The 288,358-nt window shown below is 35.2% G+C and overlaps 2 protein-coding genes and 1 long non-coding RNA gene across 5 annotated transcripts; 1 reads left to right on the top strand and 2 right to left on the bottom strand.

Annotated features, from left to right (window-relative positions):
* Nucleotides 1–6,139: 6,139 nt before the first annotated feature.
* Nucleotides 6,140–197,324, bottom strand: LOC123561182 (fasciclin-1-like). The gene is made up of 23 exons (XM_045353421.2): nt 196,993–197,324; nt 191,493–191,616; nt 31,080–31,251; nt 27,418–27,527; nt 26,083–26,237; nt 25,683–25,842; nt 22,673–22,787; nt 21,735–21,879; nt 21,073–21,235; nt 20,217–20,331; nt 19,381–19,528; nt 18,406–18,568; nt 17,942–18,056; nt 17,441–17,588; nt 14,881–15,040; nt 13,569–13,686; nt 12,907–13,051; nt 12,505–12,664; nt 11,170–11,314; nt 10,654–10,816; nt 9,593–9,764; nt 9,196–9,310; nt 6,140–8,745 (listed from the first exon to the last, which is right to left on the bottom strand). Exons 2-23 carry the CDS (start codon nt 191,601–191,603, stop codon nt 8,489–8,491), a joined length of 3,255 nt encoding a protein of 1,084 aa, XP_045209356.2. The 5' UTR covers nt 191,604–191,616; nt 196,993–197,324; the 3' UTR covers nt 6,140–8,488.
* An 8,851-nt stretch (nt 197,325–206,175) lies between these two features.
* LOC123561181 (uncharacterized) lies at nt 206,176–235,938 on the top strand. Of its 3 annotated transcripts, none has more exons than XM_053516574.1 (17): nt 206,176–206,214; nt 214,975–215,019; nt 215,309–215,394; nt 216,967–217,038; nt 217,428–217,674; nt 218,802–218,965; nt 221,661–221,844; nt 223,116–223,295; nt 224,151–224,227; nt 225,607–225,678; nt 226,317–226,431; nt 226,893–226,987; nt 227,769–227,834; nt 229,031–229,409; nt 230,365–230,550; nt 235,236–235,351; nt 235,728–235,938. In XM_053516574.1, exons 1-17 carry the CDS (start codon nt 206,193–206,195, stop codon nt 235,884–235,886), a joined length of 2,265 nt encoding a protein of 754 aa, XP_053372549.1. In that variant the 5' UTR covers nt 206,176–206,192; the 3' UTR covers nt 235,887–235,938. The 3 variants fall into 3 exon arrangements, with proteins under 3 accessions (XP_053372549.1, XP_045209345.2, XP_053372550.1); XM_045353410.2 differs by lacking the exon at nt 206,176–206,214 and adding an exon at nt 212,223–212,341; XM_053516575.1 differs by lacking the exon at nt 206,176–206,214 and adding an exon at nt 212,580–212,661.
* Nucleotides 235,939–267,964: 32,026 nt separating this feature from the next.
* On the bottom strand, nt 267,965–271,917 carry LOC123561180 (uncharacterized). The gene is made up of 2 exons (XR_006688327.2): nt 271,483–271,917; nt 267,965–270,825 (listed from the first exon to the last, which is right to left on the bottom strand). It is a non-coding gene; the product is annotated as an uncharacterized LOC123561180 (long non-coding RNA).
* Nucleotides 271,918–288,358: the final 16,441 nt, after the last annotated feature.

Genomic DNA, 288,358 nt, shown 5'->3' on the forward strand with positions numbered 1-288,358 from the left:
TGTGCAGAGAAAAATACCCTCGATGTACCCCTAGCTCTGATATATCCTGGTAACACACTCTCACACATACTATAACTATTACATGTCACCAGTACTGGTTTTTCCAGGAAGCGGACTCGAGAGTGGTTCAAATAAGCTTGGAACTTTCATCACAATCGAGCTGAAACAAATTAGTATAAACTAAATACATAAAATAAAAAGAACAATTCTTTGTTGTAATGTAATATCAAAATATATTTCACTCGTGAACACCATAATTTACATGCGCTACCCGTGAAAATATTTAATATAGTGTTCACTCGGTAAAATATAGCTTCTATTTCGATCTTACACTGAAACAAACAGATAACCTCTATGTCGTTGTGCCATACAGAAAATGAATACAGAAATAAAACGAAAATTAAATGCTGCCTCTGAGTTTCGAACCCATTCTGCAAAAGATCTGGTGAACACAAAGAGAATGCTTTGCCTGTTAGCTAATTTGTAAATGGAACAAAACTTGAAATAGATCTAGATGTATATAGTTTTTGACAAAATACACAAATGTTGATATCCCTATACTTCATTTAAATTTATTTAGAGTAATGTTTGTATTGGGGCATCCAGTACTCTAGCGAACAAATTCTTAAGAGTTCGTTTATTCCTGCTTGTGTGTGTGTGTGTGTGGGGGGGGGTGGGGGTGTGTGTGTGTGTGTGTGTGTCCTTGTGCGACTGTGTGTCTTGGCGGTGCCCTAAAGTGTTTTTATATCTTACTTATTTGTTTGTTTATCTATGTATGTTATATTAGTTGTGTGTGTGTGTGTGCACGTTTGTCTTTCGTACGCGAGTGGTTTACGTTGAAGGGTAACTATGATTAAGGAACGTAGCATTCCCTTTTGAATATTCATCCTTGTTCCATTTCCCCTTCGACCCCCCCCCCCCCCGAACACACACCCACTTCTACCCCCCCCCCCCCCCCGCACACACACACACTCTACCCCACCCCTTCCTTCCCCATTTTCTATATTTTGCATAAAAGTAAAATGTACTTGTTGGAGTTTTAAAGCAACCAGTCTGTAATATTTTTTCGTTACAGCTTTTTGTTGTTGGCCTACTTTGCAAATGCGTGGCTTTGAGGCTGTGTTTTTGGTGCTCTGTGCTTCCGAGAATTCTACCTTTACCTTATATCTTTTGTGTCGACTGTATCACCCACTTTCGTATCTAGTTTGCAAACAGTGTTGCTTTCAGACCATTTCCCTTTCACATTACGAAGACAATTCTAATCAACATGCAGACACTTCAGTAATAGAAAACAGACAACTGAATAAGTAATTCCTGTACAAAAGGCGAAAGCGAACAGCGACATAAACCTAATTATCAAAGTGGAATTGCAGTTTCATTTCAACCTAAAGCGAACCAAAAAAAAGTCTAGATGAGGAAAATAAAAACCTAATATTCTCATTTTGGATCTACATCTTTGTATTCTGATGTGTTGTGAAGGCAAGCCATTTTTACAAAATTCTACAAAAACATAAAAAGTAATCATTTTACAGATATGTCTACTGTATCAGACTATACCTCAAGGAAATTGTGATCATGCAAACGTGTGTTTGTTAGTCTTTCATTTTGTCTTAAGATGTCACAATCCGAGCTAATTGCACTGTTGGTATCTGACCACTATTGTTTGGTTCTGGGTCGTGAGTTCGATCCACGGGCGAGGCGCATTTCTCCGTGACGATTTTATAAAACCTACCACTGAGTCTAAAATCATTCGTCTTCCACCTCTGAAGTGTAGCTACTTGCGGAGCTAGTACAGAATCCAGGAACACTGGCTAGATTAACTGCCCGCCATTAAGTAACTGAAATACTGTTCAAAAATGACAAACAAACAAACGCGGCTAATTGTACATCTGTAGCACTATGAATGCAAAGGTCAAATAGTGTTAAAACACTTAATTAAAAACAAACAACATTAATTAGTAAAACAGGTATGTTGTCCTTTCTGAACTTGCCTACAGATCTATAATAAACTGCCATTAATCGATGGCAGTGACACAAATGACCGAGTACAGAGCATTATACGAGAAAAAAAGTTCAGATTCTGTCCAGGGCCAAGTAAAATAACACAAATTCATATACTTCTGGTCTGGAAGATACTGCACGACATGCAGTACTTCTTGTTTTATTATAAGTAGGTAATCAATGTTCAAGGAAAGGAAACTAAATGCACTTTTGGCACGTACAGTGATTTTTTCTGAAGAAGTTGAATTAAAAATATGTAAGAATTCACTGAATTGAATAATAATACTTTCTTAATCAGCAGAATGCAAAAAAATTATTTAGTGTTGCTCCGACATGAATTTAGGTCATATGTTTGATGGTGAAATCATGTACCACTTGGACATTAATTTTGCCAGACCGTGTGTCAGGGATATAGGTCTTACCCTCTACATTTCCTTTAACAGTGAAAATCATGCAGCAAGAACAGCCTGATAATATGCATATAACCTGTTGGTAACTTCACATGAAGTCTCTCTTCGAAACCATACAGGTGGTTTTAGGTGTTAAACTCCGGAGGTAGAGTTATGTCTAAAATCAAATGTCCATAGCACTTACTATGTCTAGTGCAAATAAATTTCTGCAAAAACTATAATTAAGGGGTCACTCCGACTAGGCTGCGCTAACTTAAGCGTATCTCTTACTTGCAGTGATGTTTCATTGAACTCGAACCAATGATCCTTAGCATCAGCCCAGATAAGAATTCGGGATGGTCGTCCCAACGGAAGAACGGGGGTTAGAAAAATATAACTAGCATTTTATATATCGGCCAAGTGAAGACCTATACACATTTCGTTTTTTTTAATTTTCATTCTATAGTTTTGTGATACGACTGGTGTTCTTATCGTTTCTGGACACTTGGGATGATGGAGTCAGTTCAATATTCCATTATAACATAGGCTCCGTTGGTCGGTTCTAGTTCTAGGGGTCGTTTTATGATCATAATTAAAACGATTGCTGTTAGTGTGCTTGGTTTTCGTCCAAATAATAGTCTTATGGACTTTTATTAGATAAAAAATTATACAAAATGACAATGAGTAATATATTCGGCGAAAGAAGACAAGAAAAGGGAGAAAGAAATAGGCAGAATAGACAGAAAATCCTTAGGTACATGTATGTTATGAAATAAAATATTCATTACGAGCTTTCGAGTGTGGGGTTTATTACCGCTATGCGGACACTGCATCTACATTTATACCATTAAAATTTTACTTGGATCTGGTCTTCAGTTTGAGACAAGTGTGAACAAGTGAATGAAGTATTGCCATGCAATACAGTCACCTACTGGAAGACACCTAATTTTCTCTACTGCAGTATAGCATAATGAACTGATATCTGTCAATGATGTATAAACAATATTGTACTATATATACAGTATGTTAAAAAACAAAAGATTTGGATTAAATTTTTTATATATAAAACCCTAGTTGTTTTCATATAGCATTTTTGGCGGATTATCAAAAAGGTAATGTTATTTATAGTAAAACAAGAGGGCCACGAAGGCCCTGTATCGCTCACCTGACCTATTGATCTAAAGATCATTACGATTAACATTCTGACCAAGTTTCATTAAGATATGGTCATAAATGTGGCCTCTAAAGTGTTAACTAGCTGTTCCTTTGATTTGACCCCGTGACCTGGTTTTTGACCCGACATGACCCAGATTCGAACTTGACCTAAAGATAATCAAGTTTAACATTCTGACTAAGTTTCAAGAAGATACAGTCATAAATGTGGCCTCTAGAGTGTTAACAAGGGTTTCCTTTGATGTGACCTAGTTTTTGACCCCACCTGACCCAGATTTAAACTTGACCTAAAGATCATCAAGATTAACATTCTGACCATGTTTCATTAAGATAGGGTCATAAATGTGGCCTCTAAAGTGTTAACTAGCTTTTCCTTTGATTTGACCCAGTGACCTAGTTTTTGATCCGACATGACCCAGATTCGAACTTATCCTAAAGATCATCAAGTTTAACACTCTGACTAAGTTTCATGAAGATACAGTCATAAATATGGCCTCTAGAGTGTTAACAACCTTTTCCTTTAATTTGACCTAGTGACCTAGTTTTTGAACACACCTGACCCAAATTTAAACTTGACCTAAAGATCATCAAGATTAACATTCTCACCAAGTTTCATTAAGATATGGTCATAAATGTGGCTTCTACAGTGTAAACTAGCATTTCCTTTGATTTGACATGGTGACCTAGTTTTTGATCCTACATGACCCAGATTCGAACTTATCCTAAAGATCATCAATATTAACATTCTGACCAAGCTTCATGAAGATACAGTCATAAATGCGGCCTCTACAGTGTTAACAAGCTTTTCCTTTGATTTGACCAGGTGACCTAGTTTTTAACCCAAGATGACCCAATATCGAAGTCGTCCAAGACTTTATTTAGTATAACACTCTGATCAAGTTTCATTAAGATTGGGCCAAAATTGTGACCTCTAGAGTGTTAACAAGCTTTTCCTTTGATTTGACCTGGTGACCTAGTTTTTAATCCCAGATGACCCAATATCGAACTCGTCCAAGATTTTATTGAGGGTAACGTTCTGACCAAGTTTCATTAAGATTGGGCCAAAAATGTGACCTCTAGAGTGTTAACAAGCTTTTCCTTTGCTTTAGCCTGGTGACCTAGTGTTTGACCCCAGATGACCCAATATCGAACTCGTCCAAGATTTTATTGAGGGTAACATTCTGACCAGGTTTCATTAAGATTGGGCCAAATATGTGACCTCTAGAGTGTTAACAGTCAAATTGTTGACGACGGACGGACGGACGGACGACGGACACAAGGCGATCACTAAAGCTCACCTTTGAGCACTTCGTGCTCAGGTGAGCTAAAAAAATCCATGGGGAAAAAGTCCACACAAAACTCTTTACCCGGTAGAGATAGGTGAAAATACACCTAAAAATTGGATGTAACATGAATGTTTTACCACAGAAAACTGACCTTCGACCTAGGGAACAGGTTCTTGTGCATGACACTCCCTCTCATAGTGGTGAACATTTGTGCCAAGTAATATTCAAATCCTGTTTTGCATGACAAAGTTATACACTGGACAGGAAAAATGTCCCATTAACCTTTGATCTCCGAGTGTGACCTTGACCTTTGAGCTAGGGTTCTGGGTGTTGCGCATGACACGTCGTTTCATCATGGGGAACATTTATGCCAAGTAATATTAAAATCCCTTGATGGATGTCAGAGTTCTGGACCGGACTGGAAAAAAAAAACCTATTGATCTTTGACCTCCAATTGTGACCTTGACCTCTGAGCTAGGGATCGGGGTTTTGCGCACGATACGTCATCGCATCATGGGGAACATTTGTGCCAAGAAATATTAAAATACCTTCATGGATGGCAGAGTTATGGACCGGACATGAAACAGACCCTGTTCATGCCATGTAAAAATTTGACTGCCAAGTGTGACCTTGACCTTTGAGCTAGGGGTCTGAAAGTTGTGCACGACACATCGTCTTATTATGAGATACATTTGTGCCAAGTAATATTAAAATCCCTTCGTAGATGACAGAGTTATGGATCGGATAGGAAAAAAGCTCTGTTGACCTTTGACCTCAAATTGTGACCTTGACCTTTCAGCTAGGGGTCCGGGGTTTGCGCATGACATGTCGTCTCATCATTGGGAACATTTGTGCCAAGTAATATTAAAATCCCTTCATGTATGACAGAGTTATGGACCGGACACGAAACAGACCCTGTTCATGCCATGTTAACATTTGACTGCCAAGTGTGACCTTGACCTTTGAGGTAGGGGTCTGAAAGTTGTGCACGACACATCGTCTTATTATGAGGTATATTTGCTCCAAGTAATATTAAAATCCCTTCATGGATGGCAGAGTTATGGACCGGGCAGGAAAAAAGCCCTGTTGACCTTTGACCTCAAATTGTGACCTTGACCTTTAAGCTAGGGGTCCGGGGTTTGCGCATAACACGTCGTCACATCATGGGGAACATTTATGCCAAGTAATATTAAAATCCCTTCTTGGAATGACGTACGGACGGAAAAGCGCATTTCTATAGTCCCCGAAACTGGTTTTCAACCAGTAGGGGACTAATAAATACATACTATATTCTCTAATTTTTAATTTTATTTGTCTACATTTGTCATAATAAACATAAGAAATAAATGAACACACCGTAGTTATATCAGCAATTCTGAAAATAACACATCTTACACTAAGTAACGAAATCATTTAATTTCATATTTACCAGTCATACTATCTACAGTGACCCCTATAAACCTTTTACATTAATATACACTTATTGAATGGCTTGTGAGTCAGCCCGAGGTCCGAAGGAGGGCCAAGAGTTTTTAACAATGGAACAACAAAGCATTCAGCAGGTGTTACATGGCATCACAAATTGAATTTCGCAATTTTATTTTTTTAATGTTTGACTCCTAAGCCCAGTAAAGATGTGTTGAATATAGTCAGCAAAGCTCCTTTGCAACAAACTAGGTATTCAGTAATAGATTCTTACCTGGGCTAACTTTACCTCCTGGTACAACCTTTCAAATACCTACAATCATACAAGGTACCCGTACCAATTTGCATCATCTAGTATGACGCGGTCGGGGAGCAAACACCGGACCTTCCGCACTCAATACGGGACACTACAATTGAGCTATAGAGGCGGTAACTGCGATATATTTAAAAAGTCGTGAAATGATATAAAGTAAACAACCGATATGAATAACAATGCATGCAATATTGCGTAACAATCATATTACCCGTTCATTTAATTTTTGATCAATTTGATCAATTCCAATAAATTCATTCATTTTAACAATCACATCATTTGTATTCGACGTTATGTACAACTATTATACAAAACACATCGGGCGGAAAGCCTAGTAACTATATTCTAACTAGCTGCATAAAAGAATAAAATTTTGACAAAAAGGTAATAGCACACTTTTTTCGTGTTATAACATCTGCAGAATCCTGAGAGATTTGTTGGTACTCGAGCCCCGCAGGACGAGGGAAATAACGTGTCCAGTGGTATTCTGCAGATGTTTTAACACTAAACAAATATACGTTAACGTTATTCTAGCGAAAACGTGTAAACGTTCTAAAATGAATATATACGTATTATCCATCAACGTCATTAAATTTCTATGGAATGCGCGCGAATGGCAGAGAATGACAGCGTTGTTTGATCACGTTGACGCCATTTCTTATAGAATTATCCCTTTTAGCACCATATTACACACGTACGTTTATGTTTTGTCGTGGACCGCGTAACAAACGTGTTTTTACAGTAAGTAAGCGTCTAAATCTCTCTGCTATCACGCGTTTGCTCTTTCGTTAAAACGTCCCAGAAAGTGACAAAAACAGAAGTTATATGCTAGAATACTTATATCAAAAGACATTTTGTAAGCAAATACGAGCCACAGATCATCCATTTAACATTAGTCCAAATTATTATAAGTGTTTTTGAAATTCTATGTCAACGAAGAATGCGGACATCTACAAATGCAAAATCTAATTCCTATGTACATAATCTCTCTAACATACATTTTGCATTTTGTGTAGATTAGAACCTCTTGTGCTGTTAACCTGCACTTCCCTCGGCTACTTTCACTTTATCAATATAAAGAATTAACTTTATTCGTACAGTTATGATAAAGTTTTCAGTACCGTATCATGTCGCACATGTAATGTTTTACACATTTTGCACATTCATATCCACATATTTGCGTTCAACGTTATATTTATCGATAAAACACTATTGTTAAATCTCAATGGCATTGTTTTATCATTTCTGGACCCAGGCTATTTATGTACATGCTTATCTTACACAGCTGGACCCAGTCTATGTGTGACTGCGCACATGTTTATTTTTCACAGCTGGACCCAGTCTATGTGTGACTGCGCACATGTTTATTTTTCACAGCTGGACCCAGTCTATGTGTGACAGCGCACATGTTTATTTTTCACAGCTTGACAAGTCTACGTGTGATTGCGCACATGTTAAATTTTCACAGCAGGACCCAGTCTACTTGTGATTGCGTACATGCTGGACCCAGTCTGTTTGTGGTAGCGTATATTCATAACCAATAGAACCACAACTGCACACATTAAGCTTCCGAGTTCCTACATGCATCACAGTAATGTTTCATGCACCAGTCAGACAATCACGACACAATCATTTAGAACAGTGGATTTCTAATCGTTCGTCATATCTCTTGAATCGCCCTTGTTTTATATACGCACTGTGTCTGCAGTTTAATGACTAATGCGTTCACCTTCAATATCGTTTATGGTACAGTAGCTGCCACTGAATTTCATTCAATCGTGTTTTCCTTTTGCCATTTGTTTTCTACATTATCTATCAATTTACACACCTTTTTGTCAAACCTTCTGGATTGTCTCCTCCATTCTTGTTCTTAATAAACTTTACAAATTTATGAATCACTATCATCTCACAACCTTAACCGTATCAAAATATGTTCTAACAAAAGCTAGAATACAACTGATAAAAACAGCGGAAAGAGAAGCACCAGTTCTAGTTGAGGAAGACACTTGTTGTTTCTGTGTCGTTGTCGGCGGCAGTGTTGTCATTTGGTACGGGGTAGACAACAACAGTCTGTCGACAACATGTATTACACCATTTGTTGCAAGAATATTCGGACGTACTATCTTTGCTTCAACATTTTCCCATCTGAGGTAGAATGCTGTAAAAGATAAAAATCAGTCATAAATCGTAAGTGAACTCGTTTTTTATTTCAATGCAGGTTTACTTCAGTTGAAAAGCTAAGCCACATGTTAACAGTTTTTAAGTTATGTAACGGCGGGCAGTAAACCTAACCAGTGTTTCTGGATTCTGTACCAGTAAAAACCTGTTCTCCGCAAGTAACTGTCAACTTCCCCACATTAATCAGAGGTGGAGGACGAATGATTTCAGACACAATGTCTATTAATCAAGTCGTCACGGAGAACATAAGCCTCGCCCGGGGATCGAACTCATGACCCCGCGATCCGTAGATCTGCACTCTCCCTATTGAGCTAAGCGGACGGGCAGAGATTGATACAAGCAAAATAATCGAATGGTAATGAGTTTTCACGGTAGTGAAATTACTAGTCTATGTATAGCACTTTATCCCTGCGTAAGCAAGGAAACATACCATCTGTCTTGGAAATGACTGATATATTCCTATCATATGCATGTCTTGTGTAACGGCCGTCGATTATATCACGGTACTCGATCTGTTGTCCTATCACAATATGCCTTTCGACGATCTGAAAGGGGTCAACAAACATGAAAATATTTGTACAAAATACTTATAATGTATCGATAGAACTGAAGCTTACATCGTTCAAACATTTAATAGATACATGTATCTTATGAACAGACAGCCACTCGTACTTATTTTACACTAACTGTTTTGAAAGTCTAAATGTTTTGTGTTTATAATATGTCAACATCAAACTGTACGTTATTTACAAACGCCTAAAATATAAACAATAAGCTTATAGAATATATCATTTACTGTATATGTAAGTAAAAAATGCATAATATACCTCCATTCGTTCGTCAAACGTGAGATTCTGGTTGATATAAGTAATGTCGTTAAATGTTAAATAATTAAATGAATCATCGTCAGGAGCAAAAACTGTAAATACTGTATTTCGTGACGTCAAGTCTATTCCTGCATTGTGTGGAATCAGTTTGAGGAGCTGGTCAGTCCCAATACTGAAAAGAACGGTTAAGAACACGATATTGATAATCTGACAAAATATTCAAATATTTCATTTGCAAATATCACAGAAAAGTAAAAACTGCTAAAAGGCATAATATCTTCTTCCAAAACTTGTTTATTCGACGTTAAATGCATTCTACTTTTATGTTGATTAAACTTGCTATCAAAATATCAAAATAAACAACTGATGCAAAAAAAAAAAATAACAACAACAACAAAAAATTGCCCCTAACAGCAAATAAGTGTGGGTATATTACTAATGGTAAAAAGCGCATTTTCTATATACAGACACACTGTTTCCTGTTGAGTGTATATGCCTGTCTGTGTAAATGGCACTTTTCAATGTCTAGTTGTTTGATTTACTGTCGGAAACAAGAAGCCATAAATCAATCTGCTGTCTCCTTTACCGCCTTCTCTGACAGATGTATACTTTTCTTCAAAACTTCTTAATTTGCACATACATCAAATTCTCAACTGAGAGAACTTTATTCATGCGATGTTTAATGCACATAATCAAACCAAGACTCAATGCTAAAATGAGTATATTTTACACAAAATGGTTTACTGACAAGTAGCAAAATTGATATTATTTTGTGGTATTCAAATACTTCGACAGATATATTCCTCATAAAAATCCTTAGCTTTGAAAAGAAACTTTATTTACGCGTTACTTATGCATAATATTTGAACTTGGACAGAAATGTTGAATAGATAAACAAAGTATTATATGGTCCAGTCCAAGAAATACATTTTGTAGACTACGCGAAATAATATATAAATATATATATATACAGGATGAAATAGATGATGGAAATTAATATATATTAATCTACATGATTTTCATCATCTATTTCATCCAAGAATTCTATTTACTTCACCTACCCTATTTTCGGTTGTCGTTTTATTTCGACAAGTGTATCATGGAGCGGATAATTGAGAAAGCCGTCGATAGTGTAGATGATTCCATTACAACATGCGTAACCATTGAAAACGAGGTCAAATCTCTGTACAAGATTTGTGTAGCCTGTATCGACAGACACCAACTCTGTAACGAAAACAAACTAGTCACTATATTGTATGTCATTAGAAATCATTTTATCTGATTAGTTGAAATTTAAACAAAAGTTAAAAGCAAATGGTGCACTGACTCCTTTTTTCTTATATAAGTTTCGTTTAATGAGTTGAATCCTAATTCATCCCAGAAACGAGTCAACAGTTCATTCAAACTTATCTGTCTGAGTTTTTGAAGAAATACAGAATGGGCATTAACAAACGCAAAGCATATAGATTTACATAAAAATGTTTAATACTATAAAAGTTTAAATGATTGCATCATATTAGTGCCATAAGTGCGCATCATACATTATTTAGTTGCATGTGCTCAGATGTCAAGTATACCTGATCTGTTGGAAGTATCTTGTTCTATCAATGTAAATGTATGATTATATCTGTTCTCTGTAAGATACATCCGGCTTGACCGGAAAGCTGCCTCAAGAAATTCTTGATTCAGTGTCAAAGCTGGTATCATGTGACTTTCGTATAACTGAAATTCAGACAACCTGTACACTCAAAATGGATACTGTCTACGTGATAAATAACAGTTATATTTATCAAGAAAGAATTGTGTTTTTATTAAAAATAAAATCTTAAAACATGACTAAGCATATAAAACGAGTAGTGTATATAATGCATGAGCATTCGATCCTGTTGACCTATGCGACCTTAACAGACAAGAGTAGACTTTGGAAGCAGTGAGCACAGCAATCACAGCCAGAGTTACACAGCAATCACAGTCAGAGTTACACAGCAATCACAGCCAGAGTTACACAGCAATCACAGCCAGAGTTACATATTGCAAAGTAAGTCCACCACAAACAGAAACTGTAGTAGAAAGATACAGCAGCCGGGGTGCTTCAAATATCCACCAATAAGTACATCTTTTAAATTATAATGAAATATATTAAAACTGGGGATGGGGTTAGGTAGAATATAATAGGGATAACGATGTTCTATACAAAACAAGGAACCTGTTTTCCCCATTCATGTGCACTATCAAAACCAGACTACAAAGTGTATTTTAAAGCAAACAAAGATGATGTGTAAGGATACAGTTTGGAATATCACTGAAACTTTATCTAATCTTAAAACTGTCCAAATATATAAAGGTTACACAAATCTTACTTTGTCATATGTGAAATTGTAAAATTATAATTAGGAGTTTCAATCTGTAAATTTACTTGTTTTGAACAACTCAATTTTAAAATCATTTGTTGTACGACTTAAGCAGATGTGTTTTAACATGTAAGGAGATTATTTACTCATGTGCACACCATTACAACCTCTCATTGTTTACAAAATCGAAGTTTTCAATGTTTAGATTTGTGTAGCAAATGACTTGATTAAAATCTATCGTACAGTTTTTAGCAGAGGCTTGTTAGTGGCATGTAGAAGAATTTACTTCAAATAATGTATACACATAAAAGTATTGAAATTGCAAAAAAAAACTGTCCAAATTTAAAATGTATACGTTATCATAGGTTACATCTTTAATAATATCAACATAAACTTACTGTCATATCAAACACAAGGTCAAATAGCAACATGTCAACTCTACGAGTAATTACGTATACCTAAATTTGAAATGTTTCATGTATTTCAAAGAAATACGTTATCGACAAACGAGGTAAGGAAATGTTGCTATATTTTAATATGTTTTAAAATATTATAATATACCTTTTTCACCATGCCTGATTCAGTTGTTATACGTATCTGGTGATAATCCTTCAGATTCTGTAAGAATGAAGTGCTTGGTACAAACAATGTTTGGTTGATATTCAACGTTGATGACCACGTGTTGAATTCTTCAACTTGTTGGACTAGGCCGTAAAATTGTCTGAAAATGTAAAAGATTTCTTGTACCAGCGCATCGTTTACTGTCGGCATCCATAAATGTACAAGTCAGTATATTACTTCAAGAATAAGTACTTTCTTTGTTGCATATAAATTCGTGTCCGATTATTATTATTTTATATGTACGAAGTGTGATTTTTCACATCGTTTTTTCCGGCATTCGTCAATATGCTATATCAGCATTGTTTTACCAGTCACTTGGACAATGAATACGTTATCTCTTACTTTAGTTCGGGAGTTTTCTCCATGACTTCTTCAACAGTCCAGAAGGGAAAATTGAGCAGTGTATCTACGATGTGTATAATTCCATTCATACATCGAATGTTACTCTCAACAACTGTCCCTTTTAAGTTATTGCTAACTGCATGAACTGTAAATATATTAATATTGATTACATCATTTATTATCTGATTTATAGCTACCATTTAGGAATTCAAATTATTGCAACTAACCTAAACGTCAAGGATTGTTGTGAAATGTACATTGCTATGTCGTTGATACGGCAACACAGATACATTCTTGACAGTCACGATAAATTACTCTTATGGCTGAGTTGTTACGTAAACCGCCATGGTTAACACAATATTAAAGTTTCAAAAACTCCTTCCGTATAGTAAACTAGAATTAAATATTATTTTGCACAGAATGCAAATACAAAAAAGAACTTTTTTTGTTTTGTTTTGTGTTCGTTTTTTTTGCATCTGTCATTGTTTTATTGCTGACTCCTCAATGAAAATGGGCTCAGATAGGCAACAAAAACGGATCAATTAGTGTATATTTTAATCCTGTCTAGTTGATGTTATAAGCTACAGTGTAAGTATTACTACTCTCAGAAAGCTAACGATTGTAACTTGGATATCTATTTTCTATTTCTGTTTACTTGTTACCTTGATCTTGCGATTTGAGAACAAACAAAGGCAGGCCGCTGTGTGATGTAAGTCGGGTGTAGTTTCCATACTTTTCCATATACATAGATGTACCAGGTACTATATGACATCGAATGATCTGTGACAAGAACATACCAGATAACTATATACACGTTACTAAATATAAAACTCATCTGAGACTTACCAAAGCTATTCAAAAAACTCAATACTGGCGTCTACACGTCACAAGTAAATAAAAAGGTAAGGTAATTATGAAGATTTGACTAACCGGAAGTGACGGCGTAATGTCATTTATCCGAGGAATATAACATAATGCCTGGTAGTCGTTATATTGGTAGCAGATATAAAGCGCAGAATCTATCATAATCCAAGTATTATCAACTTTTCTGTCTTTATTCAGATTAATTATGACCACAGAAAGGTTTCTGTGAAAAAAGTCATAATTATGCCGTCAAATGAGCAGCATTATCAGGACCACAATTGATATATGGTGAATTGTGAAAAATCAAGTACACACAAATGTACAGTATATGTCTCCTCCAAAAGATAGAAATGAAGTATATCTACAAGTAAGAGAAGTTATTAAAAATCCACACTTTGGATCTGTTTTGTATACACAAAAATGTAATCAAAAATGAAAGCTGCCCGTTAAAAATATCTTAAATCAGTCCGGCAAAAAATCAAGAAATGGCTCTATTTCTTATTGGCTACATTTTCATCGAATACAATGCTGCTTTAAAAAAATGGTTTGATAAAATTCTGTACTGGATAAAATTGTTTGGTCCAAAGAACCTTAAAGCATTTTAGAGACGTTTGTTTCATTACTCTGCATTACGTTTATACATTTGGAATTGTTCCGATCGTTAATAAATGTACGCCATATGAAGGTGAAAAATATACTTTACGCCTAATGCTTCTAAAGATACTCTCCTTTATTGTCAAATGAAATTAAACATCAAGGGCATTTACAAAATTTGAAAACGTCCATATAAAGGTCGTTGAGCAAAAGGCAAAGGAAGCGGGGGTGGCACCCTCGACTTCGGTAACATTTAAGAAGTATCGCGAACAATATCAGCAATTATTCAGCTCTTCCTCACCAAAGATAAAATAAATGATATTGCGTAATACTGAACTGTGATAAAGGAAACAAACTCTTCATTTATAATGTATGAGATATGCATTAAGTTCTGTTGTCTGTAATTCTCTAATTATTATTCCCGCGTAGACATAATGTCTGCCGACCACACATAGAATCTACTGATAACCGATTGATGTTAATTCCAAGTCCCGAAACAGTGCTATTTGTACGTACAGAGTGTAGGAGGCCCTGTGTTTCGCTAAGTACTCTCGCTCTGTGTGTCGGCATGGACGTAAAAGCATCATCACTTGGGACAAACATTGTATAATGCGTTGAAACGTCCTTCAACTCATCGCTTAATGATTGAAACATTTCCATTAATCCAGACATGACACTAAAATAGAATATACAACACACACTTTATTTCATTTTAGCAACAAACATTATACTGGGTAATGCGTAAAACACACGAGGAATATGATACATCATTATAAATGCCTTTTAATTGTGAAAATAAATCATTGGATGGACACAATTCATGTTAGCACTGATACTGCAGTTAGAGTACTAATAGAAATAAACAAGGTGGTCATGATGACCCTATATCGCTCACCTGTTAAACTTGGCCTTGGAATCATCAAGATAAACATTCTCACCAAGTTTCATGAAGATACTATCACAAGTGCGGCTTATATACAGTGTTAAAAAGCTTTTCCTTTGATTTGAGCGGGCGACCTAGTTTTTGACCTCAAATGACCCAGTTTTGAACTTGTCCTAGGAATCATCAAGGTAAATATTCTGACCAAGTTTCATGAAGATATGTGACATATAGGGTGTTAACAAACTTTCCCTTTGATTTGACCTACTGATCCCACAAGGCTCAGTTCCGAACAAGCCATAGAGATCATCAAGATAAACATTCTATGCAAGTTTGTGTCAAATCAAAGCATAAATGAGAAATCTATAGGGCTGAAAGGGCCAAATAAGAATATTATACACTAGAACCCATGATGGAATTTAACGGATTTTCGAATGGAGCTGGGATCTTATTGTGACTTAAGTTGTGTGTTAGTGTGTTTAAAATCGAATATAAAATGTCACTTTTATCGTGTTCACAAGGTAAAATTAAACACATTTTGGCTCTTTCAGGGGTTAATCAAGGGTCATAACTCCAGAAACTACGACCGGATGTGACGGATCCATCATGGAATCCAAGATCTATTGTTGTTAAAGACATTTTGTAAGTTTGTATCAAATCAAACCATAAATGAAGTCTCTATATGGCTGCAAAAGCCAAAATAGCAAATTTTGGCCCTTTAAGGGACCATTACTCTGGAACCCATGATGGGATTTGGCAAGTTTTCGAAAGGAATCGAGATATTACGCCAATCCAAGTTGTGTGCAAGTTTAATGAAAATTGATTGCACAATGTGGTCTCTGTCGTATTCACAAGAAATTGTTGACGACGGGCGACGGACGAAGGGCGATCACAAAAGCTCATCCTGACACTAAGTTAAGCTTTTTATCACTAGCAACACTTAATCAAGGAAACAAATGAAAAATAAAAATATCTATCTAATTAGTTGATACTAATTTAGTTGTAGTCAACCCTGAAAAAATGCTCTGCTTCTTATATTTATCTCTCTTAACACCCCAATTCTGATGGTATCAATCACCATGAGGGCACAAGAGAAGAGAAACCATTTCCCTTTTAATGCTGAGCGCCAATAACAGGTGCTGCTGATATTTTCACGTGACCCGGGAGCCATGGCATAACAAGACTTTCCGCAATGGAAGTAGGCGCTTTACTTCTGGGCTATCAAGGTAATAAATATCAAAACTGGAAATGACGCGATCCTAGAATGCGTACGTGATTTCATCTCCTCAGAAAGAAGGTCATCGTGATTCTATATCGCTTACCAGAGTTTTACAGCTAAAACAAGTATGACAAAAACATTTCTACTACATTACTTGAAACTGGCCATTAGATTCAGCGGCGGAGTTTCTCCAAGTTTTCCATATAACCCTATAAGGAAAACTAGATCCCGCTCTGGCAGTCATGCTTATATATAAACTAAGATGATTTACTTACAATTTTAATAGAGGGTTACCTAAGGAACATTTCTGTGAATGTATATTCAAATTGGACAAGTGATTATAGATGACTGTTAAAGAATCATTTATTTTGTTCAGCTCAGACTCCCATGTTTTTTTCTGACCAATCAAAGTTATATGAACATGTGTGTATGATGGACACTCAGTGAATATGTCTGGGACTGCTTTTTAAATTCGGGCCAACGGTTAAGGCGATGTTGTTTATTTTTAGTTTAGGTCGCAAAGTTTTTGATGAATCGGACTACTTGTATACAGCTTGATAGGTCACATTGAAAACAATTGTGTAAACTTATTTTAAAATAGTGTAGGCAGTTTCTAACATTAGTATTTCCGCTATATGCATACAGGGAAATGTGACCACCCCGATATTGTAAAAAGAAAATGTTGACGGAAGATGGACAACAGACGTACGGACGGATACACACACAAACGACGGACAGTAAGTGATAACAACAGTTTACCTTGAGCACGTTGCCTATTGTAAACTTAAAGATACATGGACAAAGTGAAATATTTAGACAACGAGAACTAATCGAACAACTAAAGGGACATAGTGGGACAACACTTTTGACTAATTTTAAGAACTGATGGCCACTTAATATTCTTCCTGCTACGTCAAATAAAACGATACAGAAAATTAGACAAAAGAAACTATTTTTCTCCCTGGAAAATGACTTACGTAAGAGAAGGATGTACACTCATCTCATCAACGATATTTCGTGTAGGAAGATGTATAATGTTATCCACGATGTGTAAAATGCCATTAGAACACCATATGTCTTCAATGACGACATTAGCGCGTATCTTACTTCCAATAACGTAAAGTCCTAGCAAATATACAAATAGAGCCTTTCATTTAGCTATTGTATATTATAGTGAACAGCTGAGCCTCTACTTAGTTCAAACAGACATGCATATCTTCACTGTTGATAGAGAAGAATAGTGTAAAGACAGCAGTACACTTAAATATCAATATAAATTCTCTGATCTTGAGAAGCAACAGTTAGTTAAATGTATTCTTAGAATCCTGACTAAAATTGGTTGATTTATAAATCAACAGCACAGCTACAAACAATAAACAAAACTCATTGAATATAAAAATTTCAAATTTTAATGAACAGGATAGCTATTGACAAAAAGACGGTAAGAAATCTAAATAAGCCTAAATTACTATCGGTACCTTGTCTCGTGTTATATAAGGTAATGGTGCGTCCAGATAATGTCGGTACATCTTGTTCATCTGATATCTGTGTGGAACTTAGAATAAAACCATGGGCTATTGAACCACGAATTGCCTAAAATAAATCAATACTTATCATTTTGTATTATTGTTCTGCAAATTCAAAAGACTTTTGGAAAAAGTATAATTATTTGTTTTCAATTCCACTTTCATAAATCGTATACACACAGCTTCATAAGAAATATTAACTGAAATTAGTAGACAAATATATTAGCATTTAATAGTACTCAGCAACTATACACTGTTTTCTTCACTATATACAACACATTTACATTTATGAGAAGACTGAAATACCAATATGCATACGTCATATTACCATCTGATTTTCACTAGAAATCAAGGAAAAGGGGGCTTTTCCAGTTAAACAATTCTGCAAAACATCTGTGTTTTTATGTAAACCCTACCTGTAGGAGAAGGTCTACATTTGTCTTTAGATATAAGAGTGTATCTTCCTTTAGATTGTCTATTGCAGCATCACTGATCAGAAACGCTGTCATCGGTCCATTGGATGTTGAATGTAACGTGCTCATCAATGACGCGTTTAAACTAACAATACCTTCCATTCGGCTGTAAAGACATGCAGAGGACACGCATTTAACGATCTCTAATGTTTAATTTCTAGGTTAAGTTCGACATTTTTGACATTTAATTTGCCCTTTAGTAAACACTCGTTTATCCTTTAACCCTTACCCTGCTAAATTTCTATAATGAACTTGTCCATCTTTCAATTTGGACAGTACTATTAACATATAAAAAAGATACTAACTGAATAGCAAACAGTGCGGATCATGATCAGACTGTGCGGATGTGCAGGCTGATCATGATCTACACTGGTCGAAAAGACAGACTCAGTCGTGCCCAGCATGATAAGGGTTAATAAATGTAGAAACATAACAAAAAGCTTTAGCCATGCAATACAAACGTGACTGAACTGAGCTGCACTTCCTCTCATACTCCCACATTATCTACGTAAATAACACTTATTCATGAAATACGAAGCTCTCTGTTTTACGTTCTTTTTAAAGTTTTATGTTTATCTTGCCGTACGTCCCTTTAAACATCTCTTACAAGTTTGTTGACAGGAAATAACTGAATAACAGCTAATTTCAATCTTATATCAACTGCTGTTTAATATCAGCTATAATTTGTTTTTCAGAATTTTATTTTTGTTAAACCTTATAACAGTTTCGATGTCATCTTAAACAAATGCAATTATTCTGAAATTAAACAGGTGTAACAAGTTGATCGTTTTAAAGAGCCATCAAATTAAATGAAGTATATAAAGAAATGTATACTGCTTAGAATCTTTGAAGTTTTTAAAATCCATAGTTTTCACACATGAATATATACAAGGTATATGAAATGCATTATATTTTTACCTAAGCTGTGAGTTTCCTTGTATGGCTTCCCATATAGTAAAATCTCGTTGGAACAAAACACTGTTCACTAAATGTATAACACCATTGGTACATCCAAGATTTGGTATCGTCAATTTAGCACGCACTCCTCCACCTTCGACATACACATCTGAAAACAAAGTTTTTCATGATGTGTCCACATACGTACGTACGTACATACGAGTAAATGCAATGCATTATGGCTTCTTTTGTTAAAGCAGTCTGCGTTCTTATATCTTTACTGCATTCTTATACTTGGATACCAGCCCCCTTAACTCAATAAGGAGAGCTAAGATCTATAGGTCGCAGGGTTGTGATCCACGGGCGAGGCGTATGTTCTCTATGACAGTTTGATAAAAAGGACGTTGTGTCAGAAATAAGTTTTCCTCAATTTTTGATTCATATGGAGTTGACAGTTACTTGCGGAGAAACATACTAGTGCTGGTACAGGATATGTTTAATGTCCGCCGTTAAAAAAACTTAAATACTGCTGGAGACGGCGCTGAGCCCAAAACAAATAAATACTTGTATAACTTGTATATAAGTCGTCGTTTTGATATGTAAGAAGCTTTTTTAAAACATTATTAATACATGGTATATGTATATACTTTTGGACTGATGACATGCATTTTTCTCATCCGTATTTACTAGAAATATTACATTAAATTTCGATTTCACAACACAAAAACAATCGCATTTACTTCTCTCTAACAAACAACATTTTTATCCAAACATTTTTAGCTATATACGTTATTCCTAGTGGTAGATCTAGTACATTTTTTGAACTTATGTTTGGTATATTTTTTTCTGTTACTTACTATCGTTAACTTTTCTCATCGTTAGAATTTCACCATCAGAAGTTGTAAATGTTTCTCCGTCCTGGAACGAGTCGAGATCTCGCTCTGCGTACACAATAAGATGGTCTCGGAAAAACTGTGAACAAGCAAAATGAACATAGTCGATTTCTCCTGGTTTTGAGTATAGATCGAAATGTTTTAAATATGCAATAGTTTGTGCGATATGACCGTTCTATATTTAACAAATGTAATCTGGTTTAATATGCCAATAGTTTAAAAATAAAACTGTGAAAATTAATTCATGATTTCATTTCATAAAACACTTACTGACCGTGTTGCCAGTCAGAAGTCAAAACCACCGGTAGTAGGTCATTCAGACTTCTTACCAAGGGCTAATAATTTTGACTCTAGACCTGCAACCGCCTATTCAATAAGTGTATAGAATATTATGAGACACGAGAGGTAATGATAAATGCAACACCCTTCAATACCCGCCTGACCGGCCTAAACAAAAATCCTATTATACTAGTAGTCCGATATAGAGTGGACTCCATGATTCCAAAGTACCAAATATAATAACCACATATTACAAGAAGTATAGATGCTGACTTGCTGACACGGCTGTCTACACATTAAAGGACTCCATGATCTTTAAGGACCAGAACTTTTAACAACACCGAATCCAAATGCTTGTAACTGACTACCGATAATCTGCCAATCTCATTGATGCAAATTTAATTACTGTCGCTCTGCAGCGCACAATATCGAGCAAACATTTCCAGAAAGGTTTTGAAAAATTAGTCACGCTACTTTACATACATTTATTCATACTTTTATTTTGTTGATCTAGGAACAGTGTTATATATTACAGACTTACCTTTGACAATTTGGTTGCATTGGTATCGAGCTGTGATTGTCTGTCTGATGGAAGCTTAGCTAACGCTTCATCACTAGGTAAGAAAAATGTCATTTTTCTGCTTGTATCTGTAAACATGTCTCGAATTTCACTTTCTACATTGAATAAACCAGCTTTCACAAAACTGAAAAAGATAACAAAGAAGTAATGTGACACCACAGTACAGAAAACAACAACTACAAACACCTATACGATATCAAGGATCTTTAACTAATATCATTTAAGTTTATATAATATGATTATGATATAAGCAATAATAATTTATCATTTTAGTTTGCTTTCACGTGACACCGACACAATTATAGGTGATATGACGACTCTCCAGCTTTTGTTGGTGGATGAAGTCTCCGGGCATTATTTCATCACGGAATGACCATGGTAGAACCAGCGACCTTCCATAAGCCAGCATGATGGCTTTCTAATATTAATGGATTCTACACGTTAAGTTTGGAACAGAGAACGATGAGGGTATACTGCACGATTACTTAAGGCACTGGATAACTCTTCTATATGTTTCTCAGACCACTGCAATACACTGTACACGTATCATTTGCTGTTTTTTTCTATTTTTTTTTAAACTATTAGTAAACATATTAATCTTGCGGTATATCGCAATCAATTACTTTGAATTTTTAAGGACGTCAATTTTCTGTCTCATGTTCCTGTAGATGTAAAACAGCAGGTCATCTACAACATGTATCACTCCGTTCCTCACTGGAATGTTGGGCTGTATTATACGTGCTCGAACTTTATTACTCGATACGAAAACTGAAAATTAATGTTTACATGATTATCTTAGATAGCAAGAAAATTACAGTGACTACAATAATCAGTGTATACGAAATATAACTTTAATAGAATAAACGTTGAAAAATATGTTTTCATACGTATTAAATTGAAGTTTATTAATGAAATATACACGTCATCCGTGATAAACTTCTTACATTAAGAAGATCGAATTATGTCATGCGTACAATCAAAGTGGTTTTTGTCACGATCCTAATTGCATTTAAACTTTCAGTCTCGTTACATGGCGGGTAAAATAAATTATTTTTGACTGATATCATATGAATTGGCTTTATAATTCTTCACGTAAAACATATGACAAACCGTATTACCACACACGTCTGTCATCATTTTGAGTTATCTTTTCATCTGTTTCAGTTACGTGTTTAATCAATCGAGATAAATTCAATTCACTTTTAATGTCGCGTTTTATAATTAGATCGGGCGGCAATCTTAATAAAATCCATTCAAATGATGGGTTTGTATAAATGCACAAGTTTATGATATCACATACGCTATGTCAATCAAACGCTTTATTACCAATAAATCTAGTCAATTTCCTATATCACTTCAAACAATCCTTATTCTAAATATTGACTAGCCATTATATTCAGTTTTAAAAGTTGGACCACATTTTCAATATCATTTCATCGACCTTTTTTAAATGTGACTTAGCCATAATATCCTGTTCATATTTAAAACAAAGATTCACAAATTTTCAGACAAAAAACGGTAGCTACTTTAAGTAATGAGATATAATGAAATCGTTTCCTACTTTCAGTTCCAATCCTGTCAAACTTGAGGATTCCTGCCATAGCTGCGCTGTCAGGTATCTCGCCCAGTCTGGGTATATACAATGTCCCCTCCTCTATCACATGGGCCCAAAAAACCTGCAGCAAATAAGCAATGTCTTGAATAACTGTTAAAATACTTGTGACATTATTTAACGACCAAAAACAGTCGTTTCTCCAGAAAGTCATTTAACAATTGAGCCAAGGTTAATATCTTCACAAGACTGAATTAGGAATTTTAATCATTTTGATATAAATTTCATTACAGGTTCGTCACATAACACAGTACTGACACTGCATATCTCATAACTTTTTTCTACCCTAGTGTCTCTATATTTCATTAAAATGATATTAAGATTTTAACATTATTCCTCAAACGCGAGAATTCCAATGGAAATCCATTTGTGAGCTGGCGAAATTTTATCATTTATTTATTCCACTAAAGCAATGATGTAATATAAGATATCTAATGCCGACTACGCTTGGCATAATATAATGCACCAAAGGGAAAAAGAAAGAACCTCTGCTTGTGCAGGAACTATGATGACTGTTTCCTAAGCCGTAGACTCTGATATTCAGTTGTTATAGATTGGTGTTGTACAGGTTAACTTTTTACAAAGCTAGAATGCGGCTTGTCTGGTTCTTTCTGTAACGTACCATTACTTTAGAATAGGGGTACTGAAAATGGGAAGTGTTGCGACCAGTCCTCTAAAAACTTCCGTTATATATGCACCCCCTATAAGAATCGCTAATAGAACCAAACAACACATATCAATCTATAGCAACGGTTAACACAGTGCCAGTCTGTCAGCTTCCATTGGTCCAACTGGTTCTTTTTGGCTGGTTCTTCATTAAACTCCCATGTTGAGAGAATCCTCTGATATATCTAAATGGAAAAACTCCGGAAAACCAACACACGCCCGAAAGGACCCCAGCTATATAAGATCCGTTAGTTGTCGTTAAAGAGTAATGAAAAGATACTTTTTGTTTTATGGATTGGAGCTTATAATGGCATGGTTTATGGATAAATCTTAACAGTAAATTGATATGACCCTTTCCGTACCACTGATTTTATATGTTACGGTTCCCATTCAAAATGACAGAATTATTGTGCAGGAAAATATGTGCTTTAAAACACTCGTATTTATTAGCCTCTGTTTAATAAGCAAATCGCCTTTAATGTTTCAGTGTCACATTGTGTTTCGTCGAAAGCTTCATAATGATAATGCAAGAAAAAGCTGGGGGCCACGCACTTCCTGTTTTTGGATTTTTCTGAGTTTTAGCTAGTTTTTGAAGTAAAATCCTTTTGAAATACCGTATCGCCGAAGCGAGCTGACAAAACAGAACGTCTTTAGAAAAATGGTATTTAAACGAAAATGGTATATAACAAGTTAAATGAAAAGTGAAGTTATTCCACAAGCGTTTAACCACATCGTATCATTTCGATATATTAAAACATGGTTCTTCTATACATTATTTCTTAAATTAAATTCGTGTATAAACGTAATGAGAACCTAATACCCCCATCACACCAAGCCCGTTTTCAGCACGTTCTAAAAAATGTAGCCGAACGGACTCAAACTGTGTGGCAACGGAAAAGACGTAGAAGCGACGTTCTACGGTCTGTCTAAGAACTTTATGGACTGTCTCGGACGGTCTTGAACGGGAATGGTGCTACAGAACTTTGAGCCTACTCAAAAATTTCTGCCGATCACTCCGTCCTACAATTAGACGGACTGACAACGTACTTAAAACAACATGGACGTACTAAGAACTGAACCACCGTACTTCGATCGTACTAGAGACGTGGTATGACGTAATGCGATCGGGCGTCAATTTAAGCACGTGTGCACACCGACCAGATCCGTTTGTAGCTCGTTAAACTCGTTCATAGAAAGACTTAACTCGACAGCATTACATCCTTAGTGCGTCGTTATTCCGTCTGAATACAATCAAAATAAAATACCAAGTTTGCAACACGTTTCTAAACAGTTCTAAGAGTTTACAGTACGTTCTCAGCACGCTCCGCACGTTTTTAGTACGTTTAATACGTTTATTCACAGTTCCTACAACGTCGATCCCGTCTGCAGTATAATTACACCAGTCATGCCGAACAGGTTCAAGATTTGGGCACAAGGCTTAGCCCAGTTCATGCCTTTGCTTTTTTCTTCTTTGGTTTCTGACTGTGTCCTCCATCCTCGGACTTGGAGACAAAGTCGTCAGAAGGTACAGGGAATAAATTACGACGCTCATCATCTCGACTTTCACGTTCATAGGCTGACTAAGGAGGCTCTGTATCGGCTTGTGTGAGACATTGGTCTTTTACTGCTTAAACACTTTAAACCCCGTCTCTGTTTGACTTCATTTTTCTCTGGAGTCATGTTGATACTTGCCTATTGCTGTGGATTATTTTTGTGTCTTGAGTGGTTGAAAAGACAAACGAGAATGAGAACTTGGCGAAACGTGATGGCTTTGAATAGCCATCGGGCCAGAACGTGATTGCAATTTGCGTTCTGAACGTACCAGGGCGAGATAAAGACGTAATCAGAACGAGTTAAACTGTCTGTGAACGAGTTGGTCGGGTTAACAACTAGTTAGAACGTATTTCGACGTACTCGGAACGAAGTATGACTACTTACGAACTTCTTTAATCTGACTACAGACGGACTTGGACTGCCTACAAACGGTGTCCACATGAAATAAACGGGCATTTTTCCGAACTGAACTTACTATAAACGGACTTCAGACGGGATAAAAACGCAATGGACGTATCGAGAACTGTTTAAGAACTAACTACAATCGCATTATGGATATTTCCGGCCAAAGTACCAACGTTCTAGCCAGATCGCAGTCCGTTTTACAATATTTTAGGACGGGTTGGGACGTTTTGAGAACTAGGTTGGTGTGATGGGGTCTAAAGAGAAATATAACGGATAGTTCAGATTCCAATAGGCTGAAATATTTAAGACTAACAGGTGATAAAATATAACCTACCGATTTAAGAAGGTTTGTATCATTGAAGAGCACGTCTTGGCCGTACGCCGGCATTACGGTGATATACGAGTCATTTGGTGCAAACACTGTAAATTTACTGGCTGTGGAATTTGTAGCCATCTTTAAAGCAGGGTCAATAACAGATGCGTTCTTGATTGACCTGCGATAAAACAAAAAGAAAAATCAAAAATCAAAAAAGGAAATCAAAAACTCAAACATAAATGTCTGTTCGAAACATTGAACAATAAAAACAATTGTCACATGTATATTTAAGCCGAATACGTGGCTAATCAAGCATATTTACAGTTACTCAAGAATTTTAAGATATGTAATTTAAACCTATACATAAATAATACAAACTGATATTTGTCTAATATAAAAGCATTAAACGGTGTCTTACTGGAAAGCAAAATTTGGAAGCTCTGGTTGTTCTAGGTACTCCGCCACTGTTTTGTTTGACTGAACTGGGATCAGGAACCTATCTATTATATGGACCATTCCGTTACTAGCAAGAATATCTGACCCCACTATCCAAGCTCCATTTACTGTAAATACCTACATTAAAATAAAACACGTGATAGATAGAACTGTAATATATCGAATTAAATAAAATTTTTACATACAATTTTCAACATTCTTACACGTCCCCACCCTCCTCAACCACTGCCCCTAAGAGAAACATCAAGAAACAGGCAAAGCCACGTTGCAGAAGTCTCCTGAAACTGCAATCCCTAGCAGTGCACTGTAGTTTGATTCAATTCGTGAGAGATTATAGCATTAGCAACATACAAGCACTAAATCAGAGGGCCACTTCGTTTCACATTAGCAGCGTATTCCGTTTCTCCGATGCTAACCGTCTAGATGTAAGTTTTGTATCCCGACAATGCCCGGGACAATCCGGCGTACGCCGATATGCCCCTTTCTTGCCCGATAGGCTAGCGGCAAATCATATATTTTCGCAATATAAATTCGGATAAAAAAGTTTAAATTTGCGATTAATACCAGTAAACGTAGATACATACCAAAGAAAACTTCGCTAACGTGTTTGGAACAGGCCACAACAGAAAATCATTTGTTACTCGTGGCCGGCGTAGGCCGGAGAATTCGTTTATTTAAAAAGACGGCGAGAATGTTTTTTGTTGCCGCTCACGTGACTGGTGTATACCGGTTTAGATCAAACGAATTGGCCCGTACACTATCAGAACTTTTAAGAACATGTTAATCATCTATGTACAAATACATGCTGGATTATCATGTTCAAAGCTGATCAGTGACTGTTTTACACATCAAAGCTTAACAAATGTAACATAAATATGCTTGTATAAAAGTTTTATCGTAATGTTTCCAATGTACAACTTCGTTTATTTTCCTTGGACCTGTTTGCTAGCTACATACCCGTACACATGAATCAAACATACAACTGAAAAGTTGATACAACTAGATTTCCGCTTAAACTGATGCTAGGGGCTTGATACGAGTTACACTTTTCATTACCCCTCATGAACAGACTCATTTAAACTGAGTCTGCTATCATTTTCGTGGTTTCCTTCTATACTTCTGAAGTATTTTCTCAAAGACGTTATCATTCATTGTTTGGTCTATGACAACAGAAGTTATTCCAAGCTTACACTTTAAAGACTCTCAATCAAACCGAGCTTGCAACATTTACATTTCTGTCTTATTCCGTGAACTAAAGGCAATATCCTTCTTTTTAGTGTTTAGTATAGTGGCATACCTTTGTATCACCATAGTTATAGTTGTTGAAATAAACATGTCTTTGATTTGGATGTAATGTTCTTGTTGAATCGTGTTTCTCCATATCTGAGACAGTAGTAGTACCTTCACCTGCAAACAGAACAAACTACTATTATCAACGCACTTGGCTATCTGAAACAATACACAGGGTCATATCTGAACTCTCTTGCTGACCGATTGCGCGATTTGCAAACCTTGGGCACAGAATTCCTACGACAAAGTACATAACGGCTAGCTAACGCTGATATGATGCGTTTAGTGATCAACAATAAAAACCAAAAAATGCCTATCAGATACGCTCATTATACACGTTCAAACATAAATAAAATATACTGGAAAATGTATAAACAAAGCCAAACAAGGACGAAACGAACAAATAAAGGAGCACAGTCGAGCTTCGCATTGGAAAGGTCAGTGGCAGAACACAACTGGATAGCTTAAACCAGTTTTGGTACATACCTGTCATCCACCAGAACCCCCATCATGATATTACTTCCGTGGCAACAGATAGCATGGTATGTAAAACACAAGTAAGCTCTTGTAGATTTATACAACAACAAGCACGCATCTCCTGAGTGCAGAGGTCATAGCAGCAAAAGAATTACCATTAAATGCCACACGTAACAAGCAAAAGACTAATATTTAAAAAAACATCATTTGAACGCAACGGCCGTGGATGGGCACGGATCTTCTACATTTTCGAGATGATAGTTTTTTTGCCACTTCATTCCGTTCACCGATAATACCCATCATTTTAACATTTATATACTATTACTACGAGGATACGGTTGTTTGAGTGTTATAAACTGTTACTTTATATTTGATTATATTTGATATTCTTTGCTTGACGAGACATTGAATGATAACAGCGTGCTTAGGCATAAAAAAGGAAAAAAAATGAGAAAATAATTGAGCCATCTACAGTGACATCTCAGTACCATTAACGAGTAACGATACCATAGTTTCCGTTTGGAACAGCAGAAAATGTAGGTAATTATACGAGAAAAAATATGTAAGGAGGTGTCCTGTTAGATCGCTTTTATGAAATTATACTTAGAATATGTTACTTGGTGGAATATTAGAAGTGATTTACAGCTTAAACCAGAAATTAAGACACTTTTGGTGTTGTCTGCGCATAATGGTTTGTATTTACTCAATTTTAAACACATTAATATTTTATTGGCTTTTAACAAAATAAATTAGATGATATTCAATCCTTAATCTAGTGCCGTAAATATAGCTAAATCACAGCTATCTTAAGTTAACCAGTTATCTTTATGTCAACGTCATACCAGAAACCCTATTCAAATATAAAATGTAAAAACCATAAGAGCTCGGAGTCGAGATCGTACTTTTTCCGAGATCATACTTCTCCAGTGCGGTTTTGTCTTTATTCTGTGACCGAAGCATCAAGCTCAAATAATATGGTCTTATTTTGCACAAATCGTAACTTCTATAAATTACCATGCAGGTACCGGTAAAGGCAAACACGCCCTGGAAATGTACGACTATGACTCCGAGCTCTTGTGGTAAAAACATGTAACATTCTACAGAAAAGTAAGACAGTTTGCAATTCTAACTCAAACCTGGTGTAAATGGTCAGTTTCTTGAATGACTTAAAATTAAGATCAATAATTAATTGCTGCTATAGCGTTCATGTAAGAACCATATAAGGGTTTGAACTCTTGCAAATAAAAGCCAATCAACTCACGCAGTTGAACCCTGATTTCAACAGGCACATTAACTAAAAAGTATTATTATCATCAACATCATCATCATCGTCATCATTATTATTATTATTATCATCATCATTATGCCACATTTACATTGCATTGTTTCCATGTTTCATAAAACGTTTTTATGTGTTTTACAGCAGATATTGAAAACAATACAACACACAAAATCTGCTATATGAATGCAATAGCAAACACCATAAATGAACAAACGCATCAAAATACAAACCATAAAATACAAGATTTGATGTACAAAGACATGGGTCTTTAACAGATGGTTAAATATACCGAGTGTTTTTTGATTCGGAGAGGGAGCCATGGTATATGAGCAGTCAACATAGAGCTCCAGTTATCGTACATTACAGTTTGATGTTTGATCGGCATGTAAACCTCTAGCATGTCCTCTATACAAGCTGGTTCGCGCTCCTTATATGGTTCTTACATGAACGGTATAGCAGCAATTAATTATTGATCTTAAGTAATGAAGCTGCTAACAATTTGCATAATCGTCGAGGAATTATGAATAACTGCTGGCTTAATTACAGTTACAATTGATGGTAATGTCTCTGGTACCATTAAAGTAAATGATGTAGAGATGAGAATATAGCGAAATACCTTATTAAGATACAAACTTGATGAATGTTTAGGGAAATGTTTAATCGTATGTATTTAAAATTATATATCTTTTATTATGTTTACAAAGAACGGAAAGCATCAATTGTAGAGACCTACATCGTACTTTTCTAAGGTTGTTTAACGTGAATCAAATATGAAGTCATTTATTTTATTTCGAGTTTAATACAAACGAATCATTTACACATTCTACAAATATAATCAAATTCGCGTACAAGATATTACATAAAAAGTTAAATGAATCATCTTCCGCTTTCCCTGTTAATTCGTTTTCTGTCTGCTGAGATTCGATGAAAACACTGTGAATTCATTTTCTGTCTGTCAAATTTCAAACAAACAAAAACTATACGATATAAAATTGTCTTAACGGGCTACAATATAATACATATATAATAGTTTTCAAGCTACAAAATAACACATTTAGCCAATATATAGCAGAGACCGTTTTTGTAATCATATATAAAGATTTAAGAAGCAAGCCAACACAAGTTCATAATGATATTTAAATGTCATTTAATACGATTATGTTTTCCCCACAACTTCTAAACCTGAGCACTGCTTTAGTATGATGTGTTCTGCCATTAACCTGATCAGGATCTTTAACACAGTAACATTATTTTTAAGAAATTAAATTAAACCAGAACTTCCATTGGATATACCATAACGGCAAAAAGATGCAAAATGTCAATTCTGTTATCACTCAAAAATATCACATTCGTTATTGATTTCTATGGGGCTAATGTGCCTTCAAAGGAAATAAATGCTTTTGATATTGAAACTCATTAAGACAAGTCGAATATGATAGTTCTATAACTGAGTAAAGCATTTATGAATAATAACGGTCACAAAATGTTCCCCATGATGTTTATTCTCTTGCATTAGTCTAGGAAAACAAGGATAAAATTCCAACACGAATAGCTACGTCCTGAGAACGGCCTCCTCCGGAACGAACCCCTAAAACAGTGAATGAATGGGTATCATTCACATAAAATGAAAAGAAAAAGTAAACTAATACGACAACATGGACAAATCAAACACATAGGAGGAACATAATCGCTCACCGTCTTGGATGGTGCCCCTGGTAAGTTACAACGGGTTAGTGGCGCGTACCAAACTTCGTTCTAAGGTTGTAATCTTGCAGTTCGACCCTTCAAATTTTACTAACAAGCAAAATATGTCCGAAGCTAGGTATTGGCTGATATGTACAGAAAACCGTGAAATTGTTTAAATAAGATAATAATTACAATTACCTAAATAATACATAAAATATGTTTACCTATGTGATAAAGCAGTACGCTCTTTATTGTTGCTGGATCCGTCAAGTTATATCCATACTTCTTAGCGTCATCAAGAAATCTGCTATACACAGAAGAAACGGGCACGAAGACTGTAATCCCAGGCCGGTCAAAGTAATGTGTCAAATTGTTCGCTCTGATCAATGTAGCAAACTGAAAAGAAACAATTTACAACTTGGTACTTCAGGCGAAATTTGTGACATGTACTGAAATACTACCGTTAGGCAAATGTGAACGTTTATGTTACTACCGTAACGGTGGTTGTCATTTATTTACTTGTTGCCGAGAATGTTTTGGTACAAAGTATATCTAACATTCAACAAAACAATCAACACACAGTATCCAAATCACCTTTTACGATGACATCTATTGGGAATTGTGAGCAACAAAGTAATATGTCTGGCAGATACAGTAACTGTCTAGACACAACAAGTTGCTGCAGTGGTGTAGTTGTAACAATGAGGGCTATGACTGGCATGTTGCTGCAGTGGTGTACTTGTTACAAGGAGGACTATGACATGTTGCTGCAGTGGTATCCTTGTTACAAGGAAGACTTTGACTGACGTGTTGCTGTAGAGGGGATGACTATGACTGACGTGTTGCTGCAGTGGTGTACTTGTTACAAGGAGGACTATGACTGACGTGTCGCTGCAGTGGTGTAATTGTTACAGTGAGGACTATGACTGACGTGTTGCTGCAGTGGTGTACTTGTTACAATGAGGACTATGACTGACGTGTTGCTGCAGTGGTGTACTTGTTACAAGGAGGACGATGACTGACGTGTTGCTGCAGTGGTGTACTTGTTACAAGGAGGACTATGACTGACGTGTTGCTGCAGTGGTGTACTTGTTACAAGGAGGATTATGACTGACGTGTTGCTGCAGTGGTGTACTTGTTACAAGGAGGACTATGACTGACGTGTTGCTGCAGTGGTGTACTTGTTACAAGGAGGACTTTGACTGACGTGTTGCTGCAGTGGTATACTTGTTACAATGAGGACTATGACTGACGTGTTGCTGCAATGGTATACTTGTTACAAGGAGGACTTTGACTGACGTGTTGCTGCAATGGTATACTTGTTACAAGGAGGACTTTGACTGACGTGTTGCTGCAGTGGTGTACTTGTTACAATGAGGCCTATAACTGAAGTGTTGCTGCAGTGGTGTACTTGTTACAAGGAGGACTATGACAGACGTGTTGCTGCAGTGGTGTACTTGTTACAAAGAGGACTAAGACTGACGTGCTTATGACTGATGTGTTGCTGCAGTGGTGTACTTGTTACAATGAGGATTATGACTGGCGTGTTGCTGCAGTGGTGTACTTGTTACAAGGAGGACTATGACTGACGTGTTGCTGCAGCGGTGTACCTGTTACAAAGAGGACTATGACAGACGTGTTGCTGCAGTGGTGTACTTGTTACAAGGAGGACTTTGACTGACGTGTTGCTGCAGTGGTATACTTGTTACAATGAGGACTATGACTGACGTGTTGCTGCAGTGGTGTACTTGTTACAATGAGGACTATGACTAACGTGTTGCTGCAGTGGTGTACTTGTTACAATGAGGACTTTGACTGACGTGTTGCTGCAGTGGTATACTTGTTACAATGAGGACTATGACTGACGTGTTGCTGCAGTGGTATACTTGTTACAAAGAGGACTATGACTGACGTGCTTACGACTGACGTGTTGCTGCAGTGGTGTACTTGTTACAAGGAGGACTATGACTGACGTGTTGCTGCAGTGGTATACTTGTTACAATGAGGACTATGACTGACGTGTTGCTGCAGTGGTGTACTTGTTACAATGAGGACTATGACTGACGTGTTGCTGCAGTGGTGTACTTGTTACAATGAGGACTATGACTGACTTGTTGCTGCAGTGGTGTACTTGTTACAATGAGGACTTTGACTGACGTGTTGCTGTAGAGGGGATGACTATGACTGACGTGTTGCTGCAGTGGTGTACTTGTTACAAGGAGGACTATGACTGACGTGTCGCTGCAGTGGTGTAATTGTTACAGTGAGGACTATGACTGACGTGTCGCTGCAGTGGTGTACTTGTTACAATGAGGACTATGACTGACGTGTCGCTGCAGTGGTGTACTTGTTACAATGAGGACTATGACTGACGTGTTGCTGCAGTGGTGTACTTGTTACAAGGAGGACTATGACTGACGTGTTGCTGCAGTGGTGTACTTGTTACAAGGAGGACTATGACTGACGTGTTGCTGCAGTGGTGTACTTGTTACAAGGAGGACTATGACTGACGTGTTGCTGCAGTGGTGTACTTGTTACAAGGAGGACTTTGACTGACGTGTTGCTGCAGTGGTATACTTGTTACAATGAGGACTATGACTGACGTGTTGCTGCAGTGGTGTACTTGTTACAAGGAGGACTATGACTGACATGTTGCTGCAATGGTATACTTGTTACAAGGAGGACTTTGACTGACGTGTTGCTGCAATGGTATACTTGTTACAAGGAGGACTTTGACTGACGTGTTGCTGCAGTGGTGTACTTGTTACAATGAGGGCTATAACTGAAGTGTTGCTGCAGTGGTGTACTTGTTACAAGGAGGACTATGACAGACGTGTTGCTGCAGTGGTGTACCTGTTACAATGAGGACTTTGACTGACGTGTTGCTGCAGTGGTGTACCCGTTACAAGGAGGACTATGACTGACGTGTTGCTGCAGTGGTGTACTTGTTACAAGGAGTACTGTGACTGACCTGTTGCTGCAGTGGTGTACCTGTTACAATGAGGACTTTGCCTGACGTGTTCCTGCAGTGGTGTACTTGTTACAAGGAGGACTATGACTGATGTGTTGCTGCAGTGGTGTACTTGTTACAAGGAGTACTGTGACTGACCTGTTGCTGCAGTGGTGTACCTGTTACAATTAGGACTTTGCCTGACGTGTTCCTGCAGTGGTGTACTTCTTACAAGGAGGACTATGACTGACGTCTTTCTGCAGTGGTGTATTTTTTACAATGAGGACTATGACTGACGTGTTGCTGCAGTGGTATACTTGTTACAATGAAGACTATGCCTGACGTGTTACTGCAGTGGTGTACTTGTTACAATGAGGACTATGACTGATGTGTTGCTGCAGTGGTGTACTTGTTACAAAGAGGACTAAAACTGACGTGCTTATGACTGATGTGTTGCTGCAGTGGTGTACTTGTAACAATGAGGATTATGACTGGCGTGTTGCTGCAGTGGTGTACTTGTTACAAGGAGGACTATGACTGACGTGTTGCTGCAGTGGTGTACTTGTTACAAGGAGGACTTTGACTGACGTGTTGCTGCAGTGGTATACTTGTTACAATGAGGACTATGACTGACGTGTTGCTGCAGTGGTGTACTTGTTACAATGAGGACTATGACTAACGTGTTGCTGCAGTGGTGTACTTGTTACAATGAGGACTTGACTGACGTGTTGCTGAAGTGGTTACTTGTTACAATGAGGACTATGACTGACGTGTTGCTGCAGTGGTATACTTGTTACAAGAGGATTGACTGACGTGCTTACGACTGACGTGTTGCTGCAGTGGTGTACTTGTTACAAGGAGACTATGACTGACTGTTGCTGCAGTGGTATACTTGTTACAATGAGGACTTGCTGACGTGTTGCTGCAGTGGTGTACTTGTTACAATGAGGACTATGACTGACGTCTTGCTGCAGTGGTGTACTTGTTACAATGAGGACTATGACTGACTTGTTGCTGCAGTGGTGTACTTGTTACAATGAGGACTTTGACTGACGTGTTGCTGCAGTGGTATACTTGTTACAAGAGGACTATGACTAACGTGTTGCTGCAGTGGTATATCTTGTTACAAGAGGACTATGACTGACGTGCTTACGACTGACTGTTGCTGCAGTGGTTACTTGTTACAAGAGGACTATGACTGACGTGTTGCTGCAGTGGTGTACTTGTTACAATGAGGACTATGACTGACGTGTTGCTGCAGTGGTATACTTGTTACAATGAGGACTATGACTGACGTGTTGCTGCAGTGGTGTACTTGTTACAATGAGGACTATGACTGACGTGCTTATGACTGACGTGTTGCTGCAGTGGTGTACTTGTTACAATAAGGACTATGACTGACGTGTTGCTGCAGTGGGGATGACTATGACTAACGTGTTGCTGCAGTGGTATACTTGTTACAACGAGGACTATGACTGACGTGTTGCTGCAGTGGTGTACTTGTTACAAAGAGGACTGTGACTGACGTGCTTATGAGTGACGTGTTGCTGCAGTGGTGTACTTGTTACAATGAGGACTATGACTGACATGCTTATGACTGACGTGTTGCTGCAGTGGTGTACTTGTTACAATGAGGACTATGACTGACGTGTTGCTGCAGCGGTGTACTTGTTACAATGAGGACTATGACTGACATGTTGCTGCAGCGGTGTATTTGTTACAATGAGGACTATGACTGACATGTTGCTGCAGCGGTGTATTTGTTACAATGAGGACTATGACTGACGTGTTGCTGCAGCGGTGTACTTGTTAAAATGAGGACTATGACTGACGTGTTGATGCAGTGGTGTACTTGTTACAATGAGGACTATGACTGACGTGTTGCTGCAGCGGTGTACTTGTTACAATGAGGACTATGACTGACATGTTGCTGCAGTGGTGTACTTGTTACAATGAGGACTTTGACTGACGTGTTGCTGCAGCGGTGTACTTGTTACAATGAGGACTATGACTGACGTGTTGCTGCAGTGGTATACTTGTTACAAAGAGGACTATGACTGACGTGCTTATGACTGACGTGTTGCTGCAGTGGTGTACTTGTTACAATGAGGACTATAACTGACATGCTTTTGACTGACGTGTTGCTGCAGTGGTGTACTTGTTACAATGAGGACTATGACTGATGTGTTGCTGCAGTGGTGTACTTGTTACAATGAGGTCTATGACTGACGTGTTTCTGCAGTGGTGTATTTGTTACAAGGAGGACTACGACTGACGTGTTGCTGCAGTGGTGTACTTGTTACAAGGAGGACTATGACTGACGTGTTGCTGCAGTGGTGTATTTGTTACAATGAGGACTTTGACTGACGTTTTGCTGCAGTGTTACAATGAGGACTATGACTGATGTTTTGCTGCAGTGGTGTACTTGTTACAATGAGGACTATGACTGACGTGTTGCTGCAGTGGTGTACCTGTAACAATGAGGACTATGACTGACGTGTTGCTGCAGTGGTGTACTTGTTACAATGAGGACTTTGACTGGCGTGTTGCTGCAGTGGTGTACTTGTTACAATGAGGACTATGACTGACGTGTTGCTGCAGTGGTGTACTTGTTACAATGAGGACTATGACTGACGTGTTGCTGCAGTGGTGTACTTGTTACAAGGAGGACTATGACTGACGTGTGCTGCAGTGGTGTACTTGTTACAATGAGGACTATGACTGGCGTGTTGCTGCAGTGGTGTACTTGTTACAATGAGGACTATGACTGACGTGTTGCTGCAGTGGTATACTTGTTAAAAGGACACTATGACTAATGTGACGTTTATCCTGTTAGGAACTATACCAGGGTAACCTACCCATTTGGATACCGTACGCACGGAGAAAATGTCTTGATTCAGGTAACATTTTTCCCGTATTTTCCTTAGAACTAGATGGATTGTCATAAAATATAGTGCGACGAAGACAATAAAATGAATGCTTTCCTCCGCATAAAGCGTCTGCTATCAGATCTCGGTACTTTTCTCAGACACTTGGCCAAACTATTTTAGTGGACTAACTTAGTAGGTAACGTAAGCACATATAGTGGACATCAAGGTGGCCATAAATTCCTGCTTTGTGCTCCTACAAAACTGTTTAATACCGCTAAATGTCTACGACAATTTGGGACGCGAAACGCTACTGGAGTACTGCACTGATTTCGGTTGTTGTCTAGCCGTTTCGTGTGATTGTAACATAATTTACGACTTAGGAACATATACGAAATACCCTACACATCTCATTTATAAAGGTGTTTAAATTTCGGAATAGCTACCTCCTTTTAGATAAACCGAAATTGCTTCTGCGTGTTTACACGATATAATGTATTGTAAATATATTATCGTATATAGCCGTTAAAACAACTAATTTTCTGTTCACATAGAAATCCTGCTTAAGCAAGATTAGAGCTTGTACACAGCAGTTTAAAACTGTATTGTCTACCTTATTTTAATTGCGTAACTAAAACACATTTTACTCACATTTGCTAACAGTAAAGTTACATAAAGTCGTTTTTCTTTTTTTCAATTACATGTAATATTATAAACCACAGTGCAATGGATATATTATTTTTATCTTATACAAACCTTTCTAAGTCTATTCCAGTAATTGATATGTTGTACTGCTGATCTGTGTGTCTTTTTTGGCGTGTGATGATAGTACAGCATAAATGTATAAGCTATAAATCACGATAAATATCCTGTTTGTACTCTCTCACCATGTTACCACGCTGCACTTTCTCTTGCCAATCAAGTTACCTCTATTTAACTTCATATTTCATCGTTCGATATCCACTGATAGTTTAATTAATCCGTTTTACTCTGCCCATTGCACTATATCCCCGTTGAATTAAGGCAGACACATATATCTCTTATTTTCTCCACATATCGTTCTTTAGGATACGTCAGGTAAAGTGTCTTATATATTTTGACTCACTTCAATAATTTGAAAATGATAACATTAGCTATAAAAAAAAATGATACCTGTCGAGATGTTATCAATTAAATATGTTGACAAATTACGCTTAATATTGCTGCTATCTGTTTTGGAATCTTTTCAAATAACACATTAATACCGGGAAGCCGCCTAAAATCTTAAAGCAACCTAAATTGAAAGCAATTATATTGACGCTTTGGCTTCAGTTAAACTGAACCAGATAATTATTCAAACCAGCTATATATTTCTTAACCCTAATAATAACCCATATTCCTAGAGTAAAACAATACATAGAAACACAGGACAAACGCATTCTGACGTAAATGCACAATTCGATGTCCAGCTCTGACAAATAGAATCCTGAACAACATGAATATCACCATGAAGGTCAACAGTCGGGAACATCCGATGTGAAATAATCAAGCTGGAGAAGATATTACTCCAAAAGAGCCATTAGTTAATCTGATGCTATCGTCAGAGTAATTGAACATTACAAACATGAAGCGGACAAAAGGAAAATCTAACAAAATTCCACATCACAGTGTTATTTATATTGCACTATATAATCATCCTTATACTGAAGGATCAAATATCCACACGATGGTATTAAAAACAATTCTGAGCATTATATTATCAAACACAAAATTCAAACTTCCTCGTGATTTAACCGCGTTCGCTAAAACTTATAAATTTAGAAACAAAGCATAAAATAAATAGACAAATCCACATAGACCTTGTTGGAACAATACTTGCTAAACAACTGACTAAGTACTATTGCCAGTATGGTGCTATTGAGCAGCATACCTCTAACAGAAGTTTTCTAATTCATTCCATCATCAGTCAATACCACATGTATGATGTAACATCAGCGCCTGTCCTCCAATACCTTACTCGCAAATAGACGATAAAATTGCCATTACAAGTTATCTATCGTTCTTGTACGGAATACCTCTCAAATTATAACTATTGGTAAATTTAAGGTTACAAATAGTGTATGAATAACGCATGTTTTGTGGTATAACATTTTCAAAATCTCGGAGAGTTTCGTTGGCACCCAAACTCAGTAGGGACGGTGAACCAGCGTGTCCAGATGGATTCTGCATTTTTTATAACATGAAACCAACATGCGTTAACGCCATTCTATCATAAACTAGAAATGTGTCCATGGGACACAGATGCCCCCACTACATGACAAAGTACACAAATTTTTTCTAAGGTCAGGGGCCATAACTCCTACAATACTGAATGAATCCGGTCGCGAAACCCAACGTGCACAACCGCAAATGCTGACCAACATTCCTTTAAACTTTGGTGACGACTCTAGGTCAAATACTTTTGGAGCTTCGCGCGACACAACATTAAAATGACCAATTTTTAACTAAGTCAGGGGCCATAACTCCTACATGACTGAATGAATCCGGACGCGAAACCCTAGGTGCACAGCTGCACATGCTGACCAACATTCCTGTAAACTTTGGTGACTCTAGGTCAAATACTTTTGGAGCTACGCGCGACACAATATTAAAATGATCAATTTTTAACTAAGTCAGGGGCCATAACTCCTACACGACTGAGTGAATCCGGACGCGAAAGCGCAGGTGCACAACTGCACGTGCTGACCAACATTTTTGTAAACTTCGGTGAATCTAGGTCAAATACTTTTGGAGCTACGCGCGACACAACATTAAAATGACCAATTTTTTACTAAGTCAGGGGCCATAACTACTACACAACTGAATGAATCCGGACGCGAAACCTCAGGTGCACAACTACACATGCTGACCAACATTCCTGTAAACTTTGGTGACTCTAAGTCAAATACTTTTGGAGCTAGGCGCGACACAACATTAAAATGACCAATTTTTACGATGTCAGGGGCCATAACTCCTACATGACTGAATGAATCCGGACGCGAAACCCCAGGTGCACAACTACACATGCTGACCAATATTCCTGTAAAGTTTTGTGACTCTACGTCAAACACTTTTGGAGCTACGCGTGACACAACATTCTCGGAAGGCCGGACGGACGGAAGGACGGACGAACAAGGGCAAATCTATATGCCCCCCCCCACCCCCCTCAACACACAAAAGTGGGGGCATAAAAATGCAGAACACTAAAAAGTGAATACGGTAATACACTAAGCCTGACAGGAGGTGCCCAGGTATATATGAAAATTAAATCTTTTTTTTAAGTCAAACAATACATAGAATCTAATCAGATCTGCTATAATCTTTAGCATCACAATGATCGCTTGAAACACTTTTCAAGAAAACAACAGACGAAACACAATAATAGAAACATAAAGTATACCCAGTCTGATGTTAAAAATCCCTTTGCCATTTACAAGAAAATCAGAATTCTGTCCAAAATATTAACAATATTTCTAATGGCCCATAACGTATATCCCTTTATATTTCATTGCAATGTAGTAATGTTATAAAACCTACATACATAGTGTAGCTTAGTTTATGACTTTTTTGTCTACCAGAAAATGTCTAGATACAGACTGAATATTTTCCATACAAAGAAATTTTATTTCATGATTATAGATTTCTTATCATTTTTCTTGACCTATCCTCTTTTATCAAATGTCTAGTTTCCCCCGTCTTACAGAAACGGTTTAGTTTATTGTAACTCCATAAACATTTAGTTATAACTGCTATTAAAGTAATTTTTTTGCTGCAGCAATAAACGCCCTCGGACGCGTGAAAAATGTGCATTCTAATAATCACAGTGCGACGGCTATATCAGCATCCCGTGACATAAACCATTCGTTGATAGGACCATTATCTCCAAGTGGAAATACTTTGTCTGTCTGTATAAATATAACAAGCTATAGCTCATAATTTACGGAGTTGCACATTTCCAGTTATAATATATTGTCAGGAAACATACATATTGCAAAATAACTGTTTTTAAGTTTTTAAAGCTATCTTCTGTTTATTCACAAGCATACACAAAAATTAGCAAAACACTTAATTTGAAAAAAGTCAATTATCTCCTAAAATCCAGAGTAAACTATGAATCCGCATATCCGATTATACAAGCCCCGTTTTAGAACTAAAGACACGAACAAGTCTTTCTCTGACCCATCCGCAATTTCCGACAAAAGTAATGAAAGCAACTATGGGAAACACGAGTATTACATATCCCTTAATCATGATTATTCTTACGGATATTAATTTCTCATTTAATGATAACAAATGAAATTATGAAGAAACATATTAACAGAAATTTGAAGCAAAGCGTGTGCAGTTTCTACCTATCTCGATAGTTTATACAGTTGGTACTACAAATTTTACAAAAATAACCCATAAAATTAATCCATAAAATTCCTACATTTTCATTGGATAGAAGGTATATTTCTATGGAGGGTCAGTAGGTTTTCATGCCCGGATTGTAAGAATATTTGTACGTTAAGTAGATTATGGAGAAAATTTTGCAACGGAAATAATTAAATGTTGTACAGGCACTACAAGTAAGGTAAGCTGCCAGAAGACATTACGCATTACTAAAGAATAACTATATCTGTCGACACAAGTCAAACATTATCTCTCAAATATAATAACATTGTTGCCATAACCCACAAAGGTTTTTAACTACAAGATGCAACAAACAAATACACATATCAAAACAAATCTGTCGTGACTTTTGCTTAATGCCACTGTTAAAAGTATGATAATAGAGGAATTATCAACATAATTCGTTAAGTCATCCTTGTAATTGGTAGGCAATTAAATCATCATTGTCTTCAAAGACGAGTTAGATCTTTTGTTCAGTTTTAGGAATAACAAGAGGGCCAAGATGGCCCTAGGTCGCTCACCTAAACATACCATAACAGTGTTAACATGTTTGATATAGTGATTTCATGGAAACAAATATTCTGACCAATTTTCATTAAGATTGGACCAAAAATGTAGTCTCTTGAAGTGTAAACAAGTATTTTCTTCAATTTAACAAAATGACCTAGTTTTTAAGCCACGGTAACCTACATTCGAACTTGGCCTAGATTTGATCAAGGCAATCATTCTGACTATATTTCATGAACCTCAATTGAAAAATACAGCCTCTATCGCATACAAAACCTTTTTTTTATTTGTCCTATCGACCTAGTGTTTGATCCCAGATGACCCGTATTCAAAATTGACCTTAATTTCATCAAGGCTATCATTCTGACGAAATTTCATGAAGATCAATTGAAAAATACAGTCTCTATCGCATACACAAGGGTTTTTTTTTATTTGACCTAGTGACCTAGTTTTTAACCACAGATGACCCATATTCTAACTTGACCTAGATTTCCTTAAGGCAATCATTCTAACTAAATTGTATGTATATCCAGTGTAAAATGCAGCCCCTATTGCGTACACATGGTTTTTCTTTAATTTGACCGGGTGACCTAGTTTTTGACCCTAGATGACCCATATTCAAATTCAACCTAGATTTTATCCAGACAAACATTCTGATCAAATTTCAAGAAGATCCGGTGTAAAATGCAGCCCCTATTGCATACACAAGGTTTTTCTTTGATTTGACCTTGTGTCCTAGTTTTTGACCCAAGATGACCCATATTAGTAACTGGCCTAGATTTTATCAAGGCAATCATTCTGACCAAATTTCATGAAGATCAATTGAAAAATACAGCATCTATTGCATACACAAGGTTTTTCTTTGATTTGACCTAGTGACCTAGTTTTTGATTCGAAATGACCCATTTTCGAACTTGGCATACACAAGGTTTTTCTTTGATTTGACCTAGTGACCTAGTTTTTGACCCCAGATGACCCATTTTCGAACTCGGCCTAGATTTCATCAAAGTTATCATTCTGACAAACATTCATGAAGATCAACTGAAAAGTACAGCCTCTATCGCATACACAAGGTTTTTCTTTGATTTGACCTAGTGACCTAGTTTTTGACCCCAGATGACCCATTTTCAAACTCGGCCTAGATTTCATCAAGGTAATCATTCTGACCAAACTTCATGAAGATCAGTTGAAAAATACAGCCTCTATCGCATACACAAGCTAAATGTTGACGGACGACAGACGACAGACAGACGACGGACGCCGGACATGGAGCGATCAGAAAAAGAGCTAAAAAGGCGGATAAGATATACAAATGTCTTGAAAACTAATTTATTCGTCATCCATTGCTACATGACATAGTTTTAACACGATAAAATAGTGTTCAATATCACTGTCTTATTCCAAAAATTACGATGCAGAACTGTTTGAAGGTATTTACCAACTTTGGCCTGTTTTATGTGTGTTTATTACAACACGTCGCCATAACGGTTGATGCAATGACAGGTATTTAGTGATCGAAGCGTAGCCATAATTATGGCTCTATCATTTAGTTCAATGCTAAGGTAAATCTAAACATTTTATGTATGGCAGTCAATTGCTTTGACAAAGGTAAAGTTCTTTTGCAGGTTTCTTTCAGATCTAATTACAAACCGTCTGGTCGAAAGGTTAGACAATACACTGCATAACAAATCATGGAATTTGTCTAAGACAGACTGACACAGCTTGAGGGAGCTAAACCTTTGAGAAAGAAATACTAACAAGTATATGATCTTTTCCTACATATCGGAACTATGGCAAAACAAGTCTTACGCCCTCGTGCCAGATTACTCTAGAAAGCCGCTCTGTTTTCCTTATACATGTAGTATACTACTCAAATAAAAGTTTATTTTACGGAAATGATACAAGGTTATACTACAGATGATAAAACTGAACCGGAACATTTTTGCTTTGCGTACCTTAAACGCCATGAAGTCATTTCCGTCTACGCACGTCATTTTCTCAAAATTTGTTTAATTATGCTGACATCAGAAAGAGTGCTAATACAGTTACCATTAAAGCGTTTACAACCAGTGACAGTTTATCAGCGTAATGCTGTCATTAGCTTGTTATCTGGAAGTCCAAATTACGCAATGAAAAGATGTATACTGATTATTATATGCCCCGCCTACACCATTTCCCCACGCTTACATATTATGGTTTAATGATTTATTGCTTTGAATTCCTTTAATACATTTTACATGGATTCATGCAAGACTAGTGCAACCAATCTTTAGGAAAAGGTTTCAGCATAAACAGAGCGAAAGCACAACGTCATAGCTTTAGAGTTACTTTACATAGCAGTCATCGTCTCACGCAATGAACAAGTTAAAACTGACCCGAAAAATTAGCAAGCCTTACATGTTTTGTTACGTTATATATATCCAATAATATATAACATCATGTGCAACATCTAAAATGTAAAAAGAAGATACATGAGAGAAGCAACTAGATGTCAGTATAAATATAACATTCAATTTATAGCTCGTATGCATATAACTTTGTTCCGAGTCCCATCATCTATCAGCAACGATAGCACGTTAAAGTCCCAAAGAAGGCGACAAAAAGTATAAATAGAAAATTTCAACTTGCTCCATGTTCATTTCGTCTGACTTTTCTCTTTACAAATATCTAACATTGTCACCTTAAAACTCATTTACACGAATAATCCAGTTATTGTATTGTTCTCGTTTTTAGGCAATTTTCCATTGGTATCTACGGCTTAATCTACTTTGTAACATGCTAAAGTTTTTAGGGCGACAAGAACAAGAAACAGGAGCAAATACAGGCTGTTATGTGCGTCGATATAGAAAGGCACGGGTGCTATTTTGCATTATATATTTACCGTCTTGGATTTTATATTGCAGATAAACGTTATACACGTATTCGTGCTTCCGTTAATAGTCATAAACGAAACGAAGTCAATCAAATGTAAAGAGTAGAAACATGAAAATATTGCAAGCTCAGTTTTATGGAGTCTCTTCATGAACGGTAGTAGAAACCAAAAACCCCCAAAAAATGTAATAAAGATACATCCGCAAATATGTTCATAGGACGGTGTTCATGGAACCTCCAATGATACACTAGATGGCGCAATTCCATAAAAAGGCGCGACTGAAGATAACAATGGGAAGATACAAGCAACTGTACAATTAAAATGCAGGTTTTTAATTGCTGAACGATACATCAACTGTTCAAGTGTTAACAAAAATGTGTCTACAAGAAAAGACAGCATCATGAAGGCATAAATAACTAGAGATGCTTTTGAGAAAAGCGCATGTCTCCCAAAACTGCAACATTGAAAAATGTCTAGTTTCTCTCGATGGCTGTGATGAAAGGACCCAATCGGTAATTCAAGGGCCATAATTCAAAAGTGCCTAAGCGGATTTGGCTAGTTATCAAACTTGGCCGAGGTCTTATGGTCAAACACATTTTGTTCAAGTTTGGTGAAGATCAGATGAGAAATGTTCGACTTAGAGCGCGGACAAGCTTTGTGAAAGACAGACACACACACACACACAGACACACTTACAGACTGGAGTAAATCAATATGTCTCCCACACCACTGTGTGGTGGGAGACATAATTTAAGTACTCATTATGATTTATGTAATCCTTTTCGTATTATAAACAAACAAGAGTTCCGTGCAGGAGATATATAAATAAATTGGACAGTGCTTTACGTACACCTTTAAAAACAATCTTTTCAATTTTATTGCTTTTTATAGACATATGTATAAGGCATAAATACAAAACTTATATTTTATTACTCATCTGCTGCCTTCTAGAGAAGCGTCTAGAAACAGACTGCACATTAACGTATGATGAAGTTTTTATTTCTTACTTTTAGATTCTGATCGTTTTACCCTGTATACTAGATATACTCGCTTTTATTAAATTTCTAATCTTTTCCTTCTCCACGAAATAGTTAAGTCCAAATTGATCGTTTTCAGTAAACTCCATAAATATTTCTATATAATTACAAGCTAAGTAATTTTCTCCTTTGCTGCAATATTGGACTTCAGATGGGTGATAAATGAACATTCTACTTTCTTTAATAAGCACAGTAAGAAGCCTATATTGGTTCTTCGCGACATAAACCATTCGTTGATATGGCAATACTCAGCCAGTATTTATACAACGTCTGCTAAATTATATCTCAAAATCTAAGAATGCCACCCCTCTCGGAACAAAGCCTGCATCAATGCACATTAAAGCGTCAGTTGCAAAAACACCATTGGTAAATTTAGAGAGTGTACCCAATAGCTTTTCATTAATACGAACAGTTTTCAAATTTCACTGAACTTTTAAAATGAAATTAATCCGCGCTAGAGGAAATCCAATAAAAATAGTCGTAACAATACGATACGTAAATTACATATTAACTGCTATTGTGTTAAACACACGGAAATGTCATTGTTATCAATAAATTGAAAGCCATTGTTTCCTAGAAACCTTTCTTAACTTCCCCTAAGAAGCTCTATTTCGGATGCTGTCAAATACCAAGAGTATCAAAGAGCAAACCAAAGTGAACATTGTTACGCAAATGCTTTCCTTTACTAAAACAAATGCAAAGAGGATCGGATTTTTATAAATCAATTTAAATCTTGATCACCTTATTTGACATTACTTTCCCATTAACACCCAATGTTAAAAGATAATTTGGTTATCTTCTAATAACCAGATGATAAGAGCAGGACGATTCTTGAAAAAAAGTGGACACGGAAATAAAGTATCTATAATTCGTTACAATGCTTTTTGTCAATGTCAGTGATATACTGCAATTACAGCTTTTTCCAACCAATGACTAAGTGCAGTAACAATCTTTTCGTTGCTGCCAGAATGACATTGGCTTTGTTGACAGTTCACTTTTAAAGTCTAATTGCGTTTGATCCTTCACTGAATAAATGAGCTGGCCAAATCACAAGATACAAAGAAGGACATTAACCTTAAACATAGTCACATCAGTCACCAATACAGAGGAAATGAATATCATATGGACATAGACTGTCTAGACATTTACATAGATAAAACATGAAAGGAATAATGGTAAATATATATAATACACAAGCAGACACAAAGGGTCATAAAGAAGGCACAGAGCAGGTTATGTTTTTACACAAGAATATACAAGAGTATACAATCTGTCTACAACAAGGGCAAGTACTTTCGTTTCACTTTTGATTTCTACAATCTAAAATATGGAAAGTACCCCGGAGAATATCAAATGTTACGACATTAATTCCTGTTCGCTCAAACCAATAACGTTTCTACCTAACTAAAAAATGTGTATTTGATATATTTAGATATATTTCTTTTTCAAAACAATTCTTGCGGTTAAAAAAGTCTCTTACAATCCACACGCTGTCGCAGTCAAAGATGTTCATAAAATAGTTTTTATTCTCCCAATTTCTCATAAACACGACTGTCTATCTAGTTTTTTATTTCATCAATTTATTATTCAATTATCTGGCAGCTAATTGATATAATATTATATATATACTGTACACAGGCAAAACTTCAAAACAAAAGTCGCCTTTGCATTGGTCTCTACTCTCTAGTCAGGGTTCACGCGCAGGCGTCACCCCGTCTAAATTGAAAAGTCAATTTTCAGCACTTTTTTAACGATTTGAAAATGCCTAGGCTTTAAAATGACATGTCCGCTTTTTGCACTTGGTAAAAAACATCTCACAGGAGTCCGTAACGGAGCGAGGGTATATGGAGATGTTTGGAACTATGTAAAATCGTTCAAAAGGTCCTTTTTGATATTGTCTTAAATTGTAAGTATATGCCATGGATGTCAGATATTTCCGAATTTGAGAGCAGCAGACCTAGAAATTTTAGAAATATCTTCAAAATGAATTTCGTGTGATAAATGTTGATTCTACGGAATCATGAAAGGGCCATCAGACGCTAATACGTTTTAATACGCTTCAACTACGGAAAGGATAGAGTCGTTTGTTTTCTACAACAATAGACAAAGACAATAGAAAGTTATATGTACAAATATACTAAACGTATGTCGATACGCAGACCACGGTGTTAAAAAATACAAACTGATTTCTAGAAATATCCATATAAACCAAATGCTTCTACATCTAAATACTACTTGTCAAATCTAGCCATCAGTTTCGAATTTTCACGGTTTGTCTGAGACCTAGCTGTCTATCTTTTCCCAATATTTCAAAACATTTCAGTGTATTATGGTTTCTTTGACTTGACGTTCCTGACACTTTAACAGAAACAGATCCTTTTACGAGCATGAGATAAAATATCAAATAATAGCTCTCGCTGATGACCTGGCGAATACTTTTATTTTGTAAAATACATTATCAACATAACATAATGATTTTGTTTCCAAAGCAACCCATGGATGATCTTATAACAAACCTGCAGGTTTTGGCAAATTAATGTTTCAGACATAACAATATTAGAAGTGTCGGATACAGTTTGTTTAATTCCAGTAAAGATGCAAATGCTTGCAGAAAGTCCTGCAAAAAACAGCTCAATGAAAGGCTGCGACAGATTTCAATTTAAATTGTTTCACCCCTTAAAGCAGTTCTTTAATCAATAACGGTTTGGGATTATTCAACTGTCTATATGTACTGGTGGTCAGAAATTTTGATTTATCCTGGTAACAGAAACATGAAGGTTTCCTACAACAGCGGAATATATGAAAAATCTTACATTGATAAGGACATATCGTGGACAGTCTTGGCCTATTGATAAACCAAGTTACTATTTCTGTAACTGTGAAAACAAAACATTATCATAACGAGACCAAATATATTAGGAGATCGTGTTGAAGCATAGAAGGCAACAGCTTAGAATGCAGCCATGCTAAAATAGTAGACTCAGGTAAATTCTGTCTGGTTACGAGAGGTAATAACATGTTCAAGACCCTCACACCACAAGCTTTAGGACGCGTCAACCTAAAGTGACAGATATGCCCATAAGGCCGAGTGTTGATAGTAATTGCTTTAATAAAAACAGAGACATTAAACGGGCTCTATTACCCCAAAAGACTAGAAGTAACAACAACAACAACACAGAATCTAAGTATTGTCTAGGGTGGACAAAATTGTAGAAAACGTGCCGAGATTAGCAAGTGCTATTCCATAGCTATCTTTTGCTTTCAAAAATATAAAAAAAAAACACATTTGACATTTTTTTCACAATCAGTGCTTCAAAAACACAGACAATTTGAGTTACAGATAGATTTTACTTAAAATGCCAGATGCATACAAAACATTTCTACTATTGCTTTTACATGATGTTTAAGTTAGATGTCGTAAAAATGAAGCAAAGTATTGTTCAAACCTTTCAGACAATGACCGGACTATCCTACAATATTATCACAATAGACAAAATAACGCTGGGGAATAAGAGTAATCTCGATAATGAAATCATAAAATGTCCGTGTCATGCGAATAAACAAGAGGGTCAGTATGGCTTTAGATCTCTTACAAGCATTTCACAACTGAACCAGGTGTAACGAGATACATTTCTGCCAAATTACTTTGGCAACTGGCCTGTAGACCCAATTAAAAGACATTCAAACGTTTCAATATTCCATATAGGGAAAACTAGATCCAACCTCGGAAGCCATTTTTTAAATAAATCAAACTGTCTTTTAACTAATGTAGTAGTTCCGTGAGATTATTTCAAAATGGACCGGTGGGTTAGGAGGAAATAACGTTCGCCTTTTTTGTATATTCTAAACTCTGATTGCCGTGTTTGTTTCTCGGCACATCCTAATACTTGGAAGAATTTTAGTAAAGGATCATTCAAGAATCATTTTAAAATCGGGCGTTTCTCTGTTGCAGCCATGCGGAACAGCTTGAATAATTTTAGAGGAATATCCAAGGAATATCCAGGTTAAATTTTATAAACTTCTACTATAGAGCAACTTTAAGCATCAATGCGTGTATTTAGTTTTAGCTCATAACAATACTGCAATAAACACCAAGGATAACTGATACGTCACACCTCGCTAATTGTCGTTGAATTAGAACCTTTTAATTTCTATAGCATTTTACAATGTTTTGAAAGAAGTGTTTAAAAACGAAAGCAACTAGGAATCTTTCTGCTTGAGGGTCATACCACTGAAGGTTTACATCAAGTGTTAGTAAGAATGTTAATGAAGCAATAGCATGACGGCAAATGAAACCGATGCCATTACAGTAACGATCATTTCAAAATTAAATAACGCTGACAAAAAAATAAATGAGTCAATAGGTTATCTATCACAAGTAGCATTGTATATAGTCTATCAGACGTTTTAAAACATTACGTATTCAACTGTGCATACTGTAGTGTATCAAGCAAAATATAACTTCTATGTAGGTGTTCACAGCAAAGTCTGGCATATATCACTTTCTCATTTAGTGTATCTCTAGACAGGTTGCTTGCGATGTTTCGTACAAAAAAGAACACAAATGCTGGAGAATCAGAACGGCCATGATATGATACACTGAGCCTTAATGCAGCTTGTTTCATACGATAAGTTATTATTTGAGAACATACTTTTCATACGTTAATGAACAATCACCATATGCAAATCGGCATATTAGAAATACGAAATAATGAAATCGCTGACACTTTATCATTACTATAACGGTATAATACAAACTAATGTTAACATTTTACTCGTATCCATCATTACAATACGTCAATGAGGGTAAATGTTTTACTATACAATGCAATTTATGGATTTGATAAGATTTTCTTTGAGGCATATTGTTAAAACATAGTGCGTACGAACCAATCTAGTGAATGTACAGTAAAGAACGTGGTACATCTAAATTATTGATATGCTTATTACAGTATTAGACAATAAACCGAGAAATGCATTTTGCTAGAACTAACATTTGTAAACAAAACTTTTTTAAAAAAAATATTAGAATAGAGAATGAAATAAAACATGTTTCAATAGATACACTGCCATTAGCATCAGTCTCTCTTTGTTTAACAAAACACCGGCTGCAATAAGATGAAAATAGAATTATGCAAATAACTAAAAATCGTTTTATGCCTCAAACTGACTTCCTGTTCACATACAATCACATTTCGTTGCAACTCCGATTAAGCAGTAAAATATGATAGTTATGCGGGTATTTCGTATTTCTGGAGTGGTTAACACAAAGGTTATTGCTATTGCGTAACACTGCCTAATAACACACTCATATATACCACCACGGTAAAATACACATTAATTAGAACGTTGACAGGTTAAAAAGTATCTACATGTTTATTTTTACCTTTGAAGGAAAATATATATTTATTTCACATTCTAATAAGCCTTTCTCTGTTTAAACACACTTACGCTACAATGACGTCACGTTAACGTGCGGTGACGTCAATGTTTGTTTGTTTTTTTTGCGACCAAGAAAGTGCGCTTCTATATTTTGTCTACTGTTTCAGATTAAGGGCATATTAGAATCGAAATAATTTATAGCAAAATCGTGTTTAACACTATTTATACAAAAAAATTAGAAATTATTACGCCCGACGTTAGTCCTAAATATAAGACCTGACATAACTCATATCACTTTATAAGTTCATTTTAATTGATATTTTACATTTTTTATTTTCCATGTTATGTCAGGTCTTAACGTTGAACTGAAATAACGTATAGCACAAAAAATCGCTTCAGATTTGAATTTTGATCTGAAGGTTTTTAAACGACTTTCTGGCAAAAATGACTGAAACTTTCACATTGAGTATGAAGAATAATCATAAATGTGCTTTATGGCAGCAATTAAAAGTTATATTTTACCTTATTTGTTATTAATTAACCGATTAATTAATCCAGTATCCAATCCGTTGAAAGTTTTGAATAGTGGCACGGTAATAACCGAGGGTGTTCCGGATGTAAACATGATTTGCATATTAGAATCATTTCTTGAACGAAAGTTACCTTTTCTCTTTCTCATACAGAGAAACTATAAATGTCAATAATATTTCTATTTCCAGAAGAGACATTTAAAATTTGTAAGGATAAAAATAGAAAATATACATTTATGATGAAAAAAAATCAAAATTACAATGGAAGTATTTGGCGGGAAATATTTTTTCGTCTACCGCCGATCAAATTTAATTGGTACTTTCAATTTCGAAACAAGATGGTGGCATGTCAAATATAAACATTCGATGTCAAAAAGATGAAGCGTCATTTCGCGGATAATAATGGATTGTAAATCATTTTAACCTTGCAGAATTGAAGCAAAGGTATTTTTGTTCCTATTAGGTACAAAGTTTACCGACTTTATAATGTTTTAGAAATTGATTTTATGCTACACTTCTTTCATACTTAGCGTTTAGACGTTGAAAAAGGCTTTGATAGTAAAAATGTAAAATGTCAGAATATTGACCATTGAATGTCAAATGACAACTTTTTCACGTCTAATTATTTGGACTAGCCCGACGTATAACCGCCCATCCTGCATAAATACTGTTAAAACACTCTTTTGTTATAAATTATTTCTCAATTATTAATTATTAATATATGTTACTGCTTTGTAAATCTCATTATTACTGTTACAAGTACCTAGTGTATTGTATCCTTTAGGAGGAAACGCATTTCTGTAGGTAACATTCCCATCGGTCCAAACACGTCCATACCCATGAGATTTTGCATAGTTAACAACAATAAGACAGAACATATCCATTCCAATTAATAAAGAAGTAAGAGTAGACTGTGAAACTTCTAGCAGGGTAAATTATACATACTCATTGCTGCCGTCCAGTATAAAATAAATATACGTGATGTAATCAAGGCATGTCTCCGGCGGCAAAGAAATACAAATGGGCAGTAAGTAAATATTGATCCGATAGGTTGCAGTCTGACACTAACTTAACGGAAGTTCCAAAGTGCCAAGCAAAATAAATAAAACTGAATGGCATGCAGGTTGACATTTAGACTTTTATTTTGGCAATGATTCGGAAGACATTCACATTTAGGCGACAAGTAATAGCTCATAGTACAGTGTCTTAGGAAGTGTCTTTTTATAGACTGAAATGACTTAACAGATGCATTTCTCTTTAAATAACAGCCAATTTTATTTTGCCATGAACAGTATTAGCAAAAACGCATAGTACGTTTAGACAGAAATTTGTTCGTTTTGGGTTTAACGCCGTTTTTGTTAAAAAACGTAAACCCAAAACAAACAAATTATTTAAGTATTACAGTTATGTAACTGCGGACAGTTAGCCTAACCAGTGCTCCTGGATTCTGTGCCAGTACATATCTGTTCTCCGCAAGGAACTGTCAACTTCCCCAAATGAATCAGAGGTGGAACACGAATGATTTCAGACATAATATCTTTTATCAAATCATCACGGAGAAAAGACTCGCCCGAGGATGGAACTCGCGACCCCGCGATCCGTAGATCGGCGCTCTCTCTATTGAGCTAAGTGGGCGGCGTTCGAACTTAAGTAAAGGTTAAATGATCGTTGCTACCGTATTGTCATTGTTCTATCCATATTAGTTTTGGAGATATTGTCTTTTAAACATGAGCTTTCTCATGGAAAATACCGATTTCCCATTGGAAATGGCCATTTCCCATGGGATAAGCACCTTCACATTGGAACGGTTCATTCCAATGGGAAACATTTTGGCCCAATTTTCCAATAAGAATTTCACATGGGAAAACTATTTTCAGCTAAAAAAAAGAATAAATCATCGTATTTTGCGTTTCATTAAGACCGTTTCCTTGATTATTTAGTAAAAAAAACCCCGAAGAATTAGCAAATTTCAATATTCCCGCGGTAAAAGCAAATCCTACAGGAATCCCATGGGATGTCCGTGGGATTGGTTTCAAATGGGACTCGCATGGAAAATACAAAGCTTTCTCATGTGAATTATTTCCAAAGGGAATCCCGTGGAAATTGATTCCCATGGGAATAAGGAAGGAAAATCACTGTTAACATTTCCTAATAATTTGAACACCGTCTTGTCACGTCAGTTGTGAAATTTGATTAATACGATCCAAGTATTCAAACTGATAAGGACCCTTGTGTTAGACTTTACAATCAAGAGTTGTAAAAACGCGCCAGCTATACATTTTCAAAAATAGATTTTCGTAATAAATACATTAACGAAATATGCAAACCAAAAATATTTGAATTAGCTTTATTAGGAAATGCAGAGATTCAATCGTCGGAAAAAAATATCGAATATCCGTATAAGCCATTAAAGCTTGAACTGATAAAATGCTTACAAGTGATGACGTTGACGTATTTTAACGCCACCTGTTGGTATCAAACATGGTACCCTAGATCTCAGCAAGTAAAGTATATTATTTCGGAGACTTTCCCATACCGACACAGAATTGTCGTTATTACTGCATTTCAGTAAAAGAAACGCCTGCTTTTGACGAGTCGATAATCATTTAATAGGTAGACGCTGAATTTAATAAAATGCCGGGAAATTGTGAGAAAGAAATGATTGTTCACGATGGTGAGCTCCATATGCACATATGACAACGGATACGCCTCAAGAGTCACAAAAGTAATCACCATATAGGACCAAATTTAGTAAGTAATAGAAAATCAATACCAAAGTATTTGCATCCAAGTTGCAAGAATGAAATAATTGCCATAATTATATAGACGAGGTGTTTTTAAAAGTTAATGATTATAAACAAGAACAAAATCATTCCCAGGCAATAAAATTATTATTAGTATTTGAATTCAACGACTGGTCCTCTTGATAGCTTTCTTAATATGCAACAGACACTTAACAAGACATATATGTGAGGCAAACCTTGCAATAATAACCTGCTGTATATAATACATTTAAATAGGTCATTTCTTTTGGCTCGATTTTAAATCTATATATATAAACACTTTTTTAGATGTTTAATGCAAATACAATTTCAATATGGTCACTTAAATGATACAATGATGCCACTTTAGCACAACGGTAAAAGGTGCTAAAACGTCTTTTGAACCAATCAGTCATTGAAATAAAATGTATTAAAATATCGATTTAGTTAGAATACAATTGAAAGTAAACAGCTATATATAAGCTATTTTTATATTTTATCATTAAACGTTGAATGTATACACTTTGGTACAACTTTCTCGTTGCAAATACAATTCTTTAAACTCTAGAAAGAAAGAATATGAACATATTTCGAACTATTGACAGGTCCATATTTCAACACTAAGGTCAAAACTTCTAGGAAAAGTTCTTTCCGATGTCATGTAAGAAAGTTTTGTCTACTGAACGACAAGCTATTCAATAATCAAATATTGCATATCATTCTTAAGAACTAATATGAATCAAGATGCGAATAAACGGGTATAGTATACAGTGCGCGTATCCATGTCTAGTAGCAATTTCAAGGATTCACAAAGCTCTACTTTTCGACTGGACAACCTGTCGAAAATGATAAATAACCCTGACAAAATAATCATCATGTTCAACACACAATACAAAGGAAAAGCAAAATCATTCGGCAACTATTGATTGTACTCCGTGGATAAACCTTGACCAGTCTGACAAACAAATTCGTAATAGATCATCTAAGAAATTTGATTCTGTCTGGATATACATTCGTATCTATGTAATAAATTGAAATGTACCAAAGTATCACTAGCTTCCGAAAGTAAATCATAGTTTCTAAATTGAAAACAGCGGAACCATCAGACTACGTTCCCCTAAACATAACCTAGACAATTTTAATCAACTACCACATGCAGACAATTTAATAATAGAAAACGTACAACTGATGCGTAATTTCTTCACACAAGACTAAAACGAGTTGAAAATTATATCCAATTATTAAGATGAGAATAAATTGAATTTCGGTGGAAAGTGAATCAAACTAAAGTCTAGGTGGGTAACTATAAAGAGATCAATAGTAATTTGGATGTAAGCATCAATACTGTCCAGTGCTGATACCGACTAACTGTCATATAAAATGTGAACAACTGTATCGCTGTTTGAACCAAAATATTCAAAATAGTATCATTCCTCTGGAAAAAGATCAATTTACTATCAAGTCATTAGTAAACTATTACAGATAGATATTCTTTATTTCCTCCAATAAGAAGAGCATGCTATTTACAAATAATACAAATATATACATGTACAACGTTACAATTACATTAGAAATACAAATTTACAATATTCACGGGAAAATATATATCACTATGTATATTCTATAAGAGAGTCAAAATAACCAAGCTTACATGTATGTTAACATAAATTATGTCTAATACAAATATGTCATATGGTCACTGTGGTATACATAATTGCATACAATCTTATAAAAGGATATTATAAAGTGGATGCGACACATAATGAGTGAACTTGGATACAATTTTAAAAAGCGTCACCCTCGTTTCATCTTCTATATTTTGACACGGAAATCCTGACAGCATTTCCAGAAGTTGTTCTTTGTAATTCAGTTCACAGAAAGTTATAAACTTTTCACCTCCTAGGATAGCATGTATTTTTCTCCATAATTTATGTCTATACATGTCGTTTAAAGGACAAAATAACACAACATGATGTATCACTGATCTCGTAGAGCATCGACATTTTGGACATATTAGAATACGTTCTCTTGTAAAATTTGACTTATAAAAAACACAACAGTCCGACAATAGGGTAAATAATCACGATATAACTGACTGAACCGCCAAGAATTACACGGTACTATTTCGGTATGAATGCTTAAGAAATCAGATAAAGTAGCATCGTTTATCAACCTGCTAATGTACGCAAAATGTGCATGGTAACTTAAAGTTGATTTAACAGTTCTTTTCCAGACATTATTCGATGGAAAACTTTCCCTGTAGTAATAGTCATAAAAGTAAGTAATCATGTTATACTTTCCAAAGATTCTGAGACATCCGGTACAAAACCTAGCATTTTACTTGGGCTATCCATAAAACAATTAAGACGGAAATCAAACATACTCTTCACTCGATTGTCTCTGTCTAAATTACATAACTGGCCAAAAAAGAGCAGTTTCCGTTTATCAATCTCATGTTCAATTGAATATAAACCAATGAGGCTTAAGGCAACATCTGTTCTGGTGTGTCGTGGTAATGATTGCATAGATTTTATACATTGTGAATAATTTCTAGAGAGTGCAATTGTGTTTGTGTCATAGCAGACCAAAGTTCACATCCGAAAAGAGTTCTTGGCAATGCAATAGTCTCATAAAGATGTTTGGCCGATATTGGGTGTATCCCACCACTGTGTACTCCACAATCTGCGAAACTAAAGTACGTTTTGCGCAGTTTCGTACATGCATCCTTGATATTTTCATTTAAGCACATATATTTATTACACTTAACACCTAAGTGTACGTAACTGTCTGATTCTAGCACGCTGTCAGAACCTAATTTCCATTTTCTTAAGGTTTTCTGGTAATGCTTAGGTACTTCGTTATAGACTACAACACTACTTTTCTTAGCATTGTATAAGTAGTGTTCCTTTGTCGAATTTTCATAACACATAGTCATTAGACCGTCTAATCCAGTTTTGCTAAGTGACGTCAGGACCATGTCGTCAGCGGAAGTGGGACAACCATAGCTGATGTTGTTAATACGAAAACAATGCCTCGAATTTTCAACTGTATCTATTAAACTATCAATAAAAATTAAGTATAAAAACGGACTAATGCACTGGCCCTGTCTGGTTCCCTGTTGGATCTGGAACCAGTCTGAAGTATATCCTTGTGTTCTAACACAGCTTTGTACATTTCTAAACATTTCGACAATTATTGTAAATATGTGTTTGTTTATTCCCGTTTTGAAGAGCTTTAACATTAATATTGGATGTGAAACTCTGTCGAAGGCCTGTTTTGCGTCCAGAAAACATGTAAACAGTTTTGCGTTATTTTCCTTCGCATAATAGATACTTTCGCGTAATAACAGCGATGTCATGGTACAACTAAATTGTTTTTGAAAACCACCTTGCATGGCATTCACTTTCACGGTATTTTCCTGGTTGATAATATGTAATATGCATTTTTCATATAACTTGAGTATTGTCGAACACAGAGATATAGCGCGATAACTGTCGGGGTCTCTTTTGTTTTTATTTGACCCTTTGTATAGTGTAGTAATAACACCTTTTTTAAGGTTGTCTGGCACGTACATAAAGTCAGACATGCTTTGGTATAGCTTTGTGATTACGGATACTATAACGTTCCCGCCGTTTTCGATATGCTCATAATTAATTTGATCATGTCCGCTAGCTTTTCCATTTTTACATGTTTTCAACTGTTTTCGGACCAACTCTTCATCTATATTAATCTTTTCAAAATTCACTGTTTTCAATGATTCGGTAATATTGAACAGTTCTGTTTTGCATTTCGAAATGTATTCATGATCAAAATTTTCACTTTGAGTGGGTTTGTATAAGAGCTCAAAATACCGTCTCCATCCTTCATTAATGTCTTTGGGTTCGCTGTACATTTTGCCATCGAAGGCCATTTCAAAAACAGGATCATTCTTTTTCATTTTGCGTCTTTTGTTGATCAATTTCCAGAATTCGTTGCTATCTATTTCAGCGGCCGTGTCTATCTCATGTTCTAGTTTTTCTATATATCCTGTAACATACATTCGATGCATATGTCGAAATTTCCTTTTAGCTGATTTGTAATTCATATAACTTGTACAGTTTGTGTCTCTTGGCCTATTTTCGTTAATCCATGTTTGCCTTTTATTTAACATACAATTGTGCTGCTCTGTAAGCTCACTATTCCAGTAAGGTTTTATGTAAGGCTTAAACGATTGTTTAGGTATGCACTTTTCTGAAACAGATTGCAATATACTAACAATAGACTGGTATAGTTTTTCAATGTCCTGTTTAGATTTAATTTCAGTATATAGCAATTGCTGTAATTGAATATTTTCATCTAAGCTACAACGGTATCTTTCTAAAATATCGGGTTTGACATGTTTCCAATTAATAATACGTGTATTCGTCTTAATATGGAAATTAGATATATTCGACTTAACAAAGATATTTAATGTACATACAATCGGACGGTGCGTTGATACATTTAAGCAATCGTCGTCTAATATAGCACAGGAATCAACAAAATACACATGTTCAGACTGTAACAGTATATGATCAATTAAAGTCTCTCTATTACTGTTATATGGTACGTTACTAAACATCGCCCCAGAGCACAATTCTGATCCTTCAATAGCGATGAGCTGATTTCTGATCATAAGATCAACTAGCAAATGCCCCCGTTGATCAAAATGGAAAGAATGTTGGTTCCTGGAAGGAAGTTCAGTATTGTAATCTCCCATGATTAAGACTGTACCTTTATCACTGAATCTACATATAACGTTTTCTACATCATCCAAACTGTTCCTAAATGTCTCTACAGAATGGTTTTTACATGGAAGATAAATTTGAAAAATATACAAATATTGACTTGGGGAGATATTGACCTCAATACCTATAATGTATCTGGATTGTATATTCAATGGTGCAATTTTATCATTTAGCATCTTGTTCCACATTATGGCGATGCCGCCTTTACCAACCTTTCTATTACCCATAATACTCAAATCTGGGTCTGCTATAGCTAAACTGCTATAGTTACTATTTATACAATTTAAAAAGTTAAGGTCATAAGAATAAAGCATATGTTCAGCAATGCCACATATATGGATACAATTACGCTCAAGAAAGTCGCTAAGATAACTGGAACTCGACATAATACCAGCTGAGTTCCATGTTCCAACTCTTAATCTATCATTCACAATATTATACATTTGCAAATTATCAGTTCACATTTAATCGTCAAGGTCAATGTTTAACTTTTCATACCTATTGTCACTATTGAAACCGCCTTGAAACCAATCTTCTGTTCTATGAAATCTTGGGGGGTTCCGGTTTCGCATTTTGTCATCTACATCTTTGTTGTTGAAACGCCCACGGTACATGCCATAGGAAAGCCATGGTCTACATGTTATTCCATACGGCCAAAAATTTTCCTCGGTCATACAGTCAGCATTTTCATCATCTTCTACATTAACGCGTATGACTACTGACCCAAATCGTGCTTTTCTGAAAATTGTCACTTTTGTAACTTTAGGCCCCCGTCTTCTTATATAATTTGCTATCTTTGTTTCTGTAATTTTTGGACCAAAGCCACCAATATAAAAACGCTTGGGTCTTTTTCTTACATACTGTTCAAAATCTTCCTCATTGTCTGACTCATCATTATAATCATCTTGATTAATATTGTCGTCGTACTGATTACCCCGATTATAATGAAATCGGAATTCACGAAGTTTGTTTTCTTTTGAAACTGCTAGTTCTTTATTAATCACTTGAAAGTTGATATTGCGCTTCCGTTGGTCTTTTGGGTATCACGACGCCTGTGTGCATTTTGCTTTTTACTAAAGGGTTTTCGGTCAGATATTATAGTTTGGATGGGTTGCTGATTTTGCACAGCTTGTTCGCTACAATTATTGTTACTTTGCGATGAAGGGAGAGAATCACATGTATTTATTTGATTCTGAAAGGATTGCTTTCGGTGGTGTGTCGGACTTGGTATATTTGTCTGTTCCGCTCTTTGATCTGGTATTATTATCTGAGAGGAAGAGGTTTCCGGAGGTAGCGGAGAGACCTGATCTTCAGTTGTCACTAACGCAGACTTAGTGCATTGACTTGAATTTTCCACTTGACCAATGCCAGTTTTACCGTAACAGACACTGACCGATCTTTGCAAATTTTCTACCGCCGTCCTCATTGATAACATGTAATTCTGGAAGGCGTGAAGATGACCGTTCTGTTTCAATTGCTCGGATTTACAGCGTATGCGTTCATCAGAAATTGAGGACTCTATTTTGGAAATGCTAATATTTAGTTCATGCTTTATATCATCGATATAAGAATGTATACCTTTAATTTCTGATGTGCGTTCATTCTCTTCAGCAGCATTTTTCTGTTTCATTTGCAAAATATCTGCTTGGAGTGATGAAATCGTTTCCTTTAGAAGATCGATTTCTTTCTTACATGGACACGTGACAGCTTGAGTAGCATCTGATGTTTCTTTTGGTGTGGAATGGCAGGTACGTAAGCTCTTAGATGCGCTGAGTATATCCACCAGAATTTGATAGTCATCTCCTTCGGCTACAGATAAAAGCATATGTATATCACGGCCTAGTTTTGAAGCTACTGATTTGCCATATCGCGTTTTTACACGCCGTTTAAGTTCAATATCACGATTGTATGGATAATCATCAGATTGTCTGATTATTTCAAATAACATCTGACGTGTACGCTCCAAATTTGTCTCTGAGTTTTGATAATCCAGTAAAAGTTGATCTATGAACATATCCGATGGTAGTTCCTCTAGTAGGTTTTGCAGACGATGCACTTCGGCTAAGTCAGAGGTTTCATTGACTCTAGAAAGAAAGAATATGAACATATTTCGAACTATTGACAGGTCCATATTTCAACACTAAGGTCAAAACTTCTAGGACAAGGCAGTCTGAAGGACAGCTAAATCCCCCGCCACTGCTATGGATAGTGAAAGGGTAAACCTTTGATTTTAGCTGTGACCTTGACCTTGAACTGACATGGCTGACTCATGAATTCTGCACAACGTCTTGATGAGGTGATCATTTGACCCAAGTTTCATGAAAATCCTTCAAGGGGTTTAGGAGATACAGAGCTGAAACCTTTGACCTTCAGTTGTGACCTTGACCTTGAGTTGACATGGCTGACTCATCAGTTCTTGATGAGGTGATCCTTTGACCCAAGTTTGATGAAAATCCTTCAAGGGGTTTAGGAGATACAGAGTGGACACAAAATGGAAGGCTCAAACCTTCGACCCTTAGTTGTGACCTTGACCTTGAGCTGGCATGGTTGACTCATAATTTCTGCACATTGTTTTGATGAGGTAATCATTTTACCCAAGTTTTATAAAATTCCTTTAAGGGGTTTAGCGGACACGAAATGGAAGGCTCAAACCTTTGACCTTCAGTTGTGACCTTGACCTTGAGCCGACATGGCTGACTCATAAGTTCTGCACATCGCCTTGATGAGGTGATCATTTGACCGAAGTCTGATGAAAATCCTTCAAGGAGTTTAGGAGATATAGAGCGGACACAAAATGGAAGGCTCAAACCTTTGACCCTACGTTGTGACCTTGACCTTGAGCTGGCATGACTGACTCATAGGTTCTGCACATCGTCTTGATGAGGTGATCATTTCACCCAAGTTTGATAAAATTCCTTCAAGGGGTTTATGAGATATAGAGCGGACACAAAATGGAAGGCTCAAACCTTTGACCTTGAGCTGTGACCTTGACCTTGAGCCGACAAGGCTGACCCATGGGTTCTGCACATCGTCTTGATGAGGTGATCATTTGACCCAAGTTTTATAAAATTCCTTCAAGGGGTTTATGAGATATAGAGCGGACACAAAATGGCAGGCTCAAACCTTTGACCTTGAGTTGTGACCTTGACCTTGAACCGACAAGGCTGACTCATGGGTTCTGCACATCGTCTTGATGAGGTGATCATTTGACCCAAGTTTCATGAAAATCCTTCAAGAGGTTTAGGAGATATGGACCGGACACGATTTTGTTACGGACGGAAGGACAGACGGAAGGACGGACGGAAAGACGGACGGAAGGACGGACGGAAGGACGGAAAGACGGACGCAGACCATTCCTATAATCCCTCCGCCACGGCGGGGGATTAAAAAGTTCTTTCCGATGTCATGTAAGAAAGTTTTGTCTACTGAACGACAAGCTATTCAATAATCAAATATTGCATATCATTCTTAAGAACTAATATGAATCAAGATGCGAATAAACGGGTGTAGTATACAGTGCGCGTATCCATGTCTAGTAGCAATTTCAAGGATTCACAAAGCTCTACTTTTCGACTGGACAACCTGTCGAAAATGATAAATAACCCTGACAAAATAATCATCATGTTCAACACACAATACAAAGGAAAAGCAAAATCATTCGGCAACTATTGATTGTACTCCGTGGATAAACCTTGACCAGTCTGACAAACAAATTCGTAATAGATCATCTAAGAAATTTGATTCTGTCTGGATATACATTCGTATCTATGTAATAAATTGAAATGTACCAAAGTATCACTAGCTTCCGAAAGTAAATCATAGTTTCTAAATTGAAAACAGCGGAACCATCAGACTACGTTCCCCTAAACATAACCTAGACAATTTTAATCAACTACCACATGCAGACAATTTAATAATAGAAAACGTACAACTGATGCGTAATTTCTGCACACAAGACTAAAACGAGTTGAAAATTATATCCAATTATTAAGATGAGAATAAATTGAATTTCGGTGGAAAGTGAATCAAACTAAAGTCTAGGTGGGTAACTATAAAGAGATCAATAGTAATTTGGATGTAAGCATCAATACTGTCCAGTGCTGATACCGACTAACTGTCATATAAAATGTGAACAACTGTATCGCTGTTTGAACCAAAATATTCAAAATAGTATCATTCCTCTGGAAAAAGATCAATTTACTATCAAGTCATTAGTAAACTATTACAGCGGATAATGCATGAATTCAAACTCATGAAATGCATTTATTAATACGAATCTCACATGAGTTGACAAAATGAATAATTGATTATATTTAGAAAGAGCTTTAAATGCTTCTTTCTCAGGCCGTGCCTGTTCGTAGTAAACCTTTGTCCTTTTTACAAACGAAACAAATCGGAGAAACTATGTTGTAGACACCCTAGCACATTACCACCTAGGCTCTAACACCTTCAGTTCTTACAAAACTTTTAAAGAATATGTATAACATGTACATGTATAACATCTGGCTCAAGTCTGACTGTGTTATAGGCCTTTGATTTATCAACAATGTTATAGCACTTTCATTTCTATTTGTCGGTGATATATGACCATTTTGTGTCGATTCGCCGTAAAACCCAACTCGCTCACTCATTTCTATTTAATCATTACAAAGACTGGGTATATCTGCAACGTCAAGACTTAAATTCAAAACATGCACGTCGTTTTTTCCCAGTCTAAATAGCATTTTAACAGAATGTGTTTACCTTTAACTTCCTAATCTAGCTTAATGAACTAGATGGGGGTAGTGGTCTAGAGCTGTATTAAGGGCCTGGTAAACGAAAATCACGTGTCCTTGATTAGCCAATATTGTCCATGCTTCTATGCTTAATACCTTATTTCTTTGACTTGTCACGTGTATGTGATGTGTGTCACATTAGACCTCAAATAAAGTGAATATTTTTTTATTAAGAGGTTTGATATACCAGTAACTGCTCTGTGCCTTAATGAACTGTGGCACCTTTATTATAACACAGACCGAAACAAATGTTTCACTTGAATTCATATTTGTGTCTCTTGTGTGACCTTGACTTTGAACAAGAGCAACAGTCTTTATCACTTATGCACGGTCATCATGACCCTCTTGTTTATTTTCATGTTGTTTAAAGAATGCGTAGGGCATCAGCTTAACTCACAAGAAATATTGAGTTAAACCTCCAACAGTTCAAGTCCTATACGAACTATGCAAAGGTAATTATTCCCAAACAATATAGTTTAAAATGTGGGAAATGAAAGAAATCTAATCCAATTAGCATCACACCAAGTAGAAGAATAGTAGTTATACAGATCGATTAATGTCATCAAGCAAACCCACATGTACATAAAACTGTCACGTGATGTAATCATGGCTAAAATATTAATATGATGGTCAAGAGAAAGAGTTGGACAGCAGCATAATACTAGTATTGATGTAATAGACTAACGAGTAAATAGTAAATATGTAAACTTCACCATATCACCAAAATACAAATGAATTTCATTTTCACACTACAGTTGTTTTTTCTTCTTCAGAACATGTTGATATTAGGCGACAAATAACGTCTCATAGCACGATCTCTTGAACACTGATGAATTTAAACTGACTTTGTAAATGTTCCCTATCACAGCTTTAGTATATTTCATTTTCTTAGTGTAAATATAAGGTGACATTGCGAAAGCTAAACGCTTTTATCAAATAGATGTTTAATTTAAAGCAAATTTGTCTGACGTCAGCTCTAGAAAGAAACAAATTACTGGTGCAAAGTGACGTCCAAGACAAAATAGTCCTAAGTAATTATAGCCTGCTCAATTTCCGAAACTAGATTCCAAAGACCACAAACTAAATATTAAATGATGTGCACGTGACCCTTTTGATTAAAAACAAAAAAATGAGACCATGATAAGTAATGATAAAAATAATAAGAGTAATAACTGCTTGCGCTCCATGCTTCCAAACGCATTTCATACAGGTCTTATCAGATACAGAATATTGTGAAAACACCCCCCCCCCCCCCCACCCCAAAAATAAATGTATACAGATGCAATATAACTGTATCTCCAGTAGGATAACTGTAATTGAAATACAGAATTCTTTAGAACAAAATTTAATTAATCTGAAAAAACTAGGTCATAATCTTAACACTTAGTTATTTAATCGAATTTCTCTTTTCTTTAACTAACAGCCTGAGATTTTGCTTTAAACGGGATCTTTTTTCTTGCGTTGACAAATTTTATTTTATATATTTCACTTCTATAATAACTTCTCTTCAGTTTTATCATATAATTATGAGCTGATGTAAAAATGCGTTGTCTGCACAAAACAAAGATTTAAATAATATAGCCTTGCTTTCTGTCACAATGAAGGAGAGTGCACAAAGTGTGTAAATGGACAAAGTCTATAATCAGAGGTCAAATACACTGAATGATATTAAAAAATAATAAGTTTTTCGATCTCAAAATCTTTCCCGATACTCGCAAATAGTTAATTCAACATTTAGACCAACCAATGGCCCCATACCGTAAACTAAAGTACTAAATAAAATATATTTAGTGCCATCCTCCAAGTACATAGTAGCACAACTTTCTCGAAGTACATAATGGTACAACTTTCTCCGAGCACAAAATAGTACAACTTTCTAGAAGTACATAATAGTACAACTTTCTCGAAGCACAAAATGTCACAACTTTAACGAAGGACGTAACAAGTACAACTTTCTCGAAATACGTAATAGTACTACTTTTCCAAGTACATAATTGTACAACATTCTCAAAGTACATCATAGTATATTTTTACTGAAGTATATAACAGAATAAGTTTCTTATGCGGGTGCCTCGCTTAGGGCAAAGAATTCTTCATGTGTGAAAACCACTCAGATGGTTCTACCTAGGTACCTGCCAGTGATCAAATGATTCCCGGAGGGTAACCTTGGGTCTTCCCCCGCAATCAAAAGCTGGGAAGTCGCTATATGACCTATAAATGTATCGATGTAACGTTAAACCCAGCTAAAAGAATAAATAAATGGTAGGTTTCGTTTGATTTGACTTTAACTGTTATAAACACCAAAATCGCTAAATAAATATTGATTTAATTACTGTTTAATGTAAATAAAAGTTTAACAGGGTCGCTAATATGTTACCGTTATGTTAAAGTGGCATTATGCGCATCCTACTGCACATAGTGTGTTTTTGGTGAATGTTTTATAAAAGCAATTTTCGGTTGCTGTGCATTTAGACGTGTTAAATTAACGATAATGCCGCATAAGTATTTGAAGTTTATGCGTTAGAAATAAAGAAATCTGACTAATAAAATAATAGTTCTTTTCTTCAATCTCCTAAGCAGTGATCTCCCTTACCAATCGGCAGAGATTTCTGAAGTTGAAGGGAAGCAACTCCTGCGTGCAGTTTGACTTTTCTTAAAAAGACTGCCCCACTCAAAATAAGAAAATTCATATTTGGAAAGTTATTATTTCGTACTGGTAACAAGAAGAGTTTGGTATATTGGGTTAAAAGCTATAATTTCCTCCACCCTTTTTACACACACATCTATTTCAGCTGGATTTTTACTTGAAAAATGCCCATAATTCCACTTTAATATATACACATTATAATGATTCATTTGAACAAGGCGAACACTGTAAAATATGTTTTGTTTGAAATTCATTTTAGAAGTTAGACAACCACATGCAGATGTAAGTATATCATTTCACTTTTTATCTTATTAAAATGCATGAGGCATATGTTGTATAAAAACAAACACACGAGCTACAAATGAAAATATTTTCAGAAGAGCTGTGCAACTTGTTGATGCTTGTTGTTCAGTCAGCTTGAAAATTGAAATATTATTATATACTAAATTGTGAAACAAGTTCTACAACTTATATTAATCTCTCTCAACATCTCATTACTGATGGAATCAATCGCCACGAGAGTATGACAGAATAGACCAGTTTCTCTTTTAATGCTTAGCGCCAAGCAAGGGAGCTACTGGTCTTTGCTATGACGCGTCCGAGGTTCGAACCCACGATCTCCCTCACTCGAAGCGGAAATAAACACTTTAATACTTTACGAAAATGCAATTAATTTATTTATTAATTTACAAAACTTCTGAAAACAATTTTAAACATCGCAGGAGTTATATCTTGAGATAAAGTGTTGCACTTTGCAAGGAATTTACGATATCTTAGCGTCTGAATACGTTGAAGGAGATAAACATGTCTACCCTGTATTTGAATTCACCAGTCTGACATCTAGTAACATTCTAAGGCGAGAGTGAGGTGAAAGAGACAAGCGATAGATATCTTTACATTAACATGATGGTAGCAAATAAAAGCTTGTAATTCCTCTCGCAGGTGAACTGTAACCCGTTATTTTTTATAAACAACTGCTGGTGTTTATACCTTATTTTCAGTAGTAATTACAATACTTGCCTTTTGATCAAAAGTTATATATATATTACTTCATTTACAACTGAAGTTTGTGAACAGAAAATACGCATATGTTATCGCAATGCTGAAAATATCCTCTTCAATAACTCGCATCGATTCCCGAAAAACTGACGTTTGTACGTAAATAGCTCAGTATACGTACTCCAGTCTGGTAGCAGTATTGAATCACACAAGTACTCATTTTGATCTGGACAACCTGTCTTAAATGATAAATGACCCCGGCAAATATAAACCTTCAAACTAACAATACAAATGAATAAGTAAAGAATCTAGAAGAGAACAATAAGACTGGTCAAAGGTAATCAACTGTACATGTAACTAGGCAACCACTGTTACGGACTTATAAGTATCTGAAGCAGTATAGGAGGGACAGTTGGTCATACATTTTGAGAGTGACAGGCTGATAGTGGTGCAGATAAATGAAAAGAGATTAATCATACAAACCGCCGTCCAATTTTGACGTGAAAATTTGACTGTATATTTCCACCACAAACAGCAATACAAATGACAACTACAACGACGATTATATATTAACAAGAGATCACAGAGTGATCTTGGCGCCCACCAATGTACCATTTTTGAGTGTTCCAAATTTCAAGACTTACTGACTAGCTCAAGGTCAAATTTCATTTCCAAACACAACACTGTGCATGTGGTCCAAATTCGAAAGCTGACGCTTGAGAAATGTGAAAGTAGGTCACTAGGTCAATGTCAAGGTCAAAGTTTGTTTCGGTACACAATCCTATGCATGTGGTCTAAATTTGAAGCCTGTAGCTACAGAAATGTGAAAGTAGGTCATAACGTCAATCTTAAGGTCAAAGTTCATTTCGGTACACAAAACTATGCAAGTGGTCCAAATTTGAAGGCTGTAGCTTGAGAAATGTAAATGTAGGTCACTAGGTCAAAATCAAGGTCAAATTTTATTTCGGAATACAAAACTATGCATGTGGTCCAAATTTGAAGCCTTACCTTAAAGATGTGAAAGTAGGTCACTAGGTCAATGTAAAGGACAAAGTTCATTTCAGTACACAAAACTATGCATGTGGTCCAAATTTGAAGGCTGTAGCTTGAGAAATGTAAAAGTAGGTCACTAGGTCAAAATCAAGGTCAAATTTCATTTTGGAATACAAAACTATGCATGTGGTCCAAATTTGAAGCCTGTACCTTCAAAAATGTGAAAGTAGGTCACTAGGTCAATGTGAGGTCAAAGTTTTTTTCAGTACACAAAACTATGCATGTGGTCCAAATTTGAAGGCTGTAGATTGAGAAATGTGAAAGTAGGTCACTAGGTCAAAATCAATGTCAAATTTCATTTTGAAACACGGAACTATGCATATGGTCCAAATTTGACGCCTGTACTTTCAAAAATGTGAAAGTAGGTCACTAGGTCAAAATCAAGGTCAAAGTTTTTTCCAGTGCACAAAACTACGCATGTGGTCCAAATTTGAAGGCTGTAGCTACAGAAATGTGAAAGTAGGTCACTAGGTCAAAATCAAGGTCAACTCATGTCAAGGTTCATCTTGCCACTCAAAAATATACATGTGGTCCAAATTTGAAGGCTGTAGCTACAGAAATGTGAAAGTAGGTCACTAGGTCAAAATCAAGGTCAAATCATGTCAAGGTTCATCTTGCCACTCAAAAATATACATGTGGTCCAAATTTGAATGTTGTAGTTATTGACAAGAACATTTTAAAAGCTTTTCCCTATATAAGTCTATATGAACCACGTGACCACCGGGGCGGGGCCATTTTTGACCCTAGGGGGATAATTTGAACAAACTTGGTAGAGAACCACTAGATGATGCTACATTACAAGTATCAAAGCCCTAGGCTTTGTGGTTTGGACAAGAAGATTTTCAAAGTTTTTCCTTATATAAGTCTGTGTAAACCATATGACCCCCAGGGCGGGGCCATATTTGACCCTTGGGGTATAATTTGAACAATCTTAGTTGAAGACCACTAGATGATGTCACATACAAAATATCAAAGCCCTAGGCCCTGTGGTTTTGGACAAGAGGTTTTTCAAAGTTTTTCCCTATATAAGTCTATATAAACCATGTGACCCCCAGGGCGGGGCCATATTTGACCCTAGGAAATAATTTGAATCATCTTGGTAGAGGACCACTAGATGATGCTTCAAACCAAATATCAAAGCCCTAGGCTCTGTGGTTTTGGACAAGAAGGTTTTCAAAGCTTTTCCCTATATAAATCTATGTAAAATATAGAAATAAACAAAGGGCCATAACTCACTCATAAATTGTTGAACCAGTCTGATTTTCAGGGGGACACAACTAGGGTACCAATACATTATTCTGACAAAGTTTGGTCAAAATCCCCCCAGTAGTTTCTGAGGAGATGCGATAACGAGAAATTGTTAACGGACGGACGGACGGACGGACGGAATGACGGACGGACGGACCACGGACGCAGAGTGATTTTAATAGCCCACCATCTGATGATGGTGGGCTAATAAAGACCGTTTCTGTTTATAATGATAAGCGGTATGATGAGAATAATTAGAGAGCATTCTATCATTATGTTTCGAAAAGATACAGTCTGATGGAATGTACGGCTCCATTTTACAGAAATATTGCCACTTTCGACAATTATTGTAGTCAAATATTGATTAGGTACAAAACAGGATAACTCGCTTCTTAAATTTTCGTATTTCAACTGTAATGTTTTCTGCTACCCTGCACTCGGGTATTACAATTTCACTTGAATTCATTAGATTAATTTGTAAGGTACATTTAACGCCACACAGACAGTAATGGGCCATATGGCGACATTCTAACTATTCGTGAAGGAAGACCCCAGGTAACCCCCGAGCAGTATCTCAGGCAATGGTTGGCACGCGAGTAGAACCAACTCAGACAGATGTGCCGGTAAGATGCAATAGCACCTAGGTAGGGCGGTCCCCTTTATCAGGTACAATCTTGTGATATTTGATATAGATTCATCGCAAAGACGTTTTCATTGTTATATCAGCTTAATAAAGTTCATAAAACGAAATGCAGGGACACGGTTTGTATTTGGTCGGCCTAATATTCATCCTAAAGGGTTCGTAGCTACTACTGTGGTACATGTCTATTCCAACACAGCGAGGGAATCTTACAACTTGTGGTTAAAATAATATATGAGATAGAAGACAACCGTTATAAAGAAAATCTAATCTTGTTTGCTTTAACGGAGAAATCGATTTTTAGGAGAAATAATTGAATAAATATTTTGATAAATATTGTTAAAGTTTCACGGATTATAGATTCGTCCTTAAAAGCTTACCTGCTTTACCAGGGATATCATTTATACAGACAAGTATTTCATTGATATTTTACTGATGTATAACTGTGATATATTTCAATTTGGTCAAGGCTATAACAGTAATTTGCATGCTAACGTTCAATTCAAAACTTTATTTCGATCGTTGTTCTGCGATATGATTTAAAGATATGCAATAATTATGTATATCAATAATTATCTCAACTGAGCCGAGGGTTTGAAAGCCCGTTTTTGCTAAATTTGAAGTACAGATCGTACTATCGTGGTAGATAAAAAATGTATTAACTGAGGACGTGCAAGTCAAAACAGTCAGTAAAAATGTTTAGTCCTACTATATAATCATAAACAAATGTTGCACAATTACTTTTCTTAATACGTCAATAATTACGCTGGAAATTGGACAACTATTTAACTATTTTCGTGTAATAATGTAAATGTCTTTAAAGACATGCCGCTTTTACAACAAAAACTTTGTAACACAATAGAAAATTAGATAGATGTATTACCTGCTGAGTAGACTATTAGGACTCAAACATAAAAGGACAATAGATAACATTGACAATAAAAGACACTTTTTTGTACCTTAATCCGGACTATAAAAAATCTCCAAATGCAAATTAGCCGCGATAAGGTCATTTCATCTTTCCACAGTAACTTCTAAAGTAAAAAGAAATACATATTCAGAAGAATATAAAGTTTACGTTTGAGAATTAACACAGATATGCGGATACAGGCACGCCAGAAGAAATTATTATTTTACTTTTTGATAACATTTTGAATGCATTCTGTCTCCACATGCCTTTTATTAATGCAATTTAAAATGAAATTTAATATGATATTCACAAATGAAATACTACGATAAAATAACACAAATTGTAGCAAACGAAAAATCAAATGAATGTTAAGAAATGAATAAAATATGATATATTAAAGTATATTATGAAGACAGGCAACAGTTACTTTGACATCTGTTGCCAAACCTATTTTCCACTCTACTGAAATCTACGTTACCATGAGTTTCCGAAGACTAAAGTAACGAAAGTAATCCCTTTGAGAAAATTCACACATTAAGCCCAGTCAGTATCCTCTAAAAGTCCTTTTACCACATACACGAAGACTGATTTCCACAATCATATATACAGTAGGCTATCATCTTAATGATTATTATTATGACCAATTTATGTACACTATTCTTGGTTTATGTATAGGTGTTATTCACTATAAACGTATAACCATTATTCACAATAATTTCCAGTATCCAGGAGAATAGTATACACTGAAATCACTATACTGAATTACTCCAATACGGCAAAATGTCGCTGAATTCCTTTCATGCACTATTCTTATCAAGTTCAATTCAGCTACGCTGCGTTTGATAAAATAATAATGGAAGATCAACATGAATGAAACTGTTTAAGAAGTAAACACGTCTGACCGCTGCGTAAACACTAGTGTAAATGTCAGCAGGGTTATCTTGTTAACTGCTCTATATTTAGTACAGAGTACCCTGCTGTTTGTTAAATTTACTACACTGAAGGCCGTCTGACGTAACGCTAAATGAAATAATAACCAGTTACTCAATGTGAAGGACAGTCATTTGATACTTGCGGATCACAAGTAAGTTCCATCTCATATTAGATATAAACTAATTTAACAGCAAATAAAATGGGTAAGATCGAGATAAGACGTACATGCAAAGAAATTGTTTCGATGTATTTGTTTATGTTTTGTTTGCATTATGTCAGAAATCTATAAAATAAACCAAATATGAAACTCTTTACAAACAAAGAGGGAAATATCGCTCAGTCTCGTAATAACCAAATCAGCGTTCGGTATGCTTTCTTTGCAAGCGTCCGGATCCGAGTGGTACGTGATTTATTATAATTATTAAAACGTGACTTTAAATATGATGTTTTCAGGTACTCTGGTCACTTTTAAGAGTGTTTGTACTATTTAATCTCTTCCTTACAGATAAGTTTGTCAAAAATGACAACTACATAATTAACAATGACAATTTAATAATTTAATGTATCTCGTACCTTTAGATACACAGTGCTATCTAGTTGTTTTCAAATTTAAACATCGAACTGAGGATCAGTTTTCACAATTTACCTCAACTTCCCCCAAAATAAAGCTCCTGTTATAAAGTTTTTGCACACGGTTGTTCTCACAGGCGTAACTTGCATTTCCTCTCAACTTTTTCAGTTTAATCATAAATCGGGAGGGTTACATTGTATAACAAGAGATCACAGAGTGATCTTGGCGCCCACCAGTGTGCCATTTTTGTGTGTTCCAAGTTTCAAGACTTACTGACTTGCTCAAGGTCAAATTTCATTTCCGTACACAACACTGTGCATGTGGTCTAAATTCGAAAGCTGTAGCTTGAGAAATGTGGAAGTAGGTCACTAGATCAATTTCAAGGACAAAGTTCTTTGTACACAAAACTATGCATGTGCATCAAGTTTGAAGACTGTAGTTTGAGAAATCTGAAAGTAGGTCACTAGGTCAATCTTAATGTCAAAGTTTATTTCGGTTCACAAAACTATGCTAGTGGTCCAAATTTGAAGGCTGTAGCTTGAGAAATGTGAAATTAGGTCAATAGGTCAATCTTTAGGTCAAAGTTCATTTCGGAACACAAAACTATGCAAGTGGTCCAAATTTGAAGGCTGTAGCTTGAGAAATGTGAAAGTAGGTCACTAGGTCAAAATCAAGGTCAAATTTTATTTCGGAATACAAAACTATGCATGTGGTCCAAATTTGAAGCCTGTACCTTCAAAAATGTGAAAGTAGGTCACTAGGTCAATGTAAAGGTCAAAGTTTATTTCGGTACACAAAACTATGCAAGTGGTCCAAATTTGAAGGCTGTAGCTTGAGAAATGTGAAAGTAGGTCACTAGGTCAAAATCAAGGTCAAATTTCGGAATACAGAACTATGCATGTGGTCCAAATTTGAAGCCTGTACCTTCAAAAATGTGAAAGTAGGTCACTAGGTCAATGTTAGGGTCAAAGTTTGTTTCCGTACATAAAACCATGCATGTGGTCCAAATTTGAAGGCTGTAGCTTAAGAAATGTGGAAGTAGGTCACTGGGTCAAAATCAAGGTCAAATTTCATTTCGGAACACTAAACTATGCATGGGAAAGTAGGTCACTAGGTCAATGTCAAGGTCAAAAAAAATTTCAGTGCACAAAACTATGCATGTGGTCCAAATTTGAAGGTTGTAGCTACAGAAATGTGAAAGTAGGTCACTAGGTCAAAATCAAGGTCAACTCATGTCAAGGTTCATCTTACCACTCAAAACTATACATGTGGTCCAAATTTGAATGTTGTAGGTTATTGACAAGAAGTTTTTAAAAGCTTTTCCCTATATAACTCTATATGAACCATGTGACCCCCAGGGCGGGTCCATATTTGACCCTAGGGGGATAATTTTAAAAAACTTGGTATAGAACCACTAGATGATGCTACATTACAAATATCAAAGCCCTAGGCTTTGTGGTTGTGACAAGGGGATTTTCAAAGTTTTTCCCTATATAAGTCTATGTAAACCATGTGACCCCCGGGGCGGGGCCATATTTGACCCTAGGGGGATAATTTGAACAATCTTAGTAGAAAACAACTAGATGATGTCACATACAAAATATCAAAGCCCTAGGCCATGTGGTTTTGGACAAGAGGTTTTTCAAAGTTTTTCCTTATATAAGTCTTTATAAACCATGTGAACCCCGGGGCGGGGCCATATTAGACCCCAGGGAAATAATTTGAATCATCTTGGTAGAGGACCACTAGATGATGCTTCGTACCAAATATCAAAGCCCTAGGCTCTGTGGTTTTGGACAAGAAGATTTTCAAAGTTTTTCCCTATATAAATCTATAGAAACAAGTGAATGAAGTATTGCCATGCAATACAAAGTCCCCTACTGGAAGGCACCTAATTTTCTCTATTGCAGTATAACATAATGAACTGATATCTGTCAATGATGTATAAACAATATTGTACAATATATAGAATATAATATAACAAAGCACTTGGATTAAAATTTGCATATATAAAAACGTACAGTTGTTTTCATTTGGATTTTTTTTTTTGGTCGATTATACAAAAAATTATCATAAAAGTTATTTATAGTAACAACAAAGTGAAATAAACCCTAAAAAAAAAAAAAAAATCTATAAAATTTAAGTCCACAAGAAACTCTTTACCAGGTAGAGATAGATCAAAATACACCTAAAATTTGGATGTACCATGCATGTTGTACCACAGAAAAGTGGTCTCAATTTTTCCCTACGGCCAGTAATAAAAAAGTTACAATATAATCTATTTATAGTAACAACAAAGGGACATAATTCTAAAAAAAAGTGTGCCTCATAGTGGTGAACATTTCTACCAAGTTACATCAAAATCCCTCCATGCATGAAGAAGAAATGCTCCGGACAAACTCATTCTTGAATTTGACCTTTAACCTCTAAGTATGACCTTGACCTTAGACCTAGGGACCTGGTTCTGGTGTGTGACAATTCGTCTCATGGTGGTGAACATTTGTGCCAAGTTACATTACAATCCCTCAATGCATAAAGAAGAAATGCTCCAGACAAAGTAATTCTTGAATTTGACCTTTGACCTCTAAGTATGACCTTGACCTTAGACCTAGAGCCGGGGCTTTGCGCACAACATGTTGTCTCATCCAGGGAAATGTTTGTGCCAACTGATATTTAAATCCTGTTTTGCATGACAAAGTTATAGACCGGACAGGAAAAAAATCTTATTGACCTTTGATCTCAAAGTGTGACCTTGACCTTTAAGCTACGGTTCTGGGTGTTGCGCATGACACATCGTCTCATCATGGGGAACATTTATGCCAAGTAATATTGTAATCCTTTGATGGATGACAAAGTTCTGGACCGGACAGGAAAAAAAACCCTATTGACCTTTGGCCTCCAATTGTTACCTTGACCTTTGAGCTAGGGGTCCGGGTTTTGCGCATGACACATCGCCTCATCATGGGGAACATTTTTGCCAAGTAATATTAAAATCCCTTCATGGATGAAAGAGTTATGGACCGGACACGAAACAGACCCTGTTCATGCCATGTTAACATTTGACTGCTAAGTGTGACCTTGACCTTTGAGCTAGGGGTCTGAAAGTTGTGCATGACACATCATCTTATTATGAGGTACAATTGTGCCATGTGATATTAAAATCCCTTCACGGATGGGAGAGTTATGGACCGGACAGGAAAAAAGCCCTGTTGACCTTTGACCTCCAATTGTGACCTTGACCTTTAAGCTAGGGGTCCGGGTTTTGCGCATGACACGTCGTCTCATCATGGGGAACATTTGTGCCAAGTAATATTAAAATCCCTTCATGGATAAAGAGTTATGGACCGGACACGAAATTGCGGACGGACGGAATGACAGAATGACGGAATGACAGAATGACTGAATGACGGAAAAGCGCATTCCTATAGTCCCCGAAACTGGTTTTCAACCAGTAGGGGACTAATAAACAAAGGGCCATAACTTACTAAAAAATTGTTGAACCAGTCTGATTTTCAGAGGGACACAACTAGGGTATCAATACATCATTCTGACAAAGTTTGGTCAAAATCCACCTGGTAGTTTCTGAGGAGATGCGATAACGAGAAATTGTTAACGGAAGGACGGACGGACTGACGGAATGACGACGGACCACGGACGCAGAGTGATTTGAATAGCCCACCATCTAATGATGGTGGGCTAATAAAAGCAGATATTAACATAGTTTCTTTAGCATACATGTTTTCCGGTGAGTTATCGGATGTAAGGGTAAAATATATCTGGTATTTTCCGAGTGAAAAATATCAATATAGAAAAAGTGGAAACTCCACAGGTCGCTCAACACAACAAAAACGAAAATGTTGCAAGCTCGGTTTGATTGAGCCTGTTCATGGATGGTAGTGGGGATGCATGTGACCGTCCACGCCCTCTAGCCCCGGGTTGAGCAGAACTCTACATTTACACATGCTAAAAGTACAAAAAAAAAACAATTTAGAGACATCCGCAGATGTGTTCTATACGGCGGTGCACATGGAACCTTCAATGCTACACTGGTGTGTAATTCCATGAAAAGCGGCGTATGGTCTCCAGTTAAAATAATGCGTTTGTCTTAAACGAAAAAACAATGGACAGAACTAAACAAACTGGAATTTAGAAAGGAGATCTGAGGTTATGGAGCCTGCATATCACAAGAACATATTTTCCACTGATAAAAAACATAGAATGGGTAGATTTAGTCAACGCATCAAAGAGAAACAAAAGCAGACGGATGAAACTGATTTTTACTGTACTCTTCCAAATGGCTTCTAACAACGCTACTGATGCTTGTTATATAGCTTGCGTAAACCAGAACTTCTATTTTAACATGTTCCAAGTAAGAAGGGATAGGTAACACATGTTTATGCGTATGTGATGTGTGTCACATTAGATCTCACATAAACTGAATCTAATCTTTTGTATTGGGATGTTTGATATAGCAGTAACTGCTCTGTGCCTCAATGAACACAGACATAATCCAATGTATCACTTGAATTCATATTTGGCTATATATGTTGTGACTCTTGGGTGACCTTGAATTTGAACAAGAGAAACAGTGTTTATGTCACTTATACAAGATCATCACGACCCTCTTGTTTATTTTCATGCTTAACTCACAAGAAATCTTTAGTTAAACCTTCAACAGTTCAAGTCCCATACGAATTGTGCAAAGGTAATAGCTTAAAATGCGGGGAATAGGAAGAAATCTGATCCAATTAACAGCACACCAAGTAGAAGAAGAATAGTTATACAGATCGATTAATGTCATCAAGCAAACCCACATGTACATAAAACTGTCATGTGATGTAATCACGGCTAAAATAGTTTTATGATGGTCAAGAGTAAGAGTTGGACAACAGCAGAATATTGATGCAACAAGTAAATAGTATAAATAGTAAATATTATTATGTAAACTTCACCATATCACGAAAATACAATTGAATTTCATTTTCAAGCTAAATTTTATTTTTTCTTCAGAACAAATTGATATTAGGCGACAAATAACGTCTCATAGCACGATGTCCTGAACACTGATAAATTTAAACTGACTTTGTAAATGTTCCCTATAAGGTGACATTGCGAAAGCTAAACGCTTTTATCAAATAGAAGTTAAATTTACTGCAATTTGTCTGACGTCAGCTCTAGGAAGAAACAAATTACTGGTAGCAAAGTGACGTTCAAGACGAAATAGTCCTAGATAATTATACCCTGCTCAATTTCCGAAACTAGATTCCAAAGACCAAAAGTAAATATAACATGATGTGCGCGTGACCCTGTTGATTAGAAACAAAAATGAGAATAAGTAATAAGTTAACAAAAATAATAAGAACAAGAGCTGTCTCCATAGGATGACACATGCCCCCGATGGCACTTTGAATGAATAGTTATGGCCGATGTTAGAGTTTAGGACCTTTGACCTACGGATCTGGGTCTTGCGCGCGACACATCATCTTACTGTGCCACACATTCATGCGTAGTTATTTTAAGATCCATGCATGAATGACAAAGATATGGACCGGACACGCCCATCAATGCACTATCATGAAATATGACCTTTAACGTCTAAGTGTGACCTTGACCTTTGAGCTACAGACCTGGGTCTTGCACGCGACACGTCCTCTTACTGTGCCATACATTCATGTGTAGTTACTAGAAAATCCATCCATGCATGACAAAGATATGGACCGGACACGCCCAACTATCATGAAAAATGACCTTTAACGTCTAAGTGTGACCTTGACCTTTAAGCTACGGACCTGGGTCTTGCGCGCGACACGTCGTCATACTGTGGTACACATTCATGCCAAGTTATTTGAAAATCCATCCATCGATGACAAAGATATGGACCGGACACGCCCAACTATCATGAAAAATGACCTTTAAAGTCTAAGTGTGACCTTGACCTTTGAGCTACGGACCTGGGTCTTGCGCGCGACACGTCGTCTTACTGTGGTACACATTCATGCCAAGTTATTTGAAAATCCATCCATGGATGACAAAGATATGGACCGGACACGCCCAACTATCATGAAAAATGACCTTTAAAGTCTAAATGTGACCTTGGCCTTTGAGCTACGGACCTGGGTCTTGCGCGCGACACGTCGTCTTACTGTGGTACACATTCATGTCAAGTTATTTGAAAATCCATCCATCGATGACAAAGATATGGACCGGACACGAAAATGCGGACAGACCGACAGACTGACAGACCGACAGACAGACGGTTCAAAAACTATATGCCTCCCTTCGGGGGCATAATAATAACTGCTTGCGCTCCATGCTTCCAAACGCATTTCATACACATCTTGTCAGGTACAGAATATTGTGATGACCCAAAAGTACAGTGAACTATATAACTGTATCTCAAGTAGGATATCTGTACATTGTAATTGAAATACAAAATTTAATTAATTAGAAAAACTAGGTCATAATCTAAACACTTAGTTATTTAATCGAATTTCTTTTTTCCTTAACAAACAGCCTGAGATTTTGTTTTAAACGGGATCTTTGTCCTTGCGTTTACGTATTTTTTTCTTCAGTTTTGTCATATAAATATGATCTGATGTAAAATGCATTATCTGCACAAAACAAAGGTGTAGTTAATATAGCCTTGTTTTCTGTTGCTATGAAGGAGAAAGCACAACGTGAGTAAACGAACAAAGTCGTTCATAGTCAGAGCTCAAAACGCACAGAAAAAAGTCTTCCCTGATACTCGCAAATAGTTAATTTAACCAACCAATAGCCACATACCGTAAACTAAAGTAATAAATAAATATAGTTCGTGTCATTCTCCAAGCACATAGTAGTACAACTTTCTCGAAGTACATAATGGTACAACTTTTTCGAAGTACAAAAATGGTACAACTTTTTCGAAGAACGTAATGATACAACTTTACAACATAATGGTGCAATTTTCTAGAACTAAAATTAATGATGGTACAACTTTCTAGTAGTACAAAATGGTACAACTTTCTCGAAATACATAATAATACCACTTTCTCGAAGTACACAATGATACAACTGTCACGAAGTACAAAATAGTACAACTTTCTCGAAGTACATAATGGTACAACTTTCTAGAAGTACAAAATAGTACAACTTTCTCGAAGAACGTAATGGTACAACTTTACAAATTTCTCCAAGTATATGATAGAACTTATTTCTCCCATCACCAATCTACATGTAAAACAGTACTTTCTATAACATATGCGTGGGAGCAGATGACACGTAAACTCGGAAGTAATAATAAATTAGGTCTGATGTCGTCTTTACTAAGACATGAATAATTAAACAGACATTGAGGCCTTCACGTGAATTTCGTAATTTTGTTTATGCAACAGATAGTTTGAAAATATTTGTTTAAAACATATTGTACTTCTAACTCTTCCGTGAGGAAACAGTAAACTATTTACATGCTAGTATAATAATAAATTTGAGGCCTCCGAAGCCGAGTGGTTAAGGCCGCTACCCTCAATTCACTTGCCCCTCACCGATGTGGGTGCCTCGCTTAGGGCGTAGAATTCTTCATGTTGTTACGGTCACTTACGTATAGCCTCACGTTTAAAACCAATCTCTGACAACTACGTCAGGGAGTCGACTCTTTGGCTATGTGGTTAGAGCATTGGCCTTCCACCCTGCGACCCGGGTTCAAATCCAGCCTCATGTCGTAAGATGGTGGCTCGTCCGCGAATAATCATAGATGATGACTTATTTGAAGCGGGAAAGTGTTATGGTCGCTTTATTGGCGCATTGGCCTTCTACCTGTGCGACCCGGGTTCGAATTCCGCCTCAGACTCTCAGGATTTTTCTTCATTAAAATTCTATCCTCTTTCATTTCTGTTACGGCAAAAAATCGTAATTCGTCCGGGATATGGACTTTATCTAACATATGCCAAACGGCATTCACTTCATCATAAATGATGAATTCTTTGAAGAGGAGAAGTGCTACGTATAGCCTCACGTTTAAAACCAATCTCTGACAAATGCGTCAGGGGGTCGACTCTTTGGCTCAGTGGTTAGAGCATCGGCCTCCCACACGGGCGAACCGGGTTCGAATACTGCCTCAGGAATTTTTCGTCATAAAATTCTATCCTCTTTAATTTATAGTACGCTCTTAAGTCGTAAGAATGTGAGAAAGCTATCAAGTAGTTGGAACTAGGTTCTTTTTCGGCGCCCGCCCGTGACTAAATAATTCCTGGATGGGCCAATTGAGTTTTCCACCGCAATCAAGAACTATATGATCTATAACTGTATCGGTGTAACGTTAAACCCAACAAAAAGAAAAAATAAATGGTCGGTTTCGTTTGATTTGACTTTAACTGTTATAAACACCAAAATCGCTAAATAAATATTGATTTAATTACTCTTTAATGTAAATAAAAGTTTCACAGGGTCACTAATATGTCACCGTTACGTTAATACATACACATTATAATGATTCATCAGAACAAGGCGAACACTGTAAAACATATTTTGTTTGAAATTCATTTTAGAAGTTAGACAACTATATACAGATGTAAGTATCGTTTTACTTTTTATCTCATTTAAATGCATGATATGAAGCATATGTTGCATAAAAAACACAAACACACAAGCTACAAATGAAAATATATTCAGAAGAACTGTGCAAATTTCTCCGAGCAAAAAGTTGATGCTTGTTGTTCAGTCAACTTGAAAATTGAAACATTATTATATAGTAAATAAACTAATTTATTTTAGGTCGATTGTGAAACAAGTTCTACAATTTATATTAATCATTGATGGAATCCATCGCCACAAGGGTATGAGAGAAAAGGCCAGTTTCCCTTTTAATGCTGAGCATTAAACAAGGGAGCTACTGGTACCATTTTTACGTCTTTGGTATGAGACGGCCGGGGATCGAACCTACGACCTCCCGCACGCACTCGAAGAGGATGCTCTACCACTATGCTATCGGGGTGGTTATAAAGAAATAGAAATCAATTCAGCCGCAAAACAGGTGGGTAATCAGAAATAAACACTTTAATACTTTACACCTAATCTAAATCATTATATTAAAAAAAACTGCATCTTTACACTGAAAATGCAATTAATTCATTTATTATTTACAAACTTCTGAAAACAATTTTAAGCATCGCAGGAGTTATATCTTGAGTTAAAAGTGTTGCACATTGCAAGGAATTTTTACGATGTGTTGCGTCTGAATAAGTTGAAGGAGATAATTATGCCTACCCTACATTTGAATTCACCGGTCTGACATCTAGTAACATTCTAAGGCGAGAGTGAGGTGAAAGAGACAAGCGATAGATATATTTACATTAACATGATGGTAGCAAATAAAAGCCTGTAATTGAATTATTCCTCTCGTAGGTGAATATATATATATATATATATATATATATATATATATATATATATAAAATCATGTGCAACTGAATTAACAGAAAATACGCATATGCGAATGCTTAAAATATTCTACACTTTATCCTCTTGAATACCTCGCGCCAATTCACTAAATACTGACTTTTGTACGTAAATAGCTCAATGTTCGTATGTCTGGTAGCAGCATCGAATCACACAAGTATTCACTTTGATCTGGACAACCTGTCTTAAATGATAAATGGCCCCGACAAATATAAACCTTATGTTCAAACTAACAATACAAATTAATAAGTAAAGAAATAAGACTGGTCAATGTTAATCAATTGTACATGTAACCAGGCAACCACTGTTAGGCTGAAGCAGTATAGGAGGGACATTTGGTCATACATTTTGAGACTGACAGGTTGATTGTGATGCAGATAAATGAAAAGAATTTATCATACAAACTTGCGACCAATTTTGACACGAACATTTGACCGTGTATTGCCACCACAAACAACACCAACACCAGACGATACAATATAATCATAAAGATTATTTCTGTCTTATAATGATAATCGATAACTGATAAGAGTAATTATAGAGCATTCTATGATTACGTTTCTGCATATAATTAATATTTGCAACTTTTAAAAAACTAATTTTAACAGAAATGTTTACACTTTCAAGATCTGCGGTGTTAAAATATTGGTCACATAAGAGTACAGTTAAAAGTACAGTAACTCACTTCATTTGCTTTAAAGACAGAAATCGATTTTTAGAAGAATTAATTGAATCAATATTTTGATAAATATTGTTAAAGTTTCACGGATTATAGATTCGTCCTTAAAAGCTTATCTGCTTTACCAGGGATATCATTTATATAGACAAGTATTTCATTGATATTTTACTGATGTATAACGCTGATATATTTCAATTTGGTCAAGGCTATAATAGTAATTTGCATGTTAACGTTCAATTCAAAACTTTATTTTAATAGTTGTTCTGCGATATGATTTAAAGATATAATAATTATATATATAAATAATTATTTCAACTGAATCGAAAATCTGAAATGCCGTTTTTGTTCAATTTGAAGTACAGATCGTAATATCGTGATAGATAAAAAATGTTTTAACTGAGGACGTGCAAGTCAAAATATTCAGTAAAAGCGTTAAGTCCTACTATATATAAATAAACATATGTTGCCAAATTACCTTTCATAACACGTTAATAATTACGCTGGAAATTTGACAGCTATTTAACTATTTTCGTGTAGCAATGTAAATCTCTGTAAAGACGTACCGTTTTTTTTTTTTCTGTAACACAATAGAAGTCTAGATAGATGTAATACCTGCTGAGTAGACTATTAGGGCTCAAACATAAAAGGACAATAGATAACATTGACAATAAAAGACACTTTTGTATCTTAATCCAGACTATGAAAATCTCAAAAATGCAAATTAGCCGCGATAAATTCATTTCATCTTTCCATATTTACACCCAGTTTAGTAACTTCTAAAGTAAAAAATACACATTTAGAAGAATATAAAGTTTACGTTCGAGAATTAACAAAGATATGCGGATACAGGCACGCCAGAAAAAAAAACTTGATTACATTTTTAATGCATTCTGTCTCCGCATGCATTATATCTAAACAAGTTAAAATGAAATTTAATATGATTTCACGAATGAAATCCTAACACTGAATAACATAAATTGTAGCAAACGAAAAAATCAAACGAATGTTAAGATACGGATAAAATATCATACATTTCGCAATAAATTTCTAGTTTTGATATATGAACGTATTTTATGAAGACAGGCAACAGTTACATACTTTGACAACTGTTGCCAAACCTATTTTCCATTCTGCTGAAATCTACGTTACCGTGAACTTCCGAAAAATATAGTAATGAAGTAGTCCCTTTGAGAAAATTCACACACTCAGCCCAGTCAGTATTCTCTAAAAGTCCATTTACCACACAAACGTATAATTATCCCAGAAGGCTGATTACCACAATTAAATATACAGTATCCTCTTAATGAGTATTATTATGACCACTTTATGTATAATATTCTTGGATAACGTATAGTTGTTATTCACAATAATTTCCAGTATCCAGCAGAATAGTATACACTGAAGCCACTATACCGAAATACTCCAATACGGCAAAATGTCGCTGAATTCCTTTCATGCACTATTCTTATCAAGTTCAATTCAGCTACGCTGCGTTTGATAAAATAATAATGGAAGATCAACATGAATGAAACTGTTTAAGAAGTAAACACGTCTGACCGCTGCGTAAACACTAGTGTAAATGTCAGCAGGGTTATCTTGATAACAGCTCTATATTTAGTACAGAGTACCCTGCTGTTTGTTAAATTTACTACACTGAAGGCCGTCTGACGTAACGCTAAATGAAATAATAACCAGTTACTCAATGTGAAGGACAGTCATTTGATACTTGCGGATCGCCTATATTTTACATCCATAAAGTGAGATGAATCTAAAAGGAAGAAAGTTTCATATTAACTAATTTAACAGCAAATAAACTGGCTTAGATCGAGATAAGACGTACATGCAAAGAAATTGTTTAGATTTATGTGATTATATTTTGTTTGCTTTTAAAACACAATGTATCTCTTGCTTTAGGTACACGGGGCTATCTAGTTGTATCAAACAGTGGATCTGTTTTCACAATTTATATTAACTAACCACCCCAAAAAGTTCCTGTTATGAAGTTTTCGCTTCGTATGTTTTCGTCTCAACTTTTTTTACAATTTAATCATAAATTGTAAGGGTTACTTTGTATAATAAAAGCAGCTATTAACATAGTTTCTTGCATACCAGACGGGGATTTCCGGTATTTTCATCGGTGCTGAAAAACTTTATCTTACCCCAGGGTGTAAGTAGACTCTCATGCTGTAAATGACGTATTGCGAACTACATATAGTAGCAGATTTATGTAGTAAATTACAGTTTATTTCATAACACGGAATAAAAATGCAGTACCTTGATAGTTCCTCTTTAATACTGATAGGATATTTCTCGATTCAAAAAAGTAAGTTTTTTTTTTTTTTTTTTTTGAAATACGTGTAATGTTTTTTGTTTTTGTTTTTTTCCTTTCGGGCTCCCTATTAGGATAACCCCATTTATTTTTATAAGGTATGAACATTTACAAGACAATAACATAGAAGAAGACATTAAATTACCAATTCATACAAACATTTGAATAATAAATTCAGTAATTAAAGATAATAGTTACTTCGCCAGTGAAATAGAACTTGTTCGAAACGAAATGACAAGTAAAATTTGACGAAGTTTCTTTTGACTAAATGTTTTCAGGCTTACAAATATCTTATCATACATGATTCAGAATTAAGTTTCATTTCAACAATTAACTAGCTGATATTTCAGAGAAAAAAATCACAGTTCAATGACTCTAAAGTAATAACATAAATATGTCATTAATACAAGTTTCAAGAAATACAAAACGAAAAGAAAGAAAATACATTAAAAATCAAGATTTGTGGCATGCAATCCAAGATCTTCGTTGTACTTGAAAATCGTTAGTTTTCAATGATGATGCACTCTGACATATATACAAAAAAGTTTTTATAATGGTATTTGTATACCACACATATGGTATATGAATGTTGACTTATTTCTTATAATCTTGTGAATTAGAAGAAAAGTTGAAATATTAGAAACATTAAAATTCAATATTATTTTCACTTTGAACATGTTAGTGCTGATTATCAATCAAAAATTCAGATTATCTTACATTAATTTCCTCTTTTAATCTCTTTTTTATTATTCCTTTTCAACAGAACATTTTGTATTTACTAAAAAGGTAAGTTTAGTTAAAATACATAGCGATAAAACAAAACCGGAACTAAACATTGTTATATGACTTTGAACCGTCATGACGTCTACGTTGATTTCCCGCGCTTTGTTTAAATATGCTGCTGTTGGAAAACATTTCAAAAAAGAAAGTCTTTCGTTTGATTCTATTTTCACTATTATTTCTTGTAATTGGTATGCAAGAAAATGATTCTATCACTGGCTGTAAGTGCAGATGGGAACATCCGGCTCTCTGGTAACTGTTTACGCGGTAACTCGGCTGAGCCTCGTTACTGCCATAAACAGTTACCTTCCAGGCCGAATCTTCCCATTTGCACCTACAACAAGCGTTTCCTATATTCTTAAGCATACATGTTTTCCAGTGAATTATCGAAATGTTAAGGTAAAATATATCAGGTATTTTCACAGTGAATAAAGTGGCTACAGGGGAAAGAATAAGATACGTATCACAGGTTTTTGCTTATTTTATTCAGTAACTATATGCCATAAACAGAGACTGATAGTGGTGTTTTTTAATCGCCGAGGGAAGCATTAATTCTTCTTTTTAGATAAATAGTTTTTATATCTTTGTAAAGAGAAAAGAATGACGAACACTTCAATAGGATAATAAATATTGTGTGTTCATTCTAATAAAAACAACATTTGTTCAAACTTTTTTTTCATTCTTTGTTTCTATTGGAAATTACCAACCAGATAAAAATCGATATCGATCAGCCAGGTGATTTCAAGGGGGATAATTTTACCGATAAGACGGCAAATTTTACCGAATTGTTGATCATGAAAATAACAAACATATTTTTCACTGGTAAAAAACATAGAATGGGTAGATTTAGTCAACATATTAAAGAGAAACAAAAGCAGACGGATGAAACTAATTTTTGCTGTACTCCTCCAAGTAACTAACAAAGCTACTGATGCTTATTATATATCTTGCATAAACCAAGACTTCTATTTTAACATGTTCCAAGTTAGAATGAACACGTAGCACATTCTGTTTGATAACTCTCGTATTCAACTGAACATTGCATTGCAAACATCACATACTATAATGAGACACGCTATGTGCAAAGATGTACTCGGAAATAATAAACAATGATAGCATCCAGATATGACACATATTTTTAAAGTTTTTTGAAATGTCTGCAAAATTAGAAAAAAAAATATGCACTCATGTAAAAGTTCATTTACACTTGCATTTAATATGTAGGTAAGATTCTTTCGATTCTTTCCTTTGTGAAAATACAGTTACCTAGGTATTTATTTTTATTGGAATTTAACGGTTATTAAACAGTATAGTAATCAAAAAACTTCTGCAATTAAGCGTATCTAATATCAGCTGCACAAAGTATTTGAAGAGAATGGGGCAAGTATGTTGTCATGAATTTTGCAAGAATACTGCTGTTTAATTTATGTTAGTACGGCATGCGAAAATATGACGGAATGTTAAAAGGGCACTGCCGGAGGTTTTATGTTAAGCTATGTCGAGAGGTAATCGTCTATATCAGTGTTAAGATAGAATCAGCATTCAGATATTTCAAATAATGTGTGAAAACTGACATTTCCTAGAATATATCAGATCCGCCTGAAATCTGTTTCCCGTTAAGATATATTGTAGAACATGTTTTTGGTATAGCTGTAACACATACTGGATCAGTACGCGATTGTGCCTCTCGACACTGAAATGCGGAACTACTTTTGCTACCTTATCTTTCGACTCATATTGAATAGTGAAAGCAGTAACTGTTTGCACAGATTTAGTATATTGATTACGAGTACTAATATATTAAAATAGTTTTCACATACCCATAACCATATAATAAAGAGATGGAAACCATTCCCTCTGATATTTTTATAAGAGTATAAAGAATTAATACAATTGGTTACAGTGAGAAAGACAACATTGCTACAAATTTGATTTAAACTCCAACGAGTTAAAGCAATTGCATGTTGACAATAAGAGTTGATTCGGGAGATGCGCATATTTGGGTGAGAAATAATGTCTTGTAGCACGCGGCCTGATTATGAAGGAACTAAAGTAGATCTAAATTTAGTATTACACATTAACAGACATTGAGTAATCCTCTCTTGTTCCTTACCAATGACGAAAAAAATACTTGCCGTGATATAAGCCTATTTTTGGCATCTATTTATTGCCTGATAAATCGAAACATAAATCGCATTGTGTTTCCCACTGCGTCAATAAACTTATTAAAAAGAAAATAATTATTTTGATATCCCCGAGCAATAAAAAAACCAGCATATAATTCGATAACATAAAATATTTCTATCCACGCAAAGTTCTAAAATTTTGATTGTTTTCCTATAGACAGGTTTATAGGGCGATTTTTTTCCAAAAAAACAACAACAACAAGTTCCTGTTCAATTGTAGAGAAAGAAACCACATTTTTCAAAGATTCTGTTTGTGCATTTTAGTGTTGCAACGTATTCATGACAACATACCATCATCCACACCATCTTGAGGGGTAAATGTATAATCAGCATTGTTTTACTTTCAATGTCCGCCTGTCCGTCCGTCTCAAAGGCATATTTTCAAGAGTGACTGGTACCAAACTTTGCTTATGGAACTTCGTTATTTTTTCAACGGTGCCTAGCGAAACGCTACCAACTGCTCTAACAGCAACAACTCCCATATTATACTCTAACCCTTTTTGTGGATCAATTTCTATGGAAACTAACCTAACAGCATACGATTAACGGCGAATATGTTTTGGAGTTCCTAATCCAGCAATATGTGAAAACGCGATTCAGATGTAAAAATGCAATTTTTTGATAAATTACAACTTTAGATCGAAGTGTGACTTTCACGATTTCCTGTCACATCAAAGGTTACACCGGAAAGGATCATTTTTATTAAAATATGGATTTAAATAAAAAGAATCGAATCTCTATGAAACTTAATAAACCATCAATTGAAAATTAGCATAACATCGGTAATAATTACATATCTATACAACAGTTAACATTCCATTGTCTTGTCTCGAAAGGGGTCTTTCCATATTTGTATTGTAAGTAAAATAACTTTTTTTCTTCTTTTCCACTCGCATTATAACATAATTGCCAGAAATGCATCTTTCATTTCGCAGAAGTTACTATTGTATATTATGTCTTAATAATTTGTTTGTTTTGAACAGGAATGTTTACTTGTGTATAAAATTACCACGCATCCTTGTAAACGTGACCATTTTGTGGAGACAATATTTGTATAATTGTATGTTTAATTAGCCTAGTGTTTTGTTACAAATTATTACAATGTTCGTTGTAAATAAACGGTCAAAGAAAGTTCTGAATTTGAGATCCAAACAAACAAGACAAAAACAAATTACTGCAATGACAAGAATCGTATCGTTCTCAAAATTTCCCCCAATACATCTAAATAATTGATAAATGGAACAAACAATGTCGTCAAATGTTTCTCTAAAAAGACTGGTGTTTGTTTTTGAGTCAAATATCTGTCAATAACCCTTTTCTTGAAATATATTTCCCCCGAAGAACATACTAAACTTGGTAATGAAACATTGTACACTCCCTATAAAGCGAAAATTGTAACATTCATTTTTGCTGGAACCGCCAAATGAAATGCGCCAAAGCCTCGAGTTTCACACAGTAACAACATGTCGCTGTTTCGGGGACCCTACATGTAGCAGAACGTTCCGTAGATAACATTGCAGTTGTTCTCTATGGTGAACAGAAAATTGACCAAGAGGCTTATTAAAGTATTTGCTTTTTATCAAAATAACTGGTAAACAAACGAAAAGGAATCATACTGTAAATTAATCATGAATCGCTAGAGCAGTTCATGGACTTGCCGTTCATATTCTCTCGTTCATCGCCCATGAATTGCGAAAAACATAGATTCATTTCTTAATTATTCTTCCATGTAGGACATGAAACAATGGGAATTATCAGATATAATTCTTTATCCATTAAGCAAACCTTGGTACAGTTATAAGTCAAAACTGACATTAACACAGGAAGGTATGTTTTGCACCAGCAGTACAGCTTCATTCTCTATAAACATTACCATTTAATAAAACATCAGTCACTCTGCGTCTTGGCCATAGAAATATCTGGTCGATTTTAATTTCTACAACACGTGCATGGAGAGACAGTACTTTAAGTTTTCAGTTTTATCAACTTGATGCCAGATTTCTTCCCAGCTCGAATCGCCGTTTACTGAAAGTCTTTGCCGAGGAACGAACTCTTAGTTAATGTTCAAATTTCTGTACAAGAACAATACTTAAAATATTTCTAAAGTACAAATCTTCTACGGTCGAGATTTGCTAAAACAAACATTGGAAATTTCAGATTAAATTGCTGTTATTATACTCAATGCAACATGCATTTATCAATATTTTTCTTTAAACACGCTGAACTGTAAAAAAACCCTTTCATGAACAAAACCGTAAAACTTGAATACTTATTACTAGTGCCTCTTTAGACACTTTAACAACGGTTAAACACTACAAAGATCCTTTAGAACACATCTGTCAATGACACAATTCGTAATAATTTACAGCTGTTAAAACAAGATATCAGTTTAAAGCAGCATTCCTCCAGATTTGGCTAAAAATAATCTTTCTTTCAAATTGAAGTTTTGGTCATATTATGAACATTAGAATACGAATTTTTGTTTCTAATATATTTTAAAAAATCCAAATCAAGAAAAAAAGATGAACGCGTCGGGAATTGAACCCCGGACCGCCGCGGCAATAAAGACATTTTCCCGTCGTCGCAACCAATAGCGCTATAGCTGAAGTAGTTAATAATGACTTCAAAATATAGATATTTATAATCGAGACATTTTACCTAGAGTAAAAGCGTGACAAACACTTTTCGATTTTCATCGTAAAAAGTAGTAAAACCAGCAAATTCTCATTGTTTCCGTAACATAAAGTTTGTCGGTAATTAAGTTTTAAAGCCTTCTTAAGAAATATAGCATTTATTTCAAGATATCTAAAAAAATGTTTTTTGTTGTCGAATGATATGGAGGCACGCCGCTTTAAGGTAATGGACCCGTAATGAAAATCGGATATTTCCAGTATGCGATATATAAAATAAAGAACAGCATGATTTAAAGGTGTTCAGCCTACACAGGAAGCAAAGTCTATTATGAGCTGCGATGTCAATGCCATCACGGGTCCAGCGTAAGATACAGGTGGTTGACTGAAACAAATCTATATCCTTTCGATTAATCTGATTCTTGGTATCCATAAAATACCGTTCTTGATATGTGCACACTTTTGAAAAGTAGTTTAACACTGTCTGATTTATATATTGTCTAGATTTCGAAACGGATAAGAATAGTCCAATTTCCCGTGCTAAAAGCGCTGCACAGGAGGTATACAAGTTCAGCCTATATTCGAGTACAGTAGGTGTGAACAAGTCTGACAGCCTATAATGTTCTGACGCAGATATCGTAAAATTAACTAGCTGATTACAAATAAAAGGTAGTTATTTCTCCCACAGCTGAGGTGTAACGGTAGTTCTTGCTTTTTCTCTCTCTGAACACGACGATTTATTATTGCTTGTATTCAAAAACAAAGAGTTCAATTAAGGTTTGGGTTAGAACTAAAGTACAGATACCGGATACTTTTGTTTGATAGCTTTTAACTTGTATACAGTTCACTACATACGTTCAGCTCAGGGAAGTTACGAATTTTAGTCATAAATGTTCTCAAAGTATATTATTATTTCAGATCAAAAAGTCAAAGTTACAGGCTATCTTACTTTCCATCGCTGCATGATGAAAGAGAAAGACCAGACTGCTGCCTATACTTACAAATAAAATTAATAGTAATATATACCTTTTTGAAGAAACAATTCAGATATATAGTGGTCAAATGATATGCGAGTTCTGTTGATAGACTGACATTGGCATCGTGGTGTTAGAGAAAACGCAAGTATCCGACCCACTAGATTCCTGTTTTTTTCTGCAATCGTATCTAAATTTTGTATCATGTATTTTTGTCTATAATGAACCTCTAATTACTATTATGAGATATATCTTTAAATAAGGTTTCACTATTGACCGACGAGCCATCCAACAAAGCATTTTATACATGACATCAGAAAACTTCATTTTTCAGAGTTAATTCTTTAAATATTTGACTTACTAGCCTGGTTAACTTCTGTTGAATATAGACTGGCCATGTAATATAAACTATGGACCGGCAAGTTATTTAAGGATTCATGTAATTATGCATATAAAATGCGTTTATTATCTCTTTTAACTTATTATCTATCTCACCTTTATTAGAGGGCCATTAGGTCGTACATTTCCACAGTAACAAGCTGAATATTAGGCAAAAGACGGACAGAGAAGAACCGTACAACAGACAACTTATTTTGAAACGAAACTGTTATATAATTTCAAAAACAACACCTGATACTGTTATGGTGGTATGATTTGAAATAGATATAATGTGATTCTGTTTAGTCGTTCTAGTTTCTGCTCCCAGCAGGCAAAATTGTCAGGAAATTTTCTGCAAATGTATACAATTAACCTTTCTAACAGTCTAAGGCACAAACAACTACCACAACTCGGTTAACTGCGAGAAAATCTTGCCATCTTTGAACAAATCATGAACAATATTTACCACAGTCTCATACTTTGAAGTGCATTCGATGTCAATATATTCTCTGTCTTTCTAAATTTTACAAAATCTGTAAAAAGAAACAACACCATTTGGCGGTCCCTCGCTCTTAATGCAGTGGCTACTGTTTAGCTTACAGTTGTACTTATGCATGCACTATTGTTTAGATACAACATTTACAGCTTTTGGTCTGGGTTATGTTCTGATAGCATACATTCACAGAATGTCAGCACGAACTTTGTCCAATTACTTAACACGTTTAAAATAATTACGGAGCAAAGTAATGAATCATTCTTTACTCAGGAATGTAAATTTTCCCTCTAAATACGTGCGGCTATACAAAATATTTTACAATGACAATTTTGTAGCAAATTACACTTTTAACAATAGAAACTTGGAAAGATGAAACGCTCCTGGGTGGATTATAAGGCTTTAGACACAATAGAGAACAATGTAACATTGACTACAAAAGATACATTTGTATCCTTAAACCAGACTGTGAGAGCCTCCTAGCGCAAAATTAGTCGCGGCAAAATCGTTTCATCTTTCTCTTTTTACACCCAGTTTGGCAACATCTAAAGTAAAATTTTCACATTTAGAAGAATACAAAAGTTTGCCAAACCCCAACGTAAAATAACTTTGACAAATTTTACATATAAGGCACGTCGATTAAATCATTGTTTTTGACTACAGTCTGCCTCCACATTATGTTGAATTGTACCTTAATACGATGTTAATGAGCAAAATATTTCACTTCCTCAAACGATATACCAACAGTAAAGAAATAAATGAAATCCGATCAACTCGCATTTAAAATGGAGAAACGATGAGAGATACATAATTTTACATATGTTGCCAAACCTTGCTGTGTACGTTATCCGACAGAATTATGATTTTCGAAGCAATCCGTTGAGAAAAATTTATCAAATGCAGCAAGTATAATGATCACAGATGGTTAATCACCACAATTATATACATGGTATCCTCTTAATATTAATAAATATAATCATAACCACTTGATGTGTAATATGCCTGGATAACTGGATAACGTACAGACGTTATTCTTAATAATATTTCAGTCTCAAAAATGCGGTATGAAACAATACACAGTAACACTTTGAAATCACTACTGAAATACATGTTATCGATATGTACAGCGAAATGTCGCTACATTCCATTGAACCGTACAACAATGTCGCGATAAAAACTGTTTGTTAAAATAATAATGGCCATGAACATGAATGAAATTGTTGAAGAAGTAAATATGGTGTTCTGACAGCTGCATGGTAGCTGTACTAAATGTCAGTGGGGTCAAGATGATTACTCTGTATGACTGTATACCCCTGTGTTTGCAAATGAACTGAACCAAGTAATACCACTCCGAGTTATTAATTAAGTGGTCATCATCCAGCCATTTATCAAATGTACAAAAAATGTCGCTTTTATGCGTGTTTTACTGTAACATAATTGTTACAATATATTCATTTATTTATAATGTCATATAAAAGTTAAGAAATTAACCCGTGACATGTCGAAATGCTCTCAAGTATAAATCCTAAATTATAAAACAAGTTTAAAGAAATTGATTCTTTTTCAAAATTAATCATGTTTGCTTTTCTGATAAAACTTTATTGAACAAATATTTTTACATTTTATTGTTAAATGTCCACCGATATTAAATTCGTCTTTAAGGATTAACGTTTTAAAGAAGATATAATTCATATAAACAAGCATTTAATTGATAATATACTGATCTATAATACTGATATGTCTAGATATGGTCACTGGTGTTATAATACCTAGCATGTTATCGTTCAATTTAATGCTCTGCTTCACGTTGATTGTTATACTTTGATAGGGAATAAAAATAGGCAATTATGCTAAATCCCACAATGAATATTTTAAACTGGAGCTAATTTAATTAGTTTGAACGTACATATTCTTTCGGGTTAATGAAAACTTGAAAGTATGTGCCTATACCTGCACAAGCGAGCAAGTACATGCACAAATGCTCTTCATCTTTGCTATGTGTAAATACATACATGCAATTTTCCAACTAGGCGTCTGTAAATATTAATAATTACGCCCAAAATAGGACAAGTAAATTATTTATATATTTTCATTCAAGGAATATAAATAGTTTTTATATTTAAAAATGCGTGTCGTTTCGTTTGACAAATCGTTGTGTATCAAATACTGTTAACAACAGAAACTTAGAAAGATGAAACTCCTATTGAGTGGATTATTAGTACTAAAACACAATAGAGCAAAATATAACATTGACAACAAAAGATATTTTTGTATCCTTTAACCCTCCAAGTGCAAATTTGCCACGTTAATATATTTTCATCGTTCCATTTTACACCCAGTTTAGCAAACTCCAAAGAAAAACAAATTTAGAATAATATTAAAGTTTGCAAGAAGTTGGAGAATTTGAAATACAACAGATGTGTTTAACATGGATACAGATACACCAGAAGAAATTATTTATTTTATGTTTTGATTTCATTCTGTCTCCATATGGCTTTTATTTAGACATGTTGAAATGAAATTTAATAGTGTGTACAGGAATAAGAAATTTACGATTGAAATTCTATGCTACAATAAAAATGTAAAAATCAAAATACCAGCTGAATGTAATGAAATAAATAAAACTCGACCAACTCGTAATTAAGTTTAATGTTCCATTATGAACGTATTTTACGACGAAATCTAGAAATAAGCAGACGACAGGTTACATACTGATGTACTTGTTGGCAAACCTCTACACATGTATCTACTTTACCGTGAGTTTCTGAAAGAACACGACCAAGGAAGTAATCCCTTTGAAAAAAAAAGATACACTTAGCAGCACTGTTATTTTCCTCTAGATGCCAACTGAAGAATTATCACAGAGAATTATATACACACAATATAGTACACTCTAAATGGATAACATATTGTCATCACTTTAACTATAACGTTAGATAGCGTATATGTACTGTTTAAAAGAAAACGTATAAACACTATAATAAATAATTTCCAGTATCAAGGATGTGAATACAAACGCTACCGAAATACTCCGGTACAGCAAAATGGCGCTAAACTCCTTTGATGTGCAGTATTAAACCAAGTTCTATATTCCACAATACCCTGTTATGTATAGGAAGATCAACATGAATGAAACGTTATGTCCGCTGTGTAAACCTTGTAGTAAATGTCAGCGGGGTTACCTTGATAACTAGTCTATGTTACAGTATTTCTATGTGTTTGAGAAGGTCATCTGACGTACAGGTAATTAAAATATTAATGAGATAATCAGCTAATTTTTACGACTAGTAATTAGTTTACTGTCTGTCATAAATATTTCAATAGAATGATTATAATCGTAGTTTCAACAATACTTGTGATAGTCTATATTGGATCACCTACATCTTATAGCCAGTTGAAACAAAACGTGCACGCAAGGAAGCGGTTAAACCTCGCGATAATTAGATGACATCTCGCTAAATAAATACTTCACTTTCTTCGTTCGTTATTTAATAAACGTTTAGGCATTACTTGTTTGGTCTGCAAGTTAGGATATATCAATCTACCAACTGAAATATTTCATGACACCACTTTAAGTTAAGCCTGCCTATCGATCTAATGTGTCGTGTTTAGGAACAGAACTGATTCCTTTGGCGTGGACATACGTTTACTTTGGTATCATAAAATAATGTTAAGTAGGTGGTCCTGTATTAACATTGTCATGTTAACAAGCAGTTTATTGTCCCAACTGACAGGATTGCCTCATAATAAATCATCAAGATGGTGAATATTTATATAGGGGGTAGTAGTGACCTTACATATCAAATAGTACGTAACCTAAAATGAAATGTTAGAATTTTTATTTCTTAGATTGAAAAAGTTTATAACAATTGAAAAGAAGTATTAACTCTGGTTAAAATTTATAATTGTTGAATTATGTTACTCCTAATTTTGTTTCGCTTTTACTGTCAAGGCAAAACTAAATATGTGCACTGATCATAATATATTTTGGTAAAATTTAGATAGATTTAGGATATAGCTCTTATGACATTACATACTACATAAAAATGTAAACGTGCATTATTCATCATATAATTGGGCTAAGTCTTGTTGTATCTGCTGGACGTTCTCATGAACAGGATCAAATCAAACAGTGTCTACTTAAGCTTGATTGTTTTCTATGCATCCAAAGGGTGTTCCCACAGATATTATAAACTTTTTTTAAACTGATAAAACTGAAATGCAAAATAAATTATACAGGGCCCTGTATAATAAGTTACGAGATCACAGTTTACAATTTCATCACGAAATAATAATTTGTTTCTGAATTAAACGTTTTTAGCCTTTGTGGTACACAACAATAACGTGTTGTATCTTTCGCCTTTAGGAAAACTATACACATAATAACTGACTAGCTGATTTCACAATTTATATCAACTACGCCCTAAAACCTGTTTCCTGTTAAACAAGTTTTGTAGAAACTGTAACGTGTATTTGTTCAGTAAGTGATTGTTTATGATTCTGAACTCAAAACTGTGGAACTAATTTTGCAAATTTTATCCTAAACCTTTAGGCTAATATTACATATTGTAAGCATTTTTGCATAGTTTTTTTTATCAAGGTAAAACTGCTAATAAAATTGTTTCATAATAAGAAGATTCAAATCATCTGGTATTTTTGTAAAGGTGTATAAAGTAACGATTCGACTGTTTCCAGTCAGATAGACAGAATTGTTGTAAGCTTATCTTAACCACAACAGCTTCAAGCAAACAAACAACTTGAATTGCATAGACCTATATTTTGGCTTTGGTTCCAAAATGGAATTATTCTCGTAGCACCTCGTCTTTAATACGATGCTCTAAAATTAGTTTTAAAATTTTAATTATTGCCTTCTTAGCAACATACTTACACTGAAACACAATTTAAAGCAAATTTATTGGATGTCTTTCTAGTGACGATATGAATACTGTCTATGTTTATATCTTTCTAATGTGAGTTGTCATAGATATAATTGGCGTTTTGTTTTCGAGACTGCTTTGCAATCACTTTATCACAGTGTGCATAATTCTTTAAGGTAACAATATTCATTGATCATTACTGATAACTTTTGACGACTTAAGTAATAATAAACTGTGAAAGGTCATTCAAGAAGCTTACCTAAATGTCACAAAACATTTCCATCAAGGCGAAAAATGCAACTGTATTCGTATGCTAGTGTCACAGCAGGTTGTAGTCCTTTGGAAATTACTGTTACATTTTTACTTGTTTGGATTAAACAATATTTTATTAATCACAATTCATTTACTACATCTACATATATCAAAAAAGGAATACAGCTGAAAGCTTATTTGAAACTCTCTCCTTAAATATTTACGTTTATCATGTTAAATAACGGTAACTTATAAAGTAATTGATAATAAAATTGCTTGCAGTTTATTCATCTACAATTGTTTTATTCTTATTATAGGTTTTTAGTTAATAACAATGTTACGCGCATGGACGCAAACACAAATTAGGAAATAATATAACATTAAAGTAATAGGTTGTCAATATATTAGTTGTACTAAAATGTGTATGTCTATGTGGCAAAGAAAGGAGGTAGGAGGCGAAAAATAGGAAATTAGAGTAGAAATGAGTTGAGTGGTCGTTTTAGAGACTATAGAACTTTGTCTATATACCGTGTGTAAATATATATGGGTTAGGATGGCAGTGCATAGCAATTTTGTATCGAATCTCTTTGTTTTTTGTATGTGCATGAGTGTGTGTTTGTAATCGAGGTGTCACCATAAAGCAGTGTGTGTAAGGTAACAGTCGTTAGAGGTCTGATATTGTTGAAGAGTTCAGTGCGTTCTATGATATATTTTGGACAAAGAAAGAAATAATGATAGGTGCTTTCAACTTCACCGCATGAGCACAGAGGACTGTTGTCAATGTTTTTGGAAAAGAGGTGTTTGTTAAGAGAGCTACAGTGAGTCCGAAGCCTACCGTGCAGTATTTGATATTTGCGATCTTCAATACAGTAATGACAAGGAGGTTAGTGTATGTCAGCAAACAGTCTTCTTTTGAAGGTTGACAAAGTTGGAGAGTTTCGAATGTCAGTTGGTAACTGGTTCCAGTCAGTTTTAGTTGATGGAAGGATGGAGTTACCGAAAAATTGAGTATTACATTGAAAGTTTCTGGTGTTGCTGGCATTTCTAAGATTGTATGCAGAGGCCTGTCCGACAGTGTGAGGAACTAGTGTAGAGAGATACTCCAGAGACAGAAGATTATACATTTTATAGAATAGAATGTCTTTTCTGTTTTTGTCTTTACTTGTTTGTATGCTAAAGATACAAAAAGCTACTAAAAGTCGGATTCCTACTTTCGGCATCAGAAGCAACAAAAAGAGAACTGAGTAATGTAATTGTATCCCTGAATAGATAATTGTGATTACAATTCAGACGTTTGTAGAACTGGGAGCGAATTAATCTTTACAAGTAGGCCATAAACTTAACAAACCTTTAATTGAAATTAAACATTAAACTGGTAAAAACTGAATATTAACTTTCCTTAACGTAAACACCCAGAACTAGAGGGTCAGTTTCTTGTCTTGAAAATGGGTCTTTGAAATATAATAAATTGTTTTTGCGTGTTCGGATAAACATTATTAGCTTATTTTTGCTCTATTCTAATGATTTTTTAATGTGAAATTTTCCGGAAATATATCTTACATTTACAAAAATTGCTAATTTGTGTATGTGTTTATAATTTGTTTGTTGTGAACAAGAAGTTATTGTTACATAAAAGTATTACGTTCTTGTAAGCGTTGATTTAAAAGATTTTCTCATGATAGGTTTATTTTTCGAGCCGAATGTCCTTGAAAATCCTTGTTTTGAAATATCTCACTCGGAGAGCGAGTTAACCTTTATAAGTTATTATAATATCCTCTATTTCATTTAGGTCATTAAGCATTGCGAACTGTCTGCTTTGTTTTTAATCCATAAAACCTAAACTTAATTAGTTGTAAATCAAAATTGACATTAACGAAGACACATGCAGTCACATCAGGTATGTTCAGCGACAGACAACAATTACACAGTATTTGCATTCAATTTCATTCTCAATAAAGATTCAATACAGCATCCACTTTGCACATTCATTGTGTTGACTTGTACGTAGATTATATTTGAAGTTGTCAATATAATTAAACTGAGGTCCGATAAACATATTTAACTGAATGTTTTTGCAGAGGACTGAACGCACGGTTTCTCTGCGTTAAACTGCACTTTAAGCCGCCAGTACTATCCTATGCTAATATATCTGTAAGGTACCAAATTTCTTTTGTCAGGATTTACTCAAACGGTCATTTTACATGAAATCTATGCGTCAATTTGGGCAATACCATTTATTATTCGAAGGGGTTTTCAGTGAAAATTTACTGACTGAATAGCAAACAGTGCAGACCATGATCAGACTGCACGTTTGGTTTGCACTGGTCGCAAAGGTCGCAAAGGCAGAATCACTTGCCGCCAGCAGGCCAGAGATTAAAGACTTATACTGAAATATATGCATCTGTCAACGCGAAATCTTAATCTTGTTAACTTTCGAATTTATTTACTCTATTAATAACTGTCTGAGTTATAACCTGAGTAGACTCCTAACTGAATTTAAATACATGTAGACAACGCTTTGCAATTTGATAAATGGAGAATACATAATACAGGAGTTATAAATGAACAATCTAGATTTTAATTTAGAAAGATGTGACTAGCCATCAGCCACGATATTGAAGCCATACCAAACAGAAATGATATAAATATCTAACATGATATTTTTAACTCTAGAGTTCAGTATCTTCAGTTATTTGAAAACTGTAATGTACAAACAATAACAATCTGACGTCCCCAAAGAGAAATACCGGGATGATTATTATACAGACTGACAATTATGTGAGGAATGCTAAATAAATGAAGAAATGCTTATAATATCATAAACTACTTTATAATCTACACCCATATATTGCACAAGCAAGACCTCGGATAACCCATTTTATGTAAATTGAACAGTTTCATAATTTACACCCATATATTGCTCAAGCAAGATCTCGAACAACCACTTGTATGTAAATTGAACAGTTTTATAACTTGCACCCATATATTGCTCAAGCAAGATTTCTGACAACCCCTTGTATGTAAATTGAACAGTATTATAAGTTGCACCCATATATTGCTCAAGCAAGATCTCGGATAACCCCTTGTATGTAAATAGAACAGTTTTATAACTTACACCCATATATTGCTCAAGCAAGATCTCGGATAACCCCTTGTATGTAAATAGAACAGTTTTATAACTTACACCCATATATTGCTCAAGCAAAATCTCGGAGAACCCCTTGTATGTAATTTGAACAGTTTTATAACTTACACCCATATATTGCTCAAGCAAGATCTCGGCTAACCCCTTGTATGTAAATAGAACAGTTTTATAATTTACACCCATATATTGCTCAAGCAAGATCTCGGGTAACCCCTTGTATGTAAATTGAACAGTTTTATAACTTACACCCATATATTGCTCAAGCAAGATCTCGGATAACCCCTTGTATGTAAATTGAACAGTTTTATAACTTACACCCATATATTGCTCAAGCAAGATATCGGATAACCCCTTGTATGTAAATAGAACAGTTTACGTATTCAAATCTAGCAGCAATTTCAAAGAATCGCACAAGTATCTATTTCAGGCTGGATAACCTGTCTAGAATGATTAATGACAGCGACAAAATTATTCCAATGTTTAACATAACAATGCAAATGAATGAGGAAGGATATTAGAAGCGTACGACTGGACTGATCCAAGTAAATCAATTGTACATGTAACTACGCAACCTTTACTTAGGATTTATTTGTATTCATATGACAATAGAAACTATAGAAGGGACTTTCGAGCATACAGTGTCTGAGCCATACACAATGTTGTATTGTGGTAGAAATTAGAAATATGTAACGGTTCTTAATTAATTTCATGCAATGAAGACTGCTTGACAAGTATGAAAGAAGACAAGTATGAAAGAAGACAAAATGGGTAAAACCGATGGATGTTCCCTGAAGTTTGACTTTTGTATATCAAAATCCCAAAAGCGGAATTCATCTACAGGACACTACCTCAGTTAAAAACCATCCCTATTCCAACCAGTGGTTTATTAGAAATATTCCAGACAAAAATTGCGAGACAGACGGACACACTGACTTATGGACGGATGAAACGACGACTATAAGCTACCTCTTCGAAATAGATAGCGTATGCTGATGGTTTGATCGTCCAGTTAAAAAAAGTAATATTACACTCACACGCGATCAAGTGAATCGAAATTAAGTTAAAGTACAACCACACATGGACTACGTTAAATACTCAAGGGGGCCTCCGTGACCGAGTGGTTAAGGTCGCTGACTTCAAATAACTTGAGAACTTGGCCCTCACCTTTGTGGGCTCGATCCTCGCTTTTGGTGTATAATTATTGATGTAAGAAGCCATCCAGTTGGCTTACGGAAGGTCGGCGGTTTTACCAAGGTGTCCGCCTGTGATGAAATAATCCCCGGAGGAGCACCTGGGGTTTCCCTTTACCACCAAAAGCTGGAAAGTCGCCATATAATCTTTAGAGGGCATGAGCGGTAGCATGCATTTCCACTACCGAGTATGAACAAACCGAGCCTGCAACATTTTCTATTCTTCTTCTTCCTGTATTGATGCAGGGCCAAAAAACGGAAAATGTCGCATCGTGGTGACTATATACACAAGCGAGGGAGGGTCCCAAGTGCCAAATTAAAAGTAGGATAAAAACAGTTAGTGCTGAAGTTACATGGCAGCCGCGATCCCGTCCGTGAAGGCTTCAAAGGTAGGTACTGCGACGGGCTCTGTGGGAGCTGGTTTTATAGGACAATGGTGGTAGGGAAGAAAGACTCCTTCAGTACTGATGTCCTGCAGTATGGTGTCCTGTATCTCATTGAGTGGCCTCTCGTTGACAGTCCCTGTCGTTGAAGCATGCAACTCGGTATGGCGATGAGGTTGTGAACTATCTTGTAAAATATCACTGACTTGGACTCTTTCCTTCGCTTCTGGAGACTCACCCAGCCAAGAGTGTCGAGCATTGCGCTGACGCTGCTTTTACGCGAGTAATCATTATTAAATGTGTTAGTAAAATTAAATTCAAACAACAAAAAAATATACGCGAACTATGTCCTAATAAACGCCTGAATGCATTAACTACTATTACACACCAAGTTTCATTATTTTTGTGCCAGGAATGTATTACATTTCGTTTTTACAAAATATTTGACAACGATCATGTTTTAACAAACTACTGTTTTAAGAATAAAAAACGGTTTACAAGGACTTAAGCACAGTTGATGAAAAGATAACATTGACAAAAAGAATAATTTTAAAACACCCGTGAGAACCTATCACTCTTAAATTAGCGCTATAAAATCTTTTCAACTTTCTATAATTATACCCAGTTTTTGCAACTTCTAAAGGAGAATTTGCACATAACGAATACTATAAAGTTCGTTAAAAGTTGAAGTATCTGAATAGACTGCTAAAGAACGTTGTTTTATGGGGGAAAAACAATAGAGTTCCATACTTTTGACATCTTCTGCCAAACCTAATTTCCAATCTACCAGTATACGTTACCGTGTGTTTCTGATAGAACAGAATCACTAATGAAATCCCACAGAGAAAGTTCAACATCTTCTTGATACCCAGTTACCACATACGTGTATGATTGCCGCAGACAGCTATATCCATTTACCATATACGTGTATGATTGCCCCAGACAGCTATACCCATTTACCATATACGTGTATGATTGCCCCAGACAGCTATACCCATTTACCATATACGTGTATGATTGCCCCAGACAGCTATACCCATTTACCACACACGTGTATGATTGCCCCAGACAGCTATACCCATTTACCACACACGTGTATGATTGCCGCAGACAGCTATACCCATTTACCACACACGTGTATGATTGCCGCAGACAGCTATACAGTATCCTCTTAATGATTATTACTATGATAACTTTAAGTTGTAGCTCAAAAACTTCATTCACAATATACATATAAACATTATTAACAATAATTTCCAGTATCCAGAATCCAACAGAGAATTTTACATAAAAATATCATTAGTGCGCAGAAATCATTACTGAAATATTCCGCGTTGAGTTCCTATAATGCAGCTCCAACAATGCCACGATAAAATTTATTTTTATTTTTATAAAACACGAATTGAAGACCGACTAGAACATTGAAATAAACTTGATCATGCCCCTCGTTACAGCATCGAAGGCCATCTAACGAATAGATCAAATTAATTTATCATTGAGTTAAACCCACTTATTGAATGTCTATTGCGTGGTCTCTGATTTGAAATATGTCGTATGGAGATATGTTTCGTGTTTTAGAAACTTGTGACACTCCATGTTTTATTTGGTCAACTATTGAAAAGACCAGCATTCGAATGACTGAAAATGGCCCTATTTTCCCTGAGAAAGCTCAACATTAGATACTTCTGTAATTTTTCTCGCCCTGGCATCAATGAATTTTCAAAGGAACAATCAATCTCCCATATCAGACAAACAGGCCAAGCCAGTCGTTTACATGCTTAAAATTTCAAGGCTCTAGATTTAAATATAAAGTTGAATGAAGCTTATTACACACCATCTAAATCCTGACCCATAATACCTGTAAATGGTATAGCTTTATAGCATAAGGTAAGACTTAAGAAATGGTGGTGAGAAGACTTAAATGTTTCGCAAATTGGAACTGAATCTAACTGTAACAGTTTTGGCTGACTGCGGTACTTCTATTACCGTTTAGTCTTGGAGAATCGTATCATATATCTTCAATTTGACATAGATACCCTTTCACGGGAATCCGTACAAACAATAATCATCAATAAATACATAAATTATAAAGAATATTTCCACAGTTTTGAACATTTTGAAACAAAACTTTTGAGAAAGCATAAACAAACAACTTTGTTAGACCGAATGTTTATGTGACTACCATGTAGTAGATGGAATTAAGCGGTCCAGTTTTGAAAGAGTCATGTTAACCACTTCATATTGAATAGACAGCATTTTAACTTACATCATTTAGCTGCATATAATTCTAAATTGGTATCATTTGCTTCCTGTAATACAGCTGTAATATGCAATACAGTAGATGATTGTTTACTCGGAAATGTTGAATTAATTTTACAGTTTTATCTTAAACCTTAAGAGTTGTTTAGTAAATATTTAGACGGTTTTGTCACAAAGATAAGAGTACATTACGACAATCTTGACTCAATATTTGCCAATGCAATTATTTCACAATAAAGATAATAATCGTTACCCATGCAGTGTGTGTTTAAAAGAATTTTAGACATGTTATCTTGCACTGTGTCTACAATATTAATCCCTGTGTAAAAGTGTGTATATTAGTTCAAGACTTGAATACGATTTGCCACTGTGTCTACGACATTATTTTCATTGTATACTCAAAACTTTGTTTCTTATTGTACAAGACTATATGTTGGATTACAGACTATACCGAACACTCCAGATCAGCCTCAACTGCTGAACTGGCCTGAGTCCTTATTCATCAACGTTTTTACTTTGAAACTTAAGACATTTAATTTATTTAAGCTCTGTCATATTTGAATAGACTGTTATAAAACTTTGAATTTATGAATTGACAAATTTAATATTTGACGTTTTTAGGTCCAAGGGACATTGGTCATTCAATACATTCTGTTAAATAGTTTTCTCTCTTAATTATACATCTAACTGCAAAAACGTCATGTGCGCGAGCATTCTTTGAAATGTTTATAATACTCAAGAATCTGCTTTCCAGTTCTAACACTAAACATGTGAATGCTTTTAAAGCTTTCTGAAGTGTCGGCATTCTTGTAAATTATCAACACATGTAAAAGTTCTTCTTATAATAATCATCTCTTCTAACAAGAATGTTTAGGTATACAGATTGTAATTACTTTGACACCCTAAGTAACAAGATGAAATTAGACTTTACATACCTTTTTCAAAAATTCTATAAAAAAGAAACACACTTCTTTTCTTTTCGCTAATTGAAAGCTTTTAATTGTGCGTTTTATTAGAACCTACTTAAATTCGATGGAATTACAAATCAATTGTACATTTACCTTTAGCCTATTTTGCCTTTGTGACATCCGTGCAGGCAGATCATGGTCTGCACTGTTTGCTATTCAGTCAGTAAATTTTCAGTGAACATCCCTTGGAATAATAAATGGTATTGCCCAAACTAAATGATGCGAATCATCTTACGTCTAGTCGGTATTCCTATTATGATAGTACCTAGAATGAGTCCAGTGATCCAAAAGGACCAGAGATGATAACTACACCGAGTGCATATCTAAAACGGGGGATAGGAAAATAGGAGAAATATAAGAACAACAGGTTCACTCGCTATCACAGCAATATGTGCAAGTAGGAGACGATCATAAATCCTTCATACATATTTTATGACGTTATTGTAAACTTCTGAAATGGTCTTTCATATATTTGATTGTTAAAGTTGTCAAAATGAAACAGTAGCAATAAATTGTTACCCTATGCCATATCTAAAAGTGTTATTTGCACTTTGATAAATTTGGTGGTATTCGGTGGCCTGTGATATGAAATGAACTAAATGTAAGTAAAAACATATAGACGCCATGGGAAGGGGAATGTGCATTTAAGGGAACTGAGGTTGTTCCGTTTTAATTTTCTTCCTGTTTTAAATACATGTATTTAGAAACATTGAAACAAACTGATCTGTTTTGTAAATTCCTTACTAAAGCGGATCATTGCACAATATTTACATTCGCCCTATTCTTTTCCATTGAAAGTTTTGACGTTCATTAAAAGGAAAGGCGCGAAATTAACATCATCGCTGTTTAGTATAACCGACCGCTGTTCTGACGACGTCCGCGTTTAGTCAGAGAGAACGTTCCTTAGATGACGTCGCAGTTGTTCCGTCTGGTGAACAGAATGGCCGGGAAGCTAATTTTAATGTTAAATGCTACAAATTATATACAATTCATAATATTATATAGTTTACAAATGAAAGGAAATAAAATGAAAATATAAGAATGAAATTATTTTGTTCGGTGTTCATGCGAAAGGAACGACAGAACAGGATCGGCAAATCCATGAATCGCGATCCTATTCTGTCGTTCATTTCGCATGAACACCGAAAAAAAAATTTCATTTCTTAATTATCGACATTTATATTTATGTGCTTCAGTATTATGTCGAGAAAAAAATGTATCACACATTTTGTCAGTTTAAGGAATTGTATCAAATATGTAGAAAAGTGTATCACGCATATAAACAATATTCAACTTTCCAGCAATTTATTGGCAATTTCGCGTTATTACTATTTTATATATGTCCCTTTAATTTGCTTCTTTTATAAGAGATATTTACTGTTGTATTGTATTACCAATCACGCTTTATAACCGGAAACTCCTGGAGTGTCCAGTTTCTACAGACAATATTTGCGAAGATGTTCTAATACAATTATTTTACAAGGTTTCTCAAATTGCATATTAATTGAATGGTTGGTGAGAATGGTTTGAGGTCCAAGACAACTGGAAACAATTAGATTATCGCTTTAAAATCTTCCTATGAGAACTGATAAACATGACTCATCGAAATGTATTTTCCGAACCAATTTTCTAATAGCCTTGTTTTGAACGAAGTAAAATTATATCACAAACTGAAACCGAGATTCTATAATCCTATTTTGGACATAAAGAAGAAGTAAAACAGGTACTATTCATTACCCAGGAAACAATCAGTAATGTATTGAGATACAGCTTAGTATGCTTCCATTTTCACTTAGAATCATCATAACATCGATTCTGCATATATCTGCGAAATGCATTGCACGAGAACAAAACGAACATATAAGGTAAATAGACGGACACGGCCTTGGAAATGTCTGTTGCACAAAGACCTAAGGAGAGCCTAAACATGTTCTTCACCTATCGTCATTCTTAACCCCCACCATGTTCTTAAGTTACACGACAGTGTAAATAAAAGTTATTGCCGTCAGGCGAATTCCTAACACACCTAAAAGCAACAGAGCCCTGCAAACACACAAATCAACGGGGAAAGCGTAGCATCCAATTGTAAAAAGATTGAAAACTTAATATGTGGTGTGTCTCGGAACAGTTGGGCCATTAACCTCTTTTAATGAAACGTTTGAGAACTACAATTTCAAAGTTTGTAAATAACATCCCAATAACAAACGTCATACACAATAAAAAAGGAAAATGTATGGTCCAACAGTAATAGGGTTGAACATTAAACAGGCGATGTGTCTCAAAACTGTCAGATTATAATTTGAAAAAAAAAAAAACAAACATTTTATAAACTACCGTCTACATACTTAATGAAATGTGCATATGATATCATATTTTCACATGCAAATATAAAATACTCATAGAAAACCTTATATAGCGCTGAACAACCTGCATAATATAAAAAAAAAAAACACTCCGGAGAAATAATCTTGATGTATAATACATCTACAAAATTGAATCAGTTAGGCAGTTAGGAGAGTATGACAGGACTGGTCAAAGTCAGTCACTAGGCAACCATCCATTCGTTATAGGGCGCCATTAGGTCATACGATTTCAAAGTAGCAGAATGGATGACATTTGGAAGCGAAAATTTGATTGTACAATAGTAATTATGATGACTTTACTCATAATATCAATCATATCGTACTGTAAACGCAGACATTTTCGCGAGTGTTCAATTTTCGCTATATTCCCGAGGCCCTACTCGCGAAAACTAATCATTGCGTAATATTCACCATTAGTATAATTCAAATTAAAAAAGGATACCATTTTTACAATTTTGAAAATAATAAACCTCGCGAACATACTCAAAATTCCAAATTCACGAAATTCACGAAATTTTTACTCAGCGAAAATATGTGCTTTTATAGTAAAGCTAGTGAGAATTTCAAATAATTGTACAGTATCATACTATCAATATATCAGTCATGTTGTCATTCAAACAAATGCCATTAATTTTGATTTTACTCGTTTGTAAACACATTTCCAAAACTTTATCTAATACAGTGAGTTTTAATTTAAATTTGTTGCCACACTCTTACACTCTTGAGAATAACGTCACTCAAGTATGAATCACGCAGGCAAGCAATATTGAAAATTCTAACACGATCCGATTCATTTTCCTATTAAACAAAGAAGGCAGAAAACAGTGAATTATTATACAACAAAATCACTGTTCTGACGTCACAAATATAACGTCATGGCGTCAAACGACATAGCGGCGCGCTGGAAAAGAAACCGATTGAAAACGGGCAAATATTTTATGAATGTCGTCAAAGATGTACTTAAAAATCCTTGGTAACGTGTTAGAATCGAAATAATATATCTCATTTAGTGATTCGCTCTTGAATAAATCATTGTTTGTCGTTCAGATGCGTATTATTATATATAATTCCTTCGCATCTGAACTCCAAACAATGATTTATTCAACGACAAATCACTGGATGCGATATATTATTTCTTAAATATACAGGGTAACTAATTTGGTTTAAACAATATTTTATTCATATATATTTACAACATGAAAAGTTACATAGTTACAGCATGAAGGATTGAGTAGAAAGCCAAGCTTATTTGAAACTCTCTCCTTACGTATTTTGGTATTTTATTTCGGTAACATGTTAACTTCACAATAAACAGTATTGTATGTAGACCGGTTAGACATAAAATGAAGGAAAATAAATATACGTGTATTCATTTAGTATTTAAAGCAAATGTAAAGACAAAAACATATCTATGAGATCGTACAGGAAAGAAAGGACAGAAAAGCAAGAAGCAAGAAAAGATAGGTTGTAGTGGTCACTTTAGAGCACTTGGTTATGTTTGACGGACTTGTATCATACTCATAAAGGGTCTGAATTAAGAAATTAGATAATTTGGAGTCGTATTATGTTTTGAATCTGTTTGTTTGCTGTATATATTTTTGTACGTGTAGAAAGATAGAATTATTTTGTGTGTTTGTGATTGATGAATTACCATATAGCAAAGTATGTAGTGTTATGTTGGAAATTAGTTGGACGCTGTTGAATAATTCCGCGCGCTCTCTCGTGTAAATAGGACAGTTGAAGAAATAGTGGTATGTATTTTCAGCCTCGCCACATGTACATAGTGGGCTTTTAACGATGTTCTTGGAAAAGAGGTCTTCATTTAGAGAACTACAATGTGTTCTGAGTCTACAATGGAGAATTTGGTATTTGCGGTCTCCAACATAGTAATGGTCGGGGGCTTTATGTCCTCCAGAAAAGAGTCTCCGTTTAAAGATGGCTAGTGTGGGAGAGTTTCGCAGATCTAGTGGTAATTGATTCCATTCGGTTATGGTTGATGGTAGGAAAGAGTTAGCATATAGTTGTGTATGACACTGAAAGTTTCTGATATTGTTTGCATTTCTTAGATTGTATACAGATGTTTGGCCAACGGCATCTGGAACCAAGGAGGAGAGATAATGGGGAGTCAGAAGATTAGTCATTTTATAGAATAGGATCAGTTTATGTTTGTTTCTTCTGATTTTAAGGGGCTCAAATCCAGTATCATTGTACAGGTTCTCAAAAGAAACTAATTTGGTTGCTCCAGTAATGATTCTGCAGGCTTCCAGTTGAATTTTCTCAAGTTCAAATTCTTCCTGGTGGGTAATATTACTCCATACCACATCAGAATACTCAAGAAGAGGTCGGATAAAAGACAGATAGATAGTTTCGAGGGATTTGCGATCAAGAATAAACTTTAAGGTTCTCATGATACCGATACGTTTCCACGCCTTTTCCTTGATACTATCTATGTGTTCGTGCCATGTTCCGTCTTTAGAGAGGACAACTCCAAGATGTTTGTGGGATTCAACCTCATTGATCTGGACATCATGCATGGTTAAAGGAGGATGTAAGGGTTTATTAACTTTACGAGAGATAAGAAGAGACTCTGTTTTTCTTGGATTAAAGTCTACTAGCCAGTCATTCGACCATTTAGTTATTTTTAAAAGATCAGAGTTCAAAGATTCAGCAGCAGATATTGGATTATCTACAATGATATATAGACTTGTATCGTCAGCAAAGAGTTTGATGGTAGAGTGTATGTCATGAACAATATCATTGATGAAAACAATGAAGAGAAGAGGTCCCAGAATAGAGCCCTGTGGTACACCAGCAGAGATTACAACTGTATCAGAAGAACCACCAGGAAGAACTACTTTTTGTTTTCTTTGTGATAAGTAGTCACGAAACCAGTTTAAAAGACGTCCAGAGATACCTGTAGATTCGAGTTTGAAAAGAAGTCCTTTGTGCCAGACGCGATCAAAGGCTTTAGAGATGTCACAGAAGACTGCACGGACTTCTTTTCCTTCATCTAGTGCTTGACAGAATGTATATTATATCGAGACAAGTTGGTTTGTTGTTGAGTCGTTGGGGACAAATCCAGATTGGAGAGAAGAAATAAAGTTATTTTCTAAGAAGAAATTGAAAACATGTTTGTGGATGATTTTTTCTAATACTTTACTGATGGTGCTAAGTAGAGATATTGGTCTATAATTTGATACTAATTGCGGGTCATTCTTTTTAAAGATAGCACAAACGTGTGCAAGTTTCCATTGTGATGGTAATTTTCCAGTGTGAAGTGACATATTAAAGAGTTTACAAAATGGATTTGCTAATTGCTGTGATAATTCCTTTAGGATTCTATTATTTACATTGTCTGGTCCTGCTGCTTTTCCTGTTGAAAGTGACTTGAGTGTTACAGTTATTTCATCTTGTGTGATATTGATAGAGTTTAGTATTGTGTGATTCGGATTTAATTGTATGTGTGGCAGTGTTTTGTTATTGTCGTTAAGTACTGTTTGCGATTGGAAAAAGTTATTAAGTAGATTTGCCTTGTCAGTGTCTGATGTGATAAGATTACCATTATCATTTAAGATTTGAACTGCTGGGTTAGTTAAAGGTGATATGAATTTCTTTAATATCTTCCAATAATCTGTTGGTTTAAGATTTTCATTTTTTAATTTATCTGACAGTTTTTGAGAATGATTTGTTTTTGCATTTCTGAGAAGCTGGGTTGTTTTATTTCTTATTTGTCTGTATTTGGTCCAGTGATGTTCGCTCTGTGTACGTTTTGCCTTGTCATATACTCTTTTTCTTTTTCTGATGAGTTTTCTTATTTCATTGTGCATCCATGGAGGGTCGGCTGGTCTAATTGTAGTTATTTTATTAGGAATATGTTTTTTCGATATAGAAATGATATGTTGAGTGATATTATTTGCATATGTATCAATATCATCATCTGCTAGGGAGTCCCAGTTGGTAGATGCTGCCTCTTGTCTTAAATTGTCGTAGTCACCTTGGTCAAATTTCCATACCATTCTTTTGTAAGTCTTTAGATGGGGCTTAGAGTAGTTGAGACAACAATATATCGGGCAGTGAAATCTGATATTTTGAACAAGGAATGGATCTCCAACACCTGACGTGTACACATCACATGAGGATGAAACAAGAAAAAGGTCTATGAGAGAGTTAGATGATTCAGTGAAATGTGTGGGTTCATTTATTAATTGTGTCATGTTATATTGTGTGGCTATATCATTAATTTTTCTTTGTGTTCCAGGCTTAAGCATATCTAAGTTGAAGTCACCTGAAATTATAATGTTACTTATGTTCGTGTCAAAAGCAAGACCAATTGAGTTTTCTATACTCGACAGAACAAGAGGAGTGGAGTTGGGAGGACGATAGAATGTTCCATAAAGAAATTTCTTGTGACCAGTTCTAAGTTCTATCCAAATACATTCAATTCCATCCGGCTCCAGGTCATATCTTCGAATAGCTGGTATATGACTTTTTACATAAACAAGGACCCCTCCATGGTTATCTCCTGATCTGTCTTTTCTGAATGGAGCAGTAAAATTTTCAAAGCTAATGGAATCCGACTCAGTATTACTTCCTAGCCATGTTTCGGTAAAAGAAATGACATCAAAATGTTGAAGTTCTCCTTGCAAAATATCCTTTTTATTGAAAAAGCTTTGAACATTATAGTGTACAAGCGAGAGAGAATTTCGAAAGTCTTCTAAGACTTCAGAAACAGATAAAACAGATGAGAGTGTGCTACATGAATCAGGACCTGGATTCTTATGAATATCACCAGCACATAATAGTATCATGGACATCCAGGTTATCAGCTCAAAATTTGTAAAGTGGCGTAGTCCCTTTATATTCATCTGAAAAAAGGCAAAGAGTCCAATCCTCACCCTATACATGGTTAGTTCTATAGCCATTAGGTAATACCAGGACTAAATGCTTCATAGGGTGAGGTTAACCAGTATCTAAAGTGACTAAGACAAAAGGGTAGTAAAACAAGGATAGAGAGAAAAGTAGAGAACGGATCAAAGATATAGAGAAGTACGAGTGCGCAACTGGACATAATAAAGGGTAACTAATTTCTTAAAGTGCAACGAATATTTCTTGTGAAGACATCTTTCTGCTACCTTGTGGATCTATAATTGAAATTTCTTTGATTAATCGTATTTTATAAATTCTTTGTTTGATTGCATTCTGCATGAAATCAGACGTTGTTCGTGTTTACATTCCAATGATAGCAAGTTCAGCAGCAGGTTTAATGTGCCAAGAAGAGCAAATGTGCGTACTTGTCGCAACTGACCGGCACTTCCATTCTGACGTCAATTTAAATACAATTGATATTAAGGTACAGCAAAACGTGATGCTCTATAAAGATACGCAAATCAGACCTAAGATTGTCATTTTCATATGATTTACCGTCCTTAGTCTTTACATACAAGAATTGTTGCATTTTATCAGGTACCCGTAGGTCATAATTTACATGAATTTTGTTAAGACATGTACTTTGGGGCTTATCTATTTGAATAAATATTTTGATGGATTATAAATTCGTGGTCATTCCTGGGATACCATTCATATAGACGAGCATTTTATTGCTATCTTATTGATCTATAATGCTGATATATTTCAGTATGGCCAATGCTACAATAGTAATTTGCATGTTAACGTCCAATTTCATGCAAGACTTCGCGTTAATTGTTGTACTGCTACAGGAATAAAAATAGGTAATTATGCTTAATTCCTCAATGAATAACTCAAGCTAGATCACATAAAGAATGTTGTTGGTCAGGTTTGAAGGGGCGCTTTTTTAAAAATATCGCATAGTCATCCAAATGTCGAGGGTATGAAACTATGACTTTACCCCTGAGCACGTGAATTCGCAATGATTAAGGCACAACTGCTCATCACCTTTGTTTTTTTGTCCTAGTATATACACAGGAATATATCCAATATGTCTGAATAATAGTCTTCCACATTAAATATTAATTTGTGTCCTTAAGATTAAAGAAATGAATTACTTTTTAGTTGTTTTTTTTTTGTCAGGAATGTAAATCTTCCCTTTAAACACGTGTCAGTTTGCACAATAATAATATTAAGAACGGCAATTTGTAGCAAACGACACTTTTAACAATAAAACTTGGGAAGACGAAACGCCTATTGGGTGGATTATTAGGTTTTAAACACAATAAGAGCAAAAGATAACATTTACAACAAAAGATATTTTTGTATCCTTAAACCAGACTGTAAAAACCTCCTAGTGTAAAATTAGCCGCGATAAAATCGTTTCATCTTTCTCTTTTTACACCCTGGTTTGGCAATTTCTTCAGCAAAAATTACACAGGATTTAGAAGAATATAAAAGTTCGTTAAATCGCTAAATATTTAAACTAACCAAATGCATTTTGCATGGATACAGCAGTCCTTAAGAAATAAATAATTGAGCCTTGTCATGAGAAACCAACATAGTGCGTTTGCGACCAGCATGGACCCAGACCAGCCTGCGCATCCGCGCAGTCTGGTCAGGATCAATGCTGTTCGCTTTCAAAGCCTATTGCAATAGCGAACAGCATGAATCCTGACGCAGGCTGGTCTGGATCCATGCTAGTCGCAAACGCACTATGTTGGTTTTCTCATGGCGCGGCTCAAATATCATTTTGTATCAATTTTCTGTCTCCACATACCTTTAATTTAAACATGTTTAAAAAAAAGTATTTATTATCTACATGAGAAAATAGTACTGAGAATGAAACACACTTACAAGTGCAAGCAAATGGAATACCAACTGAACGACCAAATGAAATTCGATCTACATGAATTAAATCTAATGTTTACATATGAACATCATGAAAGACTGATTGACAACAATTGTCAAACATGTTTTTCAATATACAGATTTCTACATTACCGTGAATTTCCAATAGAAGAGAATCACGAAAGTAATCCCCTTAAGAAAATATCACAAACCCGGCACAGTCATTATCCTTAAGAAACCAATTTACCACACACACGTATAATTATCACAGAATGCCGATTATTACAATATTATATACAGTAGCCGCTGAATGAATATAATTATGATCACTTTATGTATGATATGTTTTGATAACGTATAAGATTTGTCCACAGTTTACGTCGGTAATTTCCAGAATATAGCATTTTAATACATTGCAAACACTACCGAAATACTCCGATACAGCAAAAACGTCGTTAAATTCCTTATTGCAGTATTTTAAGATCTTTTCAACAATACCGCATTTGATGAAACAGTTTAAGTTGTAAACACGTATGGCCGCTTCGTTAACACTGGTGTAAATGTCAGCGGGGTTACCTAAATAACTGCACTAGCCATACGTTCCTGAAGGCCATCTAACGTACGGATGTGTTAAATCATCTAATTAAATGTCTGCTAATTAGTTTACGATCTGTCATAAAATTGTCAGACAGTCATTTATCGAATGTACATAAAGGTCAGTTTAAATATACTTGTTATTTTCTTTACCTTTAAATAAGAGGAAGTTACCTGAATAGGTGGTCCATAGTAAATTGTTTAGGGGCCTCGTTTATGTCGCCGACTTCAAATCACTTGCCCTTCACCGATGCGGGTTCGGATTTACTAGGAGCGTTGATTTTTTTCATGTGAGGAAGCCACCTCGGGCGCCGCCCTTGATGAAATAATGCACGGAGGGTCACCTGGGGTCTTCCTCCGGCATCAAAAGCTGGAAAGTGGTCATATAACTGAACTGTGCGACGTTTAACCCAACAGAAAAGCAAAAACAAACAAACAAATATTGAATTGCCATGTTAACAAGTTATTAATGACATATAAAAACATTACTAAAATATTTTCATGTCGGTTATTTATATATGGAACAGAGGTAACTTGGAAATGTCAAATTATTACAAGGAAGCAATGCAAGAATGTTTATATATCTATTAAGTATATATATCTTTTTAGAAAGAGAGATTTATGAAATTTGGTACGTTCACTGAATGCTTACCAAACCTTTGACTGAATTTGCGCCTATATAAGGCAATGCGAAAACCGCGGCCATACTCCGCCCTCACCGGTACTTACATCTAATTTCCACTTCCGGGTTAGAAGACAGACGACCTATCCTTACATAAATGCGACTAAATAGTGTTACATATGATTTTAATGATTTGGTGAATATCTTATGTAATGTGTAAAAATATATAATTCAATTTAGCTACTAGTTCAATGACAACGGATTTCTTTCATTAATCATAGCTGACCAACAAAACGCTCGATAACGTGAGCATTTCCAGTAGGAATGTGTGCTGGTATATCAGATAACGTTTATTTCCCAGCAGGAAATCTGAATGAAATAAAACTTCAAAACACTTCATTCGTAATTAGAAGGTAATCTAATTGTGTTTATTGGAAAATAATAACGTATTGTGCTTTTAAAATTACATTACCGCGGGGTACCGCCAAGATGTAGATAATTTTCACGTTGGATGTAATACCGAAATTAATTAACATATTGTTCCCATGGGGGATTGCGGGAAATGGAGCAATTAATCTAGTTAATACTAAATTTATTTCAAGTATATTAATCATTCTCGGCACCCTTACCCTGATGTAAGTCATTACCATGAGGGTATGAGAGATAAAAGACCAGTTTCCCTTTTAATGCTAAACGCCAAGGGTATTATTATTGTACGGGCTCTAATATTGTATTCGCACTAGGCAGCAGAATGTGGATTAGGGTATATACATGCAACAGTCATGAATATCTATAAACATTGTTTCATTATGGGAAGAAAACATGGATGTAGAAACATAGTTGTTTTAGGGAATGATTTGTAATAAACAAGAAAGATAACAACAAGGAGACCTGCAGATATACGGAAGAGATGTACAATTCACAGTCACTGAATCCATTGTTTATAAACACTTAAGATAACCATGCGGTATTCTCCCGCCAAAATGTCAGATTTGGTGGGAAAGCCATAAATAGATTTTAAAACGGTAATATTCCACATGTGTGTTTACATTAGTCAAATAAATATAGATTAAATTTTAATGAAACATTCAAACTACATCTGGAGGTAGTTTTAATGTTACATAAGTCTGAACAGAGTATTAGTGAGCTATTTGTAACATTTTTTCACGTCTTTGGTACTAACGAAGCGGCCGTGGATTTAACCCATGCCATTCCTGCGCTTAAAGTTGTGGTTCTTTATTCATAAACGTCTCTAAAATGGGTTATCTTAAATCTACGATTTATCTAGAATCAAGTAGGCTATAAATATTTACAAAGTTTTGTTATAAAGATAACACAACGTTACAACAAGCACTGATGCATTTTTTTACAATTAATATATAAATTGTCCTGATGTGATGTTTTTGTAACGATATATCAAAATCAATTTATAAATGTTTATCTTTTCTAATATTATACTAAAGTTCTGTGCTTCCGGAGGATCTTAACGATTTGTATTTCAGCTTGTGTGACTTAACTCTACAATCTGCACATAGTATACATACTTTGCTATTAAAGGTAACACAAAGTAAGTGAATATAAAAAGCTGCTCAATTTACAGAATATAATAACGGAAATTTCCGACTGATCACGGTAAGAATAACTTGAAGAACCTTACTTTCTGCTTACGACTGTCTGACTCAGTGTCAGAAAATGCATTGTTTGTAAGAAAATCCGTACTTAACTGCACATATGATGGAACTGAACATATGATGAGGAAACATTTCTTGAGAGAATAAATAATAGTAGCACTATGTGTTAAAACACATTTTGAAATGAATATAACCTAAAATAATAGTCAAAATAATACTTTGCATGTAATAATTTAAAATATTTTGAAGTGTCTGCACATCTGTAAACTGTTCATACATGTAATAACCAGACTTTGTTTTCGGTATGTAACAGCGGACAGTAAACCTAACCAGTGTACCTGGATTCTGTACTAGTACAAATCTGTTCTCCGCAAATAACACATAAATCAGATAATAACCAGACATCTAACTATCAAACAAGCTATACAGATATTTTGTTCCATTTCCTTGAGTCACTTATTATACAACTGGCAGGATCGAACTTATGGCCCTTGTTTTTGTAGTCCGGCGTCTTACCAGTGGGTTCTCTACATTTTTCTGTTTAACCAAAGGACCACGGCATCCGTTTCTAAAGGTATGCAAAAAGCAAGGACAAAAGTCCAACAGAACGCAGGCGCCATGCAGCACTCCACGTGGAAATATGTGAATGTGAAACTGTACACACGCACACAGTAATTAAGCACACAAACGAACGCGTTAGTAACACATACATTAACAACATTCATGAAGCAGAAACACAGTAGGGCACCGCCTTGGAACGGTCAATTGCAAAATCACCACTGGGAAGTATTAACTAGTTTACTAGCGCCAAACCTCACCTTTTAAGCCCTACCATGTTCCTATATGACAAGTGACAGTGATAATAAAATATCTCGCCGCCAGGTTAATCCCTAACACATGAAACAGTAAACACAGGAACACATCGTTAAACACAAAATATGCTCATGTAAAGATATATAAATCAAAACTCATGGAACCATACACATACAATTTTTGTATGTTTTAAATGATCTTGCAGAAGTCAGAGTACCAAGGCAAACACCATTCAGGGCACTAAGAAGCAGGGCAATGGACAAATATTAAACCAGTCCGTAATGAGCTAGCTACCATGGAATCCCCCACCTGTCTCGTCATCTCACAATGCAAGAGGAAAGCGTAGTGACCAAATGTAAAAGGGTTGAACCCTAAACACGATGTTAATGGCGGGCAGATTTACAAAGTAACAATGTTCTTAACAACCTATATTTTTATGTAAAAGTCGACTTTGTCCAAAGTGACTATCTTCACGTTCTTAATACAAAAACCTTACGTCAGGCACTAGCCAAATTGCGTGTTTCAGCACATAACTTGCGAAATGAAACAGGTAGGCACAGTAGAAATCGTATCGAAAGGGTCGAACGAATCTGTCAGCTATGTGAGTCGCGTGACATAGAAGACGAGTATCACGTTGTAATTAAATGTAAAGTATATGAGCAGTTACGACACCAGTTCATAAAATCGTACTTTTATAGACGTCCCAGTATGCACAAATTCATTCAGTTACTCAAGTCAGAAAATAAAGTTATTAGAAATCTCGCTAAATACATCCTTCAAGCTACTAAGAAAAGAAATGAATTATTGAATCCTGATCTTAGTAAGTGGTATGTTTGCGTGTGTATGTGTTTTATAATTACATGAGTCAGTAAAATAGCTCTTAAAACGAGAAAATACACTCTATTAAATTTTTGACTGTACAGCTCATTCTCCAAATCCTAACTATTTTATTTTTAGTTTGCAAATTAATTATTTTTCTTTCCACTGTGCTTGTTACAACATTTAAACAAGCACTGATATAATGAAAGATCGTATGTGTAATAGAAAAATATTGTTTGTAAAAACTTATCGATATAACATACATTTTAAAATGACATTATGAATATTGTATGAATGTTTTATACAACGAGGTACCTGTGTATGTGTACAAGTTGAATAAACTATGTTCTGTTCTGTTCTGTGTCTCTGAACAATACGATCATAGCTTCCAGCAATAAAACGTTTGGTGATTTTAAGGTATTAGATCACTAATAGCGAACCTCCTTTTTGAAGAGTATTCAATTCCTACCATAAACCTACTTTGACAGCAATTGTTAGGGGTGCGTAGGTTCAAGCCCTACTGGGACCAAATTTTTTCCCCCTTATTTTCCTTTTTTTCTAGTAAGTTTTTACTTCTTTTAAGACTTATTATTGATTTCTTGTACAAAAATGGAAAAAGATGAATCTTATAAGCGATTTCTTGGTGTTCAAAGTGAATTTACTACTTAAACAGAGGGGTAGAGCTACACATCTTCAAAAATATCGAGTTACACGCGGTGAAAGTTCTCTATTTTGCTTTCACTCTTAGATTATGTATTGTGGAAGAAATTTGGGTAGGCTTTACGTCTGTCCTAAGGTTATTTTTAAATGGAGTAAGCAAAATTCAAAACAGACACACAGCATTCGACCTTATTTTTTCAATGTTGAAGTATGAATTCTGTCTCATTAAATCCGTTTACTTGAGGCACCATAGAAAAAATGATATTAACATTTTTATTTTACGTTTTATAATTATTTACCAATAGTTTGATGTTTCTTTTATTAAAATTAATGGTAATATGAGTTCTCTGCAAACGTTTTGGATAGTGGCTATCACTTTGAAATTTGTCTGTACTTGAGCTTGAGGAGATACCATAAGTTATACACAATTTATAAAAAACGGCACGGTGAAAGTTGTTTAAAAATTGCAAAATAGTGCAAAACATGGTTACCTTTCAGAATATACCAAGCAAAGGCCATTTTGTAAACATTACTATTAGTGCTCTAATACCTTAATAAATAGTTTTCGGAAATGGGTATGCGCTATAATTTAACGAAGTTTGTAAAACACATCTCCATACAAAGGTCTAGGTCTGTTTATGTGAATTTACTAAAACTGTCATTTTTTCATTTGTTTTATTTGGTTTACCGTCACACCGACATAATTATTAGCCACAGCCATTGATGACCGAGGAAGACCCTATGCGTTATTTCATGTACAAGCGAGCACCAGGGAAGAAACACTGACCATCCGCAAGCAAACTCGATGTTACATCCCTACTGAGGTTTCATTCTTAGATCGATCAGATGCAAGTAATTTGAAAAGGCGAACTTAACAACTCGGCCGCTTTGGTCCCTGTCTTACTGCTTCCCTTCGAACACCCACTGCTTTTGAGTATTAATTCGTAATTAACCGAATTTACCAATTAACATCAAAAAGACACGGCGTTTGCTGTATTTTATGGAGTCCCGTGTAGCTCTTGTCGTGTGTTGTCTATCATGTTTGAAGTCGACACACGACGCGCGACACGACACGATGAGCGCCAATACGACGCCACGATACACGACGCGCGACTAAACACGACGGACATAACACGACATGAACTAACCAGGACTCCATAGCATTTCCACGACTTAAAGAGAATTCCGATATTTTTTTTCCTTTCATAGAATTTTTTTAAATTCATATATATGATAGGTAAATGTGTGCTGAAAACAATGGACAAATAAAAATTATAGGTCACCAGGCTTGTTTTTGTGAAAAATTGCTTTGAACACACTCACTGTTGCTGAAACTGCCAGCGATTTTTGAACATTTTCATAATTTTCTGCTTTTTTATAAATACCAACCAAAATATACATCCAGGCAGCACAATACGGTTTTTTTTTCTTATTACAAATTTTATCATATACTTACTTGATATCATAGTCATATTTGTAATACTCTATCCTTACAATGTTGGGTACAAATGAAACAAAAAATATTGTTTCATATTTACTTTTGTGAAGTTTTTTCAATGAAAAATACCTATAGTGAAGAATACTTTTTTAAATTTTGAAAAAACTCTTTCATGGCTAAAAATGTATGGGTCACCAGGCTAAATTTTATGTTAAGACCGCTAGATGTGAAAACAAAACCACGAAAATAGCAAAATACCTGTCAGGCATGATACTTGTCAATACAACATAAACCAGTATCAACATTTGATTACTGATATAACTTATCAAAAATGTTATTTCATTCAAGATTCCTCATATCTAAGATTGTAACATGTTTCAACAAATGTTGACTTCAGTTCAGTTTTCCATAGAAAGTGTCGGCTGCGCAGAAAGATGCGCATTAAAAACTATAGGAATTCCCTTTAAGTCATATGATGAATTGTAGACGAGAGTCAAGCACTGCTTGTGAACTCAATCCAAATACAAGTTGTACTGACATACCATTTTATGACAGGTGTCTGAAATTTAACAACATACAGTTTCTGGACTGGAAGAACTTAACAAAACAATGTTGCAACGTGTTGCTGAGAAATGTTCGAATAGGACCAAAACCTAATTGAATCACGCGAAAGCATTTTTCCATACACATGACGTGTAAAAGATTCACAGATAATACTTTAATTGGATTCTGTCACGCTCAATCATGGTGATGCAATATTTCAAGCATTCACAGAAACATTTAGCTTCATCCTTTATTTAGCAAAAGTGTTTCAATTAGGAAACGCAAATAAATTATCTGCAATTATTTGTATGTCACGTGATGTAAAAGTGATTTGCCAATTATGTATATTTCAAACGCTCAGACAGAAGAACAGCCACGTCTGGTATAGCAATAAAAAGGCTTCTCACATATTCCCCAGCTGACAAGTAATTAATGGCCATTCATCCTGTTGTTGGTTCAAAACCTCGCATACGGTATAGACAATTTTCATGTGGGAAAGCCATTCATCCTGTTGTTGGTTCAAAACCTCGCATACGGTATAGACTATTTTCATGTGGGAAAGTCATTCATCCTGTTGTTGGTTCAAAACCTCGCATACGGTATAGACAATTTTCATGTGGGAAAGCCATTCATCCTGTTGTTGGTTCAAAACCTCGCATACGGTATAGACTATTTTCATGTGGGAAAGCCATTCATCCTGTTGTTGGTTCGAAACCTCGCATACGGTATAGACCATTTTCATGTGGGAAAGTCATTCATCCTGTTGTTGGTTCGAAACCTCGCATACGGTATAGACAATTTTCATGTGGGAAAGCCATTCATCCTGTTGTTGGTTCGAAACCTCGCATACGGTATAGACAATTTTCATGTGGGAAAGCCATTCAACCTCGCATACGGTATAGACCATTTTCATGTGGGATAGTCATTCATCCTGTTGTTGGTTCAAAACCTCGCATACGGTTTAGACAATTTTCATGTGGGAAAGCCATTCATCCTGTTGTTGGTTCGAAACCTCGCATACGGTATAGACAATTTTCATGTGGGAAAGCCATTCATCCTGTTGTTGATTCGAAACCTCGCATACGGTATAGACTATTATCATGTGGGAAAGCCATTCATCCTGTTGTTGGTTCGAAACCTCGCATACGGTATAGACTATTTTCATGTGGGAAAGCCATTCATCCTGTTGTTGATTCGAAACCTCGCATACGGTATAGACTATTTTCATGTGGGAAAGCCATTCATCCTGTTGTTGCTTTAAAACATCGCATACGGTATAGACTATTTTCATGTGGGAAAGCCATTCATCCTGTTGTTGGTTTAAAACCTCGCATACGGTATAGATTATTTTCATGTGGGAAAGCCATTGAGCTGGCATACGGAAGGTCTGCAAGTGCCCGTCCGTGGCTGAAAAGAATGCCAGGAGGTGTACATAGGGTCTTACTCCGTCACCTAAAGCTGGAAAGTTTCACATTGACCTATAATTGTGACGGTGTAGTGTTAAAAGCAAACTCAGTTATCGGCATTATTTGTATCTGAATTTCTAGCAACAAATGCTGTGATAATGAGTTTTAGAAATTACATCCAGTTAAGGCATCGTATAACATGGCATTAAAGATCCGACAGTATCATGAACAAACCAATCCTGTGTTTTCGTTGGATTCCAAGTAATGCAATCATTTTTTGTTTTCGCCCTGTAATTAGAAGAGCAAAAAGTTCTAACAGAGAAATTTCAAATCAATTGGGATCACATTTCCCAGTTTAAAAGATACTAGGAAGCCTTCTTCGATAAATTAATTAATGTTACCCACAAAGGAAAACGCACATTGAAAGGTTATTTAGTTCTAACAAATTTGCTTATTCAAAGCATTGTCGCCTGTGATTTAAAAGAAAATAGATTCCTGGCTAAAGTTCGGCAATTAGTATATAGTTTTTTAATACTTCTTGACAGTTTATCATTGATGTAGGTGATGGTATGCACAGAAACGTGATGGAACATGGTTAATTGCGAATGCAAGTAGGTCATGGAAGTGAAATTCATAGAATTTGTTTTGGACATATAGAATGCTACTGAACAAAATACTATCAGACATGGTTTGACTGAGTCGGGTTATGAGAGGAAATGCAATGTGCAAGAATCTCTCACACCTCATAGCACAGATAGCAGGTCTCTTGCAATATTATTATGTTTGCAGCTGCTATTTTAACACATACGTAGATACATTTTTACATAACTGATTTTAGATATTCTTTACATTTTTACATGGATGTTTTTAGATATGTTTTACATTATTCATAGTGTTCTTTACATTTTACATTGATGTTTTAGGTACGCTTTACATTTTTACATCAATGTTTATGCTTTACAGTTGGGGTTTGCAATACGACTTCTTCTCGGCCATATATGACCATTTTGTGTCGATTCGCCGTAAAACCCAACTCACTCACTAATTTGTAATTATGTTGCATTGATTTCACGATCCCAAACGCCACAAATGCGGCACCTATACTGATTTGTTTAGGGCTTTTTGTTGTTGTTGTATTCTGTTTCTTTTTATTTCTGTTGTTATGTTTAGACCAATATTCTATAAATATACAATGTATTTCATTCATTATATAATGACTTACATGGAATTCATTACCCCTTTTATATGTGATAGTTTCAATTTGTGTACACGTTTAAACCGTTCGCTTATACACTGACTTAAAGCATTTGACAATATGTTTCTTTTGAAACTGGGTTCTGGTGGAGTTTAAAGTTGTAAAAGTCTAGATTATGCTAAAAAGTGTTCAGGACTTAAACAAACTTACCCTAGATATCGGAAAAGATTATCTGATTACATTGTCCTTGAGAAACACAACGATCCTGAAAATTCATTGCTAAAATAATAACATTTCAACAACACATTTAGAGAGGATGAGCCACGAGGTGCGAATGATACAGAATAGTATAATTTAAGTATACAATAATACATAAAGTTGACTTAAACAATATGTAACAGTTGTTGCTGTCAACTTAAATTCTCCAGTGTAGATGAATTTCTGTCATGTACCATTATTGTGATGACATGTAAGAAAGTGATAACAGAGGCTTTTGTCTGCTAAATTACAACAAATCCCAGACAGTAGAAGTTTTAATTATTTTCGAAAACGTTCATTTTCAGTAATATACACATATACAACGTAGGTTTTAATGTAAAAAATGAACAATAAATGTGTTTTAGGCTTCAAATAATTTGGTTACTTTTCGTTAAGTTTTTTGCTAAAAGTAACGTCACACATCTGTCTTAAAACGTTTATATGTTTAGCAAGAAGAGCAGGTGATCATTTTAAAGTATATAGCAACTGAACTGAAATTTAAGACCTAGCAATCTTCATATTGCTTTCCAAATTTGTAACAAGGAATACAAATAATTGTGCTACACACTATTAATGACCCTCTGTAGGAAATTGCAGCAAATTGACCAATAAAGGATAGCAATAACTAGAACAACGCTGTCCCATTTATTTTAATACGGTGTAGCAACAGTTCGATACTGGATGCACGTGTTACACGAAAACTTGCTTTAGATTTAAATGATAATGAGAAATTGATTTAATCATATTTTATTGCTCTTTGATATGTTATTACATTTACAATTCAAACTTACATAATCGAAGGGCAAAAGGGTCGGACAACAAGTTCTGACATTAGAGACTGTCCTTCACTTAATAATGAGAAATCAAGGCCTAGTTTGGAATTAGTAAATGTGGTTGTCATATTGAACTGGTTTATACCGCAAATATCAATCAATGCTTCATCTACAATTAAGTTAGGAAAAATTTGATTGGTGTATTCTTTACTTTTTTAAAGGTCCATTACTAAGGGAAAGTGAGTTGGCAATTTTTTTCATAGCCAGTGCATAGACTTCTGCAAGACACTAAATAATGAAGATTGGCAGGTCAAAATTTACAGAAGGTCTTTGGAACTCAAAGAAATGTATGTGTATTATGTTGAAATTTCATTGAATCGACAGAATGACCACCCCCAAGGTCTTTTTAACTTTCTTCATACTTCATAGAAAAAATAATTGTACATATACTGCGATTTATTTCGAATTTCTACATACCAACTTTCATTTTCCAATAAAATGAAATAGTTTCTGTGCTTTTTAAAAGAAATTAAAATGTTCACTTTCCTTAGTATTGGACCTTTAAATATTCATGATACTTGTGAGAAACTGAAGAAGATAAGAACGTTGAAAGTGTGAAAGTTAAAGCTTTTTCTCAGAGACTTACACACTTAATGTTAAACCTTACCTCTTGTTAAAGCCATTGTCACGAGTGGGAAGTGTTCTAACCTATTTCAATCGCGCATTTCGAACCTAAAACGGTGGTACTATACATATTGAACTTGTGGTTATTTAAGATATATTTAAATTCGCTGATAATGTATGCCCGTTGTTTTGACTATAATTGTGCGCAAAAAATGTGTAGATCTGTATGCATCATGAATAAGCAATGTGATGTTTTTAGATTGAATAAGCGATACAAATGTGTACCACTTTATGCTTTCATCTTTAGACTCATATTTAAGACGACTTTGATGAACCGTTCTGAGTTTTTTTTTCAAAGAAATAATTCATAGCAAAAGAGTGCTTTATCACTATTTATGCACGATGGGCGGTTATACGTCGGACGTAATAATTGCACGAGGGCGCAGCCCCGAGTGAAATTATTTGTACGACGTATAACCGCCCGAGTGTATAAATAGTGTTAAAACACACCTTTGCTATAAATTATTTCGATTCTAATATGTCCTTAATCTAAAACAGTAAATAAAATATAGAATCGCTCTTTCTTCGTCGCAACAAAAACGTTAACGTGACGTCATTCTAGCTTAAGAGTGTTTTAACAGAGCCAAGCATGTTAGAATGTATATTTGTGAAGTTTGGCATATTCTTATATTTTTTTGTTTTTATTTCTTTGACGTTTCGCCTACATGTGCACACGGCCGTGTCGTCTAAATCGGAAGTTCAAGAGAAAAGTTCATCCAAGTTTTATTAAGTATCATAAGGTGCGCGAAGTGTCTCTGCGATAACACATATATATTTAGACAATGTCACTTGTTAACAATATAAGATAAGTTACACTTTGGTCAATATAGATAGTACCCGTATATCACCGTGAGAAATGAGCGGTCAGTATATGTTCCTTATCTGACTCAAGTACATCTCCAATTACGCTACGCTTAGGATCTAAAGACGTGCTATTGATAACCTCGTTCTAACTGCCCTTCCGCTAGACAATCAGAGTCTTGCTGTATACATTTTGTAAGTGAAAGTAGAAGTTTAAAAATTCTATATTTAGCCTGGGTTTTTCATATGACGACCGCATCGCGACTACGCCCTCGTGTTTTGAGAGAAATCATATGTCACGGTACAAACTTGGTCACGTAAAGTGTCAGACAGCCGGTTAGCTCAGTCGATAGATCACTTGCCCTGTAAGCGAGGGGTCCCGGGTTCGAGCCCCGGAATGACTGCATTTTTTTCTCACCCTTTGACATTTGACGCTATTTTGATGGATCAGCCAAATGCTTGTTGAAACGAGTCGTCCGATTGGTTCAAACAAAAATAGATTTGCGAAAATAAAAATAGCAATTTTGGAAATCCAAATATACAGAAAGATGAATGTGAGTGGGTCATCCTCAGATCTTCGTTTAAGAGATCATGTACCTTAGTCAGATTGTATATTTTCCCCTTCAAAATCATGCTTCTTATAGTATAGAGGGTACGGCATAACATGCAGGGTGGCATTTCTTTCTGGTCTGGTGCTAGTATACTGTAGCGTAGTGCACCTTAAGTTTGTCTTGAAACACAACACGATTATGACAGTTCTAACATTTTTTATTTTACTACGAAGAGCAATGCACAGTTACTTATAAATGTTCAGTCGAATTTCAAATATATAATCAATGTTCAGTTAGCCTTTTAAAACAGATTTATTTACTGCTCTATTAACAACATTTCTTAACTATACATATATTTCAAACTAGCTTTTAACAATTAAATGTATAATTGATTTTCAGCTCATGAGAGCGGGACCAAGTTCCTTAGCCCGTCACCTGGGCAGCTCCTCGACCACAGAATATATTGAGTATATATAGGATAATACAAGAAAACATTGCAGACACAATTTTCAACTTCCGAAAAAATAAAAATTAATTCACGGATGTAAAACACCTTGAAGCTACTGTAGAGTTGACAAGTTTTGTCTGACTTTTGAAATGTACAGTTAAAATCTTAAATATCCCATTATAAACCTAGGCATTACATTACAATACCGCCGAAGCACTAGCGGGCCTCCTAAAATCTAAATATCATTTACAGTTTTTTACATAATCCGCATAAAAATGAAATATACTACTTTCTTCTCATACATAATTATAGTACATATCTATATCCAGTCGATAAAAGTGTATTCCGGACAATTTTATTCACGGTTTTATGCTCTAAAGTTACGGTATGTCAAGGAAACATACATGCTATAAGCCGGCGATATTTCAATGAAACATTCTATAAGGTGATAAGATTTCATGAAAACATGCTCAGGGTGGTGATATGTCAAGGAAATATGCTGTAAAATAGAGATAATTCAGAAAAAAATGCTATCAGGTGCAAAGATCTCTAAGGTGGTGATATGTCAAGGAAATATGCTCTAAAGTAGAGATATTGCAGGAAAACTTGCTTTAAGGTCGAAAGATCTTTAAAGTGGAGATATGTCAAGGAAATATGCTCTAAAGTAGAGATATTTCAGGAAAACATGCTATCAGGTGGTTAGATCTTTAAGGTGAAGATAATTATGTCAAGGAAATACGCTATAAGGCGGTAAAATTTCAAGGAAACATGCTAAAAGATGGTACGATTTCAAGGAAACTCTTGATGGTATTCATGAACTCAATGCACATTACATGAGCGTACCGCGTGGTTTCTATAACAGGAAATTCTGTTGTAATTGGAAGAACAAAAAAGTGGCAACAAAGACATTTTAAATCAATTGGTATCACATTACCAATTGTAAAAATGATTAGTTTTCTGTCTTCAAAGAATTAATTCAGCGTCACCGTCTTAATTTAGCCGAAAGATCGGACAAAACGCGTGAAATGTTTCAATTAAAACAAATGAACTGATGAAAGGATTAGAGGATTAAAATATTCTAAATACAAATGACTTATTTAAACCGTCAATCCCATTTGTATATGATGTAATGAAATGTGAAAATTACATGAAGTCCCCTTTTCGATCACAATTGTGAGTAACATCGGGTAAAAAAGGAAACGACATTATTGTCTCCGCATTTATATAAGTATAACAGACAAAAAGTGTGATTCAAAATAAGCATACATTACAAACAATCTAAGTGTACCCTGCTACCTTACAAATAAACACATCTCTAGACTAAAGTTTAGACCGATTTTAGGTCAACTAGCCGTAGTGAAATAGTCAATCACAATCAAATTTGTGTCAGGAGATTGATTACAGTATGTCGCACTCACAAGTAACCACAACATAATAATTATTATGCAAACTGGACTAGAATAACTGAAAATTTCCAGCCAACTGATTAACGACATCTGCAAGAATCAAATGCATTCTTACTTCAGCTTAGATAAACATTTAAAAACTGAATTCACCACAGAACAGAAATTAGATTATCAAAGATGCTTGTGGCTATTAGACTAAGATCTATATTGAATGTAAATCTACAATTTATACATTTTTAATGGTAATCTATTATTGCCTACACAGATCTACATTTAAATTCCGACTATAAAAAAAAGATTTGCATGTTGATAAACGAACTATAGAAGATAGAATTATAGAACTTGAACGTTTTTTCTTTAATTTACATTGAATGTCGGTCATTTCTGAACGTCGAATGTGGGTCTTTGGCCAGGCCATGTTTGAACGTCTGATATAGATCTACGGCCTAACTATTTTTGAACGTTGGATGTGAATCTATGCCCTGACCATATTTGAACGTTGGATATGGATCTATAATCTGACCATTTTTGAACGTCAGATTTGACCATTTTTAACGTTGAATGTGGATTTATAACCTGACCATTTTTGAACATCGGATATTGATCTTTGACCTGACCATTTTTGAACATCGGATGTGGACCTACGACCTGACTATTTTTGAACATCGGATGTGGATCTATGATCTGATCGTTTTTAACGTCAGCTTTGGATCTACGAATTGACCATTTTTAAACATCGGATGTGGATTTACGATCTGATTATTTTTGAACCGAGGATATGGATCTATGGCCTGACTATTTCTGAACCTAGGATTTTGATTTATTATTAATGATAACTTCACGCAACCGAGAATTACACAAGCAACAATTATCGGCTCTCTATTTAGATTTTAATCATTCAGCGTTTTCTAAGACTGTTATTTGGAGAAAAGGACAGGCAATACATTTCGTTAATTGCCTGTTCAATAAATCAAACAGTTAATTGCAAACATTGCACATTTTCTCTAGAAAATAAATGAGAACTTCACATGTGTGAGTTTATATTTCCAAATGATATGTAACAAAACTATAAACTACCAAATTCTCTTTAAAACTCCACAGTTTGTTGGCATTATTGAAAGATGTTGAATAGCACCGACACTTTGTACAAGTTTTCTAATTTGAATATCTTGTTAAAGGGCTATGAGTCAGTGTAAAACTGTGAAATCTGTTTGCTCTGCTTTTGACCTTGTCACTTTAATACAATATTAAAAAAAAAAACAAAGAAAAATATCAAACAGGGAATGCCACGCACCAAAAACGCAGCCTCCCCAAAACGAAACCCCCAGCACGCAGACGCGTGCACCACACACACACACCCAAAGCCAACACATAAGGACAAAACGAACAACACACATGCACACAAAGCCAACGCATAAGACGAAACGAACAAACAAAGGAAACACAGTGGGGCACCGCCTTGGAACGGTCAGTGGCAAAAACACCACTGGGGAGCTTAAACCGGTTTATGGTGCACCTAACCTCACTCTTACCCCCACCATGTTCCAAAGACATGGGACAGTGTAAATAAAAGTAATCCCCTCCAGGTGAATCTCTTACACACGTAATGGAAACAAAAAGGCATGGCATGTAAAACACAAAAATGCTCGTGTATAAATATATAAAAAACAAACCTTAAGAACCAAAAACGTATGTACTCAATGCCTTTTCAGAAGACAGAGCAACAAGAGAAACACCCTTAAGGGCCCGACGAAACAGGCCAGAAGACAAATATCAAAACAGTTCAGTCCTGGTAGGATTTAAAAACTGCTTATCACAGAGTCCCCCCCCCCCCTCTTCCGTCAGACGCAATCAAAGAGGGAAGCGTATCAAAAATACTAAACATAACATTCCTAACGTGCAAACAGTTGACCCATTTTTGACACATCCATCACGTGCTATTTCTAAACAAAATATTGTTAACTTTGATCTACGCCATGATTCATAATGCCAATTTATTAGTGGCGCAAGAACGTGCTGACCAACTACTTGTGCAAGGAGCAGATTGACATTTTAAGTTGAATACAACATATTTTGAAACGACAAGTGTGGAGTTTGTTGTACCGGATTATTCTTTCAGACCACAGGAGCTCAGATGCAGGAATCAATGTGGACGACAGGCATACGCAATATTAATAATGATTATGGCAGGAAGTCCGCGGATAAATATGTTTGATTGGTTGAGATTTAATGCACTTACTAATAGCATATGTAAGGCGCTAATGATGCATTCAAACTATATGGAACTACACTCAGAAAAGGGTTTTTGATTCTAGCATTCTCAAAACTTTCACGACAAATCACACATCTCGCATATGGTAAGCATCATTGTGTTGGTGAACTTTGGTATTAAAGAAGTTACAAAAGAAGTGTCAATGGCGAAATATATAAGCCCATCCTAATATAACATTTTGTACATCCTGGAGATTATTACCAATAATCTTTCTTTAATTCCTTAATTACATATTAACATCTTTATGTTCGCAAACGGCTCAGAAAACGTTCTTGAGTATTTTAATGGCAAAAGTTTTTTATGCATGGATCTAATTAGTTAGAGAACTTACTGACAATTAATTATCCACTTTATTCGAAATAGTGAATCAATCAAGTTAAATATAGTTTTACCTTCTAGGACATAACGGAATACTTAATTTGATATAAAGAAGAAATGCTTTAAGCGAAAAGTGAACAAGGTTAAAACAAAAATGAACAGGTCCAAGAATCATCATTATGCATGAAATGACTGTTGCAGATCTAAGACCTGACCAATTTTGAACGTTTGATGTGGATATACGACCTAGCTTTTTCTGAACGTCAGATTTGGGTTTAATTGTGGATCTACGATCTGACCATTTTTGACCCAAGGATGTGGATCTATGATCTGACTATTTTTGAACGTCGGATTTTGATTTACGATTTATGATAGCTAACTGAGAATTACACAAGCGACAATTTTCGGGTCTCTATTTAGACTTTAGTTTATTTCTAATCATTCAGCGTTTTCTAAGACTGTTATTTGGAGAAAGTGACAGGCAATACATTTCGTTAATTGCCTGTTCAATAAATTAAACAGTTAATTGCAAATATTGCACATTTTCTCCAGGAAATAAATGAAAACTTCACATGTGTGAGTTTATATTTCCAAATGATATGTAACAAAACCGGCTATAAACTACCAAATATTTCAGACTGCATATAGCTTTCGTTTGCTGTTTAAAACTCCACAGTTTGTTGGCATTTGTATGCTGATGTTGAATAGCACCGATACTTTGTACAAGTTTCTCATAAAAGGGATATATACGAGTCGGTGTGAAATTGTGAAAGAATGAAATGTAAACATTTATTTAGTATCAAAAGTAGTAAACATAGCATTCCTAAGGTGCAAACAGTTGACCAACCCACTCTTGTGCTATTTCTAAAATATTTTTTCCTTAATTTTGATGTATCTTTGCCGTGATTCATAATGCCAATTTATTATTGGCAGAAAAAACATACTGACCAACTACATGTGCAAAGAATAAATTGACACCTTATGTTAAATGCAACATATTTTGAAACGAAGTGTGAAGTTTGTTGTACCGGGTTATTCTATTCAACTTGGAACATGTCGCCACTGGACGACAGGCATACGTAACATTAGTGTAACTTTATGCTATTCTGACTTTGGATGAAATGGGTGTTGTTGTTGTTCCGACTGTTACTCAGTATGAAATGAAGCTCTTACATGTTGTTGCTAAGATATAATATAACATTTTGGTATTACTGTTGAAATTACTTTTTTTATGAAACCCAAACATCCTAGCATAACGATTATGAAAGATGAGAATAGTTCGTCACTTAAATATTTTCCTTAACAACAAAAGGTAGGGAAATTGCGGTTTTAGGCGGAATCACAATATAGAATAGTTTAACTGTCACATCTGGACATATTCAGTATCAAACAGTATTTCCTTGTAATCTTTGGTTTGTGTTTACATTATAGAAAAAACAATTTCATCGTTGCAAAGCGAGTAAAGTACTTATTAAATCTCTCATGATAAAATCAACATTTCTAAACAAAACCTTGTACAAACATTGCAAGGTGTACATGATGCAACCATACCCATGTTTGGACTAGTCAGTTCAGAGAAATATTATCGCGTGTCGTGATATTTCTCTGAAAACCCGAAGTTAGAAACAAAATAATATTGTAGAACGCACAGTCAGAGAGTCACCGTGTCAATAGTAAAGGCCGCGGTGGTCTCAGCCATTCGACCAGACGAATAAAAATTGAGTTAAATAAAATTCCTTGTATCTTACATTCACTATACCTTCTAGAAAGCAATCAATTGTGAATCTACCGCTTTCAAAAAGAAAATCTAAGATCAAGGAAGGCAATGAGTTTTGCTTGTTGACTGCCGGCGGCTATTAAAGGCATTACTGTAATAGTATATAACGTTGTACTAAATCATTATAACTCTATTGTAATGAAGCTTGTATGAATTACTCTGAGATTATTTAGTGAGATTTCTAAAACAGACAGATTAATGAAGACTGAGATTTCTTCAAGATTCAGAAATTTACGTTCGATTTCGTATTCTTATGCTATTTCTGTATTCCCCGGCTGCTGATATAGTTCATTTGAGCAACTACCTGAAAAATACCAAAAAAGCATGCGGAGAATACGTTACAGTACGGACATTGCCGAATATCGTTACGGATCCAGTACTTTAATATCGCATTTCAATGGGTGTTGCAGATTTTTTTCTGCTCCGATCAGTTTATTTATCAATTATACCAGTCAGTAGCAGTGACGGTACCAGAACGATAATGGCAGGACGTCTGTGGATAAACATGTTTGATTAGCTATCTGAGACTTAATACACATAGCATAAATAAGGCGCTAATGATGCATTCAAACTATATGGAAGTACACTTCAGAAAAAGTCCTTTATCTTAGCATTCTCAAAACTTTCACGACAAATCACACATCTCGCATATGGTAAGCATCATTGTTTGGATGAACTTTGGTATTAATGAAGTTGCAAAAGATATGTCAATGGTGGAATATATGGCCCATACTAATATAACATTTTGTACACCTTGGAGTTTCTTTAACATGATTATATTTTGTATTCGTCTTGAAATTGGAAGAATAAATGGATTGAACAGCGGGATATAAATCAAACTGGATCACAGTTACCAATTTAAAGGGACTAGTATTATTTCTTTAATAACTTAATTAAATATTAACCTATTTTTTTGGCAAACGGCTGAGAAAAGGTTTTTGCCTATTTTAATGGCAAAATACTTTTATGCATTGATCTAATTAGTTAGATAACTGACCACTAATTATCCACTTCATTCGACTTGTTAAATAGCTTTTTAGTTTCTAAGACATAACCGAATACTTACTTTGAGATACAGAAGAAATGCTTTAAATGAAAAGTGAAAAAGGTTATGAACAAAAATGAACAGGTCCAACAATCATCATTATGCAATATAAACACAATGCTTATTCAACACGATCCGATTTGTTTCGCTATTGACGAAGAAGGGCGTAACTGGGTGTTACTGGAATTCGTCTCAATTATTATATCATAGTATTAAACGTCAAAGCGGTGCCCTGGAAAAGAAAACCATAAGTAGTCATAGATGTAGTTCTTAATATCTTTTTAAGAAACAAAATTACGTGTCTCAAACAGTGATTCTCTCTTGCATAAAATCAATGACGTTCAGATGCGTATTAATGTATAAATCGGGTGATATAATTTCTGCACATCTGAACTCCAAACGATAATTATATTCAACGACAAAAAGCAATGTCTGGATGTATTATTTCTACCATAGGTCATACGTTATGACAAATAAATGTAATTTATATACAATACGTATCATAAATACAAATATAGACGTGTACTAGGCGATAAAGACAATACGTGCGGAAGAAGTATCTGAAACAGTAATTAGTTAGCAAATAATCAACGACTTCGAGTGGCTTATCGTCTGCTTTACCACGATTCGCAGCGTTAAGGTAGCAGGGTACACTTTCGAATTTTGGCCCCCGTCAATATTTGTTATAAATAGAACATCGTGATTTTGGATGTCTGTAAATTAAGGTGAGAGATAATGATTATTAATTCTTTAGAAAATTTATACAGCCGACACATGTAAAATTCTGATGTCAGTTGGAAAACTAACTGCTGGTAGCTTTGTATGATCAATGAGACACCTTTTCGCGGAAAAATTCAAATCACGGAAGGGTTCTGTGCTTGTTGATTGATACTCAGGAACATTTTCGTTATTTTGTGAAAAAACGAGCTGGATGTGCCCCCATTCCGTTTATGTCCTGACGTTCAGTAAGGACCATTAAACTGAGAAATGCAATAAAATTGGACATTGTTCTTGTAGCGGGATCATTGTAGGCTGTTCAAAAGGTGCTAAATTGATGATTTTGGCATGCTATTTTTCATGGATGGTGTAAACCTTCCGTTTCGATAACTTTCTTTATTCTTGTATGAGAATCCTGATCTTGCCATTAATCAAAAGCACAAAACATGCACGCAATTTATAAAATGGCCACCCTAATTTTGCTCATAGGGGAAGTGCAATATTGCGATTCGCTACATGTAAGACCGTCCGTGCCCAAAATTTTCGCATCTAAGTGTACCTTGCTACCTAACCCGAGTGGTTGAATATCCAAGCATCTGAACGATAGGGGATATAGCAATATCTAAAGCAATGACCCTTCCCTTTTATTTATTTATTTATGTGCCGGGAAAAGAATTTTCAATATAACCTACATGTACTGTATGGCATAATTTTCTATAATGCATTTATGTGTGAAATTTTCAGCGAAATGAAACGTCCACTTTCAACAAGTTGCCTGCTTCCATTTTCCAAAACAGATTCCCCGCTGCCGAGTAGGAAGGTACGCAGCAACAAAATTTACACAATCTATGTGTGTGTTAGAAATATCGTCACTCTTACCCTAAGTTTTATTCAAGTTTAAAGAAAGATGGAAAGAGTCACATTGTACTTTACACAATACACAACTAGTATAACGGACTGTCAATTCCATTTTAACACAAATAAACAGAAAATTTTCGTGCCTGTGTTCAGACAAACTTATTCTTAATAAATACGTGTGTAGGTCACTATACAATCTACCTACAACTGATATGGATGAAGAGCTACACTCTAGCATATACTAAGACTATTATTCACATGACGATTCCTGCTGAAAAACGACATGCAATGTTTTCTATTTAATTGTTTCTTTCTAAAGTGCGTACTTTAATTGAATACATCGTAAATTGTCTAGAGATGTCATGTGTGAAAGATAGCTATTAAATATTTATAACCCCATAAAACACACGGAGATATTCTTGATTAAACGTATATCCATTTTTTAATTTTGCTTTATTCAGAGAAAGTCATAAAACATGGAACAATAATTATCATGCTATGATTATAACTTTATCAACACAGTCATGTTTGTTTTCTTTACTGAGAATAGTTCGTCACTTAAATATTTTCCTTAACAACAAAAGGTAGGGATATTGCGGGTTTAGGCGGAATAACAATATCGAATAGTTTAACTGTCCCATCTGAACATATTTTATATCATGCGGTATTTCCTTGCAACCTTTGGTTTGTGTTTACATTATAGAAAGATATTTTTGTTTGTAAAGCGAGTAAAGTTCTTATTAAATATCTCATAATAAAATCAACATTTATAAATTTGGAGCGCACTTGTTTGTACATAGGTCTATTATCATACGCCATTGTTAACATAGTAAATAATACATCATTTATATTGTCTTTCATAATCAGCATACTATTGTCTTTCCGTGCATATAGTACATGTCTGTATCCAGTCGATATAACAATGTATTACGGACAATTCTATTGATGGAAATATGTATTAAAGTTGCTATGTGTCAAGGAAATAATTCTGTACGGAGTTGCTTTTTCAAGGAAATATGCTTTGAGGTGGCGCTGTTTCAAGGAAACATGCTATACGTTGGGGATATTTTAACGTTGGGGATGTTTTAAGGAAACATGATTTAATATGGCCTAATGTCAAGGAAACATGCTATAAATTGACGATATTAACTGACTTAGGCAATCACTTTTTAAAAGCATAACAATAGTTTGTGACCATAGTTTGTGAAAAGAATATAACTTAAGACCGACAGCTTTGAACCATTGTAATACAAAGGTTTGATTCCAAGGCTTTAACTAAGGGATTTTTACAACATAACACCCAACAGATAATTTTACAAAATGAAAGACGATTCCAGAGTATGTAATGCTTGAATTCTGTGGTTTGCAAAAGGAATGCCAACTTCTCCCTGATATTATTATTATAATTATGTTATATTATACCAATTCATTTCCTTCTGTTTTCTTTTCATACAAACGCTTACGTCTGCAGACATGTTCAGTACTTAAGTCTGTTATTCTAACAGGTGTTCCTACCAAATACCTAAAAATATTCAGATAATACGTTTATTTAGCAAAGAATATGTAAGGAATAAGAGAGTTAGAATCCCTAAAATGTTTGCTGAATGCAATGGTCGTACAAGTAATACATATGCAAGAGTACTTGTAAGCTGTATATGAGTGTACCCGCCAGAAGTGTTCATAGTACCCATCATAAAAGACAATACATTAGATCTATTAGCCTTAATTTTGAGAAGCCTACTTATGCAGTAAGTCTATTTAAGCTCTTCCATATTTTGAAACAAAGGTTAGCGGGTTTTAAAAACAAAAATGTTTGATTAAAAATTATCTAGGATGCATAGCATCAACATTCTACTTGATCGTTTTTAATAGGAGCTTAACACGCTACACTCTGGCTACCTTGCCAGTTTAGTAAAGACATGTGATTCAATTAGAAACCCCAAACATTCAATACAGCCGTGATAATGTGACAACTCCGTTCAATATTTATGTATACTAGAGTTCAAAAGAAGCCTGTGTTACGGGCGTGATAAGTTTTGCACATCACATTTAATAAGACCCATTATTTTAACTTAGGACCAAGTTAAATGATATGGTGTCTGCTTTTTAATTTTGTCTTTTGGCAGTTCCTGTGATATGCAGGCTCCATAACCTCAGATCCCCTTTCTAAATTCCAGTTTTTTTAGTTCTGCTCATTGTTTTCTCGTTTAGGGCAAACCCATTATTTTAACTGGGGACCATACGCCGCTTTTCATGGAATTACGCACTAGTGTAGCATTGAAGGTTCCATGTGCACCGCCGTATGAACACATCTGCGGATGTCTCTAGTTTTTTTTTTGTACTTTTAGCATGTGTAAATGTTGAGTTCTTCTCTTCCGGGGCTAAAGGGCGTGGACGGTAGCAAGCATTTCCACTACCGTCCATGAACAGGCTCAATCAAACCGAGCCTGCAACATTTTCGTTTTTGTTGTGTTGAGCGACCTGTGGAGTTTCCACTTTTTCTATTTTTGTGTGTGAAATTGAAAGTTCCATGTGCACCGCCGTATGAACACATCTGCTGATGTTTCTAAATTCTTGTAGCATGTTATGCTGAGTTCTGCTCAACCCGGGGCTAGAGGGTGTGGACGGCAGCATCTATTTCCACTAACGTCCATAACAGGCTCAATCAAACCGAGCCTGCAACATTTTCGTATTTGTCGTGCTGTTCCACTTTTTCTATTTCTATCAAACCGGATCGCTATTATTTTTGCATTTGGTTGCGTTCTATGCTTCCGAAGGATCTTCTCATACATTTCATAGCAGCAGTCTTAGTGTTGTTATATTTTCGGTGCATTGGCCTAATTGGGATCATGAAATCCACTCTCGCTGAAGCCGGTGTTAGTGGGTGTTAGGGGTCAAATAGAGAAAAGTGGAAACTTCACAAGTCGCTCAACACGACAAAAACGAAAATGTTGCAGGCTCGGTTTGATTGAGCCTGTTCATGGACAGTAGTGGAAATGCATGCTACCGTCTACGCCCTCTAGCCCCGAGTTGAGCAGAACTCAACATTTACACATGCTAAAAGTACAAAAAGCAATTTAGAGACATCCGCAGATGTAATCAAACAGCGGTAAAAATGGAACCTTCAATGATACACGTGTTGGGGCGTGTAATTCCATGAAGAGCGGCGTTTGGCCCCAGATAAAGTAAAGGGTTTGCCCCAAACGAGAAAACAATGGGCAGAACTATTCCAACTGGAATTTAGGAAGGGGATCTGAGGTTATGGAGCCTGCGTATATGACAGGAACTGTCAAAAGACAAAATTAAAAAGCAGGCACCATATCCAAGGGGTGATTAAACAATACCCAAGGCTATGAAAGCGGGAGTATTGGAACCGCCCAGGCCGAAATGGTCATGTTGAGAAACTAAACAGTACTAATAACACGACATAAAAGTCGTGCTGAACGATCAGAGAAGATCGAAATATAACAGCCCTGATTGTAAAAAAAAAACAAAGAAAAATATCAAACAGGGAGTGCCACGCACCAAAAGCGCAGCCTCCTCAAAACGAACCCCCTAGCACGCAAACGCGTGCACCACACACACACTCAAAGCTTACACATCAGGACAAAACGAACAACACACACACACACACCCAAAGCCAACACATAAGGACAAGACGAGAATAAGCATACACACACGCGCGCACACAAAGTCAACACACAAGGACAAAACGAACAAACAAAGGAACACAGTGGGGCACCGCCTTGGAACGGTCAGTGGCAAAAACACCACTGCGGAGCTTAAACCGGTTTATGGTGCGCACCCAACCTCACTCTTACCCCCACCATGTTCCAATCCACATTTCATCACCTCTCATGAACAGATTTTTAATTGGAAGAACAGAACAGTTACAACAGAGACATTTTAAATGAATTAGTATCACATTACTAATTGTGAAAATGATTAGTTTTCTTTCCTCAGATAGTTAATTCAGCGTCACTGCCTTGTCTTAATTTAGCCACGAGATCAAACGGAACGTTTCCGAACATATAAAATGTATTACAATTAAAACAAATGAATTGATGAAAGGATTAATTTTGATTCTAAGTAAAATGAATCACTTATTTAACCCTTACCCTGCTAAATTTCTATAATGAACTTGCCCATCTTTCAACTGGACAGTACTACTTACTGTTAAAAGGGTGCTTACCAAAACGACACTGACTGAATGGCGGACCATGCAGCCTGATCTTGGTCTGCACTGGACACTTGCCACCAGCAGGCTAAATGTTAAATCGTTAACCTGTTTGAACATAATGTCAAACAAATTACATGATATTTGTATATAATAACTTAAAGTGCGTATTGCAACAATATCATTGTCGCAATATTTACACAATGTATAAAAACAACAGTTTGATCCAAAAGATTATACTCGAATGCACGTTTCTAGACTCAGTGTCAGACAAATCTAATGTCAAATTGTAGTACGAAATAGTCAGTCACAATCAAATTTGTGTCAGGAAATTGATACCATTATGGTACAAATTGTGTTAGAGATTCACATTCACAATTAACCACAACATATGTAAAATGGACTTGAATAACTGACATTCTCCAGCCAATTAATAATAAAATTTGCAATAATTAAATCACAATTAAACATTCCAGCTTTGTTAAACATTTAAACAACATGCTTTTAGGTAAAAGAATCCCCGTCGCTGAACAGAAGATGAATATTAAGAGTACTTGAGATTGTGTTTCAACTGGCTATAAAATAGAAAGTGGAATCCACAGGTCGCTCAACACAACAAAAACGAAAATGTTGCAGGCTCGGTTTGATTGAGCCTGTTCGCAGACGGTAGCGGAAATGCATGCTGCCGTCCATGCCCTCTAGCCCCGGGTTGAGCAGAACTCAACATTTACACATGCTAAAAGTATAAAGAACAATTCAGAGACAGCCGCAGATGAGTTCATACGGCGGTGCACATGGAACCTTCAATAGTGCGTAAAGACTTTGATCTATGTGGGTGTTCAAGTTTAACGTCTTTTTAAACAATTTTTCAGTCATATAAACGACGGTGTCTACTTGTAGCAGTGAGCACAATGCCCAACTTTATAGTGCTGCCTCACTGGAATATCACGCCGTAGACACACGCCCACTCACATTATACTGACACCGGGCTGACCAGTCCTAGCACTATCCTCTTAATGCTGAGTGCCAAGCGAAGAAGCTACTAGTACCATTTTTTTACATCTTTGGTATGACGCGGCCGGGGATCGAACCCACGACCTACCGCACTCAAAGCGGACGCTCTACCACTAGGCTACCGAGGCGGTTAATGTCAATCTTAGATCTATATATTTTTGAACAGTAATCTACGATTTAAAACCAAATTCTACATTTAAAATCTGACTATAAAAAGATTTGAATGTCGATCTACGAACTGAGGAGTTTCGAATGTCGATCTACGAACTGAGGAGTTTCGAATGTCGATCTAGAACCTCGATTGATTTTCTTATGTTGATATCCGATTAGAAGACATGATCTAAAATGAATGTCAATCAAGGAAATGGACATTTTCAACGTCAGATGTGGATCAACAATTTGATCATTTTTGAACGTCGTATGTACGACCTGGCCAGTTTTGAACGTCGAATGTGGATTTACGACCTGGGCAGTTTTGAACGTCGTACGTGGATCTACCTCATGGCCAGTTTTGAACGTCGTATGTGGATCTACGACCTGGCCAGTTTTGAACGTCGTACGTGGATCTACCTCCTGGCCAGTTTTGAACGTCGTATGTGGATCTACTACCAGACCATTTTTGAACGTGGTATGTGTATCTACGACCTGACCGTTTTTTATTATCAGTGATTGCATAGCTAACTTCACGCAACTGAATATTACTGCAACAATTATCGGGTCTCTTTTAGACTTTACTTTATTACTAATTGTTCAACGGTTTCTGAGACTGTTATTTGGAGAAAGTGGCAGGCAATACATTTCGTTAATTGCCTGTTCAATAAATTATACAGTTAACTGCAAAAATTGCACATTTTCCCTAGAAAATAAATGAAAACTTCACATGTATGAGTTTATATTCCCAAATGGTTTTCAGAAAAACATTAAACTAACAAACAATTGCGATTGCATATAGGATTGTTTCGTTTGCTATTCAAAACTGCTTGATTTGTTTGGCATTTGTATGCTGAAAAATTAACAAGCATAAATATCAAACAAGATAAGCCACGTTCCAAAAATGCAGCCGCTAACCCAGCATGCGGACGTGTACACGACCGACACACAAACAAAGTAAACACACTTTGACAAAACGAACAAATAAAGGAAAATAGTGGAGCACCGCCTTGGTACGATCAGTGGTAAAACCGCAACTTGGTAGCTTAAACCGGTTTCTGATGCACCTAATCTCACACTTACCCTTTCCATGTTGAAGATTTCAATGAACGTAATCAATATATTACAAATAAACTTCTTCAGCAAGGCTGCCTTACTACAAATTGCGTAAATATTTTGCTAAGTTTTCCATAACCTCTGATCCCCTTCCTAAATTCCAGTTTGTTTAGTTCTGCCCATTGTTTTCTCGTTTGGGGCAAACTCTTTTCTTTATCTGGGGACCAAACGCCGCTCTTCATGTAATTACACGCCTCAACACGTGTATCATTGAAGGTTCCATGTTCACCGCCGTTTGAATATATCTGCGGATGTCTCTAAATTGCTTTTTGTACTTTTAGCATGTGTAAATGTTGAGTTCTGCTCAACCCGGGGCTAGAGGGCGTGGACGGTAGCATGCATTTCCACTACCGTCCATGAACAGGCTCAATCAAACCGAGCCTGCAACATTTTGGTTTCTGTCGTGTTGAGCGACCTGTGAAGTTTACACTTTTCTCTATTTTACTATGTAAAAAAAACAAAGAAAAAATATCAAACAGGGAATGCCACGCACCAAAAACGTAGCCTCCTCAAAACGAAACCCCCAGCACGCAGACGCGTGCACCACACACACACACACACACAAACAAAGCCAACACATAAGGACAAAACGAACAACACACACGCACACAAAGCCAACACATAAGACGAAACGAACAAACAAAGGAACACAGCGGGGCACCGCCTTGGAACGGTCAGTGGCAAAAACACCACTGGGGAGCTTAAACCGGTTTATGGTGCACCTAACCTCACTCTTACCCCCACCATGTTCCAAAGACATGGGACAGTGTAAATAAAAGTAATCCCCTCCAGGTGAATCTCTTACACACGTAATGGAAACAAAAAGGCATGGCTGTAAAACACAAAAATGCTCGTGTATAAATATATAAAAACAAACCATAAGAACCAAAGACGTATGTACTCAATGCCTTTTCAGAAGACAGAGCAACAAGAGAAACACCCTTAAGGGCCCGACGAATCAGGCCAGAAGACAAATATCAAAACAGTTCAGTATCATAGAGTCCTCCCCCTCTTCCGTCAGACGCAATCAAAGAGGGAAGCGTAGTGTCCAACTGTAAACGGGTTGAACACTAAATATGCGGTATGTCTCAAAACAGTTGGGTCGTAACCTCTTTTAATAAAACGTTTGATAATCTTTCCAAATACATTTGGAAAATTACCGTGACCCAAGATCTTACGAAGTTTGTAAACCACATCCCCATAAAAAACGGGTTTAGAAATACCTGCTCGCAGAAGTGTCTTTAAATTACTATTGAATTTTAAAACTAAATCAGAATTACGATAATAAAATTTAGCAAAATATTTACGCAATTTGTAACAACGGTAACCTTGCTGAAGAAGTTTACCTGTAATATATTGATTACGTTCATTGAAATGCTTGACATGACTACACGCTTTGGCAAACCGAATAAATTGAGAAATATATACCCCATAAGATGTAGCCTGAGGTACATCTCCATCCAAATGGGGAAAATTTACAATACTAAAATTAAAATCCTCCCTCTTGTCATAAATTTTGGTATGTATAAAATTGTCAAAAATAGAGAGATGTAAATCTAAAAATGAAGCATCAGTATCCGAATTGTTAGTTTTAATTAACTGAAGCTCCCTAGGATAAATAGTACCCACCAATTGACCAAAAAACGGATTATCCATATTAAGAATATGATCTAGATAGCGTGATGTATTATTAAATGCCGTTATAATATCTGCCTGCGTATCTGGAGAGAGGCTCAACATAAAGTCTCTTTCATAACAATAATTCTGATTTGGCTTTAAACTTCAGTTGTTATTTAAAGACACTTCTACGAGAAGGTATTTCAAAACCCGAACAGTATGGAGATGTGGTTTACAAACTTCGTAAGATTTTGGGTCATGGTAATTTTCCAGCTGTCTTTGGTAAAATTATAAAACGTTTTATTAAGAGGTTACGACCCAACTGTTCTGAGACAGCTGTTGCTAATAAAGTTCATAGGAGCAGCCACCCGAAAAATGCAGAAATAGCATACGGAGAACATACAATAGGACGAAAATTTCCGAATATCATTACGGGTCCGCTACCTTAATATCGCATTTCAGTGCTAATTATTTACATCTTATTTACAAAATATAACACAAAAAAACAAGGATAAATATTCAACAGGGAAAACCACATTCCAAAATCGCAGCACACTTCTAAAACGTGGTCTTACACATCCCGCATACTCTAGGCATGTAGAAATGAACAAAATTAAACATAATGCTTATTTTAATCAAGTATTTGTAAAATATCAAAAGAGGATATAACTCGAAAATCATTTAGCACAGTGCATGTTTTCGAAGCGGGTAATTCCCTGTCGAATATGCACCCTTGCTTTTTTGCAACATTCCTAAACACCACCACCCTTTTATCTAACCCTTACCCATATAATTAAAATGTAATTGTTTTTGGATGTTTGAAGCAACCCGTCAGCTATAAGTAAGTAAGTAAGTAAGTTAATATTTTATTATAGTTACATGTACATAAAACAGCAAATATTATTTTATACATGACAAAACAAAGTTACAGTACCCGGCCCAATGGACCTATATGTCACCTGACTGAAATAACTTGAAATATATCACATTTAAATCACGTAAGTTATTTATATTGGTATCAATTTTCCCGTTGCAGTTTCTTTTTGATTTGGGCTTACTTTTTGATGTATGGTTTTACGGCTATGTTTGAGGAGCCCTGTGCTTACGGGAAATCTACCCTTACCTTTTTGTTGATTTATTTTCTCACTGTGCCGACCAATTTATTTATTAGTTATACCAGTCAAAAGTAATGACGATACGAAACTGATTAAGGCAGAAAGTCCGTGGATAATAAGTTTGATTCTTTGATACAGGCGTTAATGATGCATTCAAACTATATAAAACTATATGAACTTCCAGAAAAGTTCTGAAAACTTTCACCACAAATTACACATATCGCATATGGGTAGCATCAATGTTTTTGTGAACTCTTTTATATAATCAAAAATGAGAAATGTGATTTAATGTAACTAGAAACACAAGAAATGTCAATGACGGTATATAATTATGAGCAAGCCCTAATATAACATTTTGTACATTTTGGGAGTTTCTTTAACATGATTATAAATTGTGTTTGTCTTGAAATTGATTGAACAGTGGGATCTAAATTGAATCAGATCACAGTTACCAATTTAAAAGGGATTAGTATTCTTTCTTAAATTACTTAATTACACATTAACCTCTTTATTTTGGCAAACGGCTGAGAAAAAAATTATTGCGTACTTTAATGGCACACGGAAGCAATTAGTTAACAGAGAACAATCAATTATTCTCGTCATTTGAAATCGTCAATCAAGTCAGTTTAAAATAATTTTACATTCTAGGAAATAAGTGAATATTTTTAGACTTACTTTAAATCATAAAGTACAGTTTTTTCACCGATAAGAGAAAAGATGAACAGGTCAACCAATCATCATTATGCATAAAATGACATTGTTGCAATCATAACAAAATGCTTATTGTAGCATGATCCGATTAATTTTGCTATGGACGAAGAAAGGCGAAACTGGATGCTGTGCAAAAGAATCACTGTTTTACGTCACAATTATTATCGTAAAAGCGGCGCATTGGAGAAGGCGATTATATGACGGATGTCATATCGTAATTCAATTGCAGCTGAACTCCAAACTATGATCTTATTCAACAACAAACCACTGTTTGGTTATACTATTTAACTATAGACCATACGTTATGACAAATAATTGTAAGGCCATAATTAAAAAATTGTTGTTTGCAGTGCTCCGACCCAGATTTTTAGGAGTGGGTAGGTAGGTAGGGATTTTTTTTTTTTTTTTTTTTTTTTGTAAAAGTGAACACAAATTTTCTCAGCGGACATTGAAACATCTTCATGAATTTCAGAGAGTAAGAACATACATGGCAGACAAATTCTACAAGGAATTTCACAGAGCACAAACTTGCATGTAGACATTTATTAAACCAGATCTTTCATTTTATAATTAATCAAAATTGAAACTGAATGACAGTACTTTGGATATAGACCAAGAATGCAGCGAACAATCTGGACACTCCGAACCCTCATTCCTTAAAACCTTTTACAGGACAGTTGTTCTGACTTCATGCAGATGTTGTCAGACCCTTAGTGTATGAAATAATGGCCTTTGTTGCATTTTGGTTTAAGTTTTGAGTACTCAAATGTCATCAATCTGGGTACAGAAAGAGACAGAAGGCTTATAATGACCTCACTGCAGGCCTAAGCTGTCCAACCTGTATTTGGCGAGATGGGGGTGCGGAAAGTAGGCAAAGAAGAATGTTTGCTGCCATCCCCCTGGAAATGTTAAAAATATATTAATGAAATTGTGGCCTCTGTTACATCTCTTGACAGGAATGAAATAGCGGCCTCAGTTACAGTTATTGACAGGAATGAAATAGTGGCCTCTAAGGGCGGCCTATGCTACCTCTATTAATGAAATAGTGGCCTTTTTTACCTTTTTTGACGATAGAAATGAAATGGTGCCCTCTGTTTACATCTTTTGGTAGGAATGAAAATAATAGTGGCATCTTTTACATCTTTTGATAGGAATGAAATGATGGCCTGTGTTTCACCTTTGTTAGGAATGAAATGATGGCAACTGTTACATTTTTGTTTAAATTTTGCGTGCAGTGATATTATTTATCTGGACACAGGAAGTAATGTTGCATATGAAATCCACATTCCAGTCCAAAATTTGGCGGTAGGTATAGAAGATCGAATTCCAGAATATTTTTTAAATACAAGTTTGAAATCAAAGGGGTCCGGCACATGAGTGGATTATAGATTTCTAGTAGTTATATTAGTATGATTTCTTACATAATTAAGGCTCTAGGACTCAAAAATAAGTCATTAAACTTAATCCACTCATGTGCCGGACCCCTTTGTTTGAAATGGTGGGTTCTGATACATGTTCAACTTTGTTAAATAAAGGTAACTTCTCGGGGCAGGGGAGCAGCATATAGGCCTCCCAACCCCTCCACCCCAACCCTTTGAATACAGGTCTGTGTAGAAGAGGGTGATTGTGACCAGCTGTGGAGCTTCACATGCTTATTTTTTAGTCTCAATTTTAGTGAAAATTAAGGCTTTAGAATTGAAAGGCTTCACTTTTAAACACAAGCTGAAGTATGTACGAAGTTCACAGCACTTTAAATTGCAAATCCATAAATCATCTCAGTCCTTTTAAATCAAGGTGTATTAGGTAATACACAAATTGTACTTGTAGAATTAGGTCAAATTACATCACACCCATCGCAACATTTAGCTGTCAAACTGCTTCCTTTCATCTTACATCAAAGGCCAAATGCCGATTCCCATCTTTCCTTTCAACTTAGCCGACAAGTGCCAGTGTATTTTTCAAGATGTTTATGTAATTTTGTCACCAAATGTGTCGGATAAAACTGGGATTTAAAAGTTAAATCATGTTTGCAAGGAAAGGAAAATTAGGATTTACAAAAAAAAATCGAGGTATGTGGCTTTATTACGTGTTCGAACAAGGTCTCAATTAATATATAAAAATGTGAATAGTTACCATTCAAGTTGCGGATTATTCTGGTGCATGATCAAAAATTCAGATGACTGTTTAATTTATAAACTTTTAAATGTTGAAACTAATCAGCAGAAAATCAGAATATTTTTTTAGACCGTGGTCATGTTGACTGACTCATTGGTCTGGTCCGTGGCATTGTGTCGGACGACATTGTTTATTAAAAGAATGAGTTGGGATTTACGGCGAACCGACACAAACAGGTCATATACCGCCGAAACATTTGTTTATTAGAAAATTATTTATCAAATATACATAGGTCACCGTAAAATCATGTGAGAAAGACTAAGTAAAGATGTTTGAGCGACTTTCTGACTCAGATCGGAACTTGTGACTTCCGAAACACGTGCGAAGACGGCAATATGGTCGCGTACACTAAACGTTGAATGATCTGCTGTATATCAAAATACGAAAAGGAAAACATCTGCTGAAAATGCATTTTGAATCAGAAAGGATCAAAACATATATAAAAAAAATTGCCCACCTGAACTGCCTAAAAATTTTTTTGGGTCGGGACGATTTTGATGGGTCGGTCGGAGCACTGCAAACAAACAAATTTTTAATTATGGCCTAAATTATAGACAAGATCTTAAAAACAAAAATATATTCCAGTTAGGCAACACTATAAAGTTGGGCATTGTGCTCACTGCTACAAGTAGACACCGTCGTTTATATGACTGAAAAAATTGTTGAAAAAGACGTTAAACCCGAACACACACACACACACACACGCACACACACACACACACACACACACACACACACACACAAATATATACGTTTTCTTGGCAATAAAGACAGTAAGCGCGGAAAAAGTTATTGAAACAGTAATTATTTAGCAAATAACCAGCGACTTCGCGTGGCTTATCGTCTGATTTACGGTTCAGTTTTCAGATGCAACCTAATTGTTTAATACTTAAGCATATGAATGGTAGGGGTAGGGTCAATGTCGTGGAAAATATAGCACAATCTAAACCGACGATCCTCCTTTTATTTACGTTTGTGCCGATGGGGAAATGAACTTTCGATACAACCACAAATTTATGCAAAATACATCTATTGTTTGGCAGATGTTTCCATGAATGCATTTATGTGCGAAATTTCCAGCGAAACGAAACGTCGACTTAGTTCATTTTTCATCAGCACATCGCCTGCTTCCATTTAGGCGTCGGAATAAAATTGACAATATATATATATCATCAGAGAGACAATTTCAATATCACTTTAAAAATAATGTGCAAGTGTCGCGTTTTTATTTTGATGAAATGCGCCGCCTAAACTAGTCATCATACTCGCCAGAAGAGATTGCCGGTGGTCAAGTAGGAAGGTAGGCAACAAAATGGATACAATCTACGTGTGTTTTGGAAATATCGTCAAATTTATTCTGTTTAAGTTTTATTACAGTGTTAAGAAAAATGGAAAGAGGTGCAATTTAGTTTAGGAAATATGTAAGTAAGTCATTCCCACAATACAAGTAAAATCACACAACTGATATAATGGACTGTCCATTCTTTTTTTAACACAAATAAATAGAAATGTTCGTGTCTGTCTTCAAACAAACTGACCCTTAAATACCTTCTTTTATACGTCGCTATGAAATCTGCTCACTATTAGTGTTGATGAAGAGCTTCTTTTTAACTGATACTCTAGCACGCAGAACATTTTATTCAGATGACGTTGAACTTCCTGGTGAGAAATTACATGAAATGTTTTCTGTTTAATTAATTCTTCCTAAAATGCGTATCTTATTTAATACATTGTAAACAGTCTGGTGAAAATAGAGATGTCATGTGTGAAAAATAGCTGTTATATTATTTATAACCCTATAAAATACATGTAAATATTCCTGATTAAACGTAGCTTTTGTCGACAGTTCTGTCACAAATTGACATACGGGCCTTATTTTATCTGTAGTGTAAATGCAGGTATTGCATCATCTTTTTGTAAATTTTTGAGTTTTTGAGGTAAATGTCAGATTTCGCGCATAAAATACCTCTAATGTTTTTCTGTATTTTATAACTTAAATTTCCATGTAAATTTCATTAAATTCTGTTCAGTAATAAGAAAGTTGATATTTTATAAACTTCAGTAATTTATGTTTTTATCCCCAACACCACTATAATGGGCCTCAAATTGTCAATTTCAATCCGCGCCAAAGTAGTTAGATTCCCCGGCTATATCGTGAATCCCGTGGAAATACAGATAGTAAAGAGTTTACGCATAGGCCGTGAATCCCATGAAATTTAGTATTTGGCGGGACATTACCCTTTAAATAGACTGGACTAAATATGCCTTGCGCACACCACCTTCCGACATTATAGTCGAATCTATGTCTGAATTATTTTCTTGCTAGAAATGTATGCTCGATCGAGGTAAGAAATTTATTTGTTAGATTTTTGTATGATTTTTGCATAACGATTTTTATTTGGTAATTTTTTGTTCATTCTACAGAATTCTGTAACATTTACCTTTCGGCATATGATTTTGGCTAGTTTCGGTATGTCAGGATGATTTATTAAATTTTTCAGACTTTTGTAAATTATTTAGAAAGAGGAATCTAAAACGTTTCGTTTATATAAGATGTTAGATTTATACTGAAATTTGTATCGTGATAATTGTAAAGCACTGTTTCAAAAACTTATGTCAAACATTTCGTTGTTATGGAACGCCATTACTGCATTGTATTGTTATGTATAAATCTATATGGCAAGTCTAGTACCATGTATGTAATATATTATTGTAATTTGTAATTGGTTGCCAGTCTATTGCATATACATACAATGTCCGTTTTAGTGTATTGCATTAGATATTATATGGATGCCAACTATGATATAACGTTTGATTTACATTGAATTTTGTTAATTTGTAGTTGTAAATAATAGCTGCAGTTTATCATTTCCGTATCTATAATGTTTCATCATAAAAGTTTCATATCTTTTCATACTTTGACTTTAGTCTTTTAAGTAAGTAATTTTTGTAATAATGGAAGTAATTAGTGACGTATTTTAATCACGTGACGTCTGAACTTAGTAGCACATATATTTTGTATAAGTAGCACGTATTATTTATGGGAGCCTACGGAGGTATGGTGTACCCAAAGGAGCAGTATTATGCCCTGACTTATTTGTTTTGCTATGGTGCTTACTATATGTTATATATTTTAGCTTCTTCCGCCAGACGATATTCCTGGTGATGTCATAACCCGGAAGTACAATGCCCGAGGTTCACTTGTCTTCACTCGCCTGGATGTGATTTTCCCAGCGCAGAGCTTTCGTCCCATGGTTGTGCCGCAAACCGCAAAGACGATGATTTTTGTTATCCTCTGAAGTCAGCTCAGGGATGCAATCACCTACCACCATAGGGAGCCAAAACGGAATCAACGTATTCACGGTTTAAAGGGTCTTAATTTACAGATACGTTTATATATTGTTTGTGCTACTTAAAGTTCGCAATTAAATTAAAGAACTGTGACACGTCACTTTAGAATGGAACTGTAAGATCTTTTGTATCCGGAGATACTGAACTTTGATTTTTTTTTCTTTTAGTTTTTTTTTCATATCATCTATGCATTGTTAATAATCATCTTATGTAAATAAATTTGTAAATATTGTAAAGGGTGTTGATTTGTTTTGATGATTACTGTCGCCGGTACGGCCTTTCCTGTCACAAGTTCATATCAATATTTCAATTTTACTTCATTCAGCGAAAGTCGTAAACATGAACCAACAACTAGATTAATATATGATAAGCTATAATTATAATTTTATCAACACGTGTTTGTTTATTTAAGTATTCAGCTTTACGAAACTCCTGTTTGTCTATTGTGCTGCAAAGAGAGAAGACGGAACGAACAGAAATAATGCTGGACTTCATAATGACATCACTTTAGACTAATCAGAGTTCATATTAACAACACACGACCCAGTTTCGAACCTGGCCTAGGAATCATCAAGATAACATTCTGATTAAGATTCATTAAGACAGGGTCATAAATGTGGCCTAAAGAATGTTGACATGCTTTTCCTTTGATTTGACCTGTTGACACAGTTTTTGATTCCACATGACCCAGTTTCGAACTTGGCCTAGAGATCATCATAATTATCATTCAAGGTAAGGTAATGAAACCTCTATATGGCTAAAAATAGAAATTTGTGCCCCTGTAACTCTAGAACCAATAATGGAATCTTGCCTGTTTTCGAAGGTAACCAAGATCATATTGTGACTTAAGTTGTGGTTAAAATCGAAAGTAAAATGTCACTTCTATTGTATTCACAAGGTAAAAATTAACAAATTTTTGGCTCTTTCAGTGGTCAGTCAGGGATCGTAGCTCCGGAACCTATGACTGGATCTGACGAATTCATCATGGAATCCAAGATCTATTCTTGTTAAAGAAATTTTGCAAGTCTGTATTAAATCAAACCATAAATGAGGCCTCTACATGGCTGCAAAAGCCAAAATAGCAAATTATGTCCATAACTCTGGAACCCATTATGGAATCTGGCCAGTTCAAACTCTATCGTGTTCACAAGCCAAAATAGCAAAGTTTGGCCTTTTAGGGGCCATCACTCTGGAACCCATGATGAGATCTGGCCATTTTTTCTAAAGAAACTGAGAAATAAGGTCTGTCGTGTTTACAAGAAATTGTGGACGGACGATGGGCGATCACAAAAGCTCGCCTTGTAAGTTGTCACTACATGATAGGTAAGCTAAAACACAACACTCTCACTGACCTTTTTCATGCGATATCATCCAATCAAAAGATGCCTAACAAAGTTTGTTTCCCAGTCTAAAAATAACTTGTAATTCAGTGATGTTTGAACCATTATATTGTACATCAACTCGTGACGTTTATTTGAATAACGTAAACAAACTACGTCGTGTGAAAGATCGGCAGATTATCCAATAATTAAATTCTATTACGCCGTGGTTAAGATCGGAAGATTATGTTATAATTACATTCAGATTCTATCTCGCTCATTGATGGCGATGCATTACTAACAACATCCGCAAGATAATGGGCAAATCGCAATTAGCTTCGCCAGCAATTTCGACTGTTGCAGAATATAATGCAGAATAAAGTGTACGTACATCGTGTGTTGAAGAATAAAGAAATTATCAAAAAGGCATCTGAAAACGAGTTCCGTTTAGCGAGGTAATATACACCCGAAGTTCTAGATCAAAGGAGGAGGAAGTGAATTTAAAGAAAATTCATTTTGGGTCGGAAGAGGATATAATTTATTTATTTATTTTGTTGGGTTTAACGTCGCACCGACACAATTTTAGGTCATATGGCGACTTTCCAGCTTTAATGGTGGAGGAAGACCCCAGGTGCCCCTCCGTGCACTATTTCATCACGAGCGGGCACCTGGGTAGAACCACCGACCTTCCGTAAGCCAGCTGGATGGCTTCCTCACGTGAAGAATTCTATGCCCCAAATGAGGTTTCGAACCAACATCGATGAGGGGCAAATGGTTTGAAGTCAACGACTCTAACCACTCGGCCACGGAGGCCCCGGAAGAGGATATAAATAAGTGCGGGATTGGAGACGTTGGTGGTAGTGCGCTAGCGACGATTATTCTCTCGTTAGCCCGAACAGACGGAAGGAAGGCCAAGGTGGCGACTATATACCCACGCCCCTTTCGGGGAGCATAAAAATACAGCAAATATCGAAAGGGCAAATTGAAAGAATCAGAAGACAAACAAAACCAACCAAATTGTAGCATTTTATTTCAGACTTTTATGTGTTCTACATATTTGCTATTCTACCCACTGTATAACTATGAAAATGATGCTTATGTTGTTTACTTGATGTAAACCTAAGTTGGAAAATAAAGTTTGAAAGTTTGTGACAATGTGTATCAAAAATGCATTTATGTTTATCACAAATTCATACTTTTATATCATTTATTACTTGACGGATATAAGAAATTCATCTTAACATATCCTTAATCGTATTTTTGTTTTGTTTTCGGTATCATTAAATGAGTTTAATGGTAATGTTTACAAAATAATTTATGAAAAGCAATAGTTTGATTGTTTGATATCTAAAAGCAGACTTTATAAGTGTTATCCTTTATTCAATTTAACAATACCTTAATTTCTATTCTATGGCATGATTCATGGCCTTTTGAAACCATTGATGAATTTTGATGTCAAACTCGACTGAATGAATTTTCATATCTTAAATTCGGTTATATGATATTAAATGAACTATTGATATCCAAAACATAAATTCAAGTTTTGAATCTTTTGATATCAACATTATATCACTACAGAAGTAGAAATCAGCTGTGACGTCATACAATTTTGACGTTACAGAGTGGTGACGTCGTACACAAATTAAGACACTGGTAAACTGACGAATCGCTGCTTGCACACGTGTTTTGATTTTTCTCAAGTAACTACTGAAATATTTGGTTTAATAATTTAACGATTGCTGTCTTTTTAAGGTTCAGTCAATATGAGGTTTTATCGGCCAGGGAAATGTGACATCCTTCTCGGGTAACGCTGTCGCTTGATGTCAGTTTTTACTGGTCGTTAAATCATCCGCAACAAAAACTCTGACGTCACCTCACGTTAATGTGGCGTTATTCTGGCGTAAGAGTGTTTTAACAGAGAAAAGCATATTAGAATGGTTGTTAAATCCTCACTTCGACCTCTCTTTAGATTATCACTAAATGCATTAAATAATATCATAACATGAATTAAGGAAATCACAAAATAATTTAATCTATCACAAAACAATGAATAAATTAAAAGAAATATCTATAGTATTCACTTGTTCCCCGAAAGTGTCGTCGTAAATCAGGTGGACACTCTGTATTCTGTGTAATCGTTATGGAGGACATTCGCTTCGCTCTAAAAACAAAATACTTGTACTCATGGTGCTGTGAAAATATAGCCAATTGTTTGTTTTGGATTGAGCGCAATTTTCCAACAGTATTTCAGTTATGTAACGGTGGGCAGGTCAACTACTGTAATACTAAAAATGATTAACCATAGATGCTAAATCGAACTCGGTTAGGAATAACTAGCTATATCAGGTGGAGTAGTTCATTCTTTCATTGTATAGGGTGGCTAGGTAGCAACACACACGAAGGGCTAATTTGTATATATGTTCTTAACCGGTTATCTTCGAGTTTTCATTGCCACCATGCAGAGCTCTGCAGCAAACAGCCTAAGTTCAATATTACTGTCTTTAGAAGATGAAATGATACACAAGTAATAAAATGTTAGCTATTTTCCCTGCCTACTCGAAAACTTTCTAAAAGATTTGGTCGAATTAATAACTTTGCTGTTAAAACATAGACTAGTTTAGCAATGCGATATTGGCACTTAATTGGTTTTACAATTGCAATCTGTAGATAAGTTACTGCATTGTATTATGCACAATATGTTGTTCCCATGGGTATTTGCAGAAAATTGAGCAATTAGCTAAAGCAATAAAATCTGAAAAGTAGATCCCTCAGAAGCACCGAGAACAAGGCAAACAGTGAAAATTGCAGACTCGGTTTGATTGAGTCTGTTCATGAGCAGTAATGGATAATGCAACACTGCCCACGCCCCCTAGCACCGGCTTAAGCAGTATTCAATCTTCAAATCTAAATGAGTTGAAATCAATGATCCCGAAGGACCAGAAAATATAACAACACTGAGATGAAGTCGGGGCGACTTTTTACGGCCGCCACACAGCACTTAACACCCGCTGTTGTGAAGTAAATAAAATCTGAAAAGTAGATCCCTCAGAAGCACCGAGAACAAGGCAAACAGTGAAAATTGCAGACTCGGTTTGATTGAGTCTGTTCATGAGCAGTAATGGATAATGCAACACTGCCCACGCCCCCTAGCACCGGCTTAAGCAGTATTCAATCTTCAAATCTAAATGAGTTGAAATCAATGATCCCGAAGGACCAGAAAATATAACAACACTGAGGTAAAATTATTTTGTTTCTCCTGGAATAGAAAGAATGAAACTTTTCGAGTCTCATTTCAACGTTAAGTGTCAGTAAAACAGGTTATTACGTCCAAAAACAAATGTACCAAACTGCACTCTACTTTAACAAGTTTTTTTTTTGGATAATTTTAAAAGGAATCATGACTGAAATTACAGCAGTTATTTCGAAAAAGTGTCTTGCATTCAGCTCACAAGGTATGTCTTCATCAACTGCGAAGTTAATTGCATATAACGTTAACCCTCTTCAGAAATTAGCAAATAAAGGGCATTCCACATTTTAGTCTATAGTTAAAATGACTGAGAACAAGCGAAAAGAAATACAACAGTGATTCCTTCATTCCCTCGAACAAAGATATAAGATGAACGCTTGCAACGTGACCTGTTTCTTATCCAATGTATGACGCATTTAATTACGATCAGAACGATTAACGATACATTTTTCTATGAATCCTGAATAGTCTGTGTTATAATGTGGATACAGAATAAATCAAAGATACAGGCTGAATTCTTTTGATTTAAATGCAAAGGGTCGAATAAATATCATTACTGTAATTTCATTGTACAAAAGGATTCCTAATTGATGTCTGGGGCATAGACCTACATATTCTTAGGACACCGGGCACATTTTCATGCCATCTCACTAGGCATAGGTGTGTTTTTGATAACACGGTAAGTGACGTCACTCAACCTTCAGTTATTTCCGGAAGTAAAAAAAATGGAAGTAGACAGGCTGAATTTGAAAACGAAAGTCGCATTTGCATTGGTCGGTAGTCAGGGGTCACTCCGTTTAAATGTATGCGCGTGAACCTTTTTTTTTCTTTTTTTTGCTAATGGGGAGTCAATTTTCAGCATTTTGGAACTATTTGAAAATACCTGGGCTTTAGCGCGACATGTCAGCTTTTAATCTGCGGGAAAAAAAATTAAACTCGGAATAAACATAAATCCCACAGGGGTTCATAACGAAGCAAATGTATATGGAGATTTTTGAAACGTCCATTTTGATGTTGTCTGGGAGTGGCAGTATATGCCTTTCCTTATTTGAGAGCTACAGACCTAGACATTTCAAAAAAATTTTCAAAATGAATTTCATGTAATAAATGTTGATTCTATGGAAGCGTGAAAGGGCCATCAGACGCTAATACGTTTTATTACGTTACAGGTACGGAAAGGTTGTACCGATTCAGTCTTACATTCAAATAGGAACAATGTCAAGTCAATCGTGCAAATGTCTTCCCTCGTAAAAGAATATAATAAATACATTAGCCTTTATCTTTGATTTATTCTGTTTCCACATTATAACACAGACTTTTCAGGATTCATAGAAAAATGTATTGTTAATCGTTCTGATCATAATTAAATGCGTCATACATTGGATAAGAAACAGGTCCGGTTTCAAGCGTTCATCTTATATCTTTGTTCGAGGGAGTGAAGGAATCACTGGCGCAGTGATTGGTGTACTGGTAGACTACATTGCTAATGATCCGGGTCGATTTCTAGGCGTTGCTGATATGCCGACTAGCCTTCAGTCCTCGATGATTTCCTTTCACTAGTACATTGTTCTAGACCGGGTGTTGCGGAGGTAAATATGACCCATGCCGTGGGCTCGACTTGAAATAAGTTGTTCAGCCCACTCCAGCCAGAGACCTTTATTGACCCACGCTAAATAAGAAACTTTAAATGCTTCATATGTAGGGCTGTAATCTGTTGGAATATAATAATACAGTGATGGACTATTTTTCACCCACTTGGAATATAATATTCCGGTTGTAAACACACACGATGCGTAGGCTTCGTGTTTTATGTTTAAATTAGGAAAACAAACTGCGCCGTTAGATTGATGGCGATAAATACTGGCAAACTAGACAGAATAGTGGGGAAAGCGAAATTAGATCCATTTTTAATTTGCACAAAAGTGATCCTATTAGGAAATGCTAATACAATTTCTACAGTTATATGCATGTCATGAAATTGCAAGCAAAACATTTATATACATAAAACATTGAGCCTACCGTGTTATCCCTGCATAACTGAAGAAACAGAGTATGAAAGCTTAAAGATAACAAAATTGTTGTTGACCTGTATTCAAAACCTACCGACACCCACCAGTATCTTCTCACCACAAGCTGTCATCCTAAACACTGTTGCCAAACAATTCCCTATAGTCAGGCACTGCGAATCCGCCGTATATGCTCAGACACAGAAACGTATCAAGAAAGAACAGAGGAGCTATCAAAACACCTCCTAAAAAGAGGCTATTCCTCAGACTGCTTTCTCGTTGCTACCGAAAAAGAACTGCTACAATACTAACACAAAACAACTGAATCAAGCAAACGCACACCTTTTGTGGTCACGTACCATCCAAATCTGCCAAACATACGTGCAACTGTAGACAGACACTGGCCTACAATTGAGTCATCACAGCGGCTCAGTCGTATGTTTCCTGAGAAACCCCTCATCGCATACAGAAGGCCTAAAAGTCTGCGAGACATTCTAGTTCGGGCCAAAGTCAAGTCGTCTACAGACACAACCAGTTCAGGCCAGTCAGGTCCTTGTGGTGCCCCAAGATGCCAAACATGCACTACCATGCCAAGCACCAGTACATTCCTTTCCTCCAATGGAAGCAAATCTACAGTTAAAGGAGTGGCTAATTGCAAAACAGAAAATGCCATATACCTTATGACATGCAGGAAGTGCAACAAAAAATATGTCGGGGAAACAAAACAGACGCTAGCAAAGCGAATGAATCTCCACAGAGCTGACTGGAAAACACGCAAATTCAATCGGTCGCCGGTAGCTGAACATTTAACATGGAGAGTCACACCTTTGCGGATATCCTACTATGTTGCATTGAATTCAGTGACAGATGGACGGATGAGCAAAGAAAGGAAAGAGAAACCTACTGGATCCACCGTCTCAACACCTTACAACCTATAGGCATCAATAAGGGAGACTAGATTAGCCTGCTGAAGCATTATTTTCCCCACTAAGATTAAAAACACAGATACTAGTAGTTCATTTTAGCAGATATTAAATCACTTCAGGCAATCGGACATAGTTTTTAATTAACATCGACCACAACATAGATTTTCTTTTTCCGCTACCTTCTCTGTTGAAAACGGCGTTAAACACAAAACCAATGAACGAAATCCTCAGGAAAAATACAGGGAACCAATCAAAAATGCTCTATTTTTATAAAACCGCTATTTTTATTTATCACTCATTTTGTTGATCGATATGTTCATTGAGCATTTATATATCGAACTATACAGGCGGTATTTACGCCGTTGCTGTGTTGTTTTGCTTTATGCTATTTAATGTTACGAGATGACAGACCGAATGAAGAGCACTTGGTATCGTTGTCACAATAATTACGATAAGATTTATTTTATACTGAACCACAGGAGCCAGAAATTCTATCCAAAAGCAACGAAAAGTCTGTATTTGAAAAAAGACCCCCCTTCTATATCATAAAAAACTACAGGAATGAAACGCATTCACACCCCACCCACCACGAGAAAACAAGAAAAAAAAATACATGAAGGTGTGACGTCACGCAATGGTTTGGACTGTGAACGAAATGTTGTTGAAATCGTTGATTTCGTGTTAGTTAATACGGTGAAGCAACCAGTAAGCACAGTCCCGCATATACAAGACTGAACCCATTATATAACATGTATGTTTAAGTATCCACCCAATAACAACAACATTCTAATAGGAAATACAGGTTTCTTGACCAGAAATTACGCAACCAGAACGAACCGCCTAAAGTTAAACGTTATATAATACTTACTGTTTCTCAGCCCAAAACGAAAGAAATAAATAATGCAATGGTTTTTTTATCTAATACAAAAAGTACAAATCGTCTCAAAAATGAATCAAATTTCGAGTGCTAATTTCAGCGTAATGTTTAAAAGACGGAGTATGACAAATGACTATCAATTGAATGATAAGTAACACAGTTCTAGACGTGAGCTTCTACAATATTTACGCCGATTAGTCCGCCGGGAATGAAGAAATGAATAGATAAACACTGATGACTTTACAAAGAAATCTGATAAAATGGTTCGAGCATTCAAGTACATAATTTGATAAATAATTCGAGCGCCAACAAGCAGAAAAAAAGTCAGGAAAAGACACATTCAAATATCTCGTCAACACAAGCAGTAATCTGTGTGCCAGTAGGCGAATATGCACACATATTCAAAGCTAAAACCCGTTGCCTTGCACCAAACTCCCAATATGTTCCTATATTACAGAGGCAGTGTAATAGAAATGACTCCTGGCCAGGAACCATTACCAAGAAGATATATGACGAGGTTATAAGCATGGAATTTTCATTTTGTTTGCAGTAAGAAGGATAAGAAAGGACGTTAAAATTCTAGTGCATGTAAGGAAACATAATAATTATTGCGGCAAGTTACTTGTGATGAAGGGAAGCAGATGTCGAGGAAGTTGCGAATATGGAAATGTGATTGAATATATCTATTATGACATTCAAGCAACAGTAAAATTAAAAAAAAACGTCGGGAAAACAGGTTACGTATCTGACATGAAAAAATACAAAAATCAAGAAAGACTGCAGAAAAACGAATTTTATTCGTTTGTATTAAAGTGTACATGCGCTCAGTCATTGTGTATGTCTATACAGTTACATATACCCATTTTTCCATGTAGAATGTAGTGTGGCAGGCTCCGTTCTTAGAATGTGACTTTTGCTGTTAGACGTTTGTCCTTGTTTTCGATATCTTGAACTCGCTTCAATGTAATCCTGTCTGACTATTAAAGTTTCGGGTACATTTTTACCATTCTTTATTTCAATCAACGCCATCGCTACTCCGTGTACTTTGAAATAATTTCATTTCATTGGCACATAATTTTGTGATTTTGGTCAAAACACCTTATTCGTGGGATACGTGGATTTCATGTTAAGAACATAAAATGGATATAAATTTTACTGATTCGGTGGGATGCAATTTGAAAACTGACATAAGCACGGATTTGAGGAAAGTAAGTCAACAATGAAAATTATTGATTTGACAGCGGTCTGTGACTATTTATATCAGGGTGACCTACTAGTATGTATTGAACTGGAATGGATATACATGTACCTTTTGCCAGAAATACCACATAATTTCTATGATATGTCTCAGTTAAGCATCGCCAAATGTCATATAAATGGCTTTTGGATAAGCCATGATTGGGATAACAATAGACTAACATCGTATTTTCCTGCTCTTTGTTTGATTAAATCAAAGAGATCGTTTTATTCATTGCTAAAATAATATCCATATCACACATCCTTCAAATGTAGACGGCCCTCAGGAGACAAAAACAAATAAAATTGAAGCGAACAACATCATAGATTTCATTTTTTGGCTTCGTATGAAGCAATAAAGTAACTCTAAAGAACAATGTGTAACTTTATTCTTTGAAGGAAATTACTAACAATTTCAGAAATAGTTTCAATATTGGATCCCCCTGTGAAAAGAAGTTATACCTTTACAGCGGCATGAGTGTACGTAGAATCAGATGTACTTTAAAGCTACTCGCCCACAATTGGATGAAATTTTCCATCAAGTTTGGCAGAAATATAAATATCACACTAAAAACTGATGAAACTATTAAAAAGAGTTAAAAATTAATAAAAAGGCATGAAGAATTTTGATTTTCTTCATTATTGCAAAAGAGTTTACAACAGTGCCTAATTTCTGCATAATATGTTTGGTGGTTTCTGTATAATATTTTGGTATTTTATTAGGATACCTTTTCCAGAACCACATATGACGACAGGGCTCTGTTCTGTATTTTCATAACTGGGATGACGACGCATTGTTTCATTACAGGAGTTCTATATAAATCTACACTCTAGTTTCGCAACGAGGTTGCTTGCAAATTGTGTATATAGTTACTAAAAGAGCTTCATTGAATATAAGTAAAAGTACGCCCATTAAACATTAATCACATTTAAATGTATACAGAAATATCCTAATTATAATGCATTGAAAGTGTGATACAGTTTTGGCACAACATAACAGCTCCTTCTGCACAGAATAAGCTAGTAAAAACAGCCATGGGTAACTAAATTTGGAATCTTTAAAAAGACGAGAATGAATCTTTTTCTTTCGTTACGAAACCCTTTCCACGATTTGATTCTGTGATGTATCATACTGTCTATTGCCAAATTCGTGTGAAAACCATTTTAATACCGTCATAATATTGTAAAAATGTGCACATTGTGCTTGGGATATGTTGGCGTATGTCAAGAAACAAAAATAATCTGTTTGAGAACAACCACTTAAAAACGAGTTGATTTACGAGAATTCAGGGAAAATTTTGACATTTAACAATATTCGCTGATAATTGAACGAATGACTAAACGCGAAGAGGAATTTACTTCAGGCAAATGAGTGGTTGTCTGGTATAAAAAACTGTCATACACGAGATCAAGAAGGGCACCTGCGGGTCTTCCTGAAACTTTAAAACGGCATGAAGGTCGTCATATGACATAGGCTGTGCCATTAAGGCCTAAGATTAGATTAAAATAAAATCGTTGTAGTGCTTTTGTAACAACTTTTCATATTGGCACCAGACCAGATAGAAAATAACTCTGTACATGCTATACCCTACCCCCAGATATACTACAAGAACCAGGTCATGAACGGGAAAGTGCACTAACCCATTTCAATCGTACATTTCTCACCTAAAACGCACAGTTCGGTGAATGGGTACCTGACATCTTGAACAAGCGATAACTTATCTTCCATCGTGCACCAGCCACTTTGTCTCAATATTTCATATTGCAGAGATACTCCACATATTTTAAGCTTTCGTCAACATTACAGAAAAAACTTGCGTGAACTTCCCTAATGAACATCTTGTCTAGAGGTCACAGCAGTGTGCACATGTTAGGCGAAATGTAAACAAACAAAAACAGAATGCAAAATATTCACAGATTTACAACAAAACTCGAAATGATGAATGAAATTCATTTTAGATACGATGTTGAATTTGAAGTCATACATGGGTATACATCTGTTCTGTTTAATTCATTTTGCACATTTATGCTGCATATACACATTTTAGCGTACACGTGTAGTCAAAGGACGACTGACATACATTTTTGCATCAGCCAATCAGAATGGTTTTGTAATTTAGACCGGAACTTCACCGGGGAAATTCAACCAAGTTTTTTGTGTAACGTTGAAAAATCTATGAACTACGCGTTGTTTCTCTAAGATAAACAAGAGCTGTCTCCGTAGGATGACACATGCCCCCGATGGCACTTTGAATGAATAGTTATGGCCGATGTTAGAGTTTAGGACCTTTGACCTACGGAGCTGGGTCTTGCGCGCGACACATCGTCTTACTGTGTCACACATTCATGCATAGTTATTTTAAAATCCATGCATGAATGACAAAGATATGGACCGGACATGCCCATCAATGCACTATCATGAAAAATGATCTTTAACGTCTAAGTGTGACCTTGACCTTTGAGCTACGGACCTGGGTCTTGCGTGTGACACGTCGTCTTACTGTGGTACACATTCATGCCAAGTTATTTGAAAATCCATCCATCGATGACAAAGATATGGACCGGACACGCCCATCAATGCACTATCCTTTAACGTCTAAGTGTGACCTTGACCTTTGAGCTACGGACCTGGGTTTTGCGCACTGCACGTCGTCTTACTGTGGTACACATTCATGCCAAGTTATTTGAAAATCCATCCATCGATGACAAAGATATGGACCGGACACGCCCATCAATGCACTATCCTTTAACGTCTAAGTGTGACCTTGACCTTTGAGCTACGGACCTGGGTCTTGCGCACTGCACGTCGTCTTAGTGTGGTACACATTCATGCCAAGTTATTTGAAAATCCATCCATCGATGACAAAGATATGGACCGGACACGAAAATTGCGGACAGACAGACAGACTGACAGACCGACAGACGGTTCAAAAACTATATGCCTCCCTTCGGGGACATAAAAATATTGAAGAAATATGACCGGTACACAATGGAAGATAAATTATCACTTGTACAATATCCATAGTACACATTTACCGAATAGCCTGTTTTAGGTATGAAATGCGCGATTGAAATGGGTTAGTATATTTTCCCGTTCATGACCATGGTTCTTATAATATACCTAGGGGTAGTGTATAGCATGTACAGAGGTATTTTCTTTCTGTTCTGGTGCCAGTGACTTTTCACAGCGGGCACCTGTCTTGTTTGCCCTAGCTGTCTGAGTATTCAAGCATATATACATACATTAAATTTCTAAACATGGCAGGAACCAAAATACTGAAAACAATAAAAATTTAATCTGTTTATTCGTTACCTGTTATCGTTATGTACTTTGATCAATTTTCAAACAATCATAAATTGTTTGTCGATTAGGTACATCGTACTGCGTCTTAAATCCGCTCATTATGGTACAAAATCTTTACGATGTTGTTTATTGGGAGAAAACAATGCAATAATCATTCTGCTACGTATGGCGTGTATCAAACTAAAATTGGATCTTATACCGCTGGGGATGCTGCTGCGATATAACAGCACTGAAAGTGTGATAAGGAAAAAGCAATTAGATTAATCTTCAAATTGAAAACAAGCTATTCAATTAGGGTGGGTAAATATAATAAACGGAACAATTTGTATATCAATAAAATATAGTCAACACCACTAAGCCATGATTCGAAACTAACGTCAGACTAGTAATAGTCTGCAGGTTTTATTTCTGTTCCTAAAACTTTCTTATGGCCTAAAACACATCCTTGATATCCAGAAAGCAAGTGTATAAAAAAGACAAAGCCCAATTATTATTCAATTAACAACAAACTCCGCTATCAACTGACAGTCATATAGCATCTTTATTTTATTCCTAATCACATCCAAAGGATGTTCATGTGCAACACAAAATAGTCCCATTCATGAACAATGCGGATGAATTATCAATGATCAAGCAGTTCTAATTTCACACTGATCATTTAGATTATATAAGTTCTATCAATGATCAGGTATTCCAGCCCATGGCTACAGCAATGTAACACCTCAAAATGGTAGCAACGCATTTTGGTAGTCACTACCAAATTTCGGTCGTGTTTTGGTAGCGACAAAATGCGTTGCAATGGTACATATGATGTGTTAAGGATCATGGAATGGAACGTTTTTTGGTAGTTTTTTTTTTTTTACATCAAGAGCTGTGCTCATTTTTACATTACGCACAAAAGGGAGAGATAAAAGGATCGAATGTCTCCTATAAAAATGGTGCGGGATGGGGTTCGGAGTTCCCCTCACGAGATATAGTTTTCGTATAAAAACAAACAAAATGTAGATTATTGAGCGTGTGAAAGGGGCCTCAAACGACACTTCCTATGCAATAACATTGTATTTTTTTATTGTTTTAATGTGCTAGTGTTGTCGGAGGGATAGTCCACCGAGATTTTTAAAAGCACGAAAATGTTGAAATCTGTGAAACGAAGTATAAATGTGAGGATGGCACGTGAGCCATCCACCTAGATATTTTTTTTAAAACATCCCACATAAACATAGATGGTGAATTCTGTGCGTGTAATAGGATTTCCAACAAAAAATATTTTCTCTTTATTCACGTTTTTAAAAGTATTGTCGTTAACGATCATGAGTCTTTTATTTATAGCAATTTGAATTTGATCCCATGATTATGTATAACATGATATATACTGAGAAAATGAATTTAAAAATAGAAACTTGGAAAAGTCTCGCATTCTATTTTAGCGTTTTGAATTGTTTGCACATTGTTGTTTTTGTTCATGACCTCACGGAAGATTGACGTTTTTTTTTCAAATGAGTTCTCTCGTAAAATAGTCTTTAGTGTCATTATTATATTTTTCATTATTACTATTATAATTATCATTTGCCATAACCGTTGTTAAGGATAATATAGATTCTATATCATAACCGTTGATATATTATTGGTATATAACATAAAATATATCATAACCATTGCTGTAAAGGTGCAATATAACATGTCACCACCCTGTCCTTTATACTGTGATTTTGACACATTTATTCTGTAATATTTGCCGTGAATCTAATGTGGAAGGGCATTCCGATGTGGAGGTGTTTTAGTACAACAATCGTCCAACCACTTTGTTTGACTGGGTGGTAATTGTAGACTGGCATCAGTCGTTAAAGTCCCTTAAAATAAATATCTCTGCAATTAAAACCTCTCAATCAGCACTTTCTGAAAAGAATACAATATCTCTTGTTGAGATGAGCCTAGAAAGAAAAAGGTTTTCCTAGTAATTATCAGTGTCATTATGAAGAGAGAAATAAACTTTATTACAGACTACTTGATCTCAGCAGACATTGTAACTCTCTGGTCATTTGAAAACAATGGGATCTTTATATTAGTGAAATAAAGCAGTGTTACGTAACCTTCCAATAAATAATGGCCTTAAGAGAGAAACAAAATATAATGAAAATACCGGATGCAATTTCAATGATTATATTTCAGACTTTGTAAGAAGCAATAAAATATTACAAAAATGAGCTTAGTAAAACATTAGACGTTGGAAAGAGAGTCATAGTTATTGCAATATCATTTACAAATTATGTAAGATTCATTCTAAAAGCAAAATGTTGTCGAAGTCAGAGGAAAAATGAATTATCACATACGTTATCAGCAGAGATATGTCGAAAAGAATCAAACGTTCTTGACGGACAATGCAGCTGTATTGCTGTGTAAGTGAAAAATTGTGTACTTTCATTTAAACAATTTAAACGTAATTAATTTTGTGTGTGTCATTTATTCAAGATAATACTAATTAATCTTTGCAAAGTGAACATGTGGTACGTATATAAACACACTGCCTTGGAAACTCTCTGTTTACCTGTTTCTGATCATGTGATGAATTTTGTCGATATGGAGTATACACTCAGTTCCAAAAGAAAGTGTACACTTAGTTTTCTGTTATTTTTTCTCGGTTATTTTCATGAAAACTTATAATGCTTGGTACCAAAATTTAAATCAGTTCTTAAACAAATTGGTGTGCATCTTAGATTTTGAGTTATACCTGAGAGTTAGAGTATGAAAAAATGAAACAAAAACGTCGGGGAATTTTTTGAAATATTTAAACTTTAAACGTGCACACTTCCTTTTGGAACTGAGTATATGAATATCATTAAATTTCGTGATTTTTACACATTTACTGCGGAGACACTTAAAACATTTTTTTTTTTTGACGAGTCAAATTTTTTGCTTTAGAAAGATAGAAAAGGTGCCGTTTATAAAAACATGCATATGGGTTGCCACTTATTCATAATTCATAAAATTATTTTAGTTTCCGTATACCGAGTCCAGGCTTTATTCTACGTCATTCGCAAAAATGATGTTACGCCATTACTTTCGGTTGGTCAAACGTACAGAACTAAAGCAGTGGACAATTCTAACTTTTCTACAAATCAAGCTGGCTTCCTGTTAGATGAACGAATTCTTAAAGTATTAGATGACAAAGAAATTTGGCTAATGATATGTATCTTTCTACACTAATAAGGCACGACAAATCTATTGCCAGGGGCTAACTTGAATAGGAAATAAGCATCATTTATTTCTCCTTTTACTTTTAATGGTTAAAGAATTTGTATCATCTCCTTCGGTTATGAAATTGCATAAAGACACGCTATTGCAAAATTGCAGATGGATTAACACAAATGAGAAATACCCTTAAGCGCTGAAGTAGACAATTGTCGAGTTGAAGGATTCAGAGGATCGCAGAATAGGACTTCACAGTTACAGGAAGTCTGATGTATATAATTGAAGAAAAAGAAACAATAAAAAAAGAAGCATTGTGTATAACATACGGCGTTACTATGCGATTTAATCACTGTATTGTTCGCCACAGTCATGAATTGCCACAAGCTGAAAATGAAGGTAATTATTTTGGTGGACGTCATGTTAGAATTCCAAATTGTGGCTAATTCTGTTGAATAAAGTTCTGTATCATTATATCATTTATTTCCTACACATCTCAAGTCTAATGGTTTTATACATTGAATATTACTACCTGGGATATATTATTTTTAGTACCAATATTAAAAAAGGATGCTACTAGTAGATCATATCACGAGAACATACTTATACCACATTCAAAACGGTAAAGAAAAAAAATTCACGCAAATTAATTGAATGCACTGCCCCAGTAATTGATGTCAGTAACGTTAAAAAGAAGGAAACTGGGGACCTTGTTTGGGATGGGGTGAGGTTGGGAGTGGTCTCATATCAAATATACATTCAACATTGAAGACGGGATATATGTGCTACAAAATCATGCCAGTAAAATTCTACGACTGTCGAGCTTCAATGATATCTTTCATTAATTTGCTTATTTTTTATATACACACATGTATGTAAATATCTTTAGTTACTAAAATTCATTTATTATATTTTAAGTTACCTTAAATTAACATAGGAATATTAAACTGAAATTATCCTATCCTTTTTCGCTGTAACAGTTGATTGCAAAAGGAGCTAACTCTTACTTTACAAATCATGTTGAAGTCTTGTAGTTATTTCCCATATACCTCTTTCTGCAGCTGCAGTAAGATTTATCAAACGTGTTTTGCAACTGGGCTTTGTTTTAGCGATAAATACAAATATAATTAAAGACATAATTAGCAATTAAAGACATAATCAGCATGCGGGCATCAGCTCATTAAGTTTAGGAATAGGCGGAAAGTCTTGTTTGTTCTAGGTTATAGTAATCTTACTCGCTACTGAGCCTGTCTAATATCAAAACCGCAGAATTTCGAAACAATTTCTCTTCAGCGATTAATGAAATATCTGACGAAAATATTGTAAAAGACAGTGATATAAGTGTAATAAAAATAACGTGATGCAATTATATCATCACCAAACTGAAGTATTTTCCATCTAATCCAGACAGTTCGGATTTACAATTAATAATTAGCCAGCTACTGTTTTTAATCCCCCGCCGTGGCGGAGGGATTATAGGAATGGTCTGCGTCTGTCCTTCCGTCCGTCTTTCCGTCCGTCCTTCCGTCCGTAACAAAATCGTATCCGGTCCATATCTCCTAAACCCCTTGGAGGATTTTCACGAAACTTGGGTCAAATGATCACCTCATCAAGACGATGTGCAGAACCCATGAGTCAGCCTTGTCGGTTCAAGGTCAAGGTCACAACTCAAGGTCAAAGGTTTGAGCCTGCTATTTTGTGTCCGCTCTATATCTCCTAAACCCCTTGAAGGAATTTTATAAAACTTGGGTCAAATGATCACCTCATCAAGACGATGTGCAGAACCCATGAGTCAGCCATGCCGGCTCAAGGTCAAGGTCACAACTCAAGGTCAAAGGTTTGAGCCTTCCATTTTGTGTCCGCTCTATATCTCTTAAACCCCTTGAAGGAATTTTATAAAACTTGGGTCAAATGATCACCTCATCAAGATGATGTGCAGAACCCATGAGTCAGTCATGCCGGCTCAAGGGCAAGGTCACAACTTAGGGTCAAAGGTTTGAACCTTCCATTTTGTGTCCGCTCTATATCTCCTAAACCCCTTGAAGGATTTTCATCAAACTTGGGTCAAACGATCACCTCATCAAGGCGATGTGCAGAACTTATAAGTCAGCCATGTCGGCTCAAGGTCAAGGTCACAACTGAAGGTCAAAGGTTTGAGCCTTCCATTTCGTGTCCGCTCTATATCTCCTAAACCCCTTGAAGGAATTTTATAAAACTTGGGTCAAATGATAACCTCATCAGAACGATATGCAGAAATTATGAGTCAACCATGCCAGCTCAAGGTCAAGGTCACAACTAAGGGTCGAAGGTTTGAGCCTTCCATTTGGTGTCCACTCTGTATCTCCTTAACCCCTTGAAGGATTTTCATCAAACTTGGGTCAAATGATCACCTCATCAAGAACTCATGAGTCAGCCATGTCAACTCAAGGTCAAGGTCACAACTGAAGGTCAAAGGTTTCAGTTCTGTATCTCCTAAACCCCTTGAAGGATTTTCATGAAACTTTGGTCAAATGATCACCTCATCAAGACGTTGTGCAGAATTCATGAGTCAGCCATGCCAGTTCAAGGTCAAGGTCACAGCTAAAATCAAAGGTTTTACCCTTTCACTATCCATAGCAGTGGCGGAGGATTTAGCTGTCTTTCAGACTGCCTTGTATTATTATGTCTCTGTTGTAACCATTTTCTTATTTCCATGACGACGTCTGTTTCATTAAGCTTTTGGGTCACAGACGACTAAAAACGAGGACGAATTGCCACAGTTCAAAGATATAGTATTACCCCACATGTAAATTGGGGCTCGTATAAATGTATATACGTGCACACCGTCTGCATAAAAAATGAAAGCAATTATTAAAACATAGAAATAAAAGACACAAATAAACATGAGGAAAGGAACAAGGTAGGACATCACATTAGGACGGACAGTGGCAATGTCACCACTGGGGACTTTAAACAAAGTTTCTCGGCACTAACCCCCACTCTCATCCTATTTTACAAAACAGTGTAAACATAATTGTTCTGTGTTAATTCCTTACACATGTAACACACTGAAAACAGAAATATCCCAATGTAAAAATATATAAATTAAAAACCGCCATAAAGCCACCCATTTACCAGTCTATTCCAACCAGAGTTTTACGACTTTGTTAGATGCAAGTCCGAAACTATATACATGTTGGTGTAACATAGGATAACATCTCAAAACGATAAAACTGAGATGAATTAACAAGTGTATCCTTATATTTTAACTGCATATAAGTATTTCTTTATAATTTGTTTGCATCCGCAGCGACCTTAAAGAATATCATGATCTTTCTTTCCAGGAGATTGATCTAAGTTTGTTGATAGAAGCTTTGCCTTGCATATGATTTTTGCAAATTAGTTAAATCTAAGGAAACGCGCCGCTACATCTATGAAATGTCGGCAATGAGCTGATTAATCTAAGGAATGTCGGCATCGAGCTACTTTATCTGGAGAATGTTAGCACCAAGCGCTTAATCTGAAGAATGTCGGTGTCAATCTGCTTAATCTAAAGATTAACGGCGTCAAGCTGCTTAATCTGAAGAATGTTGGCACCAAGCGCTTAATCTGAAAAATGTCGGTGTCAATCTGCTTAATCTAAAGATTAACGGCGTCAAGCTGCTTAATCTGAAGAATGTCGGCGTCAAGCTGCTTAATCTGAAGAATGTTGGCACCAAGCGCATAATCTGAAGAATGTCGGCGTCAAGCTGCTTAATCTGAAGAATGTTGGCACCAAGCGCTTAATCTGAAGAATGTCGGCGTCAAGCTGCTTAATCTGAAAAATGTCGGTGTCAATCTGCTTAATCTAAAGAATGCTGGCGTCAAGCTGCTTGATCTGAAGAATGTCAGTGTCAATCGGCTTAATCTAAAGAATGTTGGCGTCAAGCTGCTTAATCTGAAGAATGTCGGTGTCAATCTGCTTAATCTAAAGATTGTCGGCACCAAGCGCTTAATCTGAAGAATGTCGGCGTCAAGCTGCTTAATCTGAAGAAAGTCGGTGTCAATCTGCTTAATCTAAAGAATGTCGGCGTCAAGCTGCTTAATCTGAAGAATGTCGGTGTCAATCTGCTTAATCTAAAGAATGTCGGCGTCAAGCTGCTTAATCTGAAGAATGTCGGTGTCAATCTGCTTAATCTAAAGATTGTCGGCACCAAGCGCTTAATCTGAAGAATGTCGGCGTCAAGCTGCTTAATCTGAGGAATGTCGGTGTCAATCTGCTTAATCTAAAGAATGTCGGCGTCAAGCTGCTTAATCTGAAGAATGTCGGTGTCAATCTGCTTAATCTAAAGAATGTCGGCGTCAAGCTGCTTAATCTGAAGAATGTCGGCGTCAAGCTGCTTATTCTGAAGAATGTTGGCACCAAGCTGCTTAATCTAAAGATTGTCGGCGTCAAGCTGCTTAATCTGAAGAATGTCGGCGTCAAGCTGCTTAATCTGAAGAATGTCGGCGCCAAGCTGCTTAATCTGAAGAATGTCGGTGTCAAGCTGCTTAATCTGAAGTGTCGGCGTCAAGCTGCTTGATCTGAAGAATGTCGGTGTCAAGATGCTTGATCTTAAGAATGTCGGCGTCAAGCTGCTTAATCTGAAGAATGTCGGCGTCAAGCTGCTTAATCTGAAAAATACCAGCGTCAAGCTACTTGATCTAAAGAATGTCGGTGTCAAGCTGCTTGATCTAAAGAATGTCGGTGTCAAGATGCTCAATCTGAAGATTGTCGGCGTCAAGCTGCTTAATCTGAAGAATGTCGGTGTCAAGATGCTTAATCTGAAGATTGTCGGCGTCAAGCTGCTTAATTTGAAGAATGTCGGTGTCAAGCTACTAGATCTGAAGAATGTCGGCGTCAAGCTGCTTAATCTAAAAAAAAGTCGGCGTCAAGCTGCTTGATCTGAAGAATGTCGGCGTCAAGCTGCTTAATCTGAGGAATTTCGGGACCGAACTGCTAAATCTGAGAAATGCTCGGGCCGAGATTGTTAATCTTAGGAATGTCCAGGCCGAGTTTCTTAATCTTAGGAATGTCCAGGCAGAGTTTCTTAATCTTAGGAATGTCCAGGCAGAGTTTCTTAATCTTAGGAATGTCTAGGCCGTGCTGATCAATCTTAGTGCTGAATGTCGGGGCCGTGCGGAAAACTTAAAAGGCCTTTCAATGAATCCATTTGGACATTTAGTTTAAGTAGACAGGTTTACATTTTAAAAGGTTTTGTTTGCTTTGGGAGTATATAGGTATCACGCATCGTTATTACAAAGTTTACAATCTATCCATGCACACAAGTCTTGTCTTGTTCGCTACAAATTAAAGACACCTGAATCAGAAGTGACGGACGAAACACTTCAGACATAGGAGGTGATTGCTCCTAAAGGTGCGACATGTCAGGCCCCACCGGCGTATGGGACATGCCCTGATGCCTACCCACAGATCCCTGGCTATTGGATAATTAGTTTACACGAAGGAGGTCCTGCACCGTTGACATGCGGCATGCCAGGTACTACCAATGCAGTTGGACACGCCCTGGTGCCCATGCACAGGTCCCCCAGCTGCGGATGAAATGGTTCCACTGCCTTGTGGATGACTAGGAATACTAAAAGTCTAATGGAAACAACCCTGACAGAAATATCGTAGTGAAGTCCTGTAGGCGGTTCTCTATGTCAACTTCTATTTAGACTCTGGCAGCTTCTGCATCTAGTTTCAACTCCAGCCGTCTTGACCATGTCTTGCCACTAGACGAGAGAGTGAGGTTGGTTATGCGCAGTCCTCCTTCACTTTAAACAAAGTCATCAGCGCAAGTCATACTCTGTATGTACACTGATACACATATGACAGAGGTCGATATTTCAAGACTCGAAATATAGTGGCTGAAAAGTATCCGAAAGTTTGACAAGCACACTTCGAATGTGGGAAGCTAAAATTGTATTGTTCTGAATTAAGACACCTCGGGGCCTTAGAACTAAAAAAGTAGCTGTTCCCGCACAACATCACTAATTGTTTGCCGATTTAATACTGTTATCTATCAACGCAAGTATAATTACTGTTCGCAGGGTTTTGTTTGGTGGTAAAACATAAACAAAGTCTTTAATAAAATTTTATCAAACTAATGAACACCTACTTCCACCAAAACCCAAGTTTACTTTAAGACATTTGAAAAAGGAAATCCAAGAATTTCATTCTAAGTATGTTTTAGTTCCAGCAGACAAGGCGGCCAACAATATTATCATCATTTGACGCCTCCATTATATTAATGTTTTACAAAACGAACTAAATAGCACTAAAACTTATACATTGAGTCCTTCTGTTGAAAATAATTTGGTCACTGATTACATCACTGAAGTTTCTAATTTAAAAGTTCGTATAGACGATCAACAAATTAAGCTACCAACCATGTACTGGATTCCTAAATTGCATAAACAACCATATAAAGCCCGCTTCATCGCTAATTCAAACTCGTGTACAACTACAAATATTTCAAAACTATTAAATCATGTCTAACTGCTGTGAAAGCCCACGTGGAAAGATACTGCGATAAAGTATACGAAAACTCTGGTAAACATTTATTTTGGTCGATTAAAAATTCTGGCGAAATCCTAGATAAGTTTAAAATTGATAATTACAAGGTATCTACAGTCAGTACATACGATTTTTCTACTTTGTATACCACTTTACCACATAACTTAATAAATGACAAACTAACTGCCCTAATTCAAAAGACTTTTGCCAGAGAGAATGCTACATTTCTCGCTTGCAGTTTTGATAAAGCTTTTTTTACTAGCAATATTATTAAACATTATACAATGTGGACCTGTGACGAAGTTTGTAAAGCCCTTTCCTTTTTATTGTACAACATTTACATCAGGTTTGTGAATGTAGTTTTTAGACAAGTAGTTGGTATTCCCATGGGAACAAATTGTGCACCCCTTGTCGCAGATTTGTTTTTATATTGTTATGAAAGAGACTTTATGTTTAGCCTTTCTCCAGATACGCAGGCAGATATTATAACTGCATTTAATAATACATCACGCTATCTGGATGATATTCTTGATATGGATAATCCGTTTTTTTTTTGGTCAATTGGTGGGTACTATTTATCCTTGGGAGCTTCAGTTAATTAAAACTAACAATTCGGATACTGATGCTTCGTTTTTAGATTTACATCTCTCTATTTATGACAATATTATAAATACCAAAATTTATGACAAGAGGGATGATTTTAACTTTAGTATTGTAAATTTTCCCCATTTGGATGGGGATGTACCTCAGGCTACATCTTATGGGGTATATATTTCTCAATTAATTCGGTTTGCCAGAGCGTGTAGTCATGTCAAGCATTTCAATGAACGTAATCTATATACTACAAGTAAACTTCTTCAGCAAGGCTACCGTTATTACAAATTGCGTAAATATTTTGCTAAATTTTACTATCGTTATTCTGATTTAAAATTCAATTGTAATTTAAAGACACTTCTGCGAGAAGGTATTTCTAAACCCGTTTTTAGCTCACCTGAGCACAGTGCTCGGGGTGAGCTATTGTGATCGCTCAGCGTCCGGCGTCCGTCCACACTTTCCTTTAAACAACATCTCCTCCTAAACCAACAGGCCAATTTTGATGAAACTTCACAGGGATGTTCCTTGGATGGTCTTCTTTAAAAATTATTCAAAGAATTGAATTCCATGCAGAACTCTGGTTGCCATGGCAACCGAAAGGAAAAATTTTAAAAATCGTCTTCTCAAAAACTAGAAGCCCTAGAGCTTAGATATTTGGTGTGAAGCATTGCCTAGTGGACCTCTACCAAATTTGTTCAAATCATGACCCCTGGGTCAAAATTGACCCCGCCCCAGGGGTCACTTGATTTTACATAGGAAAATCTTAGAATATCTTCTTCTCAAAAACCAGATGGCCTAGAGCTTAGATATTTGACATGTAGCATTGCCTAGTGGACCTCTATTAAATTTTTCAAATCATGACCCTGGGGTTAAAATTAACCCCGCCCCAGGGGACACTTGATTTTACATAGGAAAATTTTCAAAATTTTTCTAAAAATAAACCAGAAGGCCTAGAGCTTAGAAATTTCACATGTAGCATTGCTTAGTGGACCTCTACAAAATTTGTTCAAATCATGACCCCACGGGTCAAAATTGACCCCGCCCCAGGGGTCACTTGATTTTACATAGAAAAATCTTCAAAAATTTTCTAAAAATAAACCAGAAGGCCTAGAGCTTAGATATTTCATGTGTAGCATTGCCTAGTGGACCTCTACAAAATTTATTCAAATCATGATCTCATGGGGGTCAAAATTGACCCCGCCCCAGAGGTCACTTAATTTTACATAGGAAAATCTTTAAAAAAAATTCTAAAAATAAACCAGAAGGCCTAGGTCTTAGATATTTGACATGTAGCATTGCCTAGTAGACTTCTACAAAATTTATTCAAATCATGACCTTTGGGATCAAATTGACCCCGCCCCTTGGGGTTACAAGATTGTACATAGTAAAATCTTCAACATTTTCTAAAAATAAACCAGAAGGCCTAGAGCTTAGATATTTGACTTGTAGCATTGCCTAGTGAACCTCTACAAAATTTGTTCAAATCATGACCCCCGGGCCAAAATTGATTCCGCCCCAGGAGTCACTTGATTTTATATAGGAAAATCTTTAAAAAAAAATCTAAAAATAAACCAGAAGGCCTAGAGCTTAGATATTTCATGTGTAGCATTGCCTAGTGGACCTCTACAAAATTTATTCAAATCATGATCACCGGGGTCAAAAATGACCCCACCCCAGGGGATACTTGATTGTACATAGGAAAATCTTCAAATTTTTTCTAAAAATAAACCAGAAGGCCTAGATCTTAGATATTTGACATGTAGCATTGCCTAGTAGACTTCTACAAAATTTGTTCTAATCATGACCCCTAGGATCAAATTGACCCCGTCCCATGGGGTTACTTGAATGTACATAGAAAAATCTTCAAATTTTTCTAAAAATAAACCAGAAGGGCTGGAGCTTAGATATTTGACATGTAGCATTGCCTAGTGGACCTCTACAAAAGTTGTTCAAATCTTGACCCGTTAGGGTCAAATTGACCCAGCCCCAGGGGTTACTTGATTGTACATAGGGAAATCTTCATAAATTTGCTAAAATAAACCAGAAGGCTTAGATACTTGATATGTTACATTGCCTAGTAGACTTCTACAAACTTTGTTCAAATCATGACCCCCGGGGTAAAGTTGGTCCCGCCCCAGGGGTTACTTGATTGTACATCAGAAAATCTTCCAAAAAAAAATTCTAAAATCATCAGTTTGACATTTGAAACACGTAGCTCATATTACTCAGGTGAGCGATCCAGGGTCATCATGACCCTCTTGTTTATGGGGATGTGGTTTACAAACTTCGTAAGATCTTGGGTCATGGTAATTTTCCAAATGTATTTGGTAAAATTATAAAACGCGTTATTAAAAGAAGTTACGACCCAACTGTTTTGAGACATACCGCATGTTTAGTGTTCAACCCGTTTACAGTTGGACACTACGCTTCCCTCTTTGATTGTGTCTGACGGAAGAGGGGGAGGACTCTATGATAAGCAGTTTTTAAATCCTACCAGGACTGAACTGTTTTGATATCTGTCTTCTGGCCTGTTTCGTCGGGCCCTTAAGGGTGTTTCTCTTGTTGCTCTGTCTTCTGAAAAGGCATTGAGTACATACGTTTTTGGTTCTAAAGGTTTGCTTTTTATATTTTTATACACGAGCATTTTTGTGTTTTACATGCCATGCCTATTTGTTTCCATTACGTGTGTAAGAGATTCACCTGGAGGGGATAACTTTTATTTACACTGTCCCGTGTCTTTGGAACATGGTGGGGGTAAGAGTGAGGTTGGGTGCGCACCATAAACCGGTTGAAGCTCCCCAGTGGTGTTTTTGCCACTGACCGTTCCAAGGCGGTGCCCAACTGTGTTCCTTTGTTTGTTCGTTTTGTCCTCTTGTGTAGGCTTTGTGTGTGTGCGCGTTTATGTGTGTGTGTTCCTTTTTTTGTTCGTTTTGTCCTCGTGTGTTGGCTTTGTGTGTGTGCACGTGTATGTGTGTGTGTGTTTGTGGTGTGCACGTACGCGTGCTATAGGTTTCGTTTTGGGGCGGCTGCGATTTTGGTACGTGGCATTCCCTGTTTGATATTTGTCTCTGTTTTTTAAATCACGCGTCCTCTGCTTCTATGGTTATAACGAAATAGAAAAAGTGGAAACTCCACAGGTCGCTCAACACAACAAAAACGAAAATGTTGCAGGCTCGGTTTGATTGAGCCTGTTCATGGACGGCAGTGGAAATGCATGCTACCGTCCACGCTGAGCAAAACTCAAAATTAAAAAGCAGGCGCCATATCTAAGGGGTGATTATACAATACCCAAAGCTATAAAAGCGTGAGTATTGGAACAACCCAGGCGAAATGGTCATGCTCAGAAACTAAACAGTACCAATAATACGACATAAAAGTCGTGCTGAACGATCTGAGAAGATCGAAATATAACAGCCCTGACTGAATGTACGTGGAGACATTTTACGGCCGCCACACGGCACAAACAACGCTGCTGTGATAATAAAATAGAAAAAGTGGAAACTCCACAGTCGTAAAACTTTAAGTTTTCCGTATGTAGTTTTATTTAGTTTTATTCTATTTATTTGAGTCTCATCTATATACAATCATGTAAGTTTACAATTCAATTATACATAAATACAACTAAGTATATAGCCGCTCTATAAGTAGAGCTATAAGAGAGACACCGCTTGCTCCGATGCACCTGGGACCCACCACTCAGAAACCACTAATGCAAAGAAGAGCTATCCGTAATACAGCAAGCTCGACCTTTCTCAGTGCCTGATTCTGAATTAGAGCTTTGCCATAAAAACATAAAAAAATCTTAGTATATCTTGCAATATCATTTTATAACAACCAATTCAATTCTCTAGTAGAAATTTTGATTATGATAAATAATAAAATATAGCCCTTAGACAACTAAAATTGCATCTGTGATTATTTACGATCGCAAAATTTGTCCCACATACAGAAATACTTAATTGTTAAACGTATTTGCTAGGTACATAATTATCCTTTGGCAATGCATTTATTTCAAATCTAAATTAATCATTTTTCTTTGTTTATCAAAGTTTAAATGACAATTTACTGTGAAATTAACAAATTAGTGGGCGTGTAATCCAGCTGATAACACGGTTGGTATTTTAAGATTTCCACTTACTGTGACAGCTCCTGTATTACTACGCGGGTAGATCAATATTTCCTCATTCTTCAAACCTTAAATTAAGTGACAGAAAATGCACATTATTGTTGTATTTATACGCAGCTGGAGATATTAATTGCACTCTCATTATGACAGACTATAAATAGAAACAATGGAGGAAAATCGCTTAAGTAAAATTTTAAGGACGGGATAACCTACAAAACTGTTTAGTTCGTAAGTGACACATGATTGTAATTCACAGGGAGAGTCATAGAGCTTGTCCACAAATAGAAACAGAATGGTGATCTTTGCCATTTCTGGAAAAATTCTGTGAAAATAAGTTTTCGAAATAAAGCAAACAGCACATTTTTGGTCACATTTTATAATTATAAAAGCAAACCTAAAGATCAATTCATACATCCATATTTACCAAGTCCATCTTCATATCATACTAACGACATAAAACAGATCCACTTTACTTTCTAGTAGCTCTACATAATATATGATATCTACACATATCATATCTACGTTAAAAGTGTTGTTCATTGCATATGGAACTCAACCCGTCATAGCATTTATTTCATCATTTGTGGTCAATGCCCTGATAGTAAGAATGTTATGATTTGAGTTAGACTTTAATCTTCAACATAAAAAGTGGGAAGAAATTCGAGGTAAATTGGATACAAATTTCACTGATAAGCTTTATGTGTTTGCAGGTTAAGTTTAAATGAGTTAATCCAGGGAGTCTACTTCTACTTTATCTTGGTAGAAAATATATATGGTTGAAGCAACTGACTGAAGCCAACAAATGTAACAATATTTTAATGTTTTCAGCATGATCTGGGCACGGTAACAGTTAATCAATTTGGCCACTAAAGCTTGTCGAGCTCATGACTTCAAAAATGATTTTATCTAGATCAACATCAGAAAATCTGACATAAATGAAGTAAGAAAGTAGTTAAACAAGAGGACCATGATGGTCCTGAATCGCTCACCTCTTCCCACATGACCCAGTTTTGAGTATGACGTCGTTTTTTCTATTATTTGACATAGTGACCTAGTTTTTGAGCTCATGTGACCCAGCTTTGAACTTGACCTAGATATTATCAAGATAAAAATTCTGACCAATTTTCATGAAGATCCATTGAAAAATATGGTCTCTAGAGGTCACAAGGTTTTTCTATTATTTGACCTATTGACCTAGTTTTCGAAGGTACGTGGCCCTGTTTTGAACTTTACTTAGATGAACATTCTCACTAATTTTCATGAAGATCTCATGAAAAATATGGCCTCTAGAGAGGTCACAAGGTTTTTCTATTTTTATATCTACTGGCCTAGTTTTTGACCGCACGTGACCCAGTTTCGAAACTGACCTAGATATCATCAAGATGAACATTCAGATCAATTTTTATGAAAGATCCATTGAAAAATATGGCCTCTAGAGAGGTCACAACGTTTTTTCATTATTTGACCGACTGACCTACTTTTTGAGGGCACGTGACCCACTTTCGAACTTGACCTAGATATCATCAAGATAAACATTCTGACCAACTTTTATGGAGATCCATTTACAAGTATGGCCTCTAGACAGGTCACAAGGTTTTTCTATTATTTGACCTACTGACCTAGTTTTTGATTGCACATGACCCAGTTTCAAACATGACCTAGATATCATCAAGATAAACATTCAGACCAACTTTCATACAGATCCCATGAAAAATATGGCCTTTAGAGAGGTCACAAGGTTTTTCTATTATTTGATCTACTGACCTAGTTTTTGATGGCACATGACTCACTTTCAAACTTGACCTAGATATCATCAAGATGAACATTCTGACTAATTTTTATGGAGATCCATTTACAAGTATGGCCTCTAGACAGGTCACAAGGTTTTTATATTATTTGACCTACTGACCTAGTTTTTGACCGCACATGACCCAGTTTCAAACATGACCTAGATATCATCAAGATAAACATTCAGACCAACTTTCATACAGATCCCATGAAAAATATGGCCTTTAGAGAGGTCACAAGGTTTTTCTATTATTTGACCTACTGACCTAGTTTTTGATGGCACATGACCCACTTTCGAACTTGACCTAGATATCATCAAGATGAACATTCTGACCAACTTTCATGAAGATCTTGTGAAATAAATGGCCTCTAGAGAGGTCACAAAGTCTCTGTTTTTAGACCTACTGACCTAGTTTTTGATGGCACGTGACCCAGTTTCGAATTTGACCTAGATATCATCAAGATGAACATTCTGACCAACTTTCATAAAGATCCCACAAAAAAATGTGACCTCTAGAGTGGTCACAAGAAAAAGTTTACGGACGACGGACGCTGTGTGATCACAAAAGCTCACCTTGTCACTATGTGACAGGTGAGCTAATAAGAATATAATTATGGTCGAATGGCTTCCAAGATCACATTATACATGTTCTTTTAATTTCTATTCGTGAATGCCACCCAGCAGGAACATGCATGGTAAGGTTCATTACTCTGTTTTCATAACTTTGTTTCAAAACATTATTTTAAAATGATAAAAATACCGTTTTAATTTTTTTTTCAAACTTACGTACTGACATGAAACCTATCTTCTCCTCAATATCGCACTAAGCGCTAGAAAGGAATGACTCTAAATTTCTCACAGCTAAAACAGCTAACAAGTTTGGTAGATACACATTTCTGCCAATGACTTTGAAAACAGGACATAATGCCAGAAATATGACGAATGATGAACACTGACCTCTCTGTATGATTCCTAGGACAACTAGGCTTGAGCACCTGAGACAGAAACCCTGCCCTGTATGGCATTTTATGGACAATAATGAACAGAATAAAATTAACTGAATTTCGTTGTTGTATGATACAGTAATGACCAAACATTGTGACTCGGTTTGAAAAATCGAAAGTTTCAATGTGACACAGAAAATTCTAACACGATCCACAGCAATTGCTATATTTAATAAACATATAGCGAAAAAAAAAGAAGAAGGATGAATATCCAACAGGGAAAGCTGCGTTCTAAAAACGCGCACACGATCAACACACGCACACCACACTCACAAAGCAAACACACAAGGACAGAACAAACAAACAAAAACAAAGACAAATATCAAACAGGGAATGCCACGCACCAAAAACGCAGCCTCCTCAAAATGAAACCCACAGCACGCAGACGCGTGCACCACACACACACACACACACATACACACACAGCCAACACATTAGGACAAAACGAACATACAAAGGAACACAGTGGGTCACCGCCTTGGAACGGTCAGTGGCAAAACCACCACTGGGGAGCTTAAACCGGTTTATGATGCGCCTAACCTCACTCTTACCCCAACCATGTTCCAAAAAAAACAAAGAAAAATATCAAACAGGGAATGCCACGCACCAAAAGCGCAGCCTCCTCAAAACGAACCCCCCAGCACGCAAAACGCGTGCACCACACACACACACTCAAAGCTTACACATCAGGACAAAACGAACAACACACACACACACACACTCAAAGCCAACACATAAGGACAAGACGAACAATAAGCATACACACACGCGCGCACACAAAGTCAACACACAAGGACAAAACGAACAAACAAAGGAACACAGTGGGGCACCGCCTTGGAACGGTCAGTGGCAAAAACACCACTGGGGAGCTTAAACCGGTTTATGGTGCGCACCCAACCTCACTCTTACCCCCACCATGTTCCAAAGACATGGGACAGTGTAAATAAAAGTAATCCCCTCCAGGTGAATCTCTAACACACGTAATGGAAACAAAAAGGCATGGCATATAAAACATAAAAATGCTCGTGTATAAATATATAAAAAGCAAACCTTAAGAACCAAAAACGTATGTACTCAATGCCTTTTCAGAAGACAGAGCAACAAGAGAAACACCCTTAAGGGCCCGACGAAACAGGCCAGAAGACAATTATCAAAACAGTTCAGTCCTGGTAGGATTTAAAAACTGCTCATCATAGAGTCCTCCCCCTCTTCCGTCAGACGCAATCAAAGAGGGAAGCGTAGTGTCCAACTGTAAACGGGTTGAACACTAAACATGCGGTATGTCTCAAAACAGTTGGGTCGTAACCTCTTTTTAATAAAACGTTTGATAATCTTTCCAAATACATTTGGAAAATTACCATGACCCAAGATCTTACGAAGTTTGTAAACCACATCCCATAAAAAACGGGTTTAGAAATACCTTCTCGCAGAAGTGTCTTTAAATTACTATTGAATTTTAAAACTAAATCAGAATTACGATAATAAAATTTAGTAAAATATTTACGCAATTTGTAATAACGGTAGCCTTGCTGAAGAAGTTTACTTGTAATATATTGATTACGTTCATTGAAATGCTTGACATGACTACACGCTCTGGCAAACCGAATTAATTGAGAAATATATACCCCATAAGATGTAGCCTGAGGTATATCCCATCCAAATGGGGAAAATTTACAATACTAAAATTAAAATCATCCCTCTTGTCATAAATTTTGGTATGTATAATATTGTCATAAATAGAGAGATGTAAATCTAAAAATGAAGCATCAGTATCCGAATTGTTAGTTTTAATTAACTGAAGCTCCCTAGGATAAATAGAACCACCAAATGACCAAAAAACGGATTATCCATATTAAGAATATCATCCGATAGCGTGATGTATTATTAAATGCAGTTATAATATCTGCTTGCGTATCTGGAGAAAGGCTCAACATAAAGTCTCTTCCATAACAATATAAAAACAAATCTGCGACAAGGGGTGCACAATTTGTTCCCATGGGAATACCAACAACTTGTCTAAAAACTGCATTCCCAAACCTGATGTAAATGTTGTTCAATAAAAAGGAAAGGGCTTTACAAACTTCGTCACAGGTCCACATAGTATAATGTTTAATAATATTGCTAGTAAAAAAAGCTTTATCAAAATTGCAAGCAATAAATGTAGCATTCTCTCTGGCAAAAGTCTTTTGAATTAGGGCAGTTAATTTGTCATTTATTAAGTTATGTGGTAAAGTGGTATACAAAGTAGAAAAATCGTATGTACTGACTGTAGTTTACCTTGTAATTATTAATTTTCAACTTATCCAGGATTTCGCCAGAATTTTTAATCGACCAAAATAAGTGTTTACCAGAGTTTTCGTATACTTTATCGCAGTATCTTTCCACGTGGGCTTTCACAGCAGTTAGACATGATGTTAATAGTTTTGAAATATTTGTAGTTGTACAAGAGCTTGAATTAGCGATAAAGCGAGCTTTATATGGTTGTTTATGCAATTTAGGAATCCAGTACATGGTCGGTAGTTTAATTTGTTGATCGTCTATACGAACTTTTAAATTAGAAACTTCAGTGATGTGATCAGTAACCAATTTGTTTTCCACAGAAGGACTCAGTATATAAGTTTTAGTGCTATTTAGTTCATTTTCGTAAAACATTAATATAATGCAGGCGTCAAATGATGATAATATTGTTGGCCGCCTTGTCTGCTGGAACTAAGACATACTTAGAATGAAATTCTTGGATTTCCTTTTTCAAATGTCTTAAAGTAAACTTGGGTTTTGGTGGAAGTAGGTGTACATTAGTTTGATAAAATTTTATTCGAGAATCAACAATGTTAGAAATATTTCGTTTCCAAGACGTTAATGCATTGGGATCAGCGTTCTCACGACGACACCATTTAACACAGAAGGTTTCAATGGATTCTGCAATGTGATCACGACAAGCATTAAAATCAATAGTTGAAGAATTCTATATTTAGGTCCTTTAAAAAATAAATTACGAATACGTTTGTCTTTAATAATATCAAAATTGCCAGTGATGACATGACCTGCATCTGAATAGCAAAATTTTGAGTTTTTACATTCGCAGTAAGAAGGAGTATTTGTTTGAACATCTAAGTCGGAAACAATTTTATTGTAATTGAAAATAACATTTCTTACAGGTGTTTTATATTTATAACAGATAATAGGAACTTCGGAGTTTCTGAAATATTTAGGCACAGAATCAATGACACGTTTATCCCGAAATATACTAGGTACATCGATGAAGTCAATACCTTTGTTCATGAAATATATTTTAAGAAAATGTCTCTCGTGGTCAGATTGGATGTCAATATGTGGACGGAGAGCATGTTGTGTGTAACTTTGAATAAGATATGATACAGTGTAAAACGGATCTGTTTGAACAGGACAGTGTAAATAAAAGTTATCCCTACCAGGTGAAACCCTAACATACGCCAAGGCAACAGAAAGCATGTAATGTAAAACACAAAAATGCTCTTGTATATATATATATATATATATATATATATATAGTACAATGTAGTATGTAGTACAATTCGGGCTCGTATATAAAGCAGTATCGAAACTAATCTTATTGGGTTAGTGGACTTGCTGTGGCATATGCGTGTTCGTTTGTACTGCTAGGCGCTTTGCCGTAATTGGTCTGGTATATTGTGGTGGTGATTTAGTTCGTATTAATTAATTCTCTCTACTATATAATAATTTATAATGCAAACTTGTATCCTAGCGGATCTCACGTATGGGAAAGTCAACTGTTCTGAATATAATTATATCCCTTAACGCAAATTATCTATATATATTCAATGTATCCTCGAGATCCAGTTAACTTTCAGAGAGAGAAAATAAAGCTTCTCTGGTCCCAATCAGTTATAAAGACTAAAAAGTCACTACTGATTTGTGAGACATGAAAACAGAGATTTGAGTATATATATGCAAATGTTGAACCAGTACGAATGTGTAGTACAATTCGGGCTCGTATATAAAGCAGTATCGAAACTAATCTTATTGGGTAAGTGGACTTGCTGTGGCATATGCGTGTTCGTTTGTACTGCTAGGCGCTTTGCCGTAATTGGTCTGGTATATTGTGGTGGTGATTTAGTTCGTATTAATTAATTGTCTCTACTATATAATAATTTATAATGCGAACTTGTATTCTAGCGGATCTCACGTATGGGAAAGTCAACTGTTCTGAATATAATTATATCCCTTAACGCAAGTTATCTATATATATTCAATGTATCCTCGAGATCCAGTTAACTTTCAGAGAGAGAAAATATAGCTTCTCTGGTCCCAATCAGTTATAAAGACTAAAAAGTCACTACTGATTTGTGAGACATGAAAACAGAGATTTGAGTATATATATGCAAATGTTGAACCAGTACGAATGTGTAGTACAATTCGGGCTCGTATATAAAGCAGTATCGAAACTAATCTTATTGGGTTAGTGGACTTGCTGTGGCATATGCGTGTTCGTTTGTACTGCTAGGCGCTTTGCCGTAATTGGTCTGGTATATTGTGGTGGTGATTTAGTTCGTATTAATTAATTCTCTCTACTATATATATATATATACTCAATGGCTTTGCAGAAGACAGAGCAATAAGGGAACACCCTTAAGGGCCCGACGAAACAGGCCAGAAGACGGAAATCAAAATAGCTCAGTCATGGTGGGATTTAAGAACTACTTATCAGAGTCCTCAACCTGTTCCGTCAGACACAATCAAAGAGGAAAGCGTAGCGTCCAACTGTAAAAGGGCTGAAATGGCCTATGTATGTACATGAATCTACGATAAAATATGGTTGGCTCTTACATTTCACCCCCTACAATTGTGACATAAGAGATTCTACTTCTGTTCCGTTACATACATATTTCAGGGACAAACGGTTGAAAACAACATTTCAAAAGCATAATTATGATAAAAAGTCATCTTGACTTATGTGTAGGACCGTAAAAAACAAAGACAAATATCAAACAGGGAATGCCACGTACCAAACACGCAGCCTCCCCAAAACGAAACCCACAGCACGCAGATGTGCACACCACAAACACATACACACACACGCACTCGCACACAAAGCCAACAGACGAGGACAAAACGAACAAACAAAGGAAAACAGTGGGGCACCGCCTTGGAACGGTCAGTGGCAAAAACACCACTGGGGAGCTTAAACCGGTTTATGGTGCGTAAAACACGTTTTGATCTCTACGAGCAAATTCAGTTAGCTCAGTTATGATTCAGCGTTGACGTCATAAATGTATGACATAAAGTATGACGTCATAATGATGTGACGTCATATAAAATTTAAGCTTGTAACTCGAAACACAGGGTTAACTAACCTAATTTGATTATTCTGTTCGTAAATAATTTACGAGCTGTTAGATAACTAGATTATTAATACTTCTCAAAATTCTAATAAAAAAGGAACATATCTATACGTTCCATTGGCTATGCAACACTTTCTAACCATGGGGGTTAATTGTAACTGCATATGATTCGAATGACGCATTACGCTGAAAATGTAGTACTGTAAAATGCGGATGATTTGCGTAGTTAGAATCGAAATTATAAATATGTTCCAATAATTTTATCAGTTAATAAAATATGAGCAGTCGTTCGGATGCGTAATAATTAAATCACGAGCACTCGTGGTTTAATTATTACGCATCCAAACTCCTGTCCATATTTTATTAACTGATAAAATATAGGAACAGATCTATTATTTCTTAATTAATCAGCTTAGTAAATTGTGAATATCACCTGATGTAAATAAATATAAAAGAAATACAATATCTTAATATCATATAAATCTAATAATTGAGCCGCACCAGGGGAAATCAACATAGTGCATTTGCGACCAGCATTCCAGACCAGCCTGCATATCCGCGCAGTCTAATCAGGATCCATGCTGTTCGCTTTCAAAGCCTATTGCAGTTAGAGAAACCGTTAACGAACAACATGGATCCTGACCAGACTGCGCGGGCTTGTCTGGATCCATGCTGGTCGCAAATGCACTATGCTGGTTTTCTCATGGTGCGGCTCATATAGATATGAGAGATAGTCACTAAATACAGTACGAATATCAGACAGCTGTAGGATTGAATGATTTAAGGACACTGTTTCATTATTATTAACTATTTCCTTAAATACTTCCATAAACTAAAGTGAAAGACAATCGATTCTAAGCTAGTACTTCCTGAATTATATTTCTTCTTATATTCAGTATATGCACTGATATATAAATAAAGAATTCAATACACCAATTAGTACCTTATATGTAGGAAACCCATACACACGTTGTAGAAAATGTTTACCCCTATATGTAGAAAACTCAAACACACGTCGTAGTAAAGTGTATCACTATATGTAGAAACCTCAAACACACGCCGTAGTAAATGTGTACCACTATATGTAGAAAACTCAAACACAGATCGTAGTAAATGTGTACCCCTATGTAGAAAACTCAAACACACGTTGTAATAAATTTGTATTACTATGTGTGGAAACTCAAACACACGTCGTAGTAAATGTGTACCCCTATGTAGAAAACTCAAACACACGTCGTAGTAAATGTGTACAACTACTTGTAGAAACCTCAACCACACGTTGTAATAAATGTGCATTACTGTATGTAGAAAACTCAAACATACGTCATAGTAAATGTGTACCCCTATGTAGAAAACTCAAACACACGTTGTAATGTATGTGTACTACTATATGTAGAAAACTCAAACACACGTCGTAGTTAATGTGTACCACTATATGTAGAAAACTCAAACACACGTCGTAGTAAATGTGTACCCCTATGTAAATGTGTACCACTATATGTAGAAACCTCAAACACACGCCCTAGTAAATGTGTACCATTATATGTAGAAAACTCAAACAAACGTCGTAGTAAATGTGTACCCTATGTAGAAAAGTCAGCCACACGTCGTATAGTAATTGTGTACCCATATATGTGGAAAACTCACACCTGACACGTCGTAGTATATGTGTACCAGTATATGCAGAAAGTGCAAACACAGGTCGTAGTAAATGCGTACACTTAAATGCAGAAAACTCATACACACATCGTATTAAAAGTGTACCCTTTTATGTAGAAAACTCAAACAGGTCGTAGTAAATGCGTACCCTTAAATGCAGAAAACTCATACACACATCGTATTAAAAGTGTACCCTTTTATGTAGAAAACTCAAACAGGTCGTAGTAAATGCGTACCCTTAAATGCAGAAAACTCATACACACATCGTATTAAAAGTGTACCCTTTTATGTAGAAAACTCAAACACAGGTCGTAGTAAATGTATACCACTATATGTAGAAAACCCATACTTGACACTTTCTAGTAAAAGTGTACCCATATATGTAGAAAACTCAAACACAGGTCGTAGTAAATGTGTATGCTTATATGTAGAAACCTTATACACACGTCTTAGTAAATCTGTACCCCTATATGTAAAAAACGCATACACACGTGCTAGCAAACTTGTATGAAAATTCATATACGTCTTTTTAATGATGTCCGACGATTTTCTAAACTTCATATTTTTGGTTTTAAGTAAAGGTTGGCGACTAGAATCGCAATGTTCTGAATTCGGACATTTCAGACACACGTCGGAACAGAAAACGTATTCGTTCCCGCACAACATCACTATTTATTTGTCAATTACTGTTATCTATTAACGCAAGTATAATTACAATTTGCCAGAATTTGCCTGGGTGTAATACAGAAACAAAAAACAACACAGTTCTTTACAAGCAGGTGTACTTTGACTTTGTGGTCATAAAACGTTTATTTTTCCATCTAAACATTTCGTATTTACGCGCTGGCAATATCTTTTTTTTATTAGATAATTTAGTTCTTATAAGAGATATTTTGATTATGATAAATAATAAATGACATATAGCCCTTGGACAGCTGTTAAATTGTCAAACATATTGTAAAACGTTTTTGCTAAGTATTTAATCATCTCTCGGCGACGTTTTATTTCCAGTCTATGAGAGCTTTTTTTTTTTGACAATTTTGTCAAGGTTTAAAACAATTCACTCTAAATTAGGCGCGAGATTCAGTTGATAACATAATCGGTGCTTTCAGTGGCAATTAATGTATTACTGTACGGTAGATCAATAGGTTTTTTTTAAACTTTAAATTAATTTACAGAAAATGCACAATTATTCTGTCTTTATACACCTCTGGTGGATTAACTGCACTGTAATCAAGACAGACTATATATAGTAACGATGAAGGAAAGTCACTTAAAATCACATATGCAAATCTGGTTAAAGTATAACTGACATATGGTTTTAAAACACAAAGATTTTCAAAAAGAGCTCGTGAAGAAATAAAGGTAGCATACTTGCAAAATTCAAATCTAAATTCAAAGAAAATAGATCTGCAAAACATCCTGTGAAGATATGTATAATATAATTCCCATATAACAGCGATATAAAGAGTAAAGCTATTCATTAATATTATTTATTTACAACTTACATCCGTGACACTCTGGTTTATATAAAAGCAAACACTTCCAACAGATATACGTATATATATATATATATATATATATAATACTGTAGTAATTGTGTATAATGCATACAGAGAATATAAGTGATATTTCTCTTGAAAAAAAATCTGTAAGAACAACCTATGAAATATATTACTGTCTCTAATGTTCCAGATGATTTATGTACTCTTCCATGTCATTTTCTCACTGTAATGTATTATCATTCTGGCTATGTTTTATGCCAAAGAATTTTTTGTTCGTATTCGCTTAAACAGCTACATTCAATTTCAATTTCACGCGCTCCCAATGTTTAAAATAAATTCACCTATATAATATTAAATGTATAATATACTTTAAAACACCAGGCATACAACAAGCAAATAATATAAAATAATTTTTAGGGTTTACTCACATTGTGAATGATTCTCTAAATGCTTTAGATTTACTAAAAAGTAGCATTTCCCCATAAATGACACGGCCACTTGTAAGAGATTAATAAAGTTTATATAAGTCTAATGATTAAAGTATTCAATAGCTTAACAGAATACATATAACATTCAAAAAAGAGAGTTAACACACAATTTGCATCAACAGAAGACAACATTGAATGATACCTGGCTGAATAAAGTCTATACCGTTTTCATTAAAAAGTGAATAATGTGCTGTATTAATGTACTAAGTATATATACCCAACCTCTGTAAGCCGTACTTCAGGGTAGCAAACAACTCAATAGAATCGAAGATATTTTCTTTCCAGCTGGACTAATTACCACAGTATATCAACTTTTTCGAAATTCTGAATACACTGATAGAATAAAAGATATCACGTGCGTGTACAGTTAAACCTGCCTTAGCGACCATATGTATTAAGCAACCACTTGCCGTAAACAGTCGGCTAAATGTTCTAATTCCATATTCTCTTAAACGGCCACCTGAGCTGGCTGCAAAACACATATTTAAATGTATCGTGGTATAATTTAAACGTTTACTTACCTTGTTGACTATTCCGTTACTGTTTATTTCTTCTAGTGTTGTCCGTAATATACATCCTCCTTGTCCACAACACACTATCACAACCAACGATGTCAATAAAACAGTCTTCATCTTGTGAAAATTCCTGATAAAATATGAAACTCAAGTTCTAACAGTATCATAAAAGTCCTCGTTAACAGAAAGGGTTTTTAAATAACATGTACCCATGAATAATCGTATGAAAAAAATCAAGTTATGAAATGTCAAAGTACACTCTATGCAATATATCAAAAGACCTACAATCCTTGAGAAAAGAAGACGCGATGATTAAGTTTAAATGTAGATCGATTTTAAAAGGACAAGACCACTTTGTAACTACATGTTTACAAACTTAAACCGTCTCCATACTTTCTCAGCAGAATCCAATGGAATATTAGCTTCGGTAAACACTGTGAATATCCTATGTTGTATACACAATCTTGTATTAACTTTTGGCCTTAATGAAGTCGTAGACAGGACTCAAAAAGGTAACTTATACATAAAACTAATATAATTGAAATGAGCCGCGCCATGTGAAAACCAACATAGTGCATTTGTTACCAGCATGGATCCAGGTCAGCCTGCGCATCCGCGCAGTGTGGTCTGGATCCATGCTGTTCACTTTCAAAGCCTATTGCAATTACAGAAACCGTTAGTAGACAGTATGGATCCTGACCAGACAGTCTGGATCCATGCTGGTCGCAAAGCCACTATGTTGCGTTTCTCTTGGCGCGGCTAAAATATCTTTCAAATCAAAGTCACTGCTTTTCTGTGAAGACATCCACGCTTTATAAATGTCCGACATATCTTGAAGACAATGCGACAAGGTAACTATTTCACCTCATGTTTGATTACTAAATTGGCATTTTACACAAGAATATATATTTACTGTTGTGTAAAATCAACTTGACTTTGTCAAGTATTGGATCACTTTTCCAGATTCGAAGACAGAATGACCGGAACATCATCACGGGCTTTCGTAAGAAAGCCAAAGTCAATCGATAACCCCATTTTTACCAAAATCAATCAAAATCCATCTTTCTAAAATGTTTATTAATGTTAAAGTAGTGATTTTTGAAAATAATGTGGCTGATTTTTTTTATCGATGCGAAAGATTTTATATCGCCTTATTTGTGTACCATATTTAATTATATATTCGATGCATGAACAAAGGGAGTCATTGTGCCTATATTTAAAAAAGGTGATGCAAATGAGTGTTCAAATTATAGAGGTATTACTCTTGTAAATGTTATAGCAAAAATATTTTCATTATTACTGAGAAACAGAATGAACAAATGGTGTGAGAGTGAACATGTTATTAACGATTCTCAGTTCGGTTTTTCGAGATGGTCACGCTACTTCTGATGCAATTTTTCTGTTACATGCTGTCATTCAAAAGGTTTTAGCTAATAATTCCAAGTTATGATGTATATTTGTAGATTATAAACGTGCCTTTGATACTGTCAACCGTGAGGCATTATGGGACAAACTTATTAAACCAGGTAAAAGTTGCAAGATGTTTAGAATGATTAAATCAGTATATAACAATGTTCAGTCTTGTGTACGTATGTCAAGCTCTATGAAAATGTCAGAGTTTTTCAATGTCACTATCGGCTTAAAGCAAGGAGAACCCTTGTTACCGATAATGTTTATTCTTTTTGTAAATGATATCGTTGATAATCTTGATATGAATTCTTTGACTGAGAATGACTTAGATTTATTGTCAAAATATCTAATTTTATTTGCAGACGATATTGTTTTATTCACAACTGACCCAAATGGTCTGCAAGCACAAACTGACAGTCTATGGCACTATTCTGTTAAATGGGGCTTAGAAATTAACATAGACAAGACTAAAATCTGTATTTTTGAGAAACGGAAATGCAATCATAACGTAGATTTTTTCATAAATGATAAAAAAGTTGAAAATGTTGACAGTTTTATTTATTTAGGAATTAAATTTACACGTACAGGAACTTTCAGAGATGCTGTTAAGCTTCTACATGATCAAGCTGTTGGAGCTTATTTTAATCTTCTGTCCTTATTTGATCGTGTGGACATGGATGTAAAAACAAAACTGTCTTTATTTAATTAAATGGTCCTACCTATTTTACTATATGGCGCAGAAAATTGGGGTGTCTACAAGTTAAAAGAAATTGACAAGTTACATGTTCGGTTTTGTAAATACCTCTTGGGTGTTAAAAGTCAGACCCCAAATTATGCGGTGTATGGCGAATTAAGGGGTACTACCTTTGTCTGTTGTTTGTAAAATAAGAGCAATGAAAGTTTGGTTAAAGATCATGAAGAACCCTAATTCTGCTTTATATGACATTTATCTTGACCAATGTAGAACTATTAACTGTATTTGTTGGTCAAATCAAATTAACTCTATTATAGATCACCTTGGTTACACTGATATACGCATGAACATTGATAATAATTTGAACAATTTCCCATTGTTGAAAAACAGATTATATGATCAATTCATTCAAGAGTGGAGTGAATCTATAAATGCTATGCCTAAATTGGACAGTTACAGTAAATATAAAACGTCATTCTGTTTTGAGGATTATATTGTGAAAATAAAAAATATTAATGGATCGCGATAATTTTATTTTCACGGTACTTGGTAAAATCCAAAAACAGGTAAAGCAGGTGTATTTTCCGATAAGTGGTGTTCATTTGTATATTGTAGTAATACTACTTTAGACACGATGCGTCATTCCATAACAGATTTGTAGTCAAGTGGATAGTGTGTCGGATCTCTATTCTTTTTATGTTTGTATGGTGTAGGTTCGAGCCCTTCTTTTTAAAAAAGATTTTACTAATTCTATTTTTGCAGGTCTTTTTATATTATCTTTTGTATTTATTTTTGCTTTCATTCTTGCAAGAGTTTTCTCTATTCATTTTGCAATGTTAATAGATTTAATATCGATTCTAATATGAGATCCCCTGAAAAAATATTAATATGTACTTAGTATAAGTGCACAAGAAAATCATGATACAAATAGTTTTACCTGCATTCTTCTCCAGGTAAAAACATGTTAAAAAAAGAAAAGAAAAGTAGCTCGTCCCGTATTCGAACCAGCACCGTAAGCTTACAAATCATACGTGTTAACCACTAGACCACGCCGCTATTTACATCGGTTTTGCGATATAAGATATTTGTCATGTAATGTTTCCACCTGATTCCCTATTTCATTGTTATGGGTTGATCCGGTATTAGTAAATAAAGGCCGCGTTTTGTTAATACTGATTTACTTTTTATTTTCACAATATAATCCTCAAAACAGAATGACGTTTTATATTTACAGTAACTTTCCAATTTAGGCATAGCATTTATAGATTCACACTACTCTTGAATGAATTGATCATATAATCTGTTTTTCAACAACGGGAAATAACAGACTATGTAAGATATGTAACCAAAATGTTGTGGAGTCACAATATCATTTCATTCTTTGCTGTAGTAAATATACAGATATTAGAAAGAAGCACATGGCCCACTGTTCAGAAATTTAATAATTTAATGTCTTCGAAAAATGCTAAGCTGCTTGTTAAGATAGCCAAGTTTATTAAAGAAGCCACACAATATAGAGTCAATACACTTAAAAATAATACATATACTTTCACGAAAATTGTTATAATTATATGTTTTGTTTGTTTGAATGTTTCCTAACATACTTTTGTAATTTATACGTATGTTTATTGTATGCATACACTTTTATTTTGTTTTTGCACCATATATTTATACCTGTATTGTATTGTTTGTTAATATGCCATGTTCTTTTTATATTTGTTAATGGCCAAAGGCATGTATAATGCCGAATTTGCCGAATAAACCTTGAAACCTTGTTAATAATACGCAAAGGCCCTTGATTGTTTTAAGATCATTTTACGAGAGTATGATTTATCTAAAAATATTTCCTGCTCTTTATCACGCAGCAGTTTCTGTTCATTAATTCTCGGCGGAAAATATAAAGTTGAAGAATGTGTCTGCACTCAAAAAGGCGTAGGAAACGAATAAACTAAAATAATTTGGTCTGGTCTATAACAGTTATTCATGTCGTTTTGGATATAGAATACTTATAATTATTCTGCATTACTTATTTTGTAAAGATATTGATGAGTCGCGATACAAATGCGACGTAACTCGAGAGTCTCACTGAATACATACCTCCGATCGTCATTATTATACCAGGGTGTTATTTTGCACAAGATCTCACATTTGTAAAAGTGACAATTTCTCTTTACGAGGTAGAACATAATTACGGGATACATTTAACAAATTTATCGTTTTTCTCAATAATACAAGCCTAGTCAGACGAATCGGACTGTATTAAAGAACGTTAGATGTTATAGAATACATAACGCAGTGTTATTATTTCGTTTATTTCTTCATGAATAAAGTTATATACCCTGCAAATATGGTATCAAGGGGTAATAATAAACCCTGAATCAGCACAAATGCAAAACTAATTTCACGATGTAAGCTTACATAATTATATAACATATTTATTGTCTGGTGAAAAATATTCAAAGTAAATTCATCATTTATATGTACTAAATACGTCTGAAAAGGGTCATTGAGTAATATAAAATTGCCAGATATGAACTTGTAACCCTTGAAATAAAGCATAAAGTTATGAAAAGAAGCTGGACCTTTAAAGTCTTTAAAATGCATGGGAACAGTTTATGATAATACATACAGTTATCAACAATTTAGCTTTTTATTATTCATTTGAAGGAGGAAGCTATTTATGCAGTTTTTTTTTAAATATACACTTAAACGTGGATGGCAGGCCTGAAATGTTCATTAGCATGACTAGAAGTATAATTATATTTGTGTGAGGGTGCAGCCCGGGTGCCAAATATAGACTCAGGAGTGCAAATATGCACACAAAAAGGTCATTGCCGTTTAATGAGATGTGAATTACAAACCTAAACACAATAAAGATTGGTCAATTGTCTCAATCAGTTAGCCATAAACTATCGACGTTAACGATCAGTTTTTCACGACGACGACGGATAAAATGACGTCAAACTGACGTCACACATCCCTGGCGATACTATACTGTTACCGTATATTCTGCCAGCTTCTGGTTATTGTGCCCACTATATTTTTCTTGGCTTTTAAGATTCTGTGATACGCAATTTTGTTACTATTAATAATAAGGTTACTTTGCCCTCTTCCGGTTATTGTCTTGGATAACAGGATGATTTCCCATGCAATTTTGTTAATGTTTATAGCAAAGTATATAATAATTATAATATAAAAGCAGAAAATATGACCCTTTACCATAGATTTGTCTAGTGATATAACGTACAGAGACACATCGGCATATGAAAACATGAATATCAATGAATACTTGTATATATTTAGAAGAAGAAATAATTTGTTAACGTTTATTTACTTTGAATGTATGCCTACATGTAAACAGATTTAAAGTATTTTTTTTATTTATTAGAAAGAAGATCTTACCATAAAAGCCAAAGTAATCCCAAACAAACACTATATTTCCATTCGACTTGAAACTATTAAAGCAACTTTCATATTACATGTATATTGCAATTCACTGGATGTAATGAAGTCTTAAAAGCCTTATTGCAGTACCATACACAATGTCGTATCTAAACTCATGATACAGAAAATCGGCTCCAAACCTTCTAATTACACATCGAATGTCCGTATCTGTTATTGGCTCGTGTTGATCTGATATCAATACAATGTAAAAAGCCAATTTTTGGTAGGGTACGACCTGATTACGATTTTATCAAGTTTCAACGTTATTTTTCCAATTTGATCATTGCTATAGTAACAGGTAGAGATGTAACCAGTAATTGAGAATTCGCCACCCGTATCAGTGTTTATATTGCGGTTTTAACCATGTGTCAGCTTTTATATTAATTTATTCACGTAGTGCACACTATAAATATTTTCATCTTTTGTATGCTAAACATTTGTTAAAAAGTGTTATATTTCATTCAAGCAGAGTAAAATGCACGATGTAAATGCAAAACAGCATTCTTAATAACTCAGTGCAGATGTTCTAACTAAGATAAACATTATGTAGATGTTGTTAGATAAACATTCTGTTACTGTTGTAACTAAGATAAACATAATTATAGATTTTTTTAAATATGATAAACATTTTGTGGATGTTGTTACTATGAAAAACTATTTTTGCAGATTTTGTATAGATACTAGTAAACATTTTGTAGATGTTGTAACTATAATAAACATTCTGCAGATGTTGTGATTATGATAAATATTTTGTAGAATTTTTAAATATGATAAAGATTTTTTTAGATGTTGTAACTATGCCTTTTATTTTGTACATGTTGTAACTATGATATACCTTTTGTCGGTCTTGTGACTTTGACAAACATTTTGTAGATGTTGCAACTATGATAAACCTTAAGGCCATTGCTTCATTATAATAAACATATTGAAGATGTTATAATACATAAAACAATGTGTAGATGTTGTAATTATGATAAACTTTTTTGCAGATTTTGTATATATGATAAATATTATGTGGATGTTGTAACTATATTTTTAAACATTTTGTTGCTTAATATGATAAACATTTTGTAGATGTTGTAACTATGGAAAAATGTTTTTGCAGATTTTGTATGTATAATAAATATACTGTAACTAAATTAAACATTCTATAGACATTGCAACTATGATAGATATTTTGTAGATGTTGTAACTATGATAAATATTTTGTTGTAGATACTGAAACTATGATAAACATTCTGAAAATGTTGTAACTATAATAAACATTCTGTAGATGTTGTAACAATGATAAACATTCTGTAGATGTTGTAACAATGATAAACATTCTGTAGATGTTGTAACAATGATAAACATTCTGTAGATGTTGTAACAATGATAAACATTTTGTAGATGTTGTAACTATGATGAACATTTTGTAGAAGTTGTAACTATGATAAACTGTTTTTGCAGATTTTGTATATATGATAAACATTCTGTAGACGTTGTAACTATAACTAACATTTTGTAGATGGTGTAACTATGATTAACATTTAGTAGATGTTGTAACTATAATAAACATTTTGTAGATATTTTAACTATGATAAACGTTCTTTAAATGTTCTAACTAAGATAAACATTTTATATTTACTGTAACTATGATGAACGATTTTGCAGATTTTGTATCTATGATAACATTCTTTTGATGTTGTAACTATGATGAATGATTTTATAGAAGTTGTATCTATGATAAACATTTTGAAGATCTTGTAACTATAATAAACATTCTGTAGATGTTGTAACTATAATGAACATTTTATAAATGTTTTAACTATGATAATCTGTTTTTGCAGATTTTGTATATATATAAACATTCTGTAGATGTTGTAACTTTGATGAACATTTTATAGATGTTTTAACTATGATAATCTGTTTTTGCAGATTTTGTATTTATACAAACATTTTTGTAGATGTTGTTTTTGTTTGTTTTGGGTTTAACGCCGTTTTTCAACAGTATTTCAGTCATGTAACGGCGGGCAGTTAACCTAACCAGTGTTCCTGGATTCTGTACCAGTACAAACCTGTTCTCCGCAAGTAACTGCCAACTTCCCCACATGAGTCAGAGGTGGAGGACTAATGATTTCAGACACAATGTCGTTTATCAAATAGTCATGTAGATGTTGTAACTATGATGAACATTTTATAAATGTTGTAACTATAATAAACATTCTGTAGATGCTGTAACTATGGTAAACATTTTGAAGATTTGTAACTGTGATACACATTCGTTTGACGTAATTCATTGTTCAAACTAGATGAATTTATTACGTAACCTTTATTGTTTTACAGTCCAGCCATTATGCTAAAAATTGACTTCCCGTTAGCCAAAAAAAAAAAAAATAAAAATTAAAAAAAAATGGGGGCACGCGCATACATTTAGACGGGGTGACCCCTATGAGTGACCCCTGATTATCGACGAATCAAAATACGGCTTCCGTTTTCAAGTTAAGCATTTCTACTTTCATTATCTTTACTACCGGAAAATGGTGTCACCCCGGTATAGAAGTACTTCCGGGTCGTTGTATCCTAGAAAGTAGTTCTTTGAAATTTTGAAGTTCCCAATTTAACGCTATCCCTACTTTGACATGTTATATTCCAAATGTATTTATTGATACTGTGTACATTTTTTGTCATTTCTGATGTCTTTAACAGTTGTTTTATGTGTGTTTTTCAGGATTACATTTCTGTGCGGAAGGATTAAAAAACTAAACCAGACTGGTGGCCATGACAGATGTCAGTGGGAAATTTAAACATGGACTAGATACTTTGATGTGTGCAAAAAAGTTCATCGTTGATGGTGTGTTTTTCTGTGATATATTGACTGGGATAGTATACTCTTCAGAAATACAGAGCTGTCAATGCTGCAATTTTGTTTGTGAAAATCACAATCCATGTCCAAAAGTGCTTGTTTTACTATACAGCAAGAAGAGAAATTATACTGGGCCGACACCTATATGGCAAATTCAGAAAGTGAATACTCTCAGCAACCATAGGGTTTACAGTCATGAAACTTCACACACTAGTAGCTGATAACAATACAAATCAGTGGCTAAAAGGATATTTCCAAGGTTTGTGAAATTTAATTTTCTTCAAATTTTAAAAATTCAGTAGTTGAATTTTCTTTGAAATTTGAGTATAGTTGTCTCCTCTTGATTTGTCAGTCTTCTACTATAGTGCAAAGACACTGAACAAGCAGGAAGCTTTAAAAAGGCTATATAAAAAGAAGACACATAGTTTTTCCACTTTAATTTTAAGAAAAAAATATAAATTTAAATTTCTTAAATTTTTTAAAAAAATTTCTATTTCGCATAGCGTCTCTTTCCGAAGAATTTATAAGTATATAATATATGTGAACATGTTACATAGTGCCGCAGTAGACCGTGGATGAACAGTGTCGTATGTGTGGAAGCTGTACATTTTGACCCGGATGGGTTTATAAATGAGGCTATAGTCGGTTTCGTAACAGGAGTCGAGAGACTGATTGCTTGTCGGGCCTGGATCTCGAACCGGTCACGGTGTTATTACACTGATGTTAAAGCCAGTCAGCAGGCGTCTCATATATGATATAAAGAAATTGCGTGAATGTTCGTTCCTTTGCGTATGAGACGCATAACTAATATTACACGAAATAATTATTTTTCTCATTTCAGTCAAATCCAATGTGCTACCGGCATTTTGGCATTGAAGGACATTGCTTACCGGTGTGCCGAGTGCATTGTCGGCATTATTAATGTTTAACAAGTTTTCTTTACACTGACAGGACATTGGTTTGTATACACAGGGAATTACATGGAGGTTGCTTCAGTGTGATAAAATAGTTGTTGTTGTTGTTTGTGTATTATTTTATTTATTCATTTGTTTTTTTCAGTTTAGAACATATTCCGAGCTTTCAGCTTCAGCCGCATCAGGCCGTCGTCAGATACATTCTGCCTTGAATGGGATGCTTCTATTCTGATTTGCTTTTCAGGTTTACAACGCAGGTCTGTGTTACTAAGAAAATATTTAACGGGGCTGATTTCCTGGGTCGGCCTCGTGCAGTTTCCTTAATATGTATTTGTCCTGGTACGACTGGAACACAACTTGACGGTATTTGTATTTCAGTTTTGCTCGATTCATTCTACTTCATTCTTTAGATAGGACTTTTTCTGTTGGGACTTTTTATTCAGTTTTTTCTGTAATGTTGTTTTTTCATAGCATTTATGTGTTTCAATTCTTTTAAATGCGCATTTCAGATACTTTGTTGTCTGTGCTGAAAGAGGTTGTCTGGTAATAGTTTAGTTTAATATTCTTTTCCACTGTTTCAGCTAACATATATGTAGAAATTATTCAATTGCAGTGTTTTAATGGACAGACTTCCTGTAAAGTTCCTGAACCATTGATATCAGAATGATAAAGAAATGAAGATGGTACCAATCTGTGAATATTATGTCACTTTTTTATAAGTGTTCCTGATCACACTTGAACTATCACACACACTCAGCTGTTTCTCAAGAAAGCCGACACCGGTTCACAATCTTTCTTTGTCATTTGCAGGCGATGAATTCCATATGTCAGAAGGAAATTAGAATCGTACAACCAGTCAGCAGCTACCCATAAACAGACCAACCTATTAAGTCGAGCGGGCAGAAGCTGTGATTCCAAGTGTAACACCGCAGAATGACGGCTAGTTTTCGGTAAGCGATTTACATGTTCCACCGGTGCATTGCCTCTGGTCCTAATGTCTTTAGTCAGAACTGTAGCCTAAAATGTCAGTAACTGCTTGACAGTTTCAGGGGTACCCTGACTGTGTCTGGCTCCAGTTGGAGTTCTTGACCTTCCGCACTTGCCTGCTTCCAAGATGGCGCGGATCGGCTTTGCATTTTGGCGTTTCAGGCATTGTTCGGCTTAGCCGAAAGAAATAATTCATTTTAAGATAGGCTGTGATGTATTGACTTGTTTTACTTCCAGTACATTGTCATAAACATAAATCACATATTGGTCTTTGCTTGTGGGTTTTGGTCTTCAATCATTAAAAGTTTCATTTTTTCTGCAATTGTAGGTGGGTAAATTATGCATTTTTTACTAAAAAATTGCATATTTGTTAAAGTAAATACTCATTTTGATACATCATTTTCAAAATAAATAAGCTTAAAGTTACATAAAACATACTATAAGCATTAACTAGTGATATCACAGTTGAATTCATGAAAATCTGATTGAAATTTTCAGAAGGAATGCAAAATTTGTAATGTGCCTTTTTCTTCAAAATTCCGGTTTTCCGAGCCAATTTCTCCGCAAAGTAGGTCTAATGTTTGAAATGTTTCTGCGGACAAATTTCTTTGCGATGACAATGTTTGTGTAAACTGTTCTCCAAAACCCTAAGTTACAAGATTTTATGGGAAAAATTTGGCTAAATTAAAATTTGATAAGATTTAGGTGTCACCCCGTATAGAAGTACTTCCGGTCGTTGTATCCTAGAAAGTAGTTCTTTGAAATTTGAAGTTCCCAATTTAACGCTATCCCTACTTTGACATGTTATATTCCAATGTATTTATTGATACTGTGTACATTTTTTGTCATTTCTGATGTCTTTAACAGTTGTTTTATGTGTGTTTTCAGGATACATTTCTGTGCGGAAGGATTAAAAACTAAACCAGACTGGTGGCCATGACAGATGTCAGTGGAAATTTAAACATGGACTAGATACTTTGATGTGTAGCAAAAAGTTCATCGTTGATGGTGGTGTTTTTCTGTGATATATTGACTGGGATAGTATTACTCTTCAGAAATACAGAGCTGTCAATGCTGCAATTTTGTTGTGAAATTCACAATCCATGTCCAAAAGTGCTTGTTTTACTATACAGCAAAGAAGGAGAAATTATACCGGGCCGACACCAAATAGCTGAAGGTCGAGTGACGTCATTTTCTGTGTTGTCAAAAGCATATACCTGGCGTCATTGAAAAGTTACCACCATATATATACATCTTTACTTTATAATACAATATCGACGTCACTTTTTCATGACCTGTACGCGGTCTGTTACTCATAGACCCTGTCTGATCAATTCTCCTAACCCATTTCATGACTGTCAGGTGAGAACAGCACATACGACGTGCAATTTCACGACATGAAAGTTCGGAGTCAACCATGCCAATGGCCTGATGGCGTTGTTCGTGCCTTAAACGTGGCATTCTTAGCAAGGATATTCTGGGTTTTTAACGTATTCCTTTTAGTCTGTCGACTAACTTTCAAGTGCGATGAATGATTTGCGATAGAATTTTCGTACATGTCGACTTTGCTGGAAAAAGTCATTTTGCACGTGCAGCCCGTGCCTCAAATGGAATTAATCGAATTTGACAAATCTTTACACCAGCGACGTCTCAGTTGCGTCTCATATGCCTGGCGAGATTGCATAAATATCTGCCGGCTGTCCGAAGATGTATAATATTCAGGTATCTTTACTCTCGTCGCTGATGAAGGCCAAGGGGCCAATCCTGCAACGAAAGTGTGTTTTAATTATATTATATGCACAACATTATGTATTAGGCTTCACAAAGTTGTTTTACCTCTGGATATAAGGTTCTCATCGTCAGGCCGTTTACAATCCTGTAATCCAAGTCGTTGTCTGACTGCTGATAGATATTCCGAAAGAGCAGATTTTGCCTTTTCTGGTTTTCAGTTTCTATCTCTTGGCCTATGGAAAGCACATCCTGCGCTAAACATTGACAGTTATCTTAAAATTGTTGCAGTTTGCTTTACTTACTGAAAACATTTCAAATATGATGCAAGAGCAATATGCCCCTTGTGTTTGTGTTTTTGGACTAAACAGCAAACGATTTAATTTCTGAAATGTTGAGGTTCCCGGGCCAAATGGGGCATAAATGAAACATGTATGCCAGATTTAACCATAATGTATTTTGTACCATATTTACCTGGTTTGCAAATGAAGATTTCTTCACACCATTGCATTTAGGTTCAATATATTGAAAGTGAGCCTATAATTCTCCCAATATTAGCATCTTCGTGTAATTTCTATTTAAAGCATTTACATTATTCCAGCAGATAGACAGTTTAAAGAATCTAGGACCTGCAATATTTACTATATTTGAAAACTATTTCCTTTCAACTTCAAACAACCTTAAATCTCTGTCAATATCGTCAAATATTTGGTGGAAACTCTACAACCTTTCATATCATTTACTTCAAAGAATGTAATTCCCCTGTACTAGCGCCATTGTGTCGATTTACCACAAAGTGACCAACCTACAAAAACAATTTTAGCGATCAGCCATTGATTGACGATTTCAACAAAGCTCCTTCGAATCTGTGTGAAGCTGTTAATCAGCAGACGGCGGGATGTTTTCATTTTTCATTATAAGAAATTTACGATGTATGCGTTTGCTATATGTAAAGCGCCTTTGAACGTGTTTATCATGAAAAGGGCGCTATATAAATCTGGTATAATAATAATAATAATAATAATAATAATGTATTAAAATCACTTCACATTGATAATGAAACACTGTTGAAATGGTATTTGAAAGAGTTATCTATAAACATGTTTTAGTTATAATAGAAATGATTTTTTCTTACGTCCTCCGTGTCTATGTGATTCAACTGTGAATCAATTTACGTAAAACTGTAGATGATGGATAAGAATTTAAAGTTCTATTCTTTGATACCCATAAAGTTTGGCACCAATGTTTGTTGGTTTAACAACATGATATCTGAATCCGTAGTAATCTTCATCGGTGGTAAACGGCTTACTTGACAGATAATAGACAGCGGGTACCTTTTCCTGGTACAATATCTACTGGCGTTCCGCAAGCTTCAGTATTTGGTATTCTCTTGCTCTTTGTTTACATAAATGATTTTGTTTAACATTACTATTTTGGCTGGCGGAATAAGCCTCCATTTGGTAGTAAATAATCCTATTGAAATATGCAACATCATTTAAACAAAAATATACCTAGCTTGGCTGACAAAAAATCAAAAACAGTTATGATCAGCCTGAAAGTTAATAAACAAAATCACACCATGTATGACCCAATATTCCAAACCCCTTTTACTGTCTTTTTTTATTCGTAATGTCAAAGGATGCTGATTTAGTTTTTGATAACGATAAACCTTAAAGGAAGAAGACTTGCCCCAAAACAAAATGAAGCTTCCAAAAACAGTGACGGCGCAACAAAACATATCCTATTTTTAAAGAACTCTTCCACGCGTAGGATACTCTTTCTGAAAAAAGAAAACACAAACTTCTTCAATTATATAAAATGAAAAATCAACTTACTTCCACACTAAATACAATCTACGTAATATATATTGGTAAAATCAATGTTAACCATGCACGAATAACCCTGTACTTAAGTTCTTTCTCCTTTCTGCCCAGTGTGAACAACTGAAACTTCTCAATAGCAGTCCATTAACTTATTCAAAAGCTACTTTTATGTTGACAAAAATCAACTGCTTACATTATCTGTTTTGGAGATCGGCGTTCACACAATCTTCACACACGACAAAGAACAACATGTAGTTCACTTAGTCATCATCTTTTTATGACGAACACTGTCATATAACCTAATGGTAGATGTGATCTTGTCGAAGGCGCGCAGTTCGGTGAATGGGTAGTACCTAGCGTATTGAACAAGCGATAATTTATCTTCCATCGTGCACCAGTCGCATTGTCGCAATATTTCATATTGCAGAGATACTCCACGTATTTTATGCTTTCGTCAACGTTACACAAAAAAACTTGTGTGAACTTCTCTAATGAACATCCGGTCTAGAGGTCATGGCAGTGTGCACATGCTAGGCGAAATGTAAACAAACAAAAACAGTATGCAAAATATTCACAGTTTTACAACAAAACTAAAAACAATGAATGAAATTTAAATTATTTGAATTTAAGATTTAAATTTGAAGTCATACATTGGTATACATCTGTTCTGTTGTTTTTTTTTTTGCACATTTATACTGCATATACACATTTTAGCGTACACGTGTACTTAAACGACGACTGACATACTGACATCCTAAGATAAGAAATATTGAAGAAATGTGACCGGTACACAATGGAAGATAAATTACCACTTGTTCAAATATCAATATTTACACATTTACCGAACTGCGTGTTTTAGGTATGAAAAGCGCGACTGATATGGGTTAGTATATTTTCTCGTTCAAGACCATGGTTCTTATAGAATACCTAGGGGTGTGGTATAACATAGAAGCATTTTCTTTCTGGCCTGGTGCCAGTGATCAAAACCAGATGCTATGTTTAAATTTATTCGTAACCGTGCGCGCTTTTATTGGATATAAATGTATACCCTTTCATATTTAGACAGGTAATGATTTCTCACAAGTCAAAAGTTTTTTCGCCGCCAGAAGTGTTCAGATCAGTCATAATGAATGTCCTTTTTTATTGTGAGCAATGTTTTGTGAGCTAATGATCTCAAAAGCAATTTGGGTCATCTACAAGTCATGGCAATCTAAATATATTAATTATATCCTAAAAACTCTAATATCTATAGTTTATGCAAACTAACCACACTTTCCTAACCAAAAGCCTAACATAGTAATGTAAAAACATGTCCATTTAATCAACAAATTTACATAATTATCTCTAATTCAAAGGTTATCAGCCACTGAACAGCTGGTTATTTGTTTCCATGTACGTACGCAGATATTGATGAGTCATATAATCAACCTGTTTTTAAATTTTATATTAATTAAGAAAAAAATAATTCCACAAATCTCGATAATCGTGGTAATCCTTCAACACACCAAATTAAAATTCTTGTATCTAAGTCAAATTACATGTTGAATAGGTCACGATTATCCGAAGGGTCGTAATTACGATGTGTTACGAAGATGCCGAAATTAACACGTTTACCCAAGTTTTTTCTTATTTTTTTTTAAAAAATTTTAAAAAAAAATAAATAAATAATAAAAATTTTAACATTAAATAAAGTATTATGTATCACACATCTACGAATAAAAAATCTGTAAGGATTTGAAAATCTGTCACTTGACTTGCTTCCCTGTCCCACACGCCCCAAAAAATTAGCATTTCCAATAAACGCCCGCCAGGGCGGCGGGTAATAAGGCAACATCTTTCCTGCTTTCTCTAGAATAATTTTGCATCTTTTTTTTAAAAAAAAGAAAAAAGATTTTTCTTTTTAAAATATATATCTGTAAACTATTTGTGTACTATTTTGCTGTTATAAAAGCAAAATGTTTATGCATACCTTCATTGTAAACATTATCAGATCTCTGCTGTCGTTATCATAATTATTTAGTAGCATATACAACTTATAATTATTGCACTTACTTTACATTACATTATAAATACTTGTATTAATCTTTCGCCATGAATATAAAGTTGGTACGACGGAGAAAAAAATCTTAGGACTCCTTTCGTTCTAATCCCTTTCGTACTTGGACATCGCTGGCAAATTTGTAAAATGTGAATGCAAGGTAGTTTTCGAAATAAGTATGTTTAGGTTGCTGTGTTGTCTTGGTAACAATGACTTGTAAAATCTGAAACGATAGCCAGATAATGTTTAGAGAAACAGTACGTTGAGTATACTGTTGAAAAAGGGTTTTGTTTTATGAAAACATTTTAGGTATGCATAGGCATATAGACATTACTTTGTTTAAACAGAACCTCTTATAATTGAATTAGAAGCATGTTGATTGTTCTGTTGCATTGGAGACAGAGATAACATTCACGATTCAGTGTCCACGGAATCCTATTTGATACTCTGAGAGCTAGAACATTATGCCTAGATGTTACAAGCCTTTAATATCTCATTTTGTGCGATATTTCACCTTCAAAATGTTTGGCCTGATAAATAAAGTGTCAGTTCACTTCTCAATTTTCCCATCGATTAGAGTATCATGATGTATCAAAGGAATCATGTTTTTGCCTTATAAATTAAATCATTTGTTAACAGGATCTTGGGCATTATTTTGTAAATTATATTGTTATAATATACGAATAATATAAAAGGACTACTCACAAATTGAAATGCTTTTGTGGTCAAAATTGTACTAAACTCAGTCTGGCATACAACAAAATGCAAAATAATTCAAAGGTTCAGATGTGTTAAGTGCACATAGTGCTTTATGATAAATGTAATAATGTTAATTTTGTTGGATGCCATACTGTCATAAGTGCACCTATAACAAAACAACCAAACCTTGTGACATAATTTGCAAAGACTTAGTGAAATATGTGCACTCAGTACAAAAAGAAATGTCGAGTAAAATGTATATAAAATTACAAAACATGATAAAAATTGTATAATTATTATACCATAAAAAGTTTTAATAATAAAATCTGGAAAGTAGATCCTCGGAAGCACCAGAACAAGGCAATAGTGAAAATTGCAGACTCGGTTCGATTGGAGTTGTTCAATTGGGCAGTAATGGAAAAAGCAACACTGCCCACCCCCTAGCACCCGGGTTAAGCAGTATTTAATCTTCAAGTCTAAAAAGAGTTGAAAACAAAGCATCCCAAGGACCAGAAATATAACAACACTGAGATGAAGTCGGGGCGACTTTTTCGGGCCGCCCCACAGCACTTAAAAAAACCCGCTGTTGTGAAGTGATAAATCGGAAAGTAGATCCCCGGATCCATTAGATCCCTTTAGTAGAATCCATTTTTAGATATAAGTAACAAACAACATTTTTTCCATTGTTGCTTGAAGAAAGTTACCCCAAAACAAAAACCTTTTGTACGATAACAATTAAATTTAATGACTGAATCATCACTTTCTCCAATATAATAAAAATAAAAAGATATTCAGTACTGTCGGGCAGTCTCTGGCTGTTTTTTTTTTTCAGAAGGAATATCCTTGAAATACTGATAGAATTATGAAGCTATTGTTCCTTCTTCCGTTAGAACAAGGTGAGAGAATATACTTCTTTTTTGCTGGAGCGACGGGAAGATTTGCACTGTAGAAGAGCAGTAAATCAGATTTTATAGAAGCTCCTTTCCTTGATGATTTTCAGTTTTATACAATGGAATTTTAAGTCATCAAAATTGCATCTAACCTATACATTTCCAGGTTATCTTCTTAAACTTTTATCCCTTTAGTTTTTTTTTCCACCGGAACTTTTTCGTCCCTTTATGCCCATGGCATTTGGGGGGAATGCATACTTTGCAATACTCATTATATCAAGAAAATCTATCACTGGTTTATATACTACAACATAAGGATTTTTCATTGTGCCATTCTAACAAATTGACAGGGTATATATACTGAAGTTATTTTCTTTGATCCTTCTATCGCCTAGTTTATACTGTCACTCTAAACTGACAATCACTCTCCGTTTGCGTAAGTCCGCTTTCTTAAAGTTTTTCTCAATGGTTTCTATATGTGACTGTATTTTTGTAATGCATGCATTAATATTGCAGCAACAAATCTGTTGCAATTTTCGCCGGCACATCAATCAGAGCAATCAGAATGAAAATAAAACATGCTTTCGTGTCCTAGGAAGTGAGTTTATGTATGTCAAAAGGCAAATTCCAACTTCAAAAGTTCACAAGACCTTCTTTGTTCATCAGTTATATTCCACAATTTACATGCTGAACTTGAATTTGGCAAAGAGTAGAACAACAAATTGTAGCAAATGATCTTTCTCTTATAATGAACTTGGATGACAAGGAACACGGAATCTATAAAACTGCTTATGGTGGATGATCGGTCTTGTTTTTCGCGCAGTTTGTTCGAAAAAGATTCTTCTCTACCTCTGGTTTTCATTTTTTTGTAAGTTCGTGATAAAACAGTGCCAAGTGTTCTATCAATTGGTATCCTTCCAGCTTGTTTTCTGTTACTTCTAAAATGGTTTAAGTGCACGTGTACCCTTTTGTTACATTTTTCTTACCTTATATAATTGTATCAAAACGCATACCACCAAAAAGAAACTAAGTGCGCTTATATCCTTCTGGTTTTCATGTTAATGCACACATACAACAATACAGGTGCTAAGCACTTACTGCGATACGGTTCTATAGTTCCATACCTGATACAGTGCCAGAGATCAGGGCATACGAAAGTGTTTTTAGTGTGACATGGTATTAAAGAGACTCAAAAAGTAATTTCCAGTAAAACATTGACTTATACCTTTCTGGCTTTAATCCCTCGATTTATAAAATACATTTTATCTCGAGAGCATGACATCCTATTTTGATCGCATGTTATTAAGTGGCAGGGGGCAGTTTCGTATTGTGCCTTGGGTACGGCACTTTATATTCAATTTGGTTATTTATGGTGTTTATAGTAAAAGATTAACAGGGTTTGTTTCATTTCTGGTTCATAACTGTGCCATTCATCAAGGGATTTTGAAATTACTTGGCATAAATGTTCCCCATAATGTGTCGACATATCATGCGCAAGATCCAGACCTCTAGCTCTAAGATCAAGGTCACAACTAAAGCTTTAATGTTAACATGGTCTGTTTCGTGTCCGCTCCGTAACTCTGTCATCGATGAAGGGATTTTAAAATTACTTGGCATAAATGCTCGGAGGCATTTGTCACTAATAGTAACAGCTCTGTGACTCTAGAGGCCACAGTTATGGCCCAATCTTTTATGAAACTTTGTCAGAATGTTTGTCTTGATGATCTCTAGGTCAAGTTTGAAACTGGGTTATGTTGGGTCAAAAACTAGGTCACTAGGTCAGATCACAGGAAAAGCTTGTGAACACTCTAGAGGCCACGGTTATGACCCAATCTTTATGAAACTTGGTTAGAATGTTTATCTTAATGATGTCTAAGCCAAGTTTGAAAAAATTGTCAGAATGTTTATCTTGATGATCTCTAGGTCAAGTCCAAAACTGGGTTATGTGGGTCAAAAACTAGGTCACAAGTCCAGATTACAGAAAAAGCTTGTGAACACTTTTGAGGCCACAGTTGTGAATCTTTATGAAACTTTGTCAGAATGTTTGTTTTGATGTTGTTTAGGCCATGTTGGAAATTGGGTTATGTGGGGTCAAAAATAAGGTCATATGGTCAGGTCAAAGGAAAAGCTTGTGAACACTCTAGAGGCATTAATTATTATTCAATCTTTATGAAACTGAATCATAATGTTTATCTTGATGATTTCTAGGTCAAGTTTGAAACTGGGTCATGTAGGGTCAAAAACTAGGTCAGCAGGTCAGATCAAAGGAAAACCTTGTTAACACTCTAGAGACCACAATTTAAATTTGAAACTCATGCAAATTAGTCAGAACGTTTGTCTTGATGATCTATAGTTCAAGTTTGAATCTGTGTCATTATGGGTTAAAAACTAGGCCACCTGGTCAAATCAAAGGAAAAGCTTGTGAACACTCTAGAGGCCACAGTTGTGACCCAGTCTTTATGAAACTTGGTCAGAATGTTTGCCTTGATGATCTCCAAGCCAAATTCGAAACTGGGTCATGTCGGGTCAAAAACTAGGTCAGTAGGCCAGATCAACTCTGGTGAGCGATATAGGACCATCATGGCCCTCTTGTTTTTTACTTTTGTGTATTTTAATTCGTTTTTAATTAAGTATAAAGCATTAAGTATTATATGCACGGCCAGTGTACATGTGTAAACATTTACATGAACGCCTATTTCCGTGTATGGTTCGCCTTTGTCTCCGGATATGGCTTTCCCTATTGCACTCCGCTTTATTTTTCATATTGGCTGTGTGACTTAAAGTGTTATACTAGTGTCATCATTAGCATTGATACATTTATTTGTGCTTGGCCTTAAGAAAAAATTCTAATGTTCAACATGTAACGTTTAAGAATAATAGAGAATGGGATATACAGTATATGCATCGATCAATTTGTATCTCGTTACAAGTTTAATAACCTATTATCAATAACCTATTAACATTTTGCTCCACTTAAAAGAATTATCTTTGTTTTTATTTGTTTATATGCCGAGATATGAAATAATATATTAGAAGTAGTTTTTCGGTTCTTAAATGTCAAGAGAGACTCTCTCTCTCTCTCTCTCTCTCTCTCTCTCGACGTATTTCCTACCGAAGACATTGGCATATGAGAATAAAATCAAGCAGGGAAGCTAAACCTAACAGTGTTCATAGAAAACAGTGATAACTTGTATCCTCCCTTACATACATGTGACGTTCTAATTTTTCCAAAAGGCGGAAACAGTTTTCTAATTCCTTATCTTTCAACATTGTCATGGAAAAAACTCCTTACATAGGTCGAAAGTGTAAACCTTAGATTTGCACTTATATAACACTACAATTACCTTACTAAACTCTGGATTAATTAACAATGAAAAACGGAGGTAATATTTTAAATGTACATTGTTGTATCTTCATCTTTATTTTATTAGTGTTATTTATCTTATTATATCTTTATTTTATAACACTGGCAGTACGTATTTGCGCTTTATATTTCTTATCTCTTTATTTCAAAACAATTTATATACATGTATACACACTTAGAGTCTATGTATAAAGGTCAAATAATTTATCGGAATATAGGGTCAGAGTGACATAAATTTTTCATCATTATATTATTCACTGATTTATTGTTACTGACGTTTTAAAAGCCGTTTTGTGTGTGTGTGTTTTTTTTTCGTACGTTGGAAAATGGATTTTGCAGGTACAAAACAATCTGTCTTGCATGTTCGTGACGTCTTTGTAAAACATACAACGTTGTCAGAAAAATATAAAATCTGGCGGATTAAGAATAGTCGACATTAAATCTTTTATTTTAAGTCTTATAATTAGCTAGCTTAGATGATTAGCTATTTCTAACCGTGATACTCTTAAAACTCTGTCTAGACTTTTTCATTTGATAAGATTATCTCTCTAAGCTCGCAAAAAACAAAGGTCCTTTCTAGAAGAATAAGAATAGAAAATCCATTTTGGCGAAAAATGTACCGTTAATAGCTTGAGTAAATTTGCTGAATGAGTTTGTTTGTTTGTTTTGGGTTTAACGCCGTTTTTCAACAGTATTTCAATCGTGTTACGGCGGGCAGTTAACCTAACCAGTGTTCCTGGATTCTGTACAAGTACAAACCTGTTCTCCGCAAGTAACTGCCAGCTTCCCCACATGAATTACCAGAGGTGGAGGACGAATGATGTCAGACACAATGTCTTTTATCAAATCGTCACGGAGAACAAACGCCCCGCCCGGGGATCGAACTCGCGACCCCGCGATCCGTAGACCAACGCTCTCCCTACTGAGCTAAGCGGACGGGTCATTTGCACTCGGTCTACTACTCACCTGTATGGTAAAAACCATTTCTTCAGAAAAGAAATGGAATACGTAAAAACAATATCGTTTGTGTTATAAATTTTCTATGATACATTATCTATACGTAGAAGTATAATGGTTATCAAATAAATGAGTATAACCAATGGGAAGTTCCGAAATACATGTATTGTAAAAAGGAAAATTGCGAAGGATCAACATTTCAAGATAAGTCAACATATTCTCGTTACAAACACTTTTTACATGCCATTATTAAAATAGGAATGTATAATCTTTCTGTGAGCGAGAAGTAATTACACATTTATTCAAGTTATGTCCAAATACACAATTGTATAGTAGTTAAAACAATGGATTTTAGATGAATATGATTCAGTTTTACTCTAAATATGAAAGAAGCATTCACACATTACACTGAAAATATTACCAATAAAACAATGATCTTCCGAACTCTGATAAAAACGGCCAGATTTAGTCCTATTAGATGTTTGTCTACATGGCACTGACTTCCATACTTTCTGTCACTGTAGGGTCAAATGCTACATGTTAGCATTATGAGATTAGGTAAACGTTCATATTACCTTCGGTTATGGTGTGAGTATTTTGGATAACTTTAAAGTCACAAAGAAACAAGATAAAATAATATTTTTCAAGGGGTGGCGGTAAGAGTATGAGTATGAGTGTGTAAATCCCAAATGAAACCACAGATGCGCAAGTTCGCCTTCTGATCAACATACTTATAAAGTTTCATGATTCCAGATCAATTGCTCTTTTTCTACGTATGGATGACACAAACCTGTAGAACCTAAATGCATTAGGGTCATATCCAGAACTCTGGTTGTGTAGTGAAACTCCAAACAGAACCCCAGGTGCACAACTTCGGAACTTGCTGAATCAAAACCCTACAGTGTTTCATAATACTATGCCAAATACGCTTTGAGATAAATGCAACAAAAGCTTTTAAACCTGTTATGCATATTGTTTACTAAGTGAAAGGCGATAACCCAGGAGTCCACAAGTCAAATAAGTTAAATTACAAACCTACACAATATCATATCTCAACGTCAAATGCTTTTCTGAGATACCCGCAACACAAGCTTTAAGCCCTTCATGACGGTAGGTCAAATACCTTTTAAGATAGGTTTTATACAAAGTCTTTGGCTCTTTATGAATATTTTTTACTTTTAAGATGGTCATAACTCAGCTTAATCCCAACCAAAACCGCAGGTGTTAAATCAAACAAAAATACTTTTATACTTTTTGAGATAAGGCAGAACACAAATACCAGCGCAAATCTTACGGCCATCCTTGCGGTTGGATTGATTTACATTAAAGCAAACGTAATTGTAAGTGCTCTAAAATTCCTCATAAAATACAAAAAAAAGAATGAATAAATAAAAAACGAGGGTTTGTGGTACAGAAACTAAATATATGATGTAAAATTAATGCTCCGATGTCAGAAAGCTGATTTTGCCCTTTTCTTCTTATTTTTGTTGATAGTTTTGTGCTGTTGTTTTTCATTCTCATCAAATGAAATTATCAAGGACCATTTCGGAGAAAAATTAAAAATAACTATTATCCGTTTAATCCCTCCATATTATAAAAGTATATTAAGATTAGATTATGTGCTCTCTCACCTGTTATACAAGCTACTTCAAAAGCCTTGAACATAAAACGTACTATATTTTTGTGTCATTATAGAATGGATGGTTTTTGCCTTACTGGTGTGCATCTCAGAGAATATGGGTATGGTTTGTATTGAGTTAGATATCTTTATTTCCTGTTTTAATAGTTCTTCTCTCTCTGATACTTGTATATGTGACACGCGAGCTTGTCATTTGAATACTAACAGCCACAATTTGGCTGATCTAGAGAAATTGTTTCTTAACGGTTACATTATTTTCGTTTACCTTCCGCCTGAGTCATTCGTTTAGTTTACCAAAATCATAACTAATCTAATTGATACGTACATTAAGATTACTTTCTAAAAATAAATTAGATGCACAAGTACTCTATTATTTGATGATGATTTCAGTGGTTGGAAAGTTGACATGTCTCAGTTGTAGGGGGATACCGCGAACGACAGATTGTGGAATCATTGAGAAATGTGGCAGCCATTCTGTAAGTAGATCAAATCTACCTTCATGATGCGTCTAACAAAACTACACAAATCTAACACTTAAAACCCAGATATCCAACCTGAAACAATATTGACATAATTAGAAATAGCAGTTCTTCAGATGTCATCAGGCAAAAGTACATGAACACTGTTAGAAGAGGACCATATTCGCTTTCAAAGTACACGAGACTGTATTATCACAAGTTCAGATATATAGAGCAGAAGAGATTATCTGGTATACCGGACAGGGTTTGTGCGTGCTTTTGCCGGTGCCAGAAAAATCACCTTACGCTCTTGGTATGACTCACGGAGTGTAGATTAAGAATGAAGGCCTAAATGCATACGCTATTTTATGTAACAGTTCTTAAAAGAAAATCATTTGTTATATATTATTTGTGTATAATATTTGAAGAATCAGCATTTGAGAAAAACATCTATCACAGGTTGTAGTTGTAGTTAAAATATTTAGCTTTCGGTGGACTATTTTGCAGTAATTGGGCAGAGGCTCATCACCGCCTGAACGGTTACTTAAAACTGATATTTCCATTATCTAGACCATTCGGTGATCTTGCTTTTTAAACAAATTAATCAAGAAAATAAAAATGTTCAACGAAACTGGCTAAGTTTTAACATAAGTGAAAATGTAGAAAAACGACTAAAGTTAGAAACCTTGAAAAGGAGGCTCGCTATCTCCATAGTAACGGCCAGAAAATAGCTTATACCTTTACTATATCTCTGATCTCTGTCATGGTAATTTAAGTACATGTAGTTAGTTCTATTAAATGTTGAAGCCTTAATTAGTGTGAACACTAGCCGCTAGTTAATATGTGAGGATAGACTATTTCTTATTGTTATTTTCGTATTTTGATTTATGAGTTTTCTGTTTGTTTGATACGAATACTTGTTCACATTATCAGATCTATGACATATACATTATACCTCGTGTTTGGGTACCTTATTTGCTTGTATATCTTTACGTAGCCTGGTCAAATAGTTGAATCAAATACTGGGATATTTACATGCGGCCTTATAGAAACGACTTTATGAACATTTACACAAACTATTTAAAACATACGTTGGTAGCCTAATCATTTACATTCGACATTATAGACACAAATGTTATAAATACGTTATTTATTTACACAGTTACAAGCTGATACAACAGTTTCGTGCTCAGGCTCCTGCGAAACCTTATAAACTGAGTCTCGTTGTAAACACGTTGTCAGATTGCATTTACACGTAGAACTTCTTTTGTTGTATACTTGTATGCTTACGGTGACTGATAAACACGCCATGTTCTTGTAGTATAGATAAAACTTTTTTATTTTATCCAGTTTTGTTCTATTCCAATAACAGTGATTGCAAAATCATGGTAAAATCATTTAATATTTTTTTTGTTAATATTGTATACAATTAAAAAAGGTAATATCACTTTCATTAGTATGACCTTTTTCATTATTATTGTGTCGGCAGATATTGTTTTAAACATGAGATCTTTTAACACGTTCGATACGTATATATTAAAACATGAAGTCTTCTGAAGGCGTTGTGTATAAACATATTTCATATTTTAGAACTGTTACATTGACATGGTTGTCACCACCGCAGGAGCAATTTATTTCGACCTAGGCTGTAGAGATACTTTAGTAAGTATAATATAAACGGTCGTTAGCGTTATTTTGTAAAGAAATCATGTCTCAAACTCCCATAAATTATCTTAAGTTGTTTTAAGGTTATTTTTAGGTTCTGATGAGGTCTTATTTGGACTAATATAATTAGTGTTTTTAAAATGGCAAAGAATTCATTTTGATATAAGTGATACGTTTCCATGTTCAAACAATGATATTCGGCAAACTTTATAGGACAGTCAGAAAAAGCTAATAACATTTAAAAAGCAATTAAAGCCTTTCATCTTTTTACAACTGTTTTATAAAAAACACGTATTTTGTCGCAGCTAATTAATATAAATATACCAGTACGCTTTTGTAAATGTAATCAATTCAAACTACCAAATTTACCTTTGATATTCATTTAGCAATGCGGGGGTTCTGGACGCCGTCGTAACGCAGGAAGGAATGTTACATCTTTGCCATCACCCGATGTTCTTGGACAAAAAGTGTTACAAGTAGACACGACAACGGTGAAGAATAACACGTCAGAATATTCTGTGCCAACGAAGCAATCACATGACACAATGTTACAGCGGCGGGCCTCCCTGACAACATGTTCATCGTGTTGTAGCTATGGAAACTTTTGTAATGACAATGGGTGCGGCCAAACAGGTAAACAGCATTTCATAGCACGTGTTCAGACGAGCTAATTGCAGTAAAATGGAACGTTATCAGTTTAATTGAATTAATTAGGAATTCGAGTCGTTCATGACGGTAAAGTTGAACTTATGGACAAGTTATTGCCAAGACAACTGATTTGAAATAATTAATTCTCTACTCACCTACTGTCAGATAATGTTTTACTTAATTACTGGATTAACCCTTAATTACTGGATTAACCCTTATCATGCTGGACACGATTGGTTTTGCCTTTGCAACCAGTGTAGATCATGATCAAGATATGCACTGTTCGCCATTCAGTCAGTATGTTTCGGTAAGCACCCATCGTAACAGTTAATGGTACTGTCCAAAGTGAAAGATGGACAAGTTCATTATAGAAATTTTGCAGGGTTATGGTTAAAAGATAATCCTTTGCAATGATTTGGAAATTTTTACCGTAGATTTGGTTATTTTCGTGTAGGCCTTTATTTCTTGCTTAGGAGCCTTATACGCGATGTACATAATTCGTAGAACGTGAGTGTTTGTGTTTTAAGATCAGTACTTCAAATTAGTCAGAATTTTTGTGTGAAGTATAGGAGTTCCATAATCTATCAGACTGTATCAAATGTTTTCCCTAAATTGCCACTAAAAGATACCGATAACTAAGAAATTTATTTTTTTGGGTCTTCGATTGTTTCCCCGCTGAATTGAAAGTGATAGTGCATAACTGTGACACTACCCTTCAAAGGCACTGACTGCTAAAAATTTCCTTCATCAGTTAAAGAAATGAAACACTGAAATGTTGAACTTTTAAATAGTGTTTTTTTTTGCACTTGATGGAGGAGCGTATGACAAATGTATAAGAAACACACACACACACACACACACACGCACGCACGCACGCACGCACGCACAACACACACACACACACACACACACACACAAATCTGAAAAATAACAATTCACTGCTTTGTATGTCCTTAATGGTTTTAGACTAAGTGCATTTTATAATAGAGATCATTTTGTAAAATATTTTTTACAGACCACACTTAAACAACAAATCTTTGATTAAGATTATGCGAACCTTTTTTCACGCGTATTCAAAACGTACAAAAATACATATATTCCTTTTTTGTAAGGTTTTACACACACGAGAGGACCAATATGTTACGCTTGTCAACAGCAGAAAGATCTTGACGACTGCCGTGAAATCAAAATATGTGGGCGAGACGAGATATGTTATATAGAAGAAATCAATTTGGCCAACGATAAAATATATCATACTGGTTGTATGAGCAAGATTGTGAGTATTTTGGAACTAATTTCAGCAGGATTAATTCCCACATGTTCTGAATGATAATTATTTCGACAAAAGAAACAAAACATTTCAAGACAGGTTGTGTCTTACTGTAATGTGCACTTAAAGTTTAAAATATACAGACTCTAACATAAAATAAGAGGACAACAATTTTCATTTTTGAGTTATTAGTATACGTATACTTGTAAAAATATAGATTCCGATGATACGAGATAGCTAAGTACCTATCACGATTATACTCTAAACTAACTTCCCAGAAAATATGTATTTTCTTTTCCGAAAAGATTACAGCAATAACCTCGAAACTGCCGCGAGACTACTAGATAGCTATCACGATAATATTCTAAACTTTGAAATATGTGAAGTTTCTGAAAACTATCGCAATAAATTATATTTCCAAGATATACCTTTTATATCAAAGAAACTGAATGCTATTGAGATAAAATTCTGGAAAATGTTAGAATTATCAAGATACTTTTTGAAAGTATCGAGAATGTTATCTAGCTAATAAATGACAGCTGAAGGCACAAGCACAAAAGGTATTGAGATACGCTAGAAAACTTCCGACTATAATCTTCCGAGATAATCTTTTTTTTTCCGGAATTATTTTATCAAGACATTACTTTAATGTATCGCGACAGCTATCAAGATATGTCGTAGCCGAAATATGATGGCTATGGTGGCATATAGCTGCCAAGATAGCTAGGTAGCTACCACGATATCATTGTGCACTTTCTTGGAAATAACTAATATTTTCTAGACATTTCTATTTTTTCCTGTGAATGTTTATCGCAAACTTTAGCGTTCATGCTTGGTACTGCCATGAGATGCTTGGTAACTATCACGATAATATTTTTTAACTTCTCGGCAAAGTTGTGTATTTTTCTAAAAACAATCACAATAAAGGTTAGCAGCTTACTGTAAAATTTAATGCTGTTTTCAGCTTCATGTAAACTGTGAAATAATTGACTAAACCTACCAGTTCTCTCTGGAATTGACTTAATATTTAAAAGAAATTGTTAAAACGTTAGCAGAAAGGACAGACATATTTTAGATATTTTTGGAAAATCGGGTGCTTTAGATATTGAAATCGACGTAAAATTGTGTCACGTTAACGTACTTTTGTGCCATACTTGTTAAAGTAACTTAAAGAACACGGCATTACGAAACTTTGTTACTTATAATAATTATAATGATATATTTGAATGACGGATAATTCCAAGTATTTGAATATGCTTTAAACATACATATACTTATACTTACTACAATTTTGCAACATCACGTATTTCATGGCAGTAAAATATTCCTTATTCATTGATATATCATTGATGTACTCCAACGAATGGACGGTTTTGACGAAATCAGTGTTAGATTTTTCTGCTTCTTCATTTTAGATAGTGGACCTGAAATAGCTCTCGGTATTATCCGTGTAGTGTCGTATTCTCATAAGGCAATTTAATCAAACCTCAATATAAAAAACGAGAATTCCCGAGAAAGCATAATTAGCTGACTGCCGTTATGGGTCCCCTACTTTTCACTGCCACTTTCAGTTAGAATTCATCTCATTAGTTATTTCCGTTATAAAATATTAATAATATTTTTAGTACAGAAATTGGTCAAGGAATTTTGACGATTCAAAGCGAAATTAGTATTTAAGTTAATTGCTGAGAGACAAGGCCAGGCACGTCTCTCTGACGGCCCAACACACAATTCATGAATCAAAACCGTCACCTGTTTTGGATGGGTTGCATCCAGAGAAAGGTCTATAATACATAGATTATCGGACATTTAGACAGCCCGTTGTATGTTTTGAATTGAAGGTCATTCAAACTTTTCTGTGTAACATTTTTTGTTTTGTTTTGAAATAAAATCGCTTCAGGGTCTCGGTTTAACATAAGTCTGAATGATCTGTGAAAGCCTATACTAGTATACCATTGACCAGTAACGCAACAAAAGGAAACAAGTGCAACTTAAAAAGATTCTCCTTGGGTTTAGATATTGCAATAGCTGGTTCTTAGCTTCCCAATGCATTTGCAACTGCCCGAATAGAAAGCAAGGTAATTAAGGGATTATAAAGTGTTGGTTTGTTTCGTTGTATTTAAAAATAACTCCGGTCGTGATACAGAAACCGAGAAGAGTATATGTTACTAGCACCAGACTGAGTTTGCAAACGCTACACGTAGTGAGTTTTGTAAACGCTACACGTAGTGAATTTGTAAACGCTACACGTAGCGAGTTTGTAAACGCTACGCGTAGTGACTTTGTATTCGCTGCACGTAGTTGGTTTGTTTCAGTCATTTACCAGCTTCCCCCTGCCCCCACCCTCCCCTACTCACTCCGTCGATAACTAAAAGAAAAACATTACGTACATGATGTTACCAATTGTGAAAATCTGAAAAATTGTTATAAAAATACAACGAATCATCACTCATCACTAATATAACTAAAAGTTATCGCTTAAGTATTTATTTTTGGCACTAATCAATATTATATGATATATCTTTTTTCAGCGATATGAAATGTCATACACAACTTTATGAATGTCGAAAAAAATTTGACCAACTGGTTAGACGGCAATAAATAGCCTGTGATCTTACAAAATATTGAGACAATAGCCATATTCGTGCCTAGCGTGTGTTTATCAATTATTAGCGGCCTCTCCTTATTTGCTCTCATACAGAAATGCAATGACCAAAATATCAATATGGCAACGTCAAGTGCTGTTATGATCGGGAGAGATTTGGATCGTGCTTATTTGAATGAGAACGTCTTAGAGGTGACACATCTAGATAACAGACAGGAAAGGGCGTCAAATTCGGGCAAAGGTTGTTGTCTTGATGATTTGTGTAACACATTTCTTCCACGTGAGTATGCTCTACATATCAGTAATATACCACCCGCTATTGCGTCTGCACATGCGCCACAAAACTGTAGATTTGAACAGGTTTTAATGTACGTCTAGTTTTAGGTTATATAATCGATGCCAGTAGTATACACGTAACGTGCACAAAAGATGCGCATTAGTTGAAATGACATTATGCTCAAAAGAACTTGCTTATATTTATGTTAACTTCAAGTATAAGACATCCTCATCAAATTTATGTAACTTGATTGAATATATAGATTATACATGAATAGTTATTCTCAAAATAAAATGGTATTTCGTAGTATACATTATTGCTGTGTTTAGCTATACATACGTGTGCTATTTTAAACCTATGACAAACAGTACTATTAATAAACATAAACTTGTAAATTTTATGTTTTACATTTTTGATTGGACTAACGTCGCACCGACACAACTATTGGTCATATGGCGACTTTGAAGCTTTGATAGTGGAGGAAGAACCGACACTTTCCGTAAACCAGCTAGATGGCTTTCTCAAATTAATCTTATGCTTACATAAAACATTAGAGGAGTAATCGTTCATATTTTCAAATAATTAATTTACGTCTTTATTAAACAGTTCGATATTGATATAATTAACGAAAGAACTATGATAATCAGCAAGTTTTATATACAACATTATTACATGACCATACATAAAACGCCAGTCCATAGTTTGTGCTATCTGACCGGTCTATATTCAACGCATGCTTACTGGGCTTATAAGTAAAACAATGAGAAACAACTGTGAAAAGACTCTTATAGCATGTTCTAAAACACTGTTTAAATGACTTGCCTGTCAATAAGCGCACATTGATATATCAGAGAGGATAGCTTACTACAAAACAACCAATCATAATTCACATATACAGGAGTGCAAACAATTTACATTCAAGAATATGTCAGTTAGTGTGACATCGCTGCAGAATGGTCACGTTTCAGCATTACATAGTGACATTACTATGTTGGTAATATAACTGCATACTGTAAAACAACTACTCAAACTTCACAGGAGTGCAAACAGTATACATTCCAGAACATAACTGCGTATAAGGTGACAATGAACGTACCATGTACGAGTCGGAAACTAATACCTGTTTTAATTTGTAACTTAAGGCTGGTTTCGGTTACAGTGGAAAATTCCACAAAGATGTGCTATTACGAAAGAGTGTACTAGATGTTGTCTAATTGTTTCTTACAGAAACACAAGTTTAAACACAAGTAATACATTCATATATATTGTTGCAGAAAATGGTAACTGGGGTCCCTGGACGAGTTGGAGTTCATGCAGCGCGTCATGTGGCTACCATGGTTCGAGACAACGGACAAGAAAGTGCGAGTTTCCACCGCCAAATTATGGAGGTCTCCCATGCGTAGGAAAAGCGACGGAAACTGACGTGACATGTGCAAACAAATCATGTGATAAAGGTCTGACCGAAACATTGTATGGTATACTTGTACTTGAGTTAAATAGACAAGGTCTGAGCGAAATATTGTATGGTATACTTGTACTTGAGTTAAATAGTGAAGGTCTAAGCGAAATATTTTATGGCATACTTGTGCCCCAGTTAACTAGTTAATGTCTTAGCAAAATATTGTATGGTATACTTGTACCAAAGTTAAATAGTGAATGTCTTAGCAAAATATTGTATGGTATACTTGTACCAAAGTTAAAAAGTGAATGTCTTAGCAAAATATTGTATGGTATACTTGTACCAAAGTTAAATAATGAAGGTCTCAGCAAAATATTGTATGGTATACTTGTACCAAAGTTAAATAGTGAAGGTCTTAGCAAAATATTGTATGGTATACCTGTGCCCAAGTTAAGTAGTGAAGGTCTGAGCGAAATACTGTATGGTAAACTTTTACCCAAGTTAAATAGTGAATGTCTTAGCAAAATATTGTATGGTATACTTGTACCAAAGTTAAATAGTGAATGTCTTAGCAAAATATTGTATGGTATACCTGTACCAAAGTTAAATAGAATAGTGAAATTTCATTGAAACCGAAATACTTAACAACAACTGCTAAAAAGTTTCTTCGTTTTTAAAAGGCTTTGTTCGGCAATTCTTGAAAAAATATTCTTTTTCAAACTGTATTGTTTCTTGATTCTTTTTTGTTTACTTTTTTATTTTTTGTTTGTGCTCTTTTTGTTTTAACTGTTTTGTTTCGATTTGATGGTAGGTGGATGGGGCTGGTGGCTTTGACGAATTATTCATTAAAGTACATGTACCATATATTCTTAGAAATTAGAATTCTAAGTTTCTCCATGTTGTAACATAGGTCTGATTTGCCTGAGCTGTCCGTCATCTGTATCTCCTAGAACCTGCAACTACGTAGAAACCTGTGGTCCAAACTCTGTAAGTTGTAACAGTATCTATGATTAAGTGTTTATTCGTCATTATAATATGATAGAAGTTTGCTTTTTCTTATTGCTACATTGTCTATTTTCAATATTGAGGATGTGTTGTTATTATTATTGGTCATGTGATTTGTGTTACGTTTTGTTATTGTTATTATTCTTGTTATGTTCTGTTATTGTTGACCATATATTGTAACATCATGTGTTGTTGCTTCTATTACTGATGCTGTGATTTTTACGTTATATGTTGTTATTGTTGTTACTGATGATGTATTGGGACAGGCTGTATAACGTTAATTTTGTAATAAAATAAATTGCTATAGAAAACAGTCAAGTATATTGTTATGTATTGTAATTGTTATTCTTGGTGTGTCAAGATGTGTTTAGTTATATCAATTATTTATTTAAATTGATTACTATAAAAAGAAAATATACGTATTGAAATGTTTTTATGTTATGTCTCGTTTTGTAGATTTGTCAATTGTGTTGTGCTGTTTTTGTATGCTGCATGTTAACCATCTATAATAAATACAATGTTTTAGAAAGCCACTGCTGTATTATTACACGTTGTTATTGTTGTTGCTGATTTGTTATGTTATAAAGTCATTTGTCGTACATAGTTGTTACTGAAATAAAATACATATAATGTAAGGATATATAACATATTGTTATTTTGTGTGTTGTTTTTATTTTGTGAGTGTGTTGCGTTGCCATGCATCATAATAATCATTTATTCAAATGTATTGGTAAAGAAAGAATATGTCTTGTTTGTGTGTCGTGTTTTTTTGCTAATTAATACAATGTTTTAAGGTCTTTTAATTACGTTAATAATTGAATTAAATGAACCAAATGAATTGTTATAGAAAAAAAGGTATAATTTGCTAGCCACGTGTTGATTGAAGGGATGGGGTGTTACACATTTTATTATATATTTTGTTTCAGACTTAGTGAAGCCATGCGCCTAGTTGTATTTTATGCTTCAAGAGGATGTGGTCACATACTTTATTGTAATTTTATCATGCGCTGTTATGCTATACACATCTTTATTGTCATAGACATAGACATAGACAACACTTTATTTCATCTCAAATCATATTACATGATGTATGAGGAAACAGTTGCTCTAAATACAATACAATGGTTGTTAGTTTGACTTAGAAAGCATTGTGTGATGTTGTGTTTTATTATATTTATCACGCAAAACATTTATGTGTAGTACTGCGTAGTTTTATGTTCATCAAGACAATTTTGTACATTGAAATGTTATGTTAGGCCTTATAAAAATATACTTTGGTGTTAGTTTGACTTAGAAAGCATTGTGTGATGTTGTGTTTTATTATATTTATCATTTTTATATGAACTGTTTACTTTTGCTAGGTGTGCTACTTGGAACAATATGTGACCCATATCGGCGAAATAAGGTTCAGGAGTGGGTGCCGAGATAGGCTGGTATGTTGGTTTTGTCTCATTAGTTTGTATTCTAGCTTCAACGGGGGGGGGGGGGGGGGGGGGGGTCTTTTAAAACGTTAGCCGCCATGGCATGTGTTTTATAGGAAGAATTTATTCATCGTTGTCAGCATCATCTGAACATAAAAACTCAATATTGGTTTGTTATACAGTACCTCTGAAGCCGGTACTTCTGGGCCATTAGAGTGCACAGTTCATTACATCTTGCAAAACAGACTTTTCGATCAAACAAGTCTGCTGGGATTTTGTATTAGTTTGGTTCTATTCCCCCTTGGACTTATCCGTTGCAAGAAAAAATTTTAATTGGCTGTTTTTCATTGCACAATAAAGTCATTTCAGGCTATACACCATTATCAAAAATATAATTTTGATTCTAGTATTACATGAAGTTTTAAGAACTTCCTAAAAGCTTTGTATTTAAACATTTTGTAAAAAAAAGCATTACCCCCACAGATACGTTTGACGTTAAATCTATGTTTCACGAAATTAAGATAGTGGGCCATAGTCGACAATATTTCCTTACGATTACGTTTTTTTGTATCCTTCTTCGGCATTCTTCGATCGTTGTTGTATCTCACACAATCACTTCCTTGATAGTGGTGATAGATTATTGATTGTAGCAATGTGAAGATGGTATCCGAAGAACTAAGCGGTTCATGGTAAATGGTGATTATTTGTCATGCGCTGAGTGTTGCCACGGAACGCTATGTAACAGCCATGGTTGTGGTGAGAAAGGTAAGATACGATGTGTATACGTGGTTTCTTCGAAAACACATCCTGCAAGTGTGAGCAAGATGTCATATTTCTCCTAACAAAAATGCATTTTTTGCAGTTGTGCAAAGAGGTTAAATACCTGAAAAAAACATAAGATTCTTTGACATGTAAATTTTAAACTATACACTTATTAAAAGGGTAATGTCGGACCTGAAGTTATTTACACTACTAAACCTATAAATACCGAGGGCGTAGCCTGAGTTCCAATATACAGGTTAAGGAGTGCAAAAAAAACACTGACATTATAACCGAAATTGGACATTTAAACGCTAATTGCCCCGCCATGGATGAGTAACGTCATATTTGACGTCATTATACCTTGTATAGCCGCGATAAAGATACCATTAGTATTCCGAGCTTGATGATAATACAGACATGTAATGTTTGATTAAAATGACGACATTTTCATTATCCTTCTAAAGGGTACCCACAATTGAGAGGCCCGATCTGTTACAATTGTGACCAGCAATTAGATACTGAACACTGTGACAAAATTGATGTGTGTCTGGATGGTCAGGTTTGAAATCTGCTTCATATTGTATTAAAATAATTGAAATTTGATATTACTTGGTGTCAAAGTGAAGGGTAAAATGACGCCTATGGCTCAAAATGTACTGTTACATATTTTAAAGTGTAACTAGGTATAAATCCACTGATCGCAGTCATATAACAAATTGTGCTACAAACAGGAGTTAAACATAAGGTACTTTTTTGTTTAAAAATTCAAATTGTTTAATTCACCGAATCAAAATCAGTAATTCCAAGTTTGAAGACAATAAATCATATTTCAGCTAGGAAGCATGTGTTGATTATTGTCTTTTCAAATTTAACGTAGACCGAAACGTAACCAAACCGAAAAAGAAATTGAAATCACTACTTGCAACTATGGTTTCACATTTATGTCGAATCTGAGCAGAAAACAAAATCTGCTTGAGCGGCAAACTTTGATGGTCTCGAGCCGCTACTTATTGTTATATGAACTTTCGCAACATTTTCGTAAAATTGTTTCTGTTACTGCAAAAAGTATAAAGGGGAACTGCTCTGGATTATGATGTTTGATTTGATGAACAAACTTATCTTCGACAGCGACAGCCAAGAAATACTGATTCGTTGTCTTGTCAAACTTTTTTTCAAATTTAAGTCCTGGTACGGTGACTGAACAATAATTGTCGTCGGAACTAACAGCTTCAGAAGTGTTCCCTCTTGATTTATCTGTTATAATAAACGACTTTATCCTCCTTCATTATGAGACATGCTATAGGGTAAAACCATTGATATTTATTCTGATATTTATTCAGAAATGTGGTCTTGTACGTCACCAGTTTGTGGATACCGTATATCAAACAATGTGCATGGACAAAAAGGTAAACGAACATTTTTCTATGAAAATGTAACAACCCTAAATTATTAAAATCCATTTATTTCTTTTTATTCGTAAAAATTGCCGAAACAAAATACAACACAACACCAACAAAACAAACCCCAACAACTTCAATTAATTTCTTATACTACAATGTGACTCCCTCCAACTGTTTTGGTAGAAATAAAATGCTAGAAAACAAGGACAACCACACCTAACAAGCGAAGTCTTATCAAACCATAACTCTATAGGTTCTGGATGCGTACATGATTAACATATGCAGTAAATGATGAAGCAAATATATAGACAATGGCGAAACGAACAAATCAAGTAACACAATGGGGCACCGTCTTCGACCACTGGGAGTCTAGAGCAAAAATCCCCGAAGGATCCTTAACCGAAGAAGTGAACCAATATTGACAATCGGCAAGTTCCGGGCGATTACGTTTCAGTGTATGCATTTCGGCTTTCTTCGCTCAAAACAGACAATTGCTTTTCCATAACAACCGGAGAGTTCCGACATCTCCAACGGAGAACACGTGATCAAACGGAAAACTCTGATTGTCATTACAGGTCCACGACCTTAGCCGCCATACTGACATGAGAGTATTTGCGTATCACTGTAACTTAAAAATATATTGATAGTAAAATATTTTGACAGTAAAAGAAAATGACAGTTAAAAGTGTGAGACTGCACTGAAACGATGAACACATCCGCATGTTCCATGTCCTAATAACAAATAACTAAATGCGTTGTTTATCCACGTCAGATGCATTTAAGAAATAATTTATAGCAAAAGCGTGTTTTAACACTATTTATGCACGATGGGCGGTTATACGTCGGGCGTTATAATTTCACGAGGGCGCAGCCCGGGTGAAATTAATTGTACGACGTTTTACCGCCCGAATGTATAAACAGTGTTAAAACACGGTTTGCCAATAAATTATTTCGATTCTAATATGCCTTTAATCTAAAACACTAGATGAAATATAGAAGCGCTCTTTCTTGGTCGCAACAAAAACTTTGACCTCATCGCACGTTAACGTGACGTCATTCTAGCGTATGCATGTTTTAACAGAGACAATCATATTAGAATTTATATTATGTTGTGTACATTATCATGTTCAATTCTCTACCCAAACTATGAACGAGTAGTATAAAGAATTAGAACAATTTAAAAATGTTTTATTCAATGACAGAGATGTATATCTGACGACAGCAGTAACACAGACTATCCAAAATGTTGCTCCACCACGCTTTGTACGTTTAGAAATATAACAAACAATAATAATATTGCAACACCTTCAAAACCAACGACCACGCATGGCTTTACTACAGCTCCATCAACAAAACCAACGACCACACATGGCTTTACTACAGCTCCATCGACAAAACCAACGACCACGCATGGCTTTACTACAGCTCCATCGACAAAACCAACGACAACGCATGGCTTTACTACAGCTCCATCGACAAAACCAACGACCACGCATGGCTTTACTACAGCTCCAGCGACAAAACCAACGACCACGCATGGCTTTACTACAGCTCCATCGACAAAACCAACAAGTCAAATAGGTAAACTTGCTTTTTTCTACTTAGGTAGAATACAGTTGTAAAATTAATTTATTTAAAGCTTATTGTGTGCAAGTATGAATAAAATCTGAAAAGTAGATCCCTCGGAAGCACCGAGAATAAGGCAAACAGTGAAAATTGCAGACTCGGTTTGATTGAGCCTGTTCATAAAGAATTAAATTTTATGTATTACAAGGTTTTGTTCTTCTGTCTTATCACGGGACTATTGACTTCTGATGGCCGTTTTATCTTTTATTCTGATATGATTGTAAATAATCAGCGTAAGATGAATCGCGGATGAGATGACAAGATGGACATTGCAATTTCAAAACAAATTGTGTTCTGTTTTCACTTTCTAAAGGCGTGTCTAGTAACTATGCTGGTTCTCTAGTTTCTCTAAATCTAGAACACAAATTTAAACAGAACCCTTGAAAAAACTTATTATAAATACTTTACCTCCGTATATCCTAAATGTATCATAGATACTAGTAATACAATATAAAAGGAAATTACAGGAAAAATAGAAATAAAATCATAATCGCCTTTATATTTTCAAAATCACTATTGTTGACTTCTTTGATGGGCATAATCTAAATACATATAGTACGTGCATGATTAATATCACGTCCATAGTTATAAACTGACATACATGAATTTTGTATGCCTGTCAGGTAAACTTGAATGGTATACAATGCTATTATTTTTCGTTAGTTCGTAATTAGCAAAGTTAAATGCAAATGATATACTGGTTGTTTGGTTGCTGTCTTTGTAATCTGTTTTCGCGATGTCAAATAATATAGAATATTAGCTGTTATCGTGTGGTCTTGTTCAATAAGAAATGTTTGATAATCATTTAACTTACTGGGATGTAAGGTTCAACTATAGCATAAATCTGTTTCATGAAATTTGTTCATAAATGAGTTTTGCTTGAAATACTAGTAACATTTTGCTCGTACAGTTGGCCAATGGTCTGAGTGGGGTGGATGGTCACCGTGTTTGGAGACAAAGCAAGGTGTCACAGGGACTAATGAACGTACACGTCACTGTTACAATCCTAATCACACACCACCAGATACATGTATAGACGGTCATACAGAGGAAGACAGAAAATATTGTTCTGGCGGTGGTACTGATGCTTGCACACGTGAGTACCGTGTAATTCATACCAGAAGTATCGTTAATCCTTATACAAGATAAAAACTGAAACTGAATAATTTTAAACGTATATTTCTATACAATGACATTTTCAATAGTGTTGTACATAATAGTAATAATGATAAAATAATAATAATAATAATAATAATGATAATGATAATAATAATGAATAATAACTTTATTTAAACAAACTGTCATGACCGCACCCGGCCTCCTTACCCCTATTGCCGAATACCAGTGCTTAAAACCTTACATGGTACGCCCAGACGGGTTGCATATACAGATGAAACAGTTAATCTATGTACGCTAGTTAAAACAAGTATATGCTCTCATTTATATATTAATTTATTGTATGTGGCTAGCCTACATATTATTTTATTCATTAAAACATTCATTCACACAGAGCACGTTTTGACTGGCACCGATGTGACTACAAAAAAACTAACATTTTCACTGTTGTTATTATCTGTCACTATCTTCACTGAACTTAAATAACTTGCGATTTACATATATTCACTTTCACATTTTACAATTATCAAATTCTTAAGAAACAAGATATAAGTTTACAAAATTATAAAATACGCACTCTATATCAAAACACATTGACTCAGATATAGTTTGAACAAAATGGGAAGAACTTTAACTGCTTGTTTTAGTGGTGTGTGACCTAGGAAGTCAGTTTTTTGTAAACAAATTAGATTTTTAATATTTTAATGTTGCACCAGACAGAAGAGATTAACAAGTCATATTACATTGGAAGTGAACACTGTAAGCCTGCTATTGCATATTTTAATTTTTATCGTGGTTTGTGTACCAACGTTTATCAACATGAAATCAAGGTGTCAGTATATCCGGACAAGCAAATTTTCGGACAAGCGTCTTCCAACATCCGGATTGTTCCCTGCTTGATAGTATCACATTTGGCGACATTCATTCTATGAGCATTATGTTATATCATATCATATAGCTGCCAAGAAGTCAAGAAGGCAGTTTACTCTATTTAGATACAATATTTTGGACAGTAGATCGAAGTGGATAAAACTTTGCTTGTTACTTTGCACACACAAGTGGAATTCACCCGTGCCCAGGCCCAGAAAATTATAGTAATTTTAAAAGCAGAGATCTGCATTTCATTCACTTGAATTTTCAGTCTTTTGCCGAAAATCGATGAAATTCGCATCATTGCAGGAAAGACCGACGCATCCTGCATTGTATTAACCGAAACCTGGCTTTATGAGTCTATTTTTGATTCTGAAGTTAATATATGTTATTCAACGTAACGACCACAACCGGCATGATGGAGGTGTTTGTATCTACATAGGCAACGACATCGCTTTCAACAACAGAGAAGATTTCAACCAACAGGAATTGGAAGGACTATTTATTGATAATCTGCTTCCAAAATGTAAACCCATCTTATGTGGTGCTTTTACAGACTGCCGAAACAAAATAATTTGTATGAAATTGTAAATGCAATATTTTAAGCCAATCCTTCTTTGAATAACTCTGACAAAGTGGTCTTAGGGGACTTTAAAACAGACGTGTCAAATTGTAGATGCACACTAGTTAGTAGTTTGAATTCTATGTGCGATATGTGTCGTCTTAAACAAGTGGTAACATACTTTACTAGATTTACACCGTCAACGTCTACAGTAATTGATTTAATTATTGCATCAGACTCAGAAAATAAAAAAAATTATATATATCGCAGAGCAATGTAATTGACCTTTGTTAGTGACCATATGATGACATTTTGCACCAGAAAGGTTATCTGTAAATCATTATATTAATAGGAAAGCACAATACTATTTTTGTTCCATGTCAAAAACACCATACAAAAGGAAGTTTACAGACAGTCATCTTTTGGATCAGACTGGACACCAGTTTTATGTTGTGATGATGTAAACACTGCATGGAATAATTTCAAATCTTTTTATCTGCACTTGATGCCATTTCTACTGTCAAATCTGTGTGTATTAAACAAAAAACGCTGAAAGTTCTACGATGTATTAAAGCTAGAGATAAGGCTTTTTAAAATTTCAAGAGAGGAAACAATTAGGAAAATTTACTTCACTTCAGGGCTATGAAAAGTATAACTAGTCATGTTTTTGATAAAGTAAAAAAGAACTTTTTAAATGTTCTGTTTGAAAATAATCAAAATGACTCCAAGTCTCTTTAGAAGTGTCTTAAAACCCTTGGTTTACCAAAAAAAACAAAAAACTTTCCAGTGCTCAAAAACGTTGAACTTTAATGGTAGCATTTGTTTTGATTAATTGAAAGTTTCATTATGCCCCCACCCCCACCCCTTCGAAGAAGGAGAGGCATAATGTTTTGCAGATGTCGGTCGGTCTGACGGTCGGTCGGTAGGTCGGTCTGTCGGTATGTAGACAATCCGTTTCCGGATGATAACTCAAGAACGCTTAGGCATAGGGTCATGAAAGTTGATAGGATGGTTGGTCATAACCAGCAAATAAACCCTATTGATTTTGAGATTAGTAGGATAAAGGTCAAGGTCACAGTGACCCAGAACAGTTAAACGGTTTCCGGATGATAACTCAAGAAAACTTGGGCCTAGGATCATGAAAATTGAGAAGGAGGTTGGTCATGACCAGTGGATGATCCTATTGATTTTGAAATCAGTAGGTGAAAGGTAAAGGTCAAAGTGACCTGGAACAGTTGAACGGTTTACGGATGATAGCTCAAGAATGCTTGATCATGAAACTTGATAGGGAAGTTTGTCATGACTAGCGAATGACCTCTATTGATTCTGAGATCAGTAGGTCAAAGGTCGCGGTGACACGGAACTGTTAAACAGATTTTGGATGATGTCTCAAGAACGCCTGGTCTAAGATCATGATAGTTGATAGGGACGTTGGTCATGTCCAGCAAATAACCCCTATTGATTTTGAGATAAGTAGGTCAAAGTTCAAGGTCACAGTAACCTGAAACAGTTACATGGTTTCTGGACGATAACTTGAGAACACTTAGGCCTACGATCACACAACTTGATAGGGAGGTTGATCTTGATCAGCAGATGACTCCTATTGATATTGAGGTCAAAGGTCAAGGTCACAGTGACCCGAACCAACGGTTTCCGGATGATAACTAAAGAACGCTTAAAGTCATAGAGAGGGTCATTTATGTTCTATTAGAGGAATACCTGGTCTAACATAGATTCTTGTATGAGTTTTCCACCGACACTTGTCTTATTCAACTCACTGATTATATCCGTTTGCAAATAAACAAAGGTTATCGTGTTGGCATGGTTCTTTTGGATCTCCAAAGGCATTTGATACAGTTAATCATTCCATTTTCTTAATGAAAATGAAAGCAATAGGTTTCTTTCAAACTTCACTGCACTAGTTTTCTTCGACGCCAAAGAACAAACTTTTACTTTATGCGAATGATTCAGCAATCCTTGTCTCGGGGAAAAAAAAAACAACTACAAGCGAGACATCGAAAAGATTTTGAGTAATGACTTGAATATTGTCAGTCAGTGGCTTGTTTGTAATAAGATGACTTTACATTTTGGCAAAACAGAATCTATTTTAGTTTGGTCCAAAAAAGGTAAACATCTCAGTTCAATCTTGATATAAACTGCAATCGTCAAACAATCGAATCGAAAATACCACTCAAATATCTTGGTGCCATCCTTGATAAGCCTTTGTCCTTTGATTCTATGGCAAGATCTTTAATCAAGAAATTCAATGCTAGGTTAAAAGTTTTGTATCGTAAAAGTTAATTTCTCACCCGACACACTAAACAACTTTTAGCCTCTTCCATATACAGTGACACCGTGACTATGCTTCATCTGTTTGGTTCAACATTAACTCAAGAGTTAAAACAAAAGTTGCAAGCTCATCAGATTTTTATTTAGTTTACATCCTAGGTTTCATATAGGTAAAGAGTATTTTTCAAATATTAACTGGTTACCTGTTGCAGATAGAGTGAACCAAATAACTATGTCATGCCAAACCTTGACCCTCATATATGAGTGTTAATTTTACCTCTGTCAGTGTTGTCCATAATTACTCTATTAGGTTCAGAGTAAAGGTTGGTTCCAAAATTGACCGTCCATTTGGTATAGTGTCAGGTAACTAAGTGCTATTCCTAATATCAAAGGCTTTGGCAAAAAAGCATTTTGCCTATATAGGGTGCACCTTGTGGAACAGTTTACATCAATATATCAGAGATTCTAAACCACTTCTTCTTTTAAATCCAGGGTAAAGGAACATGTTTTAAATTCTATCTAACTTTTACAACGTGTGCTATAATCAAAATTTTGTTTGAGTTAGTTTCAACTTGTTCAAGTAGATAGTTGAGATATTTAAATGTTTAATCTTTACAACATGTGCTATAAATATTTTTTAGTAAGTTTCATTTACGTTCAGATAGATAGTCTAGTCATTTTAATGTTAACGGCAACACAGAATAATTCTCACTCATTGATATCTTCAAGGATCACAATGGAAATAAGAGTTTATTTTAAATCTTTTGTTATCATGTTACATATAATGTTGATTGACATGGCTATATTAATTCATACATTTTTTATTTCTGTTGTATGTATTGATATCATACTTTCCATGTAATTGTACATTTTATGTTGAAACAAATCTGTCTATTTAATCTGTCTATCTTGTACGTAATCGATGTGACTTTATTGCATTACAGCCGCCAAGATTACGGATATTATCGTGAAGGGCAGTTTGGAGCTGCATGGTATTGTAGTACTGCAGTGTGCTGTCACCGGCAACCCAAAACCGAAAACTGTCTGGCTCACACATACTGTAAGTCGCATTATTTCCCGATTATTTCCCGATTTCATATTTTTGCGGGTGCCCATCTTTAATAACACTATTTCGATTACTTCACGGACAAACAGCCAGATGACGTACCTCATACTCTGTAAACTAGGGTGGCCGTTCGAGTGTGACGTCAGAAATGCCCGATATACTTCGGTAAATTGATATACGTTGGAACATCAATGTGACTAAATCTTACTGCTTGATGCTTCGTTTTTCCGCATTCTTTAAAGGTCGATGCTATTCTTCTTTTCCAGCAAACTGTTGCTTTCGGTTACGCGAACAAAGAAAAAACAAGCTATAATAAAAGACAGACTATTTTGAAAATTATTTGTAATTATCTTTATTATTTTTTTTTCAGGATTCGAATGACAACACCGTACAGATATATAAAGGTGACCCTACACAAATTCTTGTAGGACCTATAGAACATCGCCATGAAGGGAACTATGTGTGTGAGGCTTCAAACAAGTGCAGTTATGCCGTGCAGAAAACATTCAAATTTCCTCCATTGTCATAATTCAACATTATTACATTAGTGATTCCTTTGTATATATAACAAATTCAAACTACCTCTTTCATTTGTTTTGAGTTTTGTTTATTTCTGATTTTAGTTTGTTTAAATGATTTGAAGCTTTTGAAATGTATCAGCTTCAATTTCTGTTTAATTTGTTTTCGAGGGGTGATAGCAGCTGACAACAAAAATACACTATCAAATAATTTAAAAATACTTTTTCACTGTGCCATATACCAGTCCTGCATTAAAAATATAAATTCTCGGATGTAAGTATACGCCGCCAACAGCAAATGAAAACTAAATAATAGATTTCCATGATGTAGTGTGAACAATTGACACCCTTACTGATATGTACCACCTGAATTCCAAAATTTTGTTTCTGAAATATTTAACACAAGTCCATCAATAATTGTGTTTAAAAAATAATTGAGAAAAAAAAAAACACATATACTGGTGTCGTCGAAATATTCCCAATGCATGCTTATCGTTACAACTGTCCAACGGCATTTCTAGCTTGAATCTTTATGTGATATTACAGAGGCCCCAGTTAATATACCGTATACATATATACAATGCGTGACTAGGGACTAACAGGACATTGGTCATGTATCATTTAAAAGAGATTCGTAAAATATATATATATGTAACAGTTTTAGGTATTTTGCAACGTTTAAAGCAGCACCATAAATAATTAGAGGTTATCATACAGGGCTAGTGTGCCTTAAGGCGATATTGGCACACTAGTGGAGGTATATTTAGAGGTTGTCATACAGGGCTAGTGCGCCTGAAGGCGATATTGGCACACTAGGGAGGTATATTTAGAGGTTATCATACAGGGCCAGTGTGCCTTAAGGCGAAATTGGCACACTAGGAGAGGTATATACATTTTTATTGCATATGATGTTTATCTAAAGTCAAGATAAGATAAGAATTTAAAGTTATCAAGTTTAATAATTATAGCAGACGATAAAACATTATCGATACATAATATGTGAAATTAAAATGATTATATCAATACAGGATTGATTACACTTCGTTTAAATGGGACAACAGTGTTGTTGTACTTATAAAGTAGACTGACCCGGTTTATAGGTTGGTCAGGGCTACGGATATGAGATATGTATTGTATTTTGGTCATTATTTTTGAGCATGTTACCTTTCGTTTGGAACCGTCCATGTTTACAAACACGTTTGTTTATTTTATGAGGAGTACCAACACATGGGTATCAGTATGTCTACAACATAGTATCAATAGATCTGAGCTCAAACAGAAAAATAAGTTAATGTACTAGTAAAGTTCAATGTTCTAAGGGCTGATACCTATTACTTAATAACAATACTAACAGCGTCGTTAAATGTGCAACTGACAAAGAAATTTTGTGGGTCGAAATTTCTTTGCATAGACAAAGAACCGTCATGGTTGTGCACAACAGGCAAGTCAATCCGTTGAATATCTTCCGTCTGTTCTACGTTTGCAACAACTCCTTCGTAGTTTTCAATAGCATACAGGGCTTCTTCGATTTCATGTGATACTGGCTACTAGTTCCGAATCTGACATGTCCTCTGTGCTAGAAGTAATGTTTGTACTTGTTGTGTTGACCTTATGCACAATAGTAGACATTTCTCTCTGCTCCTCTATAGAGATAGTGTTGTACTTGTTCAATGAGAGCAGATTCCTGTGACCTGAAAGCTGAGCAAAATCAGTAGAGGCCATGTTACTTTTTAACAAATTAGTAATACAGGTTTTCCTTCCATTGTGGTTTGTGTGTCTTACTGATAAGATCGCTTGCTCGCTCATTACCTTTTCTATCTGTCCTAACGTATTCATCCCCATAGGTATATTTATAAACCAGTTGTCCCAATTTCTTTTGCCACTACCATACTGCGGATTTACAGCTACATGAAAGCTTGCATCTGGTTTGTTCATCGAGGCAGGCCTATTCTCTGCAAACAGTTTATACAACAAAACTGGGCAGTTATCATCACCTGTAAAGTAGACAATGGATTGAATAAAATTCTTCTGAATCAATAAAACTTACAACAGATAAACAAAGTAGCAGCAACAAGCGGTTATAAGTAATATCGACGTTTAGGTTTGATAAAGTTCATGATTTACACGATACACTCATTTTTTATATATGAACATAAGTTAAGAATTGACATACCAGGCTGAGCGAACATCTTAGGTATTTAGACTCTAGGATCTCTTGACACGTCGTTTCTAGTCTTAGTCAACCTCTCAGTGAAAGCCAGGTACTAGTCTCCAGATGAAGTTTGCTGGAGCTCAACATCAACCCAAAGCATCGTCGTATGCTCCTGACTGCCTCTACGTCAGAAATGAATGGTGTTGTTTAGCCACATTGCATTAGTGAGCGCCCGGGGAAGATTATCTAATGGAGAAAAACATAATGTTGACAGATGTATTATTTTTCAATTCCTAAGAAACTTATTACAGATACCAATGTTAATTTCAGATAATATCGATAAAAAAAATTATATTTCATTAAAAACTTTTAAATAATAGAAGAAAAAAAACGGTATCTGGGGAGGGTTCGAACCCGCACATGAAAATATAGCCTACAGAGACTAATGTAATAATGTGTCTAAATATAGTCTTGTAAATTAATAGCAACTTTTATTGTTTCGTCAATCTTTTTCGTAACATGGATTTTCATAATGATTTAAAATACTTATGTTAAAATAAATATGTTTTGTTAAAGTTATTTTTGAAAAACCATATTACAGAAATTGTGATCATTAATGTTTACGTCACTTTATTGAGTGACGTCAGGGATCAACTGTTTTGACATTTATAAAACAGGAAACATGACGAGTGTGGGATGTTTACAGCTAAAAACATTAATAAATATTTACATTCGCCCTATTCTTTTCCATTGAAAATTTTGACGTTCATTTCGTATGAACAGCAAAAGGAAAGGCGCGAAAGTTACGTCATCGCTGCTTAGTGATAACCGACTGCTGTTTTGACGACGTCCGCGTATAGTCAGGGAGAACGTTCCTTAGATAACGTCCCAGTTGTTCCGTCTGGTGAACAGAATGGCCGGGAAGCTGATTTTAATGTTAAATACCACAAAATATGTGCAATTTATAATATCTTGTTTACAAATGGAATAGAAATATAATGTAAATATAAGAAATGAAACTATTTTTTTCGGTGTTCATGCAAAATGAACGACAGAATAGGATCGGCAAATTAAACAGTGCGATTCATGGATTTGCCGATCCTATTCTATCGTTCATTTCGTATGAACACCGGAAAAATCATTTCATTTCTTAAATAACGCATGTTTGTTTTACAATCAAATTAACATCTGGGTATGGAGTTCAATAATTAATTCATGGATTGAAAACCAAGGTAATTTGAGCCGCACCATGAGAAAACCAATATAGTGCATTTGCGACCAGGTATGGATTTAGACCAGCCTGCGCATCCATGTTGTCCGCTTTCAAAGCCTATTGCAATTAGAGAAACAGTTAGCGAACAGCATGGATCTGGATCCATGCTGGTCGCAAATGCACTATGTTGGTTTTCTCATGGTGCGGCTCATTATAATTTAATTGACGAAGTAAGAGTGTCTACGAGCACATTTTTCTTATCTCTTTCTAAGAGGCCCTGATCTCGAAGTACCTTAAGCTCTTCATCTGTAAATGGATCGGATCTCTGTTTATCCTCTTCCTGGAAATTACATCTCTGCTGTGTTCGAAGGCCCTATCTTTCAGAATATTTCCGTCATAGCTTTTGGCCTTTCAAGTATCTATGAATACTACTCTGAAAGCATTTAATGGTTCCCGGCTCATAATCTTCACCATCCACCTTCTTAATGTTTCAGAATAATCTTGCTAACAGAATGTTTAATTCTTCGGGTGGAATTTCATCTTGGCCCGCCGATAGTTTCTAGCCACGCCCTTACTCTCTGTATGTCACTTATGGTTTTCCTTTGGGTGATGCAATTTTTCTTTTGTTCATCGAATGCATAGGTATCTGTTTCTTGGTCATACCGGGGTTGAATTAAACTGCCCAGGCTTAAAAGTTTGTTAGCTTAGGACTCAAGCGTACGCTTTCCAGTCATCTTGGTTGCTAATTACATCGCCATTTTCACGTGCAATCGGTGTACCCTTAACGGACAGCAAGTGCTAAAATACCGGAAGTATGTATGATATGGATTTTTGGCACACCCGGAAGTGTGCTTGATATCGGTATTAGATACACCAGCTCACATGAACGCTAACATTGACCTCACGCTTCTAATGTATATTTAAATTTATTGCAAAGTTGTTTCTATATTTAGTAACATATGCCATAAGTACCATATATCAGTACCATTTATTAATTATATAGGTAATATCATGGTACAGTCTGCTATCATTCTATATATTTTATTGTAGTTCACAGTGATTAGTGGTAAGAGTATCTGTAATTCAGGCGTATATTTTATACCATCTGTCGTTAGAATCACGCATACATCTTTCTAAAACAGCATGTGTATGTTATATTTGCGATATTATAATATTTAAGGTGATTTACAATAAAGAATGTTCTCGTCATTAAGAACTAAACAACGCGTTATGATATTTAGCACAGATACCTAAACCAATCAATGAAACACAAGTAACACATTTTACTAATAAAGTCCATCCAAGTTAAGTAGGCCCTATCTGAATTCTAAGAAAGAGGAACTTCGCACATTTCTGTCAGTGATTTCAACACATCACGTGTTACATCATGTCAACAGTAAATATCCTCTACCTTCTGAATGGTAAGACAAGGGTCCGTCCAGTGCCTAGCAAAATCCTATATTCTTTTTAAGCTAGTGACCCGTAATACCGGTCGGCAAATTACATAATCTCTGTATGTAATTTAAGTATTCTCCGGTTTTTATGGCAAGTCATGTGCGCTCTGAGGTAGATTTACATTCGAAGAATGCCGAATTACCTTACGAGAATATACGTTATGGTATTAAAACTGTCGAGTTTCATTACGGGTGCATTACCTTAAAGTATTACTTATATATTCAAATGTTGCACGTATGACTAATATATACTAGTAATGTCTGACGAACACGCACACTCGAACAGCTGATAGTCAGATATAACTAAACTGATCCCTTCCATGTTCAGACCCTTTACCAAGGGTGTTCAATTCATCCGATAGCGACAGAGGACATGATCACTTTTCCCTGTGTGTATAGCAGAAACTTTAAACAATGTCAGAAAGTGATCGCCGGATTTTCAGATAATTTCACACAAATGGTTCTGGCTCTACCAATATCGTTTAATTAATTATTCTGATTCCTCAATACCTTAATATAACAGCTAATGACAGCATTAAATCCTACACCGTTGGCCTGATTTACGTTCCAACAATATACAATGACGTTGCTAGGAGTTAAAGGATTATCACTTCTGAGATTCCATACCGAAACCTTTGTTCGGATATTGAAATAATTTCACAGAACTGTTCCTTAGGTCATCTTTTACTAAACTGTTTACTGTCATCTTGCTGAAACCATGGTTGTCGGGGTCGAGTTTATTTTTCACTACATTGCTATACAGAAATCTTTATCTATAAGTTGAATATAGCAGAAACGCGTCTTGGAATAATCGCTTCCAAAATTGTTACCTATTTGAGCTGTGAAATTGAGGGGCATGATGGACCTCTTGTTTAGTGTAAATGCCAATAACATTCATAGCATCCGGCATAATTGTAACAATTATTCAATACACGTCTGATGGTATTAATTTCAATCCTGAATGTAATGGACAACACGTCGCAGTCTTAAAACTGGCAGCCCTGGATAAAGCCGATTATTGAATCAATTTGTTTCAATAATTAGTCTCTAATACAGCTGAATATAGAAGCTTTCTCTGTGTTCGTTAAAAGCTTGAAGTGTGTCAAAATTAGCTCATTATGACCGAAGTTTCAAAAACAAAAATCGTGCATGAAATTTCTCGTACAAAAATGAATCAATAACTTAATTTGTAATTAGCATTTTTAGTACTTTATAAACTGAGAATAGTATGCTTATCAAGTATCATATTACTTCACCACTATAAATTACATTATGAATTGAAAAGCACGTTGATAAATTTCTGTAAAATATTTTAAATCTATACCTTGAGAATGTTGACGGAGGTTATCATAATTTGAACTGTAGAAAAAGACATCTATACAGTTAAATTTAACATTTTAATTAATCAGTAAAACTCGAATATTTCAACAAATGTGTGTGTTTATTTAAACTTTAAAAGAATTAAAACCCTAAATTTTGGGATTGATATCTCAAATTAATATTAGAATTTTAAAAGTAGACAGCAATATATCAATTCCATCTTAGCCCTAGAAAGAACGGACAGACCCATAATACAGCTTCTAAAAAATGATAAAAGAAAACACGTGAACAAAGCATACTGCAAAATGTACAAAATGCAATAAAATTATCTATTAATATAAAAATGCCAGAAGAAAAGACAGCTTACTCTGACTTTTCTTATAATAACATTCTTTTTCTCATTTACATTGTTCTTTGAAGCGTCTTATTTGTAGCTTAAAAAGATTACAGGCCGTTGAAAACCAGCCTGTCAAGTCATCTCAATAAGATGTGTTGATTATAGGGTCGTTAGTTCGCGTCTGTTCTCCGAAGATGCTGTGTCTGAAATCGTTGGTCCTACACCTCCACTGCATGTGGAGTAGTTGATAGCTACTGACAGAGAAAAACTACGTTACTGTACATAATCCAGGAACACAGGTTAGGTTAAATGTGATTTTCGCTTTTTCCTGCCTCTCATCCACTACAAAAAAAGCCTTGGACACCAATTACAAAGTTACAACCGGTTGACTGTGCTCAACTGCTGTTTTATAGTTGAAAACTTGACTGAAATACATTTTCGTTCTACTGCTCCTAGAAACGTCTTATAAACATGGAGTCTGTTCAATAAAACTGTAGAATAATGTTCTGCTTGTGGCATTGCTAGCGGCGTGAGGGTAGTTGCATACTTGACATGATCTAAGTGAGTCTGCCATTTGTTTAGATATTTGAATCTCTCCCAATGACAATAAATAGAAATCAAAGAAACATTAGCACCAGTTTATTGATGCTTCCGACATTATAAATAAGCTCTTCTCTCTAATTAAGTGTTGTTAATTAAAAGTTTTCAGGAAATGATCGTCAGAATGAAAGCAAACAATGAAATATTTTTACATTCATTACAAGTATCACCAGTCTGTTATTACTTGTTTTTGTAGGCGTTGTTATAAAAGTACTGTTAAATGCAAGGGAAGTGATATGGTAAAAGTTGACCTGTTTCTCAGACTGTATTTGAAGCATGTGAGGAAATGGGCACGTAATGGTAGTCGGTAACTTCCGTGGGATTACGTAGAGTAGTCTCGTGGAGCTTTTCGGCATTCTTCGGGCGATAATGTAGCTCATGGTCAGACACTGCTATTAATTTTTCCATAGGCATACATTGTAAGAAATGACTCTGTAGGACCCCCTCAAAACGTTTGTTGACACATGAGGTGCCATTTACCCTGTCAAATAGCCTTCCAGACACCAAAAAAAACATTTTTACATGGGCATGCCCGATCCATTTTTTTTCTATATCCATTCAAAGACAACCACCCTCAACTGTGCGTGGAATTTAGTGGTGAATTCCAACAGTACCTTACTTCACTAAATTGCTAATTTCAGAGTTAAATATATAGCCAGGCAGCTATAAAATACTTCAAAATGCACAGAAAACATTACATTTCCAGATTTTAAGAATATTTTCATGATTCAAAGCAACACATTTTTAACCAATCAGCTGAAGTCTCATTAGGGTTTCCCTACACATTTTTCAACCAATCCGAAGCCGGCAAATAACAACAACATTTGACCTCATACAAGCACCTGTCTCTCCGGTCATACTGGAGTATACCGAAATATATAAAATATCAATATGGATCCACCACCTGAGTGTTTTGTGCTCTTATACTTAAATTGATATTTTTCACCTACAAGATTAAACTTGATTCTAACTGACAAAGGCGTTGGTAATAAAACACTAAATCCAAACAATTTAAGTTCAAATGGATATTTCGCTTGTGTTATTATAAAATATATGAACTTGACTGATAAGTAAAATGAAAATTACAACATTTATTTAAAACACACACACACACACACACACACGCACACACACAAAGCCTTTTTTAATGATAGCTGAAATCATAAAAATAATGGAGAATTGTCCGCCTATATAGTTTGATATATAAGGGCTTACTATATATGAGCGAGTGGATAAAGAAATATCATCAACAAAAAGGAAACAAAAACTTAATAACAAAATAAGAAATGTATTTATAAACTGACAAACGTTTAGTTATATACAATAAATGTTTACGAGAAAATTGTGAAACAAATCTTGACGTTGCCGGACTGGTAAATATTTGTACAAACGAATTCCAACATCTTGTCTAATTTATAGATGTTGTAACAACACGCAATGTGCTCTAAACAAAACTAGACAGACGTTCATTCATACAGAAAAGTATAAAGCATTGATCACCCGACACATTCGACCATTCAATAACGCCACAAAAAGAAAACGGGTACGGACAAAATATTTCCACTTGTGATATAAAAGACACTACTGCCCTATCAAGATGAAACACTTCTGGTCAGACAAAGGACAAAATCCACGTAGCCTCAGTGGAATACAAGGAAAATATATACATATATACAAAGGATAAAAGTATAAGACAAAATCTTAAACAAATACATGTGTTGTCAATCTAGTAGTTCAAAGGCAAGATGTAGAGCTTATCCTCGCTATGCCACAATTTAAGGCGTTATGAGGTCAATGTGAACAACGCCCTGAGGACCCAAACGTGGCCCTGCTGCGATTAGCAAACAAATTGACGACGAATTAAGAACAGTTCCTGCGATAGCTGCTTCTATGAAGACTAGAAAATAGGTATGTACTAGATGAATGGAAGCATGTCAATGTGACAACTTATTTCAGGAAAAGTTTTCTGTTCAAATTATATAGTTATAAACCTATTTCCTTGACGTCCCTTTGTTGATGTCCTTTATGCGCGGTATATATCACTGAGCCATCTCAATACGTTTTGATTGCTTACATTAGTTCCGTATGAAAAATGGAACACATTTTTATCTGATTTCTCCAATGTCTTCGCTCTCACAAGCACCTTCTTCTAAAACTGATTTATGATGACTATTTCTATCGGATCTATCGCCGTTGCTGTTTAAAATACTTCTTACATCTTGACGACATGTTAGCATTATTATGATACGCTTATCTCCAGATTATACAGTAAGTATTTAAGCATTTTATATCTCATTCAACTACTCAAATAACTGTAGACTGGAAAATTCAAATCCTCTCGACAAATTTGCTTAATGTAAGCTGAACTTGCATTTCCGTTTCCTTTTTATAGAATTTAAAGGATTACCTCTGGTTCTTTATAGTTAAACGGATTGCAGGTGTATATAAATGCCATGCGTAAATGAACTCTATCAGAAGATGCCTTGGAAGCGCAGAACGCACCCAGAACATATAACAGCAAAGATTCAATCAAACCGAGTCTATCATTATATTGCTTGGTTGTGTACTGTGCTTTCATGGAATCTTTTTCATAGATTATATCACTATCACAACAACAGTCTTTAAGTTTCGTTTGGCGGCCATTAAAAGTCTCCCCGAAGAGAGAAAGTATTGTTTTATTTTCTGGTCTCTTCGGATCATAGATAACATTAAAATTTGTTTGAAACAGTTCCGCTAAAACCAGTGTCAGAGTCGTGATGAGTGCTTCATATTTGTTACCTCGCAAGGACAGACTCAATCAAAACGAGTATGTTAAACTGGATTATATATTTCAGTGACAATATACATTTAAATCTGTACTGAAAGCCAACCCCGAAATAATGCTTCTAAATGAAAGCCTTGTTATTAAGCATTCTAACACGACCAGCAAATAACGTACATACAAGTAGAGCAAAATCTATCTCGGGTTATTCTGCAATAGACCACTCGCGTGCAATGACGTCGCGTAGCACGGTCGTAAAAAGTAGTTACCGTCGCATTTTTCTAACACTGTTGATACTAGTATGTCGTGTTAGAACAGAAATAAAAAGTTCCAAAGTGTAATTTATAGTACAATAACCCTAGTTTTTCGTTCTTATGCGAAACAATATATCACTTAGGTCTACGGTCTTCGTGATATATTCTTACGCATAAGAACTGAAAACACGGGTTATTCTACGATAAACCACACTTGGGAACTTATTATTTCTTAATTTTAAGGTAGTGGACCCGTAATGACATTCGGCAGTTTACGTATTCTCCTTATAGGATTTCGGCATTCTCCGGTTCTAAGGAGGGTCGTTTAACAATGCTGAAGTGCATAACGCGAATGACTTATTATACGGAAATTGCTAAGTGTCAATACGGATCCTCGTAAATATAGTACAATCTTGTGTGTAAAAATCAAAATAAGTCGTTCACTATCATTTCGATAGGGCGTACAATACATAGAGGATATTTGTTTGTTTTGAGTGAATATGGAATATATCTCACTGAGAAGTGAGAAAATTTCAAATATTTTCAAGAGCGCGTAGCGCGAGTGAAAATGTGAACATTTTCTCACTTCTCAGTGAGATATATTCCATATTCACGAAAAAACAACAACAAATTTTCTTTTTATTTTATGCTCAATTACGTTGAGCTGTGCATTTTGCAACAATTTTAAACCTCAGCGCGGGAAACAGACGCGCGTAAACAGACATGACGTCAGACGTGTTGTGACGTAAGAAAGACGCACACAACATACAGTTCCATTTTATTTTATTTTTTGCTGCATAACGTTATGAAATTCTCATTGACTAAAATAATTTGAACCGAGAAATATACTATGAAGAACAAATTGCGACTACAATGTGCATTCTGTTTTAAGCAAATAATTTAAAAATTCATACACAATGTATGAGAGGGCGGAGCTATATCTTTCACAGTGTGAAAATATAGATTTCATATTTTCACAGTGTAAGTGATGAGATATAGAAGTATTTAACTGATAGAATACTGTATTTCATGAGTTAGCATAAAATAATACAAAGCACCGCGAATTTGTGTTATAAACGAAATCAGAGATGAATTAAGGCTGAAATGGTGATCAATGAAAAAGAAAATATACAAAATTCTTATAATGTGACCTGCATTCAGAAAATTTGCCTTATTTTTGATAAAACTCATCCATTTTGGTATGCACCATCTAAACATTCACCATTTAATCAACTGATTTCACCTTACCTACCGCTCATGTAAGTCATTCTGGACTTATATCGACTGGGGAACACATAAAAAATGCCTTTCGAAAAACATCTCAAGGAATAAACAGACCTTTATTTGGTAATTATCCAAATAACAGTCGAAAAAGGTAGACCATGTTTATCATATTTCAACAAATGGTTGAAATCACATCGCTATTTCCGTTTTGGTTGTTCAATCGTTTCTACACCGTGAAGATAGGTCGTGTGTTTGAATTCTACCAGACCCAGAATAGTAAACTATTGGTTCTCCAGTTTAATCGAACTATTTCCACTATGAAGATTCTTATTATTTTCACAAATACTGGACCTTTCTTTGCAGCTTGTTTCATGTTACGATTTTGAATTACTTCACACCAAAATCTATTTACTGTAAAATAACCTTAGCACGGAGTGTTTCATACATGATGCATGAAATATAATAGATTTCCATCCGTATAAATGCTATCAGACATTGCTTTAAATTTTCTGGATTAATGCATTACGCCGTCAATTCCGGTCAATCAAACGTGCAGAACTACCCTGTGAACACATATCTGCCTACTGTTTTGTTTTTCCTTGAAACCTTTTTTTCTTTCCGTAAGTACCGGGAGAATAATTCTTCATATTTCTCCATACAGCGCACACTTCATGTGTCGAGACATAAAATGCAATATAATTAACAATACAAGAAACCTAATTTCTTTATTCACATTCGTTATTACCTGAGATAGTAATATAATTGTAAACAATGATTTCCCTAGCAACCTTATTCGTTGAAATGTTAATAAAACTAATTAGAAAGTTTCATTTGTTATAAATGCTATCGGAGGCTAATTAAAGAACTTAATAAAATTTAATCTAAGATGTTGGAAATAATTAGTGAAATACCATTTTTGCCTACATACAATGTAAGAGCTATAGTTTAGTTGTTCAAAAGGAGTTCTGTCCTGTTGTGTGCTTTCTATCACATGATCACATTTACGACCGAAGCATTTGTCAACGTGAACAGCTGCTCGCATGGAAAATGCCGAGTGTCTTTCGGGTCTATTGCCTTATCAGATTTTGTACAAGTTTTTATAGGAAATCTATCTCCCAGGAAATAATATAACATTCAAGAGTCATGTTTCCTGCTTTACTTGTGAAATGTCATTTAAACGAAACAGAGTAGTATTACAAAATAGTTCCCAATTTGAAGATGCTGACATATAGCTGAAAGTCTAGCTAAAATGTCATGTATTGACAATGCCGTAACGTAAATTATTGAACACACATTGTTATTATTTCACACATATCAGTGGAATCACAGTGGAATCACAGTTTGGAAACTGTTTGGAAACCTTGATTTATAAAGGCTGTTGTCTTTTATCAACCAAATAATGCCACGAAATATTTGACTTCACTGAAACTTGGCTGACATTTGATAAACCTTTATCATTAGTAATTAAAAAATACCCCTGACTGCGATGCTGTACCACAATTTTGATTGGAAAGGAACGACAGCTTTTTGTCCACTTTTTGTGCGGGAAACGTTCAGTTAAATACAACCAGACCAATTGCTATGTATCAACATTCTTGAAATACTTTTGTATGCGAACACTAGTACATTATAATTATCTAAATACATGACTGGCGAGATTTGTGGTTTGTACAGAAGGCACTGACACACGACACCGCCAGGCGTTCTAAACACGCATCTCTGCAAAACAGAACAGATCATGACAAAAAGATATAATATGCAACGTTATGACTAAAACTAAAAATATAACATACTATTTTGTTCGCGAAGGATGAATATTTACGAAATCAATTACAGAAATTTTGATATATACGTGCAATTATTGACGATTGCTTGGTTAATTTGTGCGATATATGTAAGAACGAACGTCAATTCGCAGCGGGGGATTTCCATCGATTACAGCCATACAGAGAGAGAGTATAAAACAACGTGCCAGGTCACGCGGGGTAGTAGATGAAACAAGGATGGCCGTGTCGACACACTGACGTCGAATAAAACTTAAGTTATAGCTTTAAAAAAGGTACGTTTATTTTTTTTTATAAGTGTATTTGTTTGTCAGATTAAATTAAACTCAACATTTAGTTTATTATTTAAACAATAATAAAGGGAATTTATTTTCCAGGTAGTATTTCAGTAAAGTTATAAAACTAATATTAAGAGAAAATGTGACTAAAAACATACTTCTACACATGAACATGTCTACTGTGATAAAAAGCAATTCTGTGCTTACTATAACTGAATATTGTAATGGACGAATAACATTATGCCCTGGCAATATTTTTATAAAGCATGTCTTTAATTATCAATATATAGAGGATATTACAAGGGTGTCTCTTTTCATGTTGACTTTATTACACGAATTAAATAAAATAATAAAATGCGAGGCTGTGCTGAGCATATTATCCATTTTATTCAACGAGTTTAATAAATTCAGTGTGGAAAGTCATAAATGTAATATTCTTTTGATCACATGTTAGCTTTTCAAGCCGAAACAAAAAATCTTCTACTTTAAATTTCTTTAACTACTATACAATTAAAAAGTCAATTTGACCAACGTCTCCAATACTTTAAACGACATTGACGTCAAAGCTTAATTACACTAGTGTATTATCAAATTTATGTTATGGCTTTATTTTACTCCCGCGACTCAAACATGTGGACTAGCTTGGATTTTTGTCACACTGTAAAATGGTGAAGTCTTATAAGAAATTCTAATTATTGATAAACGAGTTTAAATTAATGTGTACTGTGCAATGTCAGTGTAAAACGTTTGACGAAACATTCGTTCGAGTCCATATTTTATGGAACAATACTCCTACTAACTTAACAAACGGAACCATACTTAACTTACGACTGATCCTTTGTTTTTAAAGAGTATTTACATTTCAGAAATGCATACTTAGATCTGAAGCATTTACAACTTTTTTAGGGTACTGAACCTGTAATGACAATTTGTATGTTACGTATATTTCCCGTTTGTGATTTCGGCAGTCTCCGCTCGTTACGGAAAGCCATATGTGCACGAGCTATCTGTACTTCCGAAGAAGAACAAATTGCCTAACGAGAATACGTAACCAAACGGACATTGCCGGGTATTACCGTAAGTCGAAACGGTTGCAAAATGGGTTTATATTAATTTATTTCGGCTCAATTCTTAAATATATCTTGCTTTTTGATCCGCTTTCCCAAGAACCAGTCCCCATATATATAAGAATTGGTGTCATGGTTTGTGCGGACACTTTAAAACGAAACAATATTCAATTAAAAAAAAAAAACAATGACGAAGAAATCAAGACCGAGATACGTTGTTTTTTTTCTCTAAATTTATAAAATGTGCGTAGATTTGGTGATATCCCCATGTTTCAAAATTGTGATGAGTGTTATTCTCTTGTTCTACGATTACTGTCGTAAAATTAATGTGTGTTTCATATTAATGTAGGATTTAACGTAGGCTTCGCGGCTGGCGCGCGGTAGCGTGCTCCTGAAGGTTGGTGATTTAAATGTTTCCAGATATTGTGCTTTATGCTTTTTATTTGATATGGCTAGTTATTCAGTGGATTTATATTAGACTCGCATTAAACGCCAGTCATATTATATTTCTATCGAGTTTTTAGGTTTTTGGTGCGCGGATTACAAATTACGTTTATTCTTTAACCACTTGTTAAAGATAAAGCCTAAATTATTCAAAGATAGGAAGACATTAAATGAAGTCTAGAAATTGGTTTCTAAGTTCTTCAAATAACCAAAATAACCAAAAGTGATTTAACATATTTGAAATTTATGAAAATTTTGTTTATATCAATAACTAAAGTTTTTATTATTTACTTTAAAGTTGTTTCACAAAGAATAACAATTCTTGCATACCAGACGGGGATTTCCGGTATTTTTACCGGTGCTGGAAAAATCCATCTTACACCCCGGGGTGTAAAATGACTCTCGTGCTTTAAATGACGTATCACGAACTACATATATGTAGAAGATTTATGTAGTTATTTATATTTTATTTCAAAAAACGGAATTAAAAATCAAATACCTTGACAGTTCCTCTTTGTTCCTGATAGTATATTTCTCGATTCAAAACACGTTATTTTATCAAAAATTTATAACGTTACGCTGCAACTGATAAAACAAAACCGGAACTAAACATTGTTATTTGTCTTTGAAATGTCATGACGTCTTCCCTGTTTACGGACGTTGCTTTCCCGCGTTTTGTTGAAATACGCTGCTATAAGAAATTGTTCTAAAAAGAAAGCCGTTCGATTGATTTTATTTTTATTATTATTTCTTGATATCGGTATGCAAGAAAAAGATTCTGTCACTGGTTACAGGTGCAGATGGAAATATCCGGCTCTCGGGTAACTGTTTAGGCGGTAACTCGGCTGGAGCCTCGTAACCGCCTAAAGGTATGAAGGTATTAAATGCCTCCGCTACTATTTTCTATATAAAATTAACAGCTTATAACATATTTTTATCAAGATTTCTAGCCTCTCACTTCCGGCGAGACTACCTTTGTCTTGAAGGTCTGTCTTTAGGCAATTAAAATATACACAAAAAATGTGGGGTTGACCATAATGCAGTGAAACCATGGTCACGTGACTGAGACACGTGATGAAAACGCTAATATTGCATAGGTAGACATCAGGAAATACCTACTTTCACTTTCATTTTACAAGGCAGCTTCAAATCAACTTTTGAAGCATATAACGTAGCTTAAAATCATCTGCGGACATTCCTTTTTACAATCAAGCATCAATAAAGCTTATATCTGGCATGAAAATGGCCTTTACTAGGCGGGAAAATTGCACTATATATTGATATGGACTACATTCGAGTGGACCACGGAGGCATATCCGGCTAATTGCCCCCTTCATGCCTATAAGAAATACCAAAGTTTTCAAAATCGTTCTGTTGCAGTCAATTATTGTACATAAGTCAGTTGTCAACAATTTTGCCAACTTTCAGTTTGAAAGAACGGCTACTGTCGGAATTATGCCCCATTAAGACAGACAGTCCACATCTGCAAAAAACGTGTCAGGGGCATAGATAATGCCAATTTTTCCATTAAATGTAGTATCATACGGCCTTACTTTTCTTATTTCTATAATTCGTTTGCAAGAAACAGCTAGAAGTACACGAAAAATAATCCATTTCTGTCATTCTTACCTAAATTGGTGTCGCTGATGCAAAACTGAGATGTGGGGAAGCCCCTTAACAATCAGAATTTTGCCTACTTTCCGAAAAAAATCTCAAATTTGCGCAAAATATGCAAATGATGTGCCATGTTTGTCTTAAAATGGTGCTTATTGCTCAATTCTGATCAGAAAGTACCAGTTTGACATCGGTTGAAGCAATTTTCACGAAGTGCGAATTTTTCATTTTATAAGAAATACCAAAGTTTTCAAAATCGTTCTGTTGCAGTCAGTTATTGTACGTAAGTCAGTTGTCAACAATTTTGCCAACTTTCAGTTTGAAAGAACGGCTACTGTCGGAATTATGCCCCATTCAGACAGACAGTCCACATCTGCAAAAAGCGTGTCAGGGGCATAGATAATGCCAATTTTTCCATTAAATGTAGTATCATACGGCCTTACTTTTCTTATTTCTATAATTCGTTTGCAAGAAACAGCTAGAAGTACACGAAAAATAATCCATTTCTGTCATTCTTACCTAAATTGGTGTCGCTGATGCAAAACTGAGATGTGGGGAAGCCCCTTAACAATCAGAATTTTGCCTACTTTCCGAAAAAAATCTCAAATTTGCCCAGAATATGCAAATGATGTGCCATGCTTGTCTTAAAATGGTGCTTATTGCCCAATTCTGATCAGAAAGTACCAGTTTGACATCGGTTGAAGCAATTTTCACGAAGTGCGAATTTTTCATTTTAGGTATGAAGGTATTAAATGCCTCCGCTACTATTTTCTATATAAAATTAACAGCTTATAACATATTTTTATCAAGATTTCTAGCCTTTCACTTCCGGCGAGACTACCTTTGTCTTGAAGGTCTGTCTTTAGGCAATCAAAATATACACAAAAAATATGGGGTTGACCATAATGCAGTGAAACCATGGTCACGTGACTGAGACACGTGATGAAAACGCTAATATTGCGTAGGTAGACATCAGGAAATACCTACTTTCACTTTCATTTTACAAGGCAGCTTCAAATCAACTTTTGAAGCATATAACGTAGCTTAAAATCATCTGCGGACATTCCTTTTTACAATCAAGCATCAATAAAGCTTATATCTGGCATGAAAATGGCCTTTACTAGGCGGGAAAATTGCACTATATATTGATATGGACTACATTCGAGTGGACCACGGAGGCATATCCGGCTAATTGCCCCTTCATGCCTATAAGAAATACCAAAGTTTTCAAAATCGTTCTTGTTGCAGTCAATTATTGTACATAAGTCAGTTGTCAACAATTTTGCCAACTTTCAGTTTGAAAGAACGGCTACTGTCGGAATTATGCCCCATTAAGACAGACAGTCCACATCTGCAAAAAACGTGTCAGGGGCATAGATAATGCCAATTTTTCCATTAAATGTAGTATCATACGGCCTTACTTTTCTTATTTCTATAATTCGTTTGCAAGAAACAGCTAGAAGTACACGAAAAATAATCCATTTCTGTCATTCTTACCTAAATTGGTGTCGCTGATGCAAAACTGAGATGTGGGGAAGCCCCTTACCAATCAGAATTTTGCCTACTTTCCGAAAAAAATCTCAAATTTGCGCAAAATATGCAAATGATGTGCCATGTTTGTCTTAAAATGGTGCTTATTGCTCAATTCTGATCAGAAAGTACCAGTTTGACATCGGTTGAAGCAATTTTCACGAAGTGCGAATTTTTCATTTTATAAGAAATACCAAAGTTTTCAAAATCGTTCTGTTGCAGTCAGTTATTGTACGTAAGTCAGTTGTCAACAATTTTGCAAACTTTCAGTTTGAAAGAACGGCTACTGTCGGAATTATGCCCCATTCAGACAGACAGTCCACATCTGCAAAAAGCGTGTCAGGGGCATAGATAATGCCAATTTTTCCATTAAATGTAGTATCATACGGCCTTACTTTTCTTATTTCTATAATTCGTTTGCAAGAAACAGCTAGAAGTACACGAAAAATAATCCATTTCTGTCATTCTTACCTAAATTGGTGTCGCTGATGCAAAACTGAGATGTGGGGAAGCCCCTTAACAATCAGAATTTTGCCTACTTTCCGAAAAAAAATCTCAAATTTGCCCAGAATATGCAAATGATGTGCCATGCTTGTCTTAAAATGGTGCTTATTGCCCAATTCTGATCAGAAAGTACCAGTTTGACATCGGTTGAAGCAATTTTCACGAAGTGCGAATTTTTCATTTTAGGTATGAAGGTATTAAATGCCTCCGCTACTATTTTCTATATAAAATTAACAGCTTATAACATATTTTTATCAAGATTTCTAGCCTTTCACTTCCGGCGAGACTACCTTTGTCTTGAAGGTCTGTCTTTAGGCAATCAAAATATACACAAAAAATATGGGGTTGACCATAATGCAGTGAAACCATGGTCACGTGACTGAGACACGTGATGAAAACGCTAATATTGCGTAGGTAGACATCAGGAAATACCTACTTTCACTTTCATTTTACAAGGCAGCTTCAAATCAACTTTTGAAGCATATAACGTAGCTTAAAATCATCTGCGGACATTCCTTTTTACAATCAAGCATCAATAAAGCTTATATCTGGCATGAAAATGGCCTTTACTAGGCGGGAAAATTGCACTATATATTGATATGGACTACATTCGAGTGGACCACGGAGGCATATCCGGCTAATTGCCCCCTTCATGCCTATAAGGAATACCAAAGTTTTCAAAATCGTTCTGTTGCAGTCAATTATTGTACATAAGTCAGTTGTCAACAATTTTGCCAACTTTCAGTTTGAAAGAACGGCTACTGTCGGAATTATGCCCCATTAAGACAGACAGTCCACATCTGCAAAAAACGTGTCAGGGGCATAGATAATGCCAATTTTTCCATTAAATGTAGTATCATACGGCCTTACTTTTCTTATTTCTATAATTCGTTTGCAAGAAACAGCTAGAAGTACACGAAAAATAATCCATTTCTGTCATTCTTACCTAAATTGGTGTCGCTGATGCAAAACTGAGATGTGGGGAAGCCCCTTAACAATCAGAATTTTGCCTACTTTCCGAAAAAAATCTCAAATTTGCGCAAAATATGCAAATGATGTGCCATGTTAGTCTTAAAATGGTGCTTATTGCTCAATTCTGATCAGAAAGTACCAGTTTGACATCGGTTGAAGCAATTTTCACGAAGTGCGAATTTTTCATTTTATAAGAAATACCAAAGTTTTCAAAATCGTTCTGTTGCAGTCAGTTATTGTACGTAAGTCAGTTGTCAACAATTTTGCAAACTTTCAGTTTGAAAGAACGGCTACTGTCGGAATTATGCCCCATTCAGACAGACAGTCCACATCTGCAAAAAGCGTGTCAGGGGCATAGATAATGCCAATTTTTCCATTAAATGTAGTATCATACGGCCTTACTTTTCTTATTTCTATAATTCGTTTGCAAGAAACAGCTAGAAGTACACGAAAAATAATCCATTTCTGTCATTCTTACCTAAATTGGTGTCGCTGATGCAAAACTGAGATGTGGGGAAGCCCCTTAACAATCAGAATTTTGCCTACTTTCCGAAAAAAATCTCAAATTTGCCCAAAATATGCAAATGATGTGCCATGCTTGTCTTAAAATGGTGCTTATTGCCCAATTCTGATCAGAAAGTACCAGTTTGACATCGGTTGAAGCAATTTTCACGAAGTGCGAATTTTTCATTTTAGGTATGAAGGTATTAAATGCCTCCGCTACTATTTTCTATATAAAATTAACAGCTTATAACATATTTTTATCAAGATTTCTAGCCTTTCACTTCCGGCGAGACTACCTTTGTCTTGAAGGTCTGTCTTTAGGCAATCAAAATATACACAAAAAATATGGGGTTGACCATAATGCAGTGAAACCATGGTCACGTGACTGAGACACGTGATGAAAACGCTAATATTGCGTAGGTAGACATCAGGAAATACCTACTTTCACTTTCATTTTACAAGGCAGCTTCAAATCAACTTTTGAAGCATATAACGTAGCTTAAAATCATCTGCGGACATTCCTTTTTACAATCAAGCATCAATAAAGCTTATATCTGGCATGAAAATGGCCTTTACTAGGCGGGAAAATTGCACTATATATTGATATGGACTACATTCGAGTGGACCACGGAGGCATATCTGGCTAATTGCCCCCTTCATGCCTAAACAGTTACCCTCGAGACCGGAAATTCCCATCTGCACCTACAACCAGTGAAAGAATCTTATACTGTTGTCTTAGGTAGAGATATCTATTAGTTTATATCCATTGCAATTATAAAATTGAATGGAAAATGTAAACGGGTTTAGACACAATGCAAGAAAAACAAGAAGGATATATACATATGTGTTTGATTTATCCTATAAAAACTGCTTCTGATATTTTTTGTCGAACTAGTTTGGATAAAGAAATTAACTATTAATTAGCCGATAAATATCACTTAGTATTTTATCGTGAAGACAATATTGTTTTACTGCGTCAGAACTCATGCATATTTCCCGATGCAAAAATAATAACTTTTTTATTACATGCGTATCTACACGTAAAAATGTAATGTAAATATTACGCCAGAAAAAAGACTGACAAGACTGAACTGAATAAAAGAACTTATGCAACGACACACATCAAAAAACGCCACGCACCCGATATGAAATTCAGGCGTCAGTGTACAGAAATATATTGACGTTTCCGGTACCATTGCAACTAAACGGGGAATATAGACGTGTATGTAATAATGATCTTTATTTCCTATGCCTACACTTGTACGTAATTTTGTCTTCTGATATTGCCTAAATTTTTAACAGTTTTCATTGTACTACATACTGTTTATGCCACGAAGGATTTATTTGTTCACAATACTTTATTATTTCAATTTATGTTTTTCACTTCAGTGTGTCTATGTTACATACATAGGATGATTTTTTACATTAGTATATGAGAGGACCATATGTTAGACTATGTTATCCACTTTAAATAAAGATATTATTGAAAAAATAATTATATATATAATTATTATATAATAATAATAAAATTTATCATATTATTATTATTATTATTATTATTATGCCAGTGCAAATCATTGGTCGGTCATGAAAACAATACTGTATTACATGTATTTCCGAAAAGCTGCGTTCTTGGAGTTACAATTCCTATCTTAAAGCCTTATTTTTTTTCACGGATATTCGAATATTGATAAAAGTCTCCGCCAATGACAAATTCGGGCACGTAATTCCCGTATCGTTATAAAAAGGAAGTGAGTTATGTTACTGCCGGATATTGCCGAAATAGCACTTCAAAATTGCCGAGTGTCATTTCTGGTCCACTACCGTGAAGGATTTGTATGATTAAGAAAATGTACTGAAGACATAGCATTACAGACGTAAATGAAAGTTAATTGCAAAAGAACAATAAATAATTAAACTTCTCTTGATTTAAATAGTTCGACTTTTTTTATAAGTTGTCTACATGCATGATAAATTCCATACTTGTATTTCATTATTTACTTTGAAAACAAAACGTTGTTTCCATTACAGAAAATTACAACTACAAGCAACCAGAAAGAGAAGAAGTTATGAATTCCACGAATTTTCTTCGTGTTTTGTCGTTTGGACTCTTGTTATGCGTGTTTGATTTATGCCTTGCTGAAACTCTTCGGGAACTTGCTAAACAAAACAAACTTGGCGGATCTCTTGACCTAGATGACTTTGAATCCATTATCCCGGAAGAAGTTGAAACAGCGTTTCTCCATCCAAATTCAGTTGAGAAAAGAGGTTTCTGGGATAAGCGTGGCTTCTGGGACAAGAGAGACGAGAAACAGTGGATGATGTCTAGATATTTCTTTCCCAGGTTCGCTTACATGATCCCGCCTTATCAGCCAAAATCGAAAGCACCAGAAACTATCAAGAGAAATGTATTCAGCAAAAGAGGATTTTGGAACAAAAGGCATTCAGGTGATACGACTGGGTATGATGGTGACGAAGATAACTATTTTATCAAAAAATAACAATGGAAACAACGGCACATACATTTGAAGAACATATTGTCTGTCAAACGTTAGAAAATTTATAAGACTTTTATTTTCTAATTCTAGCTGTCTAATTACGACGTTTCTGAGTTGTAAATTTGAAATAGACTACCGGATTGTTACCATATTCAGGTTCATAAAAGAAAAAGATATTTCCATACATGTATTTTGCGTTTAAATGTAAATGAAAAAGAAGCATCGTTATGACACCGTCACGACGTTTATCTATTCTCCATAAAATGCTGAGCTCCCTCTTGGCCTGGTTGTGAATTAACTTAAAAAACTTTGGAAACTATATTTCTTATGTACAGCGTACGTGTATTTTACAAAAAAAAACTTTATCAAACATATTCCGTTTCATTGATTATCATTTCTGTTTTCAGGTAAATGAGTTAACCAACTATTTATAAACTGAGCACATGTGTTTATATTTTCGATTATTGAACCTTTTTTATATGCAGTTGCTAAAATGGTAAAAGATTGCTATACATCTCTCATCAGCACTCTTAGTGCTTTGATTACCGTAATTCGGAAACAAATTAATTGTATTTTTGGAAATGTAAGGAAAGTTTTTTTGATACGAAAGAGTCGTGTAGAAAATGATACTTAAATACAATAAAGAGAGATATAAATGAGTATTAATGTTTACAGTGTTGAATTTCAAGGGAATATCATTTCCATGTCTAGTAGTGTTTAAGGTTTCTGATGATATTTTATGAGCTACTCAGTTAAATTAATTGCCGTCTAAAAGCATCAAGTCTGGTATTGGCTGAAAAACAATAAATTTAAACGGAGTTTCAGATATCAAAGATAGATAATGGTAATCTTCATGTAGGCTAGGGCTCATAAATGCTAAAACTATGATTTTTGTCTATGAACCATTTGCTTCAAAGTATCAGATTTTTCACATATCTTAAAAATGTATTATTGAAATATATCCTGTAATTTTACAATGAAATACATTGCATTAAGTATCAAACATATGTTCACCTCTCCGGAGCTACACCTGAATGCGGAAGAATATGAATAAATGATATAAACTGAAAATCTTATTTTTCAATGAAGTAAATTATCTTACTGCCAAATAGAAACACAAAAATATAAGCGGCAAGGAGCGTATGGGCGTCAAGCGTTCCGTTCCCCTTATGATCAGATTTACGCAAACCGTGTCTGACTGCCAAATAAAACAACGGTGTTCCATCTGGTGGTCATACATGGTCGCCGAGTACTTGGACTCTGTTTTTTCCAGTACGAGTTCAGTAAAGCTTTATGTAATATAATGTTTACTTCATCTGTTTCCTGATTAAACATTTCACGTCATACATTGTTCGTGACATCATGCTGTCCTGAGCGACGTTGCACCGACAAAATGGGTAAAAAGACAAATCATTAAAAAGAATAAAAAGTGTTACTTTTAAAAGTAAGATTAAAATATCGTTAACTCGCGAACATCAGATGTTTTCAAAATATTGCATCACTGGTGGTCACCCGGTGAAAGGTATTTCAATATACGCACATAACAAACGTCTCTTATTTCATATTCACAGGGTTACAAATTACCATGACTGTGAGATATTTCTCGGTTCAATCTATATTGTTAGTTACGACTTTCGTACTAAAATCGCAATATTTATATTATTTTTATTTGAGTGAGTTTAAATAATCGAGTTTCTTTTAAAATTATAGTTTCCTCACCTATTTCATGTTCAAATGATGTTTGAAAATATTGAGTTTTTTTTTAATTATTACTCGAGTAAGCCAACGCACACATTTTACCATTCTTTACGTTGTGTTTCAAAGATATCTGTGGTGGACTCTCGAAACCCCTCACCTTTAAAGCGATTTTTTTTGCCGGAAATAATTATCTAAGACCCCTAAAACACGCACAGAATTCACCATTTATGTTTATGTGGGATGTTTAAAAAATATCTAGGTGGAGGACCCATGTACCATCCTCACATTTATACTTCGTTTTTACAGAGTTCAACATTTTCGCGCTTTAAGAAATCTCGATAGACTATCCCTCCGACAACACTAGCACATTCAAACAACAAAGCAATACAATGTTATTGCTTGGGAAGCGTCGTTTGAGGCCCTATTCATACGCTCAGGAATCTACATTTTTGTTGTTGTTGTTTTTTATACGAAAACTACATTTGAGCCATGAGAAATCCAACATATTGCATTTGCGACCAGCATGGATCCAGACCAGGATGCGCATCTGCGCAGTCTGGTCAGGATCCATGCTGTTCGCTTTCAAACCCTATTGCAATTAGAGAAACCGTTAGCTAAATGCATGAATGCAGATGCGCATACTGGTCTGGATCCATGCCGGTAGCAAATGCACTATGTTGGTTTTCTCATGGTGCGGCTCATTTTATACGAAAACTACATTTTGGCTGTTTTTATACGAACCCCCCTCCCCCACCATTTTTACAGGAGACATTCTCTCCTTATTAAACGAGCACAGCCCCTGATGTAGAAAAAAACTACCAAAATACGTTCTATTCCATGAACCTTAACACATCAGATGCACCCTTGCAACACATTTTGTCGCTATCAAAACTCGGCCGAATTTTGGTAGTGACTACCAAATGCGTTACCACCATTTTTAGGTGTAACAACGCCTGAACAATACCACTCCGCCTTCGACAGGGGATAATAAAAAAAGTCTTATCTAGGGCAGTCATACGTGGTCTGATAAAAATGACGCCACTAGAACTGTTGGTAATCTGAGCGGAACACTACATGGTGCAACAGAAACGTTGACACCGACAGAAATGTTTAAATTACTGTAGAAACAGGAGTTTTAGTTGATCCATCATGAAAGATATCTCAGTCATCCATTAGCATTAATCTTTGTAATCTAATATTCAAATACTCGTAGCATGTGCTCGTTTTAATTCTGCTTCACAAAACTAAATTGCGTCCATCCTCCATGTAGCAAAAAATATCAAAGGGCATAAACTGCAGTAAAAAAAGTCACAGAAAAAAATCCTTCCTTTGTACATCAAGCTTGTTCATCTGTGGAAGTTTGAAGCAAAATTAATCAGGCCAGTAGAGTAGAAGGAGTTTAACACATAAGCCTTTTTCTATATTCCATATAGCAAAAAGGCCATAACTGCGGTAGATGTACATGTGGTCTCCAACTGCGGTAACACTTCCTTTTTGGTCATCCGCAAATCAGAGCTTATTCATCCGTGAAAGCTTGAGGCAATTCAGGCTAACAATGTGGGTGGAGTTAGACACGTAAGATTTTTCTCTATAGGCCTAACTAATATAAAGGAACCAGTGTGGGAACCATCTGGTCTAATCACGTAATGGCTGCCAGGTATCTGAACACTAATTATTCACTTGGCATGGTCAGAGAGGTCTAAATTAAAGCTGGTTTCTGTTTAAATATCCTTGTAGGTGCATTTGTGACATTTTGGTAGAATAATTGGGAGAGGAGGTTGCATTTTGTGAAATGAAACTCAATTTTAGTATGAGTAGTGGTTCCAGGTCACAGCAGTGTAATTTTGATATGATTTTACAGTAATCAAATGTTACAAGAGAAATCTCTCTACATGACCCCTACTGTTTTCTTCATTTTATGTCAGTTTTATCATATCTCTTTAAAATGAAGTAGAGATTTGTTCTCTAAAATGGGTCTAACTATGTTTGGTAGCTCATTAAAAAATGTCAGTTTTATATAGAATATATAAGGAAAACTATTTATAGTATTGTGACCTATATTCTATTTAGCAAAACTATCAAAGGGCCCTAACTGCGATATAAATAGCCACAGAAAAAATCATTCCTGTATGGTCATCTGCACAACTAGCTTGCTCAACTTTGAAAGTTTGAAGCAAATCAGGTTAAAAGTGTGGGAGAAGTTGGAACACAATATTTCGGGACGTACGAATGTATATACAGCAGCATCGCTATATACCCTCACATAAATGTGTGGGAGCATAAAAAGTCTGACGAGGCGAAGGGCAAAGTTACTTATTACATACCTAAAATTATTTTCCATTGAGTTTCAATGGACCGCGATCGTGCAATATTTTTCCATACCAACACATGACAGCTAATAAGAGACATTTTCAAAATATTTAGGTTTTGCAAGGAGATTTTGAACGTGAACGGCCAGATTTTATGCACTAATTTAATAGACGCATAATGGAACAAGCAAATTGAGCAAAAACATACCGCATCTAATAGATTGTTCTGTGAAAGGGGGCTATATTTGGACACAAAATTAATGGGCATAATATCTCCGCCATGTATGATAACCATGTAGAATGTCTCGGAGGCTCGGGAGTCGGCACGGCCCTTGAATCAAAAAAGGTGAAAAGTTACTGCACTTGCTCTCTTATCTTGAGAAAGTCATTTCCAAAGTTCACAATTCTTTGTCATTATGTTTATGGGCATAATGTCTCGGGCATGTTTAATAACTTTCCAGATACTCTACGTCACTCTTGACATTTGATCCCTGAATTACCTGAAATTATTGCAAAAAGTGACAAAGTCCACTTAATAACTTATTTACTATTCATCAAACTTAGTTAACGTTTATGAGCATAATTTCTTTGCAAAGTCACAACAAGGTGAATAGTTTTAAGTGCTCTGGAATTGTAGCCCTAGAATAATTAAGAATTGGTCTACAATATTTAACAGAATAAATAAAAATAATTTGCTCTGACGGGCGCACGCAATTTTAAATGAATTATGTCTCTTTTTCCTTAGCATTTAAAGTTAATTTTGATGCTTTTTAATTATATCTCGGTTATTACAGATGCGATTTAGTTCAAAGTTGAAATAGCTGTACCACATCGTCATCCACATTTGTGACTCAAGAGACATAACTCTTGCACAAACATTTCAGGAATTATATTACGTTAAAGTTTTGATGCATTTTCACTTTATTTGTGTTATAACTTAATTGATTCAATTCAATTCATCACCCATATCATATGATACAAGGACCATATTTTATGAATTATGTCTCCTTTTCACTTTGAATTTCAGATTTATTTTGATGAACTTACATTATATCTTTGTTATTACTTAATGGAGTTGATTCAAACTTAGAATAGTTCTCTCATATCAGCTTTCTCGTCATAGGACACAATGTCCATAAATGTGATAAATTGTTTATGAACTACGTCTCCCTTTTTACTTAAATATTTAATCTTGATTTTTATGTACCCACAGCATATGACAGATGGTCAATAACTCTGGTGTCAATATTTTATTGAATCGTCCCCCATTCTTCCTTTCAATTTCAGGTAAAATTGATACCTATTTTTTCATGGATTTACTTATTACTAAATGGAGTTGATTCAAAGTTAAGATAGTTATTACACTTTATTAGGCACATGATTTGACAAGTGGTGCATTACTCTTGCAAAAATATTCAATTAATTATGTCCATTTTATTCTTAGTTAATAGTTTAATACACTTCCAGTCTGTTTCTGTTAATACTGAATATATTTGAATCAAACTTAAAATATTGTCCAAAATATCATCATCCGCATTAAAATCAATAAACACTCACTATCAGTCATTGAAATAGTCGAGCGTGCTGTCTTCTCATGTTGAACTCCTCTTTGGCGATCTTATCAGTACATCTACGGCACAGAATCTGATAAGCCATCATACAGCGCAACTGATAAATCCTATTCCTATATTTACATTGATTTATATAGGAAAATGATACATTTACTATAGAAAATGTCATAAATTACACGTTTCTATTTATTCTATTATACTATCCCGGATACTTCCTTAAAAAGCAATTCAATACCTTTACGATGGTATATTTTCCCTCTAAAATAAGTCAATATTTGGTTGCTTCAAAATTCGTTTTAAAAACGTCTCTCAAATTCACTATACTGTCTATACATATTTGGCAGAATTACACGATAACCCTGTTTTTACTAAGTATTTTTGAAGGAAAAGTTAAAGTTAAAATACCATCCCGGATATATTTGGAAAGTCCTCGTCGTGTACATTCTAGATATATATTTTATTATAAAATAAGTTATTTCTTTCTTGCTTCAAAATTCCTTTAAAAACAGGGTTTCAACGGTTTCTGTATATTGACAAAAAACGTGCTAAGTATTACGATAAGATAGAGCCATATCGGAATAGGAATACATGTATAATTATATAACAGAGTTTAGCATGATTTCTGGGTGCGCTCCGTCTGACAAATGTTGTTTTAAAAGTTTTTATTTTTTTTTTCATGTCATTTTCCTTTGAAAATACTAAGATGTGTTTTAAAAAATTCGAAAATAAAAGTGTAAGCAGTTCTGTTGTTGCATTGTAGTAATAACCAAAATGATAATACAAAATATTTATTATGACTTATTTTGACATAATGATTGGGTGTTTCAGTAAATTAGTTGAATTTGAATTTAAAATTTTTAAAAGTGTCATTTTGGTCAAGTAGCATCCTAATCACATCATGTATGAATGAAAGGTATAATATCGTAACACGTGCCGATGTTTTAATATAAGCTTTATAATTTAAACGCGTGATTTACGTCAAAGTGGCGGATTATATCAGTGAATTAGAATTAAAATGACATTAAGAAAATTTACAAGATATTGGCTATAATTCTGATGCTCCGTGAAATCAGCAGCAAAATCATTATTTCGAAATTGCCTGAAATGTTCTTACATTTTCCTAAATCTAATGGCTTTCATTATATTCTTATGTAGTACTAACTTAAATGCCGTTTAAAGAATTAATTTGATAACAGTTTTCTAGTGCGTGCCGTTTTACGCCAAAAAGATGTTTATCTCTTAATTAGATTATTAATTAACAGTGAACAGATGCACACGTGTTTTCATAATTAAGGAGGAATCGACACCTAATAATTTTCACCTGTGTTCATTTGGGTCAACATTTTAGGTTTTATTATTATTTTTTTTCATGTTTTACCTTTTTATTAAAAATAACAAGTAACAAGGAAAGAAAATAATTCTCAAATATGTTAAACTGCAAATATATAAACTGCAAATTACGTATATAGGTTTTATTGTTTATTATAGTCTCATCAAAGTAGGGGAGACCGGGGATAGTTGTTACATTTTTCATATTTTATATTGTATCGGATGAATTATTTAACCGATTTTGTCCAGCTTATTATCTTTGTAAAGCTCATTCATTGCAATTTTCAAATTTGTACTATTAATTCTAAAGCGAAGAATATTTCTATCCGATAAAGATAGTTTTATCATGTTGGTGAAATGTAACAACTTACCCCACCGTTGGGGTAAATTGTTACAGCGTCTCGGGCAAATTGTTACAATAAGCAATTTTACAATTTTACAAGAATTTACATTTTTACAACACAACAGTAATCCAATCTGTTTATAACATGTATAACACAGCATTTTCATTTCACAAATGAATCATTTCACCGAGTTGGTAGTAGAGCCTTGGAAGTTAAACAAAATCTTGCGAATTTCAAACCGTACAGGTCCATACTCTATTTTTTCAGCATTAATGCAAGCCTGAATAATGCTATAGGCCCCTACTATTTACTGAAACTGCTTGTATTTTTTGTATCTATTTGCATGTATATAGGCAATACATATGATTAAATCAAAACATCTCTTCCATTTCTCCATCATATCCACAATGATGACAAATAGGACGATGTTTACATCTGTTTACATTTTTCTTTTGTTTTGTTGCTTTCTGTTCTTTAGTTTTGAGCAGTTGTTTGCTCATTCAGTTAAGCAAATTTTCCACAGTTTCATGGTGAATTCTTATTTTACTATGTTAGCACTCTTTTCGGGCGTATCTGTCATTAGAGCTCTTTTACATTCTTTCGCCATCCAGCAGTCATTCTAAATTGGCATTTCTTATCTGGAGAAAACGCAGCCCTGTTGTACATAGTTGTTCGCTGCTCTTAGTGCACTATTAGATTTTATTGACGCCACTGTAATGTTCATTTCTATTTACACCAATCAGGACAAGATATATATCTCCACTGAATACGACATCTTCATAGACAAATTGCAATAATGTTTGTTTCGCCAGAGGAGCTCTTATGGTTTAAGATGGCAGAGGTGCCAAGGCAGCTACACAAAGTCGACAATATTTTTAAGGTATACAGCGCTTAATATCGTCAGTTACATTTTGGCCATTTGAAAAATCTATATAGTAACTGGCATGGTCATTTCACTTCATTTTCAGTAGTATACGCATGGGGTAGTCGTCATCTCTGCTATTCAATGTAACTACAGCATAGAGCCAACAATGTCCATCCCCATATGCAGCTTCCTGCCTGGTTCAATCGGACATTTACCTATAACAAAAGTAGTGATCTGGTTTCCCTCGTCTCAAACAGGAAGGTCTAATACGGTTGTTCCAGTTCTCAAATAAAGATTCTCTTGTGAATCTTCTCTTTGGGGTCAACTGGTAGTATGTACCAACGTGCCCCGCACCCACAACACGTGACAATATCTAAGGTAGACAATTCGGAGAAAGCATGTAACCTCTTGAGATTTTACGATTTTTAGCACAATTCCTTGCTTAGTCCAACAACATTTTTAAAGTTTTATATATATTTCAAGTGTGCACATGAACCAAAAATGTATGAAAAACTCGAAAATTTACTTACGTGGCCCAAAATCTAGCTTTTTATTCTATTTTTCAAATAACTGTCACCAAGTTAAACAACGCATCCGTAAAAGATGGCGACTTTTAAAACTAACAAACACGCATAATCTGTGACTTTATATGATGCGTCATCACTTCAATATTTGCAATGTAACAACCTACCCCATGTAACAACTATCCCCGGTCTCCCCTACACAAATCAATATTAAAGACATGATAAATTTCTATATATAGCGAAGTAGATCATCAAGCACAAAACGAAGAATTGAGTTTTACATTCAGAGTGCACATAAGAAATTTGAAAAAGAAAATGAAAAACCCGCCAGTGAAATGACCACGGAAGAACTAAAAACAAAACTGAAATCGCTAGGAATCGTCACAAAAATTAGACAACACAATATAAACTGTTATAATACTGCAAATGAATTTCTCGGATTTTCATTGGTTAACATGCACGTTATATAAAACCGTATACCCCGTGAGCGAATTTCCCTTTAAGCGGGCCCCTCTACACTGACGTATATACGGAAAGTGAATATCGATTTTGATTGGCCGTTGCGTAAGGCCATTTTTCAGTTTACATTAGAAACAAAATGGCGGACGTCTCTCGATTCGAAAATTAATTCAATGATTACCCTTCTTTGAGATGGTTTCATATCAATCATGGAGTTATTCTATACATTTAATAAAGTTTATTTTCTGGAAAGCTCGTCATTTTGTTGTTATTCATAGGAGACAAAGCAGTACGAGTCATATTTTTCTTGCCAGTAATGGCAATATTCACCAGTTGATTAAACAAGCACTTAATCTTGTGTACAACACTGTCAACAGGAACTGAACGACTGGTCACTGCAGATAAGTCTGCTTAGTCTGTATAAACTAATTAAATAAACAAAATGATTTACTATCATTACAAATTCAAATAACTAAATGGTATCACTTCATAAATTTATTTCTAATAATAACAATACAGTAGCCTACTGCACTGCAGTGAGCAAATTTCAAGACTGGATTAAAAAACATTGACAACAACAATTGTATTTTTAAAATGAATATAACAGCAAAAAAAGTTTAACAGGAGTTTTCTTTAAAAACAAATTTAAAATACAAAATTAATTCAACTAAGAGCGGTCAAACCAGCACTTGCCGCGAGGTGTATTCCAGTGCTCGGTGAAATGTTGTAAATTTGAAATAAATCAATATAATAAAAAATAATTAAGAAATTATATATCTCATCCAGTGATTTGTCGTTGAATAAATCATTGTTTGGAGTTCAGATGCGAAGGAATTGTATCACGAGGGCGCAGCCCGAATGATATAATAATACGCATCTGAACGACAAACAATGATTTATTCAAGAGCAAATCACTAATTGAGATGTATTATTTCAATTCTAACACGTTACCAAGGATTCTTGCTGACATTCATTAAATATTTGCCCGTTTCTTTTCCAGTGCGCCGCTATGCCGTTTGACGCCATGACGTAATAACTGTGACATCAGAACAGTGATTTGTTGTATAATAATTCACTGTTTTCTGTCTTCTTTGTTTAATAGGAAAATGAATCGGATCGTGTTAGAATAATAAATTTTACGGGTAGAATGCACTTTAGTGGTCCCTGGAAGTTTACAATGCGCATGCGCAGCAAGTTGGGGATGTGGGGCAAAGCAGAGATGTGGGGGCGGCAGCCCCCAAACATATTCATCTGAAAATAAAGTTACCTCTTTTAACTTTTAATATTTAAGACATTATTAAACTACTATTATTATAGGGACCGCTAAAGTGCAAGTGCTCCAATTTTACAGCAAGTTCAAACAACAATAATCATCATCATTTACAACTGTGTCATAATGTAGTACACACGGAATGACTGCCATTTCCGTGTGATTATATATATATAGTCAGTAGTCCAAGTGATTTGACGCCATCCTAGGAAATATTGAGATAATTTTTTCATATGGGCAATATCCCTACTCGCTTGTCGACTAATATCGTCAGGTAATTCAGCATTGTTCCGACATAAATATCTGTATAGAATCATTCAACATGAAAATAAGCCAGGCACTGGATACACCAGTCTAAAAGTGAATTCCAGAATAAAAGTTCCTACTACCTCAACTCAAGAATTTTAGAATGATGTGTAATATTTGAAAAGTAAAGAAATTACAAACTGACAAATCAAACAGAAGCTTGAAAACATCAATACCTGAATTACATACTCATATTTATACTCTTCCAAGTGGCGAATGCGAATTACATACATCAACATTTTTCCATACAGTAAAACCTGTCTTAAACAGCCAGCCAAGGGTGTTGGGATAAGTGGCTGTTTACAGCAGGTGGCTGCTTAATGCAGGTAATTTATAGAATAAATGACCATTTTGGGAAATGATAGAGACACAGGCTGCTTAAGACAGGTTGGCTGCTAATTAGAGGTGACCGCTTAAGCAGGTTTTACAGTACTGGCATGCAATTTTCGTATCGGGTACGTGACGTCATTTGTAACATCATGAAATGTGAAGAAACTATTAAATAATTTCCAATAATCAACATTCCGGTATCTAGTCACAGCGACGTAAGCGTGCAACATTTCCGTAAGCTCGCCGAATTTCAATCTCGTATAAAATCGTTTTGCGTTAAAGTATTTCATTTTCCTTTTGTAAACTAATTATTTTATATTATACTCGAATGTTTTCTGCAATAGCCCCTACAAAAATACCATTTATTATTGAATACGGGTGTATTTCGGTTATGGAAATTTCCGGCGCGGACGCCAAACTTCAATCTCGTATAAAATTATTTTGCGTGAACGTATTTTATTTTCCTTTCGTATTTTAATTATTTATGATAAATATGATTGAATTATATCAAAAACACTTCAGAAATACCTTTAAATTAAAAAATACAGGTGTATTCCGGTTATGCAAAGTGTATTCCGGTGTATTCCGGTTTTTAGGTGGATTCCGGTTTAATGTGTGACCGACATCACTGTTTCGATCTTTTAATATCAAAATTTTCAATTTTACTTTGGTTAAAGAACTTATTTATTTCATCTACCAGAATAATTCTAAGATTAGATCTAACTCTGTGTATGTAATGAAAATTAGCTTTGCATGCAGAAATATGAATTTGTTCTTTCTCAGAATAATATTGCACTAGTCTAGGATCTGCTGCAGAAATTATGCATATGTTTTTCGACAAAAATCAAATCATAAAGTCTAAGCAATAAATATATTTGTTGACAAGACTTAGTGTTAGTAATGACTTAGCAGGGCTTATGTCATATGACACAGTTAATTTGACAATAGGTACTGTCCTGTAAGTGACTTCATGAAATACATTTATTAAATCCAAATTCTGACCGGCTGCAGCAATACCGAAGACAAGAGTTTTTAACATGGTGTAATTTATGTTACCATTATTGTCCTACTAGTCGTAATGTACGTTCGGTGTCAGAGTTTATGTTGCGTCTTTGCAAAAATGTTCCATTCCATATGACTGTGTGAAAGGTGCCATATTTTCGGTGTCAGAGTTTATGTAGCGTCTTGGCAAAAATGTTCCATTCCATATGTGTGAAAGGTGCCATATTCTCGGTGTCAGAGTTTATGTAGCGTCTTGGAAAAAATTTTCCATTCCATATGTGGGAAAGGTGCCATATTCTCGGTGTCAGAGTTTATGTAGCATCTTGGCAAAAATGTTCCATTCCATATGTGTGAAAGATGCCATATTTCTGTGAATAGGTTATTCTTTGGCAGTGATTGGCCAGCAGGTATCATCATCATTGGCTATACATACCTGCAATTAAATATAAAAAGAATTTTTTATTCCAAAGACCACACAAAGTATATTTTTCCAAAATTACTTTTAAATGCGACTGAAGTGCATAGATATTCTATAAAATTAATCAAATTTCAGAGGGATTGGCATGAAACTTTACATTATTCTGAACCGTGTATTTGTCAAATTTTCTCGACATAACATTAAAACAACAACAGCACAAATGGAACGCTTTTTATCAATGACAGAAATTTATGAGCAGCACCATTTTTACACAAATATCGGTTAGATGAACGTATCACATTATTATCTAAATTAATTTTAATTATAGTAAAATATCTTAACAGAACAATACAAAAGTCATCAATAAATTTGTTATCGGTCGGTTAAAAAAAACCCTATAGGTCAGGCTATGTGTCCGGTTACTGGACATCTAAGACACAGGTTAAACTTCCAGTTAACGGATGGCTGGACACTAACACTGCTCATTATTTATAGCTGGGCGTTCTCATTTAAATATTAGCTATGAATAGCTAAGTTTATATTCGAGTGTTAGCTATGAATAGCTAAGTTTATATTCGGGTGTAATCATTTAAATATTAGCTGTGAATAGCAATTGAACCACTCTTTGAAAAGGAATATTTTAAAACATCTGCCATATTCTGAAATACCTACATAAATTTCTCTTATGATCCCTGGATTCTGTTCCTGAAATGACTTCTAGTTCAATGCAGCCACAGCATGTTGAATAACATCATCTGATTGCACTTAGATGACCTGACATCTAACATTTGATTTTTCCTAGATTTCCACGTTATATGAACATCCAAAGAGCTACTGTGAGTACTGGTACTTCTTTGGCACATCATGACATATTCACTCTACTTCCGTGTTCAGGCTAAAAGTACACGCGACCCGAGGCTGAACAGCTTAGATAGAAGATTAAACGGATAAGCAAGTTTTACTTTAGTTCTCCTTTACTACAATCCAAGTTCTTACTCGAGAAACTCGAAACTATCTGTAAATTTCCTTAAAACATTTATAATTCCATTTGTAAATCCAATTTCTTCCGCAACCAAAAAAACACAAACCTACCGTTATCTTCGTATGTTTCCGCGTCTTTTACGGAAACGCACGAAAAACAAGGTGCGGATTGAGGCACCAAATGGGGAATTGAAAAAAATAGTAATATTTGTCAAACTATCGCCTCGGGTTATATGAATCACAGTCAGGCTATATGCCCACCGTATATCCCGTCAAAAACCTTTATAACTAATAATATAGTTATTACGCAAAGCTGCACTGATGCGTATATTGATAAGGATGTGTTAAGATGAAGCAGATATAAAATAAGGGGCATGATGTTGGAGATGATATATTATAAGAGATGTGTTGATATTGTATATAATGTACTTGATTTAATATTATCAAGTTTCATAAGAACTCTATGTTTTATCATAGCTGCGTACATTTAAAACAGTATAGCCATTCATCCATACATCATATACATGTATGCTTTGATTTGTTTGAATAGCAATACTTGATATCATTAAAAGATGTGCAATGAAATTATTGAATAAACTTGGTAAACTTGATAGATCTGTCCTTGTTATTCAGTTTGAAGAATACATCAATTTTTCAAGTTAATCTGATTTCTGATAATAAATACTATAACAGAACATAAAATATAACACAATATCGTATTGAAATGTTTTCTTCTGGTACACTTTACATACTTTCGTTGGATTAAAATTTCAGATCGGAAATCAATACAAAGTATAACGAATAAATTTCTAATGAAACACTTGTGTATTAGGTGCGAAAAAGTATCCATTGTCCCGTGCAAAGAACAGAAAATTGCTAAATATCTTTGTTTAAAAAATGTCAGTCACAACATTCACATTCTGAACAAAAAATCCTATTTATTTATATTCATTGATTGTATAGACAATCAAGCCTGTAAGCGATGATATCTGGTTACTTGGTCGCTGTTTGAGATAAGAGATATCAAAGCGCTATCGCTTTTGCTCACAAGGGGAGAAAACGCCAATAGCGAAATTGACTTAATCGAAGTATTTGCACACTTCCTTCCCCTGATAAGTGAGGAAATTTTCTCAGTATGTGTCACAGCTCTTGTTGTCTCATAACTGCTTCCAAAAAAGTTGGTGGTTCTTTTTCGTTCGATTTAAAATGCCACAACAACGGGCTGATACCAGTGCGAGAAATATGATTTCATCCGATCGAATGTTTTAAATAATTACACATTTCACTTTTTCGTCTTCCAGTTAGACGTTTGTCCGAATAAAATCGATGAAATATCGGTTGCAGGACAAAAAATGTCCACATTCTCCATGAAACCTACACCGTATTACTTCAAAATGTCTGATCTAAAACGAATGTATATCGTTATAGCCTGAGACTAAATGTTATTGTTATTGTGCGCTAGGTGTAGCCTGAGACTAAATGTTATTGTTATTGTGCGCTAGGTGTAGCCTGAGACTAAATGTTATTGTTATTGTGCGCCAGGTGTAGGCTGAGGCTAAATGTTATTGTTATTGTGCGCCAGGTGTAGGCTGAGACTAAATGTTATTGTTATTGTGCGCTAGGTGTAGCCTGAAACTAAATGTTATTGTTATTGTGCGCCAGGTGTAGGCTGAGACTAAATGTTATTGTGCGCCAGGTGTAGCCTGAGGCTAAATGTTATTGTTATTGTGCACCAGGTGTAGGCTGAGACTAAATGTTATTGTTATTGTGTGCCATGTGTTGGCTGAGGCTAAATGTTATTGTGCGCCAGGAGTAGACCTTTAAAATTAATGATCACAATGGACAATCCAAATCACACATATACCGTTATACAGTATGGTGTTGATGAACTGCTGAGATTTCGCTCAGTGCCCAGACAATTGATCTTACCTGATCAGGAAGTATGAACTAGATTAACAAGTCTTGGGATATTGAACTTCAGAAGGAGACCAGGTCGCCCCAGGACTAAGAAACAGTGAAAAACAGTACCAATTTGAATAGCATAGAGTGTTAACCGGTGTGACACAAAGCTTTGAATATGGAGTTTGGCAACTCATTTTTAAAAAACATTACTATCTATTGGCAACAACTTTGTGGCGGATTTCTTCCAGTTTGCCGAAGAAATAGTAACTAAATACTCTAATCTCCTGTGCATGGGTGATTTGAATTTACATAATCATGATGACTGGTAACGTTAGAACAGAATTTAACAATTCTTTGTATGCCCCTGGATTGGGTTTAGGGTTAGGGTTAGGGTTATGTCAAGCATGTCAATTTACCAACCCATGTCCATGGTCGTAGTCTTGGCCTTGTGAACACTGAAGTCGAGAATGATATTGATATAGTTTAATGTGAATCAGGTCCCTTCTTGTCAGACCACTGCGCTGTTAAAGTGGTTACATGGGTGAAAAAGGAAAATATTATAAGCAAGTCTGTTGTATTCCGGAACTTTAAAGACATTGATGATACGAAATTTGCCAACGATCTTGCTGAGATGTCTATTGGTAGCGATTCTGTCGATCAATGTTTTGAACAATTTGAAGTCGAAATTAAGACACTTCTTGATATCCACACACCCATGAAAGACAAAATGCAAATTTAGAGCTCCGAAACCCTGGTTCAGTGAAGAGATTCATTCCATGTGAAACGACTGGTACATACATCCGAGAAACTGTGGTGGAAATGTCGCCTACCCAGGGACTATGAAATTTTCAAGACACTACTTAACAAATACCACTATTCTAAATGTGAGGAAGAAGTAACTCTGAGCCAGACAGTACTTGAATCCAAAAGAGATTTAAAAAACTCATTTAGTTTGTTAAAGATCTACCTGGAAGCAGGTCGGAAAACCCAATGCCACCTATTGAGGACGGAAGTAGTCTCACTGATAAGTTTGCCGACCATTTTATGGCTAAGTTCGAACAAATTCCCTGGAAGATTTTGTTAACTATAAGCCAGCTGTGAAAGACGTACCATATTTCGAACATTTTGAGGAACTTTCAGAGGATGAAATCAGAAAGCTTATTTGTCAGTTACAAACCAAGACCTCAGAACTTGACATTTTGCCTACAAAAATGTTAAAAGTCATTTCTGAACGAGCTGTTGCCTCCAATCACTAAGCTGGTGAATCTTTCCTTAACTCAAGGAGTTTTTCCAACTAGATGGAAAAGGGCGATTATAAGACCACTTTTAAAAAAGTCTGGCCTGGAATTTGCCAATTATCGTCCTGTCAGCAATTTGTCCTTTTTATCAGATTTAATTAAAAAAAATGAAATATTGAGTTACCTATCTCGAGTTTTCAACATACAAACTCGAAATTTCGAGTTAAGTATCTCGAAATTTTAACTTAGTCACTCAAAATTTCGAGTTACGTATCTCAAAATTTCGAGTTACTAACTACAATAGTTTACGTTGATGTATAGGTCCTGGCCGAGATTAGGTACCTGGTGTATCCATCGGGTAGCCCTATAGAGGTTATATGATTAAGATGACCGTGCAGAGTTTGCTCATAAAACTATCACTATTTAAACCATGTCTCAATCTGGAGAGTATTTGATCTAGTTTGAGCCGATATGGTAAGGAAATATAGACATACTCTACATGAACGTGTAGTAATGAATCTGACCAAGACTGAGTACCTGGATAGATCTAGATTTTGAGGAGAGGTCATAGAAGGTGACCTCGAAGTATTCAAACTTAGAATATATCACTATTTTGACCATATCTGGAATAGAGAAAAGTGGAAACTTCACAGGTCGCTCAACACAACAAAAACGAAAATGTTGCAGGCTCGGTTTGATTGAACCTGTTCATGGACGGTAGTGGAAATGCATGCTACCGTCCACGCCCTCTAGCCCCGGGTTGAGCAGAACTCAACATTTACACATGCTAAAAGTACAAAAAGCAATTTAGAGACATCCGCAGATGTATTCAAACGGCGGTGAACATGGAACCTTCAATGATACACGTGTTGAGGCGTGTAATTCCATGAAGAGCGGCGTTTGGTCCCCAGATAAAGTAAAGAGTTTGCCCCAGACGAGAAAACAATGGGCAGAACTAAACAAACTGGAATTTAGGAAGGGGATCTGAGGTTATGGAGCCTGCGTATCACAGGAACTGTCAAAAGACAAAATTAAAAAGCAGGCACCATATCCAAGGGCTGATTAAACAATACTCAAGGCTATGAAAGCGAGAGTATTGGAACCACCCAGGCCGAAATGGTCATGTGGAAGGCTTTCGACCTAGTTCGAGCCCTACCACCTGAACATACTATACATGTAAATGAATGTATATAGCCTGGATACAGTTTGAAATCTGGAGTAGCTCTAGAAACTATTGGGTAGGTCGTACATTGATGTATGGTAGTATATATTCAAGTATATGGATATGTAGATGGTTGCCTTTGACAGACGTTCAAATTTTGCGGATAAAAGAGCAAGATATGAAGTCGAAATTTCGAATTACTAAATTGAAATTTTGAGATACCTAACTCGATATTTCGACTTAGTTACTCGAAATTTCGACTTAGTAACTGAAAACTTCGAGATACATAACACCTGGCACTGATGCTCTTCTGAATAAACTGGACCCAGACCATGATACGAAACTGTCTATTTCCACTTTACAAACCTTGTCATTATCAGTTTTCCGAATAACTGAAGTGACAAGTCTATTGTCCTCTTTCCGATTATGTATCCTACACCTCTCTCTTTAACTAGTTTACTGAAATAATGATATGAAGGCAAGCCTTTGTTGCTTTAAAAAGTTGTTATCAGTTACCATAGCATGCAGTAAAGAAACATAGGTAAAGGTCCGACAGGAAAAGTGTTGCCATCCCGAAACAATATCCAACAGTAGTGTGTATATGACTATGTAAATCACTGACATCTAATACAGAACAAAATCAAACAAAACGAACAAATATGGACAAACAATTGGGAACCGCCTCGGAACGGTCTGTTGCAAGAACAATACTTGGGGGCAATTCTTTCGTTAAACCTCCCTAGTATATTATGGTTCTAGAGTGTACTTTACCGTACTTAATTATTCAAGTTATGAAAGTACTAAATAGGTAATCAAGCAGAACTTCCGGGAAAGTAAAATAATGGCCGAAAGAAAAAATCCACATTTTGTTACAGATCAAAGTGGCATTTCCATACTGTATGTAAGTAATTTCTGCTTCTATGTCATTGTGGACATATACTTGACACTTTGGAAGCGTGTTAAGGAGAAGTTTTTGCATTTGTAGAAATATATGAACAAACCTTATTACACGTCATTTATACCTATATTTCAGCTGTCGGTTTGAAAGATGCTCCATAGTGTTGTCATGTCAGACAAAAAGCTTTTTTAGAAGACTCATGGTCCCTACTTTTCGTAGTGTTAAATGGTAGTTTAAAGGTCATTTATGAACATAAGATGAGTAATTATTTCAATGGACCTTGCTATGTGTGACAGCTCCCAGAAGATTGTTGATTTTATATAGAACATATACCAATTCATTTACTACTGTTCTACATGTACCTGTAATACAAACCGCTTTCGGTATCGGAATTACTTTAAATAGAGTTACAGCTTAGAACAGACTGTTCCTGATATTGGGGATTCAACTGTTGTTTCAATAAAGCTGCAAATTTGTCATTGACCATCCCATGAACTAACAGACTGTATGTTAATCAGGTTAAATTAAAAGCAAAATAACAAGCAGGTAACTGGCGAACAGTAGTACTGAGCATAACATTGTTTCGTCTTGATCATCAAGGCAGCTAGCGCTGTGCGATAAGGCTCTGCGCTAATAAGAGGAATAATAACCTACCTTTGTGATATCACTTGAAGTGACAGCTTAATATAAAGATGGATCTTGAGGATTATTTTTTAATTTGAATGTATCTATATAGTCTGCCTATATACCCAGAAAAGAGGCCTAGAAATTGACTTTGATGGCATTTTTTGTTAATGCCCGACAGCCATGTTCATTGTTAACTTTATAAAAATTTGTAACGTTTCAGGGGGGCTGTCGCCTTCTAAGGGTCATAGTAAGGTCACAGCACAAGGTCAAAGGTCAATAAGTGCATTTTTTGTTAAAAACTTCAGATTTTCGCCATTTTTGCTACATTCTTATACAAACTTGTAATTTTTCAGTGATAATTATGAATCTGAGAAGTAAAATAAATTACTTCAAATAGATTTATTGCATTTGAGGCTGGCAAAATTCAAAACGGCTAAAGTCATTTCTATAGAATGAGCTTAACTTTTCGTACGCTGTGATATGTTGTTCATTTATGAAAGTTATTTTTTCTCATGTTCTTAAATTTCTCCTTTTAGGCTAACAATTTCCATAAAGGCTGGTTGGTTACCTGTATGATTGTCTGTATGAAAAAAATCTATGGCGCGTATTTTATAAAGACTAGTACAGTCAAACATCGTTTGCTAGAATTCGGATTATCCAATTACTACTTTTGACTCAGCGTCTGGTCTATATAATGTATACTTCACGTTGGCTTGTACTACTGATATCTCGAACACATTTTGCTTGTCCCGTCGAGCTCTAGCGAACATAGTTTATCTGTACTAACTGTTGAAAGATCTAAAGATTCCTTCGGAAGCATAGAACTCAAGGACGTAAAAATAGCAAACTCGGTTTGATTAAGTCTGTTTGTGAGATAGTATGAAATGTGCAAATTCTCTCAAGCATTATCTAAAATGGTCTATGCTGTCAATCAAAACTCCATTCCAGTGGTTTACGCATGTGCAATTTCATGAATGTGTGGGTATTTAGAAATACTACCTATGTATAAAAATCATGCGATATCAAAGTACGTGTAAATATAAATATTTGATACCAGCAAATGTTATGTTTTCTGTGTTTTTTTTTGTGTTTTTTGTTTGTTTGTTTGTTTTTGTTTGTTTGTTTTTTCTCATTCTATTAGCATGAAAATGGTACTCTTCATATTTTTGAATCAGGTAAAAACTACTTCTTTGTACATGAACATTAGGCTATTTTAAGAACTGGTAACCGCTCTTCAAGTACAAATGTATTTTCAATATCTACAATTTTGTAAAGTTGTATTTGTTTATGTTGGTTCTATAGATGTCATAACTTCAAAAAGGCTTGATAATTGGCAATGAATTTGCTAGTATATCGTTATTAGTATGATCCTTATGACTGTGAATATAGGGGTAAACCGTAAAGCATGTTTGTTTTCCTGTTACAACACCTTAACACCTTTAGATTTCCGAGTGATTGGTTGGTGATAGAACCGGGTAGAGCAAACTTTCCAATGTATCACGAAAGGATTCTACTGGTGTTATAAAATAAACAAATGTGAGCTAACGCTATTGTAGCCTTAAACGTGTACAAATAAATATATTGCCAATTAAATTCAGTGCGGAATGCTAGAATGAACTATCCTTATATAGAAATAGCTTCTTACCCATTTATATAAAAAATGAATAAACGCAGTAACACTTCACAAGCTATAGATGTCTTAGCCTGACCTATTCAATTGGCATTATTTGTTTATTATAAATCCATTGTTTTGAATTTCAAATCTCTTCTTCATGCTCTTCTCATCCTGCAGGAAGTTATTTGTACGCATTGTATATCTCTTAGTAACTATCGAACCACAATATTTCATCATCTTGATTAGCTGAACAATCATCTGTCAGTCGGAATGTATAACTTTAATATTTCACTGAATGAGTCTTAATGTTACTATTATAAAAAATTCTAAAGCAACCTTCTGATGTTTGAATACCTTTATTTTTACATTTTTAATTGTAAAACATCTGAATGACTAATGTTTTAGTGTCAAGACACAAGCTTTGTTTTCACAATGTTATCAAGGACATCCTGTCTGAAGCCAAGTGTCAGATCTGAAAATTGTTACGATCTGACTCGTTTTCAACTTTGTTTTGAACAGGAAGTGAGAGTGTAGAAGAAAAGCCAAAGCTGATATCGAAACAGAAATAGCGTGCTGAATTTTTATAATAAAGTGATGCAAATATCGCATAAGGAGCTTCGGTGATAGAAATCTAGTTCTTGATGTGTGCCATTTAATTGCAAATACATAAAATATGACGATAAATGCCTGACTGAATGTAAAAAAAAGAACCAAATTACAGCAAATCAAGGGAATGGTGAATAGATTAACTAGTTAAAATCCTACAGATTTGTTCTGTTTAGTTTATTACTGTACATGTACTGTGTACACCTATGTTGTGACCAATATTTCAGTTATTCCTCTAAAATGGTCCTATTTAACCATCACCGCGTGGACAGATTAACATAAATATATATCATATAATGAATCATCACCAGATTTGAAATCATTTCTTTAGGGACTGGAGAAGGATTCCATATAATATCATATATGTTACTTTCAACAGTTTCAGTCAATTAACCTAATCAGTGTTCTGGAGTCTCTACAAGTAGTAGCCTTTTTCCCGCAAGTAACTGCCAATTTCTCCATATAATTCAGAAGTGGAGGACGAAATTACTCCTGACACCCTGTCTATTATCAAATCGTCATGGAGAACATACACCTCTCCCGTGATCGAACTCACGAGATCTGCGCTCTACTGATTGAGCTAAAATACTTGTTTGTATACATGACAGTAAAGTGATTTACTACACATTTCTCAAAAGGTGAACAATAGGTAAAATTTTATATTCTTTTTATAGTTTATAGCAGTTCAAAGCTTAAATTCAAATTTTATTGCTGCATGAAATGCAAGAAATGCATTTGTAGTGTCATTTTTTAATCATTTGCTCAACAATTTTTCTAACTCGACACCTGACATGTATTTTTATCTCTGCCAAATTTGACAGATTTGAATGGAAATTGGACACATTGTTTAATGACCAGTTCAATTAAACAAATATAGAATTGATTTAGAATTTACCAGTTATGTGACTTTTAATTTAAGGGTTACCTTACTGTTACCCTTACAGTTAAATGAATTTACATCAGGCTATGATCGTTTTTATGTTATATTATAATAAGATAATCATTTAACATTGTGTAAAACATTCATTCAAATCTGACATAATTTGGCGATAAAAGGAAAAAACAGGTATGGAGTTAGAAAAGTTGTTGAGTATATCATTCATATACGCATCATTTTGCTGCTATCTTTAATAACTTATAAGTCATCTTTAAAAGTTCAGTTTTGACCTTGACATGTCTGTGACCTTGAAATTTCATTGAAATAACCCTTGTATACGACAGTTCCAAAAATATTTCTCCAGTTCATCCACATAAAAAGATTAGTAAACATGTCAAGTAAAACACACTTTGCTTTCGTATGCCATTTTTTCCATAATATATGTATATTATATATTATTCTATATAATATTATATATTATCATCAGTTTTATTTACAAAATACTAAAGGGCATTAAGACACAATATTAAAACAAATTTAAATGGTAAATGAAAATAAAACGAGTGCATAGCGGCATAGTTTATTTGTAAAATGCACTTATTTGATCTTTGACCCCATTATACTCTACTGAGGAACCCTAGAAGGCGACAGCCCCTTTTAAGTTTCATGTTCGATCCTAAGGAACACTTTTATACTATATCCGAGCATGAACAAAAAATGCCATCAGAAGTCACATTTTCCCAAGATATTGGCAGACTAATAGCACGTACATTGTATTTTTGATCATTGTGTCTGTTACAGTGGTTAACCACATTTTGCAAAAGGGAAAACACTTGACGAAAAGTCAAAAGCCCGCTCCTTTATTGAACCGAAATTGATTATTGCATGATCTTGATTTTTGTTTAATATCCAACTGACACAATTATAGGTCATATTGCGACTTACCAGCTCTTGATGATGGAGAAAAACACCAGCAGCCTCTCTAAGTATTATTTCAGGCACAGGTAGACACCTGGGTAGAACAACCGACCTTTGTTGTAAGCCAGCTGGATAACTTCCTCACATGAACATATTCTAGACCCCTAGTGAGGTTTCGAAACCGCAGCGGAGAGGGGCAAGTGATTGGTGGTCAGCGGACATTAGACTCAGTGGAATTTATGTTTCATAATATCATTGTTTAAAATGGATGATTTATAAAAATAAAACAGTATATTGTTTTTTAGAAAACCACTTGAGAGGATTTCCGATTTCCCATCGAAATAAATTTTAAATGTGACATACATTAAATAAAAGTATGAATACACCAAGGAAGAGATAGAAGAAAATAATAAAGAAAAAAATTACCATGCTACATTAACGTCCGCTGTAAACTTTCCGGCATATGTGATTGTTTTAAAATCTTATTTACTGTATATGTGTATAAAGATGGAATATATTGAAATTATATTTCTTTTTTATACGAAGCTAGTTTATATCATTTTCGTAGTAAACGGAGCAGAATTAAATCAATCTGAAGCTATATTGGAATGTGCAGATCGTGGTGGGTTACAATCGAATAACCAGTTTGTTCAAAATAATGGCTTTATCTTACTGAATTCTTCACACATGGCTTCTCTAAAGTTACAAAACGGGGAGTCAGCATGGATTTTGGGGTATGCTGAATACACGAAATTTATGAGCTGGCACGGATGTTATAAAACTGTAAAACATGTGGTACAGCACAAACTATGGAATAAGAACATCGTTGATTGCTTTCATTTCTGTGATAAGTATGAAACAGATAATATCACTTACATCGGATTCAGAGAAAACTTTTGTTATTGTATCAAAACACATGATATACGAAACAACTTAGAAATTATTCCCGACAAAGAATGTAAACAACAAAAGCCATATAATATTGTGTTTGATAATACTAAAAATGCTAGCGCTATAAGTGTATTTTATCTAGAACACAAATCACCCATCCAATATCATGATGGGAACTCTGTCTTTCAACAGTGTATTTTTGCAAAACGTTTAATTGATACGTGCAGATATGGGACAGCATCTTGTTACACACGGTCAAATGACACCGCAGGATTTATCTGTACAAATAGTGCGAATGGAAAACTAAATACAGCTTGCCAAAAGTTCTTTGAAGCAGACGAAAGATCCCAAGCATTTTGTCTACAATCTCAAAATGTCGATTGGCTGAGTGCGCGTGAGCGTTGTACAAACGTTTCAGGAAAGCTTATAAGTCATGTTATCCCAACAATACAGTCTGACATGAAAGTAGAGAAGAAATACTGGACAGGAGTGTTTCGAAACTTAAATATCGTTCGAAATACGTCCCGTGTACGCGAAGTTCCCACTGCTTGTCTCGCGGTAACGAGAATAGACAATGAACTTATATTAGATCCTGACGATTGTTCCTCACAGAAGAAATATCTTTGTTCTGACTGGAGTCAATATTCAGTCAAAACAAATTCAACGGAAAAGAATAACACTCTACCGGAATGGTTATATATCGTAGTGGCAATTGTGCCGCTTGTCGGAATTTTAGCATCTATCACATGTTTTGCTGTTAGACGTCTTAAGAGAAAGTCAGAACATCATATATTACGGGAGAATACACCATCTTCCTTTAATAACGAAGGTGATAAGCCAGCAGATATTACTACTGCAAATAATGAGTATCCCGAAGCCATATTGTAGAAGAGCTCACAGCAAGTCAAATCCAAAAGGCCACTGAGGAAACAAAACTGTAGTACCCCTTATGAAAACTTCAAATTAAAATCTGAGGTGTCTGGTTATTCTGTAAAGTTTGTAAGAAACGTAAGCGAGGACTATGATAAGGTTGATCTTAAATATGGACAACTGAAGGTTTTAGATGATCATGAACAGGATGAACACCATATTTATGATCATACAACAATTGAAGTGGGCAGCAAAAATTATGACACGATTAAATCCACAAAGTCTCACCAGTTTGACAGAGCTGCATATAGCACTCTTCATAGAAAGTGTGATGAAAAAAAATTTTTCGCTTCCGAAAAAAATAAAACATTCACTAACATAGAAAATAAGGAAAATAGCAAACAATTCAAAGATGAAGCTCACGACAATAATGCATACGACACCATGTGAGAACCCAGGACTACTGAAATAGAAACTGTTTTCCCCACTGAGGCTGAAGCTAAACAGTTGTTTGATTTTGCAAACTAACTCAGTCAAAACTACTATTAGATAAGAAGATTATTATGCTAATTCTCTACTACTTAAGCGTTTACTCGGCTTCAACCACCGTTTTATATGATAGTTATATATGTATCCTCGACCAAAATGTAGTTTCATCCCTTTAAGGTTGCCACCCTCTACCTTCGTGATTTACAGATACCACATCAGAACGTGTTTCGTTCTTTACTGGAGTCGGGGTGGGAGTCTTGTCTAAAGGGAGACGGGAGGGCGGTTGCGGTTAATAAATGTAAATATGTATTGATATTCATATTAAATGCATATAACCTGCCAGTATATTTATTTCTGTCGTATTTAATTGTGTTAATTGTAATAGGTCAGTTTTATACTTAAAATCTTTTCTCTAGCTATTCTTGTTCACTTGTTGTTGTAATTCATGGGCGCCGCCATATTGTCTTCTTCGCCGAATGAATTTTACTATGTATCATTTCATTGGTTAATAATATTGTTTCGAGTATTTTCATTGGTTTATGTTAAGTCCAATTATTAATTTTTAATATCTGTTATGTGACTATGCGCGGTAAATTTCATTTATATAGCCGTGCATAGCATTTTGTTATTTAGATAGGCTGTACCGGGCAACTGGTACGTCACTGAAGCCTGAGCGCTTCATTTATTTAATTGATATCATTCTCACATATTTACTTGCTTATAGCAAAACTCTAAAACTAAAACATAAATAAATTTCTCTTCTTCTCTTTAGATGAATAATTAAAATTCTACTTTCCTTCTGTAAGTTTCTTTGTTTATTTAAATTAAATAAATTCGGAAATAACTACATAAATATAGATCTATACAGATATATTCTATAAACAAAATAGTAGCACTGAGTTGTTGACTCTTGTCTTCATTGTAGTGTAGGAAATTCCCCAGAAATATATCGGCCATAGATAAATGAGTTCTACCACCACTATATGATCACCTATATTTATATATTAGATCTATTCCCCAGCTGAGACTCGAGTCAGTCCAACTAGAGCCTGGTACATAATCATAATCAAAGGCCTGAAGGGCCTGAGAGTTGGGTAATGATTGATGTACTGGTAGTATAGTCTACCAGTTTCAGTTTGGTTTTAGTTTTTTCCCCAACTGAACAGAGATTTTGTTACAATAGATGAAATGGACACTCAATCGATGCCTAGTAAAACTTTGATTGACATTATACAAGTATTTAAACCCAATATATTTCTCTAAAATTGAAGAGTGGTTCGCAAAAATAAAAATGTTGAAAGTACAAACTACAATTTGACAGGTGACACTAAGATACTGCCCATGACTATAAATATTTTTCCAGTAAACATTTGCCTCCGGCATTACCAAAACAGGCAATTATCGGCTGGTATATATTCGCACATGATAAAATTTGAATATGAAAATTTATATATTGAAATTTTATAGCGCGGATTGCCACATACAATTTGTAACGGATGGACGAAAGAACTGTTCAGATATTTTACAGATAAGGGGCCTGGCAATAACTGTGTCACACGCTAGGTATTGTTCAATCATATTATAAGGGATGTGAATTTAAAGTATACTTACTTTTGCGTTTAAAGTTATGTAAATGTTGCTGAGTGTCAATATATTGTCATGAATGTTTACACTGACAGGAAAATTACGCATTCGAAACTAAGAGAAGTTACTCGGACTAGCTACCAATTTCGGAAAAGATATTAATAAATGCAGTTCTTTTTTAGTTAAAACCATCATTTATTCTATTTCAGACCTGTTAACCCCTTCAAAACCATGTCAGTAGTCCCCAAGTCTATGTACTTTCAATTATCCGTTTTGATTCATGTAGACAGACAGGCCCAGACTGGGCTGAAAAAATGTTTGAGCCATTTTTACGTGGTCGGTAGCAGTGTGGGTGTGGGGAGGGGTGTTTCTTCCCGCTTTGAACTGCAGTCAGATTTTGAAATGGGCATTGTGGCAGGTGGTAAAAGGGCAAATGTATCAAACTGTAAAGTGGCAATATGGGGGGAGAGTGTGGGAGGATACACCCTCCTGCAAGTAGGGTTTGGGGTATCACCACAAGGAAGTTTTGAAAATGTAGACCCTTGATACAGCCTTTGGTGCGATTTCTAACTGAAAATTTTATGTTTCAATTTCTAAATATTACCTAGATTCTTTTTAGTATTACAATATTCAAAGTATGAATCACTTCATATTTGTACTTTCAGGTCATGCCTCAGCACTAGAATATAAGTCTGATATTGATTCTATGTATGTATTATAAAAATAAATTCTAGAATCATTTCTGTTACAATAATATCTATCATGTCTGTTACTTTAATGTTTAAATTTCATAACACAGCTCGATATTTACCCAAAATATTATATCCGGATATGATTACACTTCCTTTTATACCGCCAAAATCTCCAGTTTCAACAATATGTTTTACAAATTGTGATGATATGAAGACAGTTTAGCAGCAATTGGCAGTATCTGACATTGAAGTTTACGGTGAAATTATTTAAATCATTTCATAAAAAAAATTGTTTCGTTTCGTCAAAGCACTCTAACATAGACGATCTACTTTCGATTTCAAAAACTACAAGAAAATACAATTTAATGTTTCGCCGATTTGTTTATTTCTCGAAAAATAAGAAATAAAATCATCTTTAAAATCAGTAGTAATTAAACAAATCAGTAAGAGCTCTTTCTCGGGATAATTTATCCACTTACTGACTGCAAAAATCAAGCCATGTGTCATCATGAAAAGCAGAATGGGTGACGGTTTCATTTTTTTGCGAACCTGAATCGTAAGCAAATTATCCAAACCAGTCAAAATTCCAGAAAGGTTACGATCTAGATTCTTTCTAGTATTACAATATCCAAAGTATGACTGTCACTTTATCTTTTTACTTTCAGATCATGCCTCAGGACTAGAATACGAGTCTGACATAGATTATATGTAGGTGTAATAAAGATAAATTCTAGAATCATTTCTGTTACAATGATATCTATCATGTATGTTACTTGAATGTTAAAATTTCATAACACAGCTCGATATTTACCCAAAATATTATATCCGGATACGATTACACTTTTCTCCAGTTTCAACAATATATTTTACAAATTGTGATGATACGAAGACATTTAGCAGCAATTGACAGTATCTGACATTGAAGTTTACGGTTAAATTACCTCTTATTTAAATCTTTTCATAAAAAAGTTGTTTCGTTTCGTGAAAGCAGCCAAACATAGACGATCTACTTTCGATTTCAAAAACTACAAGAAAATACAATTTAATGTTTCGCCGATTTGTTTATTTCTCGAAAAATAAGAATTAAAATCATTTTTAATATCTGTAGTAACTAAACAAACCAGTAAGAGCTTCTTCTTCCGATAATTTATCCGTTTACTGACTGCAAAATTCAACCCACGGAAAGTTTATAGAAATCATACGATGCGTGTATACGTTCAATGTGGGAGAATTAAGGCTGATCGTGATCGGCTATGTTACCTAACGCATCCAGACGATTCAGATTTTGTTTTTAAAAAAGCATTGTGTGCATTTCTGTAATTTTAAATACGTTTTTATACGCTTAGAAATTATTAGACATGCGTATTTGCATTATTTCTATACGTAATTTACGCTACTACGCATCTTATCTGGAGCCCTGTGGAACTATTTTTTGTCTTTCGCTGGATGTTACGCAAGCTTTGTAAGCCTGCGCAATTCATAAAATGCACATTTATGCTTAATGAGTTACATTCGAGTATTGCACAATTACAAGTCATAAATATGACAGATTACATCGTATATTGGTCATAGCAAAGGGAATTGACACAACTTAACTTCATTCATGCAGTGAACTGTTTGAAGTTTGAGAAATCTAATGGAACTACATCCCTTCACTGTGTTATTTGGTCCATTTAGAGAATCGCTGAACAGCAAGGACTCGTTAAAACGCTAAAGCGTTTAGCCGACTCAAAAATACATGATATTTGTTTCCTTTAGTGTAAGACCGAAATATACTTCACGTAGTATATAAAGAATAGTTTGCAAAGAACTTCTGAATTTTTTATAATTCATATTTTTTGCATTCAAGTGAAGTTCGGTACTAGTGAAAATTTTCGCGATATATTCTCTGCTGTGTAACAGTGAAAATATCAATTTTATTTCACAGACATTTTTCAGTATTCAAATAAAGAGATTGAACTAAAGAAACTTGCATTTTCCACCCGTGCACGGTCACCACGAACTCTCGACTCCGCTTTGGAAGCAGCCAAAATTGGAGAAGCCTATGGGTACAGATAATCATTATTATCTACACAACCGACAGTAGCAGCAGCTAATGTTTCAAGTATGGAAAGCAAAATTGAAGAGCTAATGAGTAGATTAGACTCGCTCGGGGTACATCAGACCCAGATTTGCAATGTCAGTTATGTCGCCAGTTT

This window comes from Mercenaria mercenaria, chromosome 10 (assembly GCF_021730395.1).
Source record: "Mercenaria mercenaria strain notata chromosome 10, MADL_Memer_1, whole genome shotgun sequence".
NCBI classification, from domain to species: domain Eukaryota; kingdom Metazoa; phylum Mollusca; class Bivalvia; order Venerida; family Veneridae; genus Mercenaria; species Mercenaria mercenaria.

Coding starts and splice junctions, on each gene's coding strand:
- LOC123561182 (XM_045353421.2), bottom strand. CDS start 191,603: ATGAAGACTGTTTTATTGACATCGTTGGTTGTGATAGTGTGTTGTGGA. Junction 21,236..21,734: donor GACGTCCTTAAAAATTCAAA/GTAATTGATTGC, acceptor TATCTTTTTCAG/TTTTGTGAAAGCTGGTTTAT. Junction 18,569..19,380: donor CAAGGAAACTCACAGCTTAG/GTAAAAATATAA, acceptor ATGTCTTTACAG/CCGAATGGAAGGTATTGTTA.
- LOC123561181 (XM_053516574.1), top strand. CDS start 206,193: ATGAAAAGCGCGACTGATATGG. Junction 206,215..214,974: donor GAAAAGCGCGACTGATATGG/GTTAGTATATTT, acceptor GTGTCATTATAG/AATGGATGGTTTTTGCCTTA. Junction 227,835..229,030: donor CAATGTGCATGGACAAAAAG/GTAAACGAACAT, acceptor ATTCAATGACAG/AGATGTATATCTGACGACAG.